The 281,927-nt window shown below is 43.6% G+C and overlaps 1 protein-coding gene and 1 pseudogene across 2 annotated transcripts; both read left to right on the top strand.

Moving 5' to 3' along the window:
• Nucleotides 1-31,937: 31,937 nt before the first annotated feature.
• Nucleotides 31,938-32,662, top strand: LOC142455394 (serine/threonine-protein phosphatase PGAM5, mitochondrial pseudogene; annotated as a pseudogene).
• Nucleotides 32,663-40,104: 7,442 nt separating this feature from the next.
• On the top strand, nucleotides 40,105-187,993 carry PXDN (peroxidasin). Of its 2 annotated transcripts, XM_075556374.1 has the most exons (23): nucleotides 40,105-40,517; nucleotides 107,363-107,434; nucleotides 108,800-108,871; nucleotides 113,997-114,068; nucleotides 119,188-119,259; nucleotides 119,685-119,756; nucleotides 127,402-127,571; nucleotides 129,981-130,098; nucleotides 134,846-135,015; nucleotides 138,067-138,339; nucleotides 139,734-139,850; nucleotides 141,249-141,407; nucleotides 143,423-143,535; nucleotides 144,834-144,990; nucleotides 151,853-151,961; nucleotides 152,540-152,697; nucleotides 161,058-162,561; nucleotides 169,371-169,505; nucleotides 169,964-170,172; nucleotides 179,397-179,517; nucleotides 180,060-180,192; nucleotides 183,027-183,140; nucleotides 185,430-187,993. In XM_075556374.1, the coding sequence occupies exons 1-23, from the start codon at nucleotides 40,120-40,122 to the stop codon at nucleotides 185,547-185,549; spliced, it is 4,638 nt and encodes a 1,545-aa protein (XP_075412489.1). In that variant the 5' UTR covers nucleotides 40,105-40,119; the 3' UTR covers nucleotides 185,550-187,993. The 2 variants fall into 2 exon arrangements, with proteins under 2 accessions (XP_075412489.1, XP_075412490.1); XM_075556375.1 differs by lacking the exon at nucleotides 113,997-114,068.
• The last annotated feature ends 93,934 nt before the right edge of the window (nucleotides 187,994-281,927 follow it).

The raw sequence follows: 281,927 nt of genomic DNA, 5'->3' as shown, positions 1-281,927 counted from the left end.
GTATGTATGGATTGTGATAAGAGTTGCATGGGCCCCAATAAAAAGATTTACTAATTAAAAAAAAAAACCTAGGGAGAATTGTGTTAGATTGGGCGGACTAGAGAAGCAAATCCAGAGAAACTCATGTATGTATAAGGAAGAGCTTTATATCAAGAAGTAATTGTATATAAGGAAAACACCCCAGCCCAGTCCAACTCAAGTACTAAATCGGATACTAATCCACAAGTCCAATACTAGTTCATACGTGCCTCTTCCGACTCATGAAGCCACAAGCAACGATGCAGGATGACCGCAGGCCCGTGGGTGGAAAGGCCTGTGCATCCAGGGCTGTGGATGCATGTCTAAGGCTCCTGCAAGCTTCCGTGTGGCTCGTGGGCATGACGGTGAAGGCAGGTGGTGGGGGAAGTTCCCAGGACCCTCCTTACAAAGAGGTCACTCCCAAAGGAGGTACTGACCTGTGACCTGATTGACAGGCTAGACTCCAGCCCCACACTTCAAGTTGACATGAAATTATGTAGCTACCATAAGGACAGTTCTATTCTGACATATATGGGGAGCTGTTGAGTCAGAATTAACTATATATACACATGCAGCTAAAACATCTTTGAAGTTTTTCACATTTATGTGTGATACATATTTTTAATATGTATATATTGAGTCTATTAAATATATTTAAAGCTAAAACAGCTTTGAATTTTTAACATAACTTACAAGTTAATTGTTCAATTATTTAAAAATGTGTGTAATCATCACCACAATCAATTTTAGATCATTTTATTGTCCTATTTATTCTCATTAACTCTGCATTTCCTCCTGCCATCTCTCTCCATCTTTCCCTGCCATATATCTAGGCCATGATCAATCCTTTTACTTTCTATTTAGATGTCATATACAGACAATCATACAAAGCATAAACAAGAAGCACATAACAACAAAAAGCCCAATAATGATTTCTCAACAAAATACAGAACAACTTAAATCAAAACAGAAAACACTAAAACCTGAAGCTACTTTAAATGGGTCAATGGGAGATCAAATGATAAAGTTTACATTAAAAAATAATTTTATTGGGACTCTTACAACGCTTATCACAATCCTTACATACATCCACTGTGTCAAGCACATTCGTACATATGTTGCCATCATCATTCTCAAAACATTTTCTTTCTACTTGAGCCCTTGGTATCAGCTCATTACCCACTGCCCTCCCTCATTAGCCCTTGATAATTTATTAATTTTTTTTTCATGTCTTACACTGACCGTTGTCTCCCGTCACCCACTTTTCTTTGTGCATCCCCCTGGGAGGGGATTAAGGTTTATCATTGTGATCAGTTACTCCTTTCTGCCTTCAACCTTTCCCTTACCCTGCTGGTATCTCTACTCTCATTATTGGTCCTGAGGATTTGATCTTTCTGGGATTCCCTGTGTTTCTAGCTCTTATCTGTACCCATGTACATGCTCTGGTCTAACTAGATTTGTAAGGTAGAATTGGGGTCGTGATAGTGTGGGGGTGGAAGCATTAAAAAACTAGAGGAAAGTTCTATGTTTCATCAGTGCTATACTGCACCCTAACTGGCTTGTCTCTTCCTTGCGACACATCTGTGAGGGGATGTCCAATTGTCTACAGATAGGCTTTGGGTCTCCATTCTGTGCTCCTCCTCATTCACGTTGATATGATTTTTTGTTCTGGGTCTTTGATGCCTGATACCTGATTCCATCAACACCTCATGATAACATAGGCTGGTGTGCTTCTTCCATGTGGACTTTGTTGCTTCTCAGCTAGATAGCCGCTTGTGTACCTTCAAACCTTCAAGACCCAAGCTGCTATATCTTTTGATAGCTGGGCACCATCAGCTTTCTTGCTTTTAAAAAAAATCTTTTTATTGCGTCTCGTACAACTCTTATCACGATCCATACATACATCAGTTGAGCAAAACACCCTTATACATTTGTTGCCCTCGTCATTCTCAAAATTTGCCTTCCATTTGGGTTCCTGGAATCAGCTCGGTTTCCTTTTTTTTTTTTCCCTGCCCCTTCCTCCCCGCTCCTCCCTTTCCCCTGGTCCCTTAATAGTTTATAAATAATTATTCTATCTTATCTTACACTGCCCGGCATCTCCCCTCACCCACCTTCCCATTGCCCATCTCCCAGAGAGGAGATTACAGATAGATCTACAAGATTGGTTCTCCCTTTCTACACCCCCTTCCCTCCTGGTGTTGCCTCTCCCCCCGCTGGTGTTGAGGGGTTCGTCCGTCCTAGATTCCCTGTGTTTCCAGATCCCTACTGCACTGCTGTGCATCCTCTGGACTAACCAGGTCCGCAAGGTAGAATTGGGATCATGATAATTGGGAGGGGAGGAAATGTTCAAAAACTAGAGGCAGGCTTTGAGTTTCATTGTTGCTACGCTGAACCCTGAGTGACTCATCTCCTCCCCACTACCCCTCTGCAAGAGATTTCCAGCTGTCTACAGATGGGCATTGGGTCCCCATCACGCACTCCCCCTCATTTACGGTGATGTGATTCCACCCCCCTTGCCTTTGTTACGATCAACTTTCCTCACCACATTTGCTTATTTACGTATTTTGTCTTCAGTGATCATGTCGGGAAGATGAGCATTACAGAATGTCGGGTTATTAGAACAAAGTGTTCTTGCATTGAGGGAGTACTTGAGTAGAGGCCCAATGTCCATGTGCTACCTTAATACTTAACATATAAATATATATACATAGATCTATTTCCCTATCATTTATATAAATATATTTACATTTGTACATGCTTGTATTTAGACTTCTATAAATGTCCTTTGTTTCCTAGTTCTTTCCTCTGTTTCCTTTTACTTTCCTGTCATCCCACTATCATGTTCAACCTTCATTTGGGTTTCAATAATTTCTCTCGGCTACATTGCACTGGACAAGCCCCATCAGACAGCCTACACCCTCCTCAACAACAACTTTAGATCACTTGTTGTTCCCTGTCCCTGCGTTTTTTGGCAGCCCCTTTCCTTTTCCCCACCTCGCCCTATTCTGTGTGCCCCTGGAATCATCAGTCCTGTTGTTTTCTCCTCTAGATTGTGTATCCCACCTATCTTATCTAGATAGATATGCAAAAACAACAATAAGCCCAAAACCAAACTAAACAAAACAAAACAACAACAAAAACCAAAGACAAAAAAGAATAGCCTATAAATAGTTCCAGGTCTGTTTGTTGACCTTTAGGAGAGGTTTCTGGTTGAGTCTGATGGGGTGCCATGCCCTAGGCCCAAAGTCTATTTTTTGTATTCCTTGGGGACTCCATTGCTTTGCTTTTCTTGCTGCTCTGTTGCACACCCTTAGTGTTTCGCCCCCATTGTGGTGGGGTCAGATCGGGCAGAATCCCCACACTGTGTCTCCAGGGTTGTCCCCCATATCCCTAGATAAGGTTTGCATTTTAACCTAACCACAATGGACATAACTGACTTACAATATTCCCTGTCTGATAGCAAGGCCATTCACATCCCTGGACGATGGTCAGAGGGATTCACCAGGGGCTCAATCCATGTGGGGACCCTGCAAATGGATTTGGGGTTTTCACTGTTTCAGTAGCCTTCTGCAAACTGGTGTTCACAATTTAAACTTTGATACCACTCATTTGGATGTGGATTTTATTTTTAAAAACTGTTTTTTTTCACACAGATTGGTGCTCTTCTTCCATGGACTTAGTTGTCCCCTCACTTAGAAGGCTGCTTGTCTGAACACAAACCTCCAAAATTCCAGGCACTATTCTTTCTCAAAGCTGGATACCATCTGGTTTCTTCACCATACGTTCCTATAGCACTCCTATCTTCAGTGATCTCTGGCTGAGAGTCTGTGACTATATTTTTTAATCGAAGAGTTTACTGATTTAAGTGGCTATAAAATGTGTTTGCTGACTTGCAGGCCCAGATCACTAGCATCAACTGTAATTGTTTCTGAAGTGAAGTGGATGGGGAGACGTAAGAGACATTTTACCCCCCTGTGTACTGTGTTTAAAATTTTTACAGCAGAAGTAAATTACTTTAGTGATTAAAAAATTCTACATATTGCTCACGTAAATTTCCATCCTGCTGCCCTGACCTTGGTTTGTAACTTTTGAAGCACGGTGTAATGCTAGGAGAAACAGTCCAAAGGGGATAATATAAGCTCGCTGTGTGTGTCTCACCAAATGCATTACGGCTTGTATTCATTGGCAGGAAATGTTTGACCTCCAGTTTTGAGCCTATTTAAAATGCTGACGAAGCAGGAATCCACCTGTCTCCGACTGAATGCCAATGTGATTTGCATAACACTTTAATAACCTGGTTTATGTTGCACCCAGTACTAACTGCTGTGTATTCACAGTCTGCCAGAAACCGTTAAGAGACCCGACAGGCCTTCCTGAAATGAATCATGGGTAATAACTATCACATTCCTGGGGTAATTTGAAGCTACGTGGACACAAAATAAACTGTGAAATTATTCTGCAATACATTAAGGGCAAAAGTGTCCAAATGAACTGAAAATAATTACTTGCCAAGAGACTTGGAGAGGCAAGCTTTCCTCCAGCTCTTTCCCAACTCTTTATCACCTGTAGTGTGTAGAAGTGAGGAAAGGACATTTAAACACATCAAAGGCCTATCCTTCCTTCATGTGTGAACACAACACAAACAACTTGTGTTTCAAACCTTCAAAATATAATGGTATATTTGAGAATCAAGAGAATCTTCGGCAATTCAATCATTTGAAGGTGCATTCACTTTAATGAACAATTATTAGCATTAAGAAATATATCATTTTTTCTCTTCCTGATGGTTCTTTCTCAATCTCGCTAAATCTTGCTCTCCCCACCCCCCGCTCCCCACAAATGAACCAAACTCATCACTGTCAAGTTGATTTCCTTTCATAGCCACATTAGATAGAATTCCGGAGACTATAAATCTTTACAAGAGTATTATCTTTCTCTTGCTTTCTCTCCCTAGGAAATTAAAAACAATGTATTTAAAGCTTTACATGCAAATCTGGATATTATTAACTTCTAATAACTCCTCTCAACTCTCATTTTATTCAATGTCATAAGGAAGTTTCTGGTCTGAGTGTTTTAGGTAGGGTTCTCTAGAGAAGTAAAACCAGTGTTACTTGTATATGCTATGCTTGTATATAGAAAGAGATTTATATTGAGCATTAGCTTACACAGTTGTAGAAGTAGGTTAACTCCAGTCCAGTTCATGTCAGGCTTCTCTGGAATTGTGGGAGTTGATGAACAGGAAGCAGGATGATGACAGAGGTGGCTGGGGGCACAGGGTGGTGGATGCAGAGGTAAATGAATCTAAAGCTGGCTGAATGAATGCACTGTAGTCTGTTGATAGCTCCTGGAAGCAGCAGGCAGTGCAATAGGAGGTCAAAGAATCAGACACAAGATTGCCAAAGAAAATTCAACTCTGCTCAATCTCTCTTTTCTACAAAAGGCAACACACCCAAGGAAGTCTCATCAGGCTGAAACCCAGTTGATAGTATGATTCCACCCCTCTCCTTACTCAGAGGTGTCTAGTGGACATAATCCTTACCTATCACAATGAGTGAGAAAGTAGATATGGCCACAACATCTATTCAACTGAGACACGAAATGTGCATATCATTTGTGCTGAAAAACAGCTATACCACATTGCTTTATACCTAAAGAACATTCTGTGTTCTCTGCTGAATTTTCTCCAGGAGACGAAGTCTTGCCACCTTTGTTTCTAAGGAGCATTCTGGCTGTCTATCTTCTGAGACAGAGTTATTTATTCTTCTGACAGGCCATTGTACCATCAATATTCTTTGCTAACATCATAATCCAAATACTTCTTGGGTCTTCTGTATTCAGTGACCAAATTCTCATGCATATGAAGTGATAAAAATACCATGACTTGGCTCAGGCACATTTTAGTCTTCAAAGCGACCCCTCTGCTGCTCTTCAATACTTAAAAGTAGTCGTGTGCAGCAGATTTCCCTCAAGAAATAGGTCGATTGATTCTTGACCGCTGCTTCCATGCATTCTCCTGTAAAGAGTTACAGCCTTAAGAGCCCCCAGGGGCACCTCTACCCTGTGCTATATGACCATTATGAGTTGGAATTGACTTGGTGGCTGGGAGTTTGGTTTGGGTTTGATTTATTTCTATGACTCTGTTTTGTACATCCAAACAAGATTAAATCCTTGACAGCTTAATCTTTTCTCTGTTTATCAAGATGTTGTTTATTGGTCCATTAGTGAGGGTTTGGGCTTATTGTGTGTTGTTTTTTTCTTTACATTGAGTTGTCATCCTTATTGAAGGATGCCGCCCTGGATCTTCTGAAGCAAATGCTTTAAATCCTCTTCCCTTTCACCAAGCAAGGTTCTGTCATCTGCATTTCGAAGGCTGTTAATAAAACTTCCTCCAATCCTGATGTCCAGTTCTTCTTCACATAGTCTAGCTTATCAAATTATTTACTCAGCATACATTTTGAATAAATACGGTGAAAGGTGACAACCCTAACGCACACCTTTCTTGATGTCAAATCATGTGGGATTCCCTTGTTCTGTCTGAACGACTGGCTCTCTGTCCATGGATAGGTTCTGCATGAGCACAATAAAGTCCCGTTCTGGAGTTCCCCTTCTTGTCAGTGTCATCAATAGCTTGTCATGACTCACACAGTTCAATGAAGAAACACGAGTAAATGTCATTCTGGTGTTCTCTATTTTCAGCCCTGATCCATCTCCCACGAGCTATGACATTCCTGTGCCATATCCCCTTTTGAAGCTGGTGTAAATTTCTAGGAGCTCCTTGTCAATGGACTATTGCAACCATGGTTGAATTACCTCTGGCAAAATTTTACTTGCATATGATATTAATAATGTGGTTTGATAATTACTGCTCTCTGATGGGCCACCTTTCTATGGAAAGTTTGAAAACATTTAGGCATGGTCAAATACCCTAACTGAATGAATCACTGGGCCTGGGGGCTCAGGACCATAGGCTTGGGGGGCTCCAAGGTCAATTTACATCACATAATCCATAAAGACATTGTTCTACTTTCTACTTTTTCAAGTGTTGATTGTGGCCTTAAAAACCTCACAAGTGACTGTTTGAGATGCAATTATAATTTTTCCCCTGTTTGGATACAAAACATGAGTGAAGATAATGGTCAAAACAGTGTGGTATTGGTATAATGATGACAGATACTCAGACCAAGTGAAAAGGACTGAAAACTAAGAAATAAAATCATCAATATATCAACAACTAAGTCCCCCAAAATATCAAATTGTGAGAGGATTCCCTCTTCAACAAGTGGTGCTGGGGAAAAAAAGAATATCTAACTGCAGCAAAATGAAACAAGAGCCTTAGCTCACTCAATGCACAAAAATAAATTCAAGGTGGGTCACAAACCTAGAGGTAAAACCCCAAATATTACGGTCATCAAAAAGGAAATTGGGACAAACCTGACAACTTTGACTCAGGGAATATATAAGCTATCAGAAATAGGGAAGGGCACAAACACAGAGGAGGCACAAATTGACAAGTGATATACACTGAAGATAAAATACTTGTGTACATTAAAAGAATTCTCCAAGGCTACAGATCTAAACATCACAGTTGCACAACTTGACCTGATAAATATTTTCAGAGCTATCGACCCAAATGCAAAAAAAATCCACATTCCACCCAAGCCCACAAGACACATACTCAAAGATAGACCACATGCTGGGATTGAAGTGGAACCTGAGTAAATTCAAGCTCTTAGAGATTATACAGATGTCACTCTCTGATGACGGTGCCATAAGGCTGGAAATCAACAAAAGGATGATGAAGAAAACAAGGGCAAACTATTGGAGGATGAATAACTCTCTATTTCAAAAGGAATGGGTATTGGCCCAGATCAGAGATAAAATCAGGAAGTTTCTAGAAACCAATGAGAATGGAAATATGACATACCAAAACCTTTGGGACACAGCAAAGGCATTTACCAAAGGAAGGCTGATAGCAATACATGCACACATGAAAAAGGAAGAAAGACTTATGGTTGATATGCTGGCACAAAATTTAAGCCAATTAGAGCAGAGTCAACAGAACAATCCTACTAATAGCTAAAGGAAATAAATAATTAAAATTGGAGCTGAGATACAGGAGAGGGAAAACAAGAACACTATGGGAAAAATTAATGCAGCTAAAAGTGTGTTCTTTGAAAGGATAAACAGAATTGATACACCACTGGAAAACCTAACCAAAAAAGAGTAAGGAACAAACTTCAATAGCAAGAATGAGGGAGGAAACAGGGGACATTACAACGGACCCCAACGAAATCAGAAGGATAATTACACAGTACTATGAAGGCCTGTATCTAATGAATTCGACAACTTGGAAGACATGGATAAATACTTGGAACAACAATCCCTCCCTAGACTACCCCAAATGGATGTCAAGAACCTCAACAGATCCATAGCAATTGAAGCAATAGACAAGGTTATCAAGAGATTACCAACAAAAAAAATCTCCCAGGCCAGATGGCTTCCCAGGAGTTTTCTACCAATCATTCAGGGAAGAACTGACACCAATCCTACACAAACTCTTCCAGAACATAGACAAAGATGGAAAACTCCCAAACTCTTTCTAGGAAGCTAGTATAACCCTGATACCTAAAGTGGGCAATGATCCCACAAGAATTGAGACCTACAGAACAATATCCCTAAAGAACATCGATGCGAAAATTCTTAACATAATGTTGGCCAACAGACTACAAAAGCATATTAAAAAAATAGTTCACTATGACCAAGTGGGATTCATACCAGGGATGCAAGGATGGTTCGACATATGAAAGACCGTTAGTATTATTCACCGTATTGACATGAAAAATTATAAGAACCACATGATAAAATCGATAGATGCTGAAAAAACATTCAATAACATCCAACACCCATTCCTGTTTAAGACACTCGAGAAGATAGGAATGGATTAGAAGACTCAATATAGTAAAGATGTCATTTCTGCCCAAGGCACTATATAAGTTTAATGCTATCCAGATACGAATACCATCATCCTTCTTCAAAGAATTGGAAAGAAGCCCAGAATTAGCAGAGAACTCCTCGAGAAGAAGGACACAGAGGGAAGGCTTGCTCTCCCTGACTTTAGCAAATATTATGCAGCCACAGTGGTCGACACAGTGTGGTACTAGTATAACGACAGCTATTCAGACCAATGGAAAACAGCTGATGACCCAGAAATAAAGATATCAGCATACAGACAACTGATTTTTCATAAGGACCAAAAAATATCTAATGGGAAATGGATGCCTGCTTCAATAGTGGTGCTGGGAAAAAAATAGATTTCTACCTGCAGAAAAATGAACCAAGACCTTTACCTCACTCCATGCACAAGAATAAACTCAAGGTGGAACACAGGCCTTGATGTTAAACCCCAAGGTAAAAAACTATTAGGGCTATCAATGAGCAGATTGGGACAAACGTGAGAAGCTTGGCACAAGGAATACACAGGCTATCAGATATGCGGAAGGACACAAGCACAGAGGAGGCACAAATTGACAAGTGCAATAAACAGAAGAGAAAACACCTGTGTACATCAAAAGAATTCACCAAGAGAGTAATAAGAGAGCCTACTGACTGGGAAAACATCTTTAGGAATAACATATCAGACAGAGGCCTTAGTACTAAAATCTACAATATTTTGCAAGCTTACAAAAAGATAAAAACTAACTACCCACTAAGTAGTTATGGGCAAAGGACCTGAACAGAAGTTTCACAGGGGCAGAAATCCAAATGGACAATAAATATTTGAGAAAGTGTTTCCAATCATTAGCCCTAAGAGAAATGCAAATTAAAACAACTATGAGATACCACCTAACACCCTCAAAGATAGCCCAATTCAAAAAATCAGAGAGTAACAAGTGTTGGAGGGGCTGTGGGGAGATAGGGGCTCTTGTCCACTGCTCGTGGACCAATAGGCATGTACAGCCATTACGGAAATCGATTTGACGATATCTAAAACAGATGGAAATTGAGCTACCGTATGACCCAGTAACCCCTACTGGACATTTACCCAGAAGAGGCAAGAAAAAACCACAGCCAGACATCTGTGCTCCAATGCTCATCGGGGCACAGTTCACAATTGCAAGGAGTTGGAAACAACCCAAATTTCCATCAACAGACAAATGGATCAAAAAACTGTGATACATACATACAATGGAGTATCACACATCCCTAAAAAGCAGCGATGAACTCATGAAGCACATTGCCGCATGAGAAGAACTGTAGGAAATCATGCTAACTGAAGTAAGGCAAGTACAAAATGACAAATACAAAATGAGTCCCCTGAGGTAAGCGTAAAAAAAAAAAAAAAACAACCAATCAGGAAATAGGGGGAAAGCTACTACATATATATACATCCCTGGGGTGATGTCCAGAAACTATGGCAGGGGGCAAACCCAATCCAGGATATATATGTATATATATGGCAGCCAACTAATAAGAGGGGGAAGGAAAGAGAGAGAGAAAAAAGTCATGGGTAGGCGGGGAGCAGGGCACTAACCCACCCAAGAGGAGGGTATTGTTTATATCTCCACAGGAGAAGGAGAGAGAGACCAGGTTTCAACCCGCTGCACCAACATGTGAATACAGGCATGTACCAGAGACCCAAGAGAGATCTGCAGGGCCGGCCCCAATCCCAACGATGTGGACACCCTCCGCCCCCCCGAATAATGCACATCAGGGCACAGCACTGGGGCCACAGTTTGGGGAGAGGGGTGCATCTGGATAGAGCACACAGGAGAAATGTAAAGGGATGGAGAGGGAGGAGAGGGCATTCTGGCCTACCAAGCCCCAAGGACGATATTCCTGATCAGGGCAGACAATGCACAGAGAGGACCATAGGGCTGGCCCCACCATGAGACACAATATCCCTCACTAAACCATAGTGCTGCTGATGACAACACTGGAGACACAGAGTAGGAATTGTGAACAATCTAAATCCATCACGCTGGGGAAAAACACTAAGGGCATGCAATCGAGCAGCAAGGGGAGAAAAGTGATGAAATCCCTGGGGAATACCAACAATAGACTTTGGAAACAGAGTGCGGCACCCTATCAGACTCAACTGGAATACACTCATACAGTCCTACGAAGAGACCTTGAACTATTTATAGGTTTGTCCATTTTTGTCACTGGCTTTCTTTTTGTTGATATTGTTTTGTTGATCTTGACTTCCTTTGTTTTATTTGGCTTTGTTGGATTTTTGAGCTTCTTAATGTTTATCTAGATAACATAGATAACATCTAGATAACATAATGTTTATCTAGATAACATAGATAACATATAATTCGGAGATAAAAAGAGCAGGACCAATGGTTCTTGGGGGCGGGAAGGATACCGGAGAAGGGGAGGTGGGAGAAAAGAAGGTTGGGTAACCAACTCAGGGACAGGGGAACAAGTGAACTAAAATCAATGGACAGAAGGGCATAGGATGCCCAGGGGTGTTTAATCAAGGGCAATGTAGCAGCAAGGAATTAATAAACCCAAATGAAGGCTGAACAAGATGTTGGGAGAAGTGGGAAGTAAAAGGAAATAGAGGAAAAAACCAGGAGGCAAAGGACACTTATAGAGGTCTAAATATAGGCATGTATATATGTAAATAAATAAATAAATAAATCTAATGAGAAGAGACTAGAAATATGTATTCATATCTATATGTTAAGAATTAAGTTTGCATGTAGACATTGGGCCTCCTCTCAAGTATTCCCTCAACACAAGAACACTTTTTTTCTAACAGTCCGGCATTCTGTGATGCTCACCTATCTGACATGATTGCTGAAGACAAAATGGGTGCATAAGCAAATGTGGTAAAGAAAGTTGATGGTGCCAGGCTATCAAAAGATATAGCATCTGGGGTCCTAAAGGCTTGAAGATAAACAAGCAGCCATCTAGCTGAGAAACAATGAAACCCATATGGAAGAAGCACACAAGCCTGTGTGATCTTGAGGTGTTGATGGGATCAGGTACCAGGCATCTAAGACCCAGAACAAAATCATACCCAAGGTAAATGGGGGGAGAGGGGGATGGAGTGGAGACCCAATGTCCATCTGCAGACAATTGGACATCCCTCTACAGAGGGGCCACAGGGAAGAAATGAGCCAGTCAGGGTGCAGCATAGCACTGATGAAACATACAACTTTCCTCTAATTCTTTGGTGATTCCTTCCCCCCTATCATGACCTCAAATTGGATTAGACCAGAACATACACACTGATACATATAAGAGCCCACAACACAGGGAATCCAGGATAGATACCCAATCCTCCCCTCCCCCCAGGCCAACAATGACAGTAGAGATACCAGGAGGAATAGGGGAGGGTGAGGAAGAGAAAGGGGGAATTGATCACAAGGATCAACCTATAACACCCTCTCAGGGGGACGAACAAGGAAAAGTGGGTGAGGTGATGGAGGAGGATGTAAGATATGAAAATAATAACCTATAACTTATCAAGGAATTTTGAGGGCGGGTGGGCAAGGCAGGGAGAGGGAAGAAATGGGGAGCTGATATCAGGGACTCAAGTGGCAAGAGAATGCTTTGAAAATGATTATGGAGGCATATGTGCAAATGTGCTTAACACACTGGATGAATGCATGGATTGTGATAAGAGATGAAGAGCTCCCAATAAAAGTATTTAATTAAAAAAAAAAGAATTCTCCAAGAGAGTAATCAGAGAGACCATGGACTAGGAAAAATTCTTTAGCAATGACACAGCAGACAAAGGCCTTATTACTAAAATCTATAATACTCTGGTAACTAACAACAGGGACAAAAAATTCCTCACTGAGGAGGTGGACAAAGGACCTGAACATCAGTTTCTCAAGGGCAAAAATCCAAATGGCCAATAAACATATGAGAAAATGTTCCAGCTCCCTAGCCATAAGAGAAATGCAAATTAAAACAACTATGAGATAGTACCTAACACCCTCAAAGATAGCCCAATTCAAAATATCTGAAAATAACAAGTGTTTGAGGGGATATGGTGAGACCAGAATTCTAATCCACTGCTGATGGACCTGTAAGTATGTACAGCCACTATGAAAATTGATTTGGCGGTATCTAAAACAGTTGGAAATTGAGCTACCATACAACTCAGCAATCCCCCTCCTGGGTATATACCCAGAAGAAACAAGAAACAAAGCACAGTCAGACATCTGTGCTCCAATGTTCATTATGGCACAGTTCACAATTGCAAGGAGTTGAAAACATCCCAAATTTCCATCAGTGAATGAATTGATTTAAAAATTGTGGTACATCTCAGAATGCCATATTATTAGAACAAATTGTTCTAGTGTTGAGGGAGTACTTGAGTGGAGGCCCAATGTTTATCTGCTTACTTAATACCAAATCTATAAATAAATGTACATAGATCTATATCCCCACCATATGTAAATACATTTACATATGTATATGCCTATATTTAGATCTCTATAGATGCCCTTTGTTTCCTAGTTCTTTCCTCTATTTCCTTTTACTTTCCTCTTGTTCCACTATCATACTCAGCCTTCATTTGGGTTTCAGTAATTCCTTTCGGTTACACTGTCCTTGATCAAGCCCTACCAGCCCCCTTACACCCTCCTCCCCACTGATTTTGGATCACTTGTTCCCTTGTCCTGGGTTTGTTAACACCACTTACTTTCCCCTACAACCCCCTCTCACATGTCCCCCCAGAACCATCGGTCCTTTGTTTTCTCCTCCAGATTGTTCATCCAGCCTATTTTATCTAGATAGACCTGCAGAGATAATAATATGCATAATAACAAGACAGAGAAAAACAAAGCAACAAAACAACAATAACAACAACAAAAATCCAATGACAAAAAAAGGAAAAGCCTGTAAATAGAATAAGGTCTATTTGTTGACTTTTAGGAGTGTAATCTGGTCAAGTCTGATGGGGTGCTATGCCCTGGCCCCAAAGTCTATTTTTGGTATTCCCTGGGGACTTTGTTGCTCTGTTCCCCTTGCTGTTCTGTTGCATGCCCTTAGTGTTTTCCCTCCGTGTGGTGGGGTCAAATCAGGCGCATTTCCCACACTGTGCCTCCAGTGTTGTCCCTGTAGGGCTATGAGTCAGTGAGGGATGTCGTGTCTCATAGAGGCGGGCCATATGGTCCTCTCTGGTCATTGGCTGCTCTGAGCAGAAATACTGTCCTCAGGGATTGGTGGGTCAGGATGTGCTTCACTCTTTTTCCCTCCCCCTTCGTTTGATCCAACACGTCCCTCTCCTTGAGCAGTAGCTTCTGTGCTGTCAAGGAATTTGTTTTGCTTGGAACATAATCAATGCTCAGGGAAGCAGCAGTCAAGAGATCAAAACACGAGTTGCATTAGGTAAATCTGCTGCACCAGGGTATTGAAGAGCAAGGATGTTACTTTGAAGACAGGTACGCCTGACCCAAGCCATGATATTATTCTCCATTGCAGCATATGCATGTGAAAGCTGGATATTGAGTTAGGAAAACCATAGAAGAATCGATGCATTTGAATTGGGGTGCTAGAGAAGATGAACTGTACCGTGGGTTGCCAAAAGGACAAACCAATCTGTTTTATAAGCAGTAAGGCCCAGAGTACTCCTTGGAGGCAAAGATGACATGACTTCTTACATCCTTTGGACAGAGTGTCAGGCAAGACCAGTCCCTGGAGAAGGACATGATGTTTGGTAAAGTGTAGGGGCCGCAAAAAAGAGAAAGGCCTTCATGAGATGGATGGACACAGTGGCTGCATCCATGGGCTCAGGCATGGGAACGCTTGTGAGGATGGCGCAGGACTGGGCAGTGGTTCATTCTGTTGTGCAGAGTCCCTGAGGGCCGGAGCTGACTCCACGGCACCTAACCACGGCAACCACTGCAGCCCCACATGCAGCCTCTAGGCATGGAACTCCCTTAGAAAAGCTGCCATGCACATGGTTTATTATAGCAAGGGGACACAGATCCAACTCAACAATGGGAAAATCTCCCTACGGCAGGACAGGGAGACACCAGGCACAAATGCTTCCCATTGTCATTTGGAGTCTTTTTTTTTTTTCCCGACTTATAATCATTTTATTGGGGCTTGTCCAACTCTTATTACAATCCATCCATCCATCCATCCATCCATTGTATCCTTATTTCTACTCTTTAGAACTCTGAAGCAATTAAAAACATACCAAAGAAATCTGTAGGCTTTAGACCATTTAAAATGTTTGCGGGTTGGTTTTTCTTTCTTTCTTTTTTTTTTTTTTAAATCATTTTATTAGGGGCTCATACAACTCTCATCACAAGCCATACATAAATCAATTGTGTAAAGCACATTTGTACTTTCATTGCCCTCATCATTCTCAAAACATTTGCTCTTCACTTAAGCCCCTGGCATCAGTTCCTCATTTTTCCCTTCCCTCCCCGCTTCCCCTCCCTCACGAACCCTTGATAATTTATAAATTATTATTTTGTTATATCTTGCCCTGTCCGATGTCTCCTTTCACCCACTTTTCTGTTGTCCATCCCCCAGGGAGGCGGTCACATGTAGACCCCTTGTAATTGGTTCCCCCTTTCCAACCCACTCTCCCTCTACACTCCCAGTATCACCACTAACACCATTGGTCCTGAAGAGATCCTGTCTAGCCAGACTTGCACGGTAGAATTGGGATCATGATAGTGGGGGGAGGAAGCATTTAGGCAATAGAGGAAAGTTGTATTTTTCATTGTTGCTACATCGCACCGTGTCTGGCTCGTCTCCTCCCCAAGACCCCTCTGCAAAGGGATCTCCAGTCTTATAAACGGTGTTTCTCTCAGCAATGTTGTGTGGTAAGGACGTACATAGAGTATTGCTGACCAAGGAGGTTCCTCCATGCTGTGGTATGAACCAACCAAGCAACCAAACAAACAAACAAACTCGCTGCCATCAAGTCAGTGCTGGCTCATAGAGCGCCCCCTGTGGGTTTCTGAGACTGTAACTGTTTATGGCAGTAGAAAGCCCAATATTTTTCCTTCAGAGCTGCTATTGGTTTCTAACTGCTGATCATTCAGATTGTAACTCATAACCACTACATATAGAAGGTTTTTATTGACAATTGATCAATGGTCTTGGTCTTCAGTCTCTTCATAAGTCAAGCTATGTATGTATGCCTTCCCAACATAAATCACATTGGTAATGGAGATTTTCAAAGACCTTAGGTAAACAAGATACCTTTACCTGATAGGACATTCCAAGGAAAACCTCCCAGGAGATAATCCAGGGACAAACTTATCTTTGGGCAAGGATAATCCTTTGAGGAGAAAGCTCATATTCATAGATGTGTCCAAATTCAGTTCTCCCATGAGAATTTATCCTACTAATTGATGTTCAAGCAATAAAAAAATTATTCTTACAATGAAATGTCTTTAGTTTTCAGGAGACCTTTTCCAGGTATAATTTATTGTGTCATCTCCTAGCCTCACTTTACTGGTGATGGTTGTTAGGTGCCATTGAGTTGGCTCCAACTCATAGCAGCCCTCTGTATAGCAGACACTTACATGGCTGTGAAACATAGTTTGTTTAGCATTGTTTTTTGGAGATCAGCAAACGTATCAGTTTCCTGATCCCTCCCTTGCTGTATGACCCCTGTTCACATGGAAAATAGCAGCCACACTGCTGGACCTGGAAGCAGCTGCGGAGCCTGGCTACCATGCCCAAGAGGGAACCTCTGGGGTGCTGCATGGCGGTGCACTGGCACTGTGTTGGAGACTGAAGGCCAGGGGCAAACTACTCAGCATGGAGCCAGAAGGCAGGAAAAGAGAGAAAACTAAAGGAGAACTTTCTGATCTGTAGAAAAGAGCACGCACCAGCTACAGAAACAATACTACCAGACTCAGACCCAATTCAATAACGTCCTGACTCTGGCTTAACACACCTTCACAGGAAACCAATTACACCAGTTATCATTGCTCCCGTAACAAATGGTTCCTGAGCCCCAGAGCACACCTTTCTGAAAGGGTACCTGGAAGTTAGCAAGAATGGATTTCTTTTTAAAAGAAAAAGGGGAAATACATGTGGATTACACCTTTCGTGAATCCCTTGTGACCATGACTCAGGGATGGGAAGAGCCTGGCTATCATGCAGAATGCACTGGAAAGTGAATTATTGCTGATACAGTTAGGTTAACATTTAACAATTTATCGGCTTGTTATCCATTTTAAATTGTTCTAGGTTTTAATGTTTTCTGTTTTCTTTTTGACTGAAGATTTAAATCTGTTTTATGGTGTTGTTATTGATCGTTTTTTTAAACCTGATTTTCTGTATATAAATCCAGAACAGGGAAATGTATAGAGACAGTCTCTGGATTAGTGGTTCCTTGGGAGTATGGCAGGAGAGGTAGGGGGGAAATGGGGAGCTCCTGAGGATGGGTATAAGAATGAAGAAAGTACTCTAAAGTTGATTGTGGGGATGACTGACCAACTCTTATTGATGTGATTGAACTATTGAATTCTATGATTTGTGAATCATATGTCAATGCAACTGTTTCAAAGGCGGGGTGGGGGTTGCTCTTTTAGCATGCCGCTCAAATGTACCAGACCATTAGAGACAGACAATGAGAGGCGGCATGAGCACCCCTGTTGACCTGCCTGGTTGTTTGGCATTTACATTGATTATTGTTTAGTGGCAACTGTGAGTTGAGATGCAGGAGCCCTGGTGGTACAATGGGGAAGCACTGGTTGGCTAACCACAATTAGCTACTCTCAGGGCGAAAGACGAGGCTGTCCTGGTAGATAATTACAGCATTAGAAAGCCCATATGACATGCTTGTGGGCTGGAAATTGGCTGAATGGCAGTGGGTTTGGATTTCTGGTTTGGTGAATTGGGTTGCTTTTTGTTAGGGGCGTGAAAAATTGAGGGGAATTATTTTATGTAAGAGACAAAGACAGAGCCAGGACCTCTGAACTGAGCAGCTCTCTGACTTTTAAATGAGACATGGGCTTAAACCCAGTGGTTGCTCCCTATTATCTATTGGGCTTTGTGTCAATTACCTAATTCCTCTGTTTTTATTATTAAAATGTGTACAATAATTGATCTCACCTGGGAGGTTACTGCAAAGCTAAAATGCAAATGCATGTGAAGTATACAGCATGGTACTTGGCACATCAAAGGCAGACTCATTGCCAACAAGTCAATACTGACTCACGGCATCTAATAGGACAGGGTCAAACTGACCTTGTGAATTTCTGAGACTGTTTACGGGAGTTAAAACCCCTGTCTTTCTCACAAGGAGCAGCTGGTGGTTTTGATCTGCCGACCTTGAGGATCACAGCCCAACGTTCAAAACGTTTTAGAAATTGTTTCTATGATTGTTTAAAATTACGAGTGAAGTCAGCGGTTATAACCGAGTTGGCACGAAAAGAAGACATTTTGCAGTAATTTATAGAGCTGGTCCCTTTCCCAAAACATTCCGTCAGTGGTGGGATAAGCAGCCACAATGGGATGTGCCAAGCAAAGGGGCTAGGGAGGAAGGAGCAGGCGATTCCATGACGCCTCCGGCAGAGCAAAGAATGGTGAGCACCGGGGCCCATGCATGCCTTCCCTCATAATGAACTAAGACGACTCCAAGAACAGTTGCTTTTGCACTGTAGAACAGCTTAGTTCTACAGTGGGAAGGGAGGGATGCGGGCTGGATCAGAGCGGAGAGCAAGGAGGGGCGGGGCTCTTTACACGGCACAGGTAGCGCACCTGTGTCCCCCCCCCCCCCCCTCGGAGATCAATCCTTGGCTTGCTCACTTGAGTTAATGCCGTTATCAGGAATCAACAAGTAACCTGTGGCTGGCCACTGCCTACTTCTGAGCATGGAATTCCACAACAAAGGGACCGGCTCTGAGCAGGTTAATATAGAGTTCACCGCAGGAGGGAAGATTGGCTCTGGGCCACTGTCCCAAGTCGGAGCCCTGATTAAAGAGGAAGTGAAAAGGACGTCACAGTCATAGGAAAGGGCAGAAAAGGAAAACATGGCAGAGAAGTCGTAAAAATAAGAGATAATGTCCAAAAACATCCAGCGCACAATAAACAAAAGTGAAGTCTGGGAGGAGACTTGTGGTGGAGAAACGTGGCCAGATGCTCTGAGGTTTGGTGAAGTGTTCTCACGCCAGCGTTGGCCCAGGCCAGGCCTCCAGAGCAGCCTTATGTAGCTGGATGCTAACACACGCCCTTCTCTTCCAAACACACAAGTGCTTGGCGGTCCCTGATTACCCTTTCCACCAGCTCTAACCACCCGATGAAAAAAGCCAGTGTCTTAAGGGGACTATTAGGACCAGGAAGAACCTATCCTGTGAAACTGCAAAGCATTAAAGAAGTCCAGGATTACTTACAAGAAGCATGTGTAAATTGCAATGGCTTATTTGATTTCATTAATACAATGGTTGCGCCCCCCCCCCCAAGGTTATTGTTTGGACACCGTGAAGGTCATATGATGATGGCCTGCCTCATCTGAATGATGTGTTTTTGTGTTTGTCTTGATTTGCCATGTTTAGGATTGACTAAAAGGGGCTCTATTCGTTTTTAAAAGCCACTTGTGAAGGCCCAGGATGACTAATTAAAAAGTTAAACAGTAGTGGCCACAACTCTAGGACCTTTGTTCTCTTATTAAAACTAAAGCCGAGGCCTAAAGTGTGAATTTCTGATCTGTGCTGTGGGTATTATTTAAGCCAGGGATATCAAGGCATAAGAGAATGCCAAGTCTTGGCAACCATATGTTTTGTTTTTAAAAGAAGAAAATATTTTACATTTGGGGGCCATTTTCAGTGAATAGAAAAAATATGCAGAAAGTAGAGCTTTCCCCCTTTGCCTCCCACACACTGTTCCTCCTGTTACTAACATTTGTCTTCCATGTGGTATATTTGTTATAATTAATGGACCAATCATGCTGATATGTCATCATTGACTGATGAGACCCTGGTAACCACTCATCTTTTTACCCAGTCTGGCAATATATATATATATGTATATATATATATATATGTATATATATATATACATGCTTATACTTCTACCTTATACTTTTCCATAGAAGAGTATTTCAGATGCAATACATCTCTTCACTTACAGGCTATCTTGTATCCAAAATTCTGAATATAAGGCAATAGTAAGAAATACACGATCTGACTTTTTTTTCGGATTAAAAATGCATGTTTGGCTGTGATGGATGTGGAGCGCCTCGGCAAGAATAGGGGAGTGATGGGTAAAGTTATGTGTCAACTTGGCCTGGTGATGTGATGATTCTTAACCTTGGTAGTTATATAATGACGAGGTCACCGTCCATTTTAAGATTTGATGTGGTCACTCCATTTTTCTCCATAACACCAATTTCACATAACCGCCAAGTCTTGTTGGTAAGGGAAGAGAGGGTATATTTGTCAAAATACAGTCTCTAATTCATATGGTTCCAGAGACAAAATAAGCAAAAATAAAGCAAGCCTCTCAAACAAAACTCATGCCATCAAGTCAATTCAGACTTATATTCTATAGAACAGAGTATAACTTCCTTTATCATATCTGATTATACACACTGTGTTAGTCTGGGTTGACTAGAGAAATTAATTGACACTCATCTGTATAAGAAAGAACTTTATATCAAAGAGCAGTTATATATTGAGAAAACATCCCAGCCCAGTTCAGATCAAGTCCATAAAGTCTGAGATTAGCCCATATGTCCGATACTAGTCCATAAATTGCTCTTCAGACTCATGCAGCACATGCAATGACGCCGAATGCCGGAAGATCACAGGCCAGAGGGTTAAAAGTCTTGTGAATCCAGTGGCGGTGGAAACATCTCTGCTGGCATGGGTATCCACTTGGCTCGTCCACAGGCAGGTGAAGCAGAGAGAGAGAGCATGGCCCATCTCCAGGGAATTCCCAGAATCTTCACAAGGTCACACCCACCAGGAGGCATCATCAGTCTATGACTTGCTGACAAGCTAAACTGTACCCCTTCATTTTATTTATCAAGTTGACTTGAAAGTATGCAACTGTCACATACATCTTTAAGGGAGCAGAAAGCCTCTACTTTCTCCCTTGGAGCAGCAGTGGTCCAAACCTGTAGGCCTCGCAACCATCCAGGACACCAAGCTCCTTAAGCTAAGCTGAAAGAGTTCTGAGGAGCTACATTTGCAATATGCCTAAAGGAGGATATGGCTGTTTTGTTCCCCAGAGTCTCCATGAACTGCCAGATCTCAAAGCCTAGGCCTATGCTGATCCAGAGCTCTTAGCTACTGGGGAGGGAAAGGCAAACTGATGGTATCACCCCACCAGCTGTCATTGCACCAAGGGGAAGGGAATTAAGCACTGTTGTTGGCGTTCCGGAGTCTTGGTGGTCCAGCGTTTAAAGCACTGCTGCTGCCCGGAGCCAACCAGTCTCTTTGGGGGGGAAGATGAGGCAGCTGCTCCTTAAAAATGTGCAACTGGACACATCACGTGCAGGTCTACTCTCTTCCTGGTTTTCATCCGTGTAGGAGACGGAAAGATTTCTCCCAGTCGTCTCCCTCCAGGAGATCTTAGATTTAGTACCCTGCTTGCAGTTAATGGTAAATGATTGTCAAGTTACCTCCCTGAAGGCAGTCAGCTGCCAGACTACTGTCTGGTCCCACCACAGGTGGGGCCCACTCCCTGCTGTTAAGGACAATGGGCTACTTCTCCCTAAAGGCTTGCAGTCACCGATTGGGTTCCTATAGGTGGGGTTTACGCCCCACTGATAGTGGTTTCTATGGTGAGTCAGAGAACACGTCAAATTGGCTCAGTGACATCCAAAGTTAGGCTGCCATCCTGAATCTAGGATCTGCCCATCTTGTCACATGTGTACCCCCAATACCTCCCCTTCCTATTGTGTAAATACATCTAGATCACCCCCTCCCAATACTGTATTACCTATAGTACAACCCTTTCCTGTGATGAATGTGTTCACCTATAATTAGGGGGCTTGCACATCCCCAGAGAATATAAAAGCCTCGGTTAGCAGTAAATCTCTCTCTTCTCTCTCTTCTCTCTCTCTCTCTCTCTCTCTCTCTCTCTCTCATCACCAACTGAGGCTGAGGTGAGCATGCTACCATCAAATGTGTCTGACTCCATTATTTCAATCCCTCTTCTAGCTCTCATGCGCTCTATGACTTTACTATAATCTTTACTTATTATCGCTGTACAGTTGCGCCTACCGCACCGGTGATGATGTGTTAGGGGCTGTTTACCCTGACACATGGGAATCCTGATGTCACAGGAGTGAACCACTCAGCTACAGACAATTGCTAAGGAGTGGGAGGTTCAAATTCATCAGTGGCTCTGAGGGACAAAGATGTGGCAGTCTGCTGCCTTAAAAAGTATAGTCTTTAAAATGGGTCAAAAGGGAGATCCAGTGGTCAGGTGTTACATTTTAACCGAACTACATCTCTCATGATTGACTTGGCAAGACTGTCTGATAGTAAGACCATTCACATCCCTGGACTATTGGTTGGAGGAGATTCACCAGAGGCTTAATTTACAAGGGGATTCTGTAAATAGATTTTAGGTTTCCTCTGCTGTCTTCTTAATATGATTGAATGATTAAATTGTATGACATGTGAAATATATGTGAATAAAACTACTTTTAAAAGTATAGCCTTAGAAATCCAAAGGGACAGTTCTAATAATCTTATAGGGTTGATGGGTCAAAATCTATTATTCTACAGCCATGGTATCCATGTCTCTCCCACACATGGTTTTATTACCTTGTGGTGTGGAGGGTGGCTTGGATAGAAAATCAAAGAGAATTTCCATGTGTGAAAACTATTTTGGACTGACAAAGGAATTCAGATTCCTAATGGGCCTTAACTGATGGATGAAGATGATCTTTGGCAATAGGGTATCCAGGTCAAGCGTGGACTCCCACGTCCAGAGAGCACTGCAGCCTCAGGCAGGATAGGAGTTCCTTCATGTACCCTGTCCCTGACCTCTCCTCATCCATTCTCCAACCAACAGGGCTTCCAGCTCTTCCCTCATTCCCCACCTCCTCTGCTTCCCCATTCTATCCCTACCCTCAGTGTAGTGTGTCAGCAGCCATGTAGATCCCTGGCTTTTCCTGAGACAGCTGTGCCTTTTTGGTTCTGCAATGGCCTCCAGACATCAGCCGTTGGAGTAATTTTCTTCATGCATCATGACATAGGTCTCAAAGCTGCCCCAAACACCTTCCTATTTGAGCAGCCTGTGTACAGTGTGGGGCTGCCTCCTGCCGGGGTCTCTCCATGTTCCTTGCATGGCCAACGCAGCTCTTGCGGGGAGAGGCTGTGGGCTGGCCATGTTTCTGGGTGGGCACCAGACCTTTTACATGGGTTAGCTTGAGTTGGTCCTAGAGCTAGATTTTGAGGATGACCGTGGGGCAGGTGGCTAGTGGAGGCCGCCAATCACTGACCACGTGATTGTGGACTTGGACTGTGGGCGCTGAATTGCCCAGGGCCCCACACCGGATATTAAAACTTGGCCTTTGGCTGAAAACTAAAACAGTTCAGAAATGTGTGCCCAAATTCCCCTTTTCAAAAAAGAACATGTAGTCCTTGTTCTTTATTTAAGAAGCGAAGTCTAGTTTCTTAGAAAAGTCCAGATGGGTTGAGTGGAACTAATAATAAATTATCTTTGATTTTGTTAATGCCAACCAAATTATATGCAAGAACATTTTGGGTCCTTACATGAAACCTGAGGCAAATTATTCCCATTTCACAGATGCACATTCTGAAGTTGTGAGTGGCTAATTTGTTCCAAGTCCAGCAATCGGAGCAAACTAGAGTCGTCCAAACTAGATTTGTCCAGTTTCGGAGTCTGCTCTTCCCACCAGGTCACAGTGGACTTCAGAAAGCCTGTCTAAGCCCTGCACGCCCTGCCCTGACAATAAAAGACCTTGGCCAATGCAGGGGCTCTGGCCCTGACAGGATGCCCGCGTCTATGCGGTGGGGACACGTCCTGAAGTTGGGGCCGACTACGGGCAGGAAGAACCCATATTTCGTTTCCCACCACACTTGCTCTTGGAGAGAGAGCCTGAGAGCTCTGATTTTAGGCTGGAACTCAGCCTTTGAAACCAGGACTCAAATACATTCAGCTACTTTGTGCTGTGCGGCCGGAGAGCCTCTTTTGAAGTCGTATTTAGTTTACAAAGGAGGGTCCTGGAATTTCCTCATAAAATATACTCGTTCGTTCTATAGTCAGGGATGGAAAACACATCCACAGCTTAAGTTTCAGTGGGTATGTGGTGTTATGGCTGACATTCTTTGGCTGCTAGGTAAAGCTAGGTAATGTAATACATGTTTACAATGATTATGTGCAAAAGCTCCTAACAAATGAGAAAGCGAACTGCATGTCTGTGGCTATAGTCACAGGTCAGCAATGATTTTGCTTTCAGTTAGAATTGATCAGCGTGCCCACATGATTGACATGCAAGGACTGTCTTCCGATAGAGGATTAGAGGGACCTTGTAGGCAGGACCTAATTACAACTTCATGGTTAACTAAACTCACGGTGGTGTTACTTTGTATACTTTGGGCCAGAGAGTAAGTGTAGTTGCCAAAATGGAACACTTCACAGCCCTCAAGTCCATTCCGACCCACAGCGACTCTAGATAGCATTGCCAAGGTTGAAATGTTTACAGCAGCCGCATTTTTCTCCTGAGAAACAGCTGGGAGGTTTGAACCACCAACTTAGTTCCAATGCTTACTTGACAGCTTATTGAACGTTCTAATGCAGTTTTAATCTGGACAAATATAAGACCCTTCTGTAGCGGTCCACGAAGCTGTTTTTGAGGCTTTGGATCCAGGACATTGTGTATTTTATGAAAATAATTCATTCTTGAAGAGACATGGGGCTTTCATATATTGTTTTATGAGTCTGAAGTGATCTTTGTTTTTTGTTTCGACTACTTTTTACAGCAGGGTCTGCCCTTCCATCTTTGATACATCAGACTTTTTTACCATCACCATGGTGTCATATGTAGACTATTCTGTGGCTGCGTGGCCGGCATGTAGATGAAGGATGCTACACTGAAAGAACAGCTAGAAAAACTCACAACTATCAGCATGATCTTGGTGCATCCTCAGATCCACCCCAGAGTTGCCGAATGCAGTTCTTTGCTATGTAAGTTTTGAAATTCAGCACAGAAGATGGTCCTTAATAGAAAAACAACCCATTCACGCATTCACACTCCATATATACTTATTGTGTGTGTTGGCAGGATATACAAAGGTGAGTAAATAAGCATTGCTATAAAATAATAGAAACCTATGATAAATACGACAATATTTGAAGATTTTGTTTCTGGGCATATCCTCCATGGAGGTCTTTATACATCTGAAGGCAGTGTTGTCCCCTCCCTACTGATACCAACTTACAAGGGCAATGTTGGTTTTGTTGGGAACTGAAATTCCATTCTTTTACAATGGTCTTTGAATTTGGGTAGTACAGAGAAGACTGGAAGGGCAAGAACAGGGCTTTGGGGTGGATGGATAAAGTTTTTCACAGACCAGCACCTCTTTCCCCCAAGGAATAAGCAGGCACATACTCACGGTGGAAAAAAAAAATACTTGCTACCACTTTCCTGAACTTTTTCTCACAAGTGCTGTTTTCAATTTTGCTAAAACTTCTTCACGATAAGCCCCAGTGATCATCTCATATTTTTTTGGAGAAAAATCTATCAAGATTTCCTCTTGAAAGGCCCCCCACCCCCGCCCTCAATCACCGTAACCAGCGGAGCTAACCCTCCTACCGTGCATTGCACTTGCCCAGTGGATCGCCTCTGAAGCTCTGTTTGGGTTGCGCTTTCACTTGGAAGGTCCTCAGTGAAACGAAGCCAAGTGATTTCGTGAACTTCTCTGCAGCAACCACTGATCCCAGAGACAGGTTTCCACACTTGTTGTTTGGAATACGTCTACGCTTGTATGAACTGGGACCCAATACTTTCTGACTCACCTCTTATAGGACAGTACTTTCAGAGAAAATTCTTCAAAACTCAGTTACTTGATTTCAAATATTTGTACCCTACTTATCTGCTGAGTGACTTTGGACCCATCTCTTGCCTTCCTCACCAATAAAAGCAAACTTGTTACTGATGATTTGATTTCAACTCTTGACTTGCTTTTGCTTAATTAATAATGCATAATTAAAAGTTTTAAATGGACTTCGCCACCAATGCAGTAAAAATAAACTATGTGTGAAAATGTTCACAACATATTAGTAAACAAGTACAAGTAAGTTTGTGCTTACCTTGCTTACTGGGTGTGGTTAAGCCCAAGTGGTAAGTAAGTATAACTAAGCCTGTGCTTACCTTGCTTACTGGACACTCTGTCCTTGCCAGGGGTTGTACATTTGAGAAGATGATTTGGATCTGCAGGAAGATGAAGGGGGATTGAGAAAAAGATAGATGCCAGCCATAGTTAGATGCAAAATCTTTAATGCACTGTGCTAGGCTAGGTTGTCTAGAGAAACAAATATGGTGACACCCATCTATGTGTAAGAAAGAGCTTTAGATCAAGAAGCAGTTATATATCAAGAAGCCATCTAAGCCCAGTCCAACTCAGGTTCGTAAGCCTGCCGCTAGTCCGTAAGTCTCTCCTCAGACTCACGTAGTCACAAGCTGGTGACACAAAACAGTGGTCCAGGAAGATCACAGGCAAGTGGGCGCAGAGCTACGGACCTGCAGTTGGTGGAAACATGGCAAGGTGCTGATAGCTCTCAGGGTCGCAAGCAGGAAAGTGAAGGGGCCGAGAGAAGGGGGAAATCTTCTCTGTCTTGTTCTTATACAAAAGCTTAGGTTTAAGATATCAAGGAGGTCTCATCAGGCTTTGACTTGATTGAGTTTTGACTCCACCCTCGCCAGGAGTGTCTAGTTGACATAATTCCTAATTACCACATGCAGTAAAATGGAAGAAGAGGGGAAGGAAGGAAAGCATTCACTACAGGTTAGTAAGTAAGCTCAAGTAAACTGGTGCTTGCCTGCTTATTGGGTAAACCACCCCTAGCAGGACTGTACCATAGGATTTTCAAGATAGCGACTTCTCAGAAAGAGATCAACAGGTAATCCCAGCTCACAATCAACCTTCACAGAGGCAGCCTGTCAAATCTTCCTCCTTGCGCCTAGCAGGTGGGTTTGAACAGATAACCTTAGCTGCATCATTGGGGGGCTTAGCTGTTTCAATCAAATACATAGATGAACTGCTGTTGAGTCAGACCTGAGGCACATTGCTATACAATGCTTTCTTCTACAGTGATTCTCCGCCTGCTGTTCATTTTCCTGGCTCAGCACACCCATCAGGGTTGCTGGTCCACTCATGCCACCTTGAGGTGGGAGGTGGGCAAAACTGTGTTTTAAAGCTTCAACTCCCCAGGTGATTCCAATCTTCACTGACGTAGTATCTGGCTGGGGCAAGCGGTCCTTTCCCTATGAGTGGTCCTCAAACAATGACCCTGAGACCAACATCGGCATCACCTAGGACCTTGTTAAACCTGCTGACCGATTGCCCTTAAGTTGATCCCAAGTGCTAACTCTTCATAAGTAGATCGCCAGGCCTTTCCGCTAGGTTGCCGCTGGATGGACTCAAACCTTCTTTTGGTTAGCAGCTGACCCTTTACCATTTGCATCACCTGGAGAGCTTGTTAGAAATGCAAGGCCTGGTGCTTCACCCAGATCAACTGAGTCAGAGCTTGTGGAACTTGAGCCCTGCTGTCTGGGACGTAAGAGCCCTCCTCGGGTCTCGGTCGCAGGAACAGTCTGGGGCCTCACTAGTGGGATCTCTTAAAGGAGGTAGCAGCCCCAAAGACCTGAGGAGACGGGAGTCCATTTGAAACAGCAACAACAACAAAAACCTGCTCAACTTTTCTTGTTCACGCAAAGGCAGGCCTGACACCTCGTTGGGGATCCAGCAGTTGAAATAAAGCAGAATTAAATACCTTTGTCAAATGAACATTAATTTTCTGGTTGGTTTTCCTGGTGGCAAAGATGTTGTTTAGTGTGATTTAAAAATATTTCAAATACCTCAACATATTCTCTGAGGAGACAGGGCATTACGCCCCAGGGGAATGAATAGAGGCTTTGGGAGTATTTAGTCTGGAAAAGGGGGCTGGAGCAGCTTCCAAAGAGGAGAGCAGGTATGTTAGGGTGAATACTGGAGGTGAGAAATTTTCTGCAGTAAGGGTGTTTTCAGATATTTATAAACCAAAATATCACTTGCAACTTGGGGTTGTCCACTGTTTGATGCCACCTGCAGTCCTCCCATCTGTGATGTGAGGCCACCATGGCTGCAGCTCTCCGTGAAGTGACACTGAGACCAGACAGGGACAATGCTGCACACGGGGTACACAAGACCACGTGGAGAGTCAGACGAACAGGGATGGACCCAACCTGGGAACCCTGAAGATACTGCGGAGGATACCGAATAGAACCTGTGGTGGGACTTGGATTTTTCTTTGTCCTTTTAAGAAATGTGACTATGGTATGGAAGCATGATTCCAGAAGCTGGAGAATCTGGGACAAAAGTAAGATAGAAAAAAGTGTTGATGTGAAGAATTCTGGAAACATGTTCATAATGGGATTTGACTTAGAATAACATGAGCCAACACCTTCTGTGTGTCTGGGATTATTCTCCGGATCATCTCATTTAACCCTTTTGTGGTAGTTACATATTATGTCAACTAGACATTCCTGGCTAGGAGCTGAGTTTAACCTGTCAGTCAGGTCATGGTTTGATGATGCCTTCTTGGGGGGGTGGGCTTCTTATAAGGAAGAAACAGGACATTTCCCTCTCTTTTTCTGCTCCTTCATCTTCCTTCTTGCTGGGACTCCATCTACTTCTAGCATGGCCCTGAGGTCTGTCAGCACCTTGACAACTTTCCACCAAACTTGGATCCATCACACATGACTCAGTACCCATTAGCCTGTGATCTTCCTGTATCCTGCTTCACATTGCTGTGTCATTGACCTTGAGCTACGTGAGTCTGAAGAGGGCCCCGACTAGCACCGGATTTATGGACTAGGGTTGGACTGGGCTGGGATGTCTTCTTAATATGGGATGTCTTCTTAATATGGGATTACGTCTTGATATAAAGTTCTTCTGTGTACGTAGATGAGTGTCACTGGTTTGTTTCTCTAGATGACTCACTTCTCCAGACACCCTACATGGCAGGTACCATTTTACAGATAGGAAAACTGAGTCATAGAAAAATAAAATGATGCACTAAAGTCTCATAGTTGGAAAGGGGCACACACTGACCTTTTATCGCTTACTCGGCACCCCCTCCCATGGCAGTCAGTCCAACGGAGAATTAATTCTTCCTTTCTTGACCTGTCTTGTGTAATCATTCATTAAATATTTCTTCAGAGCCTTGTTCCAGGAAATATGCTGGCCAGGAGCTAAAACAGTGAATAAAACGGAGAACCCCGGATCCGGTGGTGTACAGTCTTTTTACGCTGCCCTTCATTTGCTCATTAACCGATGGTTACTAACATCTATGTCATATAAAGTAAATAGTTCTCAGGTCCAGCGAGGGATGAAGTCACACAAATTCACAATGTTTGATGTCAAGTGCACAGTGGAGGGAAAGGGAAGACTTCAGGAAGGCAGTGACACAAGGGACCAACTTCTCCTGCAGGTAGGTTAGAGCGAGAACTCTATTCAAAGGAGACGCCATTAGAGTTTGCCCTTGAAGAGTCCGCTGAGGAACTAGGCACGGTATGGTGGAGAAGTGAAAAGCCGAATTTGTAGGGGGTAAGAGTAAGTAATGTGGTCTTCCAGGAACATTTCCCACGGGTTCAGAGGTCTGATGGGAGGACATGTTAGGAAGGTTAAGTTGAAAAGAGAAGGAAAAGGTAAATTTAATGCATATATGAGTCTAAGAAGACCTTGTACAAAGAACGTTAAGAGCATTCTCGTACTCAATCCTTATAGCAACCATGTACATATCTAGATAGGCAGTTTTATGTTTTAGGTAGAAAACACACGCCTTTTCATTTTATAGAGGACAACACCATGGATCAGAGAAATGAAACATCTTAGGGAGAAGCTTAAACATGCTACTCGTGAGGATGGTGCAGGACCAGGCCACATCCTGCTCGATTGCACCCGGAGCCTGTACCTTTATTTAACATCTCCATGACTCATGCTCTCTAGGGAGGCCTCGAACAAGAATAACAGTTCCTATGTTTTAGGGTGGTTGGGAAGATCAATTGAAGTAATACTTGTAATTAAAACACTTTATCGTGTTTTCAGTGGCTGCTTATACAGCACATTAGGTTCCCATTTAACAATGTCTACACAGTTGGTTTTTTTTTTTGTGGTATTGGTCACATTTTCAGTGTGCCTTTTTTAATTATTTCATTTCTGTTGTTCTATCTCCAGCCATATAGCTTTCCTGCCCCCTTACCGTCTTGTCTCACTCTAGAGACATTTAGTCTCCAAATGATGATTTGAGTCTTAAAGCCTTTAAACACTTTTGTTTTAAAATCACTGTGAACTTCCAGGAAGCCGCACAAATTGTTCAGAGAGTCCTACATCTAGATCCATCCAACGGTGACAGTTTATGGAACTATCGTGCATAGATAGCACCCTGGGGACGTGGCGATTAAATACCGGCAAGTTGGTGGTTCGCGTCCATGTCGCAGCAATATGAGAGCAAGACCAATGATGGAGAGATCACAGCATCCTATTTAACAATGTTAAATTGACGTATTGCCATCACAATCAGAATCTGAACAAATGTTTCTATAAAATTGGTGAGTTGATGATAAAACTAATACTTAAATTTTAAAATACACTTTGAAAAAACAGTAAAAACTTGACTTAGCGGCACCTAACAACTGTAACACAACCACACCATAGCACGTGTTGTGGTTAGGTGCTATGGTAGTTATATAATTGTCAATTTAAAGATTAACCATGTAGGGGTGGAGTCTAGCCTGTCAATCAAGTCATAGCCAACGAGGTTTCTGTGTGGGCGTAGCCTTCCCATAAGGACTCTGGTATTTCCTCCTTGGTGGTGGGAGACTCTGCTCACACGCTGGGAGACATAGCAGCTGACAAGACACATGGACCCACCCTGATGCAGCCCTGGGTGCTGGAGAAGCCATGCAGAGACCCCTACCAGCACTGAGATGTTTCCAATGCCACTGGATCCAAAGTCTTTCTACCTGCTGGCCTGTGAGCTTCTACATTCCGGGTCAATGCATGGGTTTTGTGAGTCTGAAGAGGGCTTTATGGATTCGTATCAGACATATAGGCTAATGTCAGACTTATTGATTTGATCTGGACTGAGCTGGGGTGTTTTCTCAATGTTCGATTGCTTATATGTAAATCTCTTTCGTATACACATATGTATGTCCATGGGTTTGTTTCGTATACACATATGTGGGTCTGTGGATTTTCTTCTCAGGTCGTCCCAGACTAACACAGAGGCCGTCAAGTTGGTTCCAACTCACAGCAACCGTATGGGCACAGAATGATACGCTGCTCAGTCCTGTGCCGTCCTCAGAATTGTTCTTATGTTTGAGCCCATTGTCAGTCCATCTCATCAAAAGCTTCCTCCTTTTCACTGTCCCTGCACTGTAGCAAATAAGATGTCCTCCTCCAGGGACTGGTCTCTCTTGATACAGTGTTTGGAGAATGCGAGACAAAGTCTTGTCATCCTTGCCTCTAAGGAACATTCTGACTGTATTTATTTCAAGACAGACTGTGTTACTTTCAATATTCTCTGCCGATATCATAGTTCAAGTCCAGCGATTTTTCTTGTGTCTTTATTCCACAATGTTTGGTAGCTGCACGTGGGAGCGGAGCAGCAGGGCGTTCTGTTCTGGCAAGCGCTTCAATTGGTGACCTGCGGGCTGGCTGGGAGGGAGGGGGGTGTGGAGGAGGGGGATGGCGGGCTCTTCTTGGGCGGTGCAGTAGGAAAGCCGCATGCAAGCGGAGATGCCGAGCTGCTGCCCGGTGGGCGAGCATCCCCTGCCCGGTGTCTGGGACCCCAATTGGGACAGACGGGAACCAGTGTCTCTTGTTAACATTCGGAAAAGGAATGTGGAGTCTGGAGAAGAAGAACTGGCATCCAGGCGGGGCCACTGCAAAGCCAAGGCTACAAGGCACATCTTCCTCATCAGTATCATGTGGCTGGCTCCCTGGAGAAGGACGGATCCTCACTCCATTGGGCGGTGAACAGGCTGAACTAACTGGCCTCTGACCAGCAAGCCTGGGGTTGAAGTTTGACAACATGGTACATTCCTCCATGACTGGAGCCACAGAAACAACAGCCATGATCGCGCCTGCCAGGGGTGTGCAGAGTCAGCAACAGACCTGCTCAGGGATGGCGCCCCCAGTGAGCCCGGTCCACCCATGACCCACTGGAAGCCAGAAGCTGTGCAATATTATGAGGACGGGACCCCAACTGAGGCCACATTCCGGAACTACATGCACCGGGCGGATGCCAGGCAGGGAGAAGACAGTTATGAGATCTTCATATGCCACGCCAACGTCATCCACTGCATTGTGTGCAGAGCCCTGCAGATTCCACCTAAGGGCTGGCTCTGCCTCTCAACAATGGCAGCATCACTCACCTGGTTATCCGACCCAATGGCAGGGTTGCCCAGAGGACCCGTGGGGACATAGGGTTCATGCCTTCGAACAAGATCACTTGGTCCTGAGGGCTAAGCCATGGCCACCACAGCCTGCCAACAGACACTCCCATCCTCATTCTCAGGATTCCATGACCACGTGCATCTCCTGACCCCCAGGCTACTTGTCAGCTGCATTTTCGTGCAGAACAGGAGTATTGTCTGCAGTGATGTGTTCCAGCACTTGCCTTTGACCTGGGATGAGCAAGGAACATTAACCCAGACAGGCAGCCCCGGATGTCCCCTTCCCATAACTTTAGACACCCTGGTGTGAGGTGGGCTAGTTTCCCAGACAGAAGCTGGGCTGTCTGTCGTGGGTTTGCATGAGGACTGACACCTGTCCTCACTGCAGACAGGCATAACCCACACCAAAGGGTCTTCCTTTTTGACACCACCAGCCATGGCCCTGAGGCTCGCAGGGACATCAGGAGGGTGGGACACACTGAACAGTGGTGGCCCATGTGCTCATCATGGCTCACTTCACTCTATACTTACTCCTCACTCATAAAAATCATTTGTCCCTTCATCTCAGTTCTTGCTTTGCTTCAGGGTTACAGATCCCTGCAGTGGATGGGGAGGTCAGAATGTGCTGGTTTCTTAGAGCTTCAGGGGGTGAGGACCCAGGCACTGACCAGGGTGCCACTCTCAGTGTGCTACCATTGAATGCTGGCTTTGTGACAGGAAGATCATGTGTAATGAACTGTATTTTAATACTTAGGACAGCAGGCTTCACCTTCATTGTTTGCCTCTGGTTATTGTTAACCTTTTGTTTATAAAGTGTTTAAAATATTTAGACACGACCGATCCCAAATATTGTTAAATTAGGAAGACTACACTTTCTATATAGTGGTTGAGATTTTCTGAATCATGCAACTAATTGGACTATTTGATCTATTTATCTGTCAACTTTGGAAATAAAATTTTCTTTTCCTTTGAAAACAAAAAGAAAAGAAAATACTATGGTTTGCATCAGATGCACCTTAGTCTTAAAAGGGTCAGACACACCTTTGTCCTCAAAGTAGCATTCTTGCTTTCCAACACTTTAAAGAGACCTTATCGAGCAGATGTCCCTAACACAATGGGTAGTTTGATCTCTGACTGCTGTTTCCACGAGCATTGACTGTCGATACAGTCAAGATGAAATCCATGATACGTTCAGTCTTTTCTCCATTTATCATGATGTTATCTATTAGGATAGTTGTGAGGATTTTGCTTTCTTTACAATGTAATCCATACTAAAGGCTACTGTCCTCGATCTTCCTCAGCAAGTGTTTCAAGTCCTCCTCACTTTTATGAAACAAGGTTTTGTCACTTGCATATCGAAGGTTGTTAATAAGCCTAATTCTAAGCCTGATGGCAGTTTCTTCTTCATATAATAGTGATTCTCTGATCATTTGCTCAGAATACAGATTAAGTGAATATGGTGAGGAGATGCAACCATGTCACACCTTTCCTGACTGTCAAACATGCACGATGGCCTTGTTCATTTCACAAACTGACTTTGGATGCATGCCTACATTCCACAGGAGCACAATGAAGTGCTCTGCAATTCCCATTCTCAAGGTATCTGCAGTTTACTATGATCCACACAGTTGAATGCCTTGCTACAGTCAATAAAACCCAAGTAAACATCTTTGTAGTCTCTGATTACAGCCAAGTTCCATCTGTCATCAGCAATAATATCTCTGTTCCGTGTCCTCTTTTGAATCCAGGCTGAACCTCTGACAGCTCCCTGTCAATGTACTGCTGCAACCATTGTTGATGGTCTTCAGCAAAATTTTACTTGCATGCGATATCAATGATATTATTCTATAGTTGGCGCATTCTGTTGAGTCACTGTGTAACGCCAGGTTGACTCGAGAAACAAATCCAGAAACACTTATATTTGTGTAAGCAAGAGCTTTATAGAAAGAAGTAATTACATATCAAGAAAACATCCCAGCCCAGTGCGACTCAAGTTCATAATCCAATACTAGTCCATAAATTCCTCTTCAAACTCATGCAGCCACATGCGATGATTCAGAATGCAGGAAGATCACTGCCCGGTGGGTGACAAGTATTGTGGCTCCAAAGGCAATGGGCAGAGCTCCAGCACCCTGGCAGCAACCAGGGTCAGCCAGCAGAAAGGTGAAGGCAAAGAGAGGGGGGAGGTTGCTAGGCCCTTCCTATGAGAAGGCCATGCCATCAGACTGTGACCTGATGGACAGGGTAAACTCCACCCCTACACCTTTATATATCTTCAAGTTGACTTGACTTTATGTAACTACCACAGTCATCTTTCTTTGGAGTGGGCACAAATATGGACCACTTCCAGTCAATTGGCCAAGTAGCCATCTTCCAAATCTCCTGGCCTACATGAGTGAGTGCTTCCAGTGCTTCATCAGCTTGTTGAAACATTTCGGTTGTTTCATCAATTCCTGGAGCCTTGTGTCTGGCTAATGCTTTCAGTGCAGCTTGAACTTCTTTCTTCAGCATCCTTGGTTCTTGCCCACGTGCTACCTCCTGAAATGGTGGGCTAGTTCTTTTGGGTCCAGTGACTGTGCATACGTTGCATGTTCTTTTTATGCTCCCTGCATCATTCAATATTTTGCCTATAGACTTTTTCAGTCTTCGATTTGAGGCCTAATTTTTTTGAGTGCTTTGGGTAAACTGGACTCCAACTCAGACACACATGTAACCCGAGGACTTGAGATGGAAAATTCATGGTATCTGAGGAAGTAGAAGACAGCTGCACCAGGACAGCTAAACTGTTTGTTGGCAACCAGAAACACTTGGTTTGCTACATCAGTGCTGTGTATGCTGCATTAAGATGTATATGTTATTCTGGTAGACATATGAGTGACATGCTTCGTGAGTATTATTTTAAATTTTCCCGGACGAAATCCTATTATTTGTGTAAATAGTGTCCAGCCATGAAAGGATTGATTCTGTACAAGTGAATAATTCAGGTACTGTGATATGGAATTAGCCTACTTTGGCCCAATATCCCTTTCTCAAAAGTGCTTTAAAAATTACTACTAGAAAAAAAATTACTACCAGAGGCAAATAAAAAATAACATTAATGGAAGATTGTTATGCCCTGGGGGAAGATCAAGAAGACTCTCTACCATAATTAACAAGGAGGTTTTGAAAGCGAGTAGAATGCAGATAAACAAACAAAACATAGATCCAGGAATGGGTTTTGGGGCTCAGATTAAACCTTAGCTCCAATTTAAGAACAATTAGTTTCTATATCTTGGCCCTGATCAACACTTGCTCTCAGGAAGAGAACACAGAAGCTATGCATGCTGTAGCAAAGTGTGTGAAGAAATTAGATGGTGCCCACCTATCAGATAAAATAGAGTCTGGAGTCTTAAAGGCTTGTTTCCAAATAAGCAACCACCTAAGTGAAATGTCAGCTGAGTTGATATGGAAAATACACACCGTCATCAGTCAAGGAAGTTGAAGTTGAAGCTGAAGGAGGGAATAGTATGACAGCCTAAATGGTGAGCATTTGGTTTGCAGAAATCTATGGATGACCGTGTGAACCCAAATATATGTGTGGGATCCACATAGGAAATAAGCCTCTGGTGATTTCGCTCTATCCATAACAGAGGGAGGGGATGGACGTGGACCAAACCGAGTGCCCGAGAGTTATGGAAGAGATCCAAAGGACAAACCTGAGTCGAACGATTAAAACATCGTCAGTCGATGCTCTCTCAGATGCCCGATCTGGTTTTCAACACTTTCTGGTTTTTTGGGGTTTTTTTTTCGGTTTGTTTGCTCATATGGGGTTTATATCAGATGTGTTATGTCATTGCGGGTCACTCTCTAGAATTTTTGTTTTATGTTTTTTCAGTATATGAAACCAAGGACTGATGAACCTATAGGGACAGCAAGTAGAATAAGAGTTTCTGGGTGTGAGTGTGTGTGTGTGTGTGGGGGGGGGGGTTCAGTGGTGTGGGGTAGGTGTGTAAAAGAGAACTAATGTCAAGGAGTTCAAGAAGGAAATGAATGTTTTGAAATTGATTGTAGTAGCAATTTACAATACTGCTTGATGTGATTGTACTATGGAATGATATCTGCATTAACTCCCAATAAAATGGTTTTGGGGGAAAAAAAGAAAGAAGGAAAGAAAGAAGGAAGGAAGGAAGGAAGGAAGGAAGGAAAGAAAGAAGGAAGGAAAGAAGGAAGGAAAGAAGGAAGGAAAGAAGGAAGGAAGGAAGGAAGGAAGGAAGGAAAGAAAGAAAGAAAGAGAGGAAGAAAGAAAGAGAGGAAGAAGAGCGGTTGGGGTCTTAAAGGCTTGTCTTCAAACAGCAATCGAGGTGAGGCATCAATTAAGTCCACATGGAAGAAGCACACCCACCTGTGTGATCCAAAGATTGTAAGTAATAAAATCAGAAGAAATGAGGGAGGGAATGGTATCAGAGTTTAAATTGTGAGCACCTGGTTTTCAGAATGCTTTGGAAAACAGCGAAGGTCAAAAATCCATTTTCAGAGTCCCAGATGTCTCGCTTTTGGTGGGACAGTCCCGATTTTTAACAATTTTTCCTGCCTCCTGCGGCGTTTTAAAAAAGTCCCGAGTTTTGGAAAGAATGCATAACAAGCGAGGGTACACAGTTTTCGGCTGCCATGTGGCTATTTCACCAGGATATGAGTTTTATAAATGGTGTCCCGCTGGTGTCCTGCTTTACCAATGTTATAATCTGGTCACCTTAATATAACGCCTTATTGTTTGATCTCCCCTTTGACTCATTATAAAGTTGTTTCGGTTTTTAATATTTTCTGCTTTATTTTTTTTAAATAATTTTATTGGGGGCTTATACAACTCTTTTCACAATCCATCCATCCGGTCATCTGCATTATTTTTGATTGAGGTTCTTCTCTGATTTATCTAGTTGGTGATAGTTTTGTTTTTTTTTTGTCGTGGCTGCTGTTCACTTCCTATTTGTGTTTTGTATGATTTTCTGCAAATGAAATCCAGGATAGGTCCATCGACAGCAACTGGATGGATAAGTGGCTAGGGTCATGGCAGGGGAGGGCGAGGGAAAAGCTGGAGGCCACCCACCATGAGTAGCAGCAAATGTTCTGACATTGACCGTGGTGATGAACACACAACTACTCTTAACATCACTGAATGATCAAACTCTATGATGAAGTACCTCCCAATAAAACTCTTTGTATTGGGTGGAAAAAGCAGATGGTTTTCTTTGTGCTGGTAATAATCCCCTATTGGTGTCTTCATGTGATTCTTATGCTGAGTTATAAGGTATAAGTAGAGGAAGAGCTAGGAGCCTGGGTGGTGCAGTGTCAGGTTGGGGGCTTAGAACCGCAAGATCAGCAGTGGCTGGGAGCTGGGGAGCGGGGAAGACAGGGTTTTCTACTCCTGCAGAGTTTCAGTCTCCAAAAACCACAGGAACCATTCCCCGTTCTCCTCTGGCCTACGGTTCCTACGAGTCGCATTACTGAGTAGACGGTAGTGGGGACAGGTAAGACAGATGCCATATGAAGATTGCTAAGGAACCACAGTTGCTAGAAACTCAAACAGACAAAGATGGGCCTCCTCCTAGAGCCTGAGTTTGGCCCCCAGGTCCCTTTGTGAGAAAATACATTCATGCCCTTTAAAACCACACACGTGTGGTACTTCTGTTACAGCTGTTAGGCGCTGGGGAGTGGGTTCTGATTCATAGCGACCTTACCCTATGTACAACAGAATGAAACACCGCCTCGTTCTGTGCGCGCCTCCTAATTGTTGTTCTATGTGAACCCACTGTTGGAGCCACTGTGTCAATGCATCTCGTCAAGGGCATTATGATTTGTGTCATTCATTCCCTTGCCTTGCATGCGAGCAAGGTGGCCGATTAGTTGTGATTAGGTTATATTAGCTTATAAAGACTATGGCTTTGACCTTGGGTATGCTTTCTCTGTCTTGGGATACTTACTCGTCTTGGGATACTTACTCAGGGACAGCCAGGGGCCGTGTTGCCTGAATCAGTTCATAGAGATAGCAATGTAGGGGGGAAAAAAAAACAAAACCCACAAAATAAAGGGAGCTTCCCGCCAAGTCCCACATGAGTGGGTCTGGAAGGGGAACCTTCAGCCCTTCGGAGGAGGCATCCCCAGAGCACCGTTTATTTGCAACCTCCTGAGAGAGGCCGAGCCAGACCTCAGCAGGCTCTTGACGTTCTGAGAAACTGTGCAAGGAGGTAAATGTTTGTTGTTTTCAGCTAATTCTACACATGAATAGATAAGTATATCTTGTCACCAATCATTCCCTTCCTAGAATGCCCTCAGACATATCTTGGATATGAATATTACCATGGTAATATAAAGGAATTTACTCAGGATTGGAGGCTCACAGCAGATCTGAAGGATGGAACAAATGGAAAAAAAGCAATGTGAGAATCACTGGAACACACACACACACACACACACACACACACACAGTGTCTTCTGTTGTATCCATACAAACTCAACAGGTGGTGGGCCCATGTTTCCTTTCCATCCCACAAGAGGGCAAGCAAGGTCATTGGCGCTACCTTATATACCATGCCTTGAACCAAGGACCCCACACGAACCATCCTTTATTCCATCCCAAATCTGTTGCCATCTAGAAGTCCTCTCGGCCAAAGTACCACAGTCTCCCAGGGTTCCCAAGGCGCTACAGTTTCACGGAAACAGACGCCCAACTGCCCTGCAAGGGGCCACTGGTGGATTCCAACCTCTTTCCATGCAGCCCTGGACCCAGCAGTCAGCAACGCATTGTGTTGGCTAGTAGCACGGTGTAATCCTGCAGAAATCCGGTGACCTTGCCTGCGCCTATGTCCTCAAAGGAAATGGCAAGGACATCTCCTGGGTCTCGATTTCTTTCAATAGGAATGACAATAGTCCCATCTCACAAACAGAGAGTTATAAGGAGTGGGTGATGAGGTTGGACTGCCAACTGGAAAGTCAGCGGTTTGAAGGCACCAGCCCTATTGCAGGAGAAAGAGGAGGCTTTTTATTAGTTTGGGAAACCCATGCTCTCCATTCTGTAACCTTGCCAGGAGACCGAATTGACGTTATGGCGGGGCCGGGGTGGGGGAAGGAAGAGAGGGTAGAACAGAGACCTCCTGGAAACTTTAAGCGCTCTAAAAGTATTTTAAAACAAACAAACAAAACACTCAATTTATTGCAGAGATGTGGAAAATGAGGTGAAGTGAAGAGAAATAACTTTTCAAGGGCTCTTGGCTCCGTCAGTAGAAAATCTGGGATTCAAACCAGGGCCCCCCGGTTTCTGAACTTCCACCACGGGGCAGTTTTGCAGCCGGCTCAGGCTGGGGGAGTCCTCCCCGAGGAGGTGTTTGCCCCGTCGGGGAGGAGGGGGCGTAGGGAGGCTGCGGGGGAATCCTGACCCCGGCCGCGGTCCGACTCCCAGCCGCCGCAGGCATCCCTCGCTCCGCCCCGCAGCCTTTTGGGGAGGCTCACTGGAGGGGTGGGGGTGGGTGGGCAGGGAGGAGCCACGGCGCATGTGCACAGCTGGCTGCCCCCCGCCCCCGCCCCCTCCCCACAGCTGGGAAGTCCGCCTAGGTCGGAGCGCGCTCAGTGCAGGGACCCGGGGCTTGGCGGACGCAGCGGGCGCTGTCCCTTTAGCGCTGGGAGCACCGGCCCGGCCCCCCGCGCGCCTTTCGGTCACTCCGTGCCGGTCCCAGTGGGCCATGGCCCCGCGCAAAGCGGGTCCCGCGCCGTGGTGCCTGGCGCTCGTGCTGTGCTGCAGCGGCGGGGTGCTGGTGGGGGGGTCCCCGAAGCTGGGCAGTGGGGGAGGCGGCGGGTGCCCCAGCCGCTGCCTGTGCTTCCGCACCACGGTGAGGTGCATGCATCTGATGCTGGAGACCGTGCCCGCCGTGGGGCCGCAGACCTCCATCCTGTAAGTGCCGCCCGGGGCGAGGGAGGGTCGGGCCCCCCTGGGCCGCCTTTGTCTGCCGGAGCAGGACCGGCGAGCCCGCTCTCGGCGCCGGCCTCCGGCCGCAGTTGCCTTTGTTGGAAACTCCGGCTTCCACCGCTAATTTGGAAGTTTGTTGGGAGCAGCCAGGGAAATCCCCACTGGGCCCGCGCTCGGCTCCGCCCGCCCCTCCTCCTCCGCCCTTCACCCCCTCTTGCCCGACTCCCCTCGCCTGGGTTCCCTTTCCGCCTGCCACCCCCACCTGTGCTCTCCTCCTCACCTCCCCGGCCTCTGCCCAGCTCCCAGGAGCGCGGCGAGCCCCCCAACCCCCCATTTCCCCGCCACAGCTGCAATCCGGGCGGGTGCTGTATTTACCTGCGCCGCAGGCTGCGGATCTTTCCCCTGCCCATCTCCCCACGTCCTCCCCGGTGCTCCTACCGCGCACGGCCCTCGCGGAGCACTCTGCAGCAAGCAATGGCTTTCTTCTTGGAAGAGAAAACGAAACCGTTGCGCTCCTGGCTTTAATTCCTTTTCCCCCAAGCCGGTCTGCGAAGCTTCCCCGGGAGGCCCCCAGTTGGGTTTGCAAAGTTCTGGTGAGCAAAGCCCATCCAGCAGGAAATCTGAGGTTCTGCAGAGTAGCAGTCTGGGTCCCCCATGCATAACTGAACCTTCCCTTGGCCAGCCTTTCGTTTTATGTTAGCCCTTCAATTCTCGGTATTCACCAGAAGTGCTCAGTTTATTCATGCTCGACATTAAACTTTACACAATGCCCTAAAAGATAAACATACTCTCTCAAGGGAAAACTCGCAGAGGGATGGCCATCATCTTGTGCGCTGCCTTTCCTTCGGTCTCCAAATGCCGCCAGAGTTCGCTGCAGGACTTGATGTGTTCTCAGGAGCCCGTGATTCGATATTTTCAAAATTGGTCAGGATGGGCGTTTATCCGAAGTGCCGCCTGTGATTCAGTGTTCCACGGCCGCCTTTCTTTCTGAATGCAGACAAAATGTCTTGGCCAAAGCCAGAGAACTTTTGGCACCACTGACGAGTCCTGCAAAAGTTGTAAAGTTTTTAGTGGACTATTCAGGAAGTGGGTGGTTAATGTTTCTTATATTTAAAACAAAGTACATGGACAGAGCACCTTTCTTAGCCGCCAGTGAGTGTTTTAGGCAACGGCCTGCAAGGTCCCGCTGGGCTGAGAGGAATGGAGAGTGACTTATTCGCAGTCTTTGTATCTCCCAAGAGGTGCAACGTTGCTTCTCAGAGTTTGAATGTCCAGCAAAGGTCTCATGTCCAAGGGGGAATAGTATATTAATAAGGCAATGGAGTTTTTAAAAAACAGGACAGGGCGAGGCTTTTCTGGACATGGATACTTTTAATTCTTCAGTGAGTCAGTGGAAAAAATGTGGACAATGGGGCCATTATTCATATCTGGCCAAAGTCTAATACTTTTTAAAAGGAACAATATTTTTATGTTTTAAGTTTTAAAATCATTTTATTGGGGACTCATACAATCCATCCATTAATCGTATCAAGCATATTTGTACATATGTTGCCATCATTATTTTCTAAACATTTACTTTCTATTTGAGCCCTTGGTATCAGCTCCTCTTTTTACTCACCCTCCCATCCTCCTGACCCCTTGATAAATTATAATGTATTATTATTTTCATATATTACACCGACTGCTGTCTCCCTCCCCCACAGTTTCATCCCCCTCCTCTCCCCACCTTCCCCACCTTCCCCCTATCCTCCTGATATTGCTACTCCCATTTCTGTACCCAGGGGGTTTATCTGACTTAGATTCTATGTGTCCTAAGCTCCTATCTGTGTCTGTGTACATGCTCCAGCCAAGCTCACAGTGAAAGGCAGGACTCGGGTCATGCGAGTGGGGGTTGAGGAAGCCTCAAGGAACCAGAGGAATAGTGTGTGTTTCATTGGTGTGTTATACTGTGCCCTGGTTGACTCAACCCTTCCTTGTGACCCTTCTGTGATGGGATGTCCCATAGTCTACAGATGAGTTTGGGGTCTCTGCTTCAACTCCCCTCCTTCTCAACAATATGATTTTTGTTTGTGTTCTGTGTCTTCTGATGCCTGTTACCTGATTCTGTCGATACCTCATGATCACACAGGCTGGTGTGCTTCTTCCATGTGGGCTTGTTGCTTCGCTGCTAGATGGCCACTTGTTTAACTTCAAGCCTTTAAGACCCCAGATGCTGTATCTTTTGATAGCCGGGCACCACATTTGCTTGTGCACCCATTTTGTCTTCAGCGACTGCACAAGGAGGGTGAGCATCACAGAATGCCAGGTTGTTGGCACAAAGTGTTCTTGCGTTGAGGCAGGGCTTGAGGAGAGGCCCAAATCAGTCTATTTTTATGAATTAATATATTTACATAAATGCATACCTATGTTTACACCTCTATCTGTATGTTTGCTTCCTAGATCTTTCCTCTTTTAACACTATCAGGATCGCCCTTCTGCCTGTTAGTAATTCCTCTCAGCTAGATTGCTGTTGCTACAACAACCTCAGGATCTCTAAGTCTGTCCTATTTATTGTTGGTGTTAATTTCCTAGTTGTTCCCCTGTTTGTGGTGGTGTTTGCTCACTGCTCACCGCTCTCTTCCTCCGCCTCCTCCTTCCGCCTTTAAGGCCCTACAAAAGTATCCTGTTGCTTTCTCCTCAGACTTGCTTCCCATGCCTATCTTATATAGGTAGGCAAACCAACAGTAACATAGAAAATTCAAAAATAAAACAAGTAATCGAAAGGAACAATATTTTAACATGAGTAGCTATAGGACAAACTTGAGTGGCCTGCACCATATGGTTCTCTATAAACGTAGCCAAGAGTAGCCATGGCAAGAGCTAAGACTCCCCCAACAGTTGGAAGATTTACAGCAAACATTTGCATAAACATAAACCTTACAGTTTACAAAAATATTTTTGTTATTTTTCAGTATTATGAATTCTGTGCGATAGGCAAAATAGATGTTAAACTGAGCAAATCCTTTATAGAATTCAGTTGATTATTAATAACATGAGCACATACCAATTTTGCAAATGTGGAAATTCAGGCTTAGAAAGAGCAAAAAGAGCTCCCTATTAGATCATGAGCTATGTAGAAAATAATGTAGAACTAGTAGCTAGAATGTTCTTGGCTTGACACTTGCTAGCTAGGAGACAGATAGGATAAAGGTCACTTGACCTAGGAGCGCATAAGTGTTCGGCTCTGTGTACTGAGAGGGCTGGGATATAGGGGTAGTAATAATAGGGTGGTGTACTTTTAGAAACCAAGAATAGAGTTTCTGTTGAATACACAGCGGCAGAAGTTATCCTAAGAAGGGAGAGAGTTAGGATACCAGGGAAAGGATGCCTAGATTTTCAGGTATTGGTGTCGCTGTGCTAATGTTCCAATCTTGGAGTTCCTTATGTTGAATGTCTTTGTAGAACGTGGTAGTGTTACAAATTCTATACGTGCAGAAACATTTTCAGTTTTCCTCCAAGATCTCTACTCTCAGGAACAGGCTATTATTTTCTGTTTTCAAAAAAATTATTTGGTAGAAATTGTGAACATGAGAGATCGGAAAATAAAGAAGCTGGCCCATCTCAATGCAGAAGTTTCTTGGGGGCATCCAACCACTACATCACCTCTTAGCTTTTAAAGAATGAACAAATAAAATGAGAGTCTATCAGATGTTACTGGAAAATATTAAACTTTTTATCACACACATTGTTTTAGGACTGTGTTCAAACCAGACCTAGTAGTGGATTGTTTAGATGTGTGGTTTGGGGCAGAAGATAGGATTATGAGACCACCTTGTGAGTCAGGCTTGGTCTGACCCCTGTATTCACCTTCAAATGGAAAGTATAGTCTGGTATTCTAGAATAAACATCAGCCAGCCAACCTGTGACAAAAATGTTTCAGGCGTCTGGTTTTGCTGGTATGCCGTTCTCTAGCCATTTAAGAGAACATCTTCAAAACACTGTCAAGATAGATTTCTTCTGTTACACTGAGAGGTTTCTGTAGAAATGCTTGTTTAATTTTTGAATACTATGCTATAGTCAAAGGATCCCTGGTGGTGTCGTGGTTACAAGTTGGGCTGCCAACCACAGGGTAAGCAGTTTGAAACCACCAGTCATACTTTGGCAGGAAGATGAGACTTTCTCCTCTGATAGAGTTGGTCTCGGAAACCCACAAAGGCAGTCCTACCCTGTCTGATCGGGTAGCTATGCGTCGGAATTGACTCCATGGCAGTGAGTTTAGTTTTGTACACCGACTCTGTTCAAGAATCCCTCACCGTAACTCAGCAGTCCTCTGGAGGGTGCATACCCTAAAGAAGTCAAAGTCATAGCAGGAAGAGACAGACACACACAGCCCCGTGTTTATCACAGCACTGCTTACAATAGCAAGGAGACGGCAGGAATATGCGCCCAGTGGAATGTTGTGTGCTGCCAAACAAACCAGGAAGCATTTCATGGCATGGGGAGACCTAGAGAACATTATTCTGAGTGAACTTAGGCAATCACAAAAGGACAAATCCTGTATGAGACCACTGATACACATCTATAAAAGAATCCCTGGTCATTCTGCTGGGGGTAAGCATTGGGTTGCTAACCGTTAGGTTGGTGGTTCAAACCCACCAGGTGCTCTGTAAGGGAAAAGTGAGACTTTCTGTACCCTATGGAGCATTGCCATGATTTGGAATCGACATGATGGCAATGAATTTGCCATGATTTTAAAAATGTGATACTCAGAAGTCGTCTTGGTATTGCAGAGGTAAAAGTGCTTATCGTCTTAACTGAAACATCAGTGGTGTGAGCCTACAGGGGGTTCTGTGGGAGGAAGGTATGGCGGTCTGCTTCCATAAAGACTATGACCTTGAAACCTGTGAAGTAGTTCTCCCCAGTCCTGCAGAGTAAAGTGTACCATATTCCATACGGGACAAGTTTGTCACAATGATAATTAAAAATCTACAATAGAAATTAAATGATGACAGGTTTATTCTGCCTTTATCCTTTCTTCCTCTCAACTCCAACTTTTTTTTTTTTTAACTCCAACCTTTTTTTCCTCAAAAGCGATTCTGAACCGATGTTCAGGCCACTGGTCTGCTGGGGCTTTTGTCCTTTGTATTCACCTCTTACTTACCTGACTTCCTTTCTTTTCACTGCACCCTCCACTGTGGAGGGCAAGGGAATCAACCCTTCAAATCTAACATCCACCCTAAGCTACCCTAAAGCCCTGACAGCGATCCCACTCCACAGCCTCTGACAGGAAACCTGGACCTGCAGAAGCTGAGATTATGAGGTCTGGGGGTAGTCCGGAGGGCTAACATTGGACTGTCAGTGGGCATGGCTCCAGAGCGTGCCAGTGGCCAGACCGGAAGGATTGCTCTGACCTCTACTGTGGGCATGTGGGTCTCTCTGCAAGACACACTCATTCATTCATGAGCTACTTTCTGACCAACTCTGCTCTGTCAGGGCTGTGGTGTATCTCCAAGAACCCTGATTCCCTAGGGGATGCTTAGTCTTAGAAGAGGACATTCCAGAAGTGAGGAGGAATGTCCAGTGGGGTGAGGCAAATGATCATACTGGCAGGTACGGGGCTTCGTGGATATGGAGGAGGTGGGCAGAGCTCTCCGAGTGTTGTAGTGTCACACACTCAGGGGCGGACTTGCCGCCCGGCTTCTGCAAGGACTGGGAGTTCCCAGGGTCGCTGCTGACGCTGTAGCTTCATAGGCTCCTCACCTTCCTCCAGGCCTCCCACAGACTTCTCTGGGAATCATGACACACGGGTTGAGAAATGAGTCTTCAGGCCATTTAAGTGTTTTCATGTGTCCTGTTAAGACTTGCCAACCAAGCTACAGCTGTTCCCCAAGGTTTTGGTTTATAAGCTGTGTGGCTTTTCCAGACTTGGCTATAAGACGAGTCTAATTTTTCCACCAACTCTTGTTACACAATTAGTACGTTTGCACAGAACTGAGATCGCCCTAGAAATGAACTCACTTATTCCCCGAGGATTAGGAAAACGGGTTGGGGTGGCTGACAGTGGAGTGAAGCCATCTTTTAGGGGTGCTCTAGAACCGGCCTCTTCTTTTTTAACACTGTCAGTGTTCACCATCTTCATTTTCGTGAAGCACCCAAACTGCCCTCCCTCCTGACCCTGCCCTGCAAGGAAGCTCAGTCAGCCTTTGGTGGGGGACTGACGATCGGTGGTAGACGTGTGTGGTATTAGCACTTCTTATCTGGCCTTGGCGTTCGTTCGTTCGAGACTTTATCGCAAATAAAACCAATTACTTTGCTTTCTAATTTACTATTATGCTGAAGTTGGTGCATTATCAAAACCTTCTGAAAGTATCATAAGTATTGATGATTTATCTTCCAAAATGGTGGGTGGACTCTCAAATATCCTCTCCATCCCTGCTAACTTCTGTGGAAGGGTAACACTGGGGAGGTGGGTCATAAGCAATTTCATTAAGTGTTCAGTGTATGCCATGTCCAGAGTGAAGGAAACAAAAGGCGATGGAAAGCCTTGGAAATGCACAATGGTGATGATTGAACAACGTGATAAACGTAATTGTTGATGTTGATGGCTTAGGTGCCATCAAATGCATTTTCCACTCATCTTGACTGAGGTGACAGAAGAACCACCTCATTTGGTTTCCTAGGCTGTGCTATTGGTGGGATTGGCCTGGCAGGTCTTTCTTACGCAGAACAGCCGAATTAGTTTGAGCTGCCAGGCTCCTGGTTGGTTGCTGATCACATAATTGTTGTGTTAGAGGGCTGCTACACATCATTCATGTCATAGAATTGTACATGCGAAGAATATTACAGAAGTCATCAGTAGTCTGTCATTCAGGGAAGATGTTATGCTTAGTTACAAGTACAACGTTAACATTTGAAAACGTGCTTCAAAACTAAATGTTTGGGGAGGAGGGAGAAAATGAGGACCCGATACCAAGGTTTTAATACCAAGGTTTTAAGTGGAGAGCAGATGTTTTGAGAATGATGAGGGCAACGAATTTTACTATAGTTCAGCTTTTAGGAGAATTAATTCATTTTTATGTTTTGAATATGTCATGATCAACTCAGTTCACTGCCATTGAGTCCATACTGATTCATAGCAACTCCATGTAGGGATTCTGAGGCTATACATCTTTACTGGAGAAGATAACAATATCTCTTCCCCAGGGGGCAGCTGGTGGGTTTGAACCTCGGACCTTGAGGTTAGCAGTCCAACACTTGGCTGGCAGTACCATACCAGCTATTTTAGTCAGGATTATTTTGGTTGTACAATAGAAACTATATTAATTCAGGTGACTGAAATCCAGAAGGCAACTCCACCTTAAGGTTTGCTTGGTCAAGGTTGGCATGCTGACTTTATGGCCTGGCTTGCTTTCTTTGGTGGCTTGGCTCTCAATTTCCGAATTTGTTGACTTGACTCAGTTTCCCTGCTTGGTGATGACTGACTAGCGCCTTTCAGTTTACCTTCCGAAATCCCTGTGTCTGGCAGAAAGAGAATGAATGACTCATTGCTAGGCACACAGAAGTTTCTGCACTGGTTTGAATGAACCTGATTGTGTCACATGACCATTCTTGCGCTGTCCCTGGGAGAGATGGAAGGCCTGGGCCCAGAGCTGCTGCTGGAGTCATGGGGGGACTTTCTCTTCTTCAACCCGAGCTTAAAATGGGAGCCGGCTGGCTCATGACTCCATGGGTAGCTGCGGCATTTGGACGTGAAGACAAAAGGTTGTTGGGCAGGTTAGATAAAAGCTACCCACCACACTGTTTGGGGCTCAGAATATAAAGGACACACAATAGGAAAGGCAAACCGCCAGCCTTCTGCGTTAATCTCCTCATTCATTTGAAAATTAGGTAAAGGGTGGCAGATCAGCATGTGTTATGTTTAATTCCCATTTGCCAGCCACACACTTTTCTCTTTTTGACTGGAGCACAGCAGGCTTTTTATTTTGTAGCTAGCTATAAGGAGAAACCAAAATAGAAATGTGCTTTGTCCACAAATGATTGTAAGCAGAGTCCAGCAGCAGAGCTCTGTAGAGACCACCGCAGGCTGGAAAGTGGGTGATTTGAGTCTTGTTATACTGACTAGTTCCTATGTCTCTCTTGGTTTTGAAGCGTCACTGTGCATGTCCACAATGTTCTAGTTGTTTAATATGTTAACTCCTCTCTCCATTTTCTGCCTTCAATGCCAGGTTCCAGGGATCCGCTTGTATTCCTTTTCCCATGATCCTTGTGAACGAATTTCTTGATTCTTGAAATTGTTGCTCTGGCCCCTACTTGACAACATTGTGAGGACTGGGGAAGTGGAAGACATACCCTAAAATAATTTAATAAAACTTGTTCTTGAGTCAAGACTGATTAGACCCTCTCTGTGTCCCTAGAATCCTCTTTGTCCCTGTGGTAGGATTTCCTTCAGACTTAAAAAAAAATACACACACACATATATTTATGGTGGTTTGTGCCAGATCTGATTGCCACTGTATGATTAGCTCCTTGAAGATAGAGATCATGACTTATTTGTGTCTAGGTCTTCCAGCCCCTCTGAGGAGCTTAGAAAGAATGAGTGGGGCTGGTGTTCTTGGTTAACTGCCTGCAATCTGTCTGATTAGTCATTTGGTAGGCATCTACTGTGTCTGGAATAGTCGTCTGTGTCCTGAGCACTGAGGAGCTCAGAAGGCTTACAAAAGGGCTAGCTAGCATCTAGTCTTTTGTTCTATATTAAGGTCTGAAGCAAATGTTTAACCAGTTACTTACTTCTTATTTGGACATGTATCCGGATGAATTTTTACTTAAAAAAATCCAGCTCCATCGAGACATACTTGGCATTTAAAGGCGCACTGTTTAAAGTGTACACTTTAATCAGTTTTGACGATGTCTGTCTGTCTGTGCCTGAGATGGTGCATGATCAGGAGCACATCCATTACCCCCTCTCGCCCCCTGCCCCCCAGACACCAAATGTATCCTGTCCCTCTTGGTGACCCCTCCCTCTCACCACTTTGCTGCCTCTTGGGACTTTTGTATCTATATCCACAAGAAAGGATATCCGTCTTTAGTTTCCTTTCTTGGAATGCTAAATCTGCTAAGTTTGGCGAATCAGGGTAAATCATGCTTCATAGAACGAGTTATGTATATATTTTTAAGAGTGTACGTAGAATTGGTTTTAAATCTTCCTTAAATATTTGGTAGTTCTATTTTGAACTCTTAAAAGGCAGCGGTAGAGTGACAAAACTGCAAGATTCTATTGTTTGCTGCCCATAAGAAATGTGTTTTGCATACAAAGACACAAATAAGTTGGAATAATGGGTGAAAAATATGGTATGTCTAATCTATCATCTCACTGTCATTTTTTTCTTTCTGTTCATCCAATTTATTTCAGTTATTTTCCCTTTTTTTCTGCCTTGTTTTGATTAAGAGTGTTTTGAAACTAATTCTCTTTTATCTCCTTTGTTGGCTACTAGCTGGTCATTAATTTCATGGTTCTTTAGCTTTTAAAGTCCATGGCTGCGAGTTTTGAGTTTCTCTCTTTTTACATCCCCACTTCAAATACAATACCATCACCTTAAAGTGTTACGAGAACCACACAGTTAAGTTTCTTGGAAACAATTTCAGCATTTCAGTCCTTCCTTTTAAGATTTGTAAGGCAGAAATGAAGCCATGCTCTCTATCTGAGGAACATTACTTCACACTATTGTGTACTCTACCCAATGGCTGGATCTTGAAGTCTTCCAGTCGGACTGAAGTGGACAGCGCCTTTCTTCCCACACTTTATAGTATTGTCATGCATTTTGCCTTTACTTATTAATAGTATAAACATCACACTATATTTTCATTTTGTTGAAGCAGTCAATTTCTTAATTGTGCTAAGCATATTTAAAAGCATTTGCTAATTCAACAATTTTTATATGTGAAATTCATTGACTGAATTACGTTCCTTTTCTTTACAACCATTGTTGTTATCACTTTCCAAATGATTCCACCATTAGGAACAGACAGTGCCTCCTATGAAATGATCCCCCCCTCACCCCCGTCTCTTCCGTACTATTCCTGATAGCCACTAATAAACTTTTTATCTCTATACATTTACCTGTGTCATATGAATGTGATCATATAATATTTCTTTGTTGATAACTGACATTTCACATGGCATGATGTTTTTAGGGTTCATCTATGTGTGGCATGTATCATGATTTGTTTCTCTTTATGGCTGAAGGACATATGCTTGGTAAAGTAGAGGGTCAGAAAAAGAGGAAGACATTTCAGGAGATGGATGGACACAGCAATGGGTTCCAACAGCACAACATCCGTGAGAGTGGTGCAGGGCTGGGCGGTGTTTCCTTTTGCTGAACGTAGCTAGAGTTGCCACTTCTGGAAATGCTTGCACATTGACCAATTTCTTTTGGTACAGTGTCTGTATAATTTTCTTTCGATACTTCCTGTAATCATTCCTTCTTTTGCCCATAGAATCCTTTATTACTTCAACTCCAGACTTGGATTTTTTTCTTCTTTTAGCTCGTGGTTTGCTGCACTTGTTCTTTTTTTTTGCCTTTGTTTCATTTTTTAAAAACATTTTATCAGGGGCTCATACAACTCTTATCACAATCCACACATATACATACATCAATTGTATAAAGCACATCTCTACATTCTTTCCCCTAATCATTCTCAAAGCATTTGCTCTCCACTTAAGCCCTCTGCATCAGGTCCTCTTTTTTATTTTCCCCTCCCTCCCCGCTCTCCCCTCCCTCATGAGCCCTTGATAATACATAGATTGTTATTTTGTCCTATCTTGCCCTCTCCGGAGTCTCCCTTCCCCCCCTTCTCTGCCGTCCCTCTCCCAGGGAGGAAGTCACATATGGATCCTTTTAATCAGTTCCCCCTTTTCAGCCCACTCACCCTCCACTTTCCCAACATCGCCCCTCACACCCTTGGTCCTGAAGGTATCGTCCACCCTGGATACCCTGTACCTCCAGCCCTCATATGTACCGGTGTACAACCTCTGCCCTATCCAGTCCTGCAAGGTAGAATTCAGATCATGGTAGTTGGGGGAGGAAGCATCCAGGATCTGGGAGAAAGCTGTATTTTTGATATCTTGTAAATAAAAACAGCCAGCTTTTCCAGGTTCATAGTTTATTGTGCAAACTGAGTATCACATGATGAGTTGACGTTCGCTTCTGCAGGCATGAGAGCTTAGCAGCTGAGAACCCGTTGAGGATGCTTTCACAGCTGCAGGTCTTTAGCTCTTAACTTGAAGTTTAGGACCAGCAGAGCCATGCCCCATATGTGGTCAGCACACAATTCATTCTGCCCGTGGGAGTTTAAGAGTCGAAATATTTTTTAGTATCAGTGAACTGGAATTGAGCATTGGCGTCTGGACCTGCCAGGATTTTGATCTTGGCCAAAGCTACAACGTGTCCTTCAACGTCTGCAGCCACCACTCGGCTCAGCCGGAGGACTGAACTTGTTCTTTCAGTTTGGCTTTCTAGCAACTCCATGTTTTTGCACCTTTCATTATAGCATTATACTTTGTCTCCTTGAGCTGCCTTACAATGTTTGAATTCAACTCTTTCCCTTCATCATCCTTTCAGTTGCTTTAGCTACTCTACTTTTAAGAGCAAGTTTCCAAGACTCTTCAAACCTTCCCCTTGGTCTTGCTTGCCCATCTTTTTAATTCCCTTTGCTTTCTTCATGTCTGATGGTCTTGATGTCCTCTCACAGCTCACCTAGTCTTTGGTTATAAGTGTTCGGGGTCCATTTCTTGATACAGCCTCTAAATTCAGGTGGAAAGCACTCAAGATTATATTTTGGCTGAACTTGAATATGATCCAGTGATGATCTGTTCCGCAGTCGGCTTCTGGCCTTGTTTGGGCTGATGTCACTGAGTTTCTCCATGATCTCTTCCCACAGATGTGTTCAATTTGGTTCCTGTGTATTCTATCTGTTGAGTTCCACAGGGCTAGTCTGGGTTTTGTTTCAGTGAGTAAACCACGAGTCTTACTAAATTCTGTTATGCGGTCTGCAGCTTTGCTTCTATTAACAATCTTGTGTTTCCCAGCTATTGATCGTTTGCTTTGTTTCAAATTTTCACATTCTAGTCACCAGTAATTATAGCAGCGCATCTTTGATCAATTTTAGGCCGAAATAGTTTGGAGAATTCTTCAATTTCGAAATGCTTGGCAATAGTGGTTGATGCATGCAATTATGTAATATCTGTATTATCTGGTCTTCCTGGTAGGCGTACAGATGTTACCACAGATAGCCTTGTGCTTCAACATAGATCCCGAAATGCTTTGAAGAGGAATGCAACACCTTCCTCTTCACTTTGTCCTTCACACCCTAGTAAACAAACTAAATGATTGCTTGATTCAAAATGCTCAATACCGCGCCAGATCAGCTCACTAGAGCCTAGGATATAGAGCTTTATGGGTTCCATTTATTTTTGACAACCTCCTGCTTTCTGGATTCATACCTCATGCATTCCACATTCTGATGATTAATGTATATTTGCAGCTGTTTTTTCTCCTCATTTTGAAAAGTGTCTCATCAGCAAGGGGTGGGCCCCAAAGCCTTCCTCCATCCACATCATTGGATTCTCTTGAGGAAGGAGGCAACTCTTCCCCAGTCTTTATTTTGAGTGCCTTCCAACCTGTGGGGCTCTTCTGGCACGTATGAGACAGTGTCCCTCTGCTCTTCATGGGGTTTTCCCTGGCTAATCCCTCAGAAGTGGCTGGCCTATTCCCTCTCTCAGTCTGTGCTTTTCCTGGAAGCTCTGCCAAGACTTGTTCACAGTGCTTTCTTCATGTATGAATTCCTGATGTCATCTCACAACTCCCGTGGTCTTTGGTTATTAGTGTTCTGGGTCCACTTCTTGGTATAGCCTCTAAATTGCTGGCCTGCCTGCAAGCATCACAGCAACATGCAAACTACCACAGCAGGATAAGTGGACAGATGAGTGGTAGGACATTATAAATAATTATAAATATTTGTATCATCCTCAGAGAATTTCAGTTACCCATATAGTATGTGTGTATATGTATATTATATTGTGTATATACATACAAGATATATTTCCCATACATACCTGTTTCCTCCTTTGATTATTCTAGTTACCCATATAGTATATATAGCATTATTATTTATGTGTGTTTATACACAAACACATATACATTACCTATATATATATATCTATATCCTGTTCTTTGAGTATTCTAGTTACCTATATATTGTGTTTATATTGTATATTATATGTGTGCATATATATACATATATGCAACATATTACTCATACATATCTGTGTCCCCCCTCTCTGAGTGTTCCGCTTATCCTCTCTTATATTTACTGGTTCATTTAGATGCATCCATAGTTCACTGATTCTATTTATCTATGGTTGTCATCCATCTATAAAAGCAGGGTTAAGTAGTTGTGATGTACACATGTAAATATATTTATATATGACGATGAGGAAATGTACCGTATATACTCAAGTATAAGCTGACCCGAATATTAGCCAAGGCACCTAATTTTACCACAAAAACTGTATTAAAAATGTGCTGAAAAACTTGGCTTATACACGAGAGTATATGGTACCTATATTTGTAGGTTTAGTATTAAGGTAGCAGATGGACATTGAGTAGCCTCTACTCAAGTACTCAACACAAGAACACTTTGTTCTTTTTAACCTGGCATTCCATGATGCTCACCTTCCCAACACGATTGCTGAATACAAAGAGGGTGCATAAGCAAATGTGGCGAAGAAAGCTGATGAAGCCCTGCTATCAGAAGATATAGCATCTGGGGTCTTAAAGGCTTGAAGATAAACAAGTGGCCATCTAGCTGAGAAGCAACAAAGTCCACATGGAAGGAGCACACCAGCCTGTGTGATCATGAAGTGTCGATGGGATCAGGTATCAGACATCAAAGACCCAGAACAAAAATTATGTCATTGTGAATGAGGGTGAGTGCGGAGTGGAAACCCAAAGCCCATCTGCAGGCAACTGGACATCCCTTACGGAAGGCTGGTAGGGAGGAGACAAGCCCGTCAGGATGCAGTATAGCACTGATGAAACATACAACTTTCCTCTAGTTCTTTAATGCTTTCTCCCTCTCTCTATCATGACCCCAGTTCTACCTTATAAACCTGGCTAGACCAGAGCATGTACATGGGTACAGATAAGAGCACAGGAAACCCAGGGAATCCAGGACAGATAGACCCCTCAGGACCAATAATGAGATTAGCCATACCAGGAGGGCAAGGGGAAGGTCAGTGGGAGAAAGGGGGAATGGATTATAATGATCTACCTATAATTCCCTCTCGGAGATGCACAACAGAAAAGTGGGTGAAGGGAGACATCGGTCAGTGTAAGACACGCAAAAATGATAATAATTTTAAATTATCAAGGGTTCATGAGGGAAGGAGGGAGGGAGGGAGGAAGGGAGGGGAAAAAAGGAGACGCTGATACTGAGGCCTCAGATGGACAGAACACGTTTTGAGAAGGATGATGGCAACAAGTGTACAAATGTGCTCGACACAGTGGATGGATGGATGGATGGATGGATGGATGGATGGATGGATGGATGGATTGTGATCAGAGCTGTATCAGCCCCCAATAAAGTGACTTAAAAGAAAATGTTAGCCAATCCTGACTCAAACAACGACTTGGGTTCTGGGCTCTTTTTGCATGTGCAATTCTCTCATCATTCATTCTGGTCCTCTGGCCAGCCACTGAAGGTGGGGTAAAGCGCAGGCTCTGACCACTGCCCTTACCTGCCTTGTATTGGAAGTGATGCCATCATTTCTGCTCGCCTTTCATTGCTAAGAACTGGTAACATTTCCAGTTCTAGATGTTGGGTTCTGGGAAATGTGGTTTAGCAGTATGGAAGGAGGAAGCGGTTTTGAGCACCGCGTTCTCTCTGCCACCGTTGTGCTGACCTCTAGCAGAGCTTGATTACTGTGCTCCCATTGATTTTCAGGCACCACACCTGTCATTGGCCTGCTGTCGACATTTTCATTTCCACTCCCTTGTTCTTTGCTGCGATCAGTGACAGTGCTCCTGGGTTTATACATAGGGCAGCTGTCAGCTTCTGTTGCTTTGTCTGACAAAGAAGCCTCCTAGATTTAAGAATTCTCTTAATGTTGTGTTCTTTGACTTAGGCTAGTAATTTACCTTCCTGATCCCCAACTGAAATCGTAATGCAGGGCTCCAGCAGGCATCTCTCAGAGATAAATACAGTTTTAAAACTCAGTCTTTTCTGATGGCAAGAATTTTGCTTGTGATTTTGGGGGAAAGGCAAGTTTATCAGGCCCCTGTGAGTAGAGTCAACTGGATGGCAGTGAGTTTGGTTTGGTTTGGATGTCGTTGCCAAATGTGATTAGGTATGGTAAAAGTAAAATAGTTTCAATAGTTGTACCCTAGTATCAGAGCCTTATTTCTCTTGAACTACTAAAGAGTTTTCCTTTTTGATTTTGTTTTACAAAAACAAACTCTTGTGTTGTGTAGCTCCAGAAACTAATTGGTGAGGTGCTGAGGGTTAGAAGGAGAAAATGTGGAGTCTTTTATCCTTCGGTTGATTTGTTAGGTTCTGAAAAGCAGGCCTCCACTCTGTTTCTGAACAATTTGTACTCAGGATGTCAATCATGCATTTTCTGATGTCTTTATGCCAGGGCTGTGAGGTGCTTCCGTGTGCTTGTGCACATGTGCGTGACCCCTCTTGGGAAGATTCCCAGCTCTTCCTGTTTACTTCTAGTAATTCTCAAATTGTATTGGGCTTATTAAGATCATTGGGAATTTGTGCACCACCCCCACCCTGCCTTTAAGGACTTCTTAACTGTTATTCATAGAGCATGGAGTTTGGTTCAGTGAGCAGACATGCCAAATTAGCCATTCCTGTTTGAAAGAAGGGGGAGTCTCTTTTGGGAAATGAGCTGTATATGAAAGAGAATATGAAATCTGCTCATTTACCCTCTTAATTATGCCATCCTGTTTATTTTTTCCATTATGGCATATTAAAATATTTCTATGAAGTTTTATGTTCATAGTAGAAAAGTTATTCAAGTACTGATAAACAAAACTCACTCCTAGACCTATCATTAGAGAAAACTGTTCACATATTCGTTGATATTCCTCAGAAACACACACTCCCATATCTATGCAGATGAAAGCAAACCCACTGCCAGTGAGGAGATTCCTACACACAGTGACCCTGAGGACAAAGTAGGGCTGCCCCAAAGGTTCCAACACTTTCAGTGTGTACAGAATTGGATGCCTACAGACTAATCTATACATGTGAATAGCCTGTCAGACAATGTGTCTTTGCCAGTAGTTACAGGTCTGCTTCATCAGGACCACACGGCATTTACTTGTTTGGAATTGGTGCATTTATTTAATTAAACCTTTCCTATGTGTCATTTATTTGAACAAATGTTTCTGTTGTCGTAAACAATACTTTCAGAATACCATTGTATGTATTTTTGTGTATGAGAAGGCCTCAAAAAGTTGGTGGAAAGATGATGTTAAAAGATAATGGAGTATTTCTACAAACTTTCCACAGCCTCTTCGCGCTTGTCATGATTTTTTTAGGGTGGGTATCTACAACCTATAACATTTTGCTGTGTGCCAGGGATTGTGTGATTAGCATATTTGGGGCCATTCATTTTCATTCCCCCTCTTGTCACTGTGCGTATATTCTTGAGGATGAGGATGCGTGTTCCCATGTGGGGGACATGGATTACTTGGACACGACAGCGCTGATGTGTAATACTCAGCAGGCTGCGTTGCGTGACTTGGAGCAGAGGTGAGGACCATGTATTGTGGGGAACATAGTAGAGATGCTTTCTCTGACATCTGAATTTAAGAGCTATGGTGCATGTATGTCTGTGTTTACTTGCTCAGCAACTACATTTTGATCATTACCATTCATTTTTCTCCAAATATTTTAATATTCAATGTATTCCGTTAACCAAACCAGTTGTAGGTCAGACGCTAACAGTGGGGGGGGGTAGCTTATCTGGATTCTGGATTCTGATCATCCTTGGTTTGTGGTCTGTTTATGTTTGTTCTCTGATGTACGCTTCACAGTTTCTAGACCAGGGGCCAAATCACGGCCTTGAAATCCTGTGCTGGATAGGAGTTCCAAAGATCTTTCAGCTCAGCTCCCCACTTTCTGCAAGGTGAGGCCCATGTTCTATCTGGAAAACAATGCTGCCTGCTGATGGATTCCAAGGCTGTCTGCAGCAGGAGGGGCTCTGTTGCTTGCCCAAACTGCTCATGCAAAACCGTTCTGTGCTTCACGGCTTATGTTGGTTGATAAGCACAAGAGGTACGATTCTTCTGTGAGGATAAGCAGATGTCAAACCCAACTGACTGCTGTCAGGGCAAATTCTGAGTGAGGCACAGCAATCTTGCAGGACAAAGTAGAACTGCTCCCAAAGGTTTTCACGCCTTGATAGGAGCAGGCGGTTGTATCCTTCGATGGAATTGAATTGCCTTGAATTGCCCTGCTGGGTTCGAGCAGTTGACTTTTTTGATAGCGCACTTAACCACAGGTGCCTCTTATGCATACCAATAGGACACTTAAAATTCTTAACATTTTTACTTAATCTTCCTCTGGGGAGAAAGCATTTGCCTTTGAGGCTATATGAACTTCAAAGCTAGTGAATCAAGTTATTTTTTTTTAAAGTCATCAAATTGCCACTGCATATTACCTACTAGGGATGTGAAATGAACAGTGGCTATTGGCTTTCAGTGCATCATGGTCTCGTGGTCCAGCACAGAGAGAGTCTACTGAACATTATAGAGTAAGAATGGGCCCCAACAAACATGGTGGCCATGTACCTATCTTGAGAGATGTTTCATAAGCTACACGGACGGACACAGATCTCTTCTCAACAGATAATTCTTTCTAATTGAGGGCTAAGAAAAACACTTCTGAATGTAAGCAATTGTTTATAACTGTAAACTTTGAAGCTCCTGAGCTGGCGTTACACAGGGCAGAAGTTATGCTAGAAACCTGGTGCGGTTTCTTCAATCACACAACCTTGAGGACGTTATTTAAGTCTCTTGAATTTTAAATTTTCTTATCTTTAGAAATATTTTGAGAATTTTTCGTCCCTTCTCTCTGTTAGGTTGCTTTCAACTCATGGCAACCCCGAGTGTTTCAGAAGCCAGCTGGCTGTAGGCTTTTCATGGTGGTGCCCTGTGGGAAGCGCACCGCCAGCCCCATTGTCTGCGTGGTCTTGGGGATGGTAGTTGAGTGCCTAACTGAAGGTAACCACCCAGGGACTCCATTTTGAAGAGCCTAGAGATAAAGCTCTGGCACAAGAGGTGATTTTAAAAGGGAAACTATTGTTTTTTGTGGTCACAATCTTGATTGCATTGAATCATGCCAATTTAAATATAAGTGCCTGAAGACAAGTAGAAGCAGTGCCAAAGAAGATCGAAGTGGGGCCAACTCACCTGATTTAAGAAAGAATGGTGCATTCTGAAGGATTGGGGGTGGGCTGCGATGCATGGTGGCCATTCTCCAGGTAGAGAACACTCTCAGTTTCAATCAGCTGGGTTGTGGCCTTTGTATGTGCTGACCTTAATGGGTTCGGTTTCAGGAACTAAGGAGTTAAAGGAACCATGTAACAATTTCCTAATTATTCTCTGAGAAGACAACATCTTGATAGCCCTGAGGTTGTGGCTAAGTGCCTTTGAGTAGTGACTCAATGACCCTAGTACAATTAGAACAAAACACTGTCTTGGCTTGCACCATCCTCCTTTGTTTGAGCACTATAGGGGCAGTTCATCTTATTGTGCGCCTTCCTTCCTCCCTTCTTCCCTCCCTCCCTTTTTTCCCTGACTTGCTCCTTTATCAAGCATGATGTCCTTCTCCATGCAGTGGATCCTCCTGAAAGCACAAAAGCACGTTGAAATAAAGTCTTGCCTTCCGCACTTTTGAAGAGAATACTGGCTGGATTTCCTCCAAGACAGGCTAGTTTCTTCTTCTGCTGGCCCATGGTTCTTTCAATATTTTTGGCCAACCCTGTCATCAAACGCGTCCGTTTTTCTGTAGCTTTTCTTATCCTCACTGCTCTGCTTTCATGCGCATATGGAGCCACTGTCCAGGGGCACCTTGGTTCCCAAAGGTACATCTTTATTCTGTAACAAAAAAATACTTTTATTGGGGCACTTTCATCTCTTATCACAATCCATACATTTTCCCAGTGTGTCATGCACATTTGAACATCATTTTCAAAGCATTCACTTCCCACTTGAGCCCCTGATATCAGCTCCCCATTTCTTCCCCCTCCTGCCCCCGCCCCGCCCACCCTCTCTCACGAACCCTGAAGTTCTAGATTGTTATTTCCATATCTTACTTCGTCCTCTGTTGCTCCTCACCCACTTTTCTGTTATTCGTCTCCCTGGGAGGAGGTTCTCGTTGACCCTTGTGATCGAGTCCCCATTTCTCCCCCCACCCTCCCTCCTCTTATCCTCTTGGTATCTCTGCTCTTCTTGTTGGCCCTGAGGGGTTTATCTATCCTGGATTCCCTGTGATGCCGGCTCTTACCTATAGCAGTGTGCATGCTCTGGTCTAATCTGATTCATAAACACCAAAGAGCTAGAGGAAAGTTGTGTGTTCATCGGTGCTAATCTCTTCCCTGTGACCCCTCTGTGAGGGGATGTCCAATTGTCTACAGATGGGCACTGGGTCTCTACTCCATACACCCCCTCAAGTCACCTTGGGTATGGTTTTGTTTTGAGTCTTAGATGCCTGATACCTGATGAGGCGTTTATTCTGTAACATTTTAAAGACATCTGAGATAGTTAAAGTTTATTTTGCCGACCTGGCCTATAAACACATGTGGGGCTAATTGAAGGATGGAGAGATAAATGGCTTGGTGAGCCTTGCCTTTCTAGTTTTCGCGTCTCTTGCTTTGTGATGGTCGGACCAGGTTGCAGCTGCCTTAGCCAGTTCCCTGCTTCAGCTGGCAAGGCTCCCTTCCTGCAAGACATTCCCAAGGTGAAGCTACATGGACCTACCCCGATGCAGCCCTGGGTGCTGGAGCACCATTTGGAGACCCCTGCCAGTGCTGAGATGCTTACATGCTCACTAATTCGGCTTTCCTTCTGCAGTCAGCATCATAGTGTGTGTTTTGTGAGTTGGAGGAGGACTTTGTGGATTGGTGTCGGACATATGGGTTAATGTTGGACTTGTGGCCTTGGGCAGCACTGGGTTGGGATGTTTTCTTGATGCACTTACCCTTTATATAAAGCTCTTTCTCATACATGAGCTTTTGTGGATTTGTTTCTCTAAAGTACCCAGACTAGCACAACATCTTTCACAGCAGATTTTCTCATTTGGTGTAGATGGTGAGGTTTTTCCAAAATGGCCAATAGCTCTTATATTATTACACATTTTTTTCTTTCTGTGGAGACGCCTCGAAGGCTCTTCAATTCCCAGGTAGGAAGATTTCTTTACTCATAAATGTTGTCGGCAGAAAGCCTGACTTAGTAGACAAAGTGTAAGCATGTGATTTTGTTCTCGGATACGAGTGTGGACAAAAAGGCTAGGCAAAGTTGCGTTAATTAAAGACTGGAGACCCACAGGGGAGACGCAGTAGGCAGGAGACTCCTCGAGTTTACAGAGTAAGTGGTGTTTCTTGGGGCCCGGTTTCTGGTTGGGGCAGTTGTGCAGTGCTAAGGTTTTTACTAGCTCTTTCCCGGACTGCCTTTTCACGCGCCCATGTCGCACCGGGCCAAGGTGATGCCTGAAATTCTAGCCGGAGTCCACAGCCAGGGTATCTGGGGTACTTACCACTCCTAGTTGAGCATGTACCCAACTCCTTTATTCGGCATTCAAATGTGACCACGTGTGTCCTAGGTATCCATGCTTGGTAGACCAGTTGAACGAGATCTTTCAGGAGGAGGATCTTTGATCTGAAAGACAACTGCGGGTTAGGCTCTCTAGGCGTCCCAGTGCTTGGCCTGCGCTGGCTGAGGTTTGTTGTGCCCCCCTCGAGGCCCTGTCTCTGCAGCCTGTGGCACCTACATCCTTGGTTAATTGATTTCCACAGCCATTATTCCCTGCGTATCCTATCTCTAACTATTTGATTTTTCCACTGCTGCTTGCTTGAGAAGTTCCTGTTGACGCAAGTATAGTAAAATCTTTGAGAACTTCAACCTTTTCTTGATTTATCATGATGTGATCTATTGGTCCGGTTCGGAGAATGTTGGTTCTCTTTATGTTGAGTGGTAATCCATACTGAAGGCCACGATCCTTGCTCTTCATCAGCACGTGCTTCAAGTTCTTATGTTCAGCAAGCAAGGCTGTGGCATTGGCATATGAGGGGGTACCACCTCCAAAATGGAATTTTTTTTTCAAAGCTATATGTTTTAAGGTTTTTTTTTGTTTGGTTTACAAAACAACCTTATCACCTCAAAAGTACTCTCCATTACATTTAATACATCTGTCAATTCTGTGATTCCATTTTTGGAAACATTTTTCAAACTCATCTCTTTGGATGGCTGTCAGCACCTCCCTTGCTTTTTTCTTCACCTCTTCTATGTCATCAAATCGCTGTTCTTTCATGTCCCTCCTCATTTTCAGAAACAAAAAGAAGTTGCCTGGAGAGAGGTCAGGTGAAGTAAGGTGCGTGGGGCAAGAGAGGGATGCTGTTTTTGTGTCCAAAATTGGCACACTGAGATAGCTGCACGACAGGTACATTGTCGTCGCAAACCGGTCCCCTGTCTGCCACAAATCAGGCCTTTTCTGGCACACACTGTTATACACCATCTTTTCAGAGCCTATACATTGAAACCTTGGTTAGCAGTCTGACCCGGTGGAACAAACTCCAAGTGCACTGTGAGTCGACATTTTTGTCTGTTTGGGAAGTTGACGGACGTCCAGAAAGGCATTTGTCATCAATTGACATAGCACCGTTTTTGAAATGAGAAAACCATTTGTACACTTGAGTTTTTCCCATAGTGCTGTCCTTGAAAGCTGTGTTCAACATCTCAACAGTTTCTGTGGCGTTTTTCCTGAGCAGGAAACAAAATCCCATAGCCACATGCTGTTCTTTTAAAATTGGCCAATACAAAAAACGAGGTTGGAGCAAAACTGCTTTTAGAAAAAAGTTCACTGTGACCAGAAACTTCTCAGGCGAGGTCACTGGGTGCACTAATGCTTACCCAGCAGGAAAAATGCCCAGTGGAGCTTTTTTCTGTGTTTTTTTTTGGGGGGGGGGATGAGGGTAGGGGGTACCCCCTTGTATTGCTGTTAATAAGCCTCTCTTCAATTCTGATGACATATTTTTCTTCATGTGATACACTTTCTCAGATTATTTGTTCAGCATACAGATTGAACAACTAAGTATAGTCCAGGGCACAGGAAATGCCCCATCATGTGAGTTCCCTGCCCTTTTTACTGCTCCTTCCCGAAACCCCTTACTTTGTACATTTATTGTTCAAATGAGTCTCTGAAAATACAGTCCTCTCATTGAGCTCATGCTAGTAATTTCTTCAAACATAGTCGTCGTAAAAATGGGATTTCAGAGGGAATCTAATAAATATAGTGCTGACTCTGGTAGAGATGGCAATGATCTCCTATAAGTAGTCAACTCAGATATGAATATGCATTTGCTCTTTCTGTGAGGAACAATCCATTGCTGTCCCAGGCAGGAAGGTTTCTTTCCTCGGAAATGTTGTAGGAAAGAAGTGGGACTTTGTAGACAAAATGAAAGCGTGTGCGTGTGGTTCACCAACGAGAAACAAAGGCTGCCATTCATCTGACTTCCCGTCGTTCAATTATGCTCTTCCTCCACAGCCAGGCTTTGCTCAGTGAAGACTCATCTAGATTCGACTTGTTGCTTCCTGGCCGACTGCAAGTATTTCTAAAAGTCTTCATCCAGTAGAACAACACTTTTAACTTTTAACAATAGCAATCAATGTGGAGACAGTTAGTCATCACTGTTATTTATGCAGGGGATGTTTGTATTGGCTTGGTAACAGGCGGCCGAATACTAATCTAGAGCATTTGTTTTGTTATGTGCTTTTATTTGGTAATTTTCTTAGTCAGTGCCTATTTTCTACCTGCCTTCCTTCCATGCATTCGTCTCTCCATCCATCAACTTTAGTGCTTCCTAATGCCAGGCATTGGAGTGGAGGATGCCCAAACCCTGTTCTCTGGGTGCTCCCGGTTCAGGAAGGGATCAAGCATGTACAAAAGCCCACTGACTCCTGCGAAGACATCAGGAGGCATGGAGTTCATGCTGACTCACCGTGACCCCACCTGTGCTAGAGTAGAAGTGCCCTCCAGAGGACGCTCAGTGCTCACCGTGACCCCACCTGTGCTAGAGTAGAAGCACCCTCCAGAGGACGCTCAGTGCTCACCGTGACCCCACCTGTGCTAGAGTAGAAGTGCCCTCCAGAGGATGCTCAGTGCTCACCGTGACCCCACCTGTGCTAGAGTAGAAGTGCCCTCCAGAGGATGCTCAGTGCTCACCGTGACCCCACCTGTGCTAGAGTAGAAGTGCCCTCCAGAGGATGCTCAGTGCTCACCGTGACCCCACCTGTGCTAGAGTAGAAGTGCCCTCCAGAGGACGCTCAGTGCTCACCGTGACCCCACCTGTGCTAGAGTAGAAGTGCCCTCCAGAGGACGCTCAGTGCTGCATATTTAGAAGCAGAACTCCTGCCCCTCGGGAGACTCAGCCCTTCAGCGTCTTTGTGTGTTTCCTGCCGGCATGGCTCAGAGACCTAAACAAACCCAGGAGTGCTAGGGTGGCCCTATGCCTCTGCCCTGGCGTAGCCCTGGCCGCACCTTCCCAGCTCCCTCATGACTTGAACGTGGGGTAGAAAGTTGAACGAGAGGGTGATAGGAAAACGAAGAGCTATTTTAGAAGTCTGCATATAGACTCAAGCCTCTTTTCTCCAAAGTTTGGGATGCGCTGGCCTTAAAGCCCGTTTTCCTCCGTGGTTGAGTTGGGCTTAGGGCAACCCTCTGTGTCCTGGGATCCCCACTTCTTCTGTTGCAGCCCTTCCCACTCTGTTCCCGAGAGGATAAACCCCACAGGAGATGGTCTTGGTGGTTTTGGTTTTCAGCTCTTCTAAGCAGCAAACCTAACTAGTATCTGGAGGCTGGAGCTAAATGGATTGACACATCGAGACATACTTTCTTCTAGGCCACAAGACCTCTAAAAACGGTTGCAGAATAGATTGCCTGTATTCAGCCAAAGAGCTGAAGGGAAGGCTGGGTAAGTTAGTCAGGTGGGTAGGCTTAATGACAAGTAATGGGTCTCTTGCCCCATACCACTTTTATCCTGCGATATTTTCTGATTGCTGAGGCTATTTTAATTAGCAATTAAAAATATTTTCTTGTTCAATAATCTTGAATTACATTTTTATTTTTCCTAAAAAATGTCATAAATGTGATGTGTACTTGAGCCTCATAGATAGTACTTGAGCCTCATAGATCGAAATGATTTGCTGTAGATATTTGTTGATTCCATTTATAATCATTTGGCTAAGTGGAGGTAATTAAAGCACAATTAGCCTGATATGAAGTTTCCCAAAAAGCAGAAAGAAAAAAATCCTGTTTTAGTAGAGCCAGGAACCAGGGACTTCTTGGGCTTGGTTTTGTGCTGAGGGCGTGTGACTTTCTGCTGCCAGTTGCTTAAGCCTTGACTGCTTTCCCAGTGGAGTAACATGATTTATCCGTTTGTTTGGCCAGACTCAAAGAGCGTGCTTAATCTTTGTGCGCTGGAGCCAACGCAATGAACCCATTCCTCTGTTGCAATCTCAGTAAGTAGACAGAATCTCACCATGCCTGTTTCATCCATACCTTCTTCCAAAGGCAACAGCCTCCTTCTCTGCTCTTGCTTTCCTGTTGCAGGTTATATGATCCTGTTCTGCCAACGTCACACCTAATCAGATGTGGGGTGGACATCTGGTCCCAGGACAACCAATGCAGGTGTTTGGCCAATGGCTTATGACCTGATTTAGCACAAGCGGATGTTTCCTTTGGGGAACTTGAACTAGCAAATGTTACGGGAGTAAACAGCAGTGGGTACTGAAAGAGGAAGGATGTCAGTCAGGAAAGGGGACTTGACAACTCCATGATTACCACTGAGATGCAGGACAAGAGCTCTTAGGAGGCAGAGGATCCAGGGGAGTGGTTGAGGGGACCAGGGTACAGGCACGCAGCCCCCACAGGTAGTGAAGGGTTTGATGAGAGGCTTTCATACTGGGAGCGGTCCTGCAGCCGTCCCCATTCCTGAGAAGGACTTGAGGATGTTGAATTCAGCCTTAAAAAAATAATTTTTTTTCTTTGAAAAGTAAAACAAAGTCCAAAGGGTCACATTTTATTTTACTAATTTGCAATTATATAAGCGAGGCCATTTCCTTTAAGAATTTAAAAATAGAGTTAAGTAAAAAATACTTGCAATCCATCATCATTAGGACATAATAAACTGTCATTTTAATTATGAACCTATTTATTTATATGGTATTTACTTTCCACAATGATATGGACAATATCTATAGATAAATCCATACTTACGTTTACATCTACATGTCTGTTTCTATGCTTTATTTCTCTGTCTTGTGTCTTTTTCTGACCGGCAAGACCAAGATCATGGCCTTTTAGTCTCATCCACAGGCCTCAGTTTCCTCTTCCTCCATCATCTTCAAAGATGGGGATGTTCTTCGAACAGGATCATCATCAAGTCACAGCGCGTCTGCTGTGTGCATTCCCTGTCTCCTTGAGACCTCTGGTGCAGCTGCACTGTTAGTTCCCTGCTGCACGTGAGAAAAGAAGGGAGACTTGTAGGGATTGCTTGAAGGACCCAGGCCACACTGGCGATGAATGGCTGCAGGGCAGTGGGCTATTTCACGTTCCTCCTTCAGCCCAAATTTCTAACCCGCCCCAACCCGTCATTCCCTGCATGGGTCAGTGAGAAGATGGGGAAGATCCTGCAAGGATTCACCTGTGAGAAATTGAGAACAAGATTCCTGGGAGTGTCACACTGCTGGGTATAAAATGAGCTCCCTGAGAAGCAAGGTGATCATTAGGTTTCCCACAAGCAAGAAGAGAGGTCTCATTACCACCCAGAGCCAGAAGTGGAGCATGTCCTCTGGGCCTGAGATCCCCACACAGTGAACCTTCTGGGTCCAGAAGACAGCTATAACACCAGACGGGCAGCTGCAGAGCCAGGGACCTCAGCATGGAATGGAGCAGTGGACTTCCCAACCCACACAGCAAGCAACGTGGAGTGCTTTTGTTCAGGAGGCTGGCAGACAGTGTGAGTTGCTTCAGCACATATTTGCGGAAGCGGGGCTTGCTGACCCATGAAAGGGAGCTGACTTTTGGCTGTAAAGATGAATTTGCTGACTTCTGGATTCACCATTCATTTGGGAAATCGATTAAATACAGAAAATGATCATTGTACATGTTGGACTAGAGGCAGCATCTTTCAGAAGAGGACTAATATCCTCCTCCTGATGCACATTCCAGGCACACTTTCTCATCTCCAATGCATCATCCCCTCTGCCCCAGCTGGACAGTTTGGGAACTGTTTTTACTAGCAGTTCTGGTATGTAGCGCTTAGGCAAGTGTTTGCTTTTATACGAACCTTGTCTTTTTATCTGCATTTCCTGAATAGGCCCTTGCCAAGCCATTTCGATGGCAGATTCCTCAAGGGGGACTTGGTCAGCTGATGTCTGTTTGTATTATAAAACCTTCCTTTGGGCCCAAATCATGGTGGGATGCTGTCCAACAATAAATTGCGCCATGTTCTTGGGTTTTAGGTCAGTGTGGAATTTGCCAATGTTAATGAAGACAGAACGTTGGGAAAGGGGGAAAAGGCATTGAAACATAAAAGCACCACATGACAGTGTGCAGAGAGCTCTTGGGGCTCTATGTTGCAAATGATGGGACCTCCTCCAGTGTGAGCAGGCAGAAAAGTACCCTGTTAGGGCATCTTCATCAGCGGGGTCACAGCCCCCCTCGAAGGGTAAGACAGCAGATCTGGAGTCTGCACGGCCCGGACTTGTATTTGGTAGTCTGCTGGCATGAGCTAGTCCTTTTAAGACTTTCCAGGCCACACATCCTTCTAAATGCAAGGCTCTTAGACCGCTCTCACAGCTTGTCTCACTCCATTTCGGAATGCTCTGAAATGATGCCTTAAAAGGGAGGATGCTTCACTGGTGGAGCTACGCCGGCTGTTGTCTAGCTGAAAGTAGGCTGCAAAGCATGGCATCTGCCTAATGGGGTGGGAGTTCCCTGGCCTGTTTCCTCCCTCACTGTGTTTTTGTTCGGTGCCATCCAGTTAGCTCTGGCTCACAGGGATCCTGTGTGTACAGGAGGACACAGCATGGTCTGGTCCTGCACCATCCCGACGGCTGCTGGGATGCACGAGTGTTTGTTTGTTTGTTTTGAAGTCGCTGTGTCAGTCCCTCTTTTGAGGGTCTTCATGGTTTCCACTGCCCGTCGACTTTCCTAGGCAGTATGTCCTTCTCTGTGGACCATTCCCTCCTGAGAATGTCCCCAAAGTAAATGAGCTAGAGAAAATCTTGCCATCCTTGGCTTCTCAGAAGCTTTCTGGCTGTAGTTCTTCCAACATGTAATGTATGTGGTCCATGAAATAGTCAATATCCTTTATTAGCACCATGATACCAATGCATCTTCTTTGGTCTTCATCAATTCAGTGTCCACCTTCCCCATGCTTATGAGGCCATTCCAAATACTACGACTTGGGTCAGATACACCTCAGTCCTTAAAGCGACATCTTTCCTATTAAACACTTTGATATTTCATTCCCCTTACAGGAGGTTTGCTCAATGCAATATGCTCTTTGATCCTTTGGCTGCTGCTCCCCATGAACATTGACCTCTCGGATTCCTTGTCATTTTAAAATCAACTTGAACTTCTTGACTTGATAATGGAATGATGTACACAGCCTGGAGCTAATGCACTTCCATAATCCCATTCCTTAGAAAACTATGCCATATGATTAATGTTTTCAATGGCATTATAATTGATGCATAAACTGCAAAATTACGAAGATTACTTCGAGTCTTCCCAAGTGAAGCAGTTACACAGTGAGGCACAGAACACACTGTGATGTGCGTGAACAACTCTCGGTCTCAGAGTGTGGCATCCCGACTCTTCGAGGTGCCTGAGTCACATCACAACAAGCCACGTGGATTTTCTGTGTTTTGGTTTTCTGACCCGCCCTTGATAACCGAGCCTCTCTTTCTCTGTTCCTCACAGGAGGAAGCGGAAGAGATGCCTTATAATATGCTTGTCTGTTGCCCTAACCACTTTCTGTCCGACTCTGTCCAGCACAGTCTCTCTAAATGAAGGTTCCCCAAAAGACTAAAAGCTTAGGACTCCTCCAGGTGATCGGCGTTGTGTTTCCTCTGCTCAATTCGATTTACGCATTTCAGCAGGGCCTCTGAACTGCTTTGCCACTGCACAAACCCTTCTTTGCCTCATGATCAAAGAAAGAGATCTTTCACAGGAGGGACGTTTCCAGTTAACCAGCACTTCCCTTCCCTCTCTTGCCACCAAGTCATGCCTTCATGTTGTATGCACCTTTTATCCTCATATATAAATTAATATTTATTCTCGATCAGTTAAGCTCATCTATATATATATATATATATATATATATATATATATATATACATAGACACACATTTTTGTCCTTGGTGTGACTATTCTCAATCCCTGTTGTGACATGTTGAGTTTTAAAATGCCTGAAACATCTTCCTGCAGGTATCTTCTTTTTCTTTCCAGTTCCGTTTGCTCTTGTCACTCAATCGACCATTGCCCCTGTTTAGTCTCCGTCTTTGTGTGTTGCTCATTCTCACCCTCCTAGAATTCTGCAGGTGTTTTTAGTCTAGATTTTCTACTCTATTTGACATCACTGAGGTTGTTGCCTATGTAATTTCTGGATAAAACCGGTTCACCTTAATGATATTTCCAATTTACATTTACAGCTGTACTGAAGCATTGTTGTTATGCATATCTATATTAAACTGCATACCTTTAGAGTGTACACTTTGATCAGTGTTTGTGCATCAATGCATTTTGAGACCATCGCCACAGTCAAGATAATGATGATCAAAAAGGTTTCGTCACTCTTGCAAAAATGTGCTCATGTCCCTTTCTTACAGCACCCTCAGCGCTCCAGCCCAACCAATACTTAGCATGTCCCTGGTTTGTTCTCTGTCACTGCAGGGTGAGCGCTAGGTTCCTTGTGCCAACGTGGCTTCTGTAGGAATTGGTGGGTGGTGGTTCACCTGTCATTCAGGACACACTTGATTGGAGGGCTACCAAATGGCTCTCTGGAGGCCAGCCTTCCTCTTTCTCTGTTTCACCTTCCTGATGACAAGCCACTTCAAGCCATGCTGACAGCAGCCTGAGCCCTGGAGATGTGTCTTCCGCTATTGGATGTACAAGACTTTGCATCCACCATCTGTGATCTTCCTGCATTCTGCGTCATTGCGTATGCCTGCTTGAGTCTGAAGAGAGATGTATGGACTAGTTTTAGACTTACGGAGTCATATTGGACTTATGGACTTGATCTGGACTGGGCTGGGATGTTTGCTTGATACATAATTATTTCTTGATATAGAGCTCTTTCATAGATACATCACACACACACACACACACACACACACACACACACACACTCATCACTGAATTTGTTTCTGAAGTCTCCTGGGCCAAACACATGAAGGCTATTCTGGAGCCTCTTGGTGGCACAATTGGTCAAGTACTTGATTATAAGCAGGAGCCTGGTGATTCCAGGACCCCCAGGGGTGCCGTGGGAAAGAAACCATGAGTTTTGCTTCCCAGTGGCAACAGCCTTGCAAACGCGATAGAGCAGCGTCACTGTGTAATGCTTAGGACTTTGTGTTACACCAGGACTAAGAGTCCAGTTGAGGGCAACCAAAAACCAATTATTTGGCATTTTCTAAAATTTTATACCAATGTAATCATAGTCATAAGTATATATTCTTTTGTCTTGCTCTTTTCTTCATATAATTATTTTGAGATTCTTGTGCACACACATTTATGGAATATTAATATTTAACTTTTATTTGATATTAATCTTTTTATTGCTGAATAGCATACCATGATATGGATACACCCAAATCTGTTATCCATTCATCTGCTGATGTACATTAGGTTATTTCTAGGTTCTTTCTCCCCCAAAACAGTTTTATTGGGAGCTAATGGATTTATTATTCCATAGTTCAATTATATGGAGCAGTATGGTACAGTTGCTACCACAGTCAGTTAAAAAACATCTCTTTCTTCTTGAACTTCTTGATATCAGCGCCCCCTCCCCCCACTGTACTCCGCAAGAACCCTTATTCTGTGTGTTGCCTCTATAGGTTCATCATATGCCAAATACCAGAATAGAGTCTGGGGGTCTTAAGGGTCCAAACCCACAGAAAAGAATAGAACAAAAACACAAGAGGGCTACCTACAATGACAAAATACATCAGAGATCAGCCCCAGTATGAAAAAACACAAAATGTTGAAAACCAGATCAGGCCCAATGTGTATCAGAGGGAGAATCAAGTGCCAAGGATTTAACCATTCAAATCAGGTTTATCCTTTTGATCTCCTGTAGTCTTTTCTCCAATAATCTTTGTTTGGTAACCAGCTATTTCCAGCCCTCTGTTGCGGAGAGAGGGAGAGCGCGGAGGCGTATGTCCTGTGTAGATCTCGCAGATGCAGCGTGGGCTCCCGCTCTCATCCACAGCCGGCTGCAAACCAGAGTCTCACAATTTAGGCTTTGACACTATTCGCTCCTGGACTTTGGATTATATCATTTACACAGCGTTTGGTCATGGAGGTTGGTGTGCTTCTTCCATGTGGACATAGTTGGCATCTCACTTAGATGGCTGCTTTTTGGGAAACAAACCTTTAAGACCCCAGACTCGGTTCTATCTGATAGGCACCATCTAATTCCGTCACCACACTTTCCTACAGCACCCATATCTTCCAAGTTCCTTTCCTGGGGGCACATATTAAGCAGGACCATGATGTAAGAACGAATTGTTTTTTAATTGGAGCCAGGATTTGGTATTGCTAGGTCTTGGTTGGGCTTTGACATAGGTATAAGTCTGTGAAAATCTGCTTTCTTTTCTCTTACATGCACACACACGAGTAGAGTGCCCGGATCACATCACAGGTGTGTGCTCAACTCTTTAAAAAAACAAGCCATGCTTTTCCTCAGGTGTTTGGATCCAATTAAGAGTTTATGGAAATTTTAATTGTTCCACATCCTTTCCACCAGTTACTTTGGTCAGTCTTTTGGATTTTAACCATTCTGGATGTTTATTCAGCAGTTCTGCTCAGCCTTGTCTGCTCACTGTGGATCAGAACTGACCTGACAGCAGAGGGTTTTGTAGGATATTTTGTTCATATATTTAATTGGGTTATTTGTCTTCTTATGGCTGAGTTGTAGTTTAAAAAATTGTCTCAATGTAGGCACTAGTAGATACATTTTACAATTTTTTGCAAACTTAAAATACAATATACATTTTATAATTTTTTGCTTGTACTTTTTTCTTTTACATCATTTTATTGGGGGCTCGTACAACACTTATCACAATCCATGTATGCATCCATTGTGTCAAGCACATTTGTTGCTATCATCATTCTCAAAACATTTTCTTTGTACTTGAGCCCTTGGTATCAGCTCCTCATTTTTTCCCCTACCTCTCCCATCCTCCCTCCATCATGAAGCCTTGATAATTTTTAAATTATCATTATTTTGTCATGTCTTACACTGTCTGACAGCTCCCTTCACCCACTTTTCAGTTGTCCGTCCCCCCAGGGAGGAGGTTATAGGTAGATCCTTGTGATCGGTTCCCTCTTTCTATCCCACCTTCCCAGCACCCTCCTGGTATCGCCACTTAAGAGCGTTAAAGTTTATTGTGTCAACCTGGCCATTAACACATGTGGGGTTAATTGAAGGGTGGAGCAATAAATAGCCCAGTGAGCCTCGCCTTTCTATTTTTCTTGCTCTGTGATGATCAGACCCGAGTTCAGCTGCCTTAGCCAGTTCCCTGCTTCACCTGGCAAGGCTCATTTTCTGTAAGACATGCCTGAGGAGAAGCCACTTGGACTTACCCTGATGTAGCCCTGGGTGCTGGAGCAGCTGTGTGGAGACCCCTGCCAGCGCTGAGATGCTTACATGTTCACTGACTCGGCTTTCCTCCTGCAGTCGGCATCATTGCGTGTGTTTTGTGAGATGGAGGAGGACTTTGTGGGTTGGTATCGGACATAAGGGCTACTCTTGGACTTGTGGGCTTGGGTAGCACTTAGTTGGGTGTTTTCTTGATGTGCACTTACCCTTTATATAAAATTATCTCTTATACATAAGAGTTTTTGTGGATTTGTATTTTCGAATGTACCCAGACTAACACACCATTCTCACCACTGGTCCTGAGGGATTCATCTGTCCTGGATTCCCTGTGTTTCCAGTTCCTGTCTGTACCAGTGTACATCCTTTGGTCTAGCCGGATTTGTAAGGTAGAATTGGGATCATGATAGTGGGTGGGGAGAAAGCATTAAAGAACTAGAGGAAAGTTATATGTTTAACCGTTGCTACACTGCACCCTGACTGGCTTGTCTCCTTCCTGTAACCCTGCTGAAGGGGGATGTCCAGTTGCCTACAGATAGGCTTTGGGTCCCCAGTCTGCACTCCCCCTCATTCACAATTTGTTCTTTGATGCCTGATACCTGATCCCATCAACACCTTGTTATCACACATGCTGGAGTGTTTCTTCCATGTGGGCTTTGTTGCTTCTGAGCTAGATAGCCACTTTTCTTCAAGGCTTTAAGATCCCAGACATTAGCCGGGCACCATCAGCTTTCTTCACTATATTTGCTTATGTACCCTCTTTGTCTTCAGCGATCCAAGTCGGGAAGGTGAGCATCATGGAATGACAGTTTAATAGAACAAAGTATTCTTGCATTGAGGGAGTCCTTGAGTGGAAGCTCAATGTCCACTGCTACCTTAATACTAAACCTATAAATATATGCACATAGATCTATTTCCCCACCATCATATATAAATATATTTACACCCTTTTATTCTTAAAGAGCATTTTATTCAGTCATGGTATTAATGTTTTTCATGTTATTGATTTTGATGAAGTCCAGATTATATTATTTTTGCTCTAAACCTTATTTTATATTTTGAAATGAAGTATGTAAGTCTTCCGAGTTTGTTCTTGATTTTTAAAACTGTTTAGGTTGTGTGTGCTCTTTGCAGTTGCATATAAATTTTAGAATTAGCTTGCCACATTCTACAAAACTCCTTGGAGCTTGGATGGTATTACAGTAAGTGTAAATGTCAAATGGAACTCTGGTGGCACCAAGGTTAAGCACTCAGCCCTTAACTGGAAATTTGGGGTCGGTACCCACCAGCTGCCTCCACAGGTTGCTCTGCTACGATGAGCGTTTCAATCTAGGAAACCTTTGGGGGCAGTTTTACTCTGTCTGATTGGGTCCCTATAGCTAAAGTTGAAGGCAAGTGAGAAAGGGGAAGTCTCTGGAGATGCTGGATTGATTCACCTCCTGCAAAAATGATCTCAAACAGAACAATTGTGAGAAGGTGAAGGACCAGGCTGTGTTCTGTTGAACCTAGGGTACCTTTGAGTCAGAATGGACTTGATGGCACCTAACCACTACACCATGGGTCCCTGTGAGGAGCTCTGGTTGTCCTGTCAGGTAAGGGTTGGACGGCTAACTACAAGGTCGGCAGTTCAAACCCACCCTCTACTCAATGGGAGAAAGTTGATGTTCTCTTCTCCCATAAAGATTTACAACCTTAGAAGCCAGTTATAGGGTACTATGAATTCGATCTGCCTCCATCAATGGCACTGTTTGTTTCTAAGGTCCATAGAGTCTCTATGAGTTGGAGCCAACTCCAAGGCACCTAATGACTAGGTGGGGGAAAATGACACTGTAATTGTATCATATTCCGATCCATAATCATTATATCTCTTTTCATTTATTTATCCCCTTAATTCCCCTCAGTGCTGTTTTGTAATCTTTAATATTTTCCATTTTTTCCGCTTATCTCCTAAAAGTACACGTTTTAAAAACTTTATTATAAATGGTGTTGTTTTTTCTTTGAATTATGGTACTTCCAAAGAATAATGAAAGTATCATGGACTGCTAAAAGAACAAACAGTTCTGTCTTGGAAGAAGCCCAGCCAGAGTGCTCCTTAGAAGCAAGGATGATGAGTCTTCTTTTTATGTAGTTTGGACATGTTTTCAGAAAGAGGCCAGTCCCTGGAAAAGGACATCATACTTGGTACAGGGACAGGGAAAAAGGGAAGCCTGTCATTGAGATGGATTAACACCGTATGGTAGTTACATCATTTCCTGTGAACTTGATATATAGAAGCGTAGTAGGGGAGTCTATCCAGTCAATCAGATCTCAGCCTGATGGTACCTCTTTGTGGGCATGGGCTTCTTATGAAGAGGATCCTTGGAACCTCCTCTCTCTTGGCCTTCACCTTCCTGTTGACTAGCCATGCTGAGACCTGCATGAGCCCTGTGATGCAGCCACCAGCAGGTGATCTTCCTGCATTCTGCATCATAGCACGTGGCTGCATGAGTATGAAGAGGGACGTGTGGACTAGTATTGGACTGAAGGATTAGTATCAGATGTAGGACTAGATTTGGACTGGACTGGGCTGTTTTATTGATACACAGTTACTTCTTGATATAAAACTCTTTCTTAAACTTATGTGAGTATCTCTGGATTTTGTTTCTCTAATCAACCAGGCCTAACACATACAGGGACTGCCACAATTTTCTGAAACATGAGAACAGTTGTGAGGATGGTGCAGGACTGGGGGTGTTGCTTTATGTTGTACAAAGAGTCCTTAAGAGTCAGAACCATCTCAATGGTGCCTAACATTAATAACTGTGTGAAGAGTACAATCGTTTTTTTTATATTGACTTTAAAACTAAGCCTCACTGAGCCCAGTTACTTCAAATAGCTTTTGCTCTCTTGTAGATTTCTACTCAGTAGGGGCCTACATGGTAGTATTTTATATATAGACCAGGGTTTGGCTAATTTTGATGTAAAGGACCAAATAATTAATATTTTAAACTTGCAGGCTGGAAAGTATCTGTATCATTAGTCAATGCTGCTCCTATAGCAAGAAAAGAGCCATAAAGAAACAAGGGGCATGACTCTGTTCCAGATAAAACATTTGGAGAAGTGCTTATTTGCTTTCATGGGACAAGCTGATCACATCAAAAGTGAATCAAGATAGCATTACTTCTTTGTATCTAGATAGTGTTTGCAGGATTACATTGACTAGAACTCTCAGTATGATGTTGACCAGAGCATCAACTTTCCGTTGCACAGGAGTGGGGAGAGAAGACACCCTTCTCTGGCCTTTGACCTTGGAGAAAATCGTTGAGTCTTTCATCAGTAAGTGTGACAGCAGTAGGTTTCTTTGCAGTTGCCGTTTGACTGGTTGTAGTTGCCGTTTGACTGGTTGTAGTTGCCGTTTGACTGGTTGTAGTTGCCGTTTGACTGGTTGTAGTTACCGTTTGACTGGTTGTAGTTGCCGTTTGACTGGTTGTAGTTGCCGTTTGACTGGTTGTAGTTGCCGTTTGACTGGTTGTAGTTGCCGTTTGACTGGTTGTAGTTGCCGTTTGACTGGTTGTAGTTGCCGTTTGACTGGTTGTAGTTGCCGTTTGACTGGTTGTAGTTGCCGTTTGACTGGTTGTAGTTGCCGTTTGACTGGTTGTAGTTGCCGTTTGACTGGTTGTAGTTGCCGTTTGACTGGTTGTAGTTGCCGTTTGACTGGTTGTAGTTGCCGTTTGACTGGTTGTAGTTGCCGTTTGACTGGTTGTAGTTGCCGTTTGACTGGTTGTAGTTACCGTTTGACTGGTTGTAGTTGCCGTTTGACTGGTTGTAGTTGCCGTTTGACTGGTTGTAGTTGCCGTTTGACTGGTTGTAGTTGCCGTTTGACTGGTTGTAGTTGCCGTTTGACTGGTTGTAGTTGCCGTTTGACTGGTTGTAGTTGCCGTTTGACTGGTTGTAGTTGCCGTTTGACTGGTTGTAGTTGCCGTTTGACTGGTTGTAGTTGCCGTTTGACTGGTTGTAGTTGCCGTTTGACTGGTTGTAGTTGCCGTTTGACTGGTTGTAGTTGCCGTTTGACTGGTTGTAGTTGCCGTTTGACTGGTTGTAGTTGCCGTTTGACTGGTTGTAGTTGCCGTTTGACTGGTTGTAGTTGCCGTTTGACTGGTTGTAGTTGCCGTTTGACTGGTTGTAGTTGCCGTTTGACTGGTTGTAGTTGCCGTTTGACTGGTTGTAGTTGCCGTTTGACTGGTTGTAGTTGCCGTTTGACTGGTTGTAGTTGCCGTTTGACTGGTTGTAGTTGCCGTTTGACTGGTTGTAGTTGCCGTTTGACTGGTTGTAGTTGCCGTTTGACTGGTTGTAGTTGCCGTTTGACTGGTTGTAGTTACCGTTTGACTGGTTGTAGTTACCGTTTGACTGGTTGTAGTTGCCGTTTGACTGGTTGTAGTTGCCGTTTGACTGGTTGTAGTTGCCGTTTGACTGGTTGAGAGTCTTATCTTTCCTGGTTTTCTGAGGGTTTCTTTATGAATATAAGTTGAGTCTTATCAAAAGCTTTTTCAACATTTACTAGGGCTCTGATCATGTGCATTTAGGTCTAATTTGTTTGTTTTCTGTTAGTATGGTGACTTAGATGGGCTGGTTTAAGTGTTAAATTGCATTTGCATTCCTAAAGTTAATAGTATATGGCTGCGATGCAGAATCCTTACCTATTATTGGAGTGGTTTGTGAGGTAGAAGTTCTGCATCTGTAATATAAAGACCAGGCTTTATTTTTCATTCACCTTTGAGAGCCAAGCTCTCTGCTGAGTTTGGCGTATGGTCATCTGGGATTCCTGCCCTACTCTGTAAGAGTTCTTGAATCATGGAGTGGTTGGTGTAGGGAAATAGGAGGATGTGTCAATATCATTCCAGAAGACCTACAATAGAAGGAAGAACAAAGTGTTTTGGAAGACCGGCAATAAGATAAGAAACCCAGAATTCCAAACTGGGAGTGGAAAGAAAAGATATGTGGAAAACCATTTTGGGTTGACTTCTAATAAGCTCACTTCCATTGAGAGCCAGGAGATATATTTTCACTCAGTTTTTCTAGACATTTTCTTATATCTCTGCTTAGTTTATGAAGTTATTCCCATATACATATAAACCGTGTTCATAATTTTAAATGTGCTATTTATCCCATGAGTTTGTTAAACACTTCTGGTAGCATTTGTTCCCCCACTAGTTAATGGGTTGTTCTCAAATGGACTTGCATATTGCAGCTGTACAGTTTGGTTACCACTCCGAGGCTTACAGAGATGGTGCCCTCTGAGGCTTACAGAGAGAGTGCCATAGTTCCAAATGTGAATCTATAGTGGAGAAAATCGGTGATTTCAGATTTCTCGTCAGCTCAAAAAATTAGAAATGAGCAATCTCATCATCTCAGGTAGTGCCCTGTACTTCAGATTCCTAGGTCAAGAAGGATAATTTTTAAGCTTTGTTTTCTTCTGTATGGAACAATGATTTCCTCTCATGTAGAAGAGCTAGAGCTCCAGTAGTGGTGTCTGTGCACTTGGGCCTATGGACCTGCTTCTGGAGCTGATTCAGGAGTTGGTCTGCACACCCAGCTCGCATGCTGTAGAAGAAAGGACCCCTTTGCTTCTTTGCTGGTGTGGTAGTTACATAAGCTGGTGTCAATTTGGGACTTGAGAGGATTAAGAGTGTAGGGGTGGAGTCTAGTCTGTCAATCAGATCATAGCCAATGAGGCCTCTGTGTGGGTCTGGTCTTCTCCTCAACATTCTGGGAACGTCTGTATTTTCCTTGTTGGAGGCAGGAGAGACTCTGTCTTTCAGATCACTCCCTGAGAGACTCTACCGACAAGACACATGGAACTAGACTAGTGCCTCGAGCTGGAACAGCCACGTGGAGACCCTGCCAGCGCTAAGACGCTTACAGTGACACTGGATCTACAATACTTCCCACACAGTGGCCTGCGATCTTCCTGCATTCAGCGTCATTGTGTGTTTCTAGAGTCTGAAGAGGACTTTATAGATTGGTACCGGAAATATGGGCTAATATCGGACTTTTGGATTTGATCTGGACTGGGCTGGGCTATTTCCTCAATTTTCAACTGCTCTTGTATATAAATCTCTTTCTTAGACACATATATGAGTCCTTGAATTTGTTTCTCTAGTCTACCCGGACTAACACAGCTGGGAGCACAGACAGATGTGGGAATGGCCAGGTGCTATGTAGTGCACATGATAAGTTAAACAATTCCTGGAACTGTTTATGCTTGCTCGGGCCATGTGAGGTGGGATTTACTGATATCCCCCAGGTGTTTTGGGGTGTGTTTTGAGTCAGGACACCCAGAAAGGGTGTTTATCCCATAGCCATGTGCTAGAAGCCTTCATGATACCCTTGGTCCTGAGCACCAGGTTCATTTGTGGGTGACAGGGAGAGTCCTTAGATTACACTTGGACTTCCCCCTTCCACAGTGAAAATGAAACGAAATATGTGATTTCTGGGGAAAAATGTCAGTATTGCCCCCTTTGTATTGAAATATTGTCATACCAGCAGATTTAGGTCTTGCAGTTACTGCAGTTCCCAAATACAGTAACAAGACAACATCTGTTCCAATATTATACTGAAAATCTGTTGCAATAAAGTGAAATAAAGCAATGGTTGTCAGGTCCACATAGATTTATCACATCATGCTAAGCTTTTAACTTCTCCAAATGTGTGTGCACTGTCAATTACATTTGCATAACATTGCCAGTTGAGGGAGGCTCACAAGGTACCTGCTGAGACAGGACCTCTGACTTGCCCTCATCCGGGTCTCCTCAAAGGCACTTCTCTTGAGCGAAGGCTTGGCGGTCTGGACTGTGGCTATGAGCGGAATAGTCCAGATGAGGCCGGCCATATGGATGTCAGAATTCCAGACTGAAGGTTTCAAAGTATTTCTACAAGATAGCATTTTCTCACTACAGGACTTCTAGGACCCTTTAATATTCTCCTCCTCCTCCTCCTCCTTTTTGTAAACTTGGAAGGCAAGGCCATGGCATTTGTAGAAAATCATTAAAGGGGGCTCTAATTTAGGGAGCAGAATGAGTAAAGATTTGCCATATAGTCTGGGGGAAAGAACCTGCATTCGACTGTTGCCTCTGTAGAGCATTCATTTTTCAGTCGACCAAAGCTCTGTGAAATAAAACGGTTCAGTTCTTACTGTTGGTTTTGGTTAGGTGGTTGTTGAGTCACTTCCAGCTCAACTGTCTGTACAGCAGAGTGAAACACTGCCTGTACCTGCACGGTCCTCATCATCAAAACTAAAACCTTCTTGACCAACATATTTGAGGATGGGTTTTTACCTTTTTATTTTCAGGAAAACAGTTTGGACTATTTTTTAAATGTATAGGCTAGCCATTCACCCCAGCACTGCCTACTTCCACAAATATTAAATGGGCAGTTATTCATAGCAAGGCCTGTGGCAGACTCAGTAGGTGAGATACTCATGGTTTGTTTGAAGTAACAGTCCAGGCAGTCGATGAATTGCATCTAGCAGATTATTCAGGTTTCTCTTATTCTGTTCACATCTCCTCGTTTGTCCTGCAGGATTCCCTACACTCTGGATTTCGATACTTTCATCTGTTTGCTTTCATCATGATTTTCTGTCCCTTGAACTGCCTGTACATTGGTGTGTAGATTGAACGGCAAGATAAGATTGTATTTTATCCTGGGTAAGTCTGCTACTTGAAGATGAGGCCACGTGTTCTCTGTTACAGCTTGTCAGGAGGCACCTACCATCTGGGCAGCTTTCTGTTTTGTAACATTGGAATTGAGCATTGGTTTCCAGTGTTGTCAGTCCAACCCGCTCTGTGCCAGTGAAGCAGTGTTTTAGCGGTTACTGGTGATCATTGACTAGTTCTAATAGGGGGTGCCAGGAGCCCTGGTGGCACTGTTGATAAGTAGCTGACTGCTTAGCCAAAAGCATGGAGGTTTGAACTCACTCAGGGGCTCTTTTTGAAGGCTTGGTGACCCGTGTCTAGGAAATCCTATGGGGCAAGATTAAGACTTGGAAACCCTTCTCTGCCCTATAGGGTCACTATGGATTGGAATCAATCCCATGGCATCTGACAACAACAAGTCCATAAATCCCTCTTCAGCCACACACAAGGATGCAGAATGCAGGAAGATCATAGTCTGGTGGGTGCAAAGTCTTGTAGATCCAATGGCTGTGGATGCATCTCCAGGGCTCTGGCTGCCTTCAGCATGGTTCAACAATAGGAAGTTGAAGCATAGAGAGAGGGGACATTCCCTTCTTGTGATGGCCGCTCCCACCAGGAAGCATCATCAGGCTGTGACATGATTGACAGGCTAGACCGCACGCCTACTCTGATTTATCAAGTTTCATGAAATTATGTAACTACCGCAGCAAGTTTAGGTTGAAACTGAAGAAAATGAAAATCCACGAGAGCCACAATTTGGCTATGAATTTATTTCCCTGAATTTACGGACACTATCAAAAACAGACATCTGCTAGCTGGAGGTCTGCCGTGTTGAACACTAATGACCAGAGACCAGGTGAATCGTGTTCTGACATCAAGACATCATACCTGAAGGGAGCAGACGGTCCTTAGGAAGACGGGAGAGGAAGGTGCCAAAGGGTTGTGTGGCCAGCAAGGCTGCGACTGCCCCGGCCACCTCAAGACATAGGTCCTTTCGCAGTGGTTCCTGCTCAGCCGCCCGGAGCTGCTGAAGGAATGCGTGGTGAACACTGGTCCAGGTAATTTCAAGTCCAAGCAGTACACCGTCATATACTCAGAGCACTTCTGATCTGAGGCCTTCGATGCCTTTGGCGACCGCAAAACCCTGAAGCACACTGTCGAGCGCACACTGTTTACCTTCCAGGACCCCCACAGGCTGCTGCTGAGACGCTGACTGGGGAATGCTCCGCGTGCATTCACTTTGGTTGGGTCTTTTAGGAGATCAGACTGCACAGTGAAGATGTGTTGCTCTGCAGAAGGGAGGCTGGGTTTGCCATGCCACTGAAGATGGGGCAAGACCGGCGGTGTTTTGTTCTGTTGTGCACAGGGTCACTGTGAGTCAGAACTGACTGCGGGGCACTGAACCACAACAACACTCACAGATGGACACTTCTGGAAAACAAATTTAGGCACTGATTGGGTATTAAAATGTCTTTGTTGTACATGTTGAGGGGTTGTATGCTTTAGCAAAGAGTCCAATCCCGGAAACAGCTGTGCATGCAGATCCTAGATCCTTTATAAACTATTGCTGAAGACCAGATGCCGACATGACATAATGAAGGAGAAGCGGAAAACATAACCCCCTGGACTTTGGAAGCGGTCCATGTCATTAAGTGAGGAGTGGGTAGAGTTTACTCTATTTTGTCCGTATGGAAATGAACATCAAGTAATTGTCACCTGTCCAGGAATGCATCGTAAACGGGGGCAGCCAATGCTTAAAGCTAGGTCTTCCATGCCAAGCCTTGCCTGTTTTCTGGTACCATATGATTCTACACCCCCCACCCCCCAAACGCCCCTTGTGCTCGCTTTGTCCTCCTAAGAACTGGAATGTGAAGGACGGTGCTCGCCTGTTTTACATGCGCAACACATGCCTGAGAGGCTTAGCTAATGTTTGAATGCAAATCAGGGTCTAAACAAACCTCCAGAGGCCGTGATGATGAGCCAATAGAAGCATGATGACATTTGTATAATTGCTTTCCTTGAATCAGACATTAAACCCATGCCATTGGCTGACACGAGGGACAAAGCAGCACCATCCAACATTAGTTCTTCGTTCTCTTTCAGGGATGTTGTGCAGTACAACTGGAGTGTCTTCTGAGAATCTTTAGCAGAGATTCCGAAATTTAATTCATCCTAGAGAGGTGCCTTGGAGTTGCTTTGTTTCTGTGAATCTTGTTCTTGATCGGCTTTTTCTGTTCGTTCTGGTTGGTCATAGCCACCTTTGTACCCACTACTACAAACATCTGCATGGTACTCAGATTCTTTGTCTTACCTCTGTTTTTTACATACAATCCCTTGAACTGTATCCTCTATTGTTGGTTGTGTGTGTGTGTGTGTTTTGGCTGTCTCTGTTGGTGAAAGGGAGAAGATATGGACGAATATAACGCTAAATTTATCATATATAAAAATCCCATAAATTCTAACGACCTATGTTAAATTTAGATAAGTGATACCTATGTGTACCTTTTATTGTGAATTAGATGAAGACTTACAGAGCAGATTATCTGTTTTACATTCAACAATTCCTTCACATTCTGTTTCAACTCAGTCCCTTGAAATCCCGTCAATGTGCCATCACTTGCCCCCTCCCCCGAGTTTCCTGTTTCTATTCCTCATCCGTTGCTAACTAACCCTCTGTGTTAGCCTGGGTTGCCTTGGGAAACAAAACAATGACACAGATCTATGTAGAAGAAAGCTTTTATCAAGAAATAACCATATATTAAGAAGCCCAGTCCACCCTACTCAATTGATACTCACCCTCAGGAAGGGAAGACAGAAGATATGGGTGCTGTGGCAAAATGTGGTGAGGAAATCAGACGGTGCTAGCTATCAGTTAAACTATTGCCTAGTGTCTTAAAGGCTTGTTTCTAAACAAGCAGCCATCTAAGTGAGATGTCAACTAAGTCCACATAGAAGAAGCGCACCAACATCAGTCATCGAAGGACTGTAAATCATATAATCTGAAGCTGAAGGAAGGAATAATATCAGAGCCTGAATGGCGAGAGTCTGGTTTGCAGAAGGCTCTGGATGGCAGTGGGAGCGCACGATAAGCTTTGGGGGATCCAGGTAGGGAACAAGCCTCGGGTGATTTCCCTCTCTCCAGAATCAACGAAAGGGAGGAAGTGGTTGCTCAACAGAGGCCATTGGAGAGCTGACTACAGATCAGCAGGGTACACCTGACGTGAATGGCTACAACCGTGATCCTCTCTGATGCTCGTTAGCCCTGAGCGGGTTTTCAACATTTTCTGTATTTTATTGTTTGTTCATACTGGGATTTATTTAGATGTGTTTTTTATTACATGTTCTTCTGCTTTTCAGTATATGTAATTCAGGATTGATGAGCCTCTAGGAACAGCAAATAGAATCAGGGTTTCTTGGGGGAGGTGGGGGGGTGGGTTCAGTGGTGTGTGGGTGGTGGGGTGGTAGTGAAAGAAAGGATGCTGATGTCAAGGAGTAAAGGAAAGAAGAGAATGTTTGGAAATGGATTTTGGTAGCAGGTATACAATACCGCTTGGTGTGATCGAACTGTGGAATTTTATATCTATCTATCTGTATTAACTCCTGATGAAATGGTTTTGAGGATAAAAACAAAGTCCAACTTTAGTCCACAGGTCCCATGCTAGCCGAAACCCTCCTCAGACTCACATAACTGTAGGCCAGTGATGCAGAGACATGAAGCCAGGTGAGGGAAGATCACAGTCTGGTGAGCATTGAGTTGGGTGGATGCAAGGTCAATGGAAATATGGCTTGGTGCTGGCAGCTCCCAGGCAGGCTCAGAGTCTCAGAGCAAGGATGCAGTGGGGCAGAGAGAAGAGGTTCCCCAGGGTCTCTCAAAAAAGGCCACACCTACCGGAGGGTGGAGGGAAGGTGAGGGAGAAAGGGGGAACAGATTACAAGGATCTACATATAATTCCCTGCCCGGGGGATGGACAACAGAAAAGTGAGTGAAGGGAGACATTAGGCAGTGTAAGTCATAAAAAAAATTATAAATGATCAAGGATTCATGAGGGAGGGAGGGTGCGAGGGGGAAAAATGAGGAGCTGATACCAAGGGCTCAAGTAGATAGCAGATGTTTTGAGAATGATGAGGACAACAAATATGCAAATGCACTGTACACAATGTATGGATGTATGGATTGTGATAAAGAGTTGTGTGAGCCCCCAATAAAATGATTAAAAAGTGCAACAACAAAAAAAGCCGCACCTCCCAGGAAGTATCCTTGGGTAAATGTTTGCACTCTTGATCTTAAATAAGTAGGTGATTTTTCTCTCATGGAATGAATCCAGTTTTCGACCTGAAGGTGTGACTAGGGATTACACTGCCGGGGGTTCCACCAGTCCATCCAACCAGTACACCCGCTGTCTTCTTTATGACGGTTGAGTTATATTGGAGAAAAACCAGAAGTTGAACCTTAGGTGGCTGCTCACAACCTTTTAAGCTCAGCTGCTCATAGGTTGTATTTTTAAAATCAGCTGTGCGCATACCAGATTGGAGGGGTTTCACTTAGAAGCGTTTGATTAGTTACTTGAGCATTGGGCGATCCAAACTTAGAATATTGATCTGATGGCCAGAAAATACTAATGTTTATTGCTTTGCTTTATTTAAAGAAAAAATTCAGATCAAGGCAAGTTAAGTTGAGATCTACTTCTTTTTCTGGAGTGTTGGCAGAATTTAGTAGAGTCCTGAGACAGAGGGATTTGTTATTACAAAACAGCAGGCAGTATGAGAAGATGCTGGGGACAATGCACTTGGACCTGAAAGGATGCCTGCACAGGTCCAGCCCACTACACTGAGTCAACTCATAGCAGCTGTATACGGGGAGCTGAATTACTCCCTAGGGTTCTCAAAGCTGTCAATCCTTACCAGAGCAAAACCTCACTTTTTTTCCAGAGGACGGGCTCGCGGGTCCACACTGCTCAGTGGGCTGAGTGGGATTTCATTATAGGAAAGAAGCACTGTGCTGGAGGAAATGACCAGTTTTATGATGCATGTTAAGCAGCCTGCTCTTAGAGTAGAGGGAGACATTATCTCATCCTTCAAGGTTGCTTGCAATTCTGAAGATGATGTGGTTAAAGGGGAGTCGTGTCCTTGCATTTCTGGCTTGCTCAGGAGGAGCATTGAGAATGCTCAGTGCTCTTAGCGATCGCCACGACTGATTTATTAGTAGCTTATGTTCTAGACCCACTCTCTCTTATTGGTACTGATCACATCATTTTGCTTGGGATGTCAGTGAGTTTGCTTGGAATGCCATATTTTAAGACCCATTGACATTGAATGTATTCCCCTCATAGTGACCCTGTATAAGGTTTCCTAATCAGGGTATCTGTATGAATAGACAGCCTCATTGGTTTCTCTCAGAATAACTGGGGGATTGGAACTGCCAACCTTGTTGTCCAGTGCCTAACCCACAGCACCACCATGGTGGCTATATTTGAAGACAAACGGAAATAAGCCTGTAGGTATGGATTGGCATAAAACTGATGGGTTCCGCCAGGAAGAGAAATCAAGGGGAAGAAGAGCCTGCCTGCCCCTCTCATGGGGGGATTGCCTCTGGGGCCACAAAGTTGTATTTGTCTATTGCCTACCCCCTCTTGCTGCTGTCCAAGTCACTCCATGCCACTTAACTCCAGTCTGGTTTTCCTTTGTCAGTGTTCCCTCCTGGACTCCAGTCACCATTCCCTGCCAGAACTGGGGAGCCGTTTCAGGTAGCTCTTGTGATTCAGCACACCTGTACTTTAGCCTTTCTCTGTTCATGTGTTTGCCCATACGGTCCTCATGCCACCCTTCCCCATCTCTTCTGGACAGTTTAATCCCTGTTTGGTGATTTTGTGTCCAGGTTCATGCTTCTCAGCCCTTTGTCCGTATTATGCTATAGTCATTTTCAAAACATTCATTTAATCATGTTATTGTTCTGCTCAAAACTGTTATCGTCTCTTTTGATTTTAGGAAAAAGCTTAAGTTTTATAGACTGCCCTGTGTTGGCCATATGGCATCGCAGTTGGGAACACAGACTAAGGAGCAAGTTGGGCTGGTGCGGGTCTTGGCAGGGCACCTGCTAGCTGTGGGCCTTCGATCAAGCTGTTTAGCTCTCCTGCGCGTAGGGCTCGTGTTCGTGCCTTTCGGGTTGAGAGGATGAAATATATTTTTAAGATATATGCTCAGCCCTGCTTACTATGATGATGCATGTGTTTATCCCCTGACCTAGCAACCCCTCTTTAAGAGATCTATTCCTTGAAAACCTGGCAAATAATCGAAATGTTACATGCAGAAAGCCAGTCGCGGCAGTGCTGTTTTTAAAAGTACAGGACTGGGAATAACTCAGATGTCCCTCAAAGAAGACATGATTGGAAGCATCTATGACAGGGGTGTCCAACTAGTGAGCCACATGCAGCTCCTGAGGTAATTCTTTGTGGCCCGCAATGCTCTGCAATAAAACAAAAATAGAAAAAAAATTGTTACGAAGACAATAGCGCTTAGGGGACATCGAGGCAATACCGTACACACAATTCTCTCGTTAACCCTTTAACTACTGAAGAGTATACACATGGCCCAGTGCCTTTCCTGGGGGCCTGTGGGCGTGTATAAATGTGCTCAGTTCTGACATTTGGAAGCGATTTGTCTGCCACTCTCAGTGTCACGTAATGTAAGCAGATAAAAATAGAGAAAAGGTTGAAAAGAGCACTCTGGGTTGTGCTGTTATGAATCATACCCTGCGGCAGCGCTAGTTCACATTGTTAAAGGGAAGCCATGACGATTGTGCATCACATCTGTCAGCTGTCCAACATTTTGTGGTTTTTATTAGTTATTTTGTTTTATTTTCTGGTCACAACATAAATGGTAAATGAAAACTAGTAGGAGGAAAGCGCTGGCAAGTTTTGGGTTAAAAAGAATAATTTTAGTTTTATAAATACATTAAATAAAATAAATGTTTGAATAAAAGCAATTATATAGTGTCTCAATGATCCTATCCATATTCCTGAATCCTCACTTCAAAATATAAATTTAACAGCATTTGTAAATGTGACGTGGCCACGTGACTCTTGCCTGTTGCATCAAATGGCCCGCGTTATAATTGAGTTTGACGCCCCTGCTCTATGGTAGATGCTACATTGGTGCGATACATAACTGTACAATGAAATGGGAAAATATCTAAATATAGTGATACAGAGTGAGCTCCTGAAGCAAGTCAATAGCGGGGTGGGGGGGGGAGGAAGCAAATTATAGAAGCATTTTTATAGCACCCACCCAGCAGCTACCTGGGAGAAAGTCCTGCCGATCTGTCCCTGTGAAAATGACAGCCTAGGGGCAGTTTTTGCTCCGGGGGCAGATTGACTTCTGGGCAATTTTACTCGTGTCACACGGGCCCTCTATAACTCACCAGTTTATTTGACAACATCTGACATCAGAAGCAATGTGCAATTAGAAAAAGCTGGAAACTTTATTGGTGTCATTGTCACCTCTCATTCCTCCCCGTCTGTGCTCTGATGGCCAATCGCCTGTGGTGCTCCGGGCATTTACTCTGTGTGCCTCTGTGCTCCCTTGGCACTCGGTAAGTCGGAGGAGGTCCTTAGGGCACCAGGACCAGTCTAGCGCAGCAGGGTTCCCTCTTGTCCTTGTTGACCCTTTGCTTGACCCACATGGATCCTCCTAGTGGTGTGCCTCCATCAGGGAAGATGAGCACTGTTTCCTTGGCAGCCATAGGATCTTGGAAGTAGAGGAGCTGGCGTTTATTCCTCCCTTTTCCTCATCTGGAAGCCCACTGGAAACCTGTGCACCACAAGTCACCCTGTTGGAATCGGCATACTGGTGGCACAGCTTCCAGCTCACAGCAGTACAGAAGCCACCTCAGCATGACAAAGTGACCTTCAGACCCAGTTTGACATCCTCAGCTGTGTCACGGAGAAGGAAGAAGCTTCCTACTCCCCTGGATGGCTACAGCCCTGGAAACCCACAGGGACAGCTCTGCCCGGTCCTGGATGCTGGTTCTAAGTCAGAATGGACTTGATAGTGAGTTTGGTCCTGGCTTGATTCTCTGTCCATTTATGAAGCTGCTGTCTGTGCCGCAGACCTTCAATTAAGCTCGCTTTCTTCAGGGAGGCCTTTCCCAGCCATAATCAGATGGTGCTCCTCTCTGTACACTATGTGCACTTTCAAAATATTATGGCTTACAGTTTTGCTGGACTGTCTCTCTTGTAGAGGCACCTAAAGTGCAGTCCTTAGAAGAGCAGTGTTGGCATCACTTGGGGCATTTTAGAAAGGCAAATGTGTGGCCTCATTTCAAAGCTTCTGAATGAGAGATGTTGGGTGTAGCACCAAGCATTTTGTGTTTTTACAGGGCCACCTGGGTGTTCTGAAACACTCTCAAGTCTTAGATTTTCTGTTTATACAGTAGATTCCTGGAGGGCACAGATGATTATTAAATCTAGTCTGTATTCTCCTCTTGGGCTTTCTACTCCTGTAAACAGTTTCCGTCTCAGCAACTGATGGAGGGTCCCTCTGAGTCAACATTGAGTGACTGGTTATGAGAGAGTGAGAATCTTCTCCACGCCATAGACAGGGCCCACTAAAGGGTGAGCGTTTGTTCAGTAAATATTTATGAATGAATGATTGGAAAGGAGTCTGACCCCTTTTATTGTGGTCTCAAAGGTTAGTTAGATCCAGAGCCAGGAGGAAGACTTAACAAGGAAGCGGAGTCTGGCAGACCTACAGAAGAATTGTTCTGTAGTGAGAGCTGCCCAAGAGTGGTTGGGTTGGCCTATTGCTTCCATCACTAGACTGTCTGTGTGAGTGAGATTCGGGGCTGTGTGGTAGTGAAGGATTCTGTCGACCAGTATCTCAGGGTCTGTATTCTCCATCAAATGGGTGGTAGTCTTCTTCCTCTTCCTCTTCCATGTAGGGGCCTGGCTTCCGTCTGCACCAGGGAGCTTCATGTGCTGTCACTGGAAGTGTGTGTGCTGCTGTGAGCCTGAGCAGGTCTCCATGGGCCTTACAAACCCATGGGACTGGGAAGGTCTGAAGATCTATAGCCAGGAGGACACTGTGGGTCCCAGAAGGTGCACTGTGTTTTGCTTGTGATTGCTGTGAGCCAGGGCCAACTGGACAGCACCTAACAGCCACAACTGTCTATCAAAACTACTACTGATGCCATAGCTTCAAAAGCTACCGATTTAGGAAAGAACCGTCATGGACACAGTCGGTAACATCCATTCGATCACATCACGGTCTCTGTGATTTGTATCACTCCAAATTCAGTGCGGTCATAGTGTTTTATAAAGAGAACAAGAGATTTTTTAAAAGACTCACATTAAAATGTACTGTTTCTATATTCAGCCCAAACCACATTACTGCCATTGAGTAGATGCTGGCTCATAGTGACCCTAAAAGGCTGGGTGGAACTTCCGCTGTGATTTTCTGAGACTGTAACTCTTTATGAGTGTAGAAAGGCCCGTCTTTCTCTTGGGTAAAGACTGGTGGGTTTGAACTGCTGACCTTGCAGTTAACAGCTTAAGACTTAACCACTATGCCACCAAGGCTCCGTGTTTCTCTATTAGATGTTCATGTAACTTGAATGCTTTGAAGAATCGATCATCTAGTCATTCTGTGTCTTGGAAGTCCAATAACTTGTAAGCTTAAGAAGCTCCACCACGGAGGATTTCGTTCTGTGGTCACCAGTCAGTGTGCTGTTGGGCTGGGAGGTGCTTGAGGAGACCCATCCTCGACTGTTTCTGTGATGTCGGCTAAAGGATGGGACCTCTCGGGACATCATCTTGGCTTGTTCCTGCCGGGGTGAGGTGACTTTGAGGTCGGCTGGGATTCTTAAGCTTTTTATCATTCTTGGCCCCAAAAGGCCTCCTGCAAAAGGCCGAGCATGCAGTGAGGGCGATGAAGTTGGCTTAGAGTTAAGTAAACAGAAAGGTCATCTTAGGTAAAAGGTTTAGTAAAGAATCTTTTAGCGGGTCCACGTGTCATCCTAGGATAAACGAAGCCACAGAAATAAGGAGAAGGCATTGCTCTAAAAGCAACTCTTATTTTAAAACCCATGTGCTTTGTCAGATGAAGATTCTGTTTTCTTGGCCTAACTCCCGGGTGCGGGACAATGACAGAGACAAAGGATGAATGAGCACATCTCATTTCTAAACCTTGGCTCATACCTGCAAACAGGTAGAACAAAGAGTGGGTGCAAAGGAGGCCTAAGCTCGTGATAGACTTGGCTGAGACCGGGAAGGGAACGATGCAGGAAGCACCGCTCATCCCTGCGGTGGTTGCCGCAGCCTGGGCGCACACACCCTGGTTCCGTGCAACAGGCTTAATGTTGTTGCTGAAAAGCCAGCGCTACTTAGGGTGGTTTGGGTCTGGTTTCTAGCCTCTTGTTTAAACTTCCTTAAGATGATCCTAAGTAGCAGTGGTCCTCAACCTTCCTCATGCCGCGACGCTTTAATACAGTACTTCATGTTGTGGTGACCCCTCAACTGTAAATTATTTTCGTTGCTACTTACCTGTCATTTTGCTACTGTTATGAATCGGGCGACCCCTGTGAAAGGGTCTTTAGAACCCTAACGGAGTCACGGCCCACAGGTTGAGAACCGCTGCTCTGTAGACTTGGGCAGGAAGCTGATATACATGTGGTGAAGGTTAGCTAGTAAGGTTTCTTTTGCTGCCCCCTTTTTTTAAAGGGGGAAGTTGAGATCATTTCACGGGGAAGGATATCCGTGCATTATTACTTCAGGCATTTCAGGAAAGTTTAATAATCCCTGGTGCATTTTAAGAATTAGACACAAAGAATTTTGGATTCTCCATATTATGCACAATTTCCTCCAGCCTCCTGCAGGAATGTGGAGATGCCTTAGGGATTTCTTTTGTTTCGGAAGGCTGTTGGCAGCATTGCGATATACCAGGAACATTGGGTTAAAAACAAAAACAAAATAAAAACCCCAAATGGCTGTCAGCGATACAGTGCTGACTCATAAGCTCCTCTTCAGACTCATGCAGCTCACATGCACCAATGCCGAATGCATGAACACCATCAGCTGGTAGGTGCAAAGTCTTGTGGAACCCAAGTAGATGCATCAGAGAGGTCAGTGACTGGAAGCTCTCTGAGTGACAGCAGCAGGAAGGTGAAGGCTGAAAAAGAGGGGAAGTTCCCAGGATCCTCCTTAGAAGAAGGCCACGCCCACAAGAAGGCATCATCCGTCTGTGACCTGATTGACAGGCTAGACTCCACCCCATCTTCTTATGGATGCCATGTTGGCACAAAAAAACCTAACGATCACAAATTTTTATGAATTTAAGTATCATGGATTGGTACATCATGGTGCCAATAGTTCTTAGCTTTTTAGGAGCGTGCTAGACTTTTCTTCACTACAGACCATGCCCACCTTCCATCAGCACTTGAAAGATGAACTGACACCGCACATAGAGTATGTTCTGAATTGAACTCTTGTTTCTTCTTCTCCAGCCTGCTGTACCTTCTCCTTCCAAACTTTAATTCCCTTATTCTCAGTGAGTGGTCCCAACATTGACCAGTACTTGAAGAAAAAGTTTTTCTTTTTCCATAAACCACACATTCGATTCACCAGCAGGCCTATTGACTTTAACTCAAAAATGTATCTCAAGCCCATCATCCCCTTTCTAGCTTACATTTCACCATGACCAGCTTATAAGTAATTTGTAAGCATCAAATAAATAATTTAATAAATGAGATCATTAAGTCATAACCATTTATTCTAAACAATTAAATGTGCCCTATGGTGTTCTCGTTGGGTGCCTTCAAAATTGTTTCTAATTCACAGTTACCCAAGTTACAGACTAGAACTGCCACGGAGGGTTTTCAGAGCTGTACTCTTTATGGACGATTGCTGTCCTTTGCATCAGATGAGCGGGTTTCAACAGCTAAACTTTTTTTTTAACTATTAAAAAATCATTTTATTAGGGGCTCATACAACTCTTATCACAATCCATACATACATCAATTGTGTAAAGCACATTTGTACATTCACTGCCCTCATCATTCTCAAAACATTTGCTCTCCACGTAAGCCCCTGGCATCAGCTCCTCATGTTCCCCCTCCCTCCCTCCCTGCTCCCCGCTCCCTCATGAACCCTTGAAAATTTATAAATTATTATTTTGTCATCTCTTGCTCTGTCCGATGTCTCCCTTCACCCACTTTTCTGTTGTCCGCCCCCAGGGAGGAGATCACATGCAGATCCTTTTAATCGGTTACCCATTTCCAACCCACCTTCCTTCTACCCTCCCAGTATCGCCACTCTCACCACTGGTCCTGAAGGGATCATCACCCTGGGGTCCCTGTGTTTCCAGCTCCTATCTGGTCTAGCCAGGTTTGTAAGGTGAAATTGGGATCATGATAGACCACTGCTTAACCAAAACTCAAGTTAAAATCTCTGCAAATTGAAGTATGCAGGAAGCATATGAGAACTTTGCCTCAAATAAAACAAGAGTTTTCAGATGGAATAGTGTATTCAAGAGGGTCAGGAAGAACTCAGATATGAATGCAAGGAGGAAAGCTCAATTGAGAAGGCTATGTAGACAGGTCACCCCCACCCCACCCCCAGGGTAATCTGCATTGCTTTTCTCAAAGAACACAGGGTGTTTATGAGGGCTTCTTATAAAGACATTTTAAGAAAAGTCAAAACTGCACTGGTGAGGAAAAGGCCAGAGAAGTGCTAAGGGATTTAAGGATTTCATTTCTGTTTTCTATGACGGCAGTGCATCTGTTCATTCTTCTAGGGTAGCAAGGGCTGGCCGAGGAGAAATTGCACTGGGAAACCTTGACACAGCTCACCTACACCTGTGACCTCGAGGATGGCAGACTGCAGCTTGGAGCTGGGGTGCCTTGAACAGTGCAAGCTACTTGGGGGGAAGGCTGGAGAGTCGTGCACTCCTTACGGAAGTGTGGGGAGCCAGATGGAGGATGATCTGAGCAATGCTGGTTTCCCACTGTGATATTTGTGTCTTGGACTGAAGCTGTTCAGAGCAGGGACCTCAGGGTCTAAATGATGCTCTCTACTCCTCACTCTTCCCCAATTGGAGTCGTGAGATTCCCTGTTCTGCTCCTGAGGTGGCTAGTTTTAAACTCAGCAGAATGACAAAGGGACCATCCTCCATGTTAAAGCCCCATGGGGATTTCAAAGGCTGCGGCTCAAAGGTTTTCGGTGGCTAAATTCCTCAGAAGTGGCCAGACGGTTCCTACCAGTCTGTGCAGAAACCCGTTCACTCTGGGTGACCCTGCTGGTGTTTGAAAAACCAGCGGCATTGCGTCCAGCAGCGCAGCAACACACAAGCCACTACCACTACCACAGTGTCTAAAATGCATTCTTTAATATAAAAAGAAAAAGTGAATAGTTTTAGGCGTGCCAAATATTAATTGTAAGGTTTGGTTGAAAGCCCCCCCTCCCGGTTACAATACTAATAAGTCTATCTGAACTATCTTTTGGGGAGAAATTGAGTAGGGTAGGTAGCATTTTCCAACCAGTGGTGTGGGGATCCCGGGGTGGGGTGTGGGGTGGGGGTGGGGGCTGGTGGTTGTATTTGAGTGTTCATGTTTTTAGAGCGGGGCATTGTATTTGTTAAAATTCTAATTTTTAAAATACAAAATGTATTCAAAAAGCTCCAAACAGTTTGTTTGCTCTCACATTAGACAATATGTTTATCAGAGATTAACTACAAGCTCCATCTTTAATCACGTGTTATTTTCATGACAAATTCTACTAGCTGAAGAGGAACACAAAAATGGAGATAAACCTGCAGTTTATCCTCAAGATCATTTTTAACCTTGTGATCGCAATGCAACTAAAATTCTTAGGTATTATGTAAAGAAGCCACATACATTTTAAAAAAACTGAGTGAATTCAAAGAGAAAATAAGAATAAACACGAGTAAAGACAATTCAACATTGAAATGTGTTGCTGGTAGCAAAATCCTTAAAAGAAGCAGTTTGGCTTTTGTTCGTCAGCAGCGTAACCTGTAAGAAGGGAGCACACTGAAAGAGGGGCGCCCTTGCTGGAGTTAACCCGTCTGTCCCAACAGTGAGTTTTGTCGAGATGTGATGTGCTCACACGGCGAAATTTCAGGTAAAATTCATGATAAATAACTTGTGGTTCTCAAATATTACTAAATCGTGATTACTGAGCGTTATGTAAGTTTCAATTTGTTGACAAATCTTTCTTTTTCTTTTTAATAAACCAAACCACATGCCATTTTGGTGAACAGCAAAAATAATCAGATTCTCTTGTTTTAGAAATCAATAATTTTGAAGATTTTTTAAAGATGAACTTGACTTTAGTTTTTACTCATGGCACATTTTACGCTTAATCTTAGCTGAACAGCTGAGATTCTGGGTCACTTTTAATGATTCTATTAAACATTACCAAGTGATTTGTAGAATTGTACGTTAGTGTGAAAAGAGTTCATAGTCAAAACCCTAGAGGAGATTACTGGTAGATGAACACCTTGCTCTCTGAATACCTTTTTAGCTGTACATTCTAATCATTCCATATTTCCGTAATTAATGAGAAATGTTGATATTGCTGCCTTGTACCAAATGTTATAATCATTCCTAGTTTATTATTATTTATTATTATTACGGACAGTTTTGGGGTTCCATTAAAACTTGTGTAATAATGAAAACTTTATATTTAGAAAAAAGGCAAAAAACAAAACAAAACATCAACACGAACACTTCTTGTCTTAGAGAAGTTTACTAGCTTAAAAAAAAATACAAAGTATAAATTGACCTGATTTTTAGAATCTGATTTTCACGTTTCATAGTTCATTTTTTAATAGTTATTCCAGGAGATTCTTTGAACCTGAGAGGGCTTGTTTTTGGCTTCCAAACTTCTTTAAGTAGGTCAACATTCTAACGTTTTGAAAATAAGTGCTGGAGGGGCAGGAGGTATCTTGCGAATTGTACCTCAAGGATTACAGCCTTCTTCAAGGCTTTGAATTGGTGCAGGTTCGTGCTGAACAAAGGCCTGGGCTGCTTCTAATTTCTTTTCTAGTCTTGCTACTTACAGAATGAGTGACTTTAGGCAAAGCAGTGAATATTAATGTCTTAGTTTCTGAATTCTTGTTTGCCAAGAAATAAGTAAATTTCTTCTGGCCAATTTTAACGTTCCTTCTTTCTTCTCTTTCCCCTCCTTTCTTCCTAAAGCTAATCGTATTAAGTATCTCCTGGTTTGGCTTCACACAGTGGCTGCAGCCTTGGGCTGAAACCTAATGACCGTGAGGATGGTATGGGATGGGCAGGTTTTCTTCCTATTGTGCATCGGGTCACTGTGAGTTGGACCTGACTCAGTGGCACCTAACAGCTATAATTTGCATTTGGCTTACATTTACCCCCAGTGTGTTGCTTTGGTCCCTTCTGTAGCCAGAAAAGATTGACATGGGCCATGAAATACATTATGATATTGGTCTTAGAGTATAATTATTTGGAACTCTTGAGTGATATGTATATTTTGATTCTCTTAAGTATAGACATACAGACTGCTTAATTCAGTGATTTTCACTTAATATGTACTTAATCAATGAATGAATCAGTGATCCATGTGAAATTGTAGTGATGTCACTGATAGAGATTTAGAAAGCACTTTAAAGTTCATGAACCATTTCTCTTATACGTGATCTTTCTTCCTTCTGTAACCACGTATAAGAAATGTTAATATTCTCATTTGGGTTTTATGTTCATACTTGCCACTGTTGCCGAGTCAATCCCAGCTCCTAACAATGCTATAAGACACAGTAGAATTGCTTCTGTTGGTTTCTGAGACCATAATTCTGTTTTTTTTAATTTATCAAGCACTGTGACAATTTAAATAAATAGTATAAAATGTTTACAATCCACTTCTTGTAATTACCTGCAATTTTATGAAGTGGGACCTATAAATTATACATTGTTTACCCATATCTTTGAGGTGTGTTTTTTCACAATCTATAGATCCATCCACTGTGCCAAGCACATCATTACATTTGTTGCCCTCATCATTCGCTAATCATTCGGTTTCTACTTGAGCCCTTGGTATCAGCTCTTCATTTGTGGACCACACTTCTTTCCAAGTAGAAAGCCTTGTCTTGCACCTTTGGGGTGGCTAGAGGGTTCAGACTGCTGACCTTGTGGTTAGCGGCCAAAGGAGGAACCCCTCTGTCATGTTGGCTTTCCTGGAGCCTTTGGAAAGGCTCCCTCACTTTTCAGAATCGCACAAGAGGAGACTGCAGGATTGCTATTGGAGCCTTCTGGTAATGATACATGGTGATGGGCTGAAGTGCACTTTTTAAGTAATAACAAAGTATTTTAAAAAGCCTCTGATGGAAAGTAACTATGAAATGCTCGCTATTATAATGAAGACCACTAGAAGAATTAGCTAAATTCAGAAGTTTTTAAACAGAACATTTTAAAAATAGTTTTTATATCCTAATTGCTGCTCACAGCGCACAATTGAGCTATTAGGTTCATGAGAGTATTGATATTACTGGTGGCTTAGAATGATGTATGTTCACTGTCCTCTGCTTCAGAGGTTTCCTGGGCATAATCTCCAATGATGATTTTTCTCATAAAACAAAAAGTCCAAAGTGTGAGAGTTTAATATTGGAAAGGAATGCCCCTCTCTAATCTTACTCTCCTCCAAACCCTGCTGCCTCAAGGGGTAAGCGCTCATTGCTGTTGTGAGGTGTTGCCAAATTGGTGCCAACTCATGGTGCCGTCTGTACACCAGAAAGAACCACTGCTGGGTCCTGTCCCATCCTGGCAATTGCTGCTGTGTTGAATCCATTGTTGAATCCACTGTTCTAATCCTTCGTGTTTAGCAATTGAGTGCTGAGCAAAAGTCAGCAATTCAAGTCCCCTGACCGTTATATAGACAAAAGACGAGGCAGCCTGCTTCTGTGACTAATTCTAGTCTCGGAAAGCTATGGGGCACTTACTTCTACTCTCTTCTGTAGGGTTGCTATGGTCAGAACCGACTGGAGGTTGCGTTGGTTACGTTTAGTGTAAACTTACTGCACTAACAACAAGTGATCTGAAATTAGACCAGGTGGAAGTGTTATAGGAACCAACACATTCCTGGCCGTGTTTCATGTGCTTGAATTGCACTGGTCCACGAGTGCTCATAGGTTATATTAAATATACAACAGCCATGCGTGATACATTGTTCTCTTCACAGCATTGCTGAAGAGCAATGCTTTTAAACATTGATGTTGCTCCAGGATCACCCAGAGAGCTTTCTGAAAAACCAGATTGTGCTTCAAGTTACTTATTCAAATGAGTCAAGAAAATTAAGTTCATGTAAGACATCCAGTCTTATGTTTATAGCAGCTTTATTAATAAGTGCTCAAGTTTGGAAGCAACCAAGATACCTCTCAGTAAGTGAATGTAAAGAAACGTTGCTAGTCCATATGATGGTGTTTCATTCAGCCGTAAGAAGACATGAGCTCCCAAACTGTGGAAAAGCGTGATGGAGCCCAATTTGTTATTGCTCAGTGAAAGAAGCAAGACTGATTTAACAATCATCTGTATGAGTCAAAGAAAGTCAGCAATGATTCAAAAGGAAAGATGAGAAGATGGGGAGCAAGGACGGGAGGGAACTGGAAAAGGAGCAAACAGCACAACGGAGAGAACGTTGACATAAGGTGATGTGTAACTAAGTGCACTGACCGGTTGGAGTGGAAATTTTAAAATGGGGATCTAATTTGCTATGAAAGCTTTCACCAAAAACTCATTAAATACTATTCTTTTAAAAGAAGAGACTAGCCTCAAAGTATTATATACTATTTTGTTCCAAATATGCAACATTATAGCGAGAGTAGAAAGATGAGTGGTCCCAGGAGTTCAGGGAAGGGGCAAGTAGGTGGGACACAACATTATGTTGTTGTTACATGTTACCCCGTTGGTTCCAGCTCAGAGAGACCCTGTGTACAACAGAAGGGAACCCTGCCAGGTCCTGTGCCCACCTCAAAGTTACTCAGTGAGCCTCGCCTTTTTAGTTCTGGGGTCTTTTGCTTTGTGATGGTCAGACCAGGGTGCAGCTGCCTTAGCCAGTTCCCTGCTTCAGCTTGCAAGGCTCACTTCCTGCAAGACATCCCTGAGGAGAAGCCACACGGACCTACCCCAATGCCACCCTCGGTGCTGGAGCACCCGTGTGGAGACCCCTGCCAGCGCTGAGATGTTTGCACATTCACTGACTTGGCTTTCCTCCTGCAGTCAGCATCATTGCATGTGTTTTGTGAGATGGAGGAGGACTTTGTGGATTGGTGTTGGACATATGGGTTAATGGGTTAATGTTGGACTTGTGTGTTTGGGCGGCACTGGGTTGGGATGTTTTCGTGATTCACACTTAACCTTTACATAAAAATCTCTCTTATACATGAATTTCTGTGGATTTGTTTCTCTAATGTACCCAGACTAACACAAAGGCTCCTTCTTTGTCTGCCGCTCCACTTTAGCAAGCATGATGTCCTTCTCCAGGATCTGGTCTCTCTTCATAAAAGTCCTTCCAGCCTTGTCTCGGGAGCATTCTGAGTGTCCTCTCAGACAGGTGCCTTTGTTCTCTTGGCCGTCTGTGGTGCTTTCCGTGGTCTTGCCAACGTCGCAGTTCCACTGTGTAGGCTTGCTTCCCTGTGTAGCGTCCAACTTTCATGTGCATGGTTAAGCATGCCTCGGTCAAGGCATTCACGACTCAGTTCTCAAAGTAACAACTTTGCTTTTCAGTGGTCACTGTATTGTAAACCCCCCAGTCTCGTACAGAACAGTTTCATTGCCCTGAAGTATGACTCGGAGTCAGAAAACCAAAAGGACGAACACACTCAGCAGAGCTTAAACGGAAAGAACTCAAGAAAGAAATCCCTCCACTTTGCATACTTTAGCCATAAACCTACCTTGGTGTTAAACAGTAAAATCTATTGCTAGGGCTTGTGGTCTTATGCAGCACATTTCCTTAATACAATGTGACATTTCATTTCTTGACTGCTGCTTCTAAGAATAAAGCGAAATCCTTGGTAACTTCAGGTTTTTTCCTCTCCATTTATCATGATGTTACCTATTGGTCTAGTTGTGAGGAAGTTGGTCATTTTACATTGAGTTCTAATCCAGACTGAAGACTGCAATCCCTGATCTTCATCAGCAAGTCCTCTTAACTCTCAGCAAGGAAGCTTGGGTCGTCTGCAGGCTGTAAATACAATTCCTCCAATCTTGATGCCTAGTTCTTCTTAGAGTCCAGCTTCTCTGGTGATTTGCTCAGCATACAGACTGAGTATGGTGAGAAATTACAACCCTGATCCACACCTTTCTTGAGTTTTAAAGCATTCTCTTGTTCTGTTTGCACACCTGCCTCTTGGCCCACGTGCAGGTTCTGCAGGAGCACAAGGAAGTGTTCTAGAATCCCCATTCTCTTCACGGTTATCCAGAGTTTGTTTCGATCCACACAAGTCGAATGCCTTGTGTAATCAATGAAGCACAATGTAAATAGCTTTCTGATATTCTCTATATGCTTTGTTCCATGTCCTCTTCTGAATCCCGCCTGAACCTACGTAGCCCCCTGTCAATGTACTGCTGCAGCTGTTGCTGGAAGATCTTCAGCAGAATTTTACCTGAATGTGGTATCAGCGATGTCGTTCTATACTTTGCTTGTTCTGTGGGGTCACCCTTCTTTGGAATGGGTATACAAATATAGATTTCTTCCAGTCAGTTGAACCAAGTAACTTTCTTTTAAATTTTTTGGCTTAGATGAGTGAGTGCTTCCAGTGCTTCATCAGTTTGTTGAGACAGTTCCACTGTGTTCCACCAATTCCTGGAGCCTCAGCTTGGCTAGTGCTTTCAGTGCAGCTGAGACGTCTTCTTTCAGTACCATTGGTTCTTGCTCATATACTACTACCTCTTGGAATGGTTGACTGCTGACTAGTCCTTTTTAGTACAGTGACTCAGTTGGATGCTTCCTGCGTCATTCAGTATGTTACTCATAGAAATTTTCAATATTGCAGCTGAAGTTTTGAATTTTTTTCTTGAGTTCTTTCAGTTTAACTTATGCTGAGCATTTCCTCTTTTGACATTCTACCCTTAGGTCTTACAGGGCATTTAGGGCAGTCAAACTAGTCTATGTGATACTTGAAAGGTGCACAAAGGCATAATGAATTTCCCAAATATAATGAACTTACTGGAACTATTACAACTGTACAGCACAAGGGGCTGACCTGAATATGAACTGGTAATTAATGATTATGTATCAGCTTTGGCTCACCAGTTGTAATAAATATGACCCCAGATATGAAATGTGAATAACTGGAGAAACAGTGTGCAGGGTAGAGAGAAGGGCATGTAGGAACTACCTGTACTTTGTGCATACCTTTCTCATAAACCTAAATTTTTTCTAAACAAACAAACAAAAAATCTATTGCTAGACCTCAGTCTCAGAATTTCTAATTTGGTGTCCTTTGAGTGGGGCCCAGGGACTGTTTTCTAACAAGTTTCCAGGTGATGCTATTGCAGATTATCAAGGGACCATGGTTAAGAGAGCCAACATTACTCCAGAAGTACATCTCTCTTAATCCTCCTTACCAGGAGCCCTGGTGGTGTAGTTGTAAGCATTGGGCTGTTAATGGTAAGGTCAGCAGTTCGAAACCACCAGCTGCTCCAAGTGAGAAAGATAAGGCTTTCTCCTCCATAAAGAGTTACAGTTTGGAAAATGTACAAGGGAAGTTTTATCCTGCCCAGTAGGATCTCTCTCAATTGGAATAGACTCGACAGTGAGTTTGGTCTGTATCCTTCTATAACTTCTACTCACTCACTCACTCCTCACTCTTGGAATGAATCCATTCCAACTCAGTCACCCAATGTAGAATTAATTCCCCTCAAAATCAGCCCATGCAATTTCACTTTGTGATTTCATAAACTATATAACTATTTCTATATCTACCATCTATCTATGTATGCATCTAAATGTAGCATTGAGCTCTTAACAAAAGTATGCCCTGGGGGAAGGGAGCACAGCTAGGACATATCATTTGCCTAAAATCCCAGCAGTCCTTGTCACCTCTCTTTCATTGTATCCTTTGTCTGTGGCTGTGGGAGGCACAGGCTCTACTACACACTCCGCTGCTGTGAAGCATGCCTGTCCCCAAGTTTCCAGGTGGGGTGTTTGTTAACACATAATCAACGTTTTAAAGTTGGATCTTTCCAAACACACACACTCGTTCTAGCTCTTTTAAGGTGCTGAAGTATCAGAGAAAGATCATTTTATGAAATAGTCACACATACACACTTTGTATAAATAAAAAATATGGTACTTGTCCATACGTATTTATTCTTTAATTATTTTATTGGGAGCTCTTACAGATATAACAATCCATAATTCAGTTAGATCAAATAAAATGGTATGATCGCTACCATCATTATTTTGAAAAAAAAATTTTTTTTCTTGAACTCTTTGATATCAGCTCCCCTGTATCCCCTTCCTCCCCCACTCTGTTCCCAGGAACCCTTAATATTATATATTATTACATTTGCTGTATCTTATACCATCCAATATATCCATTTACGTACAATTCTGTTATTTGTGTTCCTCTAGTGGGGTTATACATATGTTCATCGTTGCTATCAGCTTCCTCTTCCCCCCTCTCCCACCTCCCATGACCTCAGGGAAATTTTGCTCTTGTTACTATTTCTGAAGGGTTATCTCTATCTTGGCATTCGTGCATCCAACTATCATACTTATACAAATGAACATATGCAGGTTTAACAAGACCAATGAGGCAAAAACAAAGACCATAATAGTAAGGGGAGGAAATTTTAAAGAAGTAGAGGATAGTTATGTTTCATCAGTGCTACAGGGTTCTTTAGAGAAATAAAACCAGGACACATAATTATGCGTGTATATAAGATGATAGGTTTATACAATGAGAAGAAATATAATCCCCACAGCAGGACAGTTCAACTAACTCCCATGAAACCGTTAATATACTGGAAGTCCTTCAACTCCCATGGGCTACTGTGTCCAAGGTCAAGGAAACAGACTGCAGAGTCCTCCCTCAGGCTAGGCAAGAAGCGTCTGCCCACAGGCAGCAAGCAGCAGGGTGGGTCAGCAACAGTCACTAGTTAGCCAAGCAGACCTGGATGGGATCTCAGACTCAAGCCATGTAAGGCAACAGGATCCACCAGCCTCAAACTCAAGTGCTGTATGCCCCAGCAGCGTGGTGAAGCAGGTCTCGAAGGAGCCTCACATTCTAGCAACAGGATCCACCAGCTCAAACTCCAGTGCTTTATGCCCCGGCAGCGTGGTGAAGCAGGTCTCGAAGGAGCCTCACATTCTAGCAACAGGATCCACCAGCCCAAACTCAAGTGCTGTATGCCCCGGCAGCGTGGTAAAGCAGGTCTCGAAGGAGCCTCAAATTCTAGCAACATGATCCATGGGTTGGCCTGGCCTGGACTACAGGTGGTGTAGCTCACAGGTTGAGCAGAGAAATAGCTAACGCAGCAGCATGCTCCATCACCAGAAAGCAAGAGAGAGGGAGCAGGTTTTGCATATCCGTTTATCAATTTGCTCTCCAGTCGAACTGCAACCTGATTAATCCCACATGTTCCTATTGGCCAGGTTGGCACAGTAAACCCAACTATCAAGTATCCGTTCCATGTGGCCCTTCTCTGAGGGACTGTCCAATTGTCTTACAGGTGGGCTTTGGGTCTGCACTCTCATTCCCCACCCTCAAGCCATGGGTCCCTTCCCATCTCCTTGGGATTGTTTCTCCTGCCTATCCTATCGTTAGACAGCAAAAGAGAACAGGACCCTACAAATAGTTTCCAGCCTGTATCCCGACCCAGAATAAATGGGTATCTCTCTGTTAAATAGTGCGCAGGGCTTGTAGAATTCATCAGTCTAATCCCCCTTTCTTTCAGAGTTCCTTCAGAATAGTTAATTTCTAGTCTGCCTTCATGTTTATTTCCCTTTTCTTCTCATTAGCCAGTCTGCAAACCCATGCAATGACCTTTTCATTTCAGCTATTAAGTTTTGAGTTGTAGCATTTTAATCGGTTCATTAAGAAAGTTGAGCTCACTCTCTCTGCTAAGATAATTTTCTTGGAAAGGGAGGGTTCTTTCTTTTATGCTGCAGAGAACAAGAGTCCAGTCTTTTTCTGGTTGTCTGGCTAATTAGAATGGTTAACAAAAATACCCCCTTCCTTTGAAATAAGAGCTGCTGTATAGAAATATAATGAGGGACCCCTGTGTAATTTAGGATTTCTCTAGGAACTATGTTAAACAAATGAAAACGAAACAAGTTAAATGTATTTTGATATTGTCTTTAACTTGCTGAAAAAGTTGATAATTACATAGGAAGCAAGTATAAGAGTGGTTTACAATACATTTTAAATTCTGCTTTGGTTTTGTATGGAACCTGGAACCTGGTGTGTTTATTGCACTTCATAGTTTATCCAGATTGGGATGGCTCACATTCCAATTGCCCATTTGACAAGTGTCGCTGGTGCCTGCTGGACGCCACAGAAGTAGACACTCCTTCACCTCCATTGCTTTCAGAGGTTTGGTTGACACACCTTTTAGACTGGGGTTGGCGTGACCCTGTAACTAGGGCTGACTGATAGCTCGCCCAGTAGCCAGCTTTGATTTTAATTTTAAATGGCCAGGTCCACAAATCTTCAGCAATCAGTTTTCTAGTTTCCAAAACACTGTGGCCTGATCTCCTCTGGGTGTGTCATTTTGGACCAGGAGCAGGGTGGAAAAGGTGATTGTACTGCAGATTCCTTACTCTGGATCTGCAGTTTCAGTTTCTCCATTAGATAACATCTAGCTCAGTAGCGTATGTGTGCTGTTTCAGCATTTCAGAAGAACCTTCTCTCCAGAGGCAGCACAGGGCTGGCCATTCAGCTTCTATGTCTGAGATAAGAAATCTTCCTGTTTGTTTGTGTTGATAGGAAAGTCTTTTCCCCAGAGGCCAAGACTTGCCTCTGACTCAGCAGGACCTGTGTGTGTCTGAGTAGATCTGTGCTCCAGCAGCAGTTTCAAGGGGTGCTTCTTTGGAAGAAGATGACTTGCTCTTCCTTGTAGTAGATCTGAAGCTCCAGTCTTTCAGTTCGTAGCAGGACACATTAACTGTTTGCATTACCCAGGGGCTCCGGCTGAAGTCTTGGCTAGTTTAAAATGTTTCCTTACAATTAATAGAATATTTCATCATTAAAAATCTTTATCTTGGACTGACTTGCCTCTCCCCCCTCTCAGTATTTTTTCTTCCATGCCTACCCTTTGCTTTGAAGTTTTCCATATTTCTTGTACCCTTTTTAAGTTGAGCTCCGTGAGATATTCTGAATAGGAAGTAAATTAAATTCTCATTTCTGTAAATCTACACGCCTGTGGGCGGGGAATATGAAAAGGGTATTCGTAGATAATTAGAAGCAAGCAATCCATGATGGGAAGTTGTGGTTCATAAGCACAGGTTGGTGACTACCTCAGGAACCAGGGGCCCCGAAGCAGTGAAACCAGCACTGGACTGTATCACCAGTCATTTGGGGCACATTGGTGGAGCAGTTCAGTTCTGAGTCAGAATTGACTGGTAGATGAGTTTGGTTTTTTGGTAAGCTTAATGCAGTTAATATTAAGGAACCAAGCAAGTACCTTTTAAAGAAAATATTAGTATGCTTGAATCATAATCAAGACCCCACTATATATGATAAAATAATAATAATTTATAAATTATCAAGGGTTCAGGGGGAGGGGGTTCAGGGCAGAGGAGCTGATGCCAAGGGCTCAAGTAGAAAGTAGGTGTTTTGAGAATGATGATGGCAATATATGTACGAATGTACTGGACACAATGATGTATGTATGGGTTGTGAAAAGAGTTGTATGTGCCCCTAATAAAATGATTTTTTTAAAAAAGAACCCATTATATAAACCACTGCTCAGAACAGTCAACTTTTTATAAAAAAAATTATAAGCGTTCAGTGAATTCAATAAATGCCATGATAAAATATCTTTTCAAAATAGTGATCAAATGCTTACTGAGGGTCCCTAATTAGAGGGTGTGAGGATGGGTTGCACTTTTTAATGTGATTTGATAAAGGAGCGGGCCTTCCTGTTTAGTTGTCATTGTGCTTGGATACTTGCCTCCCTCTCAAGTTTTCATTCTCCTTTGAGACGGGTCTTTAAGGAGTGTGCAAACACAGGTTTCTGTAAGCCTTCACTTCCTACCGCTGCGTAAATGACTTCTGACCTTGTGTCCTGACACCAGTCTTGTTTTCCACGTGCTGCTGTGATCTCGACCTTCCTGAGAGAGAAATCTAGAAGCAGCGTGCATTTCTAGCCCTCCTGTATCAACTCCCAAATCCAGTCTATTAACACACGCTGTGGGCTCTTGTGGACTGTTCAAATCATCCTCCACCTTGGAAATAAACTAACTGCGTCACTGCAGCAGGTTTAGTTGGATTAAAAATGCTTTGTTGGAATGTCACGTAGCTCTGGTGCCCCTCGTGGGTTACACCTGGGCTGTTCACGGCAAGGTCAGCAGTTTGCACTCCCCAGCTGCCCAGAGGAAGAAGCACGATGCTCAACTCCCTGTGAACGATGTGCGTCCTCAGAAACCTACTGCGGCCGTTCTCTGTGACTCCAAGTTGATTCAATGGCAGCGAGTTTGGATTTGGGGGAAGTTGAAATATTAGATTAAAATCCATATATTAAAAAGCCTTGTTTTTATTTATTTTATTTATTTTTGGGGGATAGGACAACAGAAGGGAGACGTCAGACCGTGTAAGACATGACAAAATAATAATAATTTATAAATTTTCAAGGGTTCATGAGGGAGGGACGAGCGGGGAGCGAGGGGGGAAAAATGAGGAGCTGATGCCAGGGCCTTAAGTGGAGAGCAAATGCTTTGAGAATGATGAGGGCAATGAATGTACAAATGTGCTTTACACAATTGATGTATGTATGAATTGTGATGAGTTGTATGAGCTCCTAATAAAATTATTTTTTTAAAGCCTATTTTTTATGATTCATATGCTTGACTAGCTTTTGAGGTTTGCAGTCTAAACTTTCTCACTGAGATAACAGGTAGGGAATTGATCAAAGACTGAATTACAGCTCATAAAATTATTGGAGGGAAACCTAAAATTCTTATACAATTGTGCCTTTGGTTTGAATGTTGCTCTCCCTACTGGAAAATATGCAACTGTCAGCCGTGTTTATTATCATTAGACTTGTTGTTAGGTGCTGTCAGTCTGTGCTTCACAACAAAACGGAACACTGCCCAGTTCTGGGCCATTTTCACAACTCACGCTACGTTTCAGTGCATTGTTGAAGCCACTGTGTCAGTCCTTCTTATTTGCTTAACACCTGCGTGGACTAAGTATCATAAAAGTATACAACCCTGACCCACACCTCTTCTGAGTATAAAACACACAGTAGGTCCTTGTTCTGTTCAAACAACTGACACTTGATTTATGTATGCGTTCTGCGTGAACACAAGTAGTTTGGAATTCTTATTTTTCATAATTTCATCTGTAATTTATTATGATCCACATAATTAAGTGCCATTGCACAGTCAACAAAGCGCAAATAAACATCGTAGCCATCTTTCTGGAATTCGCTGGTTTCAGTCTAGATTCATCTGACTTCATCAATGAAATCTCTCATTTAACAACCTCTTCTGGATCTACTTGAATTAATGATACTTCATTGCCAATATACTGCTGCTAATCTACCCAAAAAACAAAAATCCAATAAATAGAACAACCACAACAAAAGAGAATCATAGAATTAAAAACAAGCCCCCCCCAAAGTGTTTAAATAAGTTTCTAGGAAAATGATATTGTACTTATCAGATATATATTTAGCTCATTCATTCAGGAAGTGAACATAGCTTTTTAAATGCCTTGTTACAGTTATGAAACAGAATAAGTAAGACTAACATGGAAGTAACAATGACTGTAAATTTCTCTCCAGCATAAGTACATTTCTTGTTTCTTTACAGGGATCTTCGCTTTAACAGAATTCGGGAGATCCAACCTGGAGCATTCAGACGACTGAGAAACTTGAATACATTGTAAGTTGAAAAATTTGATAGAAACCTGTAGAGGAAAATATATTTGTCATATGTCATTTTCTCGGAAGTATATCTTGAATAGTAGGATCAACTTTTGATTATCTGTATTGATTGGTCATGTTGGGACAAGTAGAGACCAAGACAGAGAAACGTTTATGCAAATGAGAACAAAAAGTACAAGTAAAACTATGCTTGTTTGCAGCTTGTTCATTTTGTTCATTTATCTGTCTTGTATGACATCTTTTTACCTGTCCATTGTATTTTGGGCATACTCCATAAGACCAACCAAGGTTCCTCTTTTATTTTCTCCTATGTAAGTAATTCATTTTCACATCACTTTGTCACTTGCTAGATCAAGTTTGATTATAGCCACTCTTTCATGTCTTTGGTTGCAAGATTGAAGACAGTGCTCCCCTGAACATGTGTCAGACCTCTCTTGGAGTCCATCATGTCTCAGGATTGGGACCTTCAGCAGTTCTCAACCTGTGTGTTGCGACCCCTTTGGGGGCGGGGGAGGGGGGTCGAACGACCTTTCACAGGGTCGCCCGATTCATAACAGTAGCAAAATTAGAGTGATGAAGTAGCAAAGAAAATAATTTTATGTTTGGGGAGTCACCACAACATGAGGAACTGTATTAAAGGGCCATGGCATTAGGAACGTTGAGAATCACTGCCTTACAGGGTTCAGAACTAAGGAAACTGGCTTGGCCAGGGTTGGAATGGTTCTGTAGCAAACTTCAGGTGATTTCAAATGACACACTGGAAAGTTCATTTCTCTTGGCATTCCTATTTCAGACAGTGAGTGATTGACGTACAGGAAAGTGCAAGGAGTAGGAAGTGAGAACCATTCACTGATTAACATTGCTGTCTGTGGGCAGAACACAGAATTGTTCTGCATGCCAGTTTTCTTATCTGGGAAAGTGAAGGGCTCATTGAACTAGATGACGTACTCTTAATAGCACATCTGACTAGACTGTTAACACATCTGACTAGGAGACTGTTAACACATCTGACTAGACTGTTCTATCATCTTATGAGTGCCTTGAGATTTGCCTTCTTAAATAGAAAATCTAGGAGCAAACAGGAGAAATATTATATTCCGTTGTTCAGTAGAGACAAATATTCATTGTACTCCAAGGTTAAATAAAAAGGGAGGCAATATAGATAAAGATTGTGTTTGACAATGTGTAATTATGAAGGTTAAATACTTATATCCCCTTGGTTGTAGTGAAGTAGAATTTAAAGTCAGCTGTTGATGAGCTTTGTAGCTTAATAATTCTGTGCTTGTTTTAGACTCTGGATGTGTTGTTTACAAACAGTCTGGACCCCCTCCCCCCCTAATCTCTATTGAAATTTTTTTCACAGGCTTCTCAACAATAATCAGATCAAGAGAATACCTAGTGGATCATTTGAAGACTTGGAAAATTTAAAATATCTGTAAGTTAATGATCAGTTCTTTAACCCCAAAGTGTATGTGTTATATATTTGAACTATTTGATTATTGAGCTAAACTGTCTCACGAACGATTGTAAATTCATTTATATAAAGAGCTTTCATTCTCAGGTGGGTGAAACTTTGGTTGGAATTGTTAAAATGAGTTTCTGTCAGCATACCTTACGTGGTTTTTGTTATTTAGCTATTAAATTTTAAGTAAAATAGGTTGAATAAAATTAAATTGCACTGCTACCGAGTATATTTTAAGAATAGGAATGAAGATTCTTGAAGTGGAGGGTGGTAACATATTTAGTTACTAAATCGAACAGCTTACATAAGCTTTGCAAAATATAAGCTTGCTACAACCATTTTGATTACAGTATCATGGTATTGTTAGAGAAATATAAAGATGCAAATTCAAAATCCAACTGGGATATCCCCTGTACTTAATTCTAGAAATGTTCTTCTCCTTGTGTGAAATTCCATTCCATTTCACTTTAGTATTAATTTTAATTAATTGCTTTATTATCATTAATAACATGTCTGCTGAAGTGAATTTTGAACGTTAAAATTTACCTCTTTATAAAATACTTGCTTTGAATTCTTGAAAGCAGCTTATTTTATAACTGGAAAATAAGTAAAACATTCAGATTTAATTCTTGGTTGGTTCTAAAGAAATCACAGACATGTACTGTGTGCTTTCATAAGTTATTCTTAGTTTTAGGATGTAGATAAAAGTTTCAGATAGAGCTGTTTTTCATGAAGGTTTATATTATTGATAATTTTTTTAGAAATTTGTATCATATATGAACCTAAACAATATTAAGTTGTATAATTTTTGTTATCTTATTTTGAGCAGTCATATTGTTAATTCCAGCATATCATTTGCATATATTTTACATGTGTCAGTGGTTACTAACTACACAGTTACCATTAATTTTATTGAAAATATTAGGGATAAATATTTTTCTCTACTATTTTTCACCCATTCTGATAATTTTTGCTCCCCTGTGAATATTATTAAACTTATTTTGTTCATTTGGAAAATGAAGAATGGGTCTATTTTGAAATTTTTGGTTTTCTTTTTAAAAATTTTAAACGCCAAGTGAGTTTCAAAGGCGAGCTTTTGATGTTTTAGGAAGCCTATTCAGTTACCTGATAGCTAGCATTTATATCGTGAGCCACCTTTTCCAGTTACTTAGAACAGCTTTGCAAATATTTTGATATTAAATAAATTGTGATACTCATTTTTTCATTTAAGGAAATCTTTTTAAAATGACACTTTTTAACCCTTGACAACACACTCTTCAAGGCACTCAATTTCTAACCTTTCATCTTTCTTTTGGTCGCACGCCAGTGCTGCCGCCCACCAGTGGGAGCTAACACAGACTGTCCATGATGGAATGAAGCAGCAGTAGGACATTGGTTAAGGGAGGACGTGAGTCACTCGGGAGGAAAAAATCAAGAAGGCAAGGATAGAGCCATAAAGAGAGGGGATAGAAATGGGGCACGTTTATTATTCTGTTTTGGAATTCCAATTTTGTTCTGCAAATTCTTCAGGTTGCATTGGCAGAGTGCATTTTGATAAGCACAAAAGCTTTAAGGGACTGCGGAGTAGTATAATTGAAACACTGAAGGACTCTCCTGAATTGTGTCGCACCTTGTGTATCTAGTGTCTATTTGAACGTCACATTGTATCTTCAGAAGTTGAATGCTCTTGTATTTCCTGTCGCCTTATTTTCTGCTAGGTCAGGGCTTCAGAATATCATGGGAAAATGGTATTAAAAGTGAATATAATCTTTCCATGAGCTTTTGGAAGCCCTTTTTTGCAAGTCTAGAAGTCTTTGCGGTTGTGAAATTAACTCTTGAGATGAAACTCAGACTCAGAAGATCAAGTCTGTGAAATAAAAGTGAAATATAGCTTACAATTAGAATAACCAGTACTCAATTCTTAAGAATAAATTATGTCTTTATAATCAGCAAACCCTGGTGGCTCTGTCTGGGGCGCTGCAGGGGAGGAAGATGTGGCTGTCTGTCCTAATAAATATTTACAGTCTCCTAGAATTACTGTCAGTCACAAACAACTCCATGGGGATGTTTTTGGTTTTTTGTTTTCTTTGTGAGCATGTAATTATCCAATATTTGATTGAGTTGTTTTATATCCTCTTTAAAATATTTTCTTATCTATTTTTAAAGTCCACGCAGTGTGGTGTTGATGTTAGTGTTGGTATTCAGCTAGTTTTTAGTTTTTAATAAAATAAATGGGCCCAGAAATCTACCCCATGATTTGCCTTTCAGAGGAGTAATGATAGCAAACAATGCCTGAACAGGCACCAGGGGCCAGACTGGATTCATTACATCTCCTCATTTATTTAATCTTCTCAACCATTTTGGAAGATACTGCTATTTATCTCCATTTTATAGAAGAAGGAGAAGGAAAATAAACAAAAATTAAAAAAAAACCTTAAGGCCCAAAGAGGTTAAGTTTCTCATTCAAGATCACACAGCTAATCTTTGACAACCCAGTCCCATGCTCTCTGCCGAAGTTAACGGCCAAGGGATGTCTCTGGTATTTTCATGGGACTGTCGCTTGCTAGGCAAACTTTGCCTGGTTTATGTTCAAGCTTGCAGTTTTTTTTTTTATTAAGGGACAACTGTAACAAATTTATAGACGTGAGCACCATTTAGATAGGTTGTAACCATTACAGATTGAGCAGAGTAGGTCTTTTTAAGCTTGGCTCCAAAGAACATTACTATGTAATTAAGTCACAGCAAATCACATTGTCCTTTTGGAAATGAAAGATGCCATGCCATGAGCTTTAGGACACACACACACACACGTTGTATTTAGCAAAATAAAATTTGGGAAACTAAACTTGCTGCCATCAGGTTGGTGCCGACTCCTCTCCATCCTGTAGGACAGGGTAAATCGAGCTGCTCTGTGGTTCTCTGAGCCCATAACCCTGAGCGGAGCAGAAAGCCTTCGGGCCTGGGAGCAAATGGTGGTTCCCAACGGCTGAGTTTGTAGTTAGCCGCTCAATGCGGAACCACACCACCACCAGACTCCTTTAGGTAGGTGAAATTCATTCACTGAATGGGCAACTGCAAACATAGTTCTGCCTGAAAGGTAGGAAAAGTGTGGACTTTGTGAATCTACCTTGATCAAAGCTGGAGCCAGACAGATTATAGGAGACATCAGTGGCACATATCCGTGTGTCAAGTTATCTTTTATTTACATACATTTTATTGATAAAGTTCTTGGGATTCTCTGTTACTTTACTACTATCCTAAAAACCTCCACTATCAAGTCAACCCCAGCTCCTTGTTCCCCTGCAGGAGGGGAGAACCGCCCATGGGGTTTCGAAGGCTGTGAACTTAGTGCGTGAGCCTTGGTGGCGTAGTTGGACTGGTAAGCGCATGGTCCGCACTTTGTCCCACAGGAGAACCATGAGGCCTTTTTCGCCCATAAAGAATGATAGTGTAGGAAACCCACAGGGGAAGTTCCACCCTGCCCTATAGGGGGGTATGTATTAGAATTGACTTGATAGCAGTGAGTTTGTTTTTGTTTTCAAATCTTTATGGAGGCAGCTAAGGGCATTTTCACAGGAGCAGCTGCTGAGTCGAACTGCAATTCAGCCTATCAAGTAACAGCTGGTACTTTAACCACTGTTCTCTACTACTCTAGGACTGTATATTAGCAGCAGAAGAAGGTTTTGTGACACTACATGAAATGTTCATGCCACCCACATGACATTTCACTGAGATACTATCAGCAGGTCAATTTTGACTCACAATAGTCCCATAGGACAGAGTAGAACTTGCCCCGGTGAGTTCCTGAGACTGTAAATCTTTAGGAGAGTAGGCAGCCTCATCTTTCTTGAGCAAAGCTGCTGGTGGTTTTGAGCTGCTGACCTTGTGATAGTGGGCTGAAATACAGCCATGCTCCTTTATATGTTGCCTTTGCTGGTCTTCATGCTACGGTAGTAGTTGTAACAGACTGTATGATCCATGGAGATTAAAATGCATCATTTCTGGAAACTTAGAGAACTAGTTTGCTAGCTCTTGGTCTTATTTTTCAAGGATGAAGACTATCATATCATAGTTCCATTATTCTGAAGTATCACAATTCTACAAAGAACTATAAAACCATGTACAATGAGGTTGGATTAATTTCAGCACCCTTTTCCTTACAATAGAGTTTGATAGTAATAAGTTCTATATGTAGGTTTATCATTCTTTTTGGAATTGCCATACTTCTGAATTGTTCTTTGGTGTGAAAGTCTTCGTCCTTGTTAGGTTAGCTCGGGTGCTAAGCAATGTTTTTCTAAACGGTCACAAAGTAATGTATTTGATTTCCATGAGTCATGTGGGTTCTGTGTAGTCACTCTGACATTGAGCTTGAAAGCGTGGCCTGAGGCAACATAGACATGACGAAGCACAGCTGTGCTCGTGTGAAATGTCATTTCATATTATCTTCACATAGCACATCACATTATTCTTTCTTCGATATTTTTTAACAATTAAATGTAAAAATAGGCCTTAAAAAACTAAGGTGCTGGTCTAGATTGTCTGATTCCTTGGTGTGCAACTGTTCTATTTTATAGAACTAGGTTTCTGAGTTGATGAGTAATCCAAACAGCCATTTATTCTTTGTTACTGTTTTTTGGTTATTGTTAACTATCTAAACGATTTATAGATATTTTAAAATATTTTAGAGTCAGTTATAAAATCTTACACTCAGTGGATCCCCCCTCCCTGTAATGAACATTTTTTTTGTAATGAACATTTTCACAAGTTTATAGGTAAATGATTGTGTTATTCAGGTTTTGAAGCAAATGTGCTGTGAGTAATTCATAAGCCATAGATTAAAGTCTGTAAATTATCTGAAGGACAGGTTTCATCACTTTCAGTTTGTACGATTCACTTTTAATCTGCTCGCGATTTCCTTAGAAAGAAAGGGGAGCCGTCTATAAGAAGTCTCACACTTACTCTGTAAATGTTTTGTTTGTATCCTAAGACAGCCATTCATTTGGAAACTGTCTCCATGTGTCAACTGGACTCTCCTCCTCCATCTGAAGTTATTAGCTCTTGTTTGTGTGCTAATACTCCCTCATGTTTCTTGTTTCAGCTATTTGTACAAGAATGAAATCCAGGCAATTGACAGGCAAGCATTTAAGGGACTTGCCTCTCTAGAGCAACTGTAAGTGCCCTTCTCTTCTGCGCTTCAGCTTCTGTAGTGTCACCTGCCTTTTTGCCTCTCGTAGGGGACAGTGAACCGTGCTAGCTGCTTGCATGATGCATGACTGCTCAGTGGGATATAGGTAGCCAGATCCAGTAGTATGTGCGTGGAGACGACAGAAACTAATCAATGTGTCAGTCACCTGTCTATCCAGCCAGCCATCCGTGCAGCCATCTGTTTATCCACTCATTGGATCTGCACCAGCCACCAAATCGTGCGCCATGGGTCATGACACGAAGAAGAGCAAGTCGGACGAACTGTCCTGATAGCATTTACTGAGTGAGAGACACAGACAGGGCAGCACAGAAAAGCGGGAAACGATCCCCAGCAGGAGAGAGAGCAAGTGAAGGAGGATGAGGACATGGATTTCCTTGTAAACCGTAGGGTCCCAAACTCTATTTGGCCTACCACTGCTTTTTCAGGAGGGGGGGAAATGATATATATATATATATATAATAGATATAATTTATATATATATTATAGATATTTATAATTTATATACATATTATATATATAATTTGTTCTTTTGGCCTCATGAATCATGCTTTGTGATGAAGTCAGCATGTTGATTTTTCAGTAGAATGTGCTATTGAAAGGTTTTTTTTTCAAGTTTTAATCCCTGCTCTTCCCCCTCCGCCCCCACCTCAAGCACTGGGTTTTTCCCTTGACCTGGTGGCATAGAGGGTGATTAGTTATCAGCTGAGCTGATAACCAAAGAATCAGCAGGTTTGAGTCACCAGCTTCTGTGTGAGAGATGAGGCTTTCTATTGCTGCTAAGATGTCTCCCTGCTGTGGAGTTGATTCTTTCTGTTTTGTTTTTATTAGCTAATTACTTTGTTTTTTCCGTGGAGTTTATTCTGAGTCACAGCGGCCCCATAGCCCAAGTGGAACTCCCCCTGTTTTCTGAGACCCTTAATCTGTACAGGAGTAGAAAGCTTCGTCTTTCTTCTGTGAGTGGCTGACCTTGTAGTCAGCAGTCCACCAGGTAACTCATTAAGCAGCCCTTAGGGGCTGTTCATGGCAGGCGGTTTGCTCTACCAGCTATAATTTATAGTTAGTAAATGAGCTAACATGATAACCAAGGAGTTTTCAGTTATCATTCGGTTTTACAAAATGGATGGAAGGCGGCTAAGTTTGTTAGGATACAGCATGACTTTCTTTTGCTAAAATGATTTCTCTAGATGATTCATTGGCTGATTGGACACAGCCATGTTTTCAACGGCAGATCTGGGAGGAGAACCCACCTTGAAACAATTTACTTAAAAGTACGCACGATACTTATATTTACAAATCAGTATTTAATCCAAGTCAGACTTTTTCTTTGCTTATGGTACGGGGCAGAAACTACATCTGAGACTTGTACTGAAGGTGGGACACAGAGGGATGCGCATTGCGCTTTGCTTTTCAAACCCACCGGCTGCTCTCTGAGAGAAAGAGGGCTTTCTGTGGGTGCGTCAGGGTTTCCAGGCTTGGAAACCCAGGGGAGTTGCTGTGAGGGTGAGTCCACTGGGTGCAGTGAGTTTCGTGAGGAGCTTTGCGTGGGAGGAGGATTCCTGATGACCCTGGCAAGAGGGTCGTTCAGCACTTCAAACTCACCAACCACAATGTTCTAGAAAGATGGGCCAGTCTCATTCCTTAAAAGTCGCAGCCTCGGAAACTCGTGGGGCATTTTTTTCTGTCCTAGAGCATTGCTGTGATTGGAATTAACTCGATAGGAGGAGGTGTGGGTTTGTTTTCAGAGCCCCGTGGCATCGTGATTATGAGCTGGAGGGCTAACCGCAAGCAAGACCAGCACTTTGAAACCACCAGCTGCTCCCCGTGAGAAAGATGGGGCTTAAAAACCCATTGGGCCAGTTCTACTCTGTCTTGTAAAGTTACTGTGAGTCAGAATTGACTCATGGCCGTGATTTTGGGTTTTCGTTTTTGTGTCCAAAGGAGTAATAAAAAAAAAAGTCAGAAAGAAAAAAAAAGGAGTAATAGAGTTTTTTGCTTGCGAGAGAATGAAACAAAAAGAATATTTAGATCATAGCAAAAACACATGAATCTATCAGGCATGTAACCATAGGGAGAGTTTTAAAAGGCTCACTTGTATCCAGTCAGTTTTTAATAGAAAATAAGGCAAGTCGAAGACAACCATGAGCTAAAACAATTACTGTCCGGTGATGGTCATTTAAGTTGTGAAGAGATAAATGGAACATTATTTATAGGGAAGAAATGGGCAGTGTCTTAGGAGAGAATACCATATATGAAAAATATTTTGACTCTGGAGATTTTAATGACTATAGGGAGAAAAATGTGAGTAATCTGTTTGGCTGTCTTTGAAACCTGAGTAGATTCGTTAGGAATCTCGGCTATTGAGACGTTTGTTTCGTTCATTCAACACTGTGGACTATCTGAGGGAATAAAGGGGGCGATTAGGACATGTTCTTTTATCTGTAAAGCGTGTACCTGTAGAGAGGAGATAACCATGCCAACAATGGTCTCAGATTATCACTGGCTTGTGCACAAAGTGCTGAGCACAGTGGGAGGGCACAGTTCCGGATCTGGTTTGATTCCATCCTGCTGCGTTGAACAAGCGCATTGTAGTCACCCGGGATGGTATTGATACCCAGAGTCTCTCTGTAGTGATTTAGGTTAATGTCCTGCCAAGCCAGTCTGAGGGTAAGGAATCTGAGTCAAGAGAAAAGGCAAGGGCAGAGCCCACATCCAAAGACTTCAGAGAGGCTATGAGGCTTGCATGGTGGGCCAGCTCCCTGGTGTCTGTCTACATGAGCAGCCCTGTGGGGACACTGTCAGGTATCAGACAATGTGCTTAGCCAGAATCAGGAGACGGGGCTGTGACTTCAGCAATGACTTACATGTTCTTGGGGACGAGAACATTCACTTTAGCCCTCGTTCCTTCAACGTCCAGACAGAGGGTGGGATGAGATAGTGCCCAGGGCTCGTGACTGACTCATAGTGACCTTATGGAGCTTAGAATGAAACGTGCCCAGCCCTGTACCATCCTGACAGCCTCATGTTCCAGACCATTGTTGCAACTGTTGTGCCACTTCCTCTCAAGGTGGGTTACCCTCGCCCTGGTTGTCCCTCTCCATCACCAAACACCATCTCTTCTACCACTGACGGTTGCTTCTTGATATCATGTCCAAAGTAAGTAGGTCAGTGTCTGTTGTGATCCATGATGTCTTTATAGACTAATTTTCAGATGTCGGCTATCAGGCCTTTCTTCCGAGTCTGTTTCAATCTGAAAACTCCCTAGGAGAAGTCCTAAGAAACCGTCGGGCTCTAGAAATCCCTGACAGTAATTTTTCCTAAGTGCTTTTGAACATGGAATGCTTAAGTCGTACCTACTTAATCTTCCCCAGATCCTACTTTTGCTGTGCGTGCCAAGTGCAAACATTACAGCAGACAGCTATCCCAGGATGCCTTTCCCATTGTCTTCCTCTTTTCTTTCCCAACTCCCTTGGTTGATTTCTTATTCTTCAAAGCTCAGGACTTTTCACATGTCCAAGCAGGACTGAAAGTGTCTCCTCTGTGAATCACTTTGTGTTTAGATAGATAGATACTGTGTCTATGGCTTTGAAAAATCATGGTCCCTCACTTCCTGCGACATAGACTTATCAAGATTTATATATCAGCATATTATTTAGCAAGGAGATGTTCCATAGTGCTTTTAATTTTTTCCCTCCTCCTGGATATTGGCTACAGTAACTACCGATTTTGCAGTCCTTCCTCTTGCGGTATGTCACTCATTCGGCTATGTCTGCCCTCATATAGTTGACGTGGTAATGAACACATGAGGGAAAGAAGTAGGAAAGGCAAGTTCAAAACGACAAGCACGTCTGGTAGGGCGCTCTGTCTTTCAGCCACACTGATATGGTGGCAGTGGTCTCAGAAACCCGAGAAATGACCACGGGCTTGTTTTGACGATTGATCAGCTTTAGAAAAGGAGCCACTTATGAAGCGGGATTTGTATTCAAGCCATGGAGGTTTCCTGCTCTTGAGTTAAAGTAATTTCAGAATGATTATGAAAGTCTCTATAAAGCCTAATTTCCTTTTTTTGGGTATTTATGTGAAAGATGGTAACTTCCAGTATTTTAATTCTGTTGTTTTCATGGGTCCCCAGCACCTCTAAAAGCAGAATACGTTTAGAATATGTGCTTGTTTTCCATGATGAGTGAGTAGGTAGGGGCCTTTCTTCTTTTGCCGTATTGTGGAAAAATGGTTCATGCTGCGGAGGCACTGGCTTGGCAATTTAAGAACCCCACGTAGAAGGATGACTTCATCACACTTTGCTGAAGGGAGGGGTGAGAGGGGAAAGAAAACCCCACCGATTTTCAAAGTGAGGGACCACTGTTGAGGAAAGCAATTTTCAGGAAATTGGAAGAAAAATGTTAGGGAACATCTTTAATGAAAAGAATGAGAATCTGGATATTTTATGTAACTAAAGACCATGTAACGAAACATATCGTTTTAACTTTGTGTCACCTTCTTTATTGTTCCAGCAGTTATTTAGTTAGATAACAATATGCTTAAGGGTCAATTAAGCAGGTTGATTTTTTCCCTTCAAATTAATATACTAGTTAAAATAGTGGTGATATTTATATATTTGCATATTCAGTGTAAGCAATATTATGTTGATTTTTTTAAAGTGATAGGATCACATATTTTTAAAGGAAGCAAAATAGGCCTGGGAGCATCATCCTTAAGACAGTGTGTAGCTAAAAAAAAAAGACTGTGTGTAGATCTATATTTTATACTGGTTATTTATGAGTACCCATGACCAACTTTTTTTAAAAATCATTTTATTGGGGGGCTCGAACAATTCTCATCACAATCCATACATACATCCATGTGTCAAACACATATGTACACCTGTTGCCATCGTCATTCTCAAAACCCAACTTTTGTTTTATCCTCTTATTTTAATATTTTATCTGCTTTTCGCACAGTGGAGGAAATATAGAGTTATCGGTTGGCATCTGAATTGAAAAAGATTCTGAAAAAATAAATATCTGAAAAAATAATTAAAATAGTTTTAAATTGGGTTTCTTTTTCTTTTATAAAAACACTTTTCTAGATACCTGCACTTTAATCAGATAGAAACTTTGGAGCCAGAATCATTCCAACATCTACCAAAGCTTGAAAGACTGTGAGTTGCATTTTATTCTCTACGTTTTCACCTAAAGAACATGATGCTTATGGGTTTTGCTCACTTTGTCTTCTAAAATTTAGGTCTACATCTAGTCAAATTCCTAAAAAAAAGCTTTTTTTTGGAATAGAATCTATGTTCCTAGTGTAATTGGCAGTGTGGCAACTGGTCCGATAACTTTCTCTAATTGGGAAATTGGTAGTAAAATTGGGGATTGATGGCTACAATTTTTGCTTTGAGAAATTGCCATTGTGTTCACATTCATTTGTATTTAATAATTATGATCACTGAAACATAGAAAATAACAGTGTATTTTAATTTTATTTTTGCCATATCTTATGCATCCAATATATCCATTTGACTATATTTTTTCCTACATGGTTGAGAAATATTAAAAAAACTGGATTTGTTATCTCTTTCAACAGATTTTTACATAACAACCGAATTACACATTTAGTTCCAGGAACATTTAATCATTTGGAATCCATGAAAAGATTGTAAGTATAAAGCCTTTTACGCTACTTGTTCAGCAAAGCCTGAGTTCTCTTTGTCATCCATTTGCCTGGTCCCTTTTGTTGGGGATTTTGAAGTGCTTTGAACAACCAGAATATGTATTATGACAGAGTGCAAATATGTGGAGGATGAATTAAGTCCGTTAGAAATAAAACAGAACTCAGAGATGACTCAGAGAATGTGGTAATGAAATATTCCTTTAATTGGTACTATGAGATCAGTATTGAAAATTGAGAGTTTTTTTGTAAAAATTTAAATCATTTTATTGTTGGCTCATCCAGCTCTTATCACAGTCCATCCATCCATCGTGTCAAGCACATTTGTGCATATGTTGCCATGATCATTCTCAAAACATTTTTCATTTGAGCCCTTGTTAACAGTTCATTTTCTCCCCTTCCCCATTTTCCTCCCTCATAATGCTTAATAATTTATGTATATATTTTCATGTCTTCAACCACCTGTTGTCTCCTTTCACCCACTTTTCTATTGTCCATCCCCCTGGGAGGGGGTTACATGTAGATCATTGTGATCCGTTCCCCTTTTCTCCCCCCCCTCCCCCTCCCCCTCTTGGGATCGCTATGCTCATTATTGGTCCTGAGGGGCTTATCTGTCCTGGATTCCCTGTGTTTCCAGCTCTGATCTGTACCTGTGTACATGCTCTAGTATAGTGGGATTTGTAAGGTAGAATTGAGGTCATGATTGTTGGGGGGCAGGAAGGATTAAAGAATTAGAGGAAAGTTGTGTGTTTCATCAGTGCTAAACTGCACCCTGACTGGCTCGTCTGAGAAGGTTTTTTTTAAACCATGAATAAAGTTGTTTAATTTTAATTACAGTGGTACATAATTTACTAGTGGAAATAAAATCAGTCTAGGCAGAATCTCTGAACTGTAGCCTATTCCTTTTAATTTAGTTACACATATGGCTAGGTTTATCAAATGGAAGGAAGAAACCCAAAACTGCTGCCCTCACTTTGATTCAGACTCATCCCACCAGGTCGGCCAGGACAGAACTGCTCCAGTCTGAGGTTTTGAAGGTTTCTAAGGCTGTGACTTTTATGGAAGCAAACTGCCTCAGCTGTCTTCTCTCAGGGAACTGCCTATGGTTTCTAGCCCTGACCTTTTGGTTAGCAGCCAAGCTCTTTAACCGGTACTCCCTAGGACTCCTGTAAATGGACTGGAGTCTGTCTTGTTTTAAAAAACTTACAGCCATCAAGTCCACTATGACTCATGGTGACTCCATAGGACAGAGTAGAACTGCGTTTTGGGATTCTGAAACAGTAAGTCTTTACAAGAATAGACAGCTCATCTTTCCACTATGGGTCCGCTGGTGGTTTCGGACTGCTGACCTTGGCAGTTAGTTACCCACTAGATTGCCAGGGATTCTTCCAATATTGAAAGACCTCCAAAATATAGTTGTTCTTCAGATCAAGTAATTTCTTAAACCAAATTCAATATAGGTTAGTACTCGGCCCTGTAGAGACACACTGAGTTGGGACTGACTCGATGACAGTGGGTCTTGATAGTTGTTTGACCTCCTTTCCTGGGTCCTCCTCCTTGATCATTGAAGGTCATTACTCTCAGTGAAATCTTTCAGAGGGCTTGTTGTTGTTATTGATAGAATTCTCACACAGTGTTCTGTGGGTTGCCTTCTTTTTTTAAAAAACATTTTATTAGGGGCTCATACAACTCTTATCACAATCCATACATATACATACATCAATTGTATAAAGCACATCCGCACATTCCCTGCCCCAATCATTCTCAAAGCATTTTACAGAAGCCGAGTGACAAGTCTTTTTCCTAGAGAGCCATTGTTTGCATTTGAACTGCCGACCTTTCCCTTAGCAGCCTCGTGCTTAACGTTCGTGCTGCCACGGCTCCTTTCCTGAGCCCTAGAATTCAGGAAATAAATAGAAAGTGAAAACAAACAAACAAAAAACCCTAATCTGGATCCAGTAGTAAAGTTTTATTTATTTAGTGAAATGCGGCAAAGCTTTCAAAAATTTCTTTTTCCACTTAAAGTAAAGAAACCACGCACCAAATAAAAACTGCATTCTAAGTGAGAAGACATAATTGTTCCCAAATTTAATAAGTTGGGGAGAGTAGTAAAGTCATTGTCAGGTAAAACCTTCAAAGACTAATCAAGCAGAATTCAGGACAGATCAAGGAACCCAAACCGGTTGCCATGGCGTTCTGTAGGACTCATGGAGGCTGTGTGTTACAGAGTCAACTGCTGGCAGCATGGGGTTTCTTGGCTGTAATCTTTTTGGTTTTTTTTAAATCATTTTACTGGGGACTCATACGACACATCACAATCCATCCATCCATCCATTGTGTCAAGCACATTTGTACATTTGTTGCCCTCATCATTCTCAAAACATTTGCTTTCCACTTGAGCCCTTGGGATCAGCTCCTCATTTTTTCCCCTCCCTCTCCACTTCCCCCTCCCTCATGAACCCTTGATAATTTATAAATTATTATTATTTTGTCATATCTTACCCACTCCCTTCACCCACTTTTCTGTTGTCCATCCCCCAGGGAGGAGGTTATATGTAGATCCTTGTCATCAGTTCCCCCTTTCCACCCTATTTTCCCTCCACCCTCCCACATTCTCAGCACTGGTTCTGAAGGATCATCCATCCTGGATTTCCTGTGTTTCCAGTTCCTATGTGTCCATCCTCTGGCCTAGCCAGATATCTAAGGTAGAATTGGGATCATGATATTTGGGGGGAGGGAGTGTGTGGGGGGGGAAGAAGGAAGCATTTAGGAGCTAGAGGAAAGTTGTATTGCTACACTGCACTTTGACTGGCTCATCTCCTCATTGAGACCCTTCTGTAAGGGGTTGTCCAGTTGCCTACAGATTGGTCTTGGGTCCCTAATCTGCACTCCTCCTCATTCACAATGATTTGATTTGTTGTTCTTTGATGCCTGATACCAGATCCCTTTGACATTTTGTGATCACACAGGCTGGTGTGCGTCTTCCATGTGGGCTTTGTTGCTTCTTGGTTGTAATTTTAAGGGAAATAGAGCATCAGGCTTCTTTGTCCTGCCACTACTGGTGAACCTGAGCTACCACCCTTTCTGTTAATGTCCAGCACTAAGAGTTTTCACCACCCAGGGTCCATTCAGACACATAAGCCACCCACTGTAGGGTTCCCAGCCGAGGCAGCCCATCTTTCGGGGAGCAGCTAACTTCGTCTTTCCCCTGCGGAGCATCTGATAGGTTTGAAATGCTAGCCTTTCCACCAGCAGTCACTTACCTGACAGTGCCAACAAGGTTCCTCCTTAGAGCAAACCAACAACCAAACTCACTGCTGTCCCAATCGATGCCGACTCATAGTGACCCTATAAGACAGGGTAGAACTGCCCCTGTGGGTTTCCAAAATGATAATTCGTTACAGCAGTAGAAAGCCCTGTCTTGGAGCAGCTGTTGGTTTTGAACTGCTGATCTTTCAGTTAGCAGACCAGTGTGTAACCACTACACCACCATAGTTCCTATTGCATCCAATAGACTAATGGAATTTATTTAACTTCGATTATCTCCATGCACTCCTCCTCGCCATGCATAATGCTCAAACTATAAAACCCAGATTAGCATTTAGCAATGAAGCTTCTGTCTGTAGAGTGGAGTGAGCCTGGGTGGCGCTGTGGTTTAAGCACTTTGCTGCTAGCCAGTGCATCAGATCCACCAGCGCTCTGAGGGAGGAAGATGTAGCAATCTGCTTTCCTAAAGAAGTACAGTTTCCGGAAACCCCAGGGGGCAATCCTACTTTATCCTCCGGGTGTCCTTTGTGATTCTAAATCAACGTGATGGCAACAGTATCCTTTTGGTGGTTGGGTTGATTTTTGAAGTAAATAAGGTTCATTATGTCCCTGCATCTGTGGGGGAGCTGTTTTAACCTCATTTCCCAGCACCCCCATAGGCCAGTAAATCCCACTGCCCCACCTTCACCCCCCCTAATCTTCTCATTTGCCTGGAGAGGCCCTGATTGTGGCTGTCTCTTCATAGGTGTTATGCTAGACCCCATCAAGATCACCTTCCCTTCCTTGGACACGGCCAGTCACTGGAAGGACTAGTCCGAGGCAATGTATCTATTCCTATCCATTAGAGTTCTTCCACGCCGCCTGCAGGACTGCTCTGAAATCGAGAGGCTATTTTGTTTAGCAGCTGCCTCTGGAGTTGGAATTGGTTCTCATGCTAGATTTACTACCGCTAGTGGAGTGCCCTTGAACCAGTAATTTGCTCCTCAAGATCCCAGTTCCTTCAACTGAGAAATCAGGACACATAGGAGTTGCCTAATGTCTGCATTGAGCTGCATTCCCGCTGGCTGTGCTGGTCAGAGAGATGACCCTGGAGTGGACCACTTCCGCCTCCGGGTCTCCTGAGTGCCGGGGAGCAGTGCCAGTCTCCTCTCCTGGTGGCCGCGGCTGCCCTGGGTGACATGGCCGCGCCGTAGTGGCACAGCAGGTTACACTCAATGGGCTGCCACCTGCACGGGCAGAATTCTGTGCCCACGCTTCACCCTGAGGGAGCGTGACGAGCCTTCGGCTCCTGTAAAGAGGCAGTCCTACCTCCTCTTACAGGCTCGCTGTGAGTCAGAATCCACTCAGTGGCAGTGGGTTTGCTCGTTGTTGTTTGTTTGGGAGTGTTCATTCACGGAGCTCTGCCGGGGCTGTGGTTGAAGCATCCGGTTGCTATCATTTGGCAGTTTGAACCGACCAGCGACTCTCAGGGCTGAGGCGAGGCATCTGCTTCCCTTCGGATGTCGGCCTTTGTCAACCCCGTGGGCAGTTCTACTCAGTCCTGCTGGTTGCTGTGAATCGGAATGGAGTCTCCAGCGAGGGTAGAGGCAAAGGCACATCTGCGACATGCCGGACGTGATACGTGCCTTGGGTGCCTCGGGAGTGGGTGTCAGTGAGCAGTTTCTCTTCACGATGGCACTTTCCATCGCCAGCAGGGAGAGATTTGTCAGTAGTTTAAAACCAATCGCATAGGTGCTATTTTCCATCAGCAGGCCCGTGGGTAGAGCTAACAGAGTGTGGAAAGGTGGGCAGTTCTAATCTACCCAAAGGTGCCTTGGATGATGTCTGGCGACGTGCTTCCACCGGGACAACGCAATTGAGCCCACCTCTACTCTATGATCTGAAATTAACGTCTGGTGGTGGTGTGAACTTCTCACTCCACTGCCACCGAGTCAATTCCAATTCTAGTGACCTTAGAGGACAGAACAGAACTGCTTACAACTTAGGAGGCTATAAATCTTTATGGCAGTTGACGGCCTCATCTTACTCTTTTGAAGTGGCTGGTGTGTTTGAACTGCTGACCTTGAGGTTGGCAGCCTAATACTTAACCCACTGCACCACCACTAAGTAATGACTGGACATCATCTAAGTTCAAATCCTGGCCCTGCCTACCTTCTTCCCATTGTGATTGAGGATCAGTTACTTAACTTCTGAATCTCATGTCCTAATCTGAAATGGAGACTACCTCCCTCCCTCCCAGGGCCCATTGATGATGAGTGAGTTAGTGGTTCATGGGATGCTCCGATGGCAGTATCTGTCATATAAACAGTGTTCCCCAAAATAAGCCTGTATGTCCAGTGCTCCTCCTCATCTACTGCCTTGTACAAATACTTTTGTGCTTCGTTCTTTTTTTAATCGTTTTATTAGTGACTCATACAACTCTTATCACGATCCATACATACATCAATTGTGAAAGCACATTTGTACATTCATTGCCCTCATCATTCTGAAAACATTTACTCTCCACCTAAGCCCATGGCATCAGCTCCTCATTTTTCCCTCCCTCCCTCATGAACCATTGATAATTTATAAATTACTATTTTGTCATATCTTGCCCTGTCCAACGTCTCTCTTCACCCACTTTTCTGTTGTCCGTCCCCCAGGGAGGAGGTTATATGTAGATCCTTGTAATCAGTTCCCTCTCTCTACCCTCCCAGTAGCACCCCTCACACCCCTGGTTCTGAAGAGATCATCTGTCCTGTGTTTCCAGTTGCTATCTGTACCAGGGTACATCCTCTGGTCTATCCAGATTTGTAAGGTAGAATTGGGATCATGATAGTGGGGGGGGGGGGGCACAGGGAGGAAGCAGTTAGGAACTAGAGGAAAGTTGTATTTTTCATCATTGCTACATCACACCCTGACTGACTCATCTCCTCCCTGAGACCCTTCTGTGTAAGGGAATGTCCAGTGGTCTACAAATGGACTTTGGGTCTCCACTCCGCACTCCCTCCCCCTCATTCACAATGATGAGTTTTTGTTCTGATGATGCCTGATACCTGATCTCTTCGACACCTCGTCATCATATAGGCTGGTGTGCTGCTTCAATTGTGGGTTTTGTTGCTTCTCAGCTACATGGCCTTTTGTTTACCTTCAAGCCTTTAAAACCCCAGACTTTATTTCTTTTGATAGGTGGCCCCATCAGCTTTCTTTGCCAGATTTGCTTTTGCACCCATTTGTTTTCAGCGATCGTATCATGAATGTGATCACACAATGATATGATTTTTTGTTCTTTGATGCCTGATAACTGATCCCTTCGGCACCTTGTGATCACGCAGACTGGTGTGTTCTTCCATGTGGGCTTTGTTGCTTCTGAGCTAGATGGCCGCTAGTTTACCTTCAAGCCTTTAAGACCCCAGACGCTGTCTCTTTTGATAGCCTTGTGCTTCGTTCTTCAGGGAGGAAATCACAATCTCCACATGGTGGGGAAGGGAAAGAAAGAAACCAACCTCCTGTTTCTTTAGAAACTTGCCAGGAGAATTTTAACTGTGTGTGAGATGTTTATGTGAAGGACTGGCATGACCCGTCAACCCCAGCCATCCTCACATGCAGTGTTGTGTGATGCTTCAGGACTCACAGCGCTAACAGAGTTCCCATGAGATGGTCAGAGGTTAAACACAGTGTGAGCTTTGTGGTTCTGTGGAGCCCCGGTGGTGCAGAGGTTACTCATTGGGCTGTTAACCACAAGATCGGCAGTTTCAAGATTGGCAGTTTGAAAACAGCGGTTGCTTTTTGGGGGAAAGATGAGATTTTTTCCTCTCGTAACAAATTATAGTTTTGGAAACTTAGTGGTCATTGCTCCCTGTCCTATAGGGTTGATAGGAGTTGGCCTAGACTTGATGGCAGTGAGAGATAGATAGAGCTTTGTTATTGTCCTTTTATCATTGCTTTTTAGATAGGATCTGCCCCAAATCTCATTCAGGAAGCTTTCCTTAACTGACACAGCTCCTATCTGTTCCTTGGCTTTGAAGGAAAAACGGGTACTAGTTGAACACTGGTTAGTTATGGACTTTTCCATGTTTTGTTAGCGTCCTTCAGGAGTCCCCTCCACCCTTGCCTTCTCTGCTTACTGGCTCTACCTTTTATTGGACTGTCTCTACACTGTGTTTGTCCAACTCCCCCAAGGCTCTCAGGGCTGGATTGTGCTTCATAGCACCGTGGGTAAAACACAGACTCATCCCGTTTCTTCCAGCCAATAGGGCCCTGTCCTCTTTGTTGAATCCGGTTCACTTCTGGCTTTTGAACCATGGTGCCCCCATCTGTCTAGGATGGATTAACACCTACTTATTCCTACTGCTCACTGCCCATGTTTCTTTCTTCCTCTTCCAAGGCGATTGGACTCAAATGCACTGCACTGTGACTGTGAGATCCTGTGGTTGGCAGATTTGCTGAAGACCTATGCCCAGTCTGGAAATGCACAAGCAGCAGCCACCTGCGAACATCCGCGGAGAATCCAGGGACGATCAGTGGCAACAATCACCCCAGAAGAACTGACATGTGGTGAGTGAGCTGTCGGTGCCTTCCCAGACCGCAGTGCCGGTAGACATTGGTTCCAGCAGGCGTCTGGGGTGACACGCGCTTTGTGTTTTGGCATTCCCAAGATAGTTTGAACATGCCCGGCTGTCTCTCCAGCAGTCACTGCCTTTGTCCTTCTGGAGCTCTGTTTATTGGCACCTGGACAAAGACGTCCTGTGAGAAGCTCCACCCTATGGTATCTGTTGTTACTTGTTGTACAGAATGGAACGCTGCCTGATCTATGCCATCGTCATGATCATTGGCTGGTCCGAGTCCATGGATGAGACCACTGTGTATTCGTATGCCTGCTAACCTATAAGACTCATCTTCCAGCACTATAATGGACAGTACTCTTTTGTGGATCCATAAGGTTTATCAGTGACTAATTTTCGGAAATAGATTACTAAGCCCTCCATTCCATGATGCTCACCTTCCCGACACAATTACTGAAGACAAAGCAGGTGCATAAGCAATTATGGTGAAGAAAGCTGATGGAGCCCGGCTATCAAAAGATATAGCACCTAGTAAGGTGACCAGATGTCTCGCTTTTGGCGTGACCGTCCCGATTTTTAACAATTTTTCCCACATCCTGCAGCATTTAAAACAGTCCCATTTTTGGGAAAGAATGCACGACAAGCTAGGGTATACGCTTTTCGGCTGCCATGTGGCTATTTCGCCACGATATGAGTTTTATCAATGGTGTCCCGCTGGTGTCCCACTTTACCAATGTTAAAATCTGGTCACCTTATAATAGGGTCTTAAAAACTTAAAAGTAAAAAAGTGGCCATCTACCTCAGAATCAACAAAGCCCACATGGACGAAGCACACCAACCTGTGTGATCACGAGGTGCCGAAGGCATCATGTATCAGGCATCAAAGAACAAAAAATCATATCATTGTGAATGAGCGGGAGTGTGGAGCGTGGACCCAAAGCCCATCTGTAGGCAACTGGACATCCCCTTACAGAAGGGTAGTGGGGAGGAGACGAGCCAATCAGGGTGCGATGTAGCAATGATGAAAAACACAACTTTCCTCTAGTTCCTAAATACTTTCCACCCCCCCACTATCATGATCCCAATTCTTACCAATCCAGCTAGACCAGAGGATGTACACTAGTACAGATAGGAACTAGAAACACAGGGAATCCAGGGTGGATGATCCCTTCAGGACCAGTGGTGAGAGTGGTGATACTGGGAGGGTGAAGGGAGGGTGGGGTAGAAAGGGGGAACCAATTACAAGGATCTACATATAACCTCCTACCTGGGGGATGATCAACAGAAAAGTGGGTGAAGGGAGACACCAGGCAGTGTAAGATATGACAAAATAATCATTTATAAATTATCAAGGGTTTATGAGGGAGTGGGGAGCGGGGAGGGAGGGTAAAAATGAGGAGCTGATGTCAGGGCCTTAAGTGGAGAGCAAATGTTTAGAAAATGATGAGGGCAACAAATGTACAAATGTGCTTTCACAATTGATGTATGTATGGATTGTGATAAGAGTTGTATGAACCCCTAATAAAATGATAAAAAAATTGGGAGTCACCAGCACTTAAGATGGAAATAGGAGGCGGCAAGAGGGCACCCCCTCTTCTCTTGGGCTGCTGAGAGTCAGTTGAGTGGGTGCAATGAAGGAAGATCAGCAAGAGGACAGTAGCTCGGGTATCAGCACCTCACATTATGGTTTTTGCTCTCCAAGTTGCTTCTAGCTCAAAAGTCTCGTCTCCTTCATTCAGTAAGAGTAGTTACTTCCCGTGTCTGCGCTGCACTGTCTCACGCCTCCTTAGGTTAAATACACCCTTGCTGTTACGTGCCGTGGAGGTGATTTTCGACTTACAGCGAGTGATTCCATGTGATAGAGTTTTTTAAGATCATTGCGAAGCAGCTGGATGCGTTCGAACTGCCAACCTTTCTTTTAACAGCTCAGTGCTAAACCAGTGTCACCAAACCAAACACCACTGCCATGGAGTTGATGCCAACTCATAGACCGACCCCGGAAGACAGAGGGTTTGCGAGACTAAATCATCCCTGGAGCTGCCTCTGGGATGAGTCACTGCTCTGTGGTTAACCGCCCATGGCTTAACCCAATGTGCCACCAAGATTTCTCAAGTAGACCATGGCAGTCATTGTTTGGTGCTTACCTGAAAAGGTTTCAGTGTTGCCTCATCCCTTAAGCGTTCTTGTAACCTCTCTGAGGTCTGAAACAATGCTATGTAAAGGTTCATGCTCCAAAGTGATCTTCTCTGAAAAGAAGCCAGTCATTCACTCGTGCGAGGGCAATGAAACAGTCACCGTTGAGATGTGATTCTGAACATTTGTGACATTGCACTCGAGGACTTTGTGTTGTTCACGGCACAGTTTAAGACTAATCCGGTTTCCATGTCGTTGTGTGGCACAGAGAGGCCCAGGATTACGTCCGAGCCGCAGGACGCAGACGTGACCTCGGGGAACACTGTTTACTTCACGTGCAGAGCCGAAGGCAATCCCAAACCGGAAATCATCTGGCTTCGGAACAAGTAAGTTGAGCTTGCATGGGTTCTTCTGCCTAGTCTGTCTTGTTCTGGAGGAGCCAAGGGAACGCACCACACCGGGGACCCTGCTGGATTCCACAAATAGCCAGTGTCACCGCTTGTAGCACCCACGCAGTGCCATTAGAGGACAGTCATTTGGACACAGTGTTTCTCCACCTAATATTCAGGTACTTGATTTATTAGAAAATAGGTTTCGCGGTTTCCTCCCTCCCCCTCCTCCCCAGCCCTCCAATCACATGCTTTAATTCTTTTCTTCCTCTTTCACGTAGGAAGTTTTATAAAGGGGAAAAATACATTTTATGTTTCTTATGCTGAGTTTGCTGTTATGGTTCATTGCTGTCGAGCAGGCACTAACCATGGCGACCCCATATGCTTCAAGCTGAGCCTTGCCCTGCATTCCTCCACCTTCGCAGGCAGTGCTGTGCTGAGCTGTGTGGCCGCCATGTAGTGCCTTCCTCCATCCTGGGATCATCTGCCAGCATGAGATCAGATAACATTCTGTTGTGATCCGTAAAGGAGTTCATCAGCAGAAGTTTGGAAATAGATCACCAGGCCTTCTTTCCGCTCTGTCTTGCTCCGGAAGATTCGCTGAAACTTAATCTGCTCGGGTAACCCTGCTGCTGTTTGAAACACCAGTGGCTTAGGTGGTAGCGTCAGAGCAACACACCAGCGCCCACAGTTAGAGACATCTGCCAAGGTCAGTGGCTTAGGCCAAGGGATGTGGATTGGTTTGGCAATTTCCTTTCATGAGGGGTGTTGCACTGACTAGGATGCCGGGGTTTGAATGACAGCGCAGCAGGTGATTTCTGCGGAGATCTGGTGGCAGTTCCACAGTGGTTAAGCTCTTGGCTGATGATTGGAACCCCCTCGCCACTTCATGGGAAAACCGCCCTGATGGTGTGTTCCCATTAAGATAATGACCTTGAAAACCCCATGGGGGTTTCTCTTTGTTCTAGAGGGTGGCGGTAGTCTAATCAGCTCAGTGGCAGGGGGTACGGTTTCCTTACTGTTACTTCCCACCACCTGGGGTTAGGAACTGGAGGGAAAGTTGATGTACATGCTGCTGGCAGCCATCCACTTGCCTTCTGGCTGTGCCCGGAGGCTGCATGGACTTTGTCATTGGCAGGGACTGGTATTGAACTGTGATCACTCCTGACCACATGAGGGTCGTGCTCATGAACTTCTGATGAGGACTGTACATTTTCAGGGAGGCAGCTGCAGACAGATGCTGTCACTTCAGTATTTACTTACCGCGTCCCTGTGCGTGTCTAATTTCTCCCCAGTAGCAAAGGTTCCACTGCACGGAAGAAGCATTTATAAGGGGTCCTTGAAGAGAAAGATATTTTGATAAATGCTGGGAGTTCACAGATAAGACATCCCCCACCCTCGTCTCCAGGAGCCCTCGGACAACAGGAAATTCCTATAAACTGACTACATTGTCAGCGATGGAAGTGTGTGCCAAGAGCAGAATCCTGTCTCTTGTTAGGGCAAGGACGGTGGTGTTGGCTGAGATCAGAGGAAGAGATGAGAGATGAAAATGGGAAATTAGAGAATGTGCAAGGGAATTGGGCAGGAGAGCATGACCCTAGGGGAGGTAGACGCGTGGGCAAAGGTGTGCCACGGGGAACCTTAGCCTATCTGAGGCAGGGTTCTCGAAAGGATTTCTATTCTTAAAAGAAGGAGCACTTTTACGTTTTAACTTACAACACTAATAAAAAAAAAAGGAATCGTGTGACAAGAAATGACTGTTGTTAATTATCAAATCTATGTGCACAAAGATACCAGCATGCTCACATATAGGAGTCAAATCTTTTCACTTAACCTCTGTTTTTGGTGTTTTTACTTTGAGTTCATGGGTCATGTTTGGTCACCTACAGAACAGTGTAGACATCTAGGTAGATCCAGGTTTCACTGCCAGACTTTTTAGGCATGGATTGAGTCATCAGTCCTTTGCTGACAGTAGTCAGACTCTCAAAGGCAAATTTGTCTGGGTTATGGGTCAAACGGTATTTATAGAAAAGATGAAGGCAAGGATAGCAAGGACTGTCAGATACAGGATCTGAAGATGTGCTAGTACCCATAAAGATGATAGCAATCTTCATCTAGCCCTAGATTTGGATGGCATACTGTAAAACAACATTGGGACCCAATCGACTTGTTGTATGGGGAAAATCGAAGGCATTGCCCCAGACCTTGTGATCTCTGAGTGTTCTGAAGTGGATGAGATGTAACATCCAGAATACTTCAGCCCCACCACACGGAGACGCTGTGTATAACAGAGAAGTGTTGCGCAAACCTGTGTCGTCAGCTGGACGGCATCCATATTGGTGCCCACTCCAAAGAAAGCTTATCTAACAGAATGCAGAAATTACTGACAATATCATTAGTATCACAGACAAATAAAATTTTGCTGAAGATAATTTTAAAATGGTCGCAGCAGTACTTTGGCAGTTTGGGAAGTAGATTGCTAGGCCTTTCTAGCGTGCTTTAGAAACCTCACTGAACCGTCGCTGACCTTGCTGATGTATGACGTGCTGGTAGTATAACTTCTCGCATCACCGCAGCATACGTACCACGCTAGCCTGGCACACTTAAAACGGTGCGCGTGACCCACACCGTGGTGTTTTTAATTGCCTCACATGCATATGAAAGTTGGACATTGAATCAGGAAGACCGAAAAAGAGTTGATGCATTTGGATTGTGGTGCTGGTGCAGAAGATTGAAAGTACTGTGAACTGCCAAAAGGATGATTGATCTGTCTTGGAAGAAGGCTGACCGGAGTGGTCCTCAGAGGCAAGAATGGCAAGGCTTACCTACTTGGGACATGTCAGGAGAGAGCTGTCTCTGGACGAGGAGATCGTGCTTGGTAAAGTGGAGGGGCAGTAAAAAAGAGGGAGACCCTTGTCGAAGTGGATTGACACTGTGGCTGCAACATTGGGCTCAAGTATGGAAATAAAGAAGACGGTGCAGGAGTGTGCAGTGTTTCGCTTCGTGCAGTGTTTCGCTTCGTTCTGTGGTACACAGGGCCGCTCAATGGCACCTAAGAATGACAACAACGTGAATACAATTTATAGAGGGCCTGAGATGGTAGTTCTTTCTAGCTAGAAACATTGTGTGAATTAAAAAAAATAAGGATTTTGTGGATTATACAGACTAAGGCTGTGCCAGGCAGAAAAATGCTGAAGGCCACCTGCTGGTCCACACATGAATGCATTTACTGTTCATTCAGGAGCACGTCGAAGTCTCTGTGAACAGAGCCCAGGGGAATTGCATTTTACAAACAATCTTCCCCCTTCAGTAGTTGTAATCAATCATAATTCCTTGGCTCTACTGATTCTGTGGAAAATCAGGTAGAGCCATTCTCACCATTGAAAGTGATTAATTACATGACCTAAGGAAAGTGAATTTTTATTGCCAAAGTGGGTCTATCTGTCTTTTTTTCCTACTTAGCTCCTTTGAAATATGAGTGGACACATTATTGATTCCAAAGAACTTCTTTGCGTTTTATTATGATTTGGGTGAAAGATTACAGAGCAAGATCTTCTCCCTTGATGATCTAGTAAAAATGGAATATTATTTCGCTGTACCTATGTTCTCACATGGGAGCCCTGGCTTTGCAGTCCCAATCACACAGAAGGTCACCAGTTCAAACCTGGCAGCCACTCTGTGGGAGAACTACGTGCCAGTTTGCTTTCATCAACACCGATAGCCGTAGAAACCCTATGGCCTAGCTCTACCCTGTCCTACAGGAACACACTCAGTGGAATGAGCTCGATGGCAGGTTTTGGAATGGGGTGGTCCCACTGTACCCGAATCAGACTCACGGCCACTGAGTCTCTACTTTGTGATTAGTGGCCCAATGCGTAAGTCACTGCTCCACCAGGGCTCCCAAGTTCTCATGGTGGCTCAGTACACTGGCTTTCCTTAGTCTGCTGAGGCATTAACCATCAATCGTGATCTCGCCGAGTCGTCATTTTCAGCTCTCTCCTTCTCAAATGTTTTGGAACAAAGGGAACCAGAGTCCTTTCACGTGGGTGAGGGTAGGAGGCTGCATGTAGAAACAGGGGGAGCTGTGAAGATGTCAGGGCACGGGCTGAACCACAGAATCCCTTTTTGGGCTGGGAGACGAGGCAGATTAATTGTTCATGTCTGAGTGACGTGGCAGGAATCCAACAAGAAGTCACGATTGTTCAGAGGACTCACCAAAGTTATGTAGATGATAAAGAGATTAGTGTCTTGGAAGTGCACATCTGGCAGAAGAGCCTTCTGTAACGGTGAGAGTAAAACCACTGGTTTATTGCATACTGTTGGGAGAGGTCAGAAGCTTGCACCTACATAGGGGTATATAAATGCGTTCTGTATTGCTTTTAGTAATATAAAAATATGTCTTTAGTCCTTTCTCTTTAATTAATTTGCCTCAAACAAAGGCAAATATTACTTTCAATTTTTCTGCCCTTCTGTTCATAGTTTTCCCCTTTGTCATTATGACTATGAAACCTATTGCTCTAAATTAAACTTGTAAATAACAAAAATGAATAGATGAATTATCCAGAGATGCAAACACTTTGCCAGAACTCCATTAAGACCGGCTAGTTAGAAACAAACGTGTCCTGAAAAGGCAAGGTGCTGTGGCGTTTTGTCCGCCTGAATGCCCCAGGGGGGACTGCTGCTCTCATGGCCACTGGTCGCTAAGCTGGGGTCTTTGCTTGTCCTTTCAACTCTGCTTTTACAGCAATGAGCTGAGCATGAAAGCAGATTCCCGTTTGAACCTGCTGGACGACGGAACGTTGATGATTCAAAACACTCAGGAGACTGACCAGGGAATTTACCAGTGCATGGCAAAAAATGTAGCCGGAGAAGTGAAAACACAAGAGGTAACCCTCCGATACGTGGGAGCTCCAGGTAGGTTGACTCTGTGTAACACGCTCCTCACAGAACCCCCTTTCCTTCCTCTCCCATTTCATTTCCTCTTCATTTCCACTCAGCAAAACACTTCTAGCGGTGGAAGTCTAAGATGGAAGGTCCTACTTCCCTGGCAGCGTTGGGTGAAATGGTGTAGAAGCACGTTGCCGTGGGTTTTCCGTAGACTTGCTTTGTTTGATGCTATTGTCTTGAGGTGCCGCAAAGTTGATTCTAGTACCCCTACGGACAGCAGAATGGAACATTGCCGGGGCCTGGCCCTTCCTTGCCGTTGTATGTTTGAGCCCAGCCGTTCCATGTTCAGTCCTGATCCAGGGATCTATACACTCAGGACAGTTGATGCCATGAACTTTGGAGAGTAATATTAAATATTTTCAGGAAGTTGTTGTTAGTAGGTTCATTGGTCCCTGGCCAGGAATATTTAGTATGCCCGGGAATTATAAAATTTAAACCCTTGGATCTGAAATGTCTTTCTTAGGAACAACTCACTACCATGGAGTTGATTCCGGGTCACAGTGACAGAATAGGACAGGGTAGAGCTGTCCCTGTGGGTTTCCGAGACTAACTCTTCACGGGAGTAGAAAGCCTCATCTTTCTCCTGTGTTGTGGCTGGTGGTTTCAAACTGCTGGCCGTGTAGTTAGAAGCCCAGTGTGTAACCCACTGTACCACGAGCGCTTCTCTTCAGAACAACAGCCTCATTCAGTATGTGCTGTCGTAAACGTCGCTGAGACGCACTGGCTATGTCGGGCAGTTCGCACACACCGTTTCGGAAACATGCAGAAGTCGTGCTCTGGTCTCGCAGGGTCCGTGTGAACCAGAGTCAACTCAGGAGCAGTGGGCGTTGTATGACATAATGGGATCCCTGGTGAGTCCCTGGTTAAAGCTGTAGTCACCACTTAAATGGCATGTATAGCCCACTTCCATCCAGAGAAGGCCCCTGAGGGAGCGGCAGGGCGATTGTACGTTATTTCTGGAACTCCTGTGGCTGTTACGAGCATATTGGGCACCCAGCTCTGTTGAGGCTTTTCTATTTGATGCTGCATCTTGGGCAGACCCTCATCTTTGTCTCCTGTCGCGTATCCCTTAAGGCAGTTAATTCCAACCTTCAATTGACCGGGTTTTGCAAATGCCTTTGTGGTACATTTGACTTTGGCACTCTACTTCTCTCTGTAGCTTCACAGCCCCTAGTTTACCATATTGCTAGGAATGTTAATACGAATGATCATTTATTTACCTTATTACATATTCTAGTTGGATATTTGATTGATATGACTTAAAAGTTATATATAAAAACATTTAAAAGTCTCCCTCTTGACTCATCCATTCAATGACTATCCCCACCTTTGTCTCACAAAATTATTAAAAATAGGTTCTTGATTCTTTTATAAACACTGAAAGCACGCGCAGGACCAGTGAGTGTTGTAAAAGCTGGCATATCTTGGAAGGAGTGTGGTCACTCAGTCTAGCACACTCAGCTGTTAGCTAGTAGCCTGGTGGTTGCAGTGCCAGCAGCCGCTCCCTGGGAGGAGAAGGTGCCGTCCGCTTGCTCATGTGCCGACCGAAAGCTTTGGAAACCGTCTGGGGAAGTTGTGCTTCAGCCCCGGGCATCTGCGTGACCGAGAGGGGCTCAGTTTGCTGGCAGCGGAGTTGGTTTGACTTTTATATTTTAGAAAATGTTCCTTTTAATACGCAAAGAGTTTTTAAAACCGTTTTGTTAGCACTTCAACCACATATACAATTCAACAGTTCAATCATATCAAGACGGGCTGTATAATCTTAACCACAATTTAAGAATATTTTTCTTTTATGCTCTATTATTTGCATCAAAATTGTTTTCTATTGTATAGATGCATAGGGCTCTATTATAGAAGTGGATATTTGAGTAAAGGATATTTGGCATATGTGGTAGGACCCATGCGTGCCAATATTTAAATAAGTTACTATCCTTTTGAAACACACTTCATTTCTTCCCCACCCCCCTTCAAAAAAATATTTGCTGTCCACAAGCCCGCAGTCCTTCACCTAGAATCCTGTGGGCCAGATCACATTTGAAATAGGTTTTGAGGCGTGTCCTTAGAAAAGTGAAAGCGTACCTGGCCTATGTTTCGACATTGTTAGCAGAGTGTTGGCCACAATTCACTATAATACTACTCCAGACAAACCGTGGGCATTCTCAGTAAGTGGAATACATAAAGGTTAAGTGATCTCATGCCAGATCGTGCCAACTGAGTATTGAAAAAATATTTGTGATTTCGACGTTTTGGGCTATTTTTGAATTGTGGATAAGGGTGGTTGACCTAAAGAAATAATATGACCAAAAAGAAAAAGCAAGCGAGGGGGATAAAAGTCACTTGTGCATACTTGGCTTTCATTTGCTATTCATGCATGGGATACGTCTCTAATAGTGTAATTTAGTGACTTTTGTCATATTGGTTTTTACTTTGGACACAGCCACGTTACTCTCAGGGTGGGCATGTCAGTAGCTCCCCGCATGCTGACTGCACGAGGTGCCCATCAGACATAGTAGTAGATGCTGTTTTTTCCCCTCGATTCGGAGTTGAAAAATGCTATCTTAGCATCGTGTTAATTTATATTTTTCATGAGTGAAATTGAACATTGTTGTATGCTCTAGTGCCTTAATCTTTAAAAACAATGTTTTCATTTAGTAGAAAAGTCAGCAAGATGTCTATAATGCATTTAGAATGGGCAGTGTTAGACTTTTCAGTCCAGTCCAGTCAATATGTACAGAAGAAGTTGGCTCTTACCCATTCATCTGAATAGCGTATCCCTCTTGGGCTGCCGACATTTTGCTTGGCATAAGGCAGGGAGCCAGTTCTACTGTCTGTACAAATCTTGAAAAGGAAGGAAAGGTGCATAAACAATTTGTTTGTTTGCCTTGTAAATCTTGAAGTCAATGATACAGAATGAGAAGCCTCAAAATAAAATGGAAAATTCCAAAGAAAACACTGTTGTTCAATTGGAAGAAATTAACTTGGGCTTGTTTGTTGTTTTTTTTTTTTTAATTGTGATAGCTCGACCCACTTTTGTAATCCAGCCACAGAACACAGAAGTGTTGGTTGGGGAAAGTGTCACGTTGGAATGCAGTGCCACGGGCCACCCTCAACCACGTATCATCTGGACCAAAGGCGACCGAACACCCTTACCCAGCGATCCTCGGGTCAATGCCACACCCTCTGGTGGCCTTTACATTCAGAACGTCATTCAGGAGGACAGTGGCGAGTACACTTGTTTTGCGTCCAACGGTATTGACAGCATTCACGCCACCGCTTTTATCATTGTACAAGGTGAGCGTCGAGACACGGACAGGCATTGTACTCGTTCACTGTCTTGGCTTCTTGCCTACGCGTAACTGTTTATAAACAACTTCTACCCCGTGCCTACCTGCAGCTTAGTACTCCATACTCTCCCTACCAGCTTTTATTGTTGACAAGAGCCCCAGCACCATTTAACTTACAAGATGCGACTTAGTGGTCTGTGTTTGTTTTTTTCCTCAACAGAAATTGCATTATTAGTACAGAGACTTTGTATTTTCTAGTTGTGATATTGCTAACAACTAGGGCACCTGGCATATATATAGAATAAATGAATGTTTCTGTGCACCTTTGTGTATTCACATATATTTTGAATTAATATGCCCTATAATAACTTTAAATTCTTTTCTGGGACACATTTCTGGACGTAGAATGCTGGGATAAGTTTTTCTCCCTAATTTTTAAAGGTCTTGGCCATGTATTTTAACTTGCTTGGTTGATTGTAAATTGAGTTTTCAGTCCTCTTCAGACTCAGGAAACACATGCAGTGAAGCCAAATGCAGGATGATCACAGGCCTAGAAAGTCTTTGGATCTAGTGGCGCTATAAGCATCTCAGCGCTGGCAGGGGTCTCTATCTCTTCGGCTTCAGTGGTCTGGTTTCCTCAGGGTTGGTCCATGCGGCTTCTCCAGCTCAGGGCACTAGCGTAGTTAGTTCTACATATCTTGGTAGCTGCAACATCTCCCAGGGAGTGAATAGAGAGAGTGTATCTCCCACCTCCGAGGAGGAAAAATGTCTGAGTTCCCAGAATTCTCAGGAGAAGCCTATGCCCACAAGGAGGCCTAATTGTCTAGAACCCAATTGACAGACTAGATTCCACCCCTTCACTCTTACTCCTCTCAAATCCCAGATTGACACCAGATTATGTAACTACCACACTGTTGTGGAGCTTTCTTGTTATCACTCAATAAACAGTCTAACTTCTGCCGATAAACACAGGTGTGGTGGATGCATTTTGCTTCTCATTTGCAAATCCCAGTTGAGCTGAAGAATGAGGTCCATTTCTAAGTCATCCGTGTTACCACAAGCTCAAATGTGGCTTTCTCTGTAATCAGTAGACATCCTATCTAGCAGTGTTGTTACACGAATAATCACTTTGTACACTTTTTCAGTGTCATGCCGAGAAAACACCCATAATTCTTTGTTTCCCTCGGTTTTTGCTCTTAAAGTGCTTTTTCTCCTCTCACTGTGCCCTTGATATTCAGAAGGAGCGGTCCTCTTGTAACTGTGAACGTTCTCATGTTACTGACGAGAGCGTGTGCTTCCCTAGGATGAGGAGAAGTTGTGAATGTCGGCTGTGATGTGTAGCCTTTTCACCCGATGCTGTTTATTCACGTTTGATGTTTTGGATGTTTTTATTTTCGGAAGCTCTTCCTCAGTTCACTGTGACTCCTGAAGACAGAGTGGTGATTGAGGGCCAGACGGTCGATTTCCAGTGTGAAGCAAAGGGTTATCCACAACCAGTTATTGCCTGGACCAAAGGAGGTAAGATTTCGACTCCTGGGTTTCTCTGATCTCTTCTACCCTCTTCACTCCTCTGGGACATGAAGTACGAGAGAGAAAAAAAAAAAATCCTTGTCTTGACCTAGGCTTAGCAAACACACAATCTTCTGGACCTGGGACAGACTCTAATTTGACATGATCCAGGCATGGGGGAAGAGATTTAGAGGAGCCTAAATGTTTTCATAATTTCCATGCTTTCTTTTATGAGATGACAACAATCACCTCTAAAATGATAGGTTGTTACAGAAAGGATGTGGACTGTCCCTTTTGATTTCTTAGTTTGCCTTCCTCAAAAATGGTTTTTATGCCTTTGCCTTTAAATGTTTACTTAATAGTGTTTTGAATGAAAGTTAATATGTAAAATAGAATTTTCTGGAAACCCAATGTGGAACATTATATATATTTTAAACTTTCAGTAGTATTTATTTATTTTTCTTTTTTTTTTTCAGTAGTATTTAATTCTCAGAATTCTCCTTGACATTTTGTCACTCACTGTCATGCCTGGTGATTCCTTAACCTCTTTCTGTAGGGGTTGTAAGGTAGTTTTCTCAAATGGTAAACTAGGGGCCATATGTTGGATAGAGGTACAATCACTTTCTCTAATGGATACCAAGAGCCTGGGTGGAGAAGGTGGGCTTATGGGCCACATCCTGACTGGTTGAGAAGAGTCTAGCTTGAGGATCAGGGGTCCTGCCCTAGGCTGGATGTGGTCTGATCTTGAGAACCAGCAGCTGGCGAGGGTGGCTGGGTCTTTTAGTTCGTGTGTGGGGACCGGCTTCTGGGATCTGTGAGAGCAGCCCTTGGGAGGAGACGTGGGCAGTGCCCCCTGTTCTCGGGACTTTGTGTGCTCCAGCAGTTAGTGCGTGAGGACAGAAGACGTTTACCCTCAAGAGTAATAATGGTATGTATTTTTAAATAACTCCCTGCCCTTTTCCTGGTTCTTACTTCTCTTTGTATTGTTAGAGCCAGCTAGCAGAGATCTGACCCCAGCTCACAATCTGTGCGCAAGGCACACCTTCCGAGTCTCCCTATCAGCGTGCTTTATTATGATTTAGCACTTGTCTTGCGCTACCTTCTCATAGCTATCTGAGTTTCAGCCCCTTCCTGTGACGTACCTATGAGCCATATGCTATTTTATTTATCCTTCTGTTGCTTGCACACAGCTCATGTATGTAGTGCATGGCCAGGGGCAGACCATGGATGCTTGTTGAGTGAGTGATTGCCTGCTCCAGGGCTAGGGGAAGTTACTCTTTGCTACGGTGATACTTGACATTTTCTCAGATGAATTTGTTCATAGTGCCTGAGTTTTTCACCTCTCACCTTTAATGAATATCAACAGCCAATTGTAATAATGAGTAAAATGCCTGCCATGCGTTTCAGGAAGCCAGCTCTCTGTCGACAGAAGACACCTGGTGCTTTCGTCGGGCACACTGAGGATCTCCGGAGTTGCCCTTCATGACCAGGGCCAGTATGAGTGCCAGGCTGTCAACATCATTGGTTCCCAGCGGGTTGTGGCACATTTGACAGTGCAGCCAAGAGGTACGTGTCTGGGTCATTGGGTCATTCTTCAACCTTCCTCATGCCGCAGCCCTTTCATACAGTTCCTCGTGTTGTGGTGACCCCCCCGCCCCCCGCAAACATAATATGATTTTCGTTGCGACTTCATAGCTGTAATTGTGATACTGTTAGGAATCGGGCGACCCCTGTGAAAGAGTCATTCGACCCCCAAAGGGGTCGCAACCCACAGGTTGAGAACCGCTGCTTTAAACAGTAGTGAATTAATTTATTCTGGAGCTCTGCAGTAGGCATTAATTTTACCGTTAATTAGAAGAGTTTCCCTCTTCCCTCATGGACGGCTTTTCACGGTCACTTAGACGTCTGTGCCGAAAGTATGTCAGAGTGCCTCTAGATCCTTCAGCCGTTTGCACGTGATCACATGGATGGTCTGATTTTAAGGGTCCTTGGACTAAACTCTGATAAGACTGACTCGTTGAAATAAAACAAATCCAAATAAAATACAGCAAATAGAATAGACTAATTCATATTGTCTCACAAATACCTTTCCTAAGGCCAAAGCTTTGCTAGAGTCAGCTCCCTGAGGCCTAGCTGTGTTTGGGTTTGCTTCTGATGCTTTGCCTCCTGCTTTTCTTCTGTCCTGTGGACATGCCATTGGACTGGCCCAGCTCTGCTGGCACTGACTGTCCCTTAAGCATGGGCTGCCAACTGTACTGTCAGCAGTTTGAAACCACCAGCTGCTCTTGGGGGAGAGAGGTGAGGCTTTCTACTCCTGTGCAGCGTTATTGTCATAGAAACCCACAGCGGCAGTTCTGCCCCCGGCCTCTAGGGTCGCCAGGAGTCCGAATGGACTCGATGGCAGTGAGTGAGGGTAATGCGTTGGATCCTACTCAGTGGCAGTGGGTTTGTGTTTTCAGCCTGCATCCATGGTTTGATGGGCGCAGGCTGGGAAAGCTTAGGTGCTATCATCTCCCATGTGCAGATCGCTGACACTGAAATGACTCCGGGAATGCTGTTAGTGCGTGTTGTCTTACAGTCCAGAGCCTGTAGAACGGACACTCCGACCCTGTGTGGAGGGCAGTGGCAAGAGAGCAATGAGATGAAGAGTGTGTGGCTTTCGCTGTGACTCTTTGTTGCAGTATGTAACCTTTGGGGACCTTAAGAGAGGGCTCCCTCTGGTCTCCTGTCAACAGATTTGATAGAAACTCAAGCCAGAGTTGTTTGCTCTGGTTTTTATTAGGTTTGCCATTGTATTTTCTGACTAAATAGGATTTTAATGGCTGTAAATCCTGGGCTTGTTCAAGGAAAGAATCTCTGAAGTCAGATTGATTTCAAAAACCAAAACACTCAGAATGCTACCATATTTAGCCAAGGCTCTTTGTCTTGTGTACTTGGACATGCCGTCTGGAGAGACCAGTCCTGGAGAAGCACAGCAAGCTTGGTAAAGTAGAGGGGCAGCGAACAAGAGGAAGGCCCTCTCCGAGATGGGCCGACACAGGGGCTGCGCCCGTGGGCTCCAACCTGAGAACAGTTGTGAGGCTGGCGCAGATCGGGCGGTTTCTTGATTGCGCTGGACTTGGGGTGGCTATGAGTCAGAAGCACATGACAACAGCAGCAGCTAAGGTTCTTAATTTTTAGATGGGAACACTATTTTTGTCTATGCATTTTTTCCTCAACTCAAACACTCTGCAGAGGTCATTATGCCCCATGGTGTACTGCCTAGCACACGTCTGGAGATTGCCTTACCAGCCTGGGCTCCATGTGGTGTGTGGGTGTGCGGAATTGGGGTGAAGAGGTGGAAGATCTTCAGGCCTGTCAAAGATCGTGGGCCGTTGGTACCTGGGTTAGTATTGATGGTTCCCTTCAAACTCTGGATCTCATATTTAGAGTAGTTGTTACTGTAATTGGATCTGGCCTGATTGAGGGAAAGAGTACTTTTCTTTCCTTTTTTTTTTTTAAGCCATCTCTTACTTTGGTATAAAGGTCAAGTTTTCTATGGTTTCTACCCATTTATCAGTTGTGTGTCCTTCTCCTTCCAGTGACCCCAGTGTTTACCAGCATTCCAAGTGATATGACGGTGGAAGTTGGCACCAATGTCCAGATTCCGTGCAGTTCCCAGGGCGAGCCTGAGCCAGTCATAACATGGAATAAGGTAATGAATCTTGGGTGCCAGATGGCTTCAGAGCAGATAAGAACCATTCAGACCCGACCTCTCTAGTGGGGAGTTTTAACAAGTGAAGGGAGCTGGTACCTGCCTGCTTCTGCTGCTGGTTTTAGGTATCAGACCAAAACGGTCAATTTGTGAACGTGGAATGTAAAAATTCCAGAGGCACCTGACTTAGGAAATCAAATCAAACAACCTAACTCAGAAATTCTCCTTTTCACGCCCTTTCTTATCAATGACAAAAGCAAAGAAAAACTCTTCCAACCAACCAACATCACATAATTGAGAGGACATTGTATTTCAAATTTCTTTTAAGACTGTGTTCTCTATAGAAACACAGGGTTCTCAATAGAAACAAGGCCAGGACACTTATGATTTATATATAAATATAAATACACAACATAAAGAATAAAAAGCTAATTAGTCTATACAGCAATACAAATGGCTCAGTGCAACTCACTTCCATGAGACAGCTAATATACAGGGGCCACCGGGTGCAAGTCAAGGAAGCAGACAGCTAAGCAATCCAGGCAATTCAGCCCCGGGCAGCAAACAGCAAGGCAGGTCACCAACAGTCAGGGTCCGACATTCCCCAGCTCAAGCAATATATACACCAGCAGTGTGATAAAGCAGGTCTTGAAGGAACTTGAAGCTACACCGACACAGTCCATAGGTTGGGTGCCCCTGAGGTAGTGTTGCTCACAAATTGAGGCAGAGAACCAGCTAAGGCAGCCACACAAAGAGCAAGAGACAAGAAAGGTGAGGCTCTCAGAGCCATTTATCTCTCTGCCCTTCAATTAATCTCACATGCGTTCATTGGCCAGTTTGGCACAGTTAACCTACCTATCATAGACCGATACAAAAATTCTTTAAAAAATGCAAACAAGTGCTTTGGTATCATCCAACAAATGCTTGGAAGCACAGAGGGGGTGATGTTTAATGGTCCCTGCCAAGCATGGATTAGTTTTGGTGGTGTAGTGAGCTAAAGGTTGGGCTGTTATCTTCAAGGTCAGCAATTTGAAACCACCAGCTGCTCCATGGGAGACAGGTAAGGCTTTTTACTGCTGTAAAGATGAACAGTCTCAGAATCCTACAGGGGGAGTTCTCCTCTGACCTTTAGGGTCAACCAGGGTTGGCATTGACTCTTTCCAATTTTGAAAAGATCCGAGCACAGCCCCGTAAGATAATTCCATCTGTGACGCTCTAAGAAGTTATATACCTACTCCCACCCCACCCCACAAAACAAACTCTAATTGTGATTGTTGTGTTGTTCCATTTTGCCCCAGGATGGGGTGCAGGTAACAGAAAGTGGAAAATTCCATATTAACGCCGAGGGATTCTTGACCATCAATGATGTTGGACCAGCGGATGCAGGCCGTTATGAATGTGTGGCCCGGAACACTATTGGCTACGCCTCAGTTAGTACGGTCCTAAGTGTAAATGGTAAGATTGCACATGTTCACAGAGCGTCTCTTAGAACTCTCATGAGACCTTTAACCCAAGTGGTATCAAAGGCAGCTGAAAAAAAATGTCAATGCTTCTTGCAGAATAATTAATAGAGGATATTAAGAATTATTAGAAGTGAATGCAGTCTCAGATTTCGCAGTGAGGCCCCAAGTTGGAGAGGCTTGCCGGGGTCACGTCTTCATCTGAGGCACAGCCAGGCTCACTCTCCCCGCTCCTCGCCCCTGGGGGCGAATCACTTGGCAATCTGCCCATGTTCAGTCACTTGGTTTACTTTAGTGGTCACTCAAATCCCATAATGTTAACGATATCATTTACAGCCAGCCTTTGGCAGCAGTACTAGTTATTGCTGTTAAACCCCATGTTCCTTAATTATGCTTTTACTTTCTTCTGGGATTCTCATACAGATCTCTGCGGTCTATTATGTTTCAATGGAAAGCTTGAAATACTCAATCATTGCCTTTCCCTAAGGCCAAACCAAACCAATTGCCTCTGAGTGGAATCTGACTCACAGTTAGAACTGCCCCTTTGGATTCCGGAGGTTGTACATCTTTATGGGAGCAGACAGCCTCATGTTTCTCCCAAGGAGCAGCCGATGGATTCTAACTACTGATGTTGTGGTTAGTATCTCCATGCATAACCCAGTATGCCATCAGGGCTCCTGTTGACGGCTTACCAGTAGTCCCCGAACCTGTGGCTTCTCCCTCGCTGTTCTTGTCACTAGCCACAGCGACCGGCTTACCTGCTAATTGCAAGGCCAGCAGTTCAAACCCACCAGCAGCTCAGAAGGACAAAGATGGGGCTTTCTTCTCCCATAAAGAGCTTTCGTCTCGGAGACTCCCAGGGAAAGTTGTACCCTGCCCTGTAGGGGGGTTGCTATGATACCTCATCAACTCTGCGGCAGTGAGTTTGGTAAAATACAAGTTCTCTAACTTTGTATGAAGTCTTGACTATCTCCTCCCATTCTGTGTGTCTTCATCTGCCTGGCTGCCTCCCAGTTCGCTCGCTTTCCCCTTGGTCTCAGCACATGCCTTCTCGACCACGTGTGCTCCGTGTGATATTTTTTTTCTTGGTTTGTGCTTTCCCTGTGCGGGCAGGCCTGCCATCACCAGCTGTCTACCTTCCTACTGCTGCTGTCATGGCAGGGCCACAAATGCTGGCTTGTACAAAAGGAACGTCATCTTCTTTTCGTTCGGGGGGCTGAAATTCCGAATTCAGAGCACTGGTTCTAGAGGAAGGCATGCTCTCTCTGTTGTCTCTTTGGTTCTTGTTGCTTTTTATTCACCTTTTCTTGGAGATCTCGTGTGGCAGGTCTCCTTTCCTCTTCTGGGTTTGCTTACTTGACAGCTTGTTTAATCTGCTTTTTAAAAAATAAATCTCAAAAGAGACTGGCTTCAGGCACACCCAATACCAGTGTTTTAGTAACACAACGAAGAGAACTCATTCCCAGGTGTATGGCGTCGGGTTTCCAGCACATACTTGGAGACACACAATTCAGTAGCTTAACATGACGTGAGTTCCTCCATGTGAAACTCTCCCCGCCTTTAGAAATCTTCTGAGGATGTTCAGGTAATGCTTCCTTGAGTTAGTCAAGTATGAGAAAATTGAAGGCATGTGGAGACTAGAGGGGTGCTGTCTGTTAGAGAGAATAGTAAGTATAATGTCCTAAGAATAAGCTGAATGCTAGGGTGGTTTAAGGATAAGCTGAAGGATAGGGGGGTGAGAATCCTTTGCTTCTTGTAGTTTGTCCAGATTATCACAGTAGGTCTTTGTGAGAACAGCAGTGGGAGATAAATTGGGAGCCCAATTGGCCAATCCTCTGGGCCTTGCGAACCAGGCAATGGAATTTAATGCTAGTTTCAATTATAATGGCCAGTCCTTAGACAATCTCAAGTAGGGGTGTGCTGTAAGTCAACTTATATGAAATGATTTTGCCTACAGGCTGCAGGGGATAAGGGCACAAGAAGATGAGGTTGAGCTTATAGTCTGAGAGAGAGAGTGTGGATCACTGACTGAATGTGGACATAGAACCCAGAGGGTCTGACAAGACGATCAGGTGGATCTTGAGGGTGAGAAGGGAGAATTGAAGATGAGACTTTCTTTTGAGCCTGTGTTAATTGGATGCTATTTATTGAAAGACAAAGATGATTGGTCAAGGCATCAGTTTCGGGCAATAAGCTCGAAATGGCTGCATAAACACTTGAGTATGTGAGTCTAATGCTCCAGGAAAAGACCTGGGCTGAGATCTACATCTAAGGATATTAAAACCGTGAGATTAGGTGAAGCACCTAGGGGGAGGCTGTAGCTCCATGAAGCCACTGGTGAAGATGGCCTAGCGTTCTTTGGCAGAGAACAAGAAGCCAGCAGAGGTCCCCAGGAAACGGAGCCGTGATGAGAATGCACGAGGAAGTAAAGGACTCAGATTCTGTGTGCCCAAGGAGGGAGCAAGAGTGGACTCGAGAGACAGATAAGAAAGGAGCAGGACGAACACCAGGAATAAGGAGATCTCAGAAGTTAAGTGAAGGAATCGCCTCAGAGAGGCCATTTGCAATTCTGTTGTGTCGTAGAGAAGTTGAGAGTCGTGATGGAAAAGAGTGACGTCAGGCCCCTTCAAGTACACGGTGTTGTTGACCTGTGTGGAGCTATTTCATTGGCTAAAGATTAAAGGTTGCTTTTCAGAAGGGCATTATTTTCTGTATCAAACTCTTACTGCTTTATCAATATTAAGTGAGAAGTAAATATGAGGAAAATAGAAATGGGGCAGTACCTTCAGGACCTAACGGTTAAATTATGTGTGTATGATTTAGGCGGAATCTGTAAGTGTCCAAAATCGAAGACTGGTTAAATAAGTAATCTAAGATCTTTAGCGGGGATTACTAAGGGCCTATGAAAATGACACTATAGGTCTAAATTTGAAAGTGTCGATGATATAATTTTAAAGGAAAATAAGCAGGTCACCATATAACATATATGACAGTATCCCAGTTTTATAATTAGGCGAATATGTGCATCTGGGTGTATATATGCAAGGGGACTTTTTAAAAAATCATGAAAAAATGGAAATAGAAGAGTGGATTTTGTACGCCAGCTTTGTAATGCCCCCTTCCTGTGGGTGTCTGTAATCCTGTAATGAGGGGCAAGAAAAGTACCTGCAGGGATATTGACTAAACAAAGCCTTTCATGTTTCTTTTTCACAATCATTTTCCTTTCAATGGTTCTACCACTTAGTGACTCTGGCCTTGGGGCAGTTTTGTTTTCCCTCTGACTCTTGGCTCTCTCAGGCACAACTACATTGGAGCACAGTTCTGGAGATTCAAGTAATAACTGTAAAGCTTGACACATCAGAGACACTTTGTAAATACCACTCAACATTATTACATTTGCTGCTGTGATTGCTAATCCCACAACTTTCAAAATGAATCTGTAAAAGTCATGTTGTGAAACGAAGGTAAATTATTTGGCAGGAGAGTTACGGTACTATCCAATATAGTAGCCTTGTGCCACATGAGGCTTTCAAAATTCAGAATTGATTAAAACTTAAAATTGTCCCACTGGCTACAGTTCAAGTGCTCTATGACCACATATGTAAGTATACATCATTCCTATAAACCTAAAGCATTTATTGGACACCTCAGCTGAGAAAGTAGAGGTCAGTGGACTGTGTGACCTGGGCGTAAGTCATGTCCTCGTTCTAAGGCGCAGTTTCCTTATTGTCAAATGTGCATAAAGTTGTTGTTGGCCCATATGGCTCTTTGCTATATTAGCTGTATGGTAATCTCTCAATGGATATTGGCTGTCCTTGTTATCATTGCTCTTTTTATTTTTACAATAATTTCAAAGGTTACAATTTCTACTACAGTTTTTGGAACCAGCTCGATGACACCATAACAACACAACTTCATAGCCTAAATATAAACAAAACAAAACAATACTGTGCTTTTCATTTGAACACACCCCTTTACACGTTCATGCAGATTATTCAGGGCAGATCTAGGAGCTCTGGTGGTATAGTGGTTATGCGTTGGGCCATTAACTGCAAGGTCAGCAGTTTAAACCACCCCTGCCCCCCCACCCCTGCAGTCTTGGAAACTCACAGGGCTAGTTCTGCCCATTTCTCTAGGGTTGCTTTGAATTGGCATCACCTTGCTGGCAGTGAGTTTCGTTTGTATTCAGGATAGAGCTAGGCTATCCTGCAGAAATACACAGCACCATAAAGATCTCAGTGGCTTCATTCACCTAAGGATTGGTTCTCCCCCATGTAATATGGTCAACATGCTCTACATCTGGAGGACCTACCACCGAGATGGGAGTATTTGGAGTTGGCTGTACAGTAAGGGAAGAGAGTAATGGAGGGTCTTGTACTGGCGATGAAGCATTTTTACTACCTCTGCTCACAGCCCATTGACCCAGCCTAGCCACGTGGCCCTGCCTAGCTACATGTTAAAGACAAACTCATTGCCATCAAACTCCGACGCACAGTGGCTGTATAGGACATGGTAGAACATCCACTGTGGGTTTCTCGGACTGTAAGCCTCTGCAGGAGTGGAAAATGGCATCTTTTCCTGCAAAGCAGCTGGTGAGTTTCAACTGATGGCCTTGTTATCAGTCTATTACATAACCAACTGCTCCGTATTGTTAGGTGCCTGCAAGATGATTCTCATTAATAGAACTACGAAATGTAGATCTGAATAAATGAGGTGTGTGGGATGCATTACTGTCTCCTTCAATGCCCATTTTTTTCTGGAAATTTCTAGAAGTAATCAGATAGGAATTTGCTGTTGAGATGGCTCGATATATCAAAGGAGACCTGGCCTACCTGTGCTCACAGTGGGAAAGGGGAAGAAAGTCAATAAGGACATGTCCTGAAAGAAAGAACAGACTTCTTTGATGACTGTTTGATTGAGAGAGAAAATGGTCATTCTAAAACCTTCAACCACTCGCTCTGAGGTAGCTCACCCAGTGGCATCACCTGGGAAGATTCTCGCTGGTCACAGTGAATTATTTCAGAAAAGCATTTTCGTTCGAACCTTATATTTTGTGATGGCCGGTTTTAGAGAACCACATGTGACTGTGAAATTTTATTTTCTTCCCTGGAAAAATGCCACCAAAACTGTTGAACACAACTTACAAGGACAGCCCTATGGGAAAACCTCAAGTGTACAAGTGGTTTTCTCTTTTTTAAAAAAGGTGAGATGTTGATTGATGACAAACCTGGTCTGGATGTTCTTCAACTTCTGGAATGGATGAGAATGTCAACTGGACTCCTAATGCATTTGGAGTTTTTTCCACCACATCAGACGGTTAATCGAGAAATTGAGTAACAGTGTGCAAAAAAACATGCCTGATTTTTGGCAGATGGGGGACTGGTTTTGTCACCACCACAATGCAGCTGCTGACGCAGCCATCTCAGTGCACAATTTTTTGGAAAAAAAAACAGCAGGCCTCTTGTCCCTTGCCTCTACTCACCTGACCTCCCTCAATGCAACTTTCTGTGAGTGATGAGCAACATGAAAGGACAGCCAGTTGATGATGTAGAGGAGGTGAAGAAAAAACAAGGGAGGTGCTGTCAGCCCTCAAACAGGAGTTTGAAATATGTTTCCAAGAACAGAATCTCAGATTTGACAAATGTGTTAAGTGTAATGGAGAGTACTTTGAAGGTGATAATGGTTGTTTTGTTAAAAAATTTAAATACTTAACTCTGAAAAAAGAAATCCATTCGGGGGGGGGGGGGGAGTACCGTGTGTGTGTGTGTGTGTGTGTGTGTATGTGTATCAGCAGTGAAGACATTCCAATTACAAATCCCAAAAATGAATGGTCTTATGGACTCCTGAGGATAGACAACCTCCCCCTGAGGTCACTGTTTATGTCCCAAAGAGAAAAGGATATTTCTGTTCCTCTGAGTTTATTTCCAACTGATTTGGAACACTCCTTGCTCAAGCTGAGAGTGCCTGTGCTTGTCTGGATCCTGGCTGAATCCAGTGGCAGTCGGTGATTGTGTGTCTAGGATCCTTTTTCTTCTGTGAACGTTAACTAAAGAGCAACTTAGTCATACAAAAAGTAAGTGAATCCCACACGAGCTATTTTTTAAACATTAAAAATATTAAACTGGGCATACATCCAAGAACCTTTCATATGCAAACCAGCGAACCAAGTTTGGAAGTGGAACAAAGGAAAATCACTATCCAGCTAATCCATTCTGACTCAGGGACAGAGTAGAACAGCTGCCCTTTGTGTTTCTGAGACCGTATATCTTTTTCTGTTAATAATTTTATTGGAAAGGAATACCTGTTTTTAATCTAAATTAATCCTCTAGCTCTGGAGCAAAACCCAGTTATTTTTGGCAGTTTATTTTGGCCAATAAGCTTAATTCTCACCTGTGGACCAGCAACTGCTGGGTCTACCCTAGGCTGCAGTTCAACAGCAGCGTCTGAGTCAGGGGGAGGGAGAAGCAGAAGCTGAGAAAGGAAAAGAAAATGCACCTGAATTTTAGCCTGTTAGCCTGTCGTGCCCCTAGCTTGGCAAACTAATACTGCTCATGACGCGCCATGCTCTGGTGGAAGAAGTTCAGTGTTTTTTGTTATACTTACTTTTCCCTTGTCCTATTTCAGGGTAACACATGACTTCAAAAATTTTAGAAAGTCTATAATTTCCAAAGCAGATAAAAATAGCTTCCAGTAGAATTTGTGATAAAATACTTTAAACTTTGGTTTTAAAATTAGAAATAACATTTGGAGAAAAATATGTGCCATAAGTCTAAATGATGTAGTGTCTAGACTTTATTTTATGAGTGACTTCTATAGTGTTTTTTCCCCCGGTAATATGCAACTTCATGTTTTCCTAGTTCCTGATGTCAGTCGGAATGGAGATCCGTTCGTAGCCACTTCAATCGTGGAAGCAATTGCGACCGTTGACAGAGCCATCAATTCAACCCGCACACATCTGTTTGACGGGTATTGTGGCGAGTTTAAGAGACTTTGTCCCTGGCCTTTGGGATTTAAAATATGCTTAAAACTCTAATACACAATTTTTATGTCTTTATTACATCTGAGGAAAAAACTGTTTTCATTGAGAAAATGCCAAAACTCATAGGTCATCTATTTTTGGGGTGCTAAGATAACAGAAAGATGTCTATTTTCCAAGTAGAAGCTGAACTATGACTCATTTTAAAAAATAATTTCAGCTTGTTCAGTTGGCTAAATGATTTGGCAAAAACAAACTGTTTTGAAAGCCGTTAGTCTGTTTATCTGATGTTAGCAATTGCAAAGTGTTTTTCTGCATTTTAATTGAAATAAAATACCTGTGTTTTTTTTCTATTGAAGTAAATATTTGTTTCTTAGTGTCTTATTTAAAAAAATTTTTCTTTCATTTTTGCCTTCCACTTTGGATAAGCAAGGTACAGTTTATCACGCATGTACAGAAATATTAAATAGCAATAATTATATTTTTGATATTAGTGAATTTCATCTTCAATGATATTTTGTATCGGATTTGTTATTTGTTTGTTTGTTTCCCTCTAAACCTTTGCTAGCCGTCCTCGCTCTCCAAATGATTTGTTGGCCTTGTTCCGGTATCCAAGAGATCCTTACACCGTGGAACAAGCAAGAGCAGGAGAAATATTTGAAAGAACATTGCAACTTATTCAGGAACATGTGCAGCATGGCTTAATGGTTGACCTCAATGGAACAAGTTAGTATTTTCATGTTTTGCTTCCTCCTCTCCTCATCATGGCAGTAAAATATTATGCAACATTATACTGTTGTGGTGATAAGAGCCAAAATATTTGTATTCCTCTAAATTATAAAAATTTGAGTTTCGTTAAGCGAGTAAAGTCCCATGAAGACTTACTCAGGGGATGGTCATCCTCTTCAGATTCTGCAGCTGGTGGCTGAGCGTTTGTGGCCTTTACAAGACTTCTGACCCTCTAGGCCCTGTCTTACAAGGGCCAGTTCATGGAAGACCTTGTGGGATAAAGCTAAACTAGACAATCATGTCATATGCACACAAATATCATGTGGTTCTTAAAATGATGGCTTCGGAGTATGTCCATCTGAAAAATAGTCTAATAAAGTCATCTCAGAGGGTGCCATGTGGATTACATGCGGTCATTTGTGAGACTCAGTAGCACCTGTTTCCTGGCACATGGTTATTTTCTAGTAAATGCGAGATGCCATTACTATATCGTTAGTTATAAAAAATCTCATTGTGGTGAAACATACATAGCAAAATCTTGCCATGTTCACCATTTTCGGTGACATTAAGTGTAGCCCCAATAATAATCAAACGTCATCACTACTTCGAGAAATTTTACTCCTAACTCCTAAACTTTCACGTCAGTGCATTTGCCTTGTCTGGAGCTTTCCTGTAAGTAGGGTCAGACAATCCTGTACACTTTTGTGTTGGCTTTTTTCATGTAGCCTAATGTTTTCATAGTTCACTTACGTTACAGTCTATATCAGAACTTTATTCCTCTTATATGCTTATCAAATGTTTTCTCCCAGTCTGTAGATTGTCTCTTCACTTTGTTGACAAAGCCCTTTGATGCCCAGAGGTTTTTAATTTTATTGAAGTCCAGATTTTATATTTCTTCTTTGCTTGCTCATGCTTTTGGTGTCATATTTTCGGGAAACATCTGTTATCACAAATAAGTTACTGAGTCTTTATCCCTGTTTTTGTTTCATCATTTTAGTTTTTATATCTAGGTTCAAGATTTAATGTGTTGTGAGGTGTCATTCCAGCTTCATTCTTTTTCTTATGTAGAGCCAGTTGTTCCAGTACTATTTGTTGAAAAAAATTCATCTTTTCTCCATTGAGTGGGCTTAGAATCCTTGTGGAAATCAGTTGTTCTAGATGTCTGGGTCCATTTTGGCACTGTCAATTCTATTTCACTGTTCTCTGTGCCTGTTTTAATTCTAATGCCAGAATGTTTGGTTGCTATAGCTTTATGGTAAGTTTTGAAATTGGGAACTGTGAATTCTTCTGCTTGCTTCTTTTTCAAAAGTGTTTGGCTATTTGAGTCCCCTTCCAATTACACATGAATTTGAAGATCAACTTTTCCACTTCTGTAGGAAAAAAAGTGATTAGGATTGCCTTGAATATGGTATCTGTAGGTCACTTTAAATAACAAGAAAGTCTCGTAATCCATGAACACAGAATATCCCCATTTATATTGGTCTGTTTCCATTTCTTTCAGCAATCTTTTATTGGTGTCAGTATCTTTTTCTTAGTGGTTAATATTACCCCTAGGTATTTTATTCTTTTAGATGATGTTACACATGGAATTGTTTCTTGTTTGTATTTTCTGTTCGTTCACTGCTAGCGTATAAAAACACATTGGACCTCCAGGTGTTGATCTTTTACTAAATTCATTTATTAACCTTGGAAGTTTTCTTGTGGGTTCTTTGGATTTTCTATATATAGGATTATGAAAATGTAGTTTTACATCTTTCGGATTAGGATGCTTTTATTCTTGTCTAATTGCTATGGCTAGAACTACCAGCACAATGTTAAATATTAATGATGAGAGCAAATATCTTTATTGTTCCTGATCTTAAAGGAGACGCTTTCAGTACTTCACCATTGAGTATGATACTGACTGTGGGGTCTCCATGGGTGCCCTTCATTTTCTTAAGGAATTGCCCCTCTATTTCTAGTTTGTTGAGTAGTCTTTCTCATGAGAGGGTGTTCAATTTTGTCAAATGACTTTTCTGCATTGATTGTGATGACAATGTGTATCTTTGACTTTATTCTGTCTGTGTGGTATGTTACAGCGATTGATTTTCTTCTGTTGACGCACCCTTTCATTCCTGGGGGATGGGAAATGTCACTTGGTCGTCATATATAATCATCTTATTCTGCTGTTGGATTCAATTTGCTAGAATTTTGTTGAGGAGTTTTGTAACTATATCCATTAAGAATAATGGCCTATAATTTTCTTGTAGTATCTCTATCTGGCTTTGATAACAGGGTAAAGCTTTCCTCACAGAATGGGTTAACAAATATTCTGTATCTTTTGTTTGTGTTTTTATTCCCAGTTTTATGAGTTTGAGAAGGATTGTTATTAATTTAAAAAATATTTGGTAGAATTTACTAGCTGTCTGGTCTTGATCTTTGCTTTGATTTTTGGAGAGACTTGGTTGCTGATTCAGTTTCTTCAACTATTAGAGATATGGTAAAAGTTTTTACTTTTCCTTGAAACAATTTAGGTTTTAAATACATATATGAATTTGTCTCATCTAGATGACCTAAATGTGTTGACATAGAGTTGTTCATAGTGTTTTCTTGTAATCTTTATGTTTTTTTTAAAGCTTTCTGAAGGTGGTTTCTGTAGGAAATGGCCCCACAGGATAGGAAAACTTGTTTTCATTCTGCATATCATTTTGATTAGGCAAGTAAAGTTGTTTAAAATTTTTAAATGACTCTAAAATATTAATCTGGGCAGTGACAGAGATGTATAAATGAGAATTATCTGCTTCTTTCTTCTCATCTTCGGATTACTCTGCGCCATTGGTGTGCTGTTTAAGACCTAGTTTTCAGCGCCACTGTGTAATGTGAATCTGTTCAGCACTCAGTTACCCACTGAGATGTTGGTGGCTTAAATCCCTGCAGGGGTCCCTTTGGAGGAAGTGTTGGCAATTTGTTTCCAAGAAAACTTGCCCTGGGAAACCCTGTGGAGTGCAGTTCTATCCTGAAACGTGGCTTCGCCAGGACCCAGACTGATTCAAAGTCAACTGGAATTTTTTCCCACAAGTTTATTGCCACAAAATCCATGTATCATACAATTCAATAGTAATGCAATATCAGGAAGAATTGTAGTCATTACCCCAATTTTAGAACATTTTCTTTTTTTATGGTTAAATCACTTTTAAAATGAGTTGTGTAATCAATCAGCTCTAGTGCTCCCTCCTGCATACATTGTTTGCTCCCCCAAGTCCCTCAAGTTCCTATCTCCCATCCCCCACTCTACGTGGCCTACAAACCCTTGCATCCGTTGTTATCTCTATGCGTTGTTATCTCCATTCCTTCTGTGCTTCCCAAACTGGAAACCCAACAGAAGCAACATTAATTAGTAAGGATAAAATAATATACAAATACAAATAACGAGTAAAAGTCAACTTAATTTAAAAAATAAATTTAGTGTTACACTCAGGCCCTAGTGAGACCGAAGCTGCGTGTAAACGGCAGTCTTGCTCTCTTCCCGTTACAGTATTCCCACCACCTGGATCTCTGAAGTGGGGATTGTCAGCATCATTTATGGGTGAAAGTCCAGTCTCACCTCCTAAGTGCACTCTTGTTGGAAATGTCACAACCAACCCATGTTAGCAACAATTTTTTTTAAATGGCTCGAAGTCTTTATTGATAGCAATGGTGAGAGAAGGGGGTGTGACTGCTCCTGCTTCTGAGGTAGCCTTCAGCACCTAGGCAGCAGCCTCAGAAAATCAACAATTTTTCAAGACACTTTCAATTAGTCCGAGTCCGGGTTAATTGAGCACATTCGTTGTGACTTCTTGTTTGTTTTTTTAATGAGTCTCTAGTATGACTTGACTGTCGAATGCTTTCTCCTTGGTGTAGAAAATGAGGTGTTGTTGCTAGCTGCAGCAGGCTGGCCCAGCTCATGTTGACTTGTGCCCACAGAGCAAACAATGCCTTGCCTACTACCAGGATTGGTTGTAGAATAGACTTTTTTTAATTGGCTGACTTTTTGGGAAAACTAAATACGAGTTTCTAAGTGTTCTGAAGTTCTTACTTCTGCAGCTACCTATGTTCTTCCTTGGGCTGCTCACCTCAAGGTCAGCACATTGACAAGGTCAGTAACTGGTCCACGGGAGAAAGGTGAGACTTTCTACTCCCGTAAAGCGTTTCCATCTGAGAAGTCCACAGGGCAGTTCTGCCCTGTGCTGTTGGGTATCTGTGGATCAGAATCGAGTCAATAGCAAAGAGTGAGAGTACATATTTTCTTTCTTTAGTCAAAATTTAAATCTTTAGCCATTTGTCATGGTCTCCTCAGTAAGCAAAGCCTGTGAGCCTTCTACTGCCCTGGTGAAAATACAGCCAATCAGGAAACCCAAATTAAGGCTCTGCTCAAAATTGCTTCTCATATAAAGTTGTATGCTGATTTCAAACAATAACATAGACACTTAGAAATTTATGAAAGCAGAAATTGAAGGATAAGATCCTTGGTAGTCTCCCAAAACTTAGAGATCATTCTTTGTATTTGTACATTTCCTTTTTTATCACAGCACCCCCTTAGAATTCATGTATTTCACATGTATGTGTTGGGCTCATGCTCTGTTCCAATCACTTGCTCTGGGGCTAGGGATACAGCAGTGGACAAGCCAGATGAAAATCTCTGCCCTCAAATATATAACATTCCAGGTAAGGAGGCAGACAATACATGATAAATCAGTGTGCATAACTAGCACACAGTGAATGATCGGGATAAAATACAAGAGCCAGGCATTTGTGGAGTGCCTGGGATTGGTATTACTACTTTATATAAATTGGTCAGCAGATATCTCCTTGAAAAGATTTTGAACCAACACCTGACAAAAGCATGCCATGCAGATTGAGAAAAATGTGCTGCGGGCAGAACGAACTGCAAAGACGGAGGTGGTCTCGTCCTCCTGTATTTGAGAAGCCGCTAGCAGGAATGTGGCAGAATTGGAGTGAAGGAGGGTGGGGTGGTGGAATCATAGCAGAGTGGAAAGAGATCAGAGGGCACCCAGTAGTTAAACATAGCATTGAGAGTGTCTCAGGGTTTTCTCTTTTTCCCTTTAAGTGTTTTTATGTTGTTGTTTTGTTTTTTGCAGAGAAATAATAGTATCTGCCTGGTGTTTTAAAGTTTGGGTGTGGACCTGTAAAGTCATAAAGGTGGATGCAGGAAACTGGGTTGGTCTACTGAAATAGCTTAGGAAAGATGATAAATGCCTGAATTAGGTTTATATGGTGAAAGCTGGGTTATTGTAGGTGTAATGTGAAGGTGCAAGCCACAAGATTTTCATGAGAAAACTGGAGTAGAGCTTTTAATAGAAAGGAATCCAAGATGACTCGGGCTGTGCTAGAGCAATGGGAGAGTTGGGCTGATGGTGAAATGGAGAGCAGGTCAGTGAGGATCCCCTTTAAACGTGGGATGGGGTTCTCTCTCTCTCTCTCTCTGACACATACACACACACACACACACACACACACACACACACAGAGACACACTCAGCCCGTATCGCTACACAATAATTCTATAATGAGAGAAACATACAGTATGGTTCCTCATGGACATTTGTCTGTTTCCTAAATGCAGCACACCGTGGAGTTGGGGTGGGTTCCATTCCCACAAAAACCAAGTCCCGCCAGTATTCCTAGTGCATGTACAAGCCATGTGTCTGCACTATTGTATTCTACCAAGTGTTGTGAGCAAGTTTGAAATGCTATGAGAATTACCAAACTGTTGCACAGAGGCATGGGTGCTGTCAGAAAAACGGGTGCCAGCATTCTTCTGGGCGCAGGTTTGCCACAGCCCTCCCATGTGTAAAGAATGCAGTCACTTCAAAGTACAAGAAAGCGAAGAGAATTCAGTCAAACAAGGTCTGCTTGTCATCTAGCCATTCCCTTTCTTTCATATAGGCTTTTTCCCTCACACTTCACAGTGTTAAATCCTTGTTAGCTAGCTGCATTTGAGATGGGCCCCATTTTAAAGCAGGCAGTATTTCAAGTGAGAAAAGTGGTCTGGAATGGTCTGCAGAGTTTTGAAAATTCCTAAGGAGACTCATTTTTCAGAAGTTACTTACACACAGTGGATGGTTAGCCTTTACTGATTTTATAACACTTTATCGGTTTTACTATGTCTGGTGCCACGAAGGATAGGTTTGTTTGTATGTTAGTTCTCACACACACTGGGTTATGCCTTGTCTTTGACACTTGTGTGGTCCCATCTCCGAGGGCCTGAAGCAGAAGCCAGGCTTGCTCAGTCCGTGTGGAAGAACTGTGCTTCTGCCTGCTCAGATTCAGCATGTCTGTTATTGAAGCGATGGCAAAATGCCTTGGGAAAAAATGATAGTGCTGAAAGAGCTCCTGAGATTTGTCCCGAGCCCAAAGACTGAACCTCTCAGAGGAAGCGTGTTCCTTCCTGGCCGTCTTTTTCCTTGGCCCTTTTGATTTTAAAGATGGAGAATTTTCAGAGACTTCCTAATAGTTGAACTTGAAAGTAAAGCCTGACAATTCAGCCTGTGTGTGACTCTTTGGGAAGTGTGTGTGTCTAACGCCTTTCTAGTCAAATTGGGCCAGAGAGCCCTGAGCGTGAGGAGAACCTGAGCATTGTTTACAGTGACTAGAAATTATATTTCTGACGGCTGCATCTCCAGCCTCTCAGTTCCTGATTTCTTTCTTTTTCTTCCTTCCTTCCTTCCTTCCTTCCTTCCTTCCTTCCTTCCTTCCTTCCTTCCTTCCTTCCTTCCTTCTCTCTCTCTCTCTCTCTCTCTCTCTCTCTCTCTCTCTCTCTCTCTCTCTCTCTCTCTCTCTCTCTCTTCATTCTTATATAAGGGTTTCCAGTACCTTTCCCCATACAAAAGGGGCTAGTTTCTTTTTTGAGAAATAAAACTTTATTATTATCAAACAGTCGCAATCACTTGCTAATTGGGCATATGTACCCGGGGGACACTGTACAACTTCCTAAACCTGCAAGTCAGATTGCAAGTCACCCCTGTTACTGCACCTTCATCGCATGTTGACTCTGGTGGGGCTTGCTTTCTATCAGGGCAACCCCTGAAAACCCTGCTGGGAAAGGAATGAAGTTCAATCCAGTGCTGAGACTGTGAGCCCTCTCCAACCAGTAGTTCACAAGGTGTCCACCTAGCATCCAGCATCAATTACTGTGTCCCGCTCCAACTTTGACAAACAGCTCGGAGTGAGCCTGTGAGTTTGCTGCAGTCTGGGTGCTCTGCGTCAAAGGAAGGGTCTTTTTAAAAAGACACCATGATAGGGGATGGGGGTGGGGGGCTGTTACCTGTTTGCTTTACATGTGTGCAGTTGGTCTTGATGGCCAACTCGGAGACATTTGAGCGAGGTAATGACTTGAAACTCCGGAATGTGGGTGCGTGTGGAGCTATTAGAAACAGTCCTGGGAGGGGGAGCTTCGGGGAATGAGAAGGATAGGCCTGTGTGAACATTTAGGGCAAGGACATGGGCAAGGAGGCAAAGAGTGATGGGAGGGTGTGCCATCTGGCAACACTAAGTGGGTCTGCTTCGCTACAGCTAATGTGTCAGAGGTAAAGAAGAGCAGGTAACAGTTAAGAAGATCTCTTTGGAGTGATTCGCCGGGTCAGGATGCCTGGAGTTTCTTCTACAGTGGGCAACGATGGGAGACTTTTTAACAACCGCAACAAAATGACTTGGGACGCTGCGTGCGTGCCTGTTAGTAAAGAGTGTATTCGTGGTACCGTGGCATTCGGAGGCTGAGCTTGCAGTTCAAGGCAAGGCGCGGTGACATGCGATCCGAAGTGCAGCGGTAGGAATACAGAGCAGGGTGCCGTTTGGTGGCCTAATAGACGGGACCTGGCAATTGATAGGTTACTTGAGTGGTCTCTGTCTGTGTGAGCAGTCCAAGCGAAAAGGGACAGCTTTGGGAGGGACGCTGTGGGTCACGTTGAATTTTATTTACAAGTTGCTTGCACTGGATTAAAGTGACGTTGAAAATAAGGTGTGCTTGGATTCGCAGAAGTTCCTAGGACTGGAGTTGGAGACTAAGGAATTGCCCCAGTGGACTTGGCTGTTGAAACCAGGAGCTTGGTTCAGTTGCTAGGGGAGACAGACATGGCAGAGCGACAGGAAAGGCAGAGAGCCCACCTGAGGTGGGAGGGAGTTCAGAGGAGGAAGGAGAGCAGAGTAAGGAAAAAGCTTACTGAACCTGCTGAGTGAGTGTCAACCGGAGGATGCACCTCAGGAGCGTGGCGAACTGCTGAGGGGCAGAGATGACACCAGAGGAGGACCACCTGTTGGGTGGCCAGTGGTCTAGACCTGTTTTCCAGTGGCAATAAGTTCTGTTTTGCATTTCCTTTTAGGTTACCACTATAACGACCTTGTGTCCCCTCAGTACCTGAACCTGATCGCTAACCTCTCTGGCTGCACCGCCCACCGGCGAGTGAACAACTGCTCAGATATGTGCTTCCACCAGAAGTACAGGACCCACGACGGGACATGCAATAATCTCCAGCATCCGATGTGGGGCGCCTCTCTGACGGCTTTTGAACGTTTATTGAAGTCTGTGTACGAAAACGGATTCAACACGCCCCGCGGGATTAATCCAAACCGCCTCTACAATGGCCACGCGCTCCCCATGCCCCGCTTGGTGTCAACGACCCTGATCGGGACAGAAACGATCACCCCCGACCACCAGTTCACCCACATGATGATGCAGTGGGGCCAGTTCCTCGACCACGACTTGGACTCCACCGTGGTGGCCCTGAGCCAGGCCCGCTTCTCCGACGGCCAGCACTGTAGCTCGGTCTGCAGCAACGACCCGCCCTGTTTCTCCGTCATGATCCCGCCCAATGACCCCAGGGTCCGCAACGGCGCCCGGTGCATGTTCTTCGTGCGGTCCAGCCCCGTCTGTGGCAGCGGCATGACGTCCCTTCTCATGAACTCCGTGTACCCCCGAGAGCAGATCAACCAGCTCACGTCGTACATCGATGCGTCCAACGTGTACGGTAGCACGGACCACGAGGCGCGGGAAATCCGAGACCTGGCCAGCCACCGGGGCCTCCTGAGACAGGGCATCGTGCAGCGATCTGGGAAGCCGCTGCTCCCGTTCGCGACGGGGCCCCCGACGGAGTGCATGCGGGATGCCAGCGAAAGTCCCATCCCCTGCTTCTTAGCCGGGGACCACCGGGCCAACGAGCAGCTGGCGCTCACCAGCATGCACACGCTGTGGCTGCGGGAGCACAACCGCATTGCCAGCGAGCTGCTCCAGCTGAATTCCCACTGGGACGGGGACACCCTCTACTATGAGACCAGGAAGATCGTGGGGGCCGAGATTCAGCACATCACCTATCAGCACTGGCTCCCCAAGATCCTTGGAGAGGTGGGCATGAAGATGCTGGGCGAGTATAAAGGCTACGACCCGGGCATCAACGCTGGCATCTTCAATGCCTTCGCCACGGCCGCCTTCCGGTTCGGCCACACACTCATCAACCCCCTCCTGTACCGACTGGATGAGCATTTCCAGCCCATTCCTGAAGGCCACATACCCCTTCACAAAGCCTTCTTCTCCCCCTTCCGGATTGTCAACGAGGGGGGCATCGACCCCCTCCTGAGAGGACTGTTTGGGGTGGCGGGCAAGATGCGCGTACCCTCCCAGCTGCTGAACACGGAGCTCACGGAGCGTCTCTTCTCCATGGCCCACACGGTCGCGCTGGATCTGGCCGCCATCAACATCCAGAGGGGCCGGGATCACGGGATCCCGCCCTACCACGACTACCGGCTGTACTGCAACCTGTCTTCCGCTTATACTTTCGAAGATCTGAAAAATGAAATTAAAAATCCTGAAATCCGGGAGAAACTGCAAAGGTGAGTTTTCAGAAACCTTGGCTTTTTTCTTCTTCTTCATTTCAGGTTAAAAAATTGGATACTCGAATTGTAGATCTTTTGTTACTGTTTGTCCTACCAGTCGCATTGGGTGACACTCTAGCCGTGTAAATAGTATGTTCTTGACTACTGCCTGAAAAGTTGGAAGTTTGGACCCAATCTTGGGAGGAGACAGACAGATCTGCTTCTAAAAGTCAAGGAAGGTTCGCAGTTCAAATCCATCTTCTGCTTGGCGGGACAAAGATGTGGCAGTCTGCTCCCAGGAAGATTTCCAAAGCCTTGGAAACCCTTGGGGGGCAGTTCGACCTTGTCCTCTGGGCCCACTGTGAGTCAGAATTGAGGTTATGGCAGGCAGTGGGTTTTTGGGGTTTCCTAAGGAGAAGTCTGTGAGGGTGATAGAATAGGGACCGGGTTGAGAAGGGCTGTGGAGGACAGCATGTGGCCTGGCGGGTAATATGCCGCGCTGTATTACAAGGAGACAAAACCGCCAGAGCACCAGGTGAATGGAGTCAAATCTAGCTGCACTCAGCTCTGTTTGCAAGATGTGCTTTGCTGACCGTAATAAAATTAATGATAAGCTAAGATAAAAGTTATGCTTTTCTGCCAGAGCAACACGACTTGTTTGAATGGAAAAACACAGAACTGAAGCTATTCCTTATAACTGGGAAAGGACTCCTACTCATATCTAGTATAGATGGAGAGAGAGCTAGACTTCTCGACTCGCAGCCAGCTGCTTGCCCCACTGTGCTAGCCCAGGGCTCCTTGCATGAACATTGTGTTCTACTAAACTAACATGTGTTCCTTCCTGTTCATTGAAATAGTAAGGCTACGTTACTGGCCTATATAAGTAGATACTCACTTTGCAGATGCAACATATCTTTCAGCCTTTTTGGTATAATTTTGCTTAACTAGGATTTATGTGAAATGCCTCTCTTTTTGGTTTTTAAATACTTTTATTGTGGGATCTTACAGCTCATATCACAATCCATACATTCCTCCAATGTGTCAAGCACATTTGCACACTTTCTTTTTTTTAAAAAATTATTATTTTTTAAATTTAATCATTTTGTTGGGGGCTCATACAACTCTTATTACAAACCATCCATCCATCCATTGTGTGAAGCACATTTGTACATGCTTCTTTTTGTGCTTAACAAAAACCCCTTTGTTTACCTTTTCAAAAATATATATATTTCAGGTGAAAATTTACATAGTAAACTAGGCTCCCATTGAACAATTTCTAACAAATGATCCCCTTTTGTTGTTGTTCTGTTTTTAATTCAGCTTCTCTCCTTCCTGTTTTTCATCTTTGTTTTAGAGTAGTGGTTCTCAACCTTCCTGATGCCATGATCCTTTAACACAGTTCCTCATGTTGTGATGACTCCAACTATAAAATTATTTCCGTTGCTATTTCATAACTGTAATTTTGCTACTGTTATGAATCGCAATGTAAATATCTAATATGCAGGGTGCATTTTCACTGTTACAAACTGAACATAATTAAAACATAGTGATTAATCACAAAAACAATGTCATTATATATTGTGAAATATTTATTTCTAATGACAAATAAATGAAATTTTGTCTTGATGCGTGTTGTAGCATGGGTAACAGTCTTCACACCAGCTACTTGTATATGGGCATATCTGCGTGTGTCCGGGCCCCTCCTGGAGACGGGGACAGGAGCCGTGTCTCAGTTCCTAAGACCATCAGAAATATGTGTTTTCGCCTGGTCTTAGGCGATCCCTGTGAAAGGGTCGTTCAATTCCCCCCCCCCCCCCAGGGGTTGTGACTCACAGGTTGAGAACAGCTGTTTTAGATGAAAGACCCTCTTGGTCTTCAATTGGGTATTTACAGAGCACAGTAGTCACAGGCGGTACTGTTCATTTTGAATCCAATCTGTTATTTGGGTGAAATAGCGTGAATGACAAGCCTGGAGTGGGGTTAGTTCCAAGATCAAGAGGGATCTATCCTAAGGTGATAGGCCCAGGAGGTCTTCCAGTCACAATCAGTCCTGAAAGTCTGGCTTTTTTAGGAGTTGGAGTTTTGTTCATTTTTCAGACTGGATTCTGGATCTTCTGTGGCATTCCCCAGTTTGACTGGTAGCTGGGTACCATCACGTTCTTCATATGCCAGGCTAACTGAGAGGCCTGGGACACATTATGCGTATCCTGTGGATGACTTTCTTATTTGTGTCTTGGTTTCTTTCATTCTATTTTGTTCCCAGACGAATAGGGATCATTGGTTATAGCTTAAAACCCAAGATGCCGCTGACCAAACTATGATGTGGGACAATGTTGTTATGAATTGCGTTATGCCAATTGGACCTCGTTATCCCAGGAGATGCGACTATAGATAGACCTATACACGCACACCTATATATTCCTGTCCACCTCGGTAACTAGGCAGATGTTTGATTAGTATTACAGCCATTGCACAGGAAGTGTTACCGCATTTACTGAAATGGTCCCTGTTCTGTGGACGGCCCTGCCTTCCTTTACCTGGAAGCGTTTGCACAGACTCCCCCCACATTGATATTGCCACCAAAGATTCCGCCTCCGTTGCTGGCTGTATGCGAACCAATTCTTAACTATAAAAAGAAGAAAGTGAAACCATACGTGTCCTTCGTTTTTTCAAGAGTGAGGTGGTCTGTCATTGCACTTTCGATCTGTGTATCTCCAATGGTTAATTGTATCTCGAGTATCTTTCCTTGTAGCTGTTGGCTACCTGACTATCCTCGTTGGTGACGTGTCCGTGCCTAGTTATTTCTTTTATTGGACTGTTTGTCTTTTTAGTTTTTGAGGTGTTGAAATTTGCTATAGATTTTAAAGTTAAAACCCTTATCTGATATGACATTGACAAGGGATTTTTTTCTCAGTCTGTAGGTTGTATTCTCTTGGTAAAGTCGTAGTAGTGAACAGAAATATTTGATTTTTAGGGAGTACCAACTATCGAATTTACCTTTTATCATCTGTGCATTTTTAGTTCTGTTTTAAAGACTTTGTCAAAAGAAACCCAGGTGGCTCAGTGGGTTAAGGTCTTCAGTTCGAATCCACTAACCTCTGCACAGGATAAAGTTGAGGTAGTCTGTGTCCATAAAGATCACGGCCTTGATCTCTCTGTGGAACAGTTCTATACTATTGGGTTGCTATCGATTGGTACCAAATTGGCAGCAGCCAGCTTTCTTTTTTTTTGGTTCCCAGGAACTCTATTAGTTTTAATATTTAGACCTCTGATCCATCTTGAGTTAGTTTTTCTGTATGGCGTAAGGTATAGTTCATGATTCATTTTTGGCATGTGAGATTCCAGGTTTGCCATCACCATGTGTTATAGAAACGATTTCTCCCTGAATGAATAGGCTTTGGCACTTTGAAGATCAGCTGCTCGCAGATGAATAGATTCACAGAATGCTTCCAGTAGAGTTGCTGTGAACTCTTCTCTGAACATTTGGTAGATTGCTATTAATTATTCCGTGAATAGTTGGTAGATTACAGTTAACTCTTCTCTGAATATTTGGTAGATTGCAGTTAATTCTTCTCTGAATATTTGATAGAATTATTCAATAAAACCACTTGGGCTGGACGCCCCCCCCCCCACCAAAAAAAAAGTGTGTTGGATTGTTCTGTTTTTAATGACTGCTTTAATTTCTTCTTTTGTTATGAGTCTGTGTTTGTTTAGGTAGGTAGGTATGTTTCTAGACAAACTTCCAGTTTAGGTTTTCGAATTTGTTGAGAGTAAAAGTTTTCATAATCTTTTATGATCCTTTTCAGCTCAGTCGTTTATTTGCATCTTCTCAGGACTTTCTCTTGTTAATTTGACGAGTGATTTGTCGATGTTTTTCAATCCTCTCAATGAACCTTCTTCTAAACTTGTTTTTTTTCTATTAGTCTTTCATTTCACTTATTTCTGCTTTGTTTATTACCATATAATTTTTTCTAGTGACCGTGACCTTATTTTGTGGCTCCTTTCCTAATTGTTGGAGTGTTAGGAATAAACAATTGATATTTATTTTTTTCTTCTTTATGACGTGTGCATTTATTATATTGTATTTTGTTTTTATTATTCCTTATCAGACTGAAATTGATTACTGTTTCCATTCATTTCTCTCATCTGCCAAACTTATTTTGGGAAACATTGAAAGGAGTTAGTAATCCAGACATGAGTTTAAGTGTTATAGAGCCTGGGAAATCAATGAAATGTCATGGACCCATCTGTTCTGTCACTAATTTCTTTATCAGCCCATTATTTATTAAAGGAGATGTCACTTGGGGAAATAAGACATAAACATATGAAAAGTTAAATGATGAAAAAATACAGCAAAATAAGGAAAATAGACAGCAAGTGAAAGAACATCTCTGTGAGAATTTGAAAGGAAAGAGAGTTTGGTTTGTTCTTAACAGAATTTAATGAACCGTGTCTTATTTTATTGCGACCCAATTTTTTGCTTACTTATTTAATGGACTTTCAAGAAATCAAGGTGAATGGAATGTGACTAGGACTTAACTGGGGTTTAAGCCAGCTATACCCTCCCTGGGAGCCCGGGGGGTGTGATGGGCACCCATTGGGCTGCAAACCACAAGGACAGCGGTTCAAAACCAACAGATGCTCCAAGAAAAAAGATGAGATTTTCGACTCCCGTATAGAGTTGCAGGCTTGGAAACCCACTGGATTTGGGGGTTATATCCCTGACTCACTGTGTCCACTGGTGCATGGTATATGCTCTCATAGGGTCTTGCTTTTCCCTCCTTTAAGGTTAACACATTTGGACTAAAGTGAAGAGTTTAATTTGGTTTGGTTTTTAATCCCCGCATGCCTGGCGAGCAGAGTGAGCAGAAAGAAAGAATGTCCTCTTATGGGAACCAGAACTCTATTTGGTTTGGGGAAAAGCCCCAGGGGATTCTGAAGCTCCTGCAAGTCTTCCTGTAGCCTCCATCCTGGACCAACCAGCTGTGCTTCAAGAGTCTTTCTAGCGATTCGTGCATCATAATATAGATCTGCTAGCTAGGTGTTTAAGAATATTGTCATTGAACTTAACACAATTTCTCTTTCTTTTCAACTTTAAAGTCTAAATGTTAGTTTTTAAATTTTTCTGTATTTTTGTAAAGGAAATGGCTATTGAGGAAACATCAGTTTGTTTTGTAAATCATTTTATTAGGGGCTAATATAACTCTTATCACAATCCATACATACATCAATTGTGTAAAACACACTTGTACATTCATTGCCCTCATCATTCTCAAAACATTTGCTCTCCACTTAAGCCCGTGGCATCAGCTCTTCATTTTCCCCTCCCTCCCCCCCTTGCCCTCATGAACCCTTGATAATGTATAAATTATTATTTTGTCATATCTTCCACTGTCTGGTGTCTCCCTTCACCCACTTTTCTGTTGGAGGACAATCAGTTTTGTACACTTAGTTAAGAAATTTTCTGGTCTTGTTATCACCAATTTGAGCATTGTGTAAAAGGGTAGTCTGAATTGTAGAATGTATTTTATAAAAACTTAGTGATGCTTTGAGTAGCAATTAAGCTAAGCCATCCATTACTTAATAGAGTGCATTGCATTTTTGTACTAGGAGAGGCCAGTTTTTATAGAAAGATTTTTTCTAGGGAATTGGAATAATTTGATGCATGTGATCCCCCTTAAGCATTTCAGTTTTATTATTGTAGCTCTTTTAGCCATCTGTACTTGGTAAATATTTTATTTATAGCCAGCACAATTTCAGTATGTAATTTCAGAATCCCAAATGTGTTCTTTAAAAACAATGTCCATAGCTTTATGTGTTTAATAAGTAAAACCTGAGATAAAAACAAACAAACAAATCCACTGCTATTAAATCTGTTTTGACTCCTGTTTGCCCTGGGGCACAGAGGAGACTGAGCTGATCCATGCAATTTTCTTTTCTTTTTTAAACATTTTATTAGGGGCTCATACAACTCTTATCACAATCCATACATATACATACATCAATTGTATAAAGCACATCTGTACATTCTTTGCCCTCATCATTTTCAAAGCATTTGCTCTCCACTTAAACCCTTTGCATTAGGTCCTCTTTTTTTCCTTTCCCTCCCAGCTCCCCTCTCCCTTGTGAGCCCTTGATAATTTATAAATTATTATTTTGTCATATCTTACCCTATCCGGCATCTCCCTTCACCCCCTTTTCTGTTGTCCGTCCTCCAGGGAAGAGGTCACATGTAGATCCTTGTAATCGGTTCCCCCTTTCCAACCCACTCAACCTATACTCTCCCAGTACCTTCAGGAGCAGGGGTGTGAGGGGCGATACTGGGATCCATGTAGTTTTCAAAGGTAGAACCTTTCTGGAAGCAGACGGCCACGTTTTCCACCGGCGGAGTAGCTGGGGTTTGACTACTGCCTTTCAGTTAAAAGCATTGAGCTTAACTGACTGTACTAAGAGGACTCATTTATGTTCATGTAATAATGGGAAAAAATAAAGATTAGTAGGCAGCACATGTTGATATTAACTGTTTATTCTGAATAAGAAAAGGTGTGGCTTTACTTTTCTTCCTTATATATTTCCTGACATTTCTAAACCTAACATCATGAATATGTATACATTATAAGCACATCTACATATATAAATAAATAAAATATAAAGTAAGAAAAATTATTTAAAGGTCAGTAGATAGGTAATTTAAATAAATAAAAATGGACTTTCTTTGGGAAGTAAGTATTTAAACAATAAGAGTATATTGTAGAAAATGACATTTCATATTTGTTATTTTTTGATCCATCAAGTACATCTTAAGGTGCTTTGTGGTTTTTTTGTAGGTTATACGGCTCACCACTAAACATAGATTTATTTCCTGCCCTCATGGTGGAAGATTTGGTTCCTGGAAGCCGCCTGGGACCAACACTAATGTGCTTGCTCAGCACACAGTTTAAACGCTTGCGAGATGGGGACAGGTGAGCAGAGATGCCGTGGGGGAGAAAAACAATCTATTCTGGAGCTTTTCTGTGGGGGACTCGGGGGAGGGCGTAGAAGGAAAGTGCTTCATGCTTTTGGTGTATGGTCTGACCCACTCTAATTGTGGGGCCTGTTTGTCACCTCAACAGCACAACTTTCATGTAATGAGAATATTTTTGTTCCTGAAAACCTAGTGGACAATTCAGACAAAGAAACCCATTTTTTGCAAGTTTAAGTGGCCTATTTACTTCAGTTGTTAATTAGTTAGAATATTTAGCCCGCTGCTGAGTTTTACTTCAGAGATTTGTTTCTTTGCTTTTGTTTTCTCCCATTTTAAATGAGTGATTTCTGCCCGTTTGGTGAAACTAAGTAGAGGAATGTTTCGCTTCAGCTCCCTCCAGTCTTGTGCACTTCTGTATTTGCCATCTGGTTCTTTCTTTCTTCTGTGGAAATGCAGGTTGTGGTACGAGAACCCGGGGGTGCTGTCCCCCGCTCAGTTAACCCAGATCAAGCAAGCATCCCTGGCCAGGATCCTGTGCGACAATTCTGACAACATCACGCGCGTACAGAAGGATGTGTTCCGAGTCGCGGAGTTCCCGCACGGGTACAGCGGTTGTGACGAGATTCCCAGAGTTGATTTGAGGGTGTGGCAGGATTGCTGTGAAGGTTTGTATTTGCAAGGCTGCCTGGCTTCTTCCCACTTTGGACTTTGTTGTTGTTTGCGTTGGGTCCTTTTGATGTGGCCAGATTTGGTGGCTGTTAAAAATGCTCATATTTATTTATTTGCATGTTTTTGCATGAACAGTCCCATGACATTAATTATTTTCATTGTGTTGTATAACTATCCCTGTCCATGAATTCTTTTTTTTTATCCATGAATTCTTAATCAGTGCTAAAGCACTTGAAAATATGACACTGGAAACATTAAGATTCAGCTATAGGGGCTCACTAAGTTATGGTATATACTTATTGAAGAATAAATACTATGAAGCCCAAAACATAAGAATCATCGTTTTGAGAATTTTTAATGGAATTGAAAAATGTTCATAATAACCAATATTAAGTAAAAGAGATATGAACCAAAGTGTTTCAAACTTAAATCTGCCAGTGAAAGAGAAGCAAATCTTTTCCACTAAAAAGAGCAACAGAAAATTGGTAAGCTACTTCCTGGGCGAGGCAGCAAACTTTCGGACCAGGCAAAACAAGGCAGTCTAGCTGCGTTCTGCTCTCACCGGCATCCCATGTCTGATTTATAAAAAGCTCTTTTTAAAACCTTATGCTAGACTGTCTACCTTTCCGTGGGCATTTCTGTACAGTCTAGAGAAGTGAAGCAGGCGCAGGCAGTGTCACTGGTTTGGGTTGGTGCGCTTTGGTGGACCGAGTGCCGCATCAGTACTATTAGGCCATGGCCGTGCTGCCGTCCAGGTTGCTCATGGGGCTAGCGCTCCGCTTGCAGGTTTAAAAGGGACCCGGTTTGAGTAGCCGAGCCCTTAGCCCGTGCCAACTGTTAATGCCCTCAGCTGTTTTCAACAGGTTGGAGGTGTGAGTTCATCCAGAAGTTCTTCGGGAGAAAGGCCTGGTAACCTACTCCTGAGAAATAGTCGCTGACCTCTTTAGGGAGCCTCGTTCTGAGGCGCAAAACATGGGTGACCGTGAGTTGGGGCAGCTACTTCGGTTGTTTTAATAGCAACCTGTCATGTGTGGCTACTGGAGTCATGTTCTCAGTTCCTACTTAAGCTTCTAAATCCCTCTTGTGGTTAACCTTGATTTCCATTTTTTAAAAATTTGAATGTGATTTTGGCTTCATTCAAAATATGATCAAAGCTTCCTAGAGTAGGAAATCTGGAAGAGACTATTATAACGTATCTGTACAAGCCTGCTATTTTGTGGGTGAGGAAAATGAGGTCACTCACTAGATCTCTAGTCCTCATCCAGTAGGACTCTTTGCACTCGGGAGTCGAGCTGCATGGTTAGCAGTTTAAGAAGAACACACCAAGTACAGAATGACTTGTTCCTCCATCTCTTATATCTCAAAGAAATAGTTCTGGTCAGACTTATCTTTTAATTTGTAAATATTTTAAATCTGAGATATTAGAACTATATTTTAGCAGCAGTGTGTGTGCGTGTGTGTGTTCAGGTTTAAGTGATGTGTGATATGGTAGGACAATTAAAGTAAAAACTAAAAATGTGTCTATTTTTCTAATTTCCTATGTCTGATTATTACTTCCATTGGAAATCTGTGGGTTAAAATATTAATATTCCCCCTGAGTCGGTTTAAAATGCTTTTCCACAAAACAGGTCAGAGAATTTATTTCTTGTATTTGCAGAGCTATTTTCTTTGTAAGACACAGGAAAACAAAAACATGCACACACAAACAATTCTTTTTATTCCCTGATGCAAAATTTCATTTTCTGGTCCCTCGACCAGGCTTCTTGTAGCTGATTATGAAGCAGCTTGACCACGTCACATTCCGCTACTTAGATTTGATATTCTTTTGTTCTAAAAGACAATCTTTTAAAGCTGTGCTTTGTATACCACGATCATTTTATGAATCTTTTTTCTTACTGTCTGTTGTAGTATTTGAGAAATTTAGCTGCTTGAAACAATTTTTCATAGAATTTCTATCAGACACTGTTAAAAAGCAGGCGTATTCCTAAGCTGACGAAGCTTAAAATGCTTTGTAAGCAATATCTGTCTTATTTTAGTCCAAAAGCCATATTTAAGTATAGGAGAAAGCAGAAGAGGAACAAATTAATGTTTGGTAGGACCAAAGGTTGATTTCTATCTAATTTTCATTCAACTTAAACAAAAACATTAAAAATAAATGTTCTTGAGTTGTAGTCCTAAATTTTTGTTTTTAATAAAGTAGAATATACCACTTTTTTCCTTTTTTGAGTAATTTCAAACTTACAGGAGAGTTGCAAGTTTAAAAAAGCCATGAACTTCATAATCAGCTTCATCAATTGTAAACATTGTATCACATACTTTATTGTGTGTCATTCTCCACATACACATATGGTGTTTACATATATTTAAATATATATTTAAATCATTTGATTGGGGGCTCATACAACTCATCACAAATCCATATATACATCCATTGTGTAAAGCACATTTGCACATTTGTTGCCCTCGTCATTCTCAAAATATTTGCTTTCCACTTAAGCCCTTGGTATCAGCTCCTCATTTGCCTCCTCCCTCCCCACTCCCCCCTCATAAACCCTTGATAATTTATAAATTGTTATTATTATTTTGTCGTGTCTTACACTGTCCGACGTCTCCCTTCACCTACTTTTCTTTTGTCCATTCCCCAGGGAGGAGGTTATATGTAGATCCTTATAATCGGTTCCCCCTTTTCACCCCATCTTCCCTCCCCTCCTGTATCGTCTGGCTTCCCTGTGTTTCTAGTTCCTATCTGTGCCTATCTGGTCTAGCCGATTTTGTAAGGTAGGATTGGGATCATGAGAGTCGGGGTGGGGGTGGGGAGGAGGAAGCATTTAAGAATTAGAGGAAAGTTGTATGTTTCATTTTTGCTACACTGCATACGTGACCCTTCAGGAAGGGGGTGTCCAGTTGCCTACAGTTGGACTTTGGGTCTCTGCCCCCCCCATTTACAATGATAAGATTTTTTGTTCTTTGATACCTGATACCTGATCCCTTCAACACCTCATGGTCACACAGGCTGGTGTGCTTCTTCCATGTGGGCTTCGTAGTTTTTAAACATATGAGGAAGTGGCAGGCACCTTGCGACTTTATTCTTTAATAATTGGTTTTTGTGTGCATGACCAAAATTGGGAAGTTTAACATAGATACAATATTGTTTTCTAACTTAATCATATTCTGCATTTGCTCATCCCCTTTGTATCATTTTATAGACTAACTCCAGATTCTTTCTGGAATCGTGATGAATTAAGTACCTTTATTTGCATGTCTCTGCTCATCAGGAACAGTTTCTTGATTCGTTTCATGGTATTTCCCTCTACCTTTCGATTTGACTGGTTGTTTTTCTTTCATGATGCGATACAGGCGGTGCATTTTTGCAGCAGCACAACGTAAGCAGTCCCATGTCCCTCTCAGTGCGCCATGTTGGCTTCTTTGAATTGCTTGATTACAATAAGATCAGAGTGTTTGACCTCTAAAAATTTTTTTCTAACTCTGGTAACACTTTTGTGTTACCAGAGTTGGAAACATGAACATTTATTCTCCTTAAAAATGACCTTGTGTTATACTCTGAAATCCATCTGGACTAGATTATTTTAAAATCCCACTGACGTTGGCATTATTTCCTAAAAATAACTGATGCTTGTAATGTGGATTTCTGCTTTTGAACTCTGGCTATCTCCTGCTTTTATAGACCAAGGCATTTTCTAAGGCATTGAATGGGTGTGGTGTGATGACTTCCGGCTCCATTCTTATCAATCTCAAGATGTACTCTGTGGGAAGTACGCTGCTCGATGGCAGGAAGGCAGCCTGCAGATAGGCTGGACGTACAGAGTGGCAGGGGAATGCTGCCTGCCCTGCTAGGGCGTCAACTCTGCTTTATTGTGAGTGCAGGTGTATGTCTGTCTGTTAGACTGAGCAGCCTAGAGAAGCAAAACCAGTGACACTCCTATGCCTAGGAAAGAACTCTAATAGTTTATTAGAGCCAAGTGCTTGCATTGAGGGAGGGAGGGTATGGGTAGAGGCCCGAAGTCCATCCACTACCTCAGTGCATTGCCATATAAATATATGTACAGAGGCCAGTATCTTTTTTTATGAATTAATATATTTACACATGAACACACATATGTGTATACCTCTATTCATAGCTCTGCTTCCTACATCAATCCTCTGGTTTTCTTTTTTCTTTCCCCCTGCCTCAGCCTCTCAGCTCGATTGCTGTTGCTCCAACACCCCCGGGTTCTCTACATCCTCCTTCTTGTTGATTTTAATTCCCTAGTTGTTCCCCTGTGTATGGTGTTGTTTTGTTCCCCGCTCCCTTTCCCCACCTTCTTCTCCTCCCAAGTCCCTGTATAAGTAGGCAAACCAACAATAACATGCACCAAGCAAAAAGGAAACAAAAGACTGAGGGGGAAAAACTGAACATACATAATTCCAGGTTTGTCCGCTGATCTTTATGACTTATCTCCCACTGGTCCTGCCTGGGGGAATTCTGGGAGCTGCCCCTCCTAGCCTGAAGTCTATTTTGGGGCCTCTTGAGGGGCTTTGTGCTTTGCTCTGCTCCCACTGCTGATCTGTTATGTTCCCTTCTTGGTTTGCCCCGTTGCAGGGGGTTCAGAGGGAACTAGATCCCTACCGTGTGTCCCCAGTATTGTCCTCTACGCGGTGTGCTCCAGTAGGGGGACATGTCTTGAGCTGTTGCCGGCCCTGCAGTCCTCTCTGGGCCTTAGCAGCTCTGTGCAGGCATGTCGTCCTCTGGGCTTGGTCTGCCCATACGGGGCCTAGACTGGCCCTTTCTCTTTTTCTTTCTTGGTTTGCTTCTATGTGGGCATGGTATGCCGGCCCCACTTCCCCAACCTGTAGGTTTAGTGTTGTTCTCTGTCATCCATACTTCTAGGGAGAGGGTAAGTTTGGCTTTGATTGGGGCCGGCCCTGTAGCCCAATCTTTACAAGGTTTATGCCTTTCTTTACAAGGTTATGTTGCCTTCAAGGTTCCGTGCGCCGTGGTGGGTTCTGTATGCACACTCCCAGTTCTGTGAAGACATAACCCATACTTCCCCCTTGGGTGAGTTAGACCCTGCTCCCCCCATTCCATCAGCTCTCTTTGTTCTAACAAACTGGCATTGTGTGATGCTCACCCTCCCGGCCCAATCACGGAAGACAAAATGGGTGCATAAGCACATGTGAAGAAAATAGGCAGTTCCCCAGCTGGCAGAGAAGCGCCAAACCCACATGGAGGCAGCACCCTAGTCTGTATGACCATGAGCTTTCATTGGGACTGGGTAACAGGCATCAGAAGACCCATAAAAAACAAACAAGACCACATTTTTAGAATGAGTGAGGGGGGAGCAGGGACCCAAAGCCCATCTGTAGACAATGGGACGCTCCCTCACAGAGGGGTCACAGGGAAAGGATGAGTCAACCAGGGTGCAGTAAAGCATCGATGAAGCACACACTATTCCTCTGGTTCCTTGAGGCTTCCTCACCCCCCACTATCATGAGTCCAGTGCTACCTCACTGCAGGTTAGACTGGCGCATGTACACAGGTACAGATAAGAGGTAAGAGCTCATGACACAGGGAATCCAGGAGCAGGAATGGGAATAGTGATACCAGAAGGGTAGGGAGTCGAGAGAGAAAAGAGCAGGGAAAGGGAGCAACAGAAATCAAGGAGAAGGGAAGGCAGCAGTCGATGTAAGATAAGAAAATAATTTATAAGTTATCAAGAGGTCACGAGAGTGGAGGTGGAACTGATACCAAGGGCTCAATTGAAAGTAAATGTCTAGAAACGAATGATGGCAACATATGTCCAAATATGCTTGCTACAACTGATGTATGGATTGTTTTATACAAGAGTGATAAGAGCCCCGAATAAAATGATCTTTTAATTAAAAAGAAAGAACTCTATCCAGAAGAAAGGACTCTAGGCAGAAGACCTCCCAACCCAGTCCAACTCAAACCCATCAGCTTCATGCTAGCTGGAGCCCCTCGTCAGACTCACGTAACTGCAAACTGATCACGCAGGAGGGCGCAGCAAAGCCACAAGCTTGAAGGGTATGGGGTTTCGTGGATCCAAGGTTAGTGGAAACACAGCAGGGCACTAATGGCCGCCTGGCACTGGTCTGGGGGAGGACACGGAATCCAAGCAGGCAGGAAGGTGCAGGGCAAGAGCAATGGAGTTCTACTGTCTCATCCAAAGGTCACACTCCACCCCTACACTTACATTCACGTACAGTTGACATAAAATCTCACCGTCACAAGGTGAGTGGGAGGCACATTGATGGCAAAGCCAGAGGCACAAAGTTCCCATGTGGTGGCATTTCAGTAGAAGCGCTCCAGTCAGAAGCCAGTGTCTAGATGGCAGCAGCTCCTCAGCTTTGCAGCTGGTGGTTGGATCCGTGCCTCCCTTCGCTTGCCTTGTGCTCACATATTGGTGCTCCTGCAGTGTGCTTATGGTTCGACAGGGGCTCTCCCCCACCCGCGGAACCCAGTCTGGGATGGGATTTTTAAGCTGAGAATGATTATTATTGTCCTATCTCAGAAACATTTAGGCTCTTGTCTGACTTCAAAGGGGGTGGTAGGAAAGCTCAGAGGACAGGTATGCACATAGGTTGTATCCTTTCACCACATTTATTCAATCTGCACGCGCAGCACATCGTCAGAGAAGCTGGACTACATGGAGAAGAATGCCGCGTCAGTATTAGAGGATGGCTTATGATGCATCTTCAATACGCAGGTGACACGACTTTGCTTTACTCAAAGTGAGGAGGACTTGAAGCACTTGCTGGTCTTCAGGGCCTCCTCAGGGACTGCGGCCTTCAAAATGGACGAGAACTCAGTGAAAGTCCTCAGAAGTTGACCAAGAGGTACATCAGGATATGTTCGTGGACGGCAATGGAGAAAAGTTTGAAGTTGACCAGGAGTTCATCTTGCTTGGACCCACAATCACTGGTTATGGAGCATATGAAGGAGCCCTGGGGCATGGTGGTGATGGGCCGGGCTGTGATCTACAGGAAGTCAAGTGACACGTCGCCTTGGGCAACTCTGCCTCAGGGGACTTCTTTGAAGTGTGCAAGAGCAAGGCTGTCGCGTTGAGGACTAAGACGCACCTGACCCAACCATGGTATTGTCCTTCGTCTCACCTGCGTGTGAGAGCTGGACCATGAAGAATAAAGACTGAAGATGAATCGCTGCCTTTGGGTTGTGGGCCTGGTGGAGAATGTCGACTGGACGGTCAGCCAGTACAGCCTGCACCCCTGAGAGCCAAGGGGTAGTGAGCCTTCATCTCACACACTTTGGGCGTGTGATCAGGAGAGGCCAGTCCGAGGAAAAGAACCCCATGCCTGGTAAGAGAAGAAGAGTCTCGCCAGGATGGGTTGGCAAAGTGGCTGCAGCAGTGGGCTCAAACGCAAAAACAATAGTGAGAAGGAGCCGGTCTGGGCAGCGTTTGTTCTGTTTTGTGTGGCGTCGCTGTGGAGAGGGGGGTGTTTGTATGTCCCTAGGACCGATTTCGCAAACAGTGGTCTTTTCAATGCCAGATGATTAATGAGTATAACTCAATGAGCTGGATCCAGCATTTAAGATTTATATCAGAAACTAAAGAGCTGCCAAAATCAACTATATTGGTGCAACTGTTTACCCGTGTTAGTATGTGGATAGGACTGGAGCCGTAAGTCTTGATCCTGAGGAGCGCTCCCTTTGTGCTCCATCTGTGACCCAGACAATGAGTGCCGGACCGGAAAAATGAGGGCAGCCATGCTAGCTTCAGTGTCTTCTCCCCGTCAGTTTTGCCTTCTTGTAGAATTCCGACGCCAGTTCCTTATGGATGCTTTTGAGTTTTGTAAATGTTTATATTTGGTCATTATATATATATGTGTGTGTGTGTGTTGCAATTTATTTCATAAGGTATGCTAGAGATATTAATACTTATAAAGGATTCTGCGCGAGTTGGACCAGCACGGAAGGCGGCGGAGGCGACCGAGCCTCGCCCCGCCCCCCCTTGCCCCCCCAGGTAGTTCGCTTCCTTCTGCGCTCGCCTTTCCTTGCACCCGCGTCCCGTATGCAAGCGTTCAGCCCAGTGCAGTGCGTGAGGAAAGCAGCCTTTCGGACCGCAACCTGGGCATTTCACGGAGCAAAACCCGGGTGGATAACCCGACGAGCCTGCTGTACCACACGAACGACCGTTACTCCAAGCTCAAGGAGCGGGAGCCCAGCACCCCCAGAAAAAGAGGGGGGCACAATGGCAGTCTGCAGCACGTCACCGACTCCCTCTTGGGCCTGCAGATGGCCCCGATTCGCACGCCACCATCGTACTCCTCCACCGCCCGACTCCAGGACCCCGCTGAACACAGACCTCAGCAGGCTGTCCCCCAGGCTTCTGAATTCCCGTCGTCGGAGTTACGGGCATTTTCCTGTTTTGCACAACAACTATTCCACAGGATCTTTTAAGGCGCTGGACTTATTTGTTTGTTTGTTTATTTATTTTACCATGTCACAGGGGGAGGACAACAGCAAATTGAATGGACCTTTTTAAAAAAAAACAAACACGGAAGGAAAAATTAAGTGATTGTTGACTCCAGGTTGTTCTCTAACCTGGACTGATACTAGTTATTTATGAAAAAGACTTTTAAATGCCCTTTCTGCAATTGGAAGGATTTCTTTATGTACTATCCCTACCATGGGGAGCAAAAACATTAAAATCACAAGGATTTGCCCAATTTAAGCACACTGCCTTTTTTCGATGGTGGAGCGTGGATACCAGAAGGATCCAGTATTCAGTTACTTAAATGAAGTCTTTTTCGTCAGAAATTACCTTTTTGACGCAAGCCTGCCGAATGCTGTGTCTAGAGAGTGAAACCTTGTGAACTCTTTAATTAGACTTTTTTGTGTAGTGGCAGATGTATATTTCTGGGGGGAAAATGTAATGATGTACTTATTGGTGCTAAACTTTTTATAGAAGTTTAGTTGTAAACTCAACCCTACTATACAAAATAAATCAAGCGTGTTTATTGAATGGTGTTTGCCTGCTTTATTCCAGAGGACCAGTGCTTTGATTTTTATTAGGCTATAACTGAACCGAAATAAATGAAAGTTCAAATTTATATAGACTGTATAAGATTATAATAAAACATGTCTGAAGTCAAAAACATAAACAAAAATAAAGATGTACTTAATGTGTACTAAAATTAGAGTCATCATCGGCTAATAAATTCCTTTATTCTTTCATTTTAGATTGTCGAAATAGGGGACAGTTTAATGCCTTTTCATACCATTTCCGAGGCAGACGGTCTCCTGAATTCAGCTACCAGGAAGACAAGCCTACAAAGAAATCAAGACCACGAAAAATGTTGAGGTACAGATGGATTAAAAGTTTGTATCTAGAAATCTCCCACTGGAAACTGTTCGTACAGAACTGATTCTGAGGACAGACAGATTTGCCTCCAGGTCCTCCTCCTGGCTGGTGGTGGACACCAGGCTGGTGACTGGGACACTCCTATAAGCTGTGTCCTGCCTTGACTCCATCAATCTCAAGGATAAGTGTCGGTCCCCATGGCAATAGGGGACCGCCAGCCAAGAAACCTTGAATTGTCTTTTGTGTGAAAGAGCCTGGTGGAGTAGTTTTTGCCAGTGTGGCTGCTAACCTCAAGGTTACGGCTTTGAAACCACTGGCTGCTCAGCGGGACAAAGATATGGCTTTCTACTCATGTAAAGAGTTACAGTCTCAGAAACTTACAGGGACATTTCTACTCTGTCCTTTGGGGTCACTGTGTGTTGGAGTCAGCCCAGTGGCAGTGAGTATAGTATCAAAGAAGTTGGGATTTGAACTTGTATAAAAATGACACCAGTTGTAACCTGCTGGAATTTTGTTTTGCTTCTCTCCCCATACCCTCGTAGTGTTGTAAAACACAATAAATACTTCAATAACACCGCTTCAGCCTCCTATGAGCAATCGAATGTACCAGGGACAAATGACTTCAAGGAATTTGTTCTGGAAATGCAAAAGACCATCACAGACCTCAGAAAACAGGTAACAGGAAGCATAAGCCACCTAAGCTGGAAATTCCAGGCAGTGAATGTACAGTGTAATTTGCATGAAGTATGGGAGGATGGGTGAATGAGGTTGACGCTTCCTGGCATGCACAGCTCCCCACTTGCCCTGGCTATAGGCCTGGCACATTATCTACATGGACACAGGACTTGGACATTTTAAGAGAATTAAAATTTGCTTTAAAATGAATTCTTGAGCCACTTCTTCAGGAATAACTTTTAACCCTTTCACGACCCAGTTGTGTTCCACCTTGAATTCTTTGTTGATACTGTGTGCCTTCGTTAATGGAAGGAATGCTGAATCAAGGGGCATTTCTGAAAATTTGTTGTGAAATATGGATTTTGAGACGTATTGTGTGGGACACACACTATATCCCTCACAAGGTCGGATTATGTGGGAATCTTGGGGGCAAGGGGGGAGCATATAAAATAATGTATGACTGTATTAACTTGATAGCAATGGGTTGTTGGATAAATACGATTTCTTAAACTGCCTGAAAAGAACCAGGTAAGTGCTTACCCACTGACTGCTTCAAAGGAGGAAGACCAGGCTACCTGCTCCTGTGAAGGTGGACAGCCTGGAAACCTTGCGTAGTGGTGCTGTGAGGTGGAATGGTCTCAGTGGCAGTGGGTTTTGGTTTGGAAGCTGCTTGTTAAGTGTCTCGGGGCCATGGTTATGCACTGAGCTTCTACCTGAAAGGTTATGCTTCAAATCCATCAGTGGCTCCGCAGATGAAAAGATGTGGCGATCTACTGCAGTCGAGAGTGTAGCCCAGGGAATGCCACCGCGCCTTCTGCATTGTCATTGTCATGTAGCATTGGGATGAGACAGAGTCGGCCCAGTGACACAGCACCGTGTGCTGCCTGAACTCAACTCCATCTTTCCTATTTCACGAATTGGGTTCATTAGTGAAGTTGGAGTCATTCATTTGGAGAGGAAGAACATGGAAAGGCTAAGTAAAAGTCTGCGAGTCACTGATGTTCGTTTTTACATGGCTCACGCGTGGTGGTAATTTCTTGAGGTATACACATCAGTGGTGCTCAAGTCAAACTTTGAATTTTTTATCTGCAGCTCTGTTAAATTAGGGAATTCTCATTCATGAGGTTTGGAGGAACTTGAACTTGACCCCAAAAGTTTCCTTCTCAGAAAAATGAGGAATTTCACTTCTGCCTCCAACAGGAAGGTCCTTGGTTTGCCTTCTGCAAACATGTGTGCCATTCAGTCAATCCCTACTGAGGTAGCTATTTCAGTTGGCAGAACAGAAGGGCCCTCGTGTCGCCTCGGAGCAGATCACCAGCTCCGGCCACTGAGCCACCAGTGTACTTCACCCACCAACCTGCTTCTTAACCAAATGCTGTAACCACTGTGCTACAGGAGCCACCGCGCTTCACTCTGGAGTCTTTACCACGGAGTCCTTTCACAAGGCAGCCCTGCAGATACGTGACAGCAGTGATCAGTGGTCACTCAGCAGACTGAGTATCCAGCGTGGGCCTGGCATTGTTCATCCTGCAAAGAGGTTCAGGATCTAAGATCCTCTCCCATGATCTAGCAATGGAAGAGAAACCCAAGCGGATGTGTGGCACAGAACATGATAATGGCAGGCATTTTGCTATGCCAGTAAGGCAGCGGGGGATATACTGATGCAGGACAGCCAGCAGGCCTTCCGAACTCCATGAGCCAGGACGTTTCATAGATGGAGGGGTGGGGGGAGGGGCAGGTGGGGTCTCTGCCCTGGAGAAAAGGCAGGGCTGCAGAAATCTGCACGACACAGGATGCTGTCCAGGCTCAGCTCGCCTTCCACCCAGAATGAGTGGGAGCTCCTTCTGCTCTTTGTGTCATCATCGGTCGTCACCGTTTCTTCTCTGTCAGCTCCTGCCCTGCAGGCACAGAACCAGGAGCCTCATTCTTAGCCACAAACATCTTACATGATTGTGGCCATGACCATCCTTAGCCATCTTGCTACATTTAGAGGAATACATGTGCAGTCTTTATTAATTTTTCAACACATTGCGGCTCAGGACTGAGGTGTGCTCAGGACTGAGGTGTGCTCAGGACTGAGGTGTGCAGATTTGTCCATCAGTTCACTTCTATTTACATACCTTGTTCACGGGGGTCTGGTTCCATTACCCTGCTTACCTCTGAGCTCAGTACTGGATCAGAACTGTGCTGTTCCCTCCCTCTGGTTTCGAGTTTTAAAATCGTCAGCCGACAGATACTGAAACCAGTGCTTCAAATCTGAGTGGCTTCCAGAGGACAAGAGGGCCTGGATTGTAAGCCCCCACCCCGACCCCCGAAGGCCACCCTGCACCACTGCCTCTGAACCTGCACCACTGCCTCTGAAACCCAGAGCAGAAAACAATTTCGACCCATCAGAGAGGGTCGCTCGACTGGATGGCGCACAGCCACCGCCGTGTGTTGAAGTATGTGTGCTTCTGGTCCCCACGGAGCAGTGCGAAGATGGTCTTGTGAAGAAGACAATTATCAACTGCCTAATATGTACCTTTGGAATTCTATAAAAGTTCTTTAGCACGAATCATCTCAAAGCAGGCTATTTCGTGGCATTATTTCAAGCAGAAACATTTCATCTGAGCATCAAAACTAAACTCTCTTACATTGCGACACAGATGCCACAAAGCACTGGCTTCTTCAGCAACCCTTACACGCCCCGTTTAGAGGCGTTAGTTCTGTGACCTTGGTTAGCTTGTCTCATTAGCCTTTTCCAGATTTCTACATCACCCTTAATAGGAGCGCTAAGAACTCCAATTTTAATCTCAAGTGGCCAGTAACTTGTGCTTTGCATTGCTTGGTTGCAGATAAAGAAACTTGAATCCCGGCTCAGCAAAACTGAATGCACTGATGCAAAAGGTGAATCTCATCCGGACGATGCGAAATGGAAAAAGGATTCATGCACTGTTTGTGAATGCAAAGTGAGTATGGAGATCGGTGTTCACACGCTGAGTTACACACTGAAATTCCCAGAGATGGATGGTCCAGCCCCAACAAAGGCTAGTGATTCTGTGGGGCGTTGGCCCACAGTTCAGAAGCGTGCCTGCCCCCACTTATCAGTTCTGATTTCCCACCCTGCCTTTCGTATGGAAAAGGCAGGCCCACGGCAAATGCCCCAGGAGGTAGGGTGTGCTGGAGCCAGCCCACAAGATCGGTGCTGTGTGCTTCCCCTCCCAGCTCTGCACTGCGGTAGCTTGAAGCACGTCATTACTGAAGTGTTTAAACTGTGGAAACCCACAAAACCTATGAAATGGGGCTTCTGACAACCCCCTTCCCTAGAGGATACATGCCTGCACTTCCTATCAGTCTGGGGTGAGGGAAGCATTATTTACAAAGGTGAGACAGGGTCCCTGCTAGGCAGCTTGCGGTCTCATAGAGAAAGAAAACTTCTGAAGAAAATTACGTCTGAGCCCTGCTGTCACAGTGGGCCACGTATTCGGCACTGCACAGATGAAAAGGGGGGTGTTGGGTTTTTGTAAAGCCTCGGAAGCCCAGGGGAGCAGCCCAGTCTGCCCTTACATGCATGGATGTTCTACGTTCGACTGGACTTCATGGCAGGAGATTTTTTTTCTAAGATAAAACAGTAAGTTCACAAATTTACTCTTTTTTGGGGTCATAGCTCATCACTTTATGCCCTAACTTATCCTAGAATGACTTAAGATACCATTGAGCAGATACATTCTTGTGCCCCCTGAGGTCAGGGCTATGGCTCTGCCTCACAGCGGGAACTCGGATGCTCCAAGCTGTTGGGTGCATTGTGAAGTGTGACCGCAAAGGGACAAGAGTGTCCTGTGAGCGAGGCTTGCTCCCTAGGGTTGAGCAGAGCAGAGCAGTCGGTGGAAAGCCAGCCTGCTGCTGTTCTAGGCGACCAAGCAGCATCCTACCAGATGGCGGGGCTGGTTATGCCCCTCACTCAACCTCAGGTCTCGTGACCTTGGACCAGGACCCTTGGCCATGCAAAAAGGCAGCAAAAGGAAGCATGCCCATGAAGAGACCCAGGAGCTCGCTTTCTGGGTGGGTGGCCCTTCCAGGCTGAGGAATACTGCAGGGTGGAATTCCTCCGGAGACGAGCCAAGATATCCTTGCAGAAAGGTGTGAGGGGGGAAAGAGAACTCTCCAGAGGAGCCTATTCATGCATCCAGACCGAGATGGGAGGAGCGATGTTAGGAACCCTGCCGAATCACGGCCAGCGTCTGTGTGAGGCAAACCACCCTGTGTAGATGGCTTTGTTGGCGATCCCGGTTGTGTAGAAAGTGTCCGGGGGATGACGACAGGAGGGAAGGTTAGGTCCAGCCTGTGGACTCAGACCTCCAAGGCAGGGGCAGATTGCCCCCCAAGTCAGGCGGTGAACAGATTAGTAGGTAACCTCATACTTAAATCTTGCCCTATCAAGGCTTGTGAATTGGAAAAGAGGTTTTGATTCTGTAGCTAGGCACTGTGAATTTGAACGAGAGAGATGTCAACCATACTGAGCAGAATCTTAGATATAGTAGAAAAATGTGAAGTGATTCACTGCAGGTTAATAAGTAAGCTCACACAAGCCTGTGTTTACCATGCTTACTAGCTAATTTCTCCCTGCTTCAATGCCAGTGTAGGAACCATGATTTGGGCCCCTGTCCCATGGACAGCCCCGTGTGTATGTTTCCAGGTCACTGGTGGTTGTGTCTCTTTGGAAAGGACAGCTAAACAGAGGAGGGCTGTGCACCTCCCCTCTTTCTGTCTACTTCTTCCTCCCACCGTTGACACCCAGAAGCACAGCCAGTCTTGTCCAGTTGCAGGGGAGGAGTGTGTGCCGAGCCTGAGACCCCGTGATAGCGCCTCAGTGCTGGGGAGACCGGAGAAGCCGCAGTGAAGGAGGAATTAGGAGCCTTGTAGAACGAGGAAGGAGGGTGTGTGTGTGTGTGTGTGTGTGTGTGTGTGTGTGTGTGTGTGTGTGTGTGTGTCTGGGTGTCTGGGTGATCTTTTCAAGAACTTTCTGAAGTTCCTTTGTATCTCAATCTTATTATTATTCTGTATTGTTTGTGATTCTTAGTCTGCTGTGTGAAATCAGGAAAGAGAATAACCTTACAAAATCCTCCAGAAGAACTAACAAACGTAGAAGTAATCGTTGGAACTAGGAGTGCCGGGAAAGGAATATCACACACACACACACACACACACACACACACGAACGAAATTCCAGATTTCTGAACATTGCCTTTCTTCTCCAGGACGGGCAGATTACCTGTTTTGTGGAATCCTGTCAGCCAACAGATTGCCCTGCTCCTGTGAAAGTCGAAGGGGCTTGTTGTCCAGTCTGCTTAAGTCAATCTGTGGGAAAGAAGCCATAGGTTCTTTTACCAAGTTCCTAGGAGTTTCTCTGCAAAGTCACCTCGAGATCCAATGGCCACGACAGGTAACTGCAGACTGAAAAGACACATCAAGAACTCAAGACATTTCATGACAACCTTCAACTGGTGCTGTTACAGATCACACAAGACGCCTGCTACAGAGGGTGTACATGGAGGGACTGCAAATATCGGGGAAGTGGATGGACATCCTAACTTCATGTTAGATTTCTCAGGTTTTTATTTAATGCTTTTTAATTTTGTTTCATTTTCAATGAAAAACAAACTGGTGCTACTGTTACATTGCATAGTTAAATCAGGCTTTTAAATGGATTTCAACTCATAGCACCATTTCTTTTTCACTGAAGCAGGAGACCTCTCAAAGTTAAGGTCTGAGATGTGACGCGGACAAACAGGTTCCCCTGCAGATGGGTGTGACTAATGGAGCCACCAGAGAAGGAAGCATGCTGAAATCTGGGTTGCATTTCAAGCTACATTAAAAAAACACAAATCAGTATTTGGCAAACAGAACCGAATCTTTCTTTTATGAGTGAGTTCACGGTGAAAGAGGGTCTCAGTGAAATACAGGCTCCCCTGCCTCCCCTCAAAGTAACATCTGATGGCATTCCCACTTCCCTGGGTAGCATTTCACAGCTTTGATCATAGTGCGAACATTCCCTGTGCTCCGCTGCAAATGCCAGTCCCCTGACTCTCTTTGGTTCCCCTCCTTTCACACGTGATCCCCTCCTTTCACACGTGATCCCCTCCTTTCACACGTGATCCCCTCAATGATTAACAAGCCACCGTTAGAAAGCAGGTTTGTTCTTATAACTCGCATGCCTGTTGCCTAGTTGTGAACAGAACGTGAAAATCCTCCGGACTGCCATTTGGTGTTTGACGATGCCTGACTGAGCGCAGCAGTGCACAGACAGCTGTGCTTCCTGGCCCCCAGGCCCTTTCCTCCTCAAAGCATGCAGAACAACCACTCTAGATTAGTCTTCTGGTGGAGGGAATTCTATTGTTGGGAACTTTCTAACTTCAGGTCCTGTGAGTGCTTTAAAAAAAATTCAATCCCAATACCTCATTTGTACTTTTAAATGCATTCTTTTATGAAAATTTCCCCTTTTTATACTGTTAGAAATGGCAGAAAAATCATTTCTCTTGTGTAAAAAATTTTTTTGAAATTCCGTGAAAAGCAACCGTCATACCTCATGGTCTCTCTCTTCTTCATTGACCAAAAACATTTTTTTACTTTCGAATCCCAGAGTGCAGCGTGTTCTGAGAAAGCTTTGGCAGGGACCACACAAGTTCAATCCACTAAATTTTGCGCATGTCTGCCATTCATCGGGCCCTTTGCTGGGTACAGAAGATGAATGGAACCATTGCTGCCCTAGTGGAATTCCCAGTGGAGACTGAGGAGGGGGGAGACACATGAGTCAGCAGGCAACTTCAGGATGAAGTGGCCATTGCTGGGCCGCTTCTACAGAAGCAGTGTTGGAGACAACGTGGCTCTGGGTGGAAGGTGTAGGAACAGAGAGAAGGAAGGGAGGGGGAGGATCCTTGGGATTCTTTTCTGGTGAAATTTTAAATAAAAAATTTTAGAAGGAAGTCCAACGTTTTGAGCCGATTATCAGGAGTTGTGGATGGCTGAACTCCCTCAGCAACATCTGGCGCATAACCGACAGGTGCTGCCATCTGGTTTCAGTTGCTCTTTGTACAGCGCCCTGTGTTGGCCTGTGACTGCCCCCACATGCCAGGGAGCTCTTGAACATTCCATCTGTGAGAGGGCTCCTCGTGTGTTTACAGACTATTCTGTGTAAAAACGTCTATCTTAGCATTACATCTTCAACTTACTTATTAAACAATAATACCTGGTTGGCATTTCATCGTGCATGGGGTTTGTTTGGAACTATCAAGTCAAATTGAATAACCGAATATTGGAACAAACTTCTGTATACAAGGAAATGTAGAATTTTTTTCTTTAAAATTGGATGGTTCTGTAAATTGCTCAGGTATAACAATTACAGCAGATTACATATAAGTCTTCTGGGAATGCTTGGGTGTCTGAACATGAAGGAACTGGGGCTGGAGCCGATGTCAAAAGGATTGTGCTCCCAGGGAACTGAGGAACGGGGAGAAGCTGTCTGATCTCCCCCCAAAATCTGTAATTCCAATTGAAATGTCTGCAGAATCACCAGTGTAACTTTTTATATGCTTTATAAAAAACAGTGGGCAGTGCCTGAATGAACTTTACCTTTTTTTTAGCCACTGTAAGCAAGTTGCTGTAATATGAAGCAAAGTGTACATATTTATTTACTTTTCTAACTATTGCCAGCAGCCAAATGCCTTTTTTACTGTTCATTGTAATCAGTACATCACCAAAGAAGTGTCTGCACTGTGTAATGATGCCTTTCAGTTAAAATAAACGGGTCACCGTTGCACATGGAGACTGGCGTCCTTTTCCCTCGCACCTGCCATAGCTCACCTTGCGCCCTCAGCACCCGGTGGAGGCCAGAGGTCAGTCGTGTAGAGAAGCACTGTGCTAGAGCTGTCACTCATTCCTTTCTGTGCAAAATGGGAGGAGGGGCACGTGCAGGGGTGGAATCAGAACCACAGTGCCTAGTAGTGAGGCCTGACAGGACTGGTTTACCTTTTGTCGCTCTTCTTTTTAACGGTGGACAGGTAGGGGGAGTCCAGCCCTTGGAGAAAACCTCTAGCAGCTGCCTTGTTGCTGCCCTAAGTTCCTTCGGTGGATGCTGACATTGGTGTGTGCGAAAGGAAGGGCGCTGTACAAGTTGACTTTCTTTGACAGTGAGATGGAAGCCCTGCCTGGTCTGTGATCCCCAGTGCAGGAGGAGATGAAACTCCGGGCACAGACAAGAGAAGGCTGGAGGTCACGGAAGACGAATTTAGGTGTGCAGGTGCTTACAGGTGCATCTACGGCCAAAGACACATGCCCCTAAGTGAACATCCATGCCCTGGGGCTTGGCTTAAGAGAGGACGTTGTTCTGAAGAAAACTGGAGGGATTTAGTACCTAGAGGAAAGTACTGTTTACATAATCAATTATGATAATTAAAAAAGAAATATTTGATGGGGATTCAAATGAAAAAGAAAAACAACTTCCAAGATGTTTCAGGCTCTGTAATGAGAAATTTGAGCTGCTTTCCTGAACTTAACTTTTTATGAGATTATGTACTTCAGTTATTTGGTCATTTATAAAGATGTGCTCTTCAAATCCTTGATACCAAGCAATTCAAATCTGTTGTTCAGACTCACAGTGTCGCCATAGGACAGAGTAGAACTGCCCATAGAGTTTCCATTCCAACTGTCATGTCTTTCCGAGCAGCTGGTGAGTTCTAATAGACCTCATTTCAGTTAGTTGCCAATCGTTGAACCAGGGCAGCACCAGAAAACCCCAAAGAACCAAGCTCATGGCCATTGAGTTTAACTGTGGGCAGTGCCTGTGAATTTCCTAGCCTGTAACTCTTCACTGAAGTGGAAAGCCCCAGCTTTCTCCCACAGAGTACCTGATGGTTTTGAACTCACTTTGCAATTAGCAGCCCAACACGTAACCACTACACCTCCAGGGCTCCTGAAAATCCTTGATAGTTTTATTGAGCTTGCATGATAGATTGAAAACCATCCTTTACAAGCAATTCAAGAATTGGATTTAAAGACTAACAGGTTTTTGTTTTGTTTTTTAGGATTTTTTCTTAGGATGACAAACATTGATCATCATTTTTATGTGTTTTGAGTAAGTTCATTTCATTTAAATTTGCATATTTCAAAATGAATTTGGAGAGGGCATTCAGGGTTAGAAAATGGTACCACCACAACAAAATGATGGAAATACTAGATCTCTGTAGAGACGGGGACCCAGCACCGAATCCTCTTCCCTGTGCTGAGAGCAGCCAGCAGTGCATTGCACTGCAGTACCAGCCACGTTGAGTGCTGCATACACATTTCTGGAACACCTACACTGGGCACTCCTGTCTGCGGAAGCCCCTACAGCAGCAGTTCTCAACCTCAGGGTCACGACCCCTTTGGGGGTCGAACAAATCTTTCACAGGGGTCTCCTAAGACCCTCCCAAAACACTTATTTCCAGTAGTCTTTGGAACAGAGATACCAGTCCTCTAGCCATCTCCAGGCAGGTCCGCTCACATGCAGAGACACCCATATACGAGGACCCAGAGAGAAGATTGTACCTGCGCTACACCATGCTTCAAGACAAAATTTATTTGTCATTAGAAATAAATATTTCACAATATATAATTACATATTGTTTTGTGGTTAATCACTGTGCTTTTATTGTGTTCCATTTATAACAATGAAAATACACCCTGCATGACGATTCATGATAGTAACCAACTTAGAGTTATGAATTAACAACGAAAATCATTGTATGGTTGGGGGTCACCACAACATGAGGAACTGTGTCTCAGGGTCGCTGCCTTAGGCACTGCCCTGTAGGGTTCTGCCAGCACCCTCAGACTTGCCTGAGGACGGCACACTATGGCCTGGGCATACGAAGTGAGGTGGTGGGATGCTGGTCCTGCCACCTTTCCTGGAGTAGCCTGAACTCTGCTCGATGCTGCTGACGCTGGAAGACATTTGCCTGTGAATTCTGAGACACCTTAAATGCTGGCAGCTCCTGATCAGTATGTGTGTAAGGGGCAGAAGGAGACAGGAAGTTAGTGTCACATGCCAATTTGAACATAAACAAATACATGATATGAAACAAAAACTCTTGCCATTGACTTGATTTCGACCCCTTGCCACTCTGTCGGACAGAGTGGAACTTCACACGTTTCTGTGACTAACCCATCCCTGCTGTGGAGAGACTGGTGGCTTCAACTGCTGACCTTGCCGAGCAGCCCAACCAGTAGCCACTGCACCACCGGCTCCTAGGCATGATCGGGAATGACCAGTGATTCATCTCTTTGTATCTTGCTTTAGAAAATACAGGGAAATGCATATGAACGTTGCTGTAAAGGCTGCGCCAATGAGTGACTCTCTCGACCAAAGAAGAAACCCTGGTGGCATAGTGGTTACTCATGAGGCTGTGATTGGCATGGTTGGCAGTTCGAAACCGTCAGCAGCTCCATAGGAGGAAAAACTGGGCTTTCTACTCCTATATGCAGTTACAATCTAAGAAAGCCACAGGGGTCACAGTGAGTCAGCATTGTCTCAATGTCAGTCAGTCTGGATGCTCCATAGAAGGAAACACTGCTCCATCGTGCACTAACCTCATCACTATGTGTGAACCCATTTCTGTGGCTGTGATGATGGTTTACTGTTTGTTTGTTTTTTATGATACCCTTTTATCAAGCATGATGCTCTTCTGAAACTGTTCGCCCCTGCTAATAGGAGACAGACTCTCGCCATCCTTGATTCTTTGGCTTTGGTAAGATTCTCCCATTCCAATGTGTAAAAGTCCATGGAGATAAGTCAAACCCTAAAAGTACCCAAGTTCATATTTGAATTCTATATCCAGTGCATCTGAGAGGAAGCATTTTGTACTATTTAACAACAAAGAAATTAAAATGAAAAACCTCCATAGCCTTCATTTTTACACTGTCGTAAAACAGGCCATCTGGAGAGGTGACCCCTGGAAGGAATTGGTGTCTCTGTTGAACACAGCCATTACCTGCACTTGGTCCAGGGCCTCGAACATGGTGATTCTGGTTCCTGGGATGGCCGTCCTTCCAGGAGTGTTCTGTTCCAGGGCCTGGACCATGATGGTCCTGTTTCCTCGTGTGTCCATCCCTCCATGGCTGTTCTGTGGGGCACCAGATGCCCTCTCCACACATTCATCTATATAACATGTTCCTTTAATCCCGAAGTCTCCCTTGGCCTTGCCTGTCATCATCTAATTTCAATGATAATTTCTTGTCCATACATTTTTTCAGCTCCAGCGATTGATCTTTGCTCATCGTGCCTTCCCTGAAGACTCGTGTGACTTTGACATCACCAGCCTTGCTTCTAAGGAGCATCCGGCTGTACTTTTTGCAAGACAGATTTCTTCCTTCTTCTGGCAGCTTGTGCGACTTTCAGTGTTCTTTGCCAGCACAGACATGGATTCTTCTCTTCCTTATTCATATAGAAATATTAGTGATGCCCTTTTTACCCTTAAAGACTTGATTCTTCCTGCAAAGTTATGTGCCAAATAGCATAAATAGTGGTGTTATTTTTCATCAAAAGAGTCACACAAGGATTGTTACACAAGAGAACTTAAGAAAGTTCATGGATAAATGGAATTAAAAAGTAGTATTTTTCATTAATTTTTTGAAGCCCCTCCTATAATTTAGGGAGCTCCCCTAATACATTTCAACTGCATTTGATATTTAGAAATAACTGTTAAAAAATAACTGTTTTCTTAGTTTTGAGGATGTTTTAGAAAGGCATTTGATTTATTAAAATTAAAATTTTGGCAACAGTTTTATCATAGGTTCTTAACTTTAACCATGAGACCCTAGAATCTTGGAGGTTTGATCAATAAGCACGAATCATTTTATTAGGGGCTCATACAACTCTTTTTACAATCCGTATATACATCATTTGTGTCCAGCACTTTTGTACATGTTGCCATCATCATTCTCCAAATACCCACTCTCCACCTGAGCCCCTGGCATCAGCTCCTCATTTTCCCCTCCCTCCCCTCTCCCCCCAAACCCTCAATAGTTTACAAATAATTATTATTTTATCATATCTTACACCATCTGACGTCTTCCTCACCCAGTTCTCCACTGTCCATCCTCCAGGGAGGAGGTCACAGGTAGACCTTGTCATCTGTTTTCCGTTTCTCCCTCACCCTCCCTCCACCTGCCCGACATCGCCACTCTCACCACTGTGCCTGAGGGGCTCATCTGTCCTGGATTCCCCATATTTCCAGTTCCTATCCGTGCCAGTGTACATCTTCCGGTCCAGCCAGTTATCTAAGGTAGAATTGGGATCATGATAGTGGGGGGAGGAAGCATTCAAGAACCAGAGGAAAATTGTATGTTTCATCATTGCTACACTGAACTCTGACTGGTTCGTCACCGCCCCACAACCCTTCTGCCCGGGGATGTCAAATTTCCCCCAGATGGGCCCTAAGAACGAAGGATATTAAAGGCCATCAGATGCTTGAATTTTTCTGAAGTCCTACTATGTGGTTTGTAGGGTAGCCTCTACTTGAATAGATGCCAGTGTGATATTGTTCCTGCCATTGAATCACAGAGGAGAGTAAATGGCCCTGGAGGGTAGGTGACATTGTGACAGGCCCTCAAGGCAGGTTTGAACCTTGGCAACCCTACAGAGCAGGGTAGAACTGCCCTTGTGGGTTTCCAGGACTATTAACTCTTTACTGGAGTAGAAAGCCTCATTTTCCTCAGCCACTATACTAAAACAGCCGGCTTTGTATCTCAGCAATGCGTTTATCTAATGATTCAGCTACTGTTCACACTCCTTCATTTCCCAGTTACATACCACTTGGAATACTGTTTCACTTTGGATGGATTCTTATAACTGCGTCATCTGAGTAGCTCTAACACAGGCATTGAGCTGTCAATGTTCTTTTCTTTCTCAAGGCATCGAGTGTTAAGCCTTTATGCTTGAAATCGTCCAAGTATGGACCCAGTTTCATTTGTGTTTAAGGTGCTGTGTTTTTTGAAACCTAAAACCTCCAGGCACAGGGGTGGGAGCAGGGAGCGTGTGCCAGCCTGGAATGTCCCAGAAGCTCCAGCATACAGAGGAGTGTCTGTTTTTATGTTTGTAGAATTCGCTAAAAATAACTTGGTGACTGTTATTCCTGAGATAAGTTTTCTTTGTTCAAACATGCAATCTTCTGAGGAAGGAAACCAGCAATTACTGGGGGAAACCTCTCCACTTTATTCATTGTCTTCTTTCCCCAAAGAGGTTTACCTTATGTCCTAAAAGATTCCCTAACTTAACCTGATTTTAAAGGAGATAAATATGCCATTATAATTCTGAATGTCAACCTAGTAAGTAGTCTGGTTTCATCCTGCCAGCAAACCCCCTCTGTTGTTTTTTGTTTGTTTGTTTGTTTGCTTTTTCAGAAGTGGTTTCCTTATTGAAAAGAATGGTTCCAGCAAAGTGGCTTGGTCTTAGTAGGGAGGAAGTAGAGAAATTCCCTTTATCTGTGGCAGGATAGAGCAGGAACTTGGTGTGGCGTAGTGCAGGCGTGTGGGTAAATGGTGGGAAAGAATCTGGTTTCCCTTTTATTCTCGTGTCTTTTCCATCACGGAGCCTGTCCCTGAGTACCATGAAAACATTTTATTTCCAGAATGTTTTACTAAAACTAAATCCCCTTTTAATAACTACCAGGCCACGGTTAGATTCAAAGTCCTAAATTAAACTAACTCCGTGACCTCATTGTTACATCCTTCCCAACAGGCAAACTGAGTTGCTTGTTGTTTTGTTTCCATTGACAAAAGCAAATCAGAAGACACACATGGGGTCTTTGTTGAATGATTCACATGCAGCTGTTTTTAGAGGAAGTTCCTGGAGAACATTCATGTTCATGTTCTTTAAATTGACTGCACCAGAAATTAAGCCAGAGTAACTACTGGTCATCATTTCTTATAATCATGATTCAGAGTAAATGACCAAAAAGTAAGAAGGAAACGGGAGGTTTGGGTCTTCAGTTGCTCGCCATGTGTCGGTTGCTCTCCTGAAGTCAGCCGTGCTTGCGTCCCAGACACCAGCCCGCTTCTTCTTCGCTGAGGACGGCACTTTCTCCTTTTACCAAGCTCATTTACAAAACAAGCATTTCCATGTGTTCAAAACATCGGATCACTGTATGCTGGGCCCTTCATACGGATAGAAGGGAGTAGTTCATAAGAATATTTCTCCTGTGGGAGAGACTAAACCCTCTGAGTATAAGAATCGAATTCTAGAAAGAGATTCTCCTCATTTCAGCTGAACTGCCTTCCTGACCACAGTTTATAGCATTGTAGTCCGGGCCACGCTGCTTGCTCTTGCTGAATCGATTATTTTCTTCTGTTAACCGGTTGCAGATCGTTTTGCTACGCTCCCCCCTCCCCCCCATGAGTTCCTTGTATAGATAACCCCCAGGTATTCAGATCAAGTGCCTGGTACAGAACAGAGAGCCAAAAAATAGACATCTGCTATTTGCATTGTCTTCTGTTTTTCTGGTCATCATATGCACAGCTTTGGGCCTGTGGAGGGAGGTCTGTTTTAAGACAGCTCCTCTAGGCTTTAAAAAAATTCAATGACTTACTGCAAACAGGAAAATGCTCAGGCTCTGCCCTTATTACATATGCTGCCTGCTTTTAAAAGCCACAGGTCGTAACGAGAAACTCCAATGTTTGACCAAGTACATCTTGACATTCGAGCCCACGGCCCACGTCTGCGAGAGAGACCCAGGTGAGAGACCCATGGGGCAGAATTCCCCATGATCTAAACACGTCTTTTCTGCTCTCCCGTCTGAGCTCAATTTATCCTCTCCTGCCACCCTTGTTATCTGGACTGCTGTTAGAGTCCCTCCATCCGTTGTGTCCTCAGTCCACAGTGACCTCTCTTTGGCAAAGTCACAGTGGAAGGAAGTAGGAGGTCTCGGGCCAGTACTTTCTTGCTGACCATGTGCCTTTGTCCGCTTCTCTGGCTAGGCGATGTGTCTGCCTGACTTAGATTACTCTTGGGATTTTCTTTTTTTTTTTTTTTTGTTTAAAACTATTGATTCTGACCCTGTGCCTTTTTAAGTTAGCAATGGCTCCATTATGTTTTTAATCTGAAATTCTTTACTAGTAAGTTGATCTAACAGCTTCTGAGTTTTATGTCTTTGAGGATATGAGTTTGGAGTGAGTGTATGCTTGAAAACAGACAAACCATGAAACCCTTTTTAAACCTCGGTTTTTCTGTCTAAAAATATCTGGCATATATATCTCTATATATGTTTATATATGTATATACACATGTGTGAATAATAGAGCTCTGGCTGCAGCAATGGGCTCAAGCATCAGAACAGGTTCGCTCTGAGCTGGAACTGACTCGAGGACCCCTGACCACCAGCAGCGTGTGCTAACAAGGTCTGCAGCCTCTGTGGCTCACATAGACACTTCGCTCGATTGCTGGTATGTTTAATTGGGGGAAACAAGCTTTTTTAGAAAACATCCCCAAATATTTTGTTTTCTAAACCCCATGAATAAATCCCTTCTTATTCTTTTTTTTGCAGGGGGGCGGGGGAGAGGCTTTATTTATTTTTAAAATCATTTTATTGGGGGCTCGTACAACTCATCACAATGCATACCGTATATACTCATGTATAAGGGTGTAAGCCGAGTTTTTCAGCAAGGTGTAACATCTCGCGGGTGATTGCCATTCCTCCGCTGTTCATTCAAAGCCCCGCTGACATTGCAGGGCTTTGAATGTTTGTTTACTCTCATCTAACCAAGCAGAGCCATCCTATGACGTAGATGGCTCCAATTTGCAGAAGCTGAACTGGTAAGGATGTGTCTGTGGCTGCGCTCCCTCTCTCCCCTCTGTCCTCTGTGTTAATTCACATCCTGCATTTCCCACTCTAGGCTCATACTCGAGTCAAATCAGTTTTTCTGGTTTCCCAGGTAATAATTAGGTGCCTCGGCTTATACTCGGGTCAGCTTATATTCGAGTATATACGGTACATCCTTTCATTGTGTCAAGCACATTTGTACATTTATTGTCATCATCATGCTCAAAACATCTGCTTTCTACTTGAGCTCTTGATATCAGCTCCTCATCCCCCCCTCCCTGCTACCCCCTCCTTTCTGAACCCTTGATAATTTATAAATTATCATTATTATTTTGTCATATCTTACACTGTCTCATGTCTTCCTTCACCTACTTTTCAGTTGTCCATCCCCCAGGGAGGAGGTTATATGTAGATCCTTGCTATCAGTTTCCCTTTTCTACCTCACCTTTTCTCCACCCTCCCAGTATCGTCACTCTCACCACTGGTCCTGAAAGGATCATCTGTCCTGGATTCCCTGTGTTTCCAGTTTCTATTGGTACCAGTGTACATCCTCTGGTCTAGTCAGATTTATAAGGTAGAATTAGGAGCATGATAGTGATGGGGGAGGAAGCTCTTAAGAACTAGAGGAAGGTTGTATGTTTCATCATTGCTACACTGCACCCTGACTGGCTCATCTCCTCCCCACGACCCTTCTGTAAGAAGATGTGCAATTGCCTACAGATGGGCTTTGGGTCTCCACTCTGCACTCCCCCTCATTTACAATGATGATTTTTTGGTTGTTCTTTGATGCCTGATACCTGATCCCCTCAACAACTTGTGGTCACGTAGGCTGGTGTGCTCCTTTAATGTGGGCTTTGTTGCTTCTGAGCTAGATGGCTGCTTGTTTACCTGCAAGCCTTTAAGACCCCAGGCGCTACATCTTTTGATAGCCAGGCACCATCAGCTTTCTTCACCACATTTGCTTATGCACACATTTGTCTTCAGCGATTGTGTCGGGAAAGTTTGCATCATGGAATGCCAATTTAATAGAACAACGTTTTCTTGCACTGAGTACTTGAGTGGAGGTCCAATGTCCACCTGTTGCCTTAATACTAAACCTATACATATATGCACGTAGATTTATTTCCCCACCATCCTATATAAACACATTTACATATGTACATGCCTGTATTTAGATCTGTATAAATACCCTTTACCTCCTATTTCTTTCCTCTATTTCTTTTTACTTTCGTCTTGCCCACTATAATGTTCAGCCTTAATTTGGATTTCAGTAATTACTCTAGGTTACATTGCTCTTGCTGAATCCCTACCAGGCTCATCACTTGTTGTTCCCTCATCCCTGGGTTGGTCAAGTCAAAGCAAAGTTCTGATGAGTGCATTTGTTTATGTCCTGTTTTGTGCCCTTAGAGCGAGTGGGCACAGTAGTAACCCTAATGTGTTCACTTAGCCTACAGACGTATTCCAAATGATGAATAATAAATCATTTACCTCTTTTTTTCATGTCTTCATTCAACTGATATCTGTTGAGTACCTTCTAGTGGCCAGGTTCTGTGCTAGGCTCTGGGGATGTGGCATCTGTCCCTTTAAGGTCCATGGTATGGAAAAGTAGAGACAAGTGCAGAGGCCATGATGGAGACTCGCAGGAGTACATAACAAAGTAGAAGTAGCCATGATGAGTCGGGAGGGTGGGTGCTAGGTGGGGGCAGACATTTCAGGCAGAATCCACAGGGCCTGCAGGATGAAGCAGATAGTAGTCAAGAGCTACAACCCACGTTCTTTTCTTTCTGACTGGCTTGGGGAGCACCAGTCAAGAAATCGAGCAATGTGCTTATTGCGCTGGGCAGATTCTCTGTACTAGGTGTTGAGACATCCTTTCCGTTTCTCTGGACAGGTCAGGAGGGAGTAGCCTCTGGAAAAGGATGTCATGCTTAGGAAAATAAAGGGAAAAGGGGAAAAGAGGAAGACGACCAGGGACTGATCGACACAGTGGCTGCACCCATGCGGTCAAACCTAACAATGACATTCTGACATGTTGCTATTAGTTGAAACTGACTTGACACCACCTACTCACAGTAATAATGGTGGGGAGAAGTTGGGAGTGGTGTGAAATAAAGAACTAGCTTCTGAGTGGTGCCTCCGATGGACAGCCACAGCCCTGCCGCGAGAAGACCATGACCCCCTAACCCCCTTCCCCTACCCCCCCCCCCCGTCTTCTCAGAAGGAGAGGCTCTCTCTGCACTCCCCTGCCTAGAGGAGGAAAGGGGACCCAAATCTCTGGGAGCAAGAAGTGGGAACTAAGGAGGCTGATGAGTCACTAGCAGAAAGGAGAGAAGATTCCACACTTTACGGAACGGATTGGCGTGTCACCTCAATGATCCTGAATGTCAAGACCACCTGAGGGATTTAAAATGCCTCCCCTTCCTCTGCCTATGTTGCTTCCATTTCTAATTTGTATTGTAGGCAAATTCACTGTAACTGTGACGTGAATCCAACCTCCTCAATGTTTTCATTTCTACAGTGTATTTGTGTACTTTTATCAGTCATCAATTTTCACTCCCCAACTTGTGTGGGACACATATTGCTTCCTTTTGGACAATGGTTCTCAACCTTCCTCATGCCGCGACCCTTTCATACAGTTTCTCATGTGGTGGTGACCCCCAACCATAACATTACTTTTGTTGCTACTTCATCACAGTAATTTTGCTACTGTTATGAATTGGGCAATCCCTGTGAAAGGGTCATTGGGGGTCACCGACCCATAGTTTGAGAACCACTGCTCTAAGGACATCTGGGCTTCTGATATGTGGCAGCTACCTAATCTGTCAACTTGTGTGAAGGGGTCAATCAGGTCATACAGCCTAATGACTTCATTTGGGAACACTACCAATATAAATAGCTCACTGGAGGCCAGGCCCACTCTCTGCCCTCCCTTTCCTACTATTGAGACACTCAGAGGTGAAGGAGACATCAGGAGACCTGCACCAGCGTTGATATGCTTCTACCTCCACTGGATCCACAAGACCTTCTACCCACTGACCTGTGGTCTTCCTGCATTCAGCATCATGGCTTGTGCTGCATGAACCTAAAGAGGAATTTATGGACTAGTATCAGACATGTGGACTAGCATCAGATTAGGGACTTAATCTGGACTGGGCTGGAATGTTATCTCAATATACAATTGCTCCTTTATTTAGGTTATACACACGAGTGTCTATGGATTTGTTTCTCTAGTCAACCCAAACTAACACACTGCACCATCCTGTTTTGGGCTTGCAGGTGCCTAAAACTCCCATTGCAGTCATATTCATTTGATTTCAAACGCCTATGCGTTTTTCCATGTGTTAGAATATTACTCTGGAAAAGACAACCCAGTCATCCTTCTCGAACATTTATTTATTTAAGACACATTCCTGAGGATAGGAATTTTGATGGGAAAAGATAACAGAGCATTCGGATAAAGTGAAAATGTCAAAGAAACCTAGACACTTAAACTGGACATTTTGAAAATTGTTAGTTGCACAGGACAAATCTCCCAATTGCCTTCAGGAGACTGAAAAGATAAAATCCTTCTTGTGGTTGGTTCTTGGAACTAATTATTTTATTTTACTGGTGATGTCATAGGAAAAAGATGACCAGGGCCTAGGGACCAGCTGACAGCACTACAGTCCACCCTGTTGCCCAATTAGAGATGCAGTCCAAGAATCTTGGCTCTAGCTGGAAGGAAACTTCTTGTACAATAGCGCAATTTCCTTTGATAAAATATACCACTTGACCAGGACCTAGTGCCATTTTCCCCTTTTTATTCCCAGATTCTGGCCTCAGGAAATCAGTCTTTGAACAAATAAAGCACAGTACTATAGTACCTCAGGCAAACAGTTTATGTGCTTGGCGACTGATCCAAAGGCTAGTGGTTTGACATTATCCAGAGATGCCTTGGAAAAAGTCTGAAGATCAATTTACAAATATGTATTGAATGCTCTGTGGACAATACATCTATTCTGATACACGTGGTGCATCTGCTCTACATCCACTAGTATGCACAGTAAGCATTACAGGGCTATTCACGGATCCTCTGAAGACCACAAAGGACCCCAGTGTCTGTGGCTGGCAGATAAAGTGAGGTGCTTATTTTTCCAGCCAACAAGGCCAAGCTACTGTTTGAGTGACAGGCATGCTGTCGCAATCGCATGAGCAGTGCGTTCCTTTCTAGAGCCATGCCAATTTGAATTGAGAATGTTTTGTATCACTTTTTTGTATGGACAAGGAAAGAGATGATGGAAGAACTACTTGTCTGACTGTAGAGTAATATTTTAGTCTTTCTATCTGCAACTCTATCCATAAATCTGCCTTCCCTTCACACTGTATTGTCAGCTTCATGACATAGTCTATGTCTCAAAACTGTTTAGCACTTGAGAGAAGCCAGTTCTAGTTGACTGGAATTTTAGTGGTTGATCTTGGAACAAAGGGGCCATAAACTGTGGGAAGTCTTGGGAATTGTATTTACGGTTGGAGAAGAAGCCCTCGGAGAGAATCATTGGGTTTTCTTTTAATGGGGTGATAGGTTGTTTTGTCCTGGTAGACTCGAGAAACAAATTCATAGAGGCTCATGTAAAGTCCTGCTGGAAGTCAGTTACAACTTGTGGCTACCAACCCGGCAAACAACCGGGTGACCCCCTGCTTGGTGCTGCCCCCTCCTCACAAGGGCTGTGGCTGAGGCCACTGTCGCAGCCTTCGTGCAATCCCATCTTTCAGACTCAGGGACTCACCTCACTGCACTCTGTCAGACAATGTGCCTCTGCTCAAAGGTGTCCGTGGGCGATCCCGCTGAATACACTGCGTGGAGCATAACAAACTGTAGATTGCATTGAGAAGGACGGCAAGTACTTGACATTTCATTGTGCTCATTCAGAACCTGTAGATGGATTAAGAGGCAATTGTGAGAACAAAACAAAGGAACACTGTGTAGTTTAAAGCCATGAAAGGTGTGCGTCAGTGTTACATCCTCTCGCCAGACTTATTCAATCTGTATGCTGAGCAAATTATCAGAGAAGCCTGGCTGTATTTAAAACAGAGCGTCATATTTGGAAAAAGGGTTATTAACAATCTCTGCTATACAGGTGACACAATTTTACTTGCTCAAAGTGAGGAGGATTTGAAGTACTTGCTAATGAAGAGCAAGGATTGCAGCCTTCTGTGTGGATTACAACCCATAGAGAAGCTCAAAATCCACACAACTGCACCAGTAGGTAACATCGTGGTAAATGGAGCCACGATGGGTTTTGTCAAGGATTCTTTTTAGTCAGTGCTCGTGGAAGCAGCCGTCAAGAGATCACACGATGGGATGCATTCCATTGGCTGTCTGCTACACAAGATTTCTTTACAGGTGGAATAGCATGATGTCACTTTGAGAACTAAAGTGAGCCTGACCCAAGCCATGCCATTGTCAACTGTCTCATGCATGTGAAAGATGGGCCTTGAATATGGCCTTGAATATGGGCCTTGAATATGGGGCCTTGAATATGGAAGGCCTTGTATATGGCCTTGAATATGGAAGGTCCAGTCCTACATCCTGATGGGGGCAGTTGTGTGATTAGGGGGTACATTATAGAGATATGAGACAAGGCATGCAAGGGCTCACCTCTTCCAGTGGAGACCAGAACCTGAATGAGAGAGTAATGGATTCTATCCTGCTGTATGTAAACTTGGGCATGCAGGCCACAACAAGTCCATACATACGTGACAGGAAGGGGTTGTATTAGAAGGATACACTTAATACGGGGGGGGGGGGACAAGCTAAGAGTATACATGCAATAAGGAGGGGACGTGCTGGAGGCATACAGGTGACAGGAAGGTGCATACTTAACAAGATGGGCAGGCTCTAAATTTCAAGATGGCAGCCTAACCTTGGTCATCTCCTCTGGCTTGACCTAAGGTATCTTTGAACTCTTCTCCAGGGGAATAATCTATGATGCTTATCAGAAGGGAGTGGCCCCTTTTTGGGGAGGGACAGGCAATAGGGTCTGATTGCTCTCCATGGCAGACCTCCTTTAGGCAAGTAGCCTTCAAGTAGTTGACCTCCAAGCATATACAGTAGCAGCCATGTGCTTACAAATAACACCTTAACATGAGCATTATTAAGGGGGGACGCTGTGAGCAATAGCTGTTACTTAGGAGAAGGTTCCCTCCATGGGTGCCCGGCCTCCCAGACCCCTTCATGTATGCATGTGCACAGTTTGCCCACGTACACTCTCTTCCCAGTTTTGTTTCCCACAGAGGACTGAAGGATTGAATTGGTACATTTAAATTATCGTTCTGGTGAAGAATATTAGTATCTCAGACTGCTCAAACAACAAATAAATCTGTCTCGGAAGAAAGGTAGCCAGAATTCTCCTTAGGGCTGCGGATAGTGAGACTTCACCTCATGCACGTTGGACTTGTTATCAGGAGAGACCACTCCCTGGAAAAGGAAATCAGGCTGGGCACAACACCTAATAACAATCGCAACAACATAATTTTGCCCCAAACTCTCTGTTCCTTCTTTCTTGTTCTCTGATCCAGGTTTCTGGCACAGTTCTGTATCCCCTCTGTATTAGTGCCCGCCCTTCTCCCTGGACCGTCTTCCATGATTTCCCTTTCGGAGTGCCTGGACCTTCTGGGAAGCTGAACACTTTAACCACTGCATTTCACAAGCAGGGACTCCATGCGTTCGGAGAGTGAGGAGTGTTGCCGAAATGCTCGAGGTTCCAACCAGTCAATCCTGGGAGAACACGGAGTTTGATTTCTTTGCAGATGTTTCCCCATGTCTTTTTCTTCTTCTCATTTGACCGCAGCTTTACAGGGGGAAGAACGTCTCCCTCTTTCTGTGACTGCACTGTCTCTGAGGAGATGAATGACAAAATTCTGGGTCCAAATCTCATGGTAAATTGTGAGGATGTTCAAATTGTATTTCAGGGCACCCGATGCTTTACCCGAAGAGTGGGAAGAAGGCTCCTTGTTTTGCATTCAACTCCTTTAAGGGTAACGAAAATAACCTTTAAGCCTAACTGAAATAACAATGAAGATATCTGAGCATTTGAGAACTATCAGAAGATGTTATTGATTTTATTAAAAATTATGTAAAATTTAATAACCTTAAGCCTACAGGATCTGTGTCTTTTATAAGACAAGTTACAAACATTGCCATTTTTTGAAATTGCCCAGCGGCCAACTATATTTTTAACAATGTACGATTGTTCCCCAGACAAAGCCAACATTCTCCCCGGCAACTAGTACTTGAAGCAAGCAGTTGTGCCATCCTCTTCCACGTTGCTCCCTTCACAAAGGCTCTAGCGCAGCTGTTGGCGCCCCCGGCTCTGCTGAGGCACGCCAGCGTCCCACGTTTGGCACTAGGCTTTGCTGTGTTCCCAGTGGGAGAATGCCCACAACTGCCTCACCCAGAAAGCAAGCTCTCTTTAAGTATTTCCAGCCAGGATTTTTTTTTAACTCTTTCAGAATATTGTTCCCATCCTTTACTTCTCAGATGCAAACTTGTCTTAGAAGTTCCTAATTAACTAAGTTACTTATTTATTCTTAATTCATGATTTATTTCTGTGGTAGGCATGGCTCTGTCAAAAGCATGACACCAGTTCATCGAGATGAGTAAACAAGCACTCTTCACTAAAATAAGAACAGTTGGCTTTTATGAGACCAGGTGTCTCTTCTCTCTCACAATGACTTGTGGTCTTTTTAATCCTACATAATATATATATATATTAATCATTTTATTGAAGGCTCACACAACTCTTATCACAATCCATACATCAATCAATTGTGTAAAGCACATTTGTACATTTGTTGCCCTCATCAGTCTCAAAACATTTGCTCATCACTTAAGCCCTTGGCATCAGCTCCTCATTTCCCCCCTTTACCTCCCCCCTCCCCCCTCTCTCATGAACCCTTGATAATTTATAAATTTATTATTATTTTGTCATATCTTATACTGTCTGACATCTCCCTTGACCCACTTTTCTGCTGTACGTCCCCCAGGGAGGAAGTTAAATGTAGATCCTTGTAATTGGTTCCCCCTTTCTACCCCACCTTCCCTCTGCCCTCCTAGTATTACCACTCTCATCACTGGTCCTGAAGGGATCATCCAACCTGGATTCCCTGTGTTTTCAGTTCCTATCTGTACCAGTGTACATCCTCAGGTCTAGCCAGATTTGTAAGGTAGAATTGGGATCAACATAGTGGGGGAAGGAAGCATTTAGGAACTAGAGGAAAGTTTGTGTTTCGTTGTTGCTAACACTGCACCCTGACTGGTTCATCTCCTCCCCACAACCCTTTTACAAGGGGGTATCCAGTTGCCTACAGATGGGCTTTGGATACCCAATCTGCGCTCCCGCTCATTCACAATGATATGATTTTTTTTCTTTGTTGCCTGATATCTGGTCATTTCAACAACACCTCGTGGTCACACAAGCTCATGTGCTTCTTCCATGTGGGCTTTGTTGCTTCTGAACTTGATGGCTGCTTGTTTATCTTCAAGCCTTTAAGACCCCAGGCACTAGATCTTTTGATAGCCGGGCACCATCAGCTTTCTTCACATTTGCTTATGAACACATTTGTCTTTAGCGATGGTGTAGGGAAGGTGTGCATCATGAAATACCCATTTAATAGAAGAAAGTGTTCTTGCATTGAGTAAGTACTTGAGTGGAGGTCCATTGTCCATCTGCTGCCTTAATACTAAATCTATAAATATGTGCGCCTAGATCCATTGCCCCACCATCCTATATAAATATATTTACATATGCACGTGCCTGTATTTAGACCTATATAAATATCCTTTCCTCTATTTCCTTTTACTTTCCTCTTGTCCTACTATCATGCTCAGCCTTCATTTGAGTTTCAGTAATTTCTCTTGGTTACATTGCCCTTGCTGAATCCCCATCAGGCCTCTCACACCCTCCTTGCCACTAATTTTGGATCACTTGTTGTTCCCTTGTCCCTGGCTTGGTCAACACCACCTCCTTTTCCCCACCTCCCCCTCTCCCATGTCCCCACAAAACCATTGGTCCTGTTTTCTCCTGTTCTGTTCTGTTCATCCAGCCTATCTTATCTTGATAGATCTTCAGAGATAATAATAGGCACCAAAAAAGGCATAGTAAGAAAACAACAAAAGAGAACACAACAAAGAAAACCAATGACCAAAAGAAAAGTAAATTAATTAAAAAAATAAATAATAGGAAAAATTTTTTTAAAGAAAAACCTGTAGATAGGTCAAGGTCAATTTTTTTGACCTCTAGGCATGTCCTCCAGTTGAGTCTGATGGGGTACCATGTTCTGGCCCCAAAGTCTATCCTTTGCACTCTCTCAGGAGCTCCCTGTTCTGCTCCCAGCCATTGTTTTGCTGCTCGCCATTAGTGTTTTGCCTTGGTGTTGCTGAATCAGTCTGTACCAAGCTGCTGTATACAAACATTCCAGGGGTGAGGTGCAGGTAGTATGGCAGGGGCCAGACCAAATCCACGGGTACATGTGGTAGTCAACTAAAAAGGAGTGGGGGGGGGGGTGGCGGAGGAAAGAAAACAAAAAGGATAGAAATATGTAGTGGGGGGATAGAGCATTGGCCCACTGAAGGGGAGTATATAATTTGTATCTCCACAGGTTCGGGGATGTGAATGTAGTGTGCCAGCATGGAGAGTGGAACTAGTGGAGGGGCCTGAGTGCTTGGCCCCAATACCAGCTACATGGACATCTGCCCCTCCCCCCAGAAGAATTTACTTTAGAGGACAGCACTGAAGCTGCAGCTAAGGGAGAGGGACATGTCTGATCAGAGCACATGGGCGCAAATGAAGGGGGAGAAAGAGAGGGTGGAGCACATCCTGGTCCACAAGGCCTGCAGGACGATATCTCTTCTCTGAACTGCTAATGCACCGAGTGGACGATATGGCTGATCCCACTATGAGACATGACATCCCTCACTGACCCAGGTCCCTACGGGGGACAACACTGGAAACTCAGTGTCGGGATTGGGCCGTCTGACCCCACCACACCGCTAACTCTTTTCTACCGAAAGAAAAATGTCAATCACAATAAATTATGGAGCAGTTTAGAAAATTTGTGGGGAAAAATAATTTCACCACCAAACAGTAGCTATCATTGTTCTTTTGTTTCTTTTCTTAAAGGTAATTGTCTTATTTTGGCGTTTTTTGGTCGATGTCATTTTTATTGTATTTCATTATACTTTCTGATTTTGCTCTGGAGGTTTTAATCAATGCTCCTGTATTGGTGAGGCAACAGAGAATCCTGTCAATCTCTACTTTCAATTCTTTTAAGTTGCCGTTTCTGAAGTCTAGTTCAAAGTGCCCAGTGTTCACCCCTCCCACCCTGTAATTTTCAAACTCTAAAGCAATATTGTTGCTGCCTCCCAAGTGAACAGAGCTGTGATGTGTTGATTGCACCCCATAAAGAGAGAGAGAGAGTGACCTTGAGAGAGGAGAAAGAGAAATTGATTGCGTGAATCAGCCAACGGCAATATTCATAAACACTTCATAAATGGAATTCTTTATTTGACCAATGTGGACAAAGTGCTATTGATATTGGATCAGAGTGTTTCTTTTCCCACTGAAACTGCAGGAATAATTAAGTCTTTCTATGAATCACACAAATTGCTAGATGGAAGTAATACTCCAGTGGGGGTTTGACCCGCTACTTTGGGAACAAGTCAGACTGAAACCTAAGTGTCTTGAAGGTAGGATCAGAAACTGTCTATCTTTTCAAAGGGCTCTGATCTGGGAAGCCTGAGTAAGATGGTTAAAGGTTGAGTTTGGTTCCCTCCCACTTCTCTATGGTTCTTTCATGACCCAGTATCCCCTCAGATGAACATCATTAGCCTGTTTTCACTGCCTTTTCGGGACCTTGTGATGTGCTAAATTTTGTGCTCCCAACACAGGAGTCCTTGTACATGTGTATGCGACTTTGTTTGGAAATAGAGTTCTTCTTTTTATATGTTAATGAAGTTATACCCAGAAGGATGGGTCCTAAATCTAAAGTATTTCTGTAGCATTCAGTTATCAATAGTGTTCTCTGTAATACTGATTTGTGGATTGGGAATTGGGCACCGGGAAGAGATTGCATGTGGACAGTCTCTGTACTCATCATCAAGAAGCTCAGGAAGCCAGGACTCTGGCAGATGAAGGCCTTATTGGTGAATCAGAGTCACATCCCCCTGTCTAAAATCCTCCCACACTATATCCCCCATAATAGTAATACCTTAATGATACTTCCTAGAAGCACGTGGCTGACCTCTGGGGGGCCGGACACCGCCTATATGCCAGTGCAGATAGGTTTCTTTCATTGCTGTGGTTGTTTTTTCCCAATCATTTTATTGGGGGCTCTTACAGCTCTCCACAGTCCATACGGCAATTGTATCAAGGACATTTGTACATAAGTTGCCATCATAATTTTCTAAACATTTTCTTTCTTTTTCGAATCCTTGGTATTAGCTCCTCTTTTTCCCCTCCTTCCCACACTCTCCCACCCTCATGAACCCTTGATTAGTTATAAATTATTGTTATTTTCATATTGTGCACCGACTGCTGTCTCCCTTCACCCATGTTTCTGTTGTACTTCCCCCTTTGTGGGGGTGGTTATATGTCGACCATTGTGCTCAATTTCCCCTTTTCCTCCTTCTCCCTACCCTCTTTGTCTTGATTCTCCCATTTCTGTTCCTGATTGATTTATCTGTTCTGGATCCTGTGGGTCGAGAGCGCTTGTCTGTCTTGTATACATGCTTTAGTCTAACCAGATATGTAAGGTGGAGTGGGGTCAGGATATTGTGGGTAAGGAAGGAAACCTCAAGGAACCAGAGGAATAGTGTGTGTTTTGCCAGTGCTATACGGCACCCTGGCTGACCCGTCCTTTTTTTGTGACCCTTCTGTGAGATGATGTCAAATGTTCTACAGATGGGTTTGGGGTCTCAATAACAACTACCCTCTTTCTCAACAATATGATCATTTGTTTTGGGTCTTCTGATGCCTGTAACCTGATCCCGTCAACACCTGATGATCACACATGCTGTCGTGCTTCTTCCAGGTGGGGTTTCTGCTTCTGTGCTAGATGGCCACTTATTCAGCTTCAAGCCTTTCAGACCCCAGATGCTATAAGTTTGAATAGCTAGGCACCATAAGATTTCTTCACCACATTTGCTTATGCACCCATTTTGTCTTCAGTATAGGGAGAGTGAGCATCACAGAGTGCTGGGTTATTAGAACAAAGTGTTCTTGCATTGAGGGAGGGTTTGAATAGAGTTCCAAAGTCATCCACTTCCTCACTATATTGCCATCTAAATACATGTACATACACCAATATCTCTATTTTTATGAATTAATATATTTACATAAGTGCACAACTATGTTTCTGCCTCTATCAATGGTTTGCCTCCTAGAACTTTCCTGTTTGCTTTTACTTTCTTCTGACCCACTAGCACACTTACCCTTCATTTGCCTCTCAGTAATTCCTCTTGGCTAGATTACTGTTGCTCCAACACCACCAGGGTCCCTACGCTGTTTCCCCACCCCCACCCCTTGCAACCGTCGACATTGATTATAATTCCCTAGTTGTTCCCCTGCCCATGGCACTGTTTGCTCACCGCTCCCTTCCCCCACCCTCCTCCTCCCCTCAAATCCCCCCCAGAGCCATCAGTCCCATTGCTGTCTCCTCCAGCTTACTTCTCATGCCTATCTTACACAGGCAGACAAAACAGCAAGAATGAAGACAAAACAAAAGATTGAGGGGGAGAAATTAAAAAAAGAAAAATGAAAGAGAGAAAAAGAAATGAAAACGTAAGAGAAGAAAATGAGAGAAATCCTCTAAAGGTGGAGAGAGTCTTCAGCTTACTGAACCTGGAACATAAATGTCGGCTTAAAATATATTTGTTGACACTAAGAGAATGAATGAGGAGCTCAGTCATGCCCTGGTTAGGCTGTTGACTGTGAGAATGAGTGAGGAGCTCAGTGAGGCCCTGGTTAGGCTGTTGACTCTGTGAGAATGAGTGAGGAGCTCAGTGAGGCCCTGGTTAGACTGTTGACTGTGAGAATGAGTGAGGAGCTCAGTGAGGCCCTGGTTAGACTGTTGACTGTGAGAATGAGTGAGGAGCTCAGTGAGGCCCTGGTTAGACTGTTGACTGTGAGAATGAGTGAGGAGCTCAGTGAGGCCATGGTTAGGCTGTTGACTCTGTGAGAATGAGTGAGGAGCTCAGTGAGGCCCTGGTTAGGCTGTTGACTCTGTGAGAATGAGTGAGGAGCTCAGTGAGGCCCTGGTTAGACTGTTGACTGTGAGAATGAGTGAGGAGCTCAGTGAGGCCCTGGTTAGACTGTTGACTGTGAGAATGAGTGAGGAGCTCAGTGAGGCCCTGGTTAGGCTGTTGACTCTGTGAGAATGAGTGAGGAGCTCAGTGAGGCCCTGGTTAGGCTGTTGACTCTGTGAGAAAGAGTGAGGAGCTCAGTGAGGCCCTGGTTAGGCTGTTGACTCTGTGAGAATGAGTGAGGAGCTCAGTGAGGCCCTGGTTAGGCTGTTGACTGTGAGAATGAGTGAGGAGCTCAGTGAGGCCCTGGTTAGACTGTTGACTGTGAGAATGAGTGAGGAGCTCAGTGAGGCCCTGGTTAGGCTGTTGACTCTGTGAGAATGAGTGAGGAGCTCAGTGAGGCCCTGGTTAGGCTGTTGACTCTGTGAGAAAGAGTGAGGAGCTCAGTGAGGCCCTGGTTAGGCTGTTGACTCTGTGAGAATGAGTGAGGAGCTCAGTGAGGCCCTGGTTAGGCTGTTGACTGTGAGAATGAGTGAGGAGCTCAGTGAGGCCCTGGTTAGACTGTTGACTGTGAGAATGAGTGAGGAGCTCAGTGAGGCCATGGTTAGGCTGTTGACTGTGAGAATGAGTGAGGAGTTCAGTGAGGCCCTGGTTAGGCTGTTGACTGTGAGAATGAGTGAGGAGCTCAGTGAGGCCCTGGTTAGGCTGTTGACTCTGTGAGAATGAGTGAGGAGCTCAGTGAGGCCCTGGTTAGACTGTTGACTGTGAGAATGAATGAGGAGCTCAGTGAGGCCCTGGTTAGACTGTTGACTCTGTGAGAATGAATGAGGAGCTCAGTGAGGCCCTGGTTAGGCTGTTGACTGTGAGAATGAGTGAGGAGCTCAGTGAGGCCCTGGTTAGTCTGTTGACTGTGAGAATGAGTGAGGAGCTCAGTGAGGCCCTGGTTAGGCTGTTGACTGTGAGAATGAGTGAGGAGCTCAGTGAGGCCCTGGTTAGGCTGTTGACTGTGAGAATGAGTGAGGAGCTCAGTGAGGCCCTGGTTAGGCTGTTGACTCTGTGAGAATGAGTGAGGAGCTCAGTGAGGCCCTGGTTAGACTGTTGACTGTGAGAATGAGTGAGGAGCTCAGTGAGGCCCTGGTTAGGCTGTTGACTCTGTGAGAATGAGTGAGGAGCTCAGTGAGGCCCTGGTTAGACTGTTGACTGTGAGAATGAATGAGGAGCTCAGTGAGGCCCTGGTTAGACTGTTGACTCTGTGAGAATGAATGAGGAGCTCAGTGAGGCCCTGGTTAGGCTGTTGACTGTGAGAATGAGTGAGGAGCTCAGTGAGGCCCTGGTTAGTCTGTTGACTGTGAGAATGAGTGAGGAGCTCAGTGAGGCCCTGGTTAGGCTGTTGACTGTGAGAATGAGTGAGGAGCTCAGTGAGGCCCTGGTTAGGCTGTTGACTGTGAGAATGAGTGAGGAGCTCAGTGAGGCCCTGGTTAGGCTGTTGACTGTGAGAATGAGTGAGGAGCTCAGTGAGGCCCTGGTTAGGCTGTTGACTCTGTGAGAATGAGTGAGGAGCTCAGTGAGGCCATGGTTAGGCTGTTGACTGTGAGAATGAGTGAGGAGCTCAGTGAGGCCCTGGTTAGGCTGTTGACTGTGAGAATGAGTGAGGAGCTCAGTGAGGCCCTGGTTAGGCTGTTGACTCTGTGAGAATGAGTGAGGAGCTCAGTGAGGCCCTGGTTAGACTGTTGACTGTGAGAATGAGTGAGGAGCTCAGTGAGGCCCTGGTTAGGCTGTTGACTCTGTGAGAATGAGTGAGGAGCTCAGTGAGGCCCTGGTTAGGCTGTTGACTGTGAGAATGAGTGAGGAGCTCAGTGAGGCCCTGGTTAGACTGTTGACTGTGAGAATGAGTGAGGAGCTCAGTGAGGCCCTGGTTAGGCTGTTGACTGTGAGAATGAGTGAGGAGCTCAGTGAGGCCCTGGTTAGACTGTTGACTCTGTGAGAATGAGTGAGGAGCTCAGTGAGGCCCTGGTTAGACTGTTGACTGTGAGAATGAGTGAGGAGCTCAGTGAGGCCCTGGTTAGACTGTTGACTGTGAGAATGAGTGAGGAGCTCAGTGAGGCCCTGGTTAGACTGTTGACTGTGAGAATGAGTGAGGAGCTCAGTGAGGCCATGGTTAGGCTGTTGACTCTGTGAGAATGAGAGAGGAGTTCAGTGAGGCCCTGGTTAGGCTGTTGACTGTGAGAATGAATGAGGAGCTCAGTGAGGCCCTGGTTAGGCTGTTGACTCTGTGAGAATGAGTGAGGAGCTCAGTGAGGCCCTGGTTAGACTGTTGACTGTGAGAATGAGTGAGGAGCTCAGTGAGGCCCTGGTTAGACTGTTGACTGTGAGAATGAGTGAGGAGCTCAGTGAGGCCCTGGTTAGACTGTTGACTGTGAGAATGAGTGAGGAGCTCAGTGAGGCCCTGGTTAGACTGTTGACTGTGAGAATGAGTGAGGAGCTCAGTGAGGCCCTGGTTAGACTGTTGACTGTGAGAATGAGTGAGGAGCTCAGTGAGGCCCTGGTTAGACTGTTGACTGTGAGAATGAGTGAGGAGCTCAGTGAGGCCCTGGTTAGACTGTTGACTGTGAGAATGAGTGAGGAGCTCAGTGAGGCCATGGTTAGGCTGTTGACTCTGTGAGAATGAGTGAGGAGTTCAGTGAGGCCCTGGTTAGGCTGTTGACTGTGAGAATGAATGAGGAGCTCAGTGAGGCCCTGGTTAGGCTGTTGACTCTGTGAGAATGAGTGAGGAGCTCAGTGAGGCCCTGGTTAGACTGTTGACTCTGTGAGAATGAGTGAGGAGCTCAGTGAGGCCCTGGTTAGGCTGTTGACTCTGTGAGAATGAGTGAGGAGCTCAGTGAAGCCCTGGTTAGACTGTTGACTGTGAGAATGAATGAGGAGCTCAGTGAGGCCCTGGTTAGACTGTTGACTGTGAGAATGAGTGAGGAGCTCAGTGAGGCCCTGGTTAGACTGTTGACTCTGAGAATGAGTGAGGAGCTCAGTGAGGCCCTGGTTAGGCTGTTGACTGTGAGAATGAGTGAGGAGCTCAGTGAGGCCTTGGTTAGGTTGTTGACTGTGAGAATGAGTGAGGAGCTCAGTGAGGCCCTGGTTAGACTGTTGACTGTGAGAATGAGTGAGGAGCTCAGTGAGGCCCTGGTTAGGCTGTTGACTCTGTGAGAATGAGTGAGGAGCTCAGTGAGGCCCTGGTTAGACTGTTGACTGTGAGAATGAGTGAGGAGCTCAGTGAGGCCCTGGTTAGACTGTTGACTGTGAGAATGAGTGAGGAGCTCAGTGAGGCCCTGGTTAGGCTGTTGACTCTGTGAGAATGAGTGAGGAGTTCAGTGAGGCCCTGGTTAGGCTGTTGACTGTGAGAATGAGTGAGTTGCTCTGTGAGGCCTTGGTTAGGTGCTCTGATGTAACTCAAATCCTGATGGTTCAAACCCACAAACTTGTAAGAGGGGAAAGATATGGTTATCTGGTTCTGATTCAAACTCAAGCTCACTGCCACAGCATCACTTCTCATTCAGTGATCCTATATGACAGAGTAGAACTGCCCCCTTTGGATTTTCAAGAATTTAGAAATCTTCATGGCAACAAAGAGCTTCCTCTCACAGCCTTGGTAACTCTGTGGGCCTGTTCTGGGCTGCCCCACATGGTTGCAATGAATTGACCTGGACTTGAGAGCAAACAGCATTGGGTAAATAGAGAGTACACAAATATTTTGAGTCAGAATTGTATCATTAGTATTTTTTAAAGAGGATTTGCTAGTTTGAAGCATATTTTCTTTGTACTCTAGTTTTTTTTTTCTCCCCTCAAAATTTTACCCTTCACCATTTTGTTAAGGAGACCACCTAAATTATGTTAAACCTAATTGAATTCTTTTCAGTGAAGGTCAATGATCACTCTGTGCTATATACTTGTGATGCTGATTTCTCTTAACCTGGAAGAGTGATTTGTTGGTAATGTCATGGCCACAAACTGCCTCTGATTTCAGTAATTGCCTTTTATGTTCAAGTAGAGGCCTTTTCCAGTGAGTACAGCTTTTCCTCCAGATCAAGTTCATAAGTCTGATATTAGCCCATATGTCCGATACCAATCTATAAAGTCCTCTTCTGACTCAGGAAACACATGCAATGATGCCATATCCAGGAAGATCACGGTCCAGTCGAATGGAAGTCTTCTGGATCCAGTGGCATTGTAAGCATCTCAGCTCTGGCAGGGGTCTCCATGTGCCTTCTCCAGTACCCAGGGCTGCATCAGGGTAGGTCCCTGTGGCTTCTCCAGCTCAGGGCACTAGTGTAGTTCCATGTGTCTTATCAGCTCAATATCTCCCAGGGAATGAACAGAGAGAAGTATCTCCCATCTCCAAGGAGGAAATACGGGATTTACCAGAATTCTCAGAAGGCCATACTCACACAGAGGTCTCATTGGCTATCTCTAAATTGACAGGCTAGACTCCAACTCCACACACTTAATCCTCCAATTGACATCAGATTATGTAACTACCACAGTGTTTGTTTTAAATTTTCACTGAGATTTGAGTGAAAGTTTATGGAACAAATTGGCTTTTCATTCAACAACCCATAAATATTTTGTTCAGTGACATTGATGGCAATCCCCACAATGTAAGAGTGCTCTTCCTACTTTCTCCCTGTGTTTGGCATTTCCATTTGACCTTCTTCCCTGTAACGCTTGACGTCCGAGCTATATTCCGAGGCAACAGCTTCCCTTTGTTTTCATGTGGCGGATCACTCTGAGATATCCATGCTCGCTGATGTTGTCTAGGTATCATTGCAGCTGAAAGTGGAGTTGGTGTGAGTTCAGTTCTAGGCCAAACAGCTATACTCTTGGAGGTATCTGTTTCACTTAAAAAAATACTCTCACTATTCTTATATTTTTAAATCCAAGCCTAGTCCTCTTACATAGGACTTAAAGATCTATATCAATAAATGAATAGGCAAAATAATTTCTCATTTTTCGCTACTAAGTTCATCATCTGTAATCTGTTTTACTGTGAGTATACCAGACACATACATATTGTCTAATCCTCTGTTTTCAGTTCCTGTTTCTAAGATGACATGTATCAAGCTTGAGTGAGCTCATATGTCCTTTTTGTAAAATTTCCAAATTAGGCTGCAGGAAACTAAACACAGGATTTTTCCCCCCAATGAAAATGTGTGTGTGTTTAAAATCTTGATTGGGGTCTAAATAGATATAATTGTAAAACTAGTGACTGAGGATTAATGAATTCATTAAATAATTATGTAGGAATATAATAAGTGTTTCTTTTTTATTTCCATTGACTTGTGGTCTCTCTAAAGCCCACTACTGACCCATGGAGGACCTGTCCCTTCATGTGAGGATGAGGAATTGTGGCCCCTTTGCTCACCCCACACACATTATGATCTTCTCAGAGGGTGCTCTCTGGGTACAGATTCTTGTTGGCTGCACCGAGTTCCTGGATAGAAATTATAATTGTGCTAACAACCATCTGTAAACAATTTGTACATGCTCAGACTACTCAGTCTTCCAATCTGGTACTAATGTAATTTCTTGAAAGTGAATATTTTCTTCAGAAGAGAATCTAGATTAATGTAAAGAGTAGTTTATTCAGATCTTTAAAATAGAAATTTATATTTACATATGTTCTGACACTTTAAGTGGTGTAAGTGAAAGAATATGTGCAGTATTTAGTAGAGTGGCCGGCACATCGTAGATGCTAAGCAGTGGTAGTTGATATCATTATTACTCTTGGTTATTGTCATCTTTGACCTCTTTGGTATTGGTGTCATTTGGCTTGCACAGTCAAATTCTATTCACATGATCTGTTTGGTTGGATATTTAGGAAACACCAGAAATGTGTAACTAAGGCATGTGGTACTTCTTCAGATGTGCTGATGACTCCTATTGGCTTTTCCGCATTGTGAGACAGCACACCGGTACGTTCAGAGAAAGACTCTGCTGGTCTACGTTGAGGAGGTTCAGGGATTCTCTCTCAGTGCAGTAGTTTCTTGGGAATATGATGTGTGACATTTTAATGCTCCCAGTCTGAGAGTTTAAGAAGGGCTTTCATTATCAAACATATATCCCTTAGATTGGTAATTTGAGGGTAGGAAACTAGACTTCTTTCTCAAGATTTTGTTCTAATTAATAATAAAAGCAAAATGGTTTGTTTAAAGTGCTTATACTTACATGAACAGTGGGTCATCTTTGGATAGAATCTAGAAATAAAGGAATTTGGGGTTCCAATATTCCCGAGACACCAGAGCAAATGAGAAAAATGGAGAGTGATTTGATGTGGCCTGAGCAATGCCATGTGGCTTCTTGGCAGACTGGTATTTAGGAATCAATCTTCTGACTAGAATAATGGTCAAAATACAAGTCACTCACTGCAACAGACACATCTAAGCAAGGCTTCCGGGCCAACCTCTCATTAGCTGTGTAACACTTGAGAATTTGATTAATCTGTCTGAAAATCAATTATGTATTTTATAAAAGAAGATTAATAATGTATCTATGGCTATTTTTAGGATTAAATTAAATGATTGTGGAATGCTTAACATAGACCCATTGCCATCACATTGATTCTGACTCTTATGGAGCAAAAGTGCTCCCTGGAGTTCCTGAGAATGTAAATCTTTCTGGAAGCAGAAAGCCTCATCTTTCCCTCTAAGAGTGGATGGTTGGTTCTAAGGGCTAACCTTGTGGTTAGTACCCCAGTGCGTACACACTAGAGCTCCTTAATGTTGTGCCTAGTAAATTAAATGATAGTTATCATCACCGTAGCCACCAAAATCCTCATTATTATCATTGTTCATCTTTAAAGACCTGATTTAGGAATCCGCTCCTTTGGAGAACCTTCCCTCATCCCTCAAGGTGACTCGGTTGTTGTCATCACTGAGTAAACATGTCATTATCTCTTTTTCTATAAACACATTTGCCTAAATCCCCTTGTTTTTATAGCATGGCATTCTGGGGGAAAGTAAGGAAGCGTATGTACATTAAGGGCTTTCTCTCTACAATGCTACACTGCTGCGGTAGAGTTGATTCTGACCCACAGGGTTTACAAGGCTGTGATCTTTTGGAAGCAGATCAATAGGCCTGCCTGCTGAGATGCCACAGAGTGAGTTCAAACCCCAACCACCCCGTTAATCGCTGAGCACTTAATGTTGCCATGCAGAGACTGTCATGCTTTGTACTAGATGATGAGTGTTGCTGCTGTTGCTGTTGGGTGCCATCAAGTCATCTCCAACCATATGGCCTTATGCACAACAGGTCCAGCCTCCCGTTTGTTCTCACACCTGAGCCCCTTGCTGCAGCCCTGCTGTCACTCCGTCTCCTGGAGGGCCTTCCTCTTATTTGCTGCCCTACTCACCAAACACGATGAGGTCCTTCTCCAGGGACTGGTCTCACCTGACCACATGTCCAGAGTAAGATGAACTCTTGCCATCCTTGTCCCCGAGGAGCGCTCTGGCCACCCATGCACTTTCCCACTGTTCTCCCGCATCACAACCCCAACGCATGGAATCTCCTTTGGTTTCTTTACTCAGTGTTCAACTTTCACAGGCATATGAGGTACTTAAAAATGCCATGGCTTGCATCAGGTGCGCCTTAGTCCTCAAAGTGAAATCCTTGCATTCCAATTCTTTAAGGAGGTCTCGTGCAAGATTTACTTAAAGCAACCCATCTTTTGATCTCCTTACAGATACTCCCATAAGCACTTATTGTGGATTCAAGAAAGATAAAATCCTGACAACTTCAATATTTTCTCCATTTAACATTGTTATTGATTGGTCCGGTTGTAAGGATTTGATTTTTTTTAATATTGATTTGTGTTCCATACTGGAGGCTGCAATCCTTGATATTTATCAGCAAGTCTTCAAGTTCTCCTCTTCTTCATATAAGCTAACTTCTCTGATGATTTTCTCACCATCTAGATTCCATATATATGGTGAGAGGATAGAAGCTTGTCACACACCTTCCTGGTTTCAAGCCATGCAACATTCCTTTGTTCTGCTCACACAACTGCCTAATTATGTAATGTACTTCATTATATTTAGATAGATATCTTTGTATATGTATACAGATCTATTTTATAAGCACTAGAATGAGTCGTCCTCAGACTACGGCCCACAGGCCACGTGCAGCCCGCCGAGGACATTTATCCAGCCCGCCAGGTATTTTGCCCATTTGTTTTTTACTCCAAAGTAAGATACGTCCAGTGTGCATAGAAATTTGCTCATAGTTTTTTTTTTAACTATAGTCTGGCCCTCCAACGGGTCTGAGGGACAGTTAACTAGCCCCCTGTTTAAAAAGTTTGAGGACCCCTGCCTGGATATTCATATAATTGCATGCTTACATACGTATCCTCATTGAAGACGACAACAGAACCACAAGGTTGGTAGGCACAGGAATGAGGAGACAGTGTTCCAGAGGCCTCGGTGTGGCCATGAATCTTGGCGGTAAGTAAAGGTTGTTAGAGGGCCTTGTGCGGCCCAAATGGTAAATACTATGGAAGTTTGAGTCTACTGAGAAGTGTCTTCCCAAGTTTTAGCCTTTGGAAATCTTATGCCATGTAGTTTTACTGATACACATGGGTTCACTCTGAGTCCAAACACCGTGATAGCAACTGCACCCCACTGCCCCCCACCCCAGGGGAGGTGGGAGGAGAGGCAACAACATGAGTTGTGAGAGTGTTAGATGTAATGCTGAACAGAAGGACAGCATGAAAGATATATTTTCATGTATGTGTTTGGCTTGGTTGACTAGAGAAACAAATCCAGCGACACTCATCTCTGTGCAAGATAAAGCTTAATATCAAGAAGTAATTGTATACCGAGAAAACATCCCAGCCCAGTCCAGCTAAAGACCTTACGTCTGATCCTAGTCCAAAAGCCCCTTTTCAGACTCACGCAACCATATGCAACGATGCTGAATGCAGGAAGATCACAATGTACCGGTGGGGGCAGAATGGTGTGGATCCAACGACAGTGGACGCTTCACAGGGTTCTGGCAGCTCTCTGAGTACTCCGTAGCAGGATGGTGAAGGCAGAACGAGAGGAGTTTCCCAGGACTCTCCTCCAAGAAGGTCATGCCCACAAGGAGGCACAATCGGGCTAGGGTTAGGGTTCAGGTGTGCCTTGATTGACATGCTAGACTCCACCCCTACACTTTGTTTCTCAAGTTGACTTGAAATTATGTAACTGCCACAGTGTATTTTTGTCCTATTAACCCCAGCACTCTTCCTAGATCCCCATAACTAAATGACTCATCCTTTGTTCGACACCTTAAGGTTTCATTTGAGGTCACCAGCTATTTCCCCTAAGATCGGCTAAGAAAGGTTATGGCAAATTAGCTATGGTTTGAGACTTGGACATAGTATCCCTGATGTCATCCGGGTTCTGGAAAACAAAGTCAATGATATCATTCACAGATGTGGATCTGTGTACATCAATACTCCATTATGATCTGCAGCCTGATAAATTAAATTTTCTTTTCATGAAAACAATCTTACACATCTGTGAAGAATCTGAGCAGAACACCCAGAGGGATTTTCTCCCTGATTTGTTGAGTCAACAGCTGTTGCTAATTGTCTTCATTAGAGGTTCTTGTTAGAGGATGGTGACATAGCTTTAGTTTATACCCATGCTTCTCAGATGTGGTTCCTGACCAGCAGCACCCCTTGACATTTGCTAGACGTAAATACACTCCCAACGATCCTAAAAGTGCTGAATTAGAAACTTTGGGATGGAGTTTATATTTATGGGCCGGGCTTAGATGTCCACCAAAATTCAAGCACTGTTGATTTACATAGCTAGGAAGGGGAAAAATAGAAAACTCATAATTCATAGAGTTAGTATATTATTTGGCATAAAAGGTGAGTTTATTCAAACACTTTTTAGTTATTGAATAACCAATAAACAATAAGCATCTGAGCTACAGCAACCAATTTGAGAGATAATGCTCTGCGGGATCATTCTTTGAACTAGAAGTTGCAAACCAAAGTTGGACCAAAGGCTTGATTCCCTAAGAGAATCATTTTCTTTGGCATAGAGAGCATCATAAAAAATGAGACAACTTCATATAATAATTTATATATCTAGCTTCTCTTTGGAAGACCTTGGAACACATGGCAGCAAAACGTAGAAACTATTTGTGAGGCATATGCTGTTAGTTATTGAGTTAGTTAAAGTTTATCATGCCAACCTGGCTGATAAACATATGTGGGGTTAATTGAAGGGCAGAGAGATAAATGGCTTGGTGGGCCACGCTTTCTAGTTCTCGGGTCTTTTGCTTTCTGATGGGCATACCAGAGGGCAGCTGCCTTAGCCAGTTCCCTGATTCCCTTGGCAAGGCAAACTTCCTGCAAGTCATTCCCGATGAGAAGCCACATGGACCTACCCCGTTGCAGTCCTGGGTGCTGGGGCAGCCATGTGGAGACCCCTGCCAGCACTGAGATGCTTACACATTCACTGACTCAGCTTTCCTCCTGCAGTTGGCATCATTGTGTATGTTTTGTGGGATGGTGGAGGACTTTGTGGATTGGTGTTGAACATATGGGCTAATGTTGGACTTGTGGGCTTGGGCAGCACTGGGTTGGGATGTTTTCTTGATGTGCACTTACCTTTTATATAAAACTCTCTCTTATACATGAGTTTCTGTAGAGTTATTTCTCTAATGTACCCAGACTAACACAGTTATCAATTCCATGAACTGCCCAACTCCCAGAGACATCAGAGTTTGTGAGCTCTGCTTCAAGTTAGCTCTTAAGTGACCATGTGAATGAATAAACATACTTCATTCTAGTTGATTGTTTGCTTTGCCAATGACTGACTGTGATTCTTTTGCATTGCCCACACCTTAGGACCACTTGAGGTGATGTCAGGGTCTTCACAACCATGTAATGCCATGTCATTGCACCATGTCTACGGTGGATTAATTCTGTGTGGAACTCTCAGGAGTAGATTGACCACTACTCTGTTAGAGATTTTGTGTGAAAGACTTCAGATCACTTTCTTGTCTTATGTACAGAAATTGTCATGATATACATATAATTACCCATTTAAAATATATGAAAATCCACCAGTTCTAACTGGTGATTGTGGCAGTTACATAATCTACTGTCAACTTGAGGAAGGAGTGGAGTCTAACCTGTCAACCTGGCCACTGCTTGATGACCTCATTTGTAGGTGCAGTGGTGGTACACACACTCTCTGCTTCAACATTTTTGATGAAAAGCCAGATGGAGCATGCTGATGGAGCCAGAGCCTGGGAGCTGGAGGAGCCATGTGGAGACCCATGCCACCTCTGAGATGCTTCCACTGCCCCTCAATCCATGAGACTTTCCATCCAGTGGCCTGTGATCTTCCTGCATTCAGCCTCATTGCATGTGTTGCTTGTGTCTGAAGAGGAATTTATAGACTGGTATCGGACATTTGAACTAATGTCAGACTTATGGACTTGATCTGGACTGGGCTAGAATATTTTCTCAATATACAATTTCTTAATATAAAATTCCTTTTCTATACACAGGTGAGTATCTGTGAATTTGTTTCTCTAGTCAACCTGGATTAACACAGTTGTCCTGTATAGAAGTATCAGTAGAGCCTTAGACAATAAAGAAGTAAATCGTTGCAGCCTCCCAATAGGTGCTGAATCCTGCGTTATTCATGTCATTTAAACAATTGGAAGGCCTTCAATAAGATGAATGGACACAGTGGCTGCCACAATGAGCTCAAGCACAAGATGCCTCAGGACTGTTTGGATCTGTTGTGCAATAGTGGGGCTGTGGGTTGGAATCTCTGTGATGGCCCCTAACCACCACCACCACAGGCCTAGCCCATGTATTGGAATCTGAGCTGTCAGCTGCTTTACAGACACTTGTGAATGTACCCACTGCAGATTTCTATCCAGTTCTTTCAAGGAAGCTTCAGGAAGAACAATTGTAATGCTATTTACCTGAAGTTTTCCCCTTTATTTTCTTTGAGAAAGATTAGTGGGATGGGAATCCGTCTGCACTCCCCAACACTGTACTCCATTAGACTGCTTTACAACCAACATCTCTTGAGCTTCTCTGTGAATATCAAGATTAATAAACTGAGGTCATGGCTGTTGGGGTGTTGGTTATCTGAAGAAAGAAACATCCATTGATCAACCCATTAAAGATGGTCACCATGACACCATGGGAGAATGACCTAAGGAAACATGTGATGGGTAGCCATGCTCAATAGGTGTCTAACACTGCAATTCTTTAGGTGAGGGTGGACACTGCTAGGAGTACCCTCCCCTATTTGCTTTTCTCCCTGGCATTATGTCGTGCTTGCCTTTTTCTGTGCACACTCAAAAAGAGTATGTATTGGTCTGAAGGGGCTCACATCTTCACCACACTGGTACATCCTCAAATGTTGGGTCAGTCCACAACCCACAACTTGTCATCCCTTTCCCATAACCCTTTCTATTAATTTTCTTCTGTCTCTTTTCTCCCCTAAGTCAAAGTGATCACAGCAAAGAAACTGACTGATAAAGAACCTAATCCATAAGTATCACCTTTGCATGTCCTACATTGCTGCGCTTCTCTGGGGTGAGGCGGGCGAGGCGTGGTGAGGCGGATGTTGCATTTCTGGTTGAAACTGATCCTGGACTTGAGTTCCCAGAAATTCTCCTGGTTGTTGGAGAGGGTTGATCAGTGGGAAAGAAGAGAAAATGGAATTGAAATAAGCTCTCCAAAATTCAGCACCAGTTCCAGCTCTGGAAATAACTGCCGTGTCAGCATGAGAACACGAACCGGCACTTTATGCGTGTGGACAGGATTGGATCATGAGCTTATGGAGGTCAACGACCATGACTTATTTTTATGCCAACAGTTCTTGAAAAACTTTATAGCAAACTCTTTCCCATTCAGTCATACACACAAATGCTTCCATGAACTTGGCTGCTGTCCCTACAACAGGTCATTGTTCTCCTGACCGCTCCTGCCTTCCCTGTTTCTACCGTTCCAGTTTCCTTGGCCTCCTTGTCTTGTTCTTTTTGCTTTGGGAAAAATGTTGCCCTCTCACATAGTTGATTGTTCCATGGGTCACATCCCCCGTGGATGTTGTTGTTTATTTTCGCATCCAGACTATAATTTGGTTGAAGGGTGACCTCTGGAGCGGCTTCAGTTTCAGACGAAGAAAGTGTCTTGGGTATTCGTTTCAGGAGTTCTTCAGTTTTGATCAGTCCAGTAACTGTGCTAAGTTTTTCAAATTTGTGTTTTGTTCTCCATTTTCCTCCCATTCTAGCTGAAATGTTTTATTGTATCCCTGGGCAGAGAAGAAACCAAGAGTTGTTCTGATTGGATGGTCTCTTGCAAATTTTTAAGTCTTCGGATGCTACTTATCAAATTGGGATGCAGAACATTGTTTTTATGAACTAGGTTAGGCCACTTGACCTAAACGCCTCAAGAGGACTCCCCTTAGCCTTCAAGTGTAGTGACTCAGTCTCATAAAGTGTTTGGATGTGTCTAAGAATATTCCCCAAATATGCTTCCTATGTGCTTTTTAATATCCGAAGGTGAATAAAGCACCTCTTGTTACTAGAGAGCCAGTTCCTACATGCCCAGGTTTATTCCAAACAAAACACATTGAAATATGTGCCTGCGAACAGTGGATGACTGCAGACAAGGTCTCTCAATAGTACACCTGTCTTGGTCCACTTGCCTCTAAACAACGATCAGAACAGTGACTTCTGAGGGGATCTGCTAGGTCAGTATGATTCAAGGCAGATTGCTCATATCAAAAGTGTATGGTGATTGCGATTTTGGATTTATAAAAGGATATATTTGATAGATTTTCTTGAAGGACACAGAATGATCAAAGTGGCTTATTATTTTTTTAGATTTCTACTATGAGTCGGGTGAAGATTTATAAAGTCGGTCAGTTTTCTATTCAACAATTCCTACACATTTTGGTCACGGGGTTTATTTTGAAGGAGTTTTGAGAAAATCCAAAAATGCATTGGTGATTTTTAAAATGGCCAGGAAGTTGTGCTGGGACATTTTCTTCTGTCATGACAGTGCATCGACTCATTCTCAGGAAGGAGCAAGGAACGTCTTCTGAAATTTTATTAGGAAACCTTATACCATCCACCAGTCCTAACCTTCCCCTTCTGACTTCTTTTTCTCCCAACTCAAAAAACATTGGCGAGGGTCACAAGTTTGAAAGCTTTGAGGATGCCAAGTCTGCTGTTTCGAGGTAGCATAATTGAAATCACACAGAACTCTTTCAGAAATGGTTAGAGAGGTGGAAACACTGCCTTCAGAATTATTTAGACCTAGTTGGAGGGCATATGAAGAAACAACAGCCTCACATTTTGACATTATTTTTAATAGATGTTTTTTATTATTTTAGAGCAATAATTTTTAAAAACATTTTATTAGGGGCTCATACAACTCTTATCACAGTCCATACATATACATACATCAATTGTATAAAGCACATCTGTACATTCTTTGCCCTAATCATTTTCAAAGCATTTGCTCTCCACTTAAGCCCTTTGCATCAGGTCCTCTTTTTCCCCTCCCTCCCTGCTCCCCCCTCCCTCATGAGCCCTTGATAATTTATAAATTATTATTTTGTCATATCTTGCCCTATCGGGCGTCTCCCTTCACCCCCTTCTCTGTTGTCCATCCCCCAGGGAGGAGGTCACATGTAGATCTTTGTAATCAGTTCCCCCTTTCCAACCCACTTACCTCTACTCTCCCAGTATTGCCCCTCACACCCCTGGTCCTGAAGGTATCATCCACCCTGGATTCCCTGTGCCTCCAGCTCTTATATGCACCAGTGTACAACCTCTGTAGAGCAATAATTTTATGCTGACTATGATAGTTGGGTTTTGTGTGCACTTGCTTGAGTCAGGATTCTGTGGTTGGATAGTTGAGACCTCGAAATCCCTCATGCTCTTTTAAACTCAGCAGAACGCCTGGTAGCTCCCTGTCAATGGACTGCTGGAATCCTTGTTGGTTGTTGTTCAACAACATATTACTTGCACATCATATCCATGATATTACTCTATAATTTTAGCATTCTTTGGGGTCACTTTCCATAGAAGAAGGTGGTGAAATTCTTTCTACATCTTGTATCCTGCCACTTTGCTGAATTCATCTATTAGTTCCAGTAACTTTTATGTGGCGTCTCGGGGATAGTCTATGTGCAATTTCATGTCATCTGCAAGTGGGAATAGCTTTCCTTCTTCCTTACTAATTTTTGCTCCTTCTATTTTCCCTTCTTGCCTTAATGCTTTCGATGGGAAACCCAGTAAATATTGAATAAGATTGATGACAAAGGGAATAGTTTTCTCATGCTTATATTCCACGGAATTCTTTTCCATTTCTTTTTTCAACAACAATAAAATCTTTTTTCTTGAGAATAAGGTGTGTTTTTTTTATGTCAATAGTTATGTTGACGTTCCATTCTATTCTTGTTTTATTGAGAGTTTTTATGATGGAAAGGTATAGGATTTTAGCCAAAAATTTTTTTTTCGTACTGATTGAGATGATCATGTGATTTTCTCCCCTTTATTTTGTTTATGTGTTGAGTTGTACTGATAGATTTTCTAATGTTGAATCACCTTTGTATTCCTAATATGAATCACACATAATTGTGATTTATTATTTTTAGATATGCTGTGGAATTCCAGTCCCTAGAATTTTGCTGAGAATTTAAAAAATAGACTTTCCCCCTATTTTATTGGGGTTCTTATATCTCTTATCACAATCCATACATTCATCCAGTTTGTCAAGCACATTTGCATATATGGTTCCATCATCATTTTCAAAGCATTCTCTTCCCACTTGAGTCCCTGATAGCAGCTCCCCATTTCTTTCTCCTCTCTTCCCCACCCGGTGTCCCTTACGAACCCTTGATAAGTTATAGATTATTAACATCCTCCTCCATCACCTCTCACCCACTTTTCCATTATTTATCTCCCTGGGAGGGGGTTATAGATTAATCCTTGTAATAGATGCCCCTTTTCTCCCCCCACCCTCCCCTAATCCTCCTGGTATCTCTACTCTCATTGTTGGCCCTGAGGGGTTTATCTATCCTGGATTCCCCGTGTTGCAGGCTCTTATCTGTATCAGTGCATATGTTCTGGTCTAATCAGATTTGTAAGGTAGAATTGCGGTCATGATAGTTGAGGGAAGGAAGCATCAACGAACTAGAGGAAAGTTGTGAGTTTTATTAGTGCTATACTACACCCTGACAGGCTCATCTCTTCCCTGTGACCCCTCTGTGAGGGGATGACCAGTTGTCTACAGAGGGGCATTAGGTCTCCACTCCATGCCACCACACCCACCCCTGCCCCATTCACATTGGGTATGATTTTTTGTTCTGGGTTGTAGATGCCTGATACCTGATCCCATCAACACCTCATGATCACACAGGCTGGTGTGCTTCTTCCATGTGGGCTTTGTTGCTTTGCAGCTAGATGGCCTCCTGTTTATCGTCAAACCTTTAAGATCCCAGATGCTATATCTTTTGATAGCAGGGCGCCATCAGCTTTCTTCACTTATGTACTTCAGTGATTGTGTAGGGAAAGTGAGCATGACAGAATGCTGGATTATTAGAACAAAGGCAGGACGAACAATTTGGAGGAGAAAGCAACAGGACTGATGGTTCTGGCGGGGGGAGGCAGACACAGGAGAGGGGGAGATGGGAGAAAGAAAGGGGGATGTCAACCAACCCAGAGACAAGGGAACAACAAGTGAACTAAAATCAGTGGAGAGAAGTGTAGGATGCCTGTTGGGGTTTAGTCAAGGGCAATATAACCATGAGGAACTACTAAAACCCGAATGAAGATCAAACATGATAGAGGGACAAGAGGAAAGTAAAAGGAAATAGAGGATAGTGTTAGGTAAACTGAGGCACGGAACGAGAAGAGACGGACCATACTCGCTGAGGACTGATTAAAAAGCAGGCTTTATTGGGGACAAGCGGACGGATTCAACAGCCCACAGTAAAGTGAAGCCATGGAAGCCACCACAGGGGAGCGCTTGAGGGTTTTTTTTTATACCCCCCCTGTTGAAGTTTCTGGAGAGTTGATGTAAGGTGCGATTTTGCTCAGTGGGCTAGTTTTGTGAACTAGCCCGTTTCTGGGAAACTCAGTGTGGAGGAAGGGTGTCCATGCTTTTACCAGACATCCCTGACTCTGTCCGATAGGGAAAGGGGGCAACAAAAAGCTCATCCGTGATTACTTCCTGCTGCACAGGGTCATAGTAGGGAAGTTTATCAGACAAAATGCAGGGACTCCGGGCTTGGCACGGGCGGCAGGGTTGGTATTGCTGACTCACTGATGTAATAACAGCATTCCGGATAGAGCAAGATATGACAAAATAACGATGTATAAATTACAAAGGGCACATGAGGGAGGGGGGAGCAGGGAGGGAGGGGAAAAAAAAGAGGACCTGACGCAAAGGGCTTAAGTGGAGAGCAAATACTTTGAGAATGATCGGGGCAGGGAATGTATGGATGTGCTTTAGACAATTGATGTATGTATATGTATGGATTGTGATAAGAGTTGTATGAGTCCCTAATAAAATGTAAAAAAAGAAAAGGGAAAAGAAAGAAAGAAAAGAAAACGATTAGGGCAAAGAATGTACAGATGTGCTTTATACAATTGATGTATGTATATATATGGACTGTGATAAGAGTTGTATGAGCCACTAATAAAACGTTTAAAACAAAAAAAAAATAATAGCATTCTTCTTGGAGGTAAAGGCAAGTGCCTCCTTTTTCAGTGGTGATGAGGTCTAAGGCTCGTCGATTCTGTAAGGCAACTTGGGCGACAGAGGTTATTTGTCTTTGCAATGAAGCTAGGGATTCGGTGGAGGCATTTTTGGTCAGTTGGAATTGCATGGCTAGCTTGTTTGTGATTAGGACCAAATGTGCCAGGGCCCCTTCGCTATGTCCCAAGGCTACCGCTGAGGAGGCGAGCGATAGTCCTGCTACCAACGGAAGAAATATGGCTCTAAGCACAAACAATTCCTTGGGACTAATCTTAACAAGGGCAACTGTGTTCTCCGTTTACTCATTGCAGCTCAGAACTTGGGAAAACATAAAGACACAGTGTCTTAAGAGTGTCACCGGAGGAGATGGGTCAGTCAGTGTGCGAGGTAGTACCGATGAAGAACACAGCTTTCCCCCAGATCCTGGATGCTTCCTTCCGACAACTACTATGATCCGAATTCTACCTTGCAGGACTGGATAGGGCAGAGGTTGTACACTGGTGCATATGGGGGCTGGAGGCACAGGGAATCCAGGGTGGATGATACCTTCAGGACCAAGGGTATGAGGGGCAATGCTGGGAGAGTGTAGGGTGAGTGGGTTGGAAATGGGGAACTGATTACAAGGATCCACATGTGACCTCCTCCCTGGGAGATGGACGGCAGAGAAGGGGGGGGGAAGACTCCGGATAGGACAAGATATGACAAAATAACAATGTATAAATTACCAAGGGCACATGAGGGAGGGGGGAGCGGGGAGGAAGGGGAAAAAAAGAGGACCTGATGCAAAGGGCTTAAGTGGAGAGCAAATGCTTTGAGAATGATTGGGGCAGGGAATGTACGGATGTGCTTTAGACAATTGATGTATGTATATGTATGGATTGTGATAAGAGTTGTATGAGCCCCTAATAAAATGTAAAAAAAGAAAAGGGGAAAAAAAGAAAATGATTAGGGCAAAGAATGTACAGATGTGCTTACAATTGATGTATGTATATGTATGGATTGTGATAAGAGTTGTATGAGCCCCTAATAAAATGTTTTTTTTTAAAAAAGAGTGTCACCAATACACTTCAGCTAAAAGTCAGTGATTCTCTATTATCCCCCCTTTTTTATTTTATAGCTAACACTAAAGAGTTAAAAGGCAGCTGTCTGCTGAAGCTGTGGTTTCTCTAAAAAGCTGCAGGATACAGAAGCAGAACATTTAGTTAAGCTGAACTCTATACAAGGTTGGGATCATCCCGCCTTCTGTTCTTATTGCAAACCTAAAACAGCTTCACCCAGAACAATTGCAACTTCCTTACTACCTAGAACAATTTCAATTTCGTTATCACTCAGAACAATTTCAACTTCTTTATCACCTCCTCCATCACATCACATCCTCATCACATCCTTATCACATTCCTTATCTTTCTTAGAACAATTTCAACTTTTTTATTACATTCTCCATCACATCATTACATTTTTTGCATTTTTTATCACATTCCTTATTTCCTTCTTCATCACATCCTCATCACATTCCTTATCTTTCTTTAGTGGTTTGGGGGGTCATACTCAGTTTTCTGACTCAGTTTGACTTGATCTTGCACAAACTTTAATTCCTTCCTTACTTCTGCTTGGGTCTGCCTAACAATTCCAGTTTTGTTTTCAATAAGAGTAACCCTAGACCTAATCGGTGGGTTTTTGAAATTGGAAACGGGGCAGTTAGGGTACACATCAGGTTTTTTTTTTTAGCTTAATTAGGACGGGTTCATGGTGACTTGCCAATGTGGGTTTACTAATATACCAGACTTCAGGAGACACCTTGGGTAACAACTGGCTGATTGGGAGTGGGGATGAGGTAGTGGATGTGGCCTGACTTAAGAGGGCAATAAAGGGGAGAGCGTTCCTGGAAAAGGAGATGGTGGCATGTAACTCAGTTAAAATATCCCTTCCCAGCACTGGAACAGGGCACGAGGAAATAACTAAAAAGGAGTGAGAAAATGGGAGTTGATTAAATTGGCATAAGAGAGGTTCTGTCTTCTGCGGAGTGGAGGGGGGTCCATCTATTCCCAGACCCGAGTGAGAGGGCAAAATGGAGAAGGTAGCCTGCTACCTGGAGCATGACCCTGGGCTCAGTGAGGGTGACCGGAGTCAAGGAGCCAGGGCCACTTCAGTCAGCTACCAATCCCAGGAGCTCAAGTACCGGAAGGTCTGGAAGATCCCAGGGCCCAGCTCCTCTGCATGGAGATACTGAGGGAGGGGCCGAAGCCGGGCAATCCGATTTTCAGTGACCCGACTACATACATTGGGGGAAAGGTCGGGTTGGAGGTCTGGGGTTAAGGCAGGAATTGGTTTAGTGGCCACTTTTTCTGCATTTGAAGCAGGCACCTGGTGGTGTTTGCTGACCCCCCTTAGGGGGTCGCCATGGTGGAGCTGAGCCACCTACCGGCCTCATGGCGGCCACCAAGGCTTGGGTCTGGAGGCTAACCTTTTGCTGGAGTCTGGCCTGGCAGGCAGCCTCAGCTGTCTCCTCTCGAGCATTAAAAACTTTAAAAGTCATTTTTACCACTTCTTGGATGGGAGTTTCAGGGCTGTCCAATCTTTTTTTTTTTTTTTAACTTTTTTCTGATGTTGGATGCTGATTGATAAATGAAATGGGAAGCTAGGCCTGTGGCCCCATTTTGGGATCCTGGGTCTAGCCTGGTAACATGAACCAGGGCTTCCTGCAACCTGTTCAGGAAGAGAGAAGCGTTTTCATCTGCCTGTTGAGTAACTTCCCTGAGTTTATCGTAGTTAACCCCCTTATTAGAAACCGCTTCCAATCCTCGGAGGAGATCCCTGAGCATGAGGTTCCTGTGGGGAATGTTGGTGCCCTGCCCTATTTGATAGTTCCAGTTGGGGTCTTCTCTGGGAATGGCATGCTCTCCCAAGGGGACGGTATTGTCTATAACATGGTCCCAGTCGGCCTGTTGCCTGCCTGCGTCCATTACTCTGGCACGTTCATCTGGGTTAGTGTGGAAGATAAAATGACCTGTACGTCATGCCAGGTTAAATCGTAGGTCTAGGTTAAGTATTGAAATTCTTTTATAAAGTGGGAGGATATAGGAGAGGGTTCTGGCAGAGGAGTGGGGGGAGGCTGCACCGGCGCTGGGGAATGCGGGGGTGGCTTTACAGCAGGAGACATAGTTGGAGGAGAAGAAGATGGGGGTGGAGGAGGCGCACTGAGGAGTTCGGGTGGCTCTTCGAGAGGCGGGGGTGGGGCGGGGGGTGGGGGGGGTGGGCTGGTGCTGGTTTGCAGGTCTGCGCTAAGAGGATTTGGCGGGTAGAGCAGTGGTTACAGAGCCCAGGGTGGGAACACAAGTCCCAAAAAGCCTGCACATAGGGGATCTCAGAATCCTTACCAGTACACCCGCAAAAATTGTCCAGGTCCTGAAGAACAGTGAAATCTAAAGTGCTAGTTGGGGGCCAATGTGACTGGTTGTCCAATTTGTACTGAGGCTAAGTGGTCTGGGAAAGAAAAAGGAAGTTTTCCTTTCGTAAGGTCTGAGAATATCCCAATTTGGAAAAATTTGTTAGCAAGCAGCCTAGGGGAGAATCTAGGTTAATTTTGGATTGGTGTTTTCCCATGGTGAGCAGAAACGTAGTGTTTTGGCTCTAGGTCGAGAAGTGAAATGGAGTCGGTAGGGGGCTAGGTGAGCGTCCTCAAGTAGCACCCTCCGGCAAATAAATGGAGAGAGAGAGACTGGGAAAAACGTCTTTTTACCCAAGCCCTCTCCCTATGACTCCAGGTGTCAGGATAATGGGAAGCAATTCAGGCACGGCTGTGACTTTGGAGGAACGCCTTGGATGGGACTTAACGAGCTAGAGCCATTGGAATTAAAGAAAACTCACCCCAGGAGTCAGGCTGCTATAAGGAAAGAAACAGCGGTTGGCCGTTGAGTGATCCCTGGTTGTGGAGAGCGGGGCTCGTGACCCCCGTTAAAGGGTAAACTGAGGGACAAAACGAGGAGAGACGGACCATACTCGCCAAGGACTGATTAAAAAGCAGGCTTTATTGAGGACAAGCAGACGGGTTCAACAGCCCACAGTAAAGTGAAGCTGTGGAAGCCGCCACAGGGGAGCGCTTGAGGGGTTTTTTATACCGCCCCCCCCATCCTCGTTGAAGCTTCTGGAGAGTTGACGTAAGGTGCGGTTTTGCTCAGTGGGGCGTACGTGGGCGTATGTGACTGTTTGCTCGTTGTACAAGGTCAGTCTGTTCTGGTTCTAGGAACAATGAAATGGGTGGTCTGTGCTTTTAGAGGGTACAGTTGTTCACAGAACTAGCCCATTTCTGGGAAACTCAGTCTGGGGGAAGGGTGTTCATGCTTTTACCAGACAGATAGAACTAGGAGGCAAAGGATATTTTAGAGGTCTAAATATAGGCATCTATATATGTAAATATATTTACATATAATTATAAGTAAATAGATCTATGCACATATATTTATATGTTAAGTATTAAGGTAACAGATGGACATTGGGCCTCTACTCAAGTATTCCCTCAATGCAAGAACACTTGGTTGGGAGTTTTTATTATATCTTCAGCTTTACATTTTTGTGTGAGTCTATTTAGATTTTCTGCCTCTGTTTTGTTTGCTTTGGTAGGGAGTATGTTTTCAGGAGTTTTCCAATTTTTCTGAGTTTTCAAATTTGTTAGATTATACTTTTCATATTACTATGCTATTGTTCTTTTTTTCTTATAGATTGTAATGCCTTTCACATCGCTTATAATATTTTTTGGTGCTTCCAAGACAATTTATTATCGTCATAACTAATTTCCTTTCACTCGAGTTAAGACTCCACTGCAGGATATCCGTATCACACAACGCCCTTATTTCCCCGTCTTCTGTACGTTCATAGTGGTTTTTCTAGAGCACATGGCATGTTCTGTGTCTATTCTGCCATGATCCTATCTCTTCCACAAGACATTTATAATATTAATTACCATTTCATCATTTTGCTCTTGCCAGTTTTTCAGTGGCTTTTCAATTTTATGAATTCTTTCAAAGAACCAACTTCTAGCCTCGTTGCTCCTTTATATTGTTTTTTTCCTGTTTTCTATTTCATTTACTTCTGCTCTGACCTTTATTATTTCCTTTCTTCTGATGACTTCCGAATTATTTTCCTCCTCTTTTTATATTTTTTTCTGGCTGTAGGGTTTATGCTATCAATTTTGGTTATTTTTTCTTATTGTTTTGTTGGTTTGTTTTGTTACATTTTCTTTTTGTTCTTCTTTTGCCCTGTGTCTAGCTATATAAGATAGGCAGAATGAACAATCCTGAGGAGAAAACAACAGAACTGGTGGTACCAGGTGTACATGGGAGAAGAGGGGGTGGGAAGGGGGAATGGGCAGCCAGCCAACTCAGAGATAAGGGAACAATAAGAGATTTAAAATTGATGGTGAGGAGGGTGTATAATGTCAGGTGGGGTTTGATCAAGAGCAGTGTATCCAAGAGGAAATATTGAGAGGCACATGGAGGGTAAGCATGGTAGTAGGATAGGAAGATGGTGAAAGGAAATAGGAGACAAAAGCTATTTATAGAGGTATATATGTATGTAGAGGTATTTATAGGCATGTATATATGTAAATATATTAATTTATAATGAAAGGGTTAGAAGCCAATGTACAATTAATTATTAAAATAGAAGACAGACTTTGGGCCTCCCTAGAACAAGAACACCTTGTTCTAATAACATAGCACTTTTTTTTTAAATTTAAACATTTTATTAGGGGATCATACAACTCTTATCACAATCCATACATATTTTTTAGTTGTTTTTTTGTGTGTGGTGGTGGTTTTTTTTAACAATTTTTGGTTGCTCATACAATTCTTATCACAGTTCATACATATACATACATCAATTGTATAAAGCACATCTGTACAGTCTTTGCCCTAATCATTTTTTTTCTCCTCTTTTCTTTTTTTACATTTTATTAGGGACTCATACAACTCTTATCACCATCCATACATATACATACATCAATTGTCTAAAGCACATCCATACATTCCCTGCCCCAATCATTCTCAAGGCATTTGCTCTCCACTTAAGCCCTTTGCATCAGGTCCTCTTTTTTTTTTCCCTCCCTCCCCTTTCCCCCCTCCCTCATGTGCCCTTGGTAATTTATACATCGTTATTTTGTCATATCTTGCCCTATCCGGAGTCTCCCCTCCCCCCTTCTCTGCTGTCTCTCTCCCAGGGAAGAGGTCACATGTGGATCCTTGAAATCAGTTCCCCATTTCCAACCCACTCACCCTCCACTCTCCCAGCATCGTCCCTCACACCCTTGGTCCTGAAGGTATCATCCACCCTGGATTCCCTGTACCTCCAGTCCTCATATGTACCAGTGTACAGCCTCTGTCCTATCCAGCCCTGCAAGGTAGAATTCGGATCATGGTAGTTGGGGGGAGGAAGCATCCAGGATCTGGGGGAAAGCTGTGTTCTTCATCGGTACTACCTCACACCCTAATTAACCAATCTCCTCTCCTAAACCCCTCTATGAGGGGATCTCCATTGGCTGACACTTGGGCCTTGGGTCTCCACTCTGCACTTCCCCCTTCATTTAATATAGTATATATATACATATATACACATACATACACACACTTACATCTTTTTTTTGCATGATGCCTTATACCTGGTCCCTTGGCACCTCTTTGATACTCACCTTTATGGCATGATTGCTGAAGACAAAATGGGTGCATAAGCAAATGTGGTGAAGAGAGCGGATGGTGCTGGGCTATGAAAAGATATAGTGTCTGGGGTCTTAAAGGCTTGAATTTGAACAAACAGTCATGTAGGAGGGATGAAAATAAGCCCACAAAGGAGAAGCACACCAGTCTGTGTAATCATGATGTGTCAACGGGATCAGGTATCAGGTATCAAAAGATGCCAAACAAATAACTATATTGTTACAAATGAGGGGGTTGGAGTGGAGATCCAAAGCCCATTTTTAGACAATTGGATATCCCCCCCCACACACACACACAGAAGGGTTATAAGCAAGGAATAATTCAGTATAGCATGGAAGAATCACATATCACTCCTCTAGTTTCTGAATACTCTCCTTGCCCCGCCACCCATTCCACTACTATGACCCTGTTCTACCTTACAAATCTGGCTAAAATGGAGAACACACATTGGTACAGATAAGAGCTTTCGCCATATGGAATTCAGGATAGATAAACCCTTCAGGAACAGTATTGGAAGTAGCAATATCATGAGGTTAGGGGAATGGTCCAGGAGGTGGAAGGGGAAAAAGGGGGAACGCATCACAAGATTAGATATACAGACCGCTGCCTGAAGGGGACAAATAACAGAAATGTGTGTGAAGGGAGATAATGGACAGTGTAAGACACGAAATAATAATAACAACAGATAATTGATCAAGGATTCACAAGGGTGCGAAGGTGGGGGAGGGAGGAGAAAAAAGAGGCACTTATACCAAGGGTTAAAGTAGAAAATGTTTTTGAAATCAAGATGGCAACATATGTACAAATATCTTTGATACAATTGATGTATAGAATGTTCTAAGAGCTGTAAGAGCCCCCAATAAAGTGATTTTTTTAAAAGAACTTTGAAACTCATTCTAGGAGACCAAAACAATTAGTTCCCTGAGACCATTGCATTCTTTCATTCAGTAGAAGAGGATGCAATCCAAGTTCCCTTGGATTGGCGCTTTTGACAGCTGACTACCAACTTTGACAACTGGATTATTGTTTATAATTCTCCTCTCAGCATCCATCATTTCATGTCATGTACAGTACCTCTCATTGCAATGTTGTTGTTAGGTGTCACTGAGTCGGTGCGGACCCAGAGCAACATTATATATGTACAACCAAATGAAACACTGCCCAGTTCGGCACCATCCTCACAATTGTTCATGCACGTGAGCCCATTGCTGCAGTCACTGCATCATCCGTCTCCTGGAGGACTTTTCTCTTTTTCTCTTTTCACTGCCCCTCGTCTTCACCACGTCCTTCTCCAGAGACTTGTCTCCCCTAACCTGTCTAAATCACGAAAGACAATTTTCCTGGGTAATAGATGTTGGAAGATCAGAAAAAGAGGGCTGCTTGTACTTCTATTCTACTGTCTCCCCCTTGGACTGGATTAAACAAAGAGGGAGTCATTGGTGATGGGTCTACATCAGGGGTGTCAAACTGGTGATGGTTCTACACCAGGGGTGTCAAACTGGCAGCCCGTGGGCTACATGTAGTCCCTGAGTTACGTTTTTGTGACCTGTGATTCTCTGAAAAAAAATTAACATAGAAAAAAATTGTTATGAAGAAAATAGCACTTAGGGGACATCGAGGCAATATCATATACACAATTACCTCATTAACCCTTTAACTACCAAAGACGAGCATCCACATGGCCCAGTGCCTTTCCTGGGGGCCTGTTGATGTGTATAAACCCGCTGACTCAGTTCCAGCGATGTTTGGAAGCGATATGTCTGCCCCTCTCAGTGTCACATAATAAAAACAGATCCCAATAGTGAAGAGGTTACCAAGAGCACTCTGGGTTGTGCTGTTATTAATCCTACCTAGCGGCAGCGCTAGACATCATTTTTAGAGGGAAGCCATTAAGATTGTGCATCACGTTTGTCAGCTGTCCAACATTTTGTGTTTTTTATTAGTTACTTTGTTATATTTTCCGGTCACAACATAAGAGGTAAGTGGAAACTAGTAGGAGGAAAGCGCTGACAAGTTTTGGGTTAAAAAGAATAATTTTAGTTTTATAAATACATTAAATAAAACAAATGTTTAAATAAAAGCAATTATATAGTGTTTTAATTATCCTATCTATATTCCTGAATCCTCACTTCAAAATAGAAATTTAACAGCATTTGTAAACGTGATGTGGCCTGCGTGACTCTTGCCTGTTGCACCAAAAGGCCGGTGTTTTCATTGAGTTTGACGCGCCTGCTCTAAAACAGTGTTGTGGAGTAGTGGATGAAATCTCATTGTACTGAGTATGAGAGAGAAGGAAAGGAGAGAAGTCTTGAATGTAGACAACAGACAGAGAAAACCAAATGCAGACAACTCTTCAGGGACAGGTGATAACCGGCAAGGACAGTAAGACCAAGAGAGGGTCTTATCTTCACACACACACACACACACACATACACGTCCGTATGTCTTTAACCTATACAAATACACACACATATAAGTTCAGACATATATATTTAGGCAAATGTATGTGTCTATAATATATACCATAGTAGAAATTCAATAAACATAGCATAGTAGAAATCCAAGCTACTTTTCCCCCTCCTTTTTTGTATTTTCCTATGTGAATTACACAGGAGAAGGAGAAAATTTTGCAAACGTGGGGAATTTGTAGAAGTGAGTCTTTTAAGTAAGTGAGGTTGATCCTGCGAATGCAGAAGGGTCACACAGGCTTATGGGTTCCACGATCGCCCTTCTCACAGGGTTGTCAGCATGTCAGTCCCCCACCTTGAGGACAGAAGCGTGCCTGTTTGCTCTTGTGCCTGTGGTACTCATGTCCTCCATGCGGCTAGGGGCCGCTATACTCTTCTTTGTTGAGTAACTAAGGCTTGGGGTTCCTTCCTGTATTTTCTCGTGACCATGGAACCTGACGCACAGATGAGAGGATAGACAGAAACCGCTTCCTTATGTTCTCAAGAGACAAGTAGGGAGCTAGTCAGGGGTTCTTTTGGTTTTCATAACAAAACACCCCCATCATTCTTTTCTTCTTCTTTTTAAATATCCCATTCAAGGGATCCGGGGAAGCCAGGCACTCTGGATTTTCTTTCAGTTCTCCTCCAGGTTCTTTATAAAATAATCAGGCCTCTCTAACTTGCAACATCCCTGCCACACCTGCCTTGAGTTTGAGACTTAAGCTGATTTCCAGAGCAGCAATCATGCCAAGATTTCCCACAGCTCTGAAACTTTCATATTCAGTTGTGCCCTGGGCAACGTATGGGAATATTTGCAACCTGAGCTAGGCCAGCCTCAAACTACCCTTACTTGGGGACATTTCCTCCTTCCCAGGCACAGTGCCTTTCCCTCCCGGGGCCTTGGAATTCGCACTAGGAGGCCTAAACCAAACACTCCCTGCCACCAAGTACTTCCTGGCCAACAGTGAAGCCTGTGGGAAGGCGGGACGGTTCCTGTGGGTTCCCGAGACTGTAACTCTGTATGGGCACAGAACTCCCTGTCTTTCTCCTGCACAACAGCTGATGGTTAAAACGGCTGGTCTTGTGATTAGCACCCCAGCATGTAACCACCATGCTGCCAGCATCCTCTAGAACAGTGGTTCTCAGCCTTCCTCATGACGCGATCCTTTAATACAGTTCCTTGTGTTGTGGTTGTCCCCACCCAAACATAACATGATTTTCGTTGCTACTTCATAACTGTAATTTTTTTACTGTTATGAACCTGGAGACTCCTGTGAAAGGGTCATTCGACCCCCAAAGGGGTTGCGACCTACAGGTGGAGAACCTCTGCTCTAGAAGTTCTTGGGAACTGTACTCCCTAGAACACGTAGTTGGCCTTTCCTGGTGTGTTTTCTCTCGTTGAAGCATCTCTCTTCTGTCCACAGAAACCTTGGGGGCACAGTGGGCTAGGGCTGGGCTGCTAATCACAAGGCAGCCGGTTCAAACACGTCAGTGCTTTTCAAGATGCAGCACAGCCTGTCTGTGCCCTTAAAGATGTGAAACTTTAGCAATTCTACTCGGTCCTATGCTGTTGGTGTTAGGTGCCATCCAGTTGGTTCTGACCCGCAGCGACTCCGTGCACAACAGAAGGAAACGCTGCCCAATCCTAGGCACAGCAGAACCACCCCCGCCTTAACCCACCACCACCACCCCAACCCTACTGGGATGCAAAATCTGAAATTCCGGAGTCATAGAGGAAAACTATCACATGCCATGTAGTGGAATTGACTCGATGGCCATGAGTTTCATTTTTTGGCTTAATGGTGAACCCAAGAAAAAATATGCACTCTTGATGGAAAAAATTCCATTATTTCTTTTCCTTCTTATTATCCCCTGTGTAGGAAAATAAAGAAACACTCTCTTGAATAAAGAAATTCATAATTCATAAGATGCTAAAGTGCTCCAGATGTAGTAATTCAAATGATATACTAGCCTCCTCTAATTTTAAATCTGATATTCAATAATGAATGGATTCAAAAGACCATAAATGCGATGAGGTGACCACAAAGATAGTGACAGATGATTTCTATGGTTTTATGGCCTTTGTGACCCCAGTTATTCCTAGGTTTCAACAGATCCTAAATGGTAAATAGTATCTGATGATTTCTCCATGTACAGGAATCGAAAGAGAACCAAATAGAGTATATAAAATGCCCATTTTCTGTATTTTTATATAGACATAAGTTATTTTTCTTAATAAAAACTGGCATTGAAATCGTAGTTATAAAGTTAAGGGTAAGCCCGCATAGTATTTTTCATGCCCTTAGGTATAAAAGGGTAAAGCTATAGAAGTCATTACCTGGAGTCCCAAAACCATCCCTTCCTAAAATCGAGGCAGGAACTTGACATCACCTAATTCAACCATTTCCTTCTACACGCTGGAAAACAGAGTCCCAGAGAACAAAGTCACAGGTTTCAATTTCAGGTCCTAACTAGCACAATTTACTCTGACAGGACACTTTAGCCCTGTGGAATATCTTTTCCTAGTATTCAAACAAGTGCAATTACTCAGAGAGATTCATTATAGTTGCTGTCAGCTTTGGTCTATAAGGTGTGCTCATAACAAACCTGTGTGCACTGAGAGACCCTGAGCTGTTCTTATAACAGTTAGGTTTGAGCCCATGGTTGCAGACAGTGTGTCAATCCATCTCGTCCAGGGTCACCTCTTTTTCACCGACGCTCTGCTTAACCAAGCTTGGTCTCTTTTCCCAGGGACTGGATTCTCCTGATGACACACCCGAAGTACATGAGCCAAACTCTTACTACTCTCACTTCTAAGGCGCATTCTGGTTGTTCTTCTTTCAATACAGATTTATTCCTCTGATGTCTATGGTACCTTTAATATTCTTAACCAGCTCCATAATTTAAATGTATTAATTCTTTTGTGATTTGCATGCATTCTTTTGTGATTTTTCTGTATTAGCCCTTATCAAACTCTCACATCCTTAAAGGATGATTGAAAATGTCATGGATTGAGTAGGAACACCTTAGTCCTTGAAGTGACACCTTGCTCTTGAACACCTTTAAGAGGTCTTGTGCAGGAGAGTTGTCCAATGCAATACTTTGACTGATTTCTTGACTGCTCTTTTCATGAGTACTGATTGTGTATCCAAGTGAAATGAGATCATGGACAATGCCAATTTTTTGTTGGTCCAGTTGTGAAGATTTTTTTTTAACATTGAGTTGCAAACTATACTGAATGCTGGAATCTGATTTCATCAGCAAGTGCTTCAAGTCCTTATCACTGTCAGTGGGAAAATTTAGGTTATTTGCGTTTCAAAGATTGTTGGTAAACTTTCTTCAAATCCTGGTGCATCATTCATTCTCCTTCATATAGTCCAGCTTCTTGGAGTCTTTGTCCAGCAGACAGATTTAATAAGTGTGGTGAGAGGATGCAACCCCAACACACATCTTTCCTGTATTTAAACCTTGCAGTATTTCCTTGTTCTATTCCAATGACAAGGAGCCCTGCTGACACAATGGTCACGTGTTGGGCTACTAACCACAAGGTCACCAGTTCACAGTCACCAGCTTCTCTGTGGGAGAAAGAATGTATTTTCTACTCCTGGTAAGGGTTACAGTCTTGGAAACTTACAGGGGTCGTTCTACTTCCCTGTAAGGTTGTTTCTCCTTGGCCTCCGTCATGCTCAGGTAAGTGCTACTGAACTCCTTTAGCACTGATAAATGTGAAAAGAGCACCTCATTCTGTAGGCCAGTTTTTGCCCTGAATACATTCATCATTTGGGCCAGGATGTCCACCACTCTGCTTCACAGTCTTCGTTCAGCTGCCTATTCTGTCTTCGGGTCTCAGTACTGTAGCCTGTGGCGTTTCCACTGTCTCTGCCACTCCAGGCAGGGATCTTGCCTGTCATGATCCATTGTTGGTTCTTTTTCCTTGATGGCTGTGGGACACCTCTCTTTCTGCTTCTGAGACTGAATGGAAAAAATGGTCCGCCCCTGAGTTGGACTCCCCCCCACCTTATTGGCATATTCCCACTCAGTCATTTGGTGAGAGTTACAAAGATTATAGATAGAGGAGTCATCTCAAGTAATTTCGCTTCACTGTTGTTGTGGTTGTTAGCTGAATTGGAGTCAGTCAGTCCTGACTCATCGTGACTGTATGTACAATAGAAGGGAACACAGCCTGCCTCAGAGCCACCCTCGCAATCATTCTTATGTGTGCGAACATTGTTGTAGTCACTGTGCCAATCAACCCACTCAAGGGCAATACTCTTTATTGCTGCCCTTCTATTTTACCAAGCATGATGTCCTCCATCAGGGTCCGGTCTCTTGTCACATGTTGAATGTATGTGAAACAAAGTCTCATCATCCTGGCCTCGAAAAAACATTCTGATTGTACTTCTTCTAAGACCGATTTATTTGCTCTTTTGGCAGTCCATGGTACTCTGAATTTTCTTTGCCTGCACCATAATTCAAATACATGGATTCTTCTTTGGCCTTCCTGATTCAGTGTCCTACCTTTCACATGCATATGAGGCAACTGAAAATTTCATATCTTGGGTCACGTTCACTTTCCCAAGTAACGCCCTGGCTTCTCAATACTTTAAAGAAGTCTTGCATAGTAGATTTACTCAATGCAATGCATTATTTGATCTCTTGACAGATACTTCTATGAATATTGATTATGGATGCAAGTCAAACAAAATTCTTTCAATATAACTTCAATCTTTTCTCCGTTTATCATGGTGATATCTATCGATCCAGTTATGAGAATCTTTGTTTTCTTTATATTGAGTTAAAATCTATATGGAAGGCTGCATTCCTTGATTTTCATCAGCACGTGCTTCAAGTCCTCCTCAGTTTCAGCAAGCAAGTTTGTGTCATCTGGTTGTTGATAAACCATTCCCTGATGCTCTAATGCCACATTATTCTGAATAGAATCCAGCTTCTCTGAGCTTAGCATGCAGATTGAATACGTATGGCGAAAAGATATAATTCTGGTGTACATATTTCCTGATTTTAAACTGTGTTAGGCCGGGTAGACTAGAGAAACAAATCCAAGGACACTGGTGTATGTGTGTAAGAGAGAGCTTTATATCAAAGAGTATATTGAGAAAAACATCCAAGCCCCATCCAGATCAAGCCCATGAGTCCAGTATTAGTCCATATGTTCGATACTAGTTCATAAATTCCCCTTCAGATTCATGAAGCACATGCAATGATGCTCAATGCAGGAAGATTACAGGCCAGTGGGTGGAAAGTTTTGTGGGTCCAGTGGTGGTAGAAGCATTTCAATGCTGGTTAAGATCTCAATGTGGCCCCTCCAGCTCTCTGAGTATGGCTCTTCAACTGGAAGTTTGAAGAGAGAGTGGTGACCCACGTACAGGGAGGAGAGGATGTTCCCACAATCCTCATGAGAAGGCCATGCCCACCAGGAGGCATTATCAGACTGTGACCTGATTGACAGACTAGGCTCTATCCTTTCACTCTTAATACCCTGAAGATGACAAGAGATTATGTAACTACTACATAAGTCATGCAACATTCTTGGTCCATGTAGAAGTTCCCTATGAGCAAAATTTAGTGTTCTGGGATTCTTCTCAAGGATATCATGATTTGTTATCATCCACACAGTCAAATGCCTTTGCATAGCCGGAAAAACATGAGTAAACATCTTTCTGTTATTCTCTGTTTTCAGCCAAGATCCATCTTACATCAGCAATGATGTTTCTAGTTCCAAGTCTTGAATCCCACTTGAACCTCTAGCAGCTCCCTGTAAACCATTATTGGATGATCTTCAGCAAAATTTTACTTGCATGTGATATCAAAGATATTGTTCTATAATTTTAGCATTCTCTTAGGTCATTTTTCTTAGGAATTGGTACAAAAATTATCTCTTTCAGTCAGTTGGCCAAGCAGCGAACTTCTAAAATTCTCATCTTACACGAGTGACTGCTTCACTTCGCTTATCGTATTTTTTTATTTTAAAGAGAATTCCGAGATTTTGATTGGGGAAATGACTTCTCTAATGTCACAGATGTAGGGCTCAAAATCAGGGACTATGTCTGAAAATCCACCATTAAAAATTGAATATATTCTAAGTGAAAAAAGACCCCCAAATTCAAATAGGTTTTATAGAGATCAGTTTTTAAAATCTTAACCTAGACTAAGATAAATCAATCTGGATGATGGAGACCATCCGCACAAGGCCATGATGGCGCCCAAAGAAAGAGTCATGGCCATTTGGCCGACTGTAGAAGATAGACCACAAAATGAGTTATTTACAAAATTATGATGGCGCCCAAGGATCATGGTCATGTGGCCAACTGTAGAAGATAGACAACAAAATGAGTTATTTATAAAATCATGATTTGTAGCAGAAGTTCATCACTGTCACAAGTGAGACAGTGGGAATAGGAAAGTGACCCCGAGCAGGAGCAGTCGACCATTGCATATCCCAAGAGTTTATGGGATTATAATCAGTCCCATAAACACTTTTTGGTCATGCTTCATGACCGTGCTGTCTACATACCTGAACTTTGAATGAGGGTATTCCTAAAAAGTCCCTCAGGGCAAGATTTCCCCTCCTTGGGCTGGCCAGGGGAGTCAAATCTCCTTTCAAACATACTCTGCCTAATGTGAAAGTTTTTTTAATATCACCAATTTATGGTCAGAAAGAACTTAACGTAGGCTGAATTAATTCATTAATTTTGGCTCCCACTGTAAACTGTTGTCTTCTTCAAACTGAGTACTTATATTTAAGATGTAATATTCACGGGTGCCTAGTGCCGTGAAAGCACCACTATATCGACCCGTGTCTTGGGACTTAGTCAAGCACCCTCTCTTGCCTGAGTTGCTGGGCAATGTAATAGTTAACTCCCCAATCAATGAAAGGTTAGACAGGCAGTTCCACAAAGTGCCTTAGAAGCAAGGACTCAAGTTCCACTCATTTTTAAAAAGCCATCAAAAACTCGGAGGCACAGTTCCAGTCTTATCTGATTCTTCGTGAGTCAGACAACAGGGCTGATGGTCTCTGTAACACAGCAAGTTGAGCTGTGCTGAGCATGGAAGTGGGACTTGACAGGGCTTCTCCGCTGATTACACAGGGAACAGATCAAGGAAAGCCTTGGGATTTCTTGAGGTCAAATGAAGCAATTACGCCAGGAACACTGGCGAAAGGAAGCTCAAGCTCAGGGAAGTCCCAAGAGAGGCCTATGCCCAGCTGGTGCTTGATAAAGGCCAAGTGTGTCATAGGAACCCATTGGCTCAAGTACGTTGTTTCGTTTCAACTTGCCGATTCCCCTGCCTTTTGTGACCTCTTAGATCCTGTTTTGCATAGCTGGAGGATAATCACCATGGTCTAAGCTTCTTGTCACAAGTTGTCCCAGAGTCAACTTTCTCTAAGCTGCAAATTAGGAATGGCCTGCTTTTCTCATTGCATATTTTCCACTTCCCTGGGAACAACTTGTTACTGCAGTTGGAACCGTACAGACCAGACAGATGTTCAACAGGCTTGTCCAGTGATGTTTTGGCAGGCGGCAGCCTTTCCTATGAGCTGGCCTGCACACTGCAGCAGGAGCCTCTGGGCTTGTCTTTTTCCCAGACTGGATAACAATGATGCATTATGATTTCTGTAGCGTTCGGAGAACCTCAGTGGAAAGCCCTCCAGTCTCTCATCTTGGCTTCTCGGAAACGCTGCTTTCCCTGCCTCTGCAGGTTGTAATCTAAAGGAAGCTTTGAAGGCTAATGATTTGACTCCAGGAATTTCGTGTGTGTGTGTGTGTGTGTGTGTGTGTGTGTGTGTGTGTGTGTGGGCACATGTGCATTCAAAATGGAATTTCTTTGACATTGAGACTTGGGCTTTTCACTCATTTTGTCAGAGGCCTTGAGTGATGGAAATAGTTAATGTCCTTGGTGGCTAACGGAAAGCTTAGAGATTAGAATCCATTTAGAGACCTCTCAGAAGAGAAGATCTGATCATCTATTTCTGAACACACCCAGCCACTGAACACATGAAGCAGCGAGCACAGTTCTACACCGACAGACTGAGTTGGAGCCGACAGGAGAGCCATGGGATGTTTGGTGTGCTGTTTGTTTTCATGGGGCTGGCACAGAACTTCCTAGCATTTGTTCAATGAGTCCTTTATTCACCAAATGCAGACTTCTTGAACTGCTCCCATGGGGAGGAAAGACCTTGTCCCTCCCCACGTTTCACGAGCTGGAACGATGGCTATCCCAACACCAGGTGCTGCAGCACCGACAGGGGCCTGTCCAAAGTTCTGCAGTTGCTCAGTGGACAGGCAAGTACCCCAGTTGGGGAGGCGACGTCCTAGAGGGAAGTGACAGCAGAGCTGAGCAGCCATGAACCTGGAGGGAGAAGAGAGAGCGCAGCAGAGCACACAGCCCCAGACCTGCTGATGGCAGCAAGAGTCCATCTGGGAGGTGGATTGAGTCAAGGATCTGAGTTTGAAGGGCTTGTGGAATTTACCCTGAAGGCAAACATAATCGTGCACTTGGAAGTCTTTAGAGCAAGCCCCTATGCGTCAGGATCACGGTTTACAGTTTAGAAAGTTCCGCTAGCAGCCTTGTTAAGCGTGAAATGAAGAGGGGTGGGGGGTCGGGAGTGAGACTCAGCCAAGACAAACCTCCTTTTGTGGTGAGAGAGAGAGCAGTGGGGGGTGAAAGCCTTCACGGATGACTTGACAGAGAGACAGCTGCCCCCACAATTCTCATGTGGGCTTCACACGCCCTCAATGCGGTGGGTCGGTCTCCAGGGTCCTACCCAGCGCTGCTTAGGCTGACATGCGTTTACAGCCCTTTAATTAAGGGACTCCTTGGTGGTGTGTTTTAGTCAACCCTCCAGGGGATTCCAAAAAACAGGTCAATAGGATTATCTCTGGTTTATGAGAAATTGAGGAGCCAAACAAAAGACAAAATGTGTCGTGTGTCAGTGACCGACAAAACGCTGTTGGTTCCTTTGACAACGTTGCAGAGAAAACGGCAATTATGCTCAAGGAGCCGCCTAGGGAATACTGCCACGCTTCCATTAACAGGTCACCTCAGTAGAACCAACTTCTTTTTTACCAGCTGGCTCCAGGAGGAAAGTGATGTACACGAAATAACATGGAATACGGTTGCTGCAACAATAATCTCAGATAGCAATGACTGGGAAGACCATGAGGGACTAGGCGCAAAAAACACAATTGTCCTCTGCGTATGGGGTCGCCTGTGGGTCAGAGGCACTTTGACACAGTGACAAGAATTTATTTAATTAACAGATGCCAGAGGACTGAATATCACATGAATCCACCTCCCACAGTCCTAGATGATAATAGTTTGAGAGGTGATACAACAGCCTGTATCCAAAAGCCAGAAGGCAGAAAACAAAAACTCACAACCATCTAGCCAATTCTGACTAATACAAAATATAGAATTAACTCAAAGGGAGAGAGGTAACCAACTGCAAAAACAACATAAAGATTTCCTGATTAACATTATATTAGAATAAATTCAAAAGCTTGTCGTGTACAGTGGGAACTCTAACTCTAACTCTAACTCCAGCCTCCATTTGAGTTTATTCTATTAACCAGCGTGGTAGTTACATAATCTGTTGTCAATTTGCCATTTAAGAGTGAGGAGGTGGACTTTAGCCTGTCAATCAACTCGCAGCTTGATGACCTCATTTGGAGATGCTGAGGAGATAAATAGCTCGTTGGAGGTGGGTTAGACTCTCACTCCCTGTGAGACATTACTGATATGAGACTGATGGAATTTTGCTGATGCAACCAGAGCCCTGGGAGCTGGAGGAGCCAGGTGGAGACCCCTGACAGCACTGAGATGCTTACACCCCAACTGAATCCACAAGACCTTCCACCCACTGGTGCCTGTGATCTTCCTGCATCCAGCATCATTGCATGTGTTTTGTGAGTCTGAAGAGGATTTTAAAGATTGCTATTGGACATATGGGCTAATATCAGACTTATGAAATTGATCTGGTCTGGATTGATATGCTTTCTTAATATCCAACTGCTCTTATATATTAAGCTCCTTCTTATATACATAAGAGTGTCTGTGAATTTGTTTCTCTAGTCACACCGGACTAACACAACCAGCAATATGAAAAGCTTTAACTTCAAGCACAGAATTTTTGCCAGTAGATGATCACTCCCCTTACAATCCCAGGAGGGGAAGTAAGTGTGGCCCTGGAGGGACCTAGCTGAGCAATCTCTTAATGATTTATGCATGCAGATCACCTGGGTTTGGGGTACCAGGGCCCCATGGTCATGAGTTGAACTGGTCATCAGATATCAAAGTAATACAAGAGTCTCAAAATCAGTCCTGTAAACATTTATAACTTCCCTCCCGACTCTCTTCTTTAGGCCTCCTTTAGACAGTGATGAATGAATGGGTAATGATATTTGTGATTATTTCCTTTATTTTCTATTATATATTATTAGTCATATTGAAATTCTGAGACCAACATTGCCTTCTCTATGATTTCACACTTCTACTATCTAAAGCCTTTTTGGAATCATCGTCAGATTCCACCCCAAGAACCTTATGCCAAGAATGCCCTTAGGTTCTTTCCAGCTTAAACTAAGTCGAAAAGTGTGTGCGGTCCATGCATCAGTGTGCAACTAACTCTAGATCCAAGAACCACCGAATAGGAATCATTTCTCTGAGCCACCAGTCTCCTCCAGCCCAGTGAGAGGCCCATCTAGAGAACACTCAGGAGAAAATGACTCCACCTGGACCTCCATTTATGGGCAAAGGCAGACTAGAGGGTTCTAAAAGACAGGAAGACAAGAGAACTCTAGAAGGCTAAGGAGATAAGGGAGTTCTGGTGGTATAGTGGTTTTACATTGGGCTTTGATTATCAAAGTCACCAGCCACTCTGTGGGAGGAAGATGGGGATTTCTACGCCTATAGAGAGTCTCAGAAATCTGAAGGGGCAGTTCTACTATGCCCTATAGCAGTGATTCTCAACCTGTGGGTCGCGATCTCTTTGGGGGTCGAATGACCCTTTCACACGGGTTGTCTAAGACCATCCCAAAACACATATTTCCAATGGTCTTAAGAACTGAGATACTGCTCCTCTATCCTTCTCTAGACCGGTCCTCCCACATGCAGATACACCCACATATGAGTACCTGGCATGAAGACTGTTACCCATGCTACACCACGCTTCAAGACAAAATTTCATTTATTTGTCATTAGAAATAAATATTTCACAATATGTAAGTATATATTGTTTTGTGATTAGTCACTATGCTTTAATTATGTTCAATTTATAACAATGAAAATACATCCTGCATATCAGATATTTATATTACGATTCATAACAGTACCAAAATTTCAGTTATGAAGTAGCAATGAAAATAATTTTATGCTTGGGGGTCACCACCACATGAGGAACTGTATTAAAGGGTAGCGGCATGAGGAAGGTTGAGGACCACTGCCCTGTAGGGTCGGTATGAGTAGGCATTGACTTGATGGCAGTAGGTTGGGTTGGATTGGGTTGAATTGAGTTTAATTGAATTGCAGGAGATAAGAGGACATGCCCCCCCCACCCCAAACAAAACCAAAGCAAACAAAAAAACAAAACAAAACAAAACAGAACAGCTCAAAACTCACTGGTGTCGTCGGTTCTGATTCACAGCAACCCCATGGACAAGGTAGAATTGCCCTCATGGGGTCTTCCAGATGGGTTACCTTTCATGGAGCAGCTAGTGGTTTTCAACTGTTGACTTTGCAGTGAGCGGCCTGACAAGTAACCACTATGTCACCAGGGCCCATATAAGAGACTCAAGTCCCTCCAATTCAGGAAGTCAGACCCTTTTTGGTAAGGAAATCCCTCCTCCCCAATTCTCTACGTATGGGTAGATAATAAATGTCCTTTCTAATTCTCTTGCACCAAGTGTCCATTTTATTTCAATCCACTAATTTTGTGGGACAAAAACCCATCACCTGGATGACTACAACATGCCCACCATTCCTTTGGACATCATTAGAATCTCTTTTGGATGGTCTCTCTCTTTGGGGTAATTTGTCTCCTTCTTGTTGTCCTATTTAAGATGCAAAGGGATTTCTCAGGAGTGCAAGTGGCACAGTAGTTTGCAAGTTGGGCTGACGATTTCAAGGTCAGCCGTTCAAAATGCTCTGAGTTAGAATAGACTCAATGGCAACAAGTTTTATTTTCTCTGTCTTTTTTTTTTAAACAAAAGGATCTCTAGAAAGTATATTTGAATTTGGGGTGTTTTTCACAAAGAAGTAGCACAAATGAGGAAACACGTGAACAGTGACGTGGGCAGAGGGAGCCGTTTTCATGAGCGTTCTGGAGGTCATGTGCTGGAGGAAAGGCTGCAGGTCAAAGTGGCTGAACCAAGGGGACCGCGTGCAGTGGAGCTCCATCGGTTAGGGTTATAGTTGAGGACAGGAGCCAGCTGTAGAACGTTGAAAGTCATTCAGGGATTTTAGACTGCAGAGCTGTAGAAACTACCAAAGGTGTTGTATCATGGACTGAATAGACTCCCCCACAAATGTGTCCCCATCCAGACACAGAGAATGTGACCATGTTTTGAAATAGGATCTTAGATAAGTACCAAAATGAGACCAGCCTGCATTAGTGATCCCTAAATCCACAGAAGTGCCCTTATAAAGGAAAGGAAAAGATGCAGAGAAACACACAGAAAACAGGGTCCTGTGAAAACACAGGTGGGCACTGGAGTTCCTCTTTCACATGCCAAGGTGCACCTGGTGCCACTAGATCAGGCATCCTCAAACTACAGCCCACAGAATTTTTGAAGTCCCCCAAGTATGGTTCCGCTAAGGAGCCCTGGTGGTACAGTGCTTAAGCACTCAGATGTTAGCAAATCGGTCCATGATTTATAGCCCTCAGCTGTAACAAGGAGGGAAAAATCGACATGGTAATCAGCCTGAGTAAAAATGACCACCTTGGGTGAAACAGCATAGTAGAGAAACAACAAGCCCACATGGAAGAAGCACACCAGCCTCGGCAATCGTGAGATGCCATCAGGACCAGGTAACAGGCATCAGAAGACCCTTAGCAAACAATCAAGTCAAACCCTATGGTTGAGAACAAGGGGGGTCAGAACAGAGACACAAAGCCCATCTGTAGACAATGGAACATCCCCAGCAGAGGGGTCCCAGGGAAGGGATGAGTCAACCAGAGCACAGTAAGCACTGATGAAACAGACACTATTCCTTTGGTTCCTTGAGGCTTCCTCATCCCCCACTACTATGACCCCAGTGATGCCTCTCACTTCAGAGTAGACCGGCGCATGTACACAGGTATAGATAGAGATAAGTGCTCATGACACACACCACCCAGGAGCAGGCAGGGGAATAGTGACACTAGAAGAGTAGGGCAAAGAGGGCGGGATGGGGAGGAGGGGAACCAAACATAATGATCGACACCCCCCTTCCCGGGGGTAAAACAACAGAAACCATGGGGGAAGGGAGACAGCGGTCGGTGTGAGATATGATAATAAAAGTAATGTATAATCTATCAAGGGGTAACGAGGGTAGGGGGAAGTGAAAAAAAGGAACTGATCCCAAGGGCTCAATAGAAAGTAATTGTCTAGAAAAGAATGATGGCAACATATGTACAGATATGCCTGATACAATTGATGCATGATTGTAATAAGAGTTGTAAGAGCCCTCAATAAAATGATCCCCCCCCCAAAAGTAAATGCTGAAATTTAGGCATAAATAAGCAAATTCTACAGGTAAAGAATGGGACTAAGTATTTTTGTGTCTCTCTCTCTCTCTCTCTCTCTCTCTCTATATATATATATATATATATATACATATGTACATTTTTAAACTTTATCTTAATAGCTGTTGTTAACCTCACTAGAATAATGCAAATGATTGCATTATAGTCTTAGCCAAAATATCAAATTTTATAACTCCCAAAGACATAGGTTTGAATTTTCTTATGTGTATTTTGATAAACTTCTGTATTGTTTCTTTTTTTTTCAATATATTATTACTATAATTATATAATACTTAGTACACAGTCAATATAAACAGTATTCCTGTGATTTCTTTTTAAGTTACAGATTTCTCATATAGATTAGCAAACAGAGGCAATACAAATTCTAATAGTTCCTTCTGGGAGATTTTGTAATTGCATATACTGTAATTATTTCTTGTATAATTTTACTGGGAATGAATTATTACTCTTCTCTAAATAAATAGTCAGCACACCTTTTCTTTCCAGGCGTTGGGGCCACATGTAGTCTCTGCTGCTTCTTCTCTATTTGTGTTTTAAAACTTTCTGTATTGTTTCTTAAAGAATTACTACCTGGGGAAATAGAGCAAAGAACTAGGAGGCAAAAGACATTTTTAGATGTATAAACATAGACTTGTACATATGTAAATATATTAGCATATAATGGTGGAGATATAAGCTTATGTACATATATTTATATGCTAAGTACCAAGGCAGCAGACATACACTGAGTCTCTACTCAAGTCCTCCCTCAATGCAAGAACACTTTGTTCTAATAACCTGGCATTCTGTGATGCTCACCTTTCTGAAACGATTGCTGAAGTCAAAATGGATGCATAACCAAATGTAGCGAAGAAAGCGGATGGTGCCCAGCTATTGAGAGATATAGTCTCTAGGGTCTTAAAGGCTTGAAGGTAAACAAGCCACCATCGATTAAGGAAGAAGCACCCTAGCCTGTGTGATCAGGAGGTGTCGTTAGGATCAGGTATCAGGCATTAGAAGACCCCAAACAATCATTTCAATGTGAATGAGGGGAGTTGGAATGGAGACCCAAAGCCAATCTGTAGACAACTGGACATTCCCTCACAGAAAGGTCACAAGGAATAGATCCAGGGTGCAGTATAGCACTAATGAAACACACAACTCTAGTTCTTTAATTCTTCTCACCCCCACTATCATGACCCCAGTTCTACCTTACAAATCTGGCTAGATTGGAGCGTGTACAGTGGTACAGATAAGAGCTGTCGACACACAGAATCCAGGACAAATAAATCTCTCAGGAACAATAATGAGAGTAGCCATGCCAGGAGGCTACGTAGAGAGAAGGTAGGGAGAAAGGGGGAACCAATCGCAGTGATCGATGTATGCCCCCTTGGGGGGTGGGGATGAACAGCAGATACTTGGGTAAAGCGAGATAGTAGATGGTATAAAATATTGTTGTACTTACATAATGTGCCGTCAATTTGAGACTTAGGAGTGAAGGGGTGCAGTTTATCCTGTCAATCAGGTCACAGCTTGATGACCTAATTTGAAGCTCTAAGGAGATGAATAGCTTGCTGAGGTGGGACACACACTCACTCCCTGCAAGACATGCTTGCTGACAGAACATATGGAGCCCTGGAGCTGAAGGAGCAGCATGGAGACTCCTGCCAGTGCTGAGATACCTATACCGCCACTGGATCCACAAGACTAGCCACCCACTGGCCTGTGATCTTCCTGCATTCGGTGTCATTGCATGTGTTTTGTGAGTCTGAAGAGGAATTTATAGATTTGTATCGGACATGTGGGTTAATATAGGGTTTATGGACTTGACTTTGACTGGGTTGGGGTGTTTTCTCAATATTCAGTTGCTCTTGCATATAAAGCTCTTTCTTATACACATATGAGTATCCATAAATTTGTTTCTCTAGTCTAATCAGACTAACACAGATATGAAAATAATAATAATTTATAATTAATCAAGGGGCCACAAGAGTGGGAGGGTAGGAGAGGAAGGAAAAGAAGAGGAGCTGATACAAAGGGCTAAAATAGCAAGAAAATGTTTAGAAAATGATGATGGCAACATATGTACAAGTGTGCTTGATGCAATTGATGTATGGATTATCATAAGAGCTGTAAGAGCCCCCATTAAAATGATTTATGAAAAATAAATTATGACCTTGGAAACCTCTGGGGCAGGTAGACTCTGGCCTTGGAGGTCGCTGAATCCCAAGCCCTGGAGGGCTCACAACCACAACCTATTGTGGCTGCATAGTGCTCTTCACTCCTCAGATCGGTTCACTAACTTCACTGCCTTCCTGCCCAAGGCAATATCCAATCTCTCCAGAAAACTGTTGAGTTCTTCCCAGGGGCCTGCTTTTTCTCCTGCCCTGCTGGCCACTCCCATTTTTCTATATCTGCCATCCCACCCTTCCTTGTTGGAGATTCTCATAAAGCTGTCTCTGGTTATCCTCTATGCCCATTCTACACACTCTTGCTATGGGATTATGTTTATTCCCATGGTTTTAGTTTCCATTTGTTATCTTAAATACTTGGCTGTGAGCCCCAGCCAACACTCTCTGTGGCCAACACACAGCTCAGGCTTGGCGTGTCCCAAAGTGAACTCTTGTTCGTGGCTGGAACCCCAGCCTGCGACGCCTGTCCAGTGGTCCTCCTCCTCTGCCCCTGTCTCAGTCAATGTCTCAACTGTCTCGGTTGTGTTGTCAAAAACCTGGGAGTTATTCTCCATCCCCCATAAAAATTAATTCTCTGTGATCAAAGATCAAAATATAAGAGCCGAAAATATAAAACTCTTAGAAGAAAACATGTTTCTATGACCTGCAATTAGATAAGGGCTTCTTAGCTGTGACATGAAAAACACAACCAATAACAATTAAAGAATTTTGATTTTATCAAAATATCCAAAAAGATTAAGAAGATTCAAGAAAACAATAACTCAAAGAATGAGAGAAATGATTCACAAATTAAATATCTAATAAATGATTAGTCTCCAGATTACATAATGGGAAATCAAAATATATTGCTGCTTTGGTTCCAGTTGGTATATGTCAAGTTTACATGTTATGCTCCACTTTGCCATGTTGCTGTGATCAGTGGATGGCTACAGACAAGGTCGGCCAGTACCACACTTGCCTTAGTCTCATTAGGGTGCCTCCAAAAAGGAAAAAGGAACATTTCTGTTCATGGAAAGATGTTTTTATGTTAGGGCTAATATACTTGAACAAGACTCAAGTGGATATCTTTCTATATTATTGAAGCTTGACTACAAGTTTATGGAAATGCTGCCCCACAGAAAACAGGAGTCGGATGAATCAAGCATTTTAAGGAAGGCCAGGAAGGTGTCAAGGAGAAGCTGGGAGGGAAGACTGCCAACCTCAGTCAATGAGGGGAAACAGCCTGACGTCCAGAAGCTGGTGGAGGAAGGCCGCAAAACTATTACTAATGCGGTACCTGCTGAAGTTGGATCTTGCATGGTTTTCATAAAACCTTACAGATGACAGCATTAAAAGAATCTTGCGTGGTAACTCAATGTTCAGCTCTGCAATGGGCTCTTCAACTGGCCAGACATTGGTAGCTTAGATAATCTCAATTTTACAAATAAATGAAGGTTATAGATACCTATTTATTTGTATATAGCAATCGCAAAGTATTTATGACCTAAAGCAAAAGTGAAAAAAATTAACTGCTAAAGCTTAACAGATTCTACGTCAACTTTTAATATTGTTCATGGCTGGGACATAGGCTGCAGCTGGACGTGAATAAGCAGTCTTTGAAAGTGGCTGAGAACATTTAAGGCAGCAGACAAAGGTAGAGACTTGCACCATTAAAGTAGATGAGAGGCTTTAAAAATCCAACTAAGTCCTCAACAAGGTGCAAAAGTGACCCAGTTGGGGCACAGAATCTTTATGGGGACAGTTTACATTAACGCTCTTCCGATGACTGGCTGGTGGGCTTAAACCAGCAATTCAACAGTTAACCTGGCAATGTTGCTACAATTAAATCTGTCCATAAAGAAACTTGATGTCGCTGCCATCCAAAGCCCTTGTCTTCTTTGATCCAGACCCAGCCACTTCCTAGTTGTTCCCCAGATTCCAGTCCTGTGGCCCGTTTCCTTCTGTTCTGTGCAGTCTACTTACATTATGCTCCCCTTTGCCAAGAGCATCTCTTTCATCCCTACCCATTTCTGAGTCACCACCTTAAAGGAAAAAAAAATCCCTCTTTTTTTCTTCTTGTTTATTTGAAGACTCAGTACTCTAGAGTTGAAGAAGGAAATGAATTTGAGATTTCTGTTCTGAAACATATGATACCTGCATGATTTCTGGAAAGCAGTTTGACCTTTGATTCCGCTCCTAAATTTGGCACATCTCTTTTATGTCCAATCCTTAGTCAGTGAATCTTATGAAATTTAAAGGTGCTTTCTACAGATTTACCTAATTTGTGTTTGGTGGAAATCTTATTTTAGAGAATATTACTACTAAGTTATACACTACTATTTCTAATTTATGTACTACTAAGTTATATAATAATTATAATGTATATTTTCACATTTGAAAACCCTTTATTGGAAGTTTATTTATCCTGCTGTCTTCTTTTCTTTCCTGTTTAAATAATAGGTAACAAAATATTTGCCATTTCAGCAACCTTCACACGTACAGCTCAGTGCCATTGAATTTGTTATTCTTCATATTGACTTTTGAGAGGTAAATTTCTAGGTAAATGGAATTGCCCATAAATGTGGAGTAGATTTATTTGGTCCCATTCCATTCTTCTAAAATGCTTCAGCCAGTGCCTGAGTAAGGCTACAGGTTGTTGCCATGGCACAGACTGTCTTAGGAGCTGAACGAGCACAAGGTATCTTGGAAGCAGGTCCCCCGTCTGACTGCAGCCAGAGCAAGCCAGGCTTAAATAATCGTATAACCACTGGTGCATGATGTTGTTGGGACCAGTTGTTTTTTAGGTGCCTTTGCATGTTATCATAGGAAGTCTCTCTTCCCTGATAAGCCAATATTACTTTCCCAGCCTTGAGGCCATTCATCTGTCATGCAAGAGCAGGGATGTCTGCCACCAGCCACCAGCTGGAAGCACACAGTCACTGGGAACCAAACTAGAAGCTGCTTCCCAACCTCAGGGCAGAGCCGCGCTTGCTGTTGCAATGTCTACATGGGTTTAAGTAATCCCGACCGATATCTTATCTACCATGCAGCTCTTTGTACATACTGAAGAACCAACGGTTAAGATATCCTCGAATATAGCATGGTGGAATGGAAAAAAAAGTGACAAACCCAGATTTGAATTCCAGTTCTGTGTATTCCTAGCAAAAGTCTCATTTTCAGTACTTGTAAGAGGAAGATAATTGAAGATAAAGTGAAGTTCCTAGCAGCATAGCAAAATGGCTGAGAGCTGCAGATTGAGATTTGTGGATTTTAATCCCGGTGATACAGACAGAGCGAATTTAAATGATTTATTTAATCTTGTTAAGCCTCAATTTCATAATCATTAAAATTAGAATAACAGCAGTGTCCGCTGTGATAGCTACAACTTATCTGGGCCAGGAGTCTCAGTGGATTAGTAGTTAAGGCCTAGTAATCCCCCAATGTGTGATATCCAACACAAGGTAATCAACTCCGTCATGGGCTCATCAATTGCAAGATCAGGGTGAAATGCACCCCCAAAGGAATTTCCTTTAGAGGTGTGGCCTCCTTCCAATGTAAATGAAAAAGCTTGCTTTTTTTAATACTGGGTCTGGATCCTGTTTCTCTCTCATTGACCTCCAATTCTTTTGTCTTGACCTAATGACTTGCTATATTGCTTTCCAATCCTGGGAGTTATCAAGAGCCTGCCACATTTGCCAACTGTGGATTAATTAGCCTCTGCTGTGACGAACCTGCGGTCCTCTTGCAGATCTCGGGTTCAGCAGCCATCTCAGCTAAGCAAGTCGGAACTTTCCAGCCTAACATCTGACCCACAAAACCTGCCTGGAAATGGGCTTGCCTGCTTCTACAACTGTGGGAGCCAATTTCTCTCTCTGTACACACATATATAAGAATCACTGGCTTTGCTTCCTCCGAGAACCCAATGTAAGACACCACCTGATGGACTTTCAGTAAGGCAATAGTGGAGAATGTGCATTAAACATGCTTACAAGAGGACGTGACACATGGCAAGTCCTTGCCGAGTGTGCACTTCTTTCCTACCCTCCCCCAAAATCCGAGTGTAGAAAACCAGAATTTGATGTGGTCATCCTCCACGAGATAAGAGAGCTATTTTTCCAGGTAACTATCTGAGAGGGCATCAACACGTTTGGTGAAAACGGCATGAAAAGATCCTGGCCCCTTGTACAGATTCTTGGAAGCTCCCTCCAATATTCCAAACCCAAACCGCGAGACAAGATCTGATACAGGACAGATTCTGGACCAAAACACGGAATGATGGAACTGCCCTAAGAAGAGTGTTGGTTTCTTGGTAAGTCTGTTTTTGTGCTTCCTGTAGTGTGTGGTGTCCCTTTCCCAACTCAACAGTCCATGGAGCTAACACACCATACTTCTCCTGGGACACCCATTGTTTCCGGCCCATGGCTGCTGAAGGGATAGCAGCAGGTCGCCACCCTCCACCCCCTTTTGTCTTCTTCTGTTGCCCTTGACAACTGTCTTCTTTTGCCTGGACACCATCAGTGTATTCTGTCATGTTGCATAAATGCAACCTTTGGATCTGCTTCTCAGGAAGGCTGGACTGATGTGTTCTGAACCCCATGAGAGATCCAGGGCTACCGAGGCCAGCTTGGGGCACCGGGGCTGGGCTGGGCTGATCTAACCCACAGGGTCAGCCACAGCCTTCATGTTCATGCAACAGCCAGCCGGGTACTCCTCCGTTTTTCCTAATTTTTCTTTAGATGTGAGGTTCTGTTTCGAGGAGAAGGGTATTTATTGAGCACCTACACTGTGTAATGCCTGAAGTGAGTTCCTTTATGCACATTACCTTGTTTAATTCTCCCCACGGTCCTCGATGTGTGAGGTAATACTGTGACCATATTTCACATGAAGAAAATGAGACACAGAGAGGTTTGCTAACTTTCCCAAGGTCACCCAGTTAATACATTTCACAAACGATAGTCAAGCATGACTCCATCGAGCTGACAAGTGTCCACCTCAGCACTTGTGCATGGGTCCTTGTCCATTTCCGGCACTTTTCATCCCACCCATCTTTTCGTCACCAGCCAAGTGCCTGCCTCTCGTGCCATCAGGTTCTCCCATGAAGATACGAACAAGAAAACTCTCTGGGGATGCTCTGCTCCCTTACATCCAGCCACTACGAGCCAGTGTTGACTCGATGTAGCACCACCAAAAAATGTGACATCTCCACTTGAAAACGTAAGAGTGATACCAAATGGAATGCATCCAGGAGGACTGTCCTCATTCTCCTCCTTGACTCCACAGATGCTCTGTAGTGCTCCCCGTCTCAGTAGCTGCTGCCACCATTTAGTTAGCCACTTTTTCCACGTATGAAGTTTGTACGTTATGCTTTCATATTATCAGGTAAAAGTTAACAAGTGGCTGTAGCAAATAAATCTCTACCATATCTCAATAAAAAAAGTTATTTTTCCACTCATATCATAGTCTGTTTCAAGGCAGGCAGCTCTCAGGGGGAAATTCTCTTCCTAATTTTCCAAGGATTTGAGATTCTTCCACTGTTTGGTGATAATGACCTTGAAGTTTTGAAGGCATTTTTTTTTTCTGCAAGAGTGTGAGAGTGTGCTCGGAGCACAGTCAGGCGTAAGGTTTTCCAGTTTTACTTGGTGAGGACAGACTTTATTTCTGCACACATCTGGTTCATCAGAGCCCAGTTATGTGACCCCACTACAACTGCAAGGGGGAATTTCAACTACGAAAGACTGTATGCTCTATTGAACAGATAGCCCTTAGATCTGTTTGCTCATTAACAGTCTTCTATGTTTAATACGTAATTAAGTTGGTCTGTTTTCTTCCTCCTCCTCTGCTTCTCTTCTTCTAGTCCAAGTGCAATTCAAGCCATTCTGTTTCCCTTCATAGTTATCACAGTCACTTGGCTCAGGTCTGACGTGGATCCCTAACTTAGGCTCATGCAACTCGCCTCATGTCTTACATGGGTCACTGACAGAGCCAGCTAGGTGGTCGTCTGCTTCTGCTTTTGGTACTCTTATAAAATCTTCCTTCTCTATAAAATATATTAGACTTGTGACTTTTAATCAGGGGAGGTTTTGTTATCATTCCCCACCTCCCACGATCCATGCGTGAGACATTTGGCAACGTCTGGACATTTCTGTTGGTTTCAGCTGAGGCTGTTATGACTGGCGTCTAGAGGAACATTCTAAATGAAACAGGGACCCCTGGCCAAACTGCCAATACTGCCCAGGCTGAAAGATGCTGAATATTCTCTTCTAAAATACTCCAATGGCTTGTTATTGCCTAAAAATAAAATCTAAGCACATTTCCATGATCAAGGCCTTGGCTTTTTGGGCTGTTGCTTCTGCCTTCTTATGGGGCTAATACTGCTTCCCCTGTCTCACTAAGCACCGCCCACAGCTACTTCCTCTGTCTTCCTCAAACCAGGCTGACAAGCTAATCACTGTCTCTTCACAACTTTTGGAGTTGTTCCTGCCTCTGCCTAGGACAGCGGTTCTCAATCTGTGGGTTGTGACCCTTTTAGGGGTCAAACGAACCTTTCACAGGGGTCGCCCGCCTGATTCTTGACAGTAGCAAAATGGCAGTTATGAAGTAGAAACGAAAATAACTTTATGGTTGGGGGTCACCACAGCATGAGGAACTGTATCAAAGGGTCACGCCATTAGGAAGGTGGAGGACCACTGGCCTAGAAACTTGTTTGTGTGACTGGCCTTCTTATCCTGCACATCTCAGGCTCCACTATCACTTCCTCAGATAGACTTCCTTTGCCCTTCCTATTCCAAGTGTCCTCCTCCTCATGTGCCTCCTACTTTATTTCTTTTATAGCACTTAGGTCAATCTGAAATAATCTCCCTGATTTATTTGTTTATTCATGTTTCATTCGTGATTGAACTCAACTGTTGAATTTCCACATAAAAATGGGTTATCAAAGCAAACACACACACGCGACCCAAATAAAAAGGATTAAAAATGATAAGAATGCACTTTTCCCTTCATAAATCAGGACATCTGGGGGTGGTCAGTTTAAGGCTGATACCCCAGCGTTGCAACACAATAGGAAGTGAGTTTTCCTTGCAGGACGGTGTGTCCTGCTTCACGCATCCTCATGTGTTAAGTTTGCTCTGATGCTTTCCGGGGGCAGCTGGGGCTGTTGGAGCAGGAAGAAGTCAAGGCAAGAGCAAAGAGGTTCCTGTGGGCTGAGGCTGTTCCTCTTTTCAGAGAGTCCCTTGGCAGTCTTCGCAAGATTCCACTTACATCTCCTTGGCCCAAACAGTGTCATGTGGCCACTCTCTTTTGAAAGACAGACTGAGAAGTATATTTTTAACTGGGGCACTGCTACCTGAAAAATTATAAGAGAGGTTTCTTCATGAAGAAATATAAGAAATATGCCATAAGTTATAGTTTCCTATATTCCCTGCTGAAATATATGCTCTGACAAGAGAGTCTAAACCGCTGCACCTCCACATCTCGGGGAAATGCAATAAATGATGGTGAGTGTATACAGTACACGTCTAATAAACTCCTTTTCACTTGACACCCAGATTGCTGTTGTCAGTTGCCATCACATCTACTCTAATTCATGGTGACTGTGATGTGAAAGTCTATGTGAACTTGGCTGGGTCAGCATTCTCCCATGGTAGGATTCAACCCACTGCGCTCAACTCCATCATGGGATCGATCTTCTGTGAAGCAAACAGTTGTGAGAAGAGGGTGGAATTTCACTGCCATCAAGTCAATTCCGGCTCACATCCACCCTGTATGGCAGGCTAGAATTGCCCCTGTGGGTTTCTGAAATTGTTTATGGGAGAAGACAGCCATCTACTTAATCCTCTCACAGCCTGATCCAGCTGAGGAGAGATGTGACTCAGGATGTGGTTCATTCTTGGTATAGAGTAACACTGTGGAGAAGCTAGCTTACTTCCTCTGTGAGATCTGGATACTGCATGTTTCATTAAAAAAAATCATTTTATGGGGGGATTCTTACAGCTCTTATTCATGCATCCATTGTGTCAAACACATTTGTACATATGTTGTCATCATCATTCTCAAAACATTTTCTTACTACTTGAGTCCTTGATATCAGCTCCTTATCCACCCCCTCATCCCTCATGAACCCTTGATAATTTTTTTCATTAAAAATCATTTTATTAGGGCTCATACAACTCTTATCACAATCCGTACATACATCAATTGTGTAAAGCACATTTGTACATTCATTGCCCTCATTCTCAAATCATTTGTTCTCCACTTAAGCCACTGGCATCAGTTCCTCATATTTCCCATGCCCTCCCTGCTCCTTCCTCCCCCATAAACCCTTGATAATTTATAACCTTTTCCCCCATGTCTTACACTGACCGCTGTCCCACTTCACCCACTTTTCTGTTGTCCATTCCCCTGGGAAGGGGTTATATATCGATCATTGTGATTGGTCCCCCCTCCCTTCCCCCACCTTCTCCTTCCCCTCCTGATATCTCTGTCCTCAGTATTGGTCCTGAGGAGTTTATCTTCCTGTATCTGTTTCATTGACCTGCCGTCATATTGCTGCTGAGCCCAGGAGCCTTCAGTGGGCAGCTGAAATTGGGTTCATTTGGCTCTGCTTCTATCAGCCTGTGGTCTTCCTGCTTCTTGGTTCACCAGCCCCTGAGTAACTTGGGACCCATGACCAGCTGGCCTGTGGCCATGAATCAGACTGAGTTTACCTGCTAGGCAAGGGCAAAACCAACTCAGGTACCATGGGTCATTGAGGGTTGGAGCATCTCTATTCAAGTTCTGTACAGTGGGGCCAGGAGTCGGGGTAAAGGCTCACATAACTTAACACCGCAAGCAGCTTCTTCCTAGGACTGTGGCTTTATTTGTATTTTATATTAGTAACCATGAGAATGAGTATAATTAGGTGAATTATTTCTTTCATGGAGAGTCCTTTAGCAGTATGCCAAAACACAGGGAACTGCCTTCCGCAAGCTCCATGTTTTGCATGTTGACTTGAGCTTGACAGTGGAATCCTGGCCCAGACTGTCATCTGCTTGTTTACCTACAGGGCTGGTTTGACGCGACACTTCTGGATAGAAGTACAGCCACTGCATACATGTCTGAGGCTATGGCACTTTGGAAGCACGGCTAACTGTGACCATTTAGAGCTTCAAGGTTTCACAGCCTCTAATTTTCTAAGCTTTCCCCACTGATGCCGGGTTGCTCTCTGGTCTCAGTACATCTATGGTCGTGGCTCACTTCTGTTTGGGCACGTCTGACATTGGCCATTTTATGTGCGTGTTCACCTGACAGTTGTTCTCCACAAAAGCATCTCAGGCGGAGGGAACGGGAGCCCTGCACGCTCCCTGTAGGAGGGACGTGTAGGAGTGGAGTTTTATCTGCCTGCTTTATTGGTTAGGCCCTTTTCTGAATTGCTCCCAAAAGAGCCTTTCACATGATTTCTCCTGGGTCTCTTGCAGTCAGATTTCTGTCTGGAAATTTAAAAAGTAGAGCAAAGGGAATGTTGGTATCGAGTTGTTTATGATCAGCTCATACGAATCGGCTAAACTATCATCAGAAACTGACATTTGGTAAGGTGCCTGAGAAGTACTCAATTTTGGTCTAGTTATAAATGATTTTGTTTCCCCTGTGACTGTTCTCCTTAAGCACCAGAATTCCACTTGCCTTTAGGGTGAAAACCCATGATAAAATGGTTTGTAGCACAAACCTCTACTTACAGGGGGGAGAAATCAACGTCCCACTCTCTAGGTGTTAGCGACATTAAAATGGGTGTTAGTGGGCAGAGGTTTTATGATTCAGAGAAAGCAGGTAACTTTCTCCTCCATGTCAGCTTAAACCAGTGGTTCTCAACCTGACAGGAAGACTTGAGAACTCTAGAAGGCTAAGGAGATAAGGGAGTCCTGGTGGTAGAGTGGTTTTACATTGGGCTTCGATTATGAAGGCCAGCAGTTCAAAACCACCAGCCACTCTGTGGGAGGAAGATGGGAACTTCTACTCTCACAGAGAGTCTCAGAAATCCAAAGGGGCAGTTCTACTATGCCCTATAGCAGCGGTTCCCAACCTGTGGGTCGCGTCCTCTTTGGGGGTTGAATGACCCTTTCACATGGGACACCTAAGACCATCCGAAAACATATATTTCCGATGATCTTAGGAACTGAGACACAGTCCCTCTATCCATCTCCAGGCGGGTCCTCCCACATGCAGATACACCCACATACAGATACACCCACATACGAGTACCCGGCGTGAAGATTGTGACCCATGTTACACCATATCTTAAAACAAAATCTCATTTATTTGTCATGATTAGAAATAAATATTTTACAATATCTAATTACATATTATTTTGTGATTAATCACTATGCTTTCATTATGTTCAGTTTGTAACCATGAAAATACATCCTGCACATCAGATATTTACATGACGATTCATAACAGCAGAAAACTTACAGTGATGAAATAGCAATAAAAATCATGTTATGGTTGGGGGTCACCACCACATGAGGAACTGTATGAAAGGGCCGTGGCATGAGGAAGGTGGAGAACTACTGACTTAAACAAACAGACAAGCAAACTCACTGTCGTCAAATTAATTCTACCTGACAGAGACCCCACAGGAAAGAACAGAACTGCCTCTTCGGGCTTCGGAGACTTTAAATGTTTACAGAGCAGACAGCCTCACTCTTCTCCCAGGGAATGGCTGCTGGGTTCACATCGTTGACCTTGAGGGTAGCATTTCAGTGTGATAAAGCCCACTATGACACCGTATCTGCTTAGGGCTTTGCATTTCTGAACACCTTCACAACCAATGTGTCTCAGAGTAGAATTGCTTCCTAGGACTTTCAAGGCTGTAACTTTTGGGAAGCAGTCCTTCGGAAGCAATTTTGGATGAATTCAAACTACCAAGTGTTTAGTTAGTAATCAGTAAGTTAACTATTAGCGTTAACTAACAGTAAGTTAACTATTAGTGTTCCCCCAGGACATATACTAGGACTCATCCATCTCCTTGAAAGGCAACTTGCTTTCTTCCCAAGGTCTCAGCAGGCCCCCAGCTGAGTGGCCCCACTTATTAGCCATCCCTCCCTAGGTTCCTGCCCGTCTTGGTATTGTTCAAAATATAGCCTGACCCTGATCACTTAGCTTTTGATGAACATTTTTTAAAAATGTTATGCAAGGCTAGACTTGGCATCCATTTGTTGTGCGGCTCCTACGTAGGATCCTCCCAGCACTTCCACCACACCTCTTGTGTGCATAGTGTTGTGCAGACACTGAGGGGTAATCAAGGAGAACCGGAGCTGGGCTTCACTTTTCTTTGCCACAGTTGTCTTACCTATAAAACAGGGAGCTGGCAAGATGGTCTCTAAGGGCCATTTGGATAAGTGCTGCCAGGTCTTCTGTCCAAATGAGCTGCCCGCGGACCTCAGAATCGCCTCAGTTATTTTCTTCCACTTCAGCCACTGGCCCTTTCGGCTCAGACAAACCCGGATTAGAAAGACTGGTGTTTCCCAGGACCTCCGACTGGCTGTTCGTTGTGAACACTGCAGAGAAAATGTTGGCTCCGGGTGACGGGGCTGGGCACTCAGCTAGGGTTGGCGAAGACCTTGAGAATAAAGCAAGTTGCCTTTTTGGGAGATGGGTCAAGTTTTGAACTAGAATAGGACTCTTTCTGTTGTGTGTAAATGATTACTTGCGTGAGAAAAATCCATGTGCAAATGCTACTAGGCCTTACTGGCTTGGAAGGAGCAAGGCACACAAGTTCTCAATTAGCTGACCTCCTGAATGTGGGAGTAAGTGAGTGGTATTAGGCCTGCACTCAGGAGAATATGGATGATCGGAAACTCTGGCTCAAGGCCAAGAAATAAAAAAGCTCTCCATCTGTCGATGTGCTAAACCCCCATCTGGATAAAAGCTGCTCAAAACAAACTACACCCCCTCACCCCCACCATTGAAGAAGAATGCAGCAATTCCCTGGGGCTACAGGTTTTATATCCTAACACGTCTGCGCCCCACGCCAGTTCTCCAATGTTTAATTTCAGGGCATGGTCATGTGTGGCTGTTTGATTGTCCTATGATCCAGGCTGTCTGCAACGTTGAGTGTTTGGCCAGCCTGCAGGTCAACCTGCTGTCACAGAGATTGTCGCTGACACGGAAAGGTGGCCTTACTGTCTTTGCCAATGTTCTCTTCCACAAAAGACCAGTTGTGTTTTCCTCTGAGCTCCTGGTGTCTCCCTTGGAATGAGACAGCCAAGGTTACAGCTGCGCTGGCTTTTCAGGGCGACCCCACAGCCAAAAGAGGCTGGGCAATGCTAGGGGCCACAGCTGTCCTGTAGTCAAATGAAGTGAGGCAGCCATGAGGAATAATAAGTAGGGGGAGGCGGAGGAGAGAGAAGCTGGGATATTATTAACTGCACACTGCTTCACTCACTAATAACTTGGAGATCTGGACTTCTTCCGGAACTATAAATGAAGTTACTTAAACAGACCACTCTGTGGAACATCTGCCTTATTTCAGACCAGGAAACAGAAGACAATCATAAATATTTAGAGTGTGGTTCTGGCCTTCAAATTCACAGGGACTGGGTGGATTCCTTTATCTTCTGTAGTCACTCAGGTTCATTACCAGTGGCGTCATAAGGCCGTGTTTATCAATCATGCAGGAAGTCCCAGGGTTGACAAACTTAAAAAAAAACACATTGCCATTGAGTCTGTTCTGATTTATAGTGAGCAGAATTGCCCCACAGCATTTCCAGGTTATAAATCTTCATGAGAGCAGACTACCACCTCTTTCCCCTAGTTCAAACCCCCAGTCTTTCGGTGTACAGCCAATCACTTAAAACACCCCACTCCACTACCAGGGTCCCTTGACAGAAAGCAGCCTGTCCCAAATCTCTGTGTAACTCACGTCTGAGATGCTTACTTTCTAAGAAATGATTCCAAACTTTGTGACTCCTCCCCTCCCCACCAAACAAATAAAAAACAATCAAATTCACTGCCAGGCTCCTTTATGGTAGCCAACTGGTAGCCACACTCCAGGGTAGACCTGCATCTGCGGATTTCCCGAACTAACTTCGCAGGAGCACTGAACCACCTGCGTGGTTGTGTGTGGGGCTGCTAAGTACAAGGTCGGTCGTGGAAAGACCCTCAAAATCTAAGGAGTGAGTACATGGCAGGATCACATTTACATGGACCAACCACTGTGTTTGCTCTGCTACATATCAACGATGGGCTTTTTCATTGATGTATTTAGAGCTGATCGCCTCACTATTGATCTTGTAAGACTGGCAGTGACAGATCCGAATCCATTTGTAGAGGCCCTGCGTAGATGAAGCTTCCTTTGAGTGCTTTATGATCTTTCATCAAGGGTGTAAATAATCTCCCATTGAGGCAGAACACCTTGATAGGAGACTGCCTTCCTCCCTCTCTGGCCAGCCCAGGGAAGGGCTGTCTTTCTTAGCGACTTTCCTGAGGGAGTCCTTGATGGAAGTCACTAAACCGCAGATGGTACTTGGGCCTCTGGGTGCCCAAGGTCTTGGTTGGAAGACCTTGGGCTCACCTGTTACGCCCTTGTATCTAACCATGTATGTATCCCAATCATGGCCCTGGTCCTGGTTCTTCAGGTTCGCTTATAGTTGTGATGTACTTATCTGCCACCCGGCATGTTTTTGTGACAATTTCCTTTGTCCTCTCCTCACCCACACCCTATTTATCGTCTCCCCAATTGTGACTCCTTGGATGCCATTTTAACTTTGTGTTAGTGGCTTCCTTCGCCAGGATGAAGCGTCTGTGTCTTTGTGTGTCTCTGTCTCTTTTAAGACTTAACAAATGTTCTCTTTGAAGTCTAGTTGAGATGCGGTCTTGTTTGTGCTATAAAACAATACTTCCAGAAGCCCTCTGTCCCATTTTTGATTAGTTATAAGCAATTAAAAATTCCTTTTTGGTGGAGAGCAAATGCTTTGAGAATGATTGGGGCGGGGAATGTATGGATGTGCTTTATACAATTGATGTATGTATATGTATGGACTGTGATAAGAGTTGTATGAGCCCCTAATAAAACTTTTAAAACAAAAAACAAAACAAAAAAACCCAAAAAAACAAAACAAAAATTCCTTTTTGATACTGCTCCAAGATATTCTTCCCCCTGTAATTTTCATCCTTTGGATGACCTGGGCCTCTTTTAATCCTCTCAAAAAATAAATACAAGTCCTTTAGCACCAGGAATATGGCTCCAGTTGACATATCCTTAGCCAACACGTTAGCTGTGAATTTTTCTATAACGAGGTTCCATTGTTTCTATTGGCTTCTAAATGATGCCTCTAGCAAAAAGAGACTGAGACTTGTGCTGAAGAAAGAAGTATAAATTTGCTTGCAGCTGTTCCTTTCAATGCCTGCTCATCTGCCTTTAAGCCTCAGAAGTGCTCCCTGGGGCTGTACAGCTCCTCCCTTTGACAGCACTGCCCTTCCTCAAGGTCCCCCCCCCCCCCCCCTGTCGCTGGGCTCTGTCCGTGGCTTTTCCTCTGTGGGGAGATGATTGGTTTCGGAGGAGGGAAGCAGAGCTCACAAAGAGCTGGGAAAAACTGTCAGGCATGAAGCAGGAAGTGCCAAATCAGGGAAGGTATTTCCTATTGTTTATTCAAAAAAGCACAGAAGATTACATTAGGGAGCCGTGTGTATGTTTTTGGCGTGGTTAGGGAATTATTTTTGAAAAGGAAATATTCACTGAAGTATAAGATGACAACTTGGGGGGAAATAACTTCGGTTTCAGACTGGCAAAAACTGAAGCAGACTTTGTGTCCAAATGAGTCTTTCAGAGCTGGTGAAGCATTTTGTACCCCCAGACATATCTTCGTGTCCAGAAAAAGAGTGATTACCAGCAAGGAAGAGAGGTTAATAAGGACCTGAGTCACCCCAAATGACCATCCAGGCTAGAAGTTACTGGGACCATGGAGCTGAATCTCTGGGGGTAAAATTTCTCCCTGCTAAGACCTAGAGATCTATTTTTCTCGTGATATTTCTGGAGTTTTGAGTCTTGGGCATGTCAAAAAGCAAATAGTCTGGGGACCGGGTTCAGTAGTCAGGTTCGGGAAAACACCAAGGATACAGAGTGGCTTAGTGCCTGGCCCTTGCCCGAGGAGTTCATAAAGGAGAAGATGTGTAAAACCGATTACTGTATGAAAATGTAGAGAATGCTGTAACATAAAATATTCCGAGGGCTGCTGGCTTGGCATGTGAAGAGGGGTCAGCAGTGGCTTCACTGACGAAGGTGTCGTTAATTGACTCTTTAAGGCTGTCTAACGCATTCACCAGTCTGGCAGGGGAGAAAAGCGTGGTACAGAAAGACAGACCCACAGTCTGACAGCACAAGGAAGTGATCAGAGAGCTGATAGGCAGAGCACTAAGAAGGACTGAGAAAGAACACGAGTTCACAGAAGCTGGGCCCAACACAGCTTCCCAGCTGACTTCCTCCCTTCCTGTGCACTAGGAACACTGAGTTACTCGTGTGTCTCTGTTTGGGGCTACCGTCTCTAGAGAAGCAAACCCAGTGAAGGGCCCCCCTCCGTTCCCTGACAATGGGTTCACTCCTCCTAGCAGATCCATGATAGAGCTGAGGACATTCTGTCAGGTCACTTGAAGGAAGTGCACTAAATCTTAACTGCCCAAACACTGAAAAGCCTGGCCCCGTCCAGTTGATACAAAACTGAACTCTCACAGGATTCAGGAGCTGCCACATTTCAGCAATGGCAACAGTCGAACGTTATTACAAATGTGAGGGAGGAAAAGGATTGTTGTTGCTGTTAGGGGCCATCGAGGAGGTTCTGGATTGTAGCCACCATACAGGCAATAGAACAAAAACACTGCCTGCCCCTATAGCCCTTGCTATGCTTAATCTGGGTGTTGCACCCACTGTTTCAATCCATCTCATCGAGGGTCTTCCTCTTTTTCACGGATCTTGTATTTTCCAAATATAAACTTTTCCGAGGCCCAGTCCTTCCTGATAACAAAGCCAAAGTCTGCCAAGAAAGCGGGCCTTCTCCCAACCCCACTATGAGACATGACACCCTCACTGACCCATGGTCCAGCGGGGAACAGCACCAGAGACGCAGGTGGGATTTGTGCCCGATCTGATCCCGCCACACCTAGGCAAAGCACTGGGGGAGTGCAGCGGAACAGCAAGGGAATGGAACAACAAGGTCCCCCGGGAATGCTTAAGGTGGACTTGGGGCCAGGGCGTGGTGCCCCAACAGACGGGGCTGGAAAACACTCCTAAAGACCAACAAACGATCCTTGAGCTAACTATAAGCTTTTCTTTCTTGTTGGGTTTTGTTTTGTTCTTTGTCAGTGGTTTGTTGTTATTGCTGTTTTGTTGTATATTGTCGCTTGGTTTTGCTCTGTCTTATTTTTGTGCATGTTATTATCTCCACAGGTCTGTCTAAATAAGATAGGCTGGATGAACAATCTGGAGGAGAAAACAATGGGAATGATAGGTCTTGGGGGGCCATGGGAGAGGGGAAGGTGGGGGGAAAGGAAGTGGACAAGGGACAGGGACAAGGGAACAACAAGTGATCCAAATTGGTGGTGAGGTGGGTGTGGGAGGCCTGGTAGGGCATGATCAAGGGTAATGTAACCAAGAGGAATCGTTGAAACCCAGGTGAGGACTGAGCATGATAGTGGGACAGGAGGAAAGTCAAGGGAAATAGAGGAAAGAGCTAGGAGGCAAAGGGCATTTAAAGAAGTCTAGATAAAGACGTACATATGCAAATATACTTATATATGAGGATGGGGAAATAAATCTGCCTATATCTATATGTTTAGTATTAGATAGCAGAAGGACATTGGGCCTCCACTCAAGTACTCCCTCAATGCAAGAATACTTTCTTCTATTAAATTGATATTCTATGATGCTCACCTTACCAACACAACCGCTGAAGACAAAGCAAATAAGAAAATATGGTGAAGAAAGCTGATGGTGCTTGGCTATCAAAAGATATAGCGTCTGGGGTCTTAAAATCTTGAAGGTAAACAAGCGGCCATCTAGCTAAGAAGCAACAATGCCCACATGGAAGAAGCACACCAGCCTGTGTGATCATGAGGTTTCGAAGGGATCAGGTATCAGGCATCATCAGAACAAAAAAATATTACCATAGTGAATGAGTGGGGGAGTGTGGAGTGGAGACCCAAAGCCCATTTGTTGGCCACTGGAGATCCCCTTGTAGAGGAGTCTAGGGGAGGAGATGAAGCAGTCAAGGTGCAATGTAGCAACGATGAAGAATACAGCTTTCCTCCAGTGCCTAAATGCTTCCTCCCCGTCCCCCTACCATCATGATCCGAATTCTACCTTGCAAGTCTGGCTGGACCAGAGGATGTACAATGGTACAGATAGGAACTGGAAACACAGGGAATCCAGAGCGGATGATCCCTTCAGGACCAGTGGTGTTAATGGTGATACTGGGAGGGTGGAGGGAAAGTGAGTTGGAAAGAAGGAACCGATTACAAGGATCTACCTGTGACCTCCTCCCTGGGGGACGGACAACAGAAAAGGTGGTGAAGGGAGATGTCGGGCAGGGCAAGATATGACAAAAATAATAATTTATAAATTATCAAGCGCTCATGAGGGAGGGGCTAGCAAGGAGGGAGGGGAGAAATTGAGGACCTGATGCCAGGGACTTAAGTGGAGAGCAAATGTTTTGAGACTGATGAGGGCAATGAATGTACAGATGTGCTTTACACAATTGATGTATGTATGGATTGTGATAAGAGTTGTATGAACCCCTAATAAATGATTAAAAAAAAAGAAAGTGTGCCTTCTCACTGGTAAGGAGCGTTTTGGTTGCCCATCGTTCAATGCAGATTTGGTTGTTCTATGGCAGACTATGGCATATTCAAACATCAGAATTCAAATGCACCACTTTTTTGTTTTCCTTATCCATTGTCCAGTGTTTTCCGGTATAATAGGAAGCAGTTAAAAATTCCAGGTGGGCACCTTAATCCTCCCAGGGGTATCTTTGCCTTCTAATACACTAAAGAGGGTTTAGCAGCAGATTTGTCCAATACGACACCTTCATGGCTGCTTCCAAAAGGGTTGATTTAGGATCCAAATGAAACTTCAATCTGTTTTCCATTTATTATGACATTGTCTACCGATCCAGTTTTGACAATGTTTTTTTCTTCTTGTTGAGGTGTCATCCCACTGAAGGCTGCAGTCTGTGACCTTCATCAGTAAATCCTTCCAGTTCTCTTCACTGGCAGCAAACAAAGGGGCGCTGCCTGTATATTGTAGTTCAGTAATAGGCATCCTTCAATCCTACCACCACTTTCTTAGTAACACAGTACAGTTTCTCAGGTTCATCGCTCAGCATGCAGATTAAATAAATATGGTGAAATGGTACAACACTGACACACAGCTTTTCTGAATTGGAACCATCCGCGTCCACTTGTTCAAGCATCCTCTTGGATATTTGAGTCTTCCAAGAAAGACCTTGGAAGAAAAGTATGGTGATCTGGTCCTGAACAAATCAGTCCTAGAAGACCTTGGAGCACAGTGCTTCTCTGACTCTCATGAAGTCATCATGTATGAAAGTTCGGAATTGGCCTGATGGCAACAGGGTCAGTTATCTCCCTGCCGTCGCTTTACGACCAGCCGAGTGGACCAGTGGTGTGCTGCAGGTCTCCCGGTGCTTGGAGAGCCAAGTGAACGCATTGCTTTTTCACCCCAGAGAAGTGACCTTAGTTTAGTAACTTGAAATTAACCACTCTGTAGATATTCGTACCATAAAACTTAGTAAATACCATAAATCAGGACTTTCATTTTATTGACTTGGACACCACTGCCTGACCCCTGCCTAGCGGTTTGGTGACTGACAGACATATGAAGCATTAGTCTTTATGAAGAGGAGGCCAAAATGTGTGTTTCATTACCGAAGAGAAACAATTAGTTCATGACCCTAATCCTGAAGGTGACCCCAGTGGGATAAAGAGATTTGGGAAAATGAATGGCTTTGGATTTATTCCTCATCTTGCTCCCAAGCACATAGTGTTCTACACAGGCCATTCTGAAGGTCCCCTCTTCACTGTCTTTCATTTTTAACCTTTCATCCCACTTAAGGTCAATGAGTGTAAAGGAGGAGAAAGGGAAAGAGTTCAAGTTGAGGTGAGGAAAAAAATCAAATCTTTTAAAGAAGGACAGAAAACAACTTAATGCTTTCACATATTTGTGTGTGCCAACTAGGCACACCGGAAGTACAATGTGCGCAGGTTAATCTGCACACAGGATGGGCAATGGTACGCACTCATGAGTTTAACTTTCCGTCTAAGTACAGCTCTCATCATGTTCTGCTAGTTTTGACATTTCATATTCTCCTTATCATTCAGCTTTAAATATAGCTAATTAACATTTTAACATTTTGGCTTATTCACTGTCCTATGAGTTTTTTAAAGGTATATTGCTTAATTTTGTAGACAAAAATTTAGGTTTTGATTTTTAAAATGTATTCTGATTTGAGTAAAAATGTAGAAAGCAAATTGGTTTTTCATTCAAGAACTCATACACTATTTTCCCCTTGGCATCGATTGCAATCCCAACCATGTCACCACACACTCTTCCTAGTTCCTTTCTGTGTGTACAATTTTTGTTTCTTTTTTTGTCCTGGCCATCCATGCCCTTCTGATCATCTGGTTGAACCTTCTGAGGAGTGCGTACCTGCTTAGGTTGTTTTCCATTCCAGAGGCTGATTCATTATTTGGCTGCAGGCGGAGCCCTGAGAATAAGTTTGGTTCCAGGCTTGAGGAATGACCCAAGGCTATCCTCTTGGGGAATCCACCAGACTCTGTGGGACCATTAAGTCTCTTTTAAACAATTTTGAGTTTTGCTCCACATTTTTCTATCACTCTATCCAAGTTTCTCTATTGGAAATCCTTTCAGAACAGCCAGGGGTGGGAGCAGGGCACCATCTAATCTTTTTAGTCATGGGTTGTGGAGGCTGAGGTTCGAGTTCTCTGTTATCCTTAGGACTAATTCCTTCCTTAAGTCTCCATTCATTCTTCGTTGGTCAGTTGGAGAGAGATCAACCATGGCACTTTTCCTGGCTGCTCATCCGTGTTTGATAACTCTGCCACTTTTTATCAAAGTACAATGTCTTAGGGAACTCTATTGTGCCAGTTGATCTGAGTGTATTTCCTCAAGGTTTTGGGTTATGGCTAAGATGTTTACATAACTTTGCTATCTGATGATTCTATTGTAAACATGGATGTATTTATGCTTCATACAAACATGTATATATAAATAGATCTGTGAAAACATTGCCTGTCTCTGGTTGTGAGAGTTCTCCCTCTTGCCTACTCATCCCTGTCCATCTTAGCCGTCTGCTTATGTATTCACTTGGAAATGAGGATTTGTTATTATTCATGATGCAGCATTGCACACGTGTTTGTATTTGTCTTTGTTATCTGTCACTTTTGCATGCCTCTGTGTGTCTTCCTTTTCTTTAGAGATAATGATACTAATTATCCACTTATTGTTATTGCCTTTCTTTCATCCCAATTAATACATGTCTGTGGCAGAGTGGGTTAGCGGTTGGGCTGTTAAATGAAAGATCATTAGTTCAAAGCCACTTGCCACTCTGTGGGAGAAAGATGAGACTGTCTATTTCCCTAAAAATGTAAAGCCTCAGAACAATCTAACTTTGTCCTATAGGGTCACAATGAATTGGAATACACTTGATGGTACGTATGTGTATATGAATGCATGTTTCAATAGACTCAGTTCATTGTGCTCACTTTCTCTCAGTTCCCTGTCAAGGTGTGTTAGGTGCTGTCGTGTCAGTAGTGACCCATAGACATACTATGTACAACAGAACTAAGCAATGCCCAGCCCTGTGCCATCCTCACAATTGTGGTTAGGACTGAGCCCATCATTGCACTATGTCAATCTATCCCATCTATCTCATTTAAAGATCTTTCTCTTCTTCCATGCCCCTCCACTTTACCAACAATGATGTGCTCTCCTGGTAACGTGTGCAAAGTATGTCAGAGGAAGTCTCACTAGCCTTGCTTCTAAGGAGCAGCCTGCCATGATCATCAAAACGTATTATTTCCCCTATGTGTAAACTTTTTATATTAGTAGCTATATACAGTGTTTGTCCTTTCATGTTAGTCTCATTTTATGATATGAGGTGTTTCTTGGATTCTTTGTTCTTCTTTAGCATTGTGTAGTATTTCGTTGTATATATGTATTGTAGTTTGTTTATGTATTTATCCTTTTGGTGGGCACTTACAGTGTTCCTAGCTCTTTATTGTGAATAATGCTACAATGGACATGGGTCTCTATCTATCTATCTATCTATCTATCTATCTATCTATCTATCTATCTATCTATCTATCTATCTATCTATCTATCACCATGTCCTGGCTCTTAGTTCTATGGGATCTATAGCCAATAGTGAGATTTCCAGAAAAAATAGTACTTTTATTTTCCATTTTTAAAGGAAGTACTGTATCATTTAACCGTTCTACCATCAATGTAGGGAGATACTAATCTCTCCACACTCTTGCAAGCACTTGCTGTTTTAGACTTGCTGAAATTTGCTATAATTGTTAAAGAGAGATAATATATAGTTTTAAAAAATCAATTTTATTGGCATATAATTTACATATCATACAATCCAACAATTCGATCACATCAAGGAGAGTTTTACAATCATCACCACAATCAATATTAGAACATCTTCCCTGTTCTCACACTCATCGTTATTAGAAATCCTGTATAATGCTCTCTTACCCCTTAGGCTTATTCTTTAATTGAAGTTTATTTGAACAGAAACAAACATTAACATTCTTGCTCTGTTTGTGTTGCTGCTAGCTTCATATATTAGCATTTCTTGTAAGATTAGTCCAGTTTTTACAAAGTTCCTTATCTCAGTTTTCTGAGATATTTTCTAATGTTACCACTGTATTTGAGAGACAGAGTTGCTGGATATATAATTCTTGGCTGGTATATCCATCTATTTTCTTTCAAAGTTTTATATATGTCATCTCTGTGACTACTTGTTTGCCTGGTGAGAAAATGGCAAGGAGCCATGTCTGACTCCTCAAGATACAGAAGGGAGGAGACTTCAACTCCTTAGGTCCTTAAGGATGATTTCGGAGGCAGAAGTTAGACAGGCCTCCATCCTGCAACCTTATTTACCTTACAGGATCCTTACAATGGCCTTCCATGCTTCCGATGGGACTGGTAATCCTTTGCAATGGCCACGCGCAACTCACAGACAATACTCAGGATTACTGGGTTTACCGAGGAAGCTAATAGGCGACACCATGTTAAGGACATAGTGTTTTGTTGTTCGCAGCCTCTTCTCAGTTATGTTGCCAGGCATGTCTTTGGTCCTCAGCCTTTCAGCCATGCAGTCCTTGGGTCTCAGCGGTGTCTGCATAGTGTTCCAAAGCTCCTCTAGCATGGAAACATTCTCCAGAGACACCCCATTCTGTACGTCAGTATTCAGTCAAATGGCTATGGGTTGACTTAATCCATGAGTTCAGAAGCCCATCCCTCTGCCTGGGATCCTGGTGCTCTTCCTCTGTTTTGGCTTAGAGTCTCAGCCCTGCTCGTTTGCTGGGTCTCCACACAGGAATCTTCATTCCCATTTCTTTTTCCTTAACAAAGGTATGGAATTGATGTGGGATTCTTCTTTGACTTCTGAAATAGCTCATTTCAACCTTTCTATCAGAGTCTCACGCATCATATTTACATGATTATTTGGTGGAAATTACGAAGATTATGGATGCAAGAACCCTGCCAAGTGTGTCACTGCGCCGTACATGGTAGGGGCTGAGCATCTGAGCCTAGACTTACTGGCTGTCCTTTGTAAGTAATGTGCTGTTTTTTAAGAGTTGCTTTAAACAGTCTATCTTTTATTTTGGAATATTTACTTATTCTATGTTATGGAGACTCTCTCTGAGGAAGCTGGACCATATGAGGTCTGTTCAGCTTTTTGAATGGATAGCTTTTTGATTTTTATGATATCGAAACAATGTTCTCCAAGCAAATCTTTATATATCGGGTTAATTTTTTTCTCCTGTTCTGTAATTTCAATCATATATAAATAGTTCCTCATGATGCAGTCCCACATAATTCACAGGACTTCTTCATTTTTATTATTTTTTTCTTTTGTGACTTTTCCTCATACAAGCTGTATGGAGACATTTATTTGTCTTTTAATTTGTCAGTCCGACCTTGAATTGATTTAATTCCATGTCTTTGTCTTCACATGTATTGTTTATCTCTGCTTATTGACTTATCTATTTTATCTTAGTTATGTATGGATTTTATACTGTTAACATTCTGAGTTTCTAATGGCTATTTCTGTATGGTTTTTAATTTGTCTATTTATTATGATGTTTTGATCTTTTATTGTTTCCTGAATTCTTCTAGGGCATTTTTTTCTCCCTTTAATTTTGTTCACAGTTTCCTCAAACTTCCTCAAAAGTCCAGACAAAATGTCTACTATTTAAAAACTATACATAGATTTCAAAATGTTTGGCCCAAAACAAAATCAAGAAGTCACGCTCAGTTTACAACACGTCTCAGCAGCACACAGTTGGAGGCACGGAGGGTCAGTGGGAGCAGAGCCCCTGCAGGAGCAGCATGCATTCTGTGGGGGCAAGAGCAAACCTCAAGGTCATGGCGACTGTCGAGGGAGCAAATGGGGAAACCACTGCGGTTTAATGAAAAGGAAATAAAGATGAAGCCACAAAGGACGTAGCAGCTTTAGATGTCTATCACTCATCTGAAGAAGGGATGAGCGAATGTGGACAATGAGGCCTGCAGTGGCGACCACATATCAATTTGTGAGGAAAAACGGACCTTGGTGGTGTCCTAATGGAAGATGATTACTGGTTAACAGCAGGAGCAATAATCAACCCTACAGACATCTAAATTGGTTTAGCTTATACAATTCTCACTGAACAATTAGAGCTGAGGAAATTTTCTGCTCTAAGGGTCCCCAAATTGCGGCTCCCATTTCAGCTGCAGACAAGAGCAGTGCTGCCACGGGGAATTTTAAGCAAGGAGAATTGAGATCCTGGAGCATTTCTCAGAATAAGTATAATAAGAGGAAATATGGCTCTACCAGGACGATCATGAAGACAAAGCACAATCAAAGGAACAGCTACTAAGGGGAGACGGAGGAAATGGTTTAATCAAATCACAAGTAAATCTGTCACGTGCAAAAATCACAGTAAGAGTCTTTGCGGGTGATTGAAGCATTTTGCTTATTGTGAGAGTGTTTAGAGAAAGTCGGGCATAACTTTAGCAGAAAAATCCCCATGAAAGCTTCACCCGAAGGGGCTTCTGCACCAGGGCAATGCTACTACTTTCATGTAACGGGGCAATTTTGGAAATTGCTATGGGAAATTATTAACTCTTTACAGTCTTGATTTGGTTCATTCTGATGTTTTTTGGTTTCCTAATCATAAAAATTCTTTAAAGGGCACCCATTTTTCTTCAGGTAATAATGTAACAAAGACTGCATTGACATGGTTAAATTCCCAGGACCCTTGGTGATTTAGGGATTAGCTAAGTGGCTAGAGTCATCATTTATAAAGATGTCTTGAACTTGATGGAGCATATGTTGAAAAATAAAGTTTATATTTTTAATTGTTACTGTTAATTAACCCTTTGAGGCCCATGTAAATATCTTTATTATACTCACTAACTCCTAACAAGCCTATAGGACAGAGTAAAACTGCTCCTGTGAGTTTCTGAGGGTATAACTAACTGTCTGAGATAGTAAGTTTATTGTGCCCACCTGACCAATAAACACATGTGGAGTTAATTGAAGGGTGGAGGGATAAATGGCTTGGTGAGCCTCACCTGTCTAGTTCTCGGGTCTCTTGCTTTGGGGTGGTTGGACCAGAGTGCAGCTGCCTTAGCCAGCTCCCTGTTTCAGCTGGTAAGGCTCACTTCCTGCAAGAGACATCCCTGAAGCCACATGGACCTACCCCGATGCAGCCCTGGGTGCTGGAGCAGCTGTGTGGAGACCCCTGCCAGCGCTGAGATGCTTACACATTCACTGACTCAGCTTTCCTCCTGCAGTTGGCATCATTGCATCTGTTTTGTGAGGGGGAGAGGACTTTGTGGATTGGTGTTGGACATATGGGTTAATGAGTTAATGTTGGACTTGTGGACTTGGGCAGCACTGGGTTGGGATGTTTGCTTGATGTGCACTTAACCTTTATATAAAACTCTCTCTTATCCATGAGTTTCTGTGGGCTTGTTTCTCTAAAGTTCCCAGACTAATACACTGTCCGTGGGAGTAGAAAGCCTGTCTTTCTTTCACTGAGTGGCTGGTGGTTTTGAGTTTCTTGCCTTGCAGATTGCAGCCTAAACATAATCACAATGCCACCAGTGCTCCTGTATCCTTATTAGGTAGTTCTGTTACTTATTTTTCTTTGAGGAGATGTCTTAGTTTTTTTGGTGGGTCACTGTGGCACCTTATCCTGTTCTTTTATTGGATTTGAGGTTTTTTTTCTCTGGTACATTTTAGAGAGATTATATTTATTTGCTGGTTATATCTCTTTGTAAATTTGGTCCTGCAGAGTGTTTTGGTAAATTTGGTCCTGCAGGGTGTTTTCACCCCTTTGGATATGAGTTTGGGAGTTCTGGGCCGCTCACCTCCTATTTCTGGGAGGATGGAATAATTGGGAATTTAGTTGGGGGTCCCTGCTTATTGGATGTGAAAAGCCACTGCAGATGAGGAGAGCAGGTGTTGTCTGTCATTGACCCAGTGGTGCAGGAGCAATGGGGGGAACTTTTGAGTAGGGCCCCCTTCACTGCTCCCTCCTGCCTCTGGAGTGGCCCATGTCACCAGTATTCTTGTCAGCGTCACAGCAATGTCCTCTCCCCCATCTTGTTCTAGTTCGCTCTTCTTGTTTCACTCGGGGGCCATCCACAGTGTCTGTGTCTCAACACAGAATACATGGAGTTGCTTTCTCCTCACTGTGCGTGTTGCCTTTGGTGTCTCAGGATGTGCACTGCAGCACGAAACCCTATCAGACTTCTCTCCTCTGACAGTTTTCATTTTCTCTGCTTTTCAAGAGTTGTTAAATCCAACCCTTTACCTTCTCAGTTGATGCTCAGAGTTCTAGAATTACCATTCGGCAGGTGGCTTACTCAATTTTCAGAGTTCTGTCAGATGGCTAACAACAGGTCAGCAGTTCAAAATCATCAGCCACTCCAAGGGAGGAAAATGAGGCCTCTTGCTCCCATAAAGTCTCAGGGCAGTTCTCCTCTGTCCTATGGGCTTATTATAAAGTGACAGTGATCCAGTGACAGTGAGTCTGGATGCATTGGAGAGTTGTAGAGAGAGGAGACCTAGAGGCACAATGGATTGCATGTTGGGATGCTAACCACAAGGTCAGCAGTTTGAACTCCACAGCCAGTCGATTAAAGGAGACTTTACAGCCTCAGAAGCCCACAGGGGCAGGTCCACTCCACCCACAGGGTTGCTCACAGTCAGAATGGACTTGATGATATTGGATTTGGCTGTTGAAGGATGGAGTGGTGCATGTCACCAGCATGCTATCTTGTCTCTGCCCCTCTTCTTAATTTCCAAATATTTCAGCACCAGGCTAGTTGTCTTGAGTTGTTGAGAGTGAGCTTTAGCTTCATCCACTTCAGTTAAAGAAGATACTCCGCATTTTATTGTTGTTTGATTCTGGGAGTCCGTTTTGACCTATAGCAACCTCATGGACAACAGAAGACAATGAGGCCCAGTCTGCGCCCTCATTAAAGGCTTTTCTTATATTTTTGCTCATTATTGTAACCACTGTGTTGACCCATCATATCGATGATCTTCCTCTTTGTCACTAACTCTCTACTTTACCAAGCATGATATTCCTTTCCAGAGATTGCTCTTTCCACATAACATAGCAACAATATGTGAGCCGCAGTCTTACCATTCTCAGCTCTAAAGGGCATTCTGGCTGTGTCTCTACTGATATAAATTTGTTTCTTCTTCTGGCAGTCCATGATACTTTCAGTATTCTTCTTCAACATCACCATTCAGTGGTAGCTTGAAATTAGTCCCAGGCACTGTGCTAGGAGATTTGACCTATTATCTCATTCAATCTTACCTGGCATTTCACAACATTAACCTTGGTAATTGAATCCATTTGGAAATACTTAGCATTTTACTTTAATGATCTTATATGGCAGACTGTGATATCAGAGCAGGAAATCTTGGGACCTCCCGGGTCTCTGAGGGCACAGTGGTAGGGTCTCATTGGCAATGCAACTTCACCAGAATTTCTTTGTCTTGTTTTTTAAGTCTTTAACTTGGTGCTTCTAATGACAGAAGGTGGTTGAGACACCAGGAGCCTAAAAAAATAAAAGGATTCTGCATGTGTACACACAGTTTGCAGTGCTCAATCGCTTAAGTATTTAGGGCAAAGTAGTCTATTTTCCTGGCAGAGAAATAGACTGGGCTGCTGTGGGTGGAGGAATAACTTCTTTCCCCAGGGGTGAAGTCTTCAAGTCTGGATGTTGTTTCATCCTCTTGTTTCTCGCTGGTAATGCAATGACGACATAGCCACCATGGAGGCATGAACAACACACTGTGCCACACCCCAATAGGAGCCCCGGCTTTCATTATTTGAAGGAGCCCAAACCTACAAAGGAAGATCAGTAAAGTAAAAACAAGCGAAGAACCCAACTATCTCTAGAGGCAAGGTATCTTTCAGCTGCTTTGAGTAGGCTAATGGTCATGAAGTTAGGTGGAATTCATCAGATTCTGACAGTTTAATAGGCTGAATTATTTATAAGTTCAGGCCAAATGTTTCAGACAGTACCAGTCCCTCTCGCCAAAAGAAACGCATCTCCTTAACATAATTAGCACTAATTAAGCAGACCACTACATCCATCTTGCTTAGCCCTGTGTAGTGCTGTAAATCTGGAAGTTTGCACAATAAACTTACCTTTAGAGCATGAATAATATTGTAACACGATATTGAAACATATAACTCATATGTAGTCTATAATTAACCAGTTCTTTCTCTCTTGGTAACTGGTTTCTTTCACCTCCCAGGAAAGTAGCCCACCACAACGAGTATTAATTTTCACCAGATCTGGCCCACTGAAAATGCACACGAACGACAGACACAACGTACACTTGGCCCCAGAGCAGTCTCCAGAAAGGTGTCACCACATTAGACCAATTAGGACATTTAGAAACTAGGAATCCAATAACCCACTTCCTGTGCAAGAATCATAGTCCTGTCTCAATACATATTTATGACCATTCCTTGGGAAATCTGTTACATATTCATAAGTCTTTCAATTACTTCCTGGAGTATAAGACTGCAAACCCCTTTAGTTTGGGGATTTCCCTAGTTATGGCTTGTTGCTTGCTTCGTCAACCAAAGTAAAGTTTTCCCTGCCCCCTTTTGTTCAATGTCTTTGTTTCTGAAGGCATAGGAGTGACCTCTGAGTTGGTAACACTAACATTACTATCTCAATTGACTCTTTTGGCTGAAACAAACTAACTTGATGACCCGTCTGCCTGATAGTGCCATTGACATTTTTCTAATTTAACCCCAACCCACCACTGTTCCACCAATTCCAAGGTCTTCCATTAAATTGAGTTTATGCTATCAGTGATATTATATGTGTCCTGCTATGATGCTGAACAGGTTTAAGCAAAACTTCCAGATTAAGATGGACCAGTAAACTCCAGAAAACCAGGCAATGCAAGCACTATGAATCTCAGCAGTCTGATCCACAGCTGGTCATGGGGATGGTGTGGGATTGGGAAGCCTTTTGATCCACTGTGCATGGGCCACCATGAGGGCTACATCAGTGGCAGCAAACAACAGCATTTTATTTATCATTGAATACAGACATACATATAGGAATGGGTGTGAATATATGTGTTTTTGTATATTTATATATGTATATGTGAGGGGTAATATCCCCCCTTACCCCAAACAACAAAACGGAAAACAGCTCCACTAGGCAGAGCTTTCCTAGTATGCATTTTTCCCACTAGGTGAACATCGAGCAACTTACTCTGAGTTAGTGCACCCAGTGGCATTGCCTGGGAAGGTTCTCTTTGTTCACAGTGAATTTTTTCATAAAATCAGTTTTGCTTAAACTTCATTTTTTTTGATGGTCAATTTAAGAGAACAGAATGTGGCTGTGAAATTTTGTTTCCTGCTCTGGAAAAATACCACAGAAACTGTTGTGGTTATAAGGACAGCGCTATGGGAAAAACTCAAGTATATGAGTGGTTTTCTTGTTTCAAAAAAGGTGAAATGTCAATTGATGACAAACCTCATTCTGGATGCCCGTCAACTCCCTGAACAAACTAAAATGTTGACAAAATCCATGCACTTGTGCTCAAAGACCAACGACAGACCATGGTAGAAATAGGGAAGTTCTCGGGACTATCTTGACCTCGGTTCAGGAAAATTTTAACCGAAGATTTGGGAATGAGAAGGGTCATGGTGAAATCTGTGCCTCGGGTTCTGAGTGACAAGCAAAACGAGCTTTGAATGGAAACATGCGGTGCTTTCAAAGGACAGATTTGGAGTGACCCAGACTTTTGCCCCCAAGGTCATTACTGATGATGAGACATGGTGCTATTCTTATGACCCTGGAAATGAACACAGCCAACCTCTTTGAGTTCAGTTTTCTTGATTGTAAAAATGGGGATAACAGTAACCCATTTATAGGGCCAATATAAGAATTGAACGTGTGACTCTGGTGCACAGATGTTCCTCATTTCTTATTCTTTTACACCTGGCTCC

Source organism: Tenrec ecaudatus, chromosome 8, assembly GCF_050624435.1.
Source record: "Tenrec ecaudatus isolate mTenEca1 chromosome 8, mTenEca1.hap1, whole genome shotgun sequence".
NCBI classification, from domain to species: Eukaryota; Metazoa; Chordata; class Mammalia; order Afrosoricida; family Tenrecidae; genus Tenrec; species Tenrec ecaudatus.
Note: the sequence above shows the minus strand (reverse complement) of the source record. Positions and strands in the feature narration are given on the sequence as shown.

Coding starts and splice junctions, on each gene's coding strand:
- PXDN (XM_075556374.1), top strand. CDS start 40,120: ATGTGCACAGCTGGCTGCCCCCCGCCCCCGCCCCCTCCCCACAGCTGG. Junction 144,991..151,852: donor TACGGTCCTAAGTGTAAATG/GTAAGATTGCAC, acceptor ATGTTTTCCTAG/TTCCTGATGTCAGTCGGAAT. Junction 170,173..179,396: donor GTGGCAGGATTGCTGTGAAG/GTTTGTATTTGC, acceptor CTTTCATTTTAG/ATTGTCGAAATAGGGGACAG.